Source organism: Thunnus maccoyii, chromosome 10, assembly GCF_910596095.1.
Source record: "Thunnus maccoyii chromosome 10, fThuMac1.1, whole genome shotgun sequence".
Taxonomy (NCBI): domain Eukaryota; kingdom Metazoa; phylum Chordata; class Actinopteri; order Scombriformes; family Scombridae; genus Thunnus; species Thunnus maccoyii.
Window position 1 is genome coordinate 16,029,131 of NC_056542.1, and position 250,529 is coordinate 16,279,659.

At 41.4% G+C, this 250,529-nt stretch overlaps 12 protein-coding genes and 1 long non-coding RNA gene across 30 annotated transcripts; 8 read left to right on the plus strand and 5 right to left on the minus strand.

Annotated features, from left to right (window-relative positions):
• Positions 1-2,980: 2,980 nt before the first annotated feature.
• efna3b (ephrin-A3b) lies at positions 2,981-90,567 on the minus strand. Of its 4 annotated transcripts, XM_042423177.1 has the most exons (9): positions 90,480-90,567; positions 78,405-78,568; positions 77,751-77,879; positions 64,240-64,358; positions 63,728-63,939; positions 15,786-16,078; positions 13,856-13,921; positions 12,730-12,807; positions 2,981-6,375 (listed from the first exon to the last, which is right to left on the minus strand). In XM_042423177.1, exons 5-9 carry the CDS (start codon positions 63,835-63,837, stop codon positions 6,257-6,259), a joined length of 666 nt encoding a protein of 221 aa, XP_042279111.1. In that variant the 5' UTR covers positions 63,838-63,939; positions 64,240-64,358; positions 77,751-77,879; positions 78,405-78,568; positions 90,480-90,567; the 3' UTR covers positions 2,981-6,256. The 4 variants fall into 4 exon arrangements, with proteins under 4 accessions (XP_042279111.1, XP_042279112.1, XP_042279113.1 ...); XM_042423178.1 differs by lacking the exon at positions 78,405-78,568 and having other exon boundaries at positions 90,480-90,564; XM_042423179.1 differs by lacking the exons at positions 77,751-77,879; positions 78,405-78,568 and having other exon boundaries at positions 90,480-90,549.
• On the plus strand, positions 90,076-123,358 carry si:dkey-246i14.3 (ephrin A4). The gene is made up of 6 exons (XM_042423175.1): positions 90,076-90,320; positions 90,503-90,670; positions 110,445-110,743; positions 114,468-114,536; positions 120,708-120,734; positions 121,319-123,358. Exons 1-6 carry the CDS (start codon positions 90,253-90,255, stop codon positions 121,408-121,410), a joined length of 723 nt encoding a protein of 240 aa, XP_042279109.1. The 5' UTR covers positions 90,076-90,252; the 3' UTR covers positions 121,411-123,358.
• A 7,826-nt stretch (positions 123,359-131,184) lies between these two features.
• On the minus strand, positions 131,185-141,804 carry flad1 (flavin adenine dinucleotide synthetase 1). Of its 3 annotated transcripts, none has more exons than XM_042422675.1 (11): positions 141,786-141,804; positions 139,236-139,332; positions 138,785-138,938; positions 137,870-138,247; positions 134,303-134,416; positions 133,951-134,218; positions 133,458-133,605; positions 133,008-133,106; positions 132,614-132,803; positions 131,718-131,791; positions 131,185-131,598 (listed from the first exon to the last, which is right to left on the minus strand). In XM_042422675.1, exons 2-11 carry the CDS (start codon positions 139,241-139,243, stop codon positions 131,463-131,465), a joined length of 1,569 nt encoding a protein of 522 aa, XP_042278609.1. In that variant the 5' UTR covers positions 139,244-139,332; positions 141,786-141,804; the 3' UTR covers positions 131,185-131,462. The 3 variants fall into 3 exon arrangements, with proteins under 3 accessions (XP_042278609.1, XP_042278608.1, XP_042278607.1); XM_042422674.1 differs by lacking the exon at positions 141,786-141,804 and adding an exon at positions 140,582-140,669; XM_042422673.1 differs by lacking the exon at positions 141,786-141,804 and adding an exon at positions 140,508-140,589.
• A 3,625-nt stretch (positions 141,805-145,429) lies between these two features.
• shc1 (SHC (Src homology 2 domain containing) transforming protein 1) lies at positions 145,430-167,310 on the plus strand. Of its 3 annotated transcripts, XM_042424949.1 has the most exons (14): positions 145,430-145,680; positions 150,160-150,204; positions 157,397-157,561; positions 157,815-157,885; positions 158,426-158,489; positions 159,496-159,615; positions 160,855-160,908; positions 161,288-161,339; positions 162,153-162,279; positions 162,376-162,523; positions 162,821-162,878; positions 163,253-163,369; positions 163,934-164,190; positions 164,318-166,125. In XM_042424949.1, exons 2-14 carry the CDS (start codon positions 150,193-150,195, stop codon positions 164,444-164,446), a joined length of 1,374 nt encoding a protein of 457 aa, XP_042280883.1. In that variant the 5' UTR covers positions 145,430-145,680; positions 150,160-150,192; the 3' UTR covers positions 164,447-166,125. The 3 variants fall into 3 exon arrangements, with proteins under 3 accessions (XP_042280883.1, XP_042280885.1, XP_042280882.1); XM_042424951.1 differs by lacking the exon at positions 150,160-150,204 and having other exon boundaries at positions 164,318-166,124; XM_042424948.1 differs by lacking the exons at positions 145,430-145,680; positions 150,160-150,204 and having other exon boundaries at positions 155,912-157,561; positions 164,318-167,310.
• An 82-nt stretch (positions 167,311-167,392) lies between these two features.
• On the plus strand, positions 167,393-168,512 carry LOC121906220 (lens epithelial protein). Its single transcript, XM_042424954.1, has one exon. It carries the CDS (start codon positions 167,881-167,883, stop codon positions 168,073-168,075), a length of 195 nt encoding a protein of 64 aa, XP_042280888.1. The 5' UTR covers positions 167,393-167,880; the 3' UTR covers positions 168,076-168,512.
• Positions 168,513-169,060: 548 nt separating this feature from the next.
• Positions 169,061-178,077, plus strand: pbxip1b (pre-B-cell leukemia homeobox interacting protein 1b). Of its 7 annotated transcripts, none has more exons than XM_042424941.1 (11): positions 169,061-169,167; positions 171,317-171,393; positions 171,836-171,911; positions 172,132-172,202; positions 172,757-173,168; positions 174,196-174,441; positions 174,598-174,621; positions 175,161-175,213; positions 175,523-175,636; positions 175,823-176,072; positions 176,207-178,077. In XM_042424941.1, exons 2-11 carry the CDS (start codon positions 171,343-171,345, stop codon positions 177,796-177,798), a joined length of 2,889 nt encoding a protein of 962 aa, XP_042280875.1. In that variant the 5' UTR covers positions 169,061-169,167; positions 171,317-171,342; the 3' UTR covers positions 177,799-178,077. The 7 variants fall into 7 exon arrangements, with proteins under 7 accessions (XP_042280875.1, XP_042280876.1, XP_042280877.1 ...); XM_042424942.1 differs by having other exon boundaries at positions 176,210-178,077; XM_042424943.1 differs by having other exon boundaries at positions 175,823-176,057.
• An 807-nt stretch (positions 178,078-178,884) lies between these two features.
• LOC121906219 (protein S100-A11-like) lies at positions 178,885-183,699 on the plus strand. Its single transcript, XM_042424953.1, has 3 exons — positions 178,885-179,337; positions 181,043-181,177; positions 182,544-183,699. The coding sequence occupies exons 2-3, from the start codon at positions 181,049-181,051 to the stop codon at positions 182,676-182,678; spliced, it is 264 nt and encodes an 87-aa protein (XP_042280887.1). The 5' UTR covers positions 178,885-179,337; positions 181,043-181,048; the 3' UTR covers positions 182,679-183,699.
• Positions 183,076-188,766, minus strand: LOC121906221. Its single transcript, XR_006098576.1, has 2 exons — positions 183,777-188,766; positions 183,076-183,576 (listed from the first exon to the last, which is right to left on the minus strand). It is a non-coding gene; the product is annotated as an uncharacterized LOC121906221 (long non-coding RNA).
• Positions 183,643-189,584, plus strand: si:ch211-105c13.3 (uncharacterized protein LOC325758 homolog). Its single transcript, XM_042424952.1, has 3 exons — positions 183,643-183,749; positions 188,773-188,894; positions 189,063-189,584. Exons 2-3 carry the CDS (start codon positions 188,775-188,777, stop codon positions 189,216-189,218), a joined length of 276 nt encoding a protein of 91 aa, XP_042280886.1. The 5' UTR covers positions 183,643-183,749; positions 188,773-188,774; the 3' UTR covers positions 189,219-189,584.
• A 2,797-nt stretch (positions 189,585-192,381) lies between these two features.
• s100t (S100 calcium binding protein T) lies at positions 192,382-193,213 on the plus strand. Its single transcript, XM_042425040.1, has 2 exons — positions 192,382-192,597; positions 192,705-193,213. The coding sequence occupies exons 1-2, from the start codon at positions 192,436-192,438 to the stop codon at positions 192,867-192,869; spliced, it is 327 nt and encodes a 108-aa protein (XP_042280974.1). The 5' UTR covers positions 192,382-192,435; the 3' UTR covers positions 192,870-193,213.
• A 3,142-nt stretch (positions 193,214-196,355) lies between these two features.
• Positions 196,356-216,955, minus strand: chrnb2 (cholinergic receptor, nicotinic, beta 2). Of its 3 annotated transcripts, XM_042425037.1 has the most exons (7): positions 216,633-216,955; positions 206,436-206,504; positions 205,582-205,727; positions 204,153-204,197; positions 202,250-202,359; positions 198,530-199,658; positions 196,356-196,589 (listed from the first exon to the last, which is right to left on the minus strand). In XM_042425037.1, the coding sequence occupies exons 1-7, from the start codon at positions 216,688-216,690 to the stop codon at positions 196,440-196,442; spliced, it is 1,707 nt and encodes a 568-aa protein (XP_042280971.1). In that variant the 5' UTR covers positions 216,691-216,955; the 3' UTR covers positions 196,356-196,439. The 3 variants fall into 3 exon arrangements, with proteins under 3 accessions (XP_042280971.1, XP_042280972.1, XP_042280973.1); XM_042425038.1 differs by lacking the exon at positions 206,436-206,504; XM_042425039.1 differs by lacking the exons at positions 206,436-206,504; positions 216,633-216,955 and adding an exon at positions 205,881-205,944.
• Positions 216,956-220,404: 3,449 nt separating this feature from the next.
• On the minus strand, positions 220,405-228,889 carry she (Src homology 2 domain containing E). The gene is made up of 6 exons (XM_042424157.1): positions 227,891-228,889; positions 227,272-227,398; positions 224,825-225,079; positions 224,217-224,583; positions 222,485-222,604; positions 220,405-221,627 (listed from the first exon to the last, which is right to left on the minus strand). The coding sequence occupies exons 1-6, from the start codon at positions 228,329-228,331 to the stop codon at positions 221,435-221,437; spliced, it is 1,503 nt and encodes a 500-aa protein (XP_042280091.1). The 5' UTR covers positions 228,332-228,889; the 3' UTR covers positions 220,405-221,434.
• A 1,243-nt stretch (positions 228,890-230,132) lies between these two features.
• LOC121906246 (cingulin) lies at positions 230,133-246,010 on the plus strand. Of its 3 annotated transcripts, none has more exons than XM_042424995.1 (21): positions 230,133-230,329; positions 235,621-236,530; positions 236,640-236,737; positions 236,878-236,947; positions 237,046-237,138; positions 237,981-238,102; positions 238,363-238,474; positions 238,698-238,910; positions 239,047-239,195; positions 239,405-239,431; positions 240,041-240,161; positions 240,280-240,492; positions 240,758-240,979; positions 241,084-241,332; positions 241,504-241,674; positions 241,891-242,052; positions 242,520-242,693; positions 242,841-242,959; positions 243,364-243,472; positions 243,562-243,725; positions 244,303-246,010. In XM_042424995.1, the coding sequence occupies exons 2-21, from the start codon at positions 235,622-235,624 to the stop codon at positions 244,436-244,438; spliced, it is 3,633 nt and encodes a 1,210-aa protein (XP_042280929.1). In that variant the 5' UTR covers positions 230,133-230,329; position 235,621; the 3' UTR covers positions 244,439-246,010. The 3 variants fall into 3 exon arrangements, with proteins under 3 accessions (XP_042280929.1, XP_042280931.1, XP_042280930.1); XM_042424997.1 differs by having other exon boundaries at positions 236,667-236,737; XM_042424996.1 differs by lacking the exon at positions 239,405-239,431.
• The last annotated feature ends 4,519 nt before the right edge of the window (positions 246,011-250,529 follow it).

Here is a 250,529-nt window from a genome sequence, read left to right on the forward strand (position 1 = left end):
CTTTGAGGGGGAGGTTTTGGGCTACAACATTTGTGTTTATGATGCACTGTAGATTAGAGATATAGGTGTTTTTGGGCAGCTTAGACATCATAGTTGCAGTCCAGGTGGAATATCCTTGATTGGCTGAGTCATTAATCTGATCTCAATCTGGTTGAGCTGCATTCCACTTGTTGAAGACCAGACTAAAGGCAGAGAGACCACACTGCAAACAAGAGCTGAGGGTGGCTGCAGTGAAGGCCTGGGAGAGCACTGACTGCAAAGGATTTTCAACAAAATATTAAATATGATGATTTGTTTGACTTCATGTGCATCTGTTAAACTCTGAACTTTGGGCACAATGTGTTAAAGGACTATATCTCCCACACAGTTCTTTCTATATTGACCTAAACCTACTCAAATTAAAGCTTGGCATTTTAATGTTGTATCCATTATGTTATTTCAAATTGAATGTGCTGAACCGCAGAGCCTGAAGAACAAAAATGCGTAACTGTCTAAATACTTACTGTCTGGACTGTCTACAGGGTGAGAGCCTGAGCTCTGTATTGCTGTTAAAACTCATAATACTTTTAGTTTAAGATAAGAGCTCATGTTGGCGGTGGAGACAGTTAAAGTTAATTGTAATGTCAGAAATCCTCTCAAAGGAGTAAGAAGCTGTGTGTCTGGGTGTGTGTTTAAGATATTGGTAGAACAAGCCTATTGTAAACAGCTTCATATTTACAAGCTTGCCCATGCATAACATTGGTTTCTCGGTAAAACAAACACAATCAGAGTAGGCAGAATTTTTTCTGCTCAGCCTGACTCATTGTGATAAATGAATGCAGACAGAAACGCTGCCTTCAAGTCCGTGACTGGGAGACCTTGAGTTCGAACAATATCATTTGCTAAAGCCTCGGATGGATATTCGTTGCATAATTTTTCACCGGTGGGTATGTGAAAGCACATGTCCTAGGCCTCCACACAGCCACATTTCCACCACTGTGGAGCCACACTAAATCATCTCCATGAACTCACCTGCTTCAACATGCTGCAAATAAACAGTTATATCATAACCCAGTAAAATAAATCTGCATTTTTAATCCCAATGACTCCAGTTACACAATGGCCATTGTGGCTTTAATGGATTTATGTTTTCAGATAAAGGATTACAAGGCAGAGGCATTAGGAAACAGCAGCTCTGCTCACCTAAGCTGTGACTGAACAGTGGCACCAAGTGGTCATCATTGGGTGCTGCAGTAAACGATTGTTTGTGAACATTTTCAGTGAATTCTTACTAATGACACAATTGTTCATTTTGCATGTGACCCTTTTACCTAATTTGTTTTCCATTCTTTGAGCTTTGGTTATTCACCTATTTGGGTTATACTGTGAATCATCTGCATCACCCTAGAGATGGGAATAAATGGACAGAAAGGTTTATATCTGACTGAAATTAAGCTGTATTCACTATTTAGACCCTCTATTCCTGTTGATGTGTCATGTATTAGCATAGTGAAGAATAACGGCCTGAGGAATGTTTTAAATGTTTTACAAATTCAACAGAAATATCCAGAAGCTTGACGTCTCCCTAAAGAGAGTCAGGCTGAGGGTGATTATGGGAAAAGCAGACCTAACATTGCCAGAATATGTTTTTTTTTGGGTGTTGTCAGTCATAGTATTCATCCCTCAAGTCCACTTCTCAAACATTACGCAAAGTCTGAATCACTGCCTTGATCCTCCTCTTCCACTGGGCTGATGATGTGTCTGCTTCCAAATGGAAATGATGATGTTTTTTTGAAACATAAGATCAGTGCAATAATGACACCCATCTGTTATGTATTGTGTTTTAAAGTGAAATAAAAATCTTGGAATATTAGCAATAAAATTGGTCCAACTCTTCACACTTCAAGCATTGTGAAAATGAGTGTAAATGACTGAGTTGTAGGCAAAACTAAGACTTGTTTTTGTTGATTGTATCACATTAAAGCCAAAATGTTTGTTGAGCAAGTATCAAAATTCCTGTAGATATGATGAGATGGCTGCAAAAGTTTCATCCTCCATAGAACAAAAAGGCTGTAAAGCCAAGAATGGAATAGAACTGCAACTGATGAAATATTTTTATGGTTGATTAATCTGCAGATTATCTTGATTAACCAATTAATCACTTGGTACATGCATTAACATGTCATAAAATCATGACATCCAATTTTTTCAGTCATAATTTCCTTAAGCCCAAGATAACATCTTCTTATCACTTGTTTTGTTCGACCCACGCTCCAAATCCAAAGAACATTCAGTTCAATATCACCTAAGATAAAGAGAAGCTTCACAATTTAGAAGCTTAAGGAAATAAAGATCTGTCAGATTGCATCTCTCTAAACAGCCTCCACCTTAGCTCTGTCTTATGACCTTTATCTGTCCATCTTCTTCCTTGTGCTGTCCTGTTAGTCAGAGGAGAATATATCTACACCTGTATGACAAAGACCTGTTGCATAAGATCACAGACAGTGTGAGCCTGGCTGCGCTCTGAAATCAGCAGTGAGCTTTATCCCTCCATCAGCCAGTCCAGACTCACAGGTACACATTGCTGGCCTGTCCTATTGTCATTCAAACGTTGGGCTGGTGATTGAAGTGCTTATCTCTCCTAATCGGAGCGTGTAAAGGTATTACTGCTGAGGCAGAGTGTCGCCACACCAACTTTGATATGGAAAATCACATGTGTGAGCTCCCAAACAACATTATCTACAGAGAACTGAATATACCAGGTAAAACCTTTCCTGCAACCCCTCCATCTGTTGTCTTGGATTAGCTCCATGCTTATTCCCCCTTTTTTTCAGATCCTCAAAGACAGAGAGAGCAGGGAGGGTGATGGGAGGGAGAGAGAGGGGGGGGGGGATTAGGAAAGAAGGCAAATAAATAAAGAGCCGAACACACATCTTGTTAAAAGTAAGATTTGTAAGCTTATTATTTTGTTATCATGATCATTGTTATAACCTCTGTTATGGTTTGTTCAGTTTACAGTTTATTTTCAAGTTCATTTAAAGTCATTCCAGTCGAAGGTAAACATGATTGTAATTGTTGTTTCCAACACTATTAAATGCTTTTGTTGTTTTGCCAGACAACAATCGGTCACACTCCCTCGTTCATACGCACGTGGAAAAGAGCAGAAACAAAGAGACTGTTGCTCACTCACTCATTCAACCATTCAGTCACTCACATACACGCGCACACACACACACACAAACAAACACACACACACAGGTAAACACAAAGATGAACCGCATCTCATGCTAAAGCTCCTGCACACAGCCATGAAGTGATTAACAGAAATGAGCTCCTACTCTCCCTGACACACACACACACACACACACATTCAGATGGACACACACACACACACACACACACACACACACACACACACACACACACACACTCTCTTGTTCTCATGTTAAGTTCTTAAGTGCAACTTCTTGAAGAATGATTTACCCTCTCGCACAGCTCTTCAACCCTCCCGCTCCACACCAGAACTATGGAGCCCTTCCTATACCTCACCCTCCCACCAAGAGCCACATATACACCTGGGCTGGTTGTAGTGTCATATACTCGACTGTACTCCAAAACTACAGGATCCTCATTTGTTTCCATAAGAATTCTCTCTCGTTAGATGAAAAGATGAGGGCTGTTCAAAGGTGGCTGCGAGATTTTGTTTAAAAATAATTTGGCACACCTTTGGGAAAATAAATCCACATTACTCTCCAACAACAAGCACACAATAAAGTAAAAATTACTTCTTTAGATTTAAATCTTATAGTATATATCAGTGGTTCCCAACTTAGTTATCAGTACCACAACACAGCAACATAAATGTGAGATGCTTAAGAGGATAGGAAAGTAGAAAGACATTTCTTTCACACAAAATCTGGTTTATTTGAGATTCTTCTAATCTTTCTGTTTTTTCTTAAAAATTACTAGAAAATTTTAGCTTTTGAGGACTGTAAAAGTATACAAATAAAACATTTACAGAAGAAATAATCAGCATTTGGTTCAACTGGCCAGAGCCTGGACCAGACATATGCAAAATGTGCACAGGGGTTGCAAGCTTCATTATTAGGGAAAGAGGCCAAAAATGATTGGGAACCACTGCCATATATGATGTTGAACTTGATCTTCTGATCAGTTGGCTAAGGGACTTGCAGAGTACAGCCCAAGTTTACACATGGCTCAACCCACCCGAGTTCCAACTTTTAAACCCCTTGTGTTTCCCCTCAGAATAACCAAATATACACCACAGCAAACTCAACAAAATGATAGTAAAAAAAAAAATACAAACAAACCACGAGAAAACTGAGCTTCAAATTTGTAAAAAAAAAAAAAAAAAAAAAAATGCTTACATCACATTTCCTCTTGGCAGATTTCAAGACATTGAATATCCATTCTTTGTCCGTTTGTGACATTTACACAAGTACTTGAATGTCTCACATGCCGGTGGGTGAGCTGCATGTCAGCTCGCAGTCCATCGTCATCGTCATCTTCATTCTAATCATCATCACCTTCATCATTGTTATCAGCTACTATGGTAAGCCATGCCCTACTAGAGTCCATTGTTGGCAGGGTAGGGTAGCCATGGTGAATAAGGTGCTAGTTGCTATGGAAACGCTATTCAGAAGCAACTGACTGGTACAGTTGTTTGACATTTGAATTGCCATACCTCCCCACCAAAGCACTTGGTTTGTATGTATTACTTGTTGCTTTAGTCGTGTTTTGATTTCTTTTTCTGTTTTTTTTTCCTTTTGAATTTTCATTCTTATAAGATGTACAGTATGTGGATGTATTAGTACCATTTAAAATATTCTCTCTCACTCTCAAACACACACACACACACACACAAGTGCACATTCAGACATACGTTTTGTCACTCGGGCACACACACACACACACACACACACACAGGCATACAGTAACAGAAAACTGTTTACATGTGGCATCTGACGAATGGTTTTAGATGATGAGACTTGTAGAGCAGGTCGCTACACCGACGTGGACCAGTGGAGAGCTTCTTATTGTGTGGGGCTGGACCTGTCCACAGATGCTTGTGTGGGTGACCGTCCTTCCTCCTTCGTCCCCCCCTCCCTGTTCCTCTTCCTCTCCCCCCAAAACAGCCTGCAGTCGCTCTCTCCTGGCAGCTGAGAGGAGGGCAGTATTGCTGAGTGTATCTATGGCTGCTCCGTAGCCATCGTGTGCTTCGCTAACCTCGGAGATGACAGAGGACTAACCGAGTATACTTCAAAGACAGGACAGAAAAAAGTAGTAAAGTGAAATGATTCATTGTTTAAATGCTCTGGATCCCCCTCCCCGCCCCCCTCGCTTCCCCAAAACCCGTCCAGTCCTGTTAAGTCCTTCATCAGAGATGTGCTGGAGACTAATGGTGAACACAGGATGACACAGCAGAGTGGAGATGGAAACTAAAACACCGGCGTCTGGAGTCCCAGGGTGTGTTTATGAACTATCAGCTACTTTGCCTCATACACGGGACCAGCACAGTTCGTTAGCCAGTTCCTTTATCCTCCGCGGACTGGGACAAGTTCACAGCGTCAAGATCGACAACAACGACAACAACGACAAAAAAAAAAGGCAATTTCAGTTCACTTTTGCTGAAATCTATTTCATTCAGTTCGTTTGAGTTCAGTTTGTCTTGTTGCGAGAAACTATGGCAACTAGCCCCAAGGAAGTGTTACAGCCAATCAAATCCAAGGGAAAGTCTCCATGTGGTTTCAATTGGGTGGGTGGATTTGATGTTTTTCATCTATTTTATTGGGATTTCAGCCCTGCCTCTCCTGTTGTATAAATGCTTTGTGTGGTGTGCATGATTCAACAAGCTCAACCTGTGGCCTGTTCAGACACACTCACACACAGACACAAACACACACTCACTCACAGTCCTACCACACCACCACCTGCATCTGTGCACAGGCTGACTTAAATGCAATACAGGGTTCAGTCTGTGTCAACGAGTGCCCGAAGGTCTTTCAACTCTGCCAAAAATACACTCCCTCACACACACAGACAGCTGTGCAAACACACACTCACACACACATTCACACTGTGATGCTTGAAAACTCTCTTCAAAGTCTTGCTCGTTTTGCCTTTTGCTATATTTGTGATATCTTAACTCTCCTCTCTTCTCATCTCCTCTCCTCCAGACTACCCCCTGTCCCACCCGCTGATACTGTACACCCTCCCAAGGCTAGTTGGCATGGTGACGCTGATGGGATGGCCGTTGCTAGGAGATGAAGAGAGCGGCCAGAAGGAGCATTGTCACGGTGAGGAGAAGGCGATCCCTGGACGGGCTGCTTCCACTGACACTCTTCTCCAGCTTGGGAACAAAAGGGTTAAATTCATCTGGAGAGAAAGAGAGAAAGAAAGAAAGAAAGAAAGAAAGAAAAAGAAATGTCTTATTAAAATTTCAAGTGCAAGCTGATAATTTTCTTATACTTCAAAAACTTGAAAGCATCATTCAAAAGATAAGTTTATCTCTGCTCATAATAATCTGCTTACAGGGCTTTTACTAAAACATCACCAAAAATGTTTTAATGAAGCAGTCTAACTGCACAAAAGGCGGCTAACAGCCCACACGGTCTCACTCCCACTGAAATATGGTTAGTCTGCTACAAAGACAACACCACAGCAGTGTCTCGGCAGACTGCAGCTGTTATCAGAGAGCTCTTATTCTAATAAACTGACACGTTTCCAGTCACACACACACTCCCACATACAGACACAGTGTACGTACTGTAACCAGCCTCAAATTCCCGTGCACATGCACCTGGCGAGGTCCTAAAAATAGTTTGCGGTCTTTTTGTTGCGGGCTGCACACTGAGTGTTGATGTCTAGTGGAGTCACCAGACAGTTCACTGCATGCCCACACTTATGAGACACATGTGGGGCCAGACACACCCTCTGGAGTCACTTGATTAATGAGCCCGGAGACCAGACAGGAGCGCAATCTTCAAGTCTGCACACAGGCCGGCTGATGTTGATTAGCACGTACTGTATTTGCGGTTTGATGGCATGAAATTGAAATGGGGGTATTCCCGGTGTTTCCACTGAACGACGTATCTAGCTGCAAAATATTCTCAGCTGTTTTGTGGGTCAGACAGCAGAGTGATGACTGGCTGACACCTGGTTTTAGAGATGGCCTGTTCTGGTATGCTCTGCTGGCCGATATAATGAGGTCTATGCAGTGGCGGAGTTCAGGTTAAATGCTTTGACCGTTCTGTAACCGAGCGTGCGCCTGAGGGGTCGGGACACCCTGTTACTTTGGTGCTGACTGACAAGAGGAATGTGGTTTTGAAGACACAAACAGCAGACTACAGAGCATCTCGCACAACTGGTTCTGAAGCGTGGCTCTACTAATCGCCTTATTACACACCCACACATACCCGCTTGTCTCTCACAAACTGTCAAAGATACACGTGTAATTATTGACGCACACTTTTGGCGCGCTGTTTGTGCAGCGGGTATGTGACGTACGTTGTGACCTTTTGACATGTTCCAGGACCAAACATCACATCGCACAAGGAAGCTGTTTGTATGAAGGTGTTTGCGTGTGTGCGTGCCACATTTCGAAGCAGAAAAGCAGGTAAAATCCCTTTCGTAATTAGGAACCCCAGACACCTAGAGGCGTCGATGAATGTTTTTGTCATGTTGACAAGAACAAGGAGGTATCTTAGTGTCTGACTGTGTTTATGACAGCATCTGTCTGTGTCTGAATGTGGTGTTTGTGCATGTCAGTGTGTGCTTGTCAGTAGCCATCATCTGTAGTGAGTTTGTATGTTACACACGTATAAAGAATATATTTAAGAATTCTAATTTGGCGTAATGATAATAGCCACACACATTTTGTATGACAATACATTGAATATGGAAGTTTAATACCGAGAATACTGTATTTGATGTAACCCCTGTGCATTGTTATGCAATAATTGCTGTCAACACTGTCTTAGAGGGGTGTTGATTAAACTCTGTGCTAATCCTCTTTATCGTTATAAGTTGGTGGTGCCCAGATGAGTTGTTTTCATTAAAGATGTATTCCAGTGATTTAGAATTGCACTTTCATACATTTGGGGGACTTTGGAGAGACAGTTTAAATGAAAATGGTAAAAAATGATACAGCAGAGGCTAAAACATCCTAACTTTTGGCCTGTTTTAGCCCCTAACTGATAAAAAGTCACTTCTTTCAAACTCAAGGCTTAACAAAGCTCCTCCAAAGACACAGAGGACATTATACAACTGCGTTCATAGTCTGAGTAAACCTCCGTGTGACTAGTTCACTGACTTTGACCTGTAAAATCAAAGTCAAAGTGCCATTGAAAGAGTAAATCTCTGAACTTGGTCAGCTTTACTTCATTTAAACATGTTTAAAACTGATTTTATGTTTCTGATGTAGGACAAGGACATTTCAAAAGAAAATCTGTACATTTTCAGACATCAGTTGTCACATCTGACAGTTCACTGTGTTAATGTGTGTAATTTAGTTTCACATTCTGGCAGTATGACTGTATGTAAACAAAAAGAACAAGTGCCATTTAGGCCGCATAATTGATTCAATTTAGTTGATAGTAATGTCTGTTTTTATCTCCACAATGCATAACATAACATTTTATGTCATGAAATATTGTGCCAAGTGATGTACTCAAATCTCTAATACGCATGTAGCTCTAAATTAGCTCTAAATTTAAAACACATAAATATGTACATTTTATAAGTATATAAATTATACATTTTACAACAAATATGATTCACAGGCAGAACTGGACTGAATTAAAACATAAAACACAATCATGGCTACAAATAGTAGAGATGATACTCAGATGAGTGAATAACAGTTTATGCCATGTTCTGCCCACTGACATCCAACCTGATGTTACCGGCAAAGGAAGCCAAACACCCTGTCGCTTAAAGCTGTGGTAATTGCTACAATAAAACCCATTAAAGAAAAAGCCTCTGATTTCTCCACTAATGGCCGGACCTGATCGTCAGATGCAGTAACCTGAGCCAACAGGGTGGGTAAATAAGTATCCTCCCACTGAAAGCCATCAGTAATCACATGGCTGCACGGGGAGCTGCTAGCACCATTCCATCTGTGATGTAAATGAGATCTAAATGAAATCTAATACCAGAGGTCGTATTCAGGAGGGAACCACTGTTGAGCTGTAGACACTGATTGAAAGGGGCAGCGCCCAGGAAATAAACTGTGAGCAGTGAAGGGGAGAGAGAGACGGGCGGTTTACAATATGAGCCTGCAACATTCAGCTTAGTTAAACATTTTCAGACGCGGTAATCAGGCCGATTTGAACCGAGCAGTTTGTGTGTCGTCTCGTGTTTGTGTGAATGTGCTGATGTGAACTTTGAAGAACGGTAATTAAAACTATGATGTGATGAGTCGAACCGGCAGTCAGGAGGACTGAGAACGAGGGAGGGGAATAGGAAAACTGTACAGCCTCTTTGTTTTCAGTTCATTTCACAGCTCCCTGCTGATTTCCTCACTTCCTCTTGCACCACTTGGGTTATCCTATTAATTTAATTGGCAACACAGCACTACAGGTGAAAACGACCCACAGGAGCTGGGGTAATTTGTGCTCTGCTATTGTGTCAGCCGTTACTAAATATTAACAGTATTTTCATGTACATCCAATACAGCTATTCTTCCGTGGAAATAACCTTCTCGTTTCTGTATATTCTTCTGTGTAACTTGTAATTAGGTGATTTGGATTCAAGTGTATACTTGTTACTGGAATGAACATCTTTTGCATTTGTGTTTACAAGTGTTTTCTGGAAAGCAGTGAAAAAGTACAAGTGATAAGGGTACGTGATGAGAATGTTCAGTGATGTAGTGACAAACAAAAATATGGCGAACTAACTAATCCGTGATTCCCATGAGGTAAAAATGAACAATGTAATTTTGATAATTATTTCTCGATTTTAATATAGCTTACATCACCATCATAGCATTAATGCATACCAAAAAACCAAAAGATTAATATCGTTTTGAAAAAAAAAAAATACTAAAAGAAAAAAAAAAAACTCAATTTCACACATCAAAAGGTGAATAAACTGAGTTTTGGTGTCTTTCCCCTCCACTGCATTCCTACTTGTGCACTGGGAGGAAAAATGGAGGATGGGAATTAAAGGGCGGGAGGATGAGAAGGGCATGGAGAAACAAGATGAAAAATGGACAATGGGAGGAAAAGAAGTAAAGGAGAGGTATCTCAACAAACTCATTTAACCTGCAGCTGTTCGCCACAGCAGTGATGAGTTTTTTCATGACAGTTATGAGAACAGACTTATTTATTACGCACACACTGGAGCGTGCGGACGCACACACACACACAAATTAACAACAACACGGCACCATATTTTACAGGCTACCTTGAGGAAGAGTGTGAACGCTAGACAGCATGATTGATACCCACATGTCTGGTTGTGTAATGGGTGGCAACTAGCTAGGCCAAGCTAGTTGTGCATGTTGTTATTGTGGTGTTGCGCTGTTGTTGCCATAACACTAGAAAATACCACTTGATCATCTGAGAGATTATACTAAAGTCTGTCACTTATTGATTTACTGCTCTACTTCTCCCTTAAATCGCTGCCAAAATCCATAAAGTTCCAGTGCTAACAGAATTAGCATGATTCATTTGATTCCCATGATTTCACCCGGTCATGTAATCCTGACGAGAGTGACATAAGGGCAAATAGGGATCACTTGCCAAGATGTAGAAACTGTAAGAAATCTGAACAAGTCTCCCTTTTTCTGAATGAATTTCTCTATTTTTTTTGGTGAATAACCATGAAACTCTGTTTTCTTATCCGGGTGAAAACCATGAGTGTGAAATGAATATGCATGGAGTTGTTCAGCAGGATCAGCAGCTTGCCAAGCCAGCTGGTGCTGTGAAGTTAACTGTGCTGAAGGTCTCTTTTGAAAGTGGCACATTTTACTTCGGCTGGCCACTTTTGTTGTTGTGTGGCTGGTGAACTGGTCACTCTGCCGTCAGATAGTAATGATCGATTTGCTGTCAGTATATAGAGGATGAGGCAATAACAAATATCACGAAAAGACATAGGCGAAATTTACGCTGCTGTCCCTACACACCCCATTTTTAAAGTTTCATAAATAGACAGACTCTATAATCAGTGTCCTCTTATTGTCTAGCTGTCATACCCTGGATGAGCTTTGAGATTATAAAAATATGGATGCGTTCATCTAGTTTGATTTATTACTATGTTCCCACAGAGCAGAAGCAAGTACTTTGGGAACTTTTTGCTGCCCTGGGTTTTGCCTATCAGGCTACACTCAGGCTGTCCAGATCATCTGATTGATAGAGCTGATTGGGGCTTGATGCTGCCCGAAAGGAAGCATTTGGAAAAGATTACTTAAATCCTGATCTACATGCGACAATATTGAAATATGGTTTTCTCCTAAAAAGACACCGAAATTAGGGGTGTACCATATCATATCATTCACAATAATATTTGTATAATTTTTAATATGACTAAAAAAAAAAATTCATTTCATTATAATGGAAATATAATGAGTTATTGACGTAATGACGTGGGTAATGACGCACAGCAACAACAAACATGACTAAGAGCGAAAGTAACATTGCTACTGTTCCAATTTTAATAGTGTGGTTTGGTTACAAAAGATCAGATGACGTACAACAAACCACAGTAATACGTAAGAAGTGCAAGAAGACTGCAACAACAAAAGGGGACAATAGAACAAACTTATTACAACTTATTCCATCACAACAAGCAGACACACCCTGTTGAGTACGAGGAGCCAAAAATCCAGCGAGGAGTATTTTGTCATATCGTCGAGAACATCATTAGCGCAGAAATACTCTGAAATATCTTGATTTTATTTTAGGGCCATATCGCTCACCCCTAACCAAAACTGATTATTAATCAAAGATAAGACAGTAAAGAACAGAGCTATTGATATAAGAATTGATATTTGGTTGTATTTAAACACATTGTTACAAGCCATAAGTAATACAAAAAATGAACACTCATAATTTGATTGTTAGACTTCCGCTACTATGAATGACACAAGCACTAATTTTATCACTTTATGATGTCTGTTAAGTTGATATAACTGCAGGAAATATCAGTCATTGTATTCGTAGAAAAAGTATAATCAAAAACTATTAAAAACACATCAATGAGCTACACAGTTGCACTGGATCACATGTCCCTTCATTAGCATGAACATGGGCATTGTGGTTTATTTTGAGTTGATCCCACACGCACCGCTCTGCTGCTGTAGTGCACACCAAATACTGTATGTATTATTTCACGATTGAAAATACAAGAAATGCATTAGAGTAACATTGGCTAAAAACTAGAATGTCCAGCTGTGTTAGGAAATTACTGAGCCTTTTTGAAAAAAAAAAAAAAAAAAAAAAGTTGTGACTTGTTTTTAAACTTCTTCAGAAGAATTAAATGGGCTTGGGCATGAGAACTGAGAGATGGACTACCACATTATTAGTTTTGGTGTATTTATGAGATTTGTTGACGATAGGAAAGAAAAGGGATTATTATGCTTTAATTTTCACGATGTGAGACTGATGTGATCTGAATGACAAACACGAGTCTATGTCTGTTTTTATGAATCCAGACAGGCGAGACAGATGTGATCCACACTTACTCAGGTTTATGTGTGTATAAGTTTAAGTGATTGTGTGCATGACTCACCGATATCGTCAATTTTTAGGCCTGGTCTAAGCGTGTAGTCTGGCTCTGTTGGCTCTGGCTCATCATCCACGTCAGAGGCTAAGAGAGAGGAAGAAAGAGAGAGAGAGAGAGAAAGAAATTGAGTGTGACAGAGAAAGAGGGAGGGAACAGGGGTTAAACCATTGCTCCTACCCTAAGGATTTTAATTACATCCAACTTGACATCTTCGAGAGAAACGTGCAAGAGAGCGGCAAGGGAAGGGTGTAGGGGTTAAAAAAATCCCCCGGAGCAGACAGACTGACAAGCCATAACATCACCAGCAGCCCTGAGAGAGACAACCAGAAAGTGAGAGAGGGAGAGGGAGAGGGAGATCAAACTGAGGAGAGGCAGTGTGTGAAAAGGGATGGAGTTGGAGGGGGTGGGAGGAGAGGTTAATACTACAGGGCTGTGGAAGTTAAAAGGACCGGACAGGCCAGGGATCAAAGTCTGTGTGTATATATATGTGTGTGTGTGTGTGTGTGTGTGTGAGAGAGAGAGAGGGTCGAGAGATTGAAGGGTGGCAGGAGAGCAAGTGAGAGAGGTTAACACTACATATACATAGCCACCCACTGACCGCACACAGCAATAAATGGATTCTGACAGGGAGCGAGAAAGGAGGGGTGAAAGAGGGGAGGAAAGAGAGAGGAGAGGAGAGGAGAGGAAAGAAGGCGGGGGGGTTGGGGGGAGGCGGGGGGTGAGGGCCTTCAAAGCTGGAGCTGCTCCTTTCTGCTGCTGTAGAAGAAGAGAGTGATGAGAAAGGAGGGTAAGACAGGAAAAAGAAAGAGAAAGAAGGAATGAAGGAAAGAAAGAAAAAGAGGAGCGAGGGAGGATCTGTGCTGTGAGTGAAAATGCTGCAGGGGAAACTCAGCACGAGTATTAATAGCTCTGCCAGTTTTAGACTGTATTTAGATTGTGTATGCATCTGTATGCAGCCTGTATGTGTGTGTGTGTGTGTGTGTGTGTGTGTGTGTGTGGGTTTGTGGGGAGCCCGGTGCCTGCCAGATGGGTAGAGGGGCCAGATGGGCCTAGGTACAGTCTGTAAACAGGTCCAAGCATTGCATTACAGGTCATACACCACACACACACACACATAAAGTGCGAGACTCACCCGTGGAGCAGCAGACGTACACTCGTAGTCTCAGACAGCTGCGGCCGTGGTGGTGGGTGGGCGTGGCTTTAAAAATAGAAAATGCATGACAGATCAACACCATCCTGATGTTTATTCATGTGCTTTTATTGCATTCAGAGTTGGACATTTTCCTGCACAAATGAAATAAAGTTTTGTCTGTTCATATGCTGATAGGATGGTATTCATTACAGCATTAATAATCCAGAACGTTTCAAAAGCAATGCACCAAGTATTAGCGCTGACACTGACCTTATTAAACAGATATCAGCTAGACGTGACTGTTCCACATTTAATACTGTTAAACACAGTCAATCTAAAACTTTTTAGAACAATTGCAACTTTGCAGAAGCCCCATAATGAATGTGTGTTTGAATATACCCACTAGTGAGAACATCAGTTCCACACAGTGAGGTGGTATCGGCCAATACCTTAAATCTAGGTTTCAGATTTAGTACCAGGAGAGAAAACGTAGGATCAGTGTATCGCTAAACCATTCAGCATCCCGCGATTTATATGACCCCAGGCACATCGTCATACAGCCAGTGTTTGTGATTTACAAATATATTTACTTAAGATTACTTATGAAGAAACAGTTGCAACCATGGTGGAAGTTAGTACAGACAAAAATGCATCTCATCAAGTAGTTCTATTGTAGTTTACCAAATGCAGCAGATAGTTAAGGTCACAGAATTTATGTCATAAAAGCGTGACACATCCCTCTTATCTCCGTCTTTGTGCCTTTCAAAGACGGAGATAAGAGACATAATCCAGCCAATTATACTCAGAGAATTAGATAGTAATTCCTTGAAATTTTCATCTAGAAACGTTATATAACTTTATAAAATGCAATAGACACTCTCATATTATATACCATATCTATATATGAGGACCATATTTAGCACTCACTTGAGGAGAGACAAGCAGACTCAACTGGCTGTATGAACATAGACTGAGAAAAAAGAGCACCAAGGAAAAAGGCCACAATCACAACCTTCATAATAACTAAGACAATTCATGAGTCTTAATTTTGCTTATTTTAGTTAAGTATACTTATATAGTTACAGTTTCACAGAAGACATTTTGCTTCTGTTACAGTTGTAAAAGCACAGGTGCAAATAATAAAATCAATGACAGCTGAATTCCATTTAGATGCTTTAGTCTCAGTTTTCTGATATTGTGATTTCTGGCTCGCTGTCACATTGTCATGGGTTACTGGGACACTTGAATAAAAACATGGTTAATGTTATTAGTAACACCTGTGCTTTTCCTACTGGTATAAGTCAAAATGCCTGCTGTGAAAAAAGCCTAATAAAGCTATACAGGATTTTTTTTTTTTAAACATCAAATTGTCAAACTTTCCTTTCAAGTTCAAGTAACTTTCATTCAAATGCAAACACAGGCGAAACATCCTTCTAGAGACGTCTCCTATCAAGTAATGTAGGTTAAATAAGTACTGCCCTCATTGTACAGCTATTTAATATGACATATTTGTCTTTGGTTTGAAATATTTGCTTTTAAATTGTTTTACGACGAGCTAACCATTCATTATTTATAGAGTGTCACTTTGGAACAAAGTATTGCAAATTCATTTGATTAGCAATCAACAAAATGGATGCTTGACTGCAGGGTGATATTATTAGATGTGAAACAGCAATTTGTTTTCCAGAAAGTACCTCAGGACAGATTGTGTGTCTGTAATCTGAACTGAGCATTAATCAAATTCATGCAACAATTAAAAAATAACGTGTACAGTCTTAGATACTCGTAGAACGTAGATTACTACTCTTGTCTTAATGACCTCCTCCTGCAAGAATAACAAGCCTTTTCTATAATCTATAATGCTTTCCCCACTTAAATTCTGAGGACAAACACAAGCACTTGTCTTAAAACTGGTTACTGGTCCACTCACAGATGTAGTAGTACTCCTGTCCAACGTGGAACTCATAGCCCAGCGAGAAGGCGCTGTAGCGCTGGAACTTCTCGGAGAACTTGATGGGCGCGTGAGGGGCGTGGGGCCGGTTACACTCCCACCTCTTGAAGCCCAGCTGGGGGTCGCAGTTCCTGTACCCTCGGTAACTGACCATGTAGAGGACATACTGCTCGCCGGTGCCCACCATGCGTTGGCTGTCATTGTAATGAGGGCAGTAGATGTCCAGGTAGTCGTTGACGTTCACCTGCATTGTGTAGCCCTCCCTGCGCAGACTGGACACAAAGAGACAAAGCAGAGGCAGAGTGAATAACCACAAAGAAGCCTTTTAATATTTCTGTATCATCTAAATTATATTTTAAAGGAGCCAAATCATCTTAAAATGTCTCATTGATTTTCATGTGGACATTTAAATTTTGTTTTCCCATCTCAATTTGTGGAGGAGGAGCCTGTATTGCCAACCAGTCAAATTTCAGTTTTAAGAATGCACTGACAAGACTGTCTTCAAGCACATACAATAAATAATTTTGTCATTGAAAACCTGAGTATGAACAGTAGTATAGTTTAATTATAATATCAATTATATTGAGATAATATTTGAAAGTGCTTACACAGAGGTGCACGTACTGTACATACGACCACACATTCACACAAACTGTAGTGCTGTACATACTGTAGTTGCACTATTGCTTGTATACTGGCAGAGTTACAATCTACAATAACCATCTACAATAAGTGCTAAGTATGTTTAGAAAATTTTCAGATGCTCTCAGATGTTTTACACTTTGTCACGTAAACGCTCAACAAACAACGTCCGCGGACACATTCAAGCCCTGCAAAGTCACGTAACATTGAACTGCATGTCGTGTGTTCGTATGCATGCGTTTCTGTTCGAATGTTCATCCAGGATCTGAGTTTGGGAGTTATCGAGTTATTAATAACACAAAGCAGGTGTGTGTGTCTGTGTGTTTGTGTGTATTTGTGGCTGCGGGGCTGCTGCATGCAGAGAATGCGGAGCTAACTCTTCAGTATGGACTCAAGGCCCCAGGGCCACAGCTCCTTCTCTTGGTGTCAGCGCAGTGTTGTCCCCTAACCCCAGTGCTCGTACATCAACCTGAGCGCAACGTTGCGCTCACGTCAGCCGTCAACGTCCTGGCCACGTTTCTCCACCCCCAAAGCTCATATATCAGCGTCAACCCTAAAAAAGACTCAGCTTGACAGGAAGATAAGGTCTGATTCTGTGTCTGGGAGTGTGTGTGTGTGTGTGTGTGTGTGTGTGTGTGTGTGTGTGTGTGTGTGTGTGTGTAGTTTGTGTGTGTAGTTTGTGTGACAAAGTGAAATAGATTCTTTCCTGACATCCAAAAGCCCTCTTTTTCTCCCCATCACAGACACGGGCCCATATCTGTGTGACAGAGACAGGTTGCTGTTGTAAATCATACACACGCCGATGAACATACGCGCACACACACACACACACACTCACACACACACACACACACACACACACACACACACACACACTCAGATGTTATAGTGGTGACACTGCAAAATCACAAGGGGGCAGCAGCGTGTCATCCTCAGCCTGATGCTTCCTCTCTCCCTCTATGCCAGTTCTAGGTCATGTCTCCAGGGAGATTATTATTCAATTATTAAATGAAGATCAAAACACTGTTCCCAATGTCTCCTTCTCTCCATCACTCCTTACTGCTCTCTTCAAATCCTTCCTGAATCTTTCTCTCTCCCTGCTCTCCATTTCTCTAATATCTTTCTTTCCTTTCCTCTCCTCTTTTCTCCTCTCATCTCCTCTCACTTTCTCTCATTACATCATTTACTAGCCTGCAGAGGAGATTTACTTCTTATGGTATTAGCGGTACAAAAAAAAGCGTAAAATGCTTCAATGCAAAAAAGAGAGAGAGAGAGAGAGAGAGAGTAAGAACACGAGTGAGGGATGAGTTTGGTTCCACCAGGGAGGCGTGAATGTAAATTGAGTACGAGAGCAGTGAGAGCCAGAACGAAGCAGACAGAAAAAAGAAAAAAAAAAAGGCAAGAGGCAGTCGGACAGTTCTATGCTACCACAGAAAAGCAAGTTGCTCCGAGATGAAGGGATAATGGGAGAAAAGAAAGAGAGAAAAATGAGGGGGAGGGCAGCTCGGAGCATCTTGAGCAAATCACTTCTCTAAAATAGAAGCTGGCTTTAGGACTCCCACTGCGTATGTGTTTGTGTGTGTGAACAAGCATTTCAAAGCATTTCACCGTAATCTGCCAACTTTTACATTTGATAGTGTGAAATCTTTTAGGGGTGTGTCTCTGATATAAACACAGAAATGCAAAAAATGATGATTACCCTAAAATGTGGCGCAACCATAAGAAAATATCGTGTAAACGTAGAAAACAGTCAAAGAGCACAATATGTGGATAATCATGAAATAGTGCACGGCCGATTGCAGAGTGAGTTTGAGTTAGTGTTCTGGGACAGGACTACAGAATTAAAGATATTAAAACTATGAGTTTTAATTATACCTCTGCAGTCTCATTTTTATGTAACAATGATTCCTTATTTGCATTTGCAGAAAAGCTCCTTAATTGTCCCTAAAGTGAAATCAACAATTTTGCTGTACAGCATGTAAAGAGTTGTGTACAGATGAAGGAGGATGAGACAAACTGTAAGTGAGATGTGTATTACAACTCCTCATTTTTATACCTGCCATTTAGAATATTTCTATGTTTTTAACCATACAATGATACATTACATGTAAGATGAGTGACCAAAAAATAGACCCAGCACATTGTAATGCAATCCAATACAATAGTCTTGTGTGAAACTTAATGTATAATCAGTAGTGAACCCATCCAATGCACTGAATCAGTACCGGTGCTGATATACTTAAGTGGATCAGATATCAGTCACTTGTAACTGATCCACAAAAAACCCCACTGTGATTAAAATGTGCACAAGCCCAAAAAGAATGTTTTCACTCATCGTTTACGTCTAGTTAAATCTTCATGTTCATTCACAGATAGAATAATGACCACAATCAAATCTACAAGGTGAGATATAAAGATTTTAAACTAAAACAAAGAGCCCTGGTATTGGATCGATCATAGTAGGAGAAAAAGTTAGATCAGTGAATTCTTTCTTTTAAATTTTGAAGGTCACCGTCAGTGTGTCAGAGAGGTATTGATTCAACTCTGTAGTAATCCTGCATATTCTCAGCTATTGGTTGTGGTTTTGTTTTATGTAAAAATGTATCTCCTGCATATGTCGGTATTCTGGGAAAAATTTGACTATACTTCTCAATATAATGCACTCCAACTCAACAACAGCACAAAATGTACCAGAAAATTCAGTCAACAACAAAACAACACAAACCACTTAAGTGCTTGTCTCAACCAAAATATAAAATGTTTTGCACGGGCATTGTGTTTTTATTTTTCTAGACTCTCCGTGTATCTGCATATTTTTATTAAAGTTATTTGCTCCTTAACAATAATAGTATGCCTTAGATGTGTACGGAAGGAATTACATTAATCTACTCCACTAATAAAATTAACTCTTTGACTATGTTAAAATAACAATGAACAGACCACGCTGTCACTTTAGTTTTTATGTTTATCATTTAAGTGAAGCAGTTACATATAAACTGTCAGTTAGGAGTTTGCTCTTTTCTTTGTACAAACTCGATGTAACAGCCCCAAACCAGTCAAGATCACATTGGGCCTCATTCACAAACAATGCGCAAACATAAATCTGTGCTTAAACCCTGCGTACAAACGTTTTAAGCACAAATGTGGGATTCATCGATATGTTCTTACCTGAATTTGTTCTTAACTGTGAGCAAATTTGGAACTGCCTTAGACGCTGTGTGTGCACAAATCATAAACGTCTCACGGTCTTAAAAAATTATATGGTCAATATTTACTCAATGTAAACAGTATATTAGAAACACAATTATTTAAAAAATGATTGTTCCTAAATACAAAACATTTAATATTGTAAAATTGCTAATAATACACAATTTATTTACTAATTATAAAATTAATAGCTAAGATGTTATAATCCATTAATCATTATCATAAATTTAATGAAAATATGAATATACTAAAATTGTCCTGTTCCCACTTTTAGATGACAATCGCTTATATATTGGAGTTTCTATATTAGAATGTGACACCGATTAATTCCCCCCATCAGATTTGGCCGTGATATATGCAGCTGGTTCACCAGCAGCCTGTTCAGTGTCCTCACAGCCTGACAGTCCAGTAGTGGCACAGGGAGGGACACTCTGCTTTCGCTACATCATGGTCATCAGTAGAGTTTTATTTAAATCAATTCCACAGATCTATACATTTACCAACTTTTTACTTTGTTAGAGACATACTGTGTGGTAGTGGTGCAACAGGTATGTAGGTATGGTGTATACGGGTTGTATACAGGATTCACAGTTGGGCTCTAAACGGTTGTGCCACTGACATGTTTACCAGCCAAATCTGCCTTTTCTGGCTTCTACTTTTGACACGATTGTTTGCATTTCACTAGCAGTAAAGTTTTTCTACATTTTTACCTGCAGAGTGATAACTCTTTCCACTGCTGCACCACTCCAACAGAGCTTTCCTTATATAGGGTAATGGGGGTGTGGTAGAAAGATAATTATTGCTAGCGGGCACACGCCTGTCAATTTAAAATGATTCTGATTCACTAACATACGCACGGTGGTAAGAACAAAATTGGCCGCTGCTCATGTGTCATGAATCCGACTGTAATTTTGCATGCACACTTATTTTGTGCTCAAAGTAAGAACATATCTACGCACATATTAGTGAATGAGGCCCAATGTTCCTTTAGTAAATATTTAAATTTTAAAAATTGGTTTCACTAAGAGAGTGAAAATTCATTCTGACTAAGAAAGTCATCACTTTCAAATTCATTTTATCCCAAAATCTGCAGCCCTACTCTGGAAGCTATTGGATTTCCCTTCATGACATTTTAGTTTTAGATAGTAATACTCTGAGAAAATTCAAAATAAAAAGAGATGGACAGAAATAAAGATACAGAGAGTAAGGGGTTGAGTAGCTCATGAGATGTCATGATGAGTTGCTTTGCCTCTGCTCTCTCCAGATGCCTCCCTTTTCGTTTTGTGTCGGATCACCACTAATTTCCTCTCTCATAAGTGATGCCTGGCTACTTTGAAGCTGATAGCGGAGGGAGAGCGGAGGGAGAGCGGAGGGATGGCTCGGGACGTTTCATCAGCAACACAACTCTGAGGAGCGGAGCAGAGGCTCCAAGAGCAAAACGAACACTTACATACAGATCCACCAGAGGAATGGAGCACTGGAAGGATGGGGAGAAAGATGGAGAGAAAGATGGGAGGATTTATAGGATGAGACGAGGGGTAGTTGGGGTTAAAAGCTGCAGAGTATGGCCACCAGGGAGTGGAGGGCGATAGCGGGAGGGAGCGAGAAGGAGCAACAGCTAAGAGCAAGATCAAAGTGGGCCTGGATCAATGTCACTACTGTAAAATCACATCAGAGAGTGTGAGAGAGAGGGAGAGACAGAGAGAGGGTATGTTGCTTATATAAATCAGTCGTAGGCAACATAATGCCACAGAGTTACCCCCTGCCTGCCTATTATCTTCCTGGCCTGTTGGTGCACCGTACATCAATAAAACACTCTGACAGTAAGAGCAATCGTTCCTTTTTGTAACAAGAGCTCAGAGGACCAGCTTACTTTACTGTTCTGTGTTGGAAAGAAGGTAGACTTTGTGAAGAAGAGAGAAGGTAGAGTACTGAGGAAGTTCAAAGATTCAAGGCAGCGAGTGTACTTTTCCCAAGACGATGTGATGGCATGGCATTAAACTCAATACATACCGCACATTTCACATAAGCAATAAGGATACCAAAATCATTTATGTCTCTCAAAATATTCCTTTTCTATTATTAGTAGGGATGCACTGATCCAACTTTTTCAATCCCAATACTGATACCTGGGCCTTGGGAATCGGTCGATACCAAGTATTGATCCAATACCAGTGTATAATTAAGAAGCTGTGTGGAACAGACTTTGTAAAACAGAATGTAACAAATAAATACATAGATATAAATTTACTGAATTGCTATTTATTAAAATAATGGTATCCAATACCAGACTGGCCCACTGTCACTGATAGCCGCTCCAGCTATTTGAGTCAGTATTGGACCAATATCTGATATCAGTATCAGTGCATCTCTATTATTTACATGGTTACATTATTGTAGACAACTAGTCTTGCATGGCCTGAACAATCTCAGATATTGTGCTGTCCCATCAGAATATGTAAAAAATGTTCTGAGTTGTTTGAATTTTTCTAAACCAATCAGAATTGTCAAGGGCAGGTGTAAAAGCTCATTGGTATGGTTTTTTTTTTTTATTCTCAGGTAGGAAATGTTATTAAAGCACATTTTGCACATGAAAGCCTCTTGTCATGACAGGTCAGCAAACATGAGAAAATGTTCCTTTATAGCAAGTTTTAGAATAATCTCATCGGTAGCCTTGAAAATCACCATTGAAACTAGAAGGAAGAGCATAAGGAAGCACAATGCAACAGTCAGCCAATTGAGTGACTTAGCTCAGCTGTCCACAGTTAACCATTATAATCTAGGACCTGTAGATTCACATATTTTCATTAAGAGACCTTTTTCACTGAGATACGGGACAGCAGGGAAAGCCCAGGTGTAAATCATAAAATTAAAAATGACTGAATCCAACTTAGCTGCTTCAGTTTCAGGCTTATTGGGACATTTGAATAGACATGGACATCGTTAATATTAGTTACACCTGTTAGTAACACCTGTGCTATCCCTACTATGACAAGCCAAGATATCTGCTATGAAAAATGCATATTGCTTGATTTTTCAAAATTAGGGGAGTCAAGTTTACTTTTGGCACAATTTCAAATGAGCCACCAAGTATTTCATCGAATACATGGTGGTTTTTTAGCCGTTACAGTCTGCTACCATCAACAAAAATGGTCCTGTGTAAAAAACAACTGTGAAAGTAGTTAATTGCTGTTTAAAAAAGTTGATATTGTAATTTTCAACTTTTCCAAATAACTTTAAAAAAGGGTAAATAATGCTAAAAGCACAACCTGAATAAAAAGAAAAATACCTGCACCCCGTCTCACTTACTGCTGATTTATTCATTTACATCAAGCATCACAACAGTTCCACGTACAGATGCAGGTCATGTGTGAGTATAGATTTTCTAGGAAACAATCCCTTTATCTGGTTACAGGGATGTGTGTGTTTCCTCGAGGTGTATCACTTACTAAAGCGAGACAGCGTGTGGGAGTTTCGTGTCATGTTATTTGTGCCTAACACAACAAGACTCTGATTAGAAATCATTAAGACTTAAAATAAATAATACGAGATGTTTCAGCTTCTTAATTTCTTTCTCAAAGGACACAATGCTAGCTGCCAACAGTCACGCTAACATGTTAGCATGGAGCATCTGACACCCACAGGCACACGGAAAATTTTGCTGTTTTTTTTAATTCTTTCTAACTACAAAGTACTCAGCGATCAAAAGTACTAAATCACAGGTGGCTGATTGGGTTGTGAGGGTGTAAGTGTGTGAGCATCAGAGAACTGCCAAAAAAAAAAGAAAAAAAAAACAAAAAAAAAAACATGCATGCCAAGATACATCAAGGTTAAAGAAATCAAAAGAGACACTGCTGATGGGCACAAGGTTGGGTTGGATTAAAACTTGTCCAGTGGTGTTACAAATGATTGCCAATCAGGACTTAAAAGCCACTCTGCCTCCTGAGGCCAGAATTCTTAATCCCATCTCAGTTTGGTGCGGAGATGCTAACATTGTTGCGGGAGGACTCCAATCAGCCAGCAGAGCGGTAGGTATAATTGAATGGCTCCCCTGCTAAATGAGACTCCCAGAGATCTGTGGCATCAATGAGGCCTTCATCAAACACAGACAGGAGTCATTCTTACTGTATCCTCCTCTTCATACTCCCTCTGCTCTGCCTTTCTTTCTCTCCCTCTCTCTTTTGTCTCCCTGCGTCCATTTGTTCTCTATTCCTTTGTTTCTGTCTGACTTCGCCGGAGAGAAAGCATGCATACAAGAGTGTTCAAATGTGTGTATACATGTCCCTTAGTGATGCCATCTAATTGTATATTGGTTGACACTCAAGATATTGATAGGTGTGGTTGCTGTTCTCATCTTCTGCCTCTTGTCTTTCTTCTTTTTCCTCTCAAACATGTCTCCCTGGACCACTGGAGGAACATGCATGTGTGTGTGTGTGTGTGTGGGGGGGGGGGGTATCTGGGGATGTGTGTCTGACAGGGTGTAGTGGTTGAGTAGGTTCTAAATTCTCCCCATAGAAATCAATACCTGTATGGAGCAGTGCTTCCCAACCCTTTTCTTTAAGGGACCCCTATCCTATCACAGTAAACAGACAACCCCTGACGAAGTGACATATTTTGTGGATATTTCATATTATATGTTCAATGCATAACAATAACAAACACAGAACAACTGATAACTGGACAGAGATGAGTTTTCCTGATATTATTAGGAACGTTTTATACATTTCTTAGTATTATTTATTTTTTAATTATCATACATACTTATTATGCAAAGTTCATTGGTTTCTTCTCCCTAGCACTCGGCCGTTGTTCTATTAGCTCTAAATATATCTTGTGTTCATGTCTTCACCACACCCTTATCTTTGTTTATATCTTTAAAAAAGCATCTAAACTTTAAAATAACTACATTTAGTTATTTTCCTCACAGATATGAATGAAATGCTGAGATATACTGTGTATTTTGTTAAGAAGACCTTGCAAACCCTAGTGGGGGTCCGGACCCCCAGGTTGGGAACCAGCAGTCTAGAGTGTGTCCAACAAACTGCAATATACTGCCTTCTCTCAAGGCCGCTACAAACACACACACTCTCTCTCTTTCTCTCTCTCTCTCTCTCTCACACACACACATACACAGTCCTGCCCTGCAGAGCGATGTTCATCATTGGTAATTGATCAAAGTATTACAGCTAACAGGGTTTCTTGCCAAGCGGCCTCTCGCACAGCCATACACTGAGCGCTGACACAACCCTGTAACACGAGCAGTACTCTCTGTATTTCTCTATTTCCACTCGTTTCTTAAATTTTCTCCCTTCGTTTACTTCATTTTTCTGCTTTTCTGCCACCTCTCTAAAGCCCTCTTTCTCTTCATCTTCCCTGCTTCCTCTCATTCCTCCATCCATCATGCCCCCCCCCCCCCTCTCTTCCTCTCTCTGCCTGTGGGTATTGACTATGTGGTGCGATAGAGTGTTCCAGCAGCACGAACCTAATGGCAGGCGTTATTAGCCCTTTGAACTGAGCTGTCTGGCTTTCACAACAGACACACTCCCGAGCCCTTATGTGTACGAGCATGTTCTCTTGCACATGCATGTTTTTGTTATCAACCATACATGCCTTATTTTGTGGGGGTTTGTCCGAAACACGAGCGTCACAGACGGATGGCTGTGACGAGGGGAGCGATTGAAAGAGAGGAAATTAAAATGAACAAACAGATGGCGCAGAGGCCGAAAACACATGCAGAGTAAGACGACAAAAAGAGATGTGAGCAGAGATCAGAGATGTGGGAGGATTAAAGGATGAACGACAAGAACGGGAACGGGGTAAGACAGGCCACTTCGATTAAGAAAAATGTTGTTTCACCTGTGAATAAGATCGGGACTAGTGGTCTTTACCTTAATTTGCGTGTTTATTGATTTTGTTTTCAACTTTAATTTATCATCCGTTTTACAACCGTCCCTCCCAGCAGCCTATTTTACGCTCCACGGGGTTTTTTCACTTTAAGGCCTCTTCTATCTCTCAAACCCCAAGTGTCATTCACCACGTGTAATCTGCCAATAGCAACCAATCTCTCCCTCTTATTCTATCACTTTGCTCCCATCAATCCTTCCTGGGCCCTCTGTTTCCCTATACATCTCCCTCAGTCTCTGTTCCCCAAGCCCTTACATGAGCAATAGTGATCCCATCAGACACTGGGCCAACTGAGGCATAGAGACACAGAGAGAGAAAGAGAGTGTACATTCCCTAAGCTCTCCCATGATTGATAGTGATCCTGTCTGATGGCTGTGTATAGACTCAGCACTCAGTGAGACATTACCCTCTGACCCAGCTATTGATTCTTGCATTCACTGCCCCAAACACACAACACTAGCCCTGACCCTGCCAGCGCAAAATAACACACACAAAAACACACACGCACACACTCAGCTGTGCGTACAGTCCTGCAGATTGATAGTTTGGCGGTGTCCTGTGAAACCTGATCAATCTGCTGCATAACAATCATTCTCTCCCCCTGCCTCAGCCCACTTCCTGGCCCGGTCACATGGCACTGCATCCCGCTGACTGATGTGTTTGGGTCAGGGTCTGGAGGCTTGAATATCAGGGCTACGGGCGAGAAGAGAGCTCCAGCGCTGGGATAAACCATCCTCAACAACAACAACAACAACAACAACATTACTCAGATCCCTATCCTGAGCCACATTTAATAAGGGATCCGGGGCAAAGAAACAGTGCTTGCCAGGCGGAAGGACACCGTGGAATGAGAAGCAGTGCCATTCATCAAGCAAACCTGGGTCAGATAGTGCTAGCAAATAATTCTTTATCTGCTTGCACTTGTTTTAACCTACCTGAACTGCAAGGAGGGTGGGGTCTGCCATGTGAAAGATATCGAGATGAAACTTTTAAAAACTCATTTTGCTTCTAATGTAAGGAAAATAAGCCCCTATCAGGCACTTCAAACAGGGTAAAGCAAAGGTTCTGAGTGATTTGCAACCGTTATTTGACCCATGTCCGCTATCACAGACAAGTTAAACATGGATAGAATATTTTCCGCCATTGTAAGTCCAAGGAGGCAAAGCCAGAAAGAAAAGCGATACAGAAAGGAGTGCCAACTGCGCTCCAGCCTAATGGGCTTTCAAGACAAAACCACAGCTGGCTTTCAACATTAGTCTCCATGACGACAGAAGAAGCCCCAGCTATGGAGCTATTGTAGCCCCCCAAAAAAGGGGGCTACAGGGGTTCATTGCTTTGTGCACAAACCCATCTATCCGCTCTTTATCTGCCATCGCTCCTGTCTCTCTAATGGCTAATTAAGGACCACTTATTACTATTCCACATTATCACAAATCATCGGCTATTACTGTGGCAAATTCTGTTTCACACTGTTTTCTGGAGGAGATTTTTTTTTTACATCTCAGTTTGACTGTGAAATGAGCAAAGAATAAAGGCTAAGAGCTGTGTGGGAGAGCATGGGTGTGTTACTAAGGGCTACAGGCAAAATTTGGGTTGGTCATGTCTGACAGGCTGCATATGCAGAGCTGTGTGGCTTCATGTGTAAACAAGAGGCAACACCCAAAGCTGAAATAAAGACTGTGCTGAATGTTTTATTAGAATTTTAACAGTTACTTCTGCCCACAAAGTCTAATATTAACAAATAAAGTAACAAGTGGACTTATCTCTGTCATGCTCTCTTTGTGCCTTAAACCTTTTAATTTGGTAACAAGGCCAGCAACAGAACAACCACATGGGTTTTAGGGGCAAACAGAAGCCCTGTTACACTCAGGCTATGATACACACTCACATGCACACACATACAAAGACAGTCCGATAAAAAGTAGACTTGGTAGGATACAAAGGCACCAGAAGCCTTTAAGTGTTTAAATGCATCTGGGTAATCTTGCCAGATAGGAGATGACATTGAGCTCTAACATTTCAAGCATTATTGATGTTCTATTAATGCACCGTGGCATGGAGAATTAATTAGATGTATTAATATATACTCGGTCACAAAGGCCTGAAATTAAGGCACGCAGATTGAGACACAATGCTAATCTAAGCGATAAGTGCTCAATTATCCATTTAGGAAAATAATTCCGCTGCAAGGAATCAATGGAGTAAAACAATGAAAGGCCTGCGCTCCAAAAAACACAATGTTCAGCCTCACTTCATCTCAAGAGTTTTTCTATTTTTATTCTTTATCAAAGCAGAACATAAAAGACAAGCACGGCGCAGATGTTTCAGCTCTTCAGTCCTTCTTCGGTGCGCAGGCCAAAGTGATAACAGAAACTAAACGGTTTTGGTGGGTGATGATTACGAATGAGCCAAAAATCTAAATCTACTGCCAGATTTTTAACTTGAGCTTGTGCAGTGTATCACTCAATAGCCGTGTGTGTGTGTGTGTGTGTGTGTGTGTGTGTGTGTTTGGGGGTGGGGTGCTTTTACAGATGCATCTTTATAAGCTTCACTCCACTGTTTTCATTCATTCCTAACTCCCACATTTCCAAGGTCTGACAAATATTACCACAGTCCGGCCCGCTGAGCGATATCTCCCTCAGACTCCAGCAAATAACCTGTCAGAAACGTACAACTCTGCCAAGCAGTCGATACAAACAATACAGCAACATGAAAGTTGGATAGGACGATGATGAAAATGGTACAGTTTGCAAAGAAACATATTTAGCTCGTGGACAGGCGACAACACAACACACAGCTGTTTCCTTGCGTGGCAATTCAAATGTAAATAAATTGAGGTGTATTTGGAGAAAAACTGTTGGTATACATGCGCATTAAGCTCTAAATCCTGTTGACTTCATGAGCTTGTGTGTGTGTGTGTCTTTTAGGGTGTCAGTATTTCATGATGTAGCTGACTCTCTCCACTGAACATGAGCAGACTCTGTCAGACTCGACAGTCTATCAGTGGAACATCCCTCTCCCGTTTCCCTCCCCACCCCCCCCCTCTTTCGTCCCCCACTATCACTCGCTCTGCCCCTGCTCTCCTCTTCTGTCTCTCCATCCTTATCAGTGTCCTTCCATCCGTCTCTCGTTCAATTTTTCATTTCAGGTTCAATCTTTTTGACGTCCTCTCACTCCTCCGACGACACCTCTCCCTCCCTTTCTGTCTTCCTCTACTGGCCTGTCAATCTGTCGTCCCTACCCTTTTTCTCTCTCTCTCACACTCTCTCGTGAAGTCAATATGCCTCTCCATGTGGCGGCAACCTGTCCATCATCATATGACAGTCAGCAAAATGTGCATTCATGTGGACAGTGTGTATGTGTACCTGTGCGGGGAGGCTTTTCTAAGTGCATCTGAGTGTGTATTAAATAAAATATCAGAAATACTGAGATACTACATTTTGTCCAGCCAATTACCGTCCAAAGGAAAAGGAAACGTTCCTCATCAGAAATAATTTATCCCTCATTTTGGCTCGTTTCACATGTTTTTACAAGTTGCACACGAGCCAATTCCACATACATCAGCATGTTGTCAACATCCTATGCGATTCTGTGAATATGTGCGTGTAACATGACATGACAAGCAACTATGTCATGGACTTGACAAAGCAATTCCATCATGCTGAGAAAACTGTGTTTGTGTGTGGGTGTGCTGCATGGGCACACGCTGCAGCTTCACTGTGACTAACTGCTTTAATTTAAGCTATAATCCACATAGACTTTCTTTATTTTCCATTATTTTGGCAACGTCTTCTGCTCTAACTGATCATCAGTTGCTCTGTACCCCCGCTCCCCCAAAAAATTACTTCACTGAAATATGAAATACTGTGATGTGTCTTTTTCATTGCACTTTCTTTTGATGAGGTTTGACTTTCTATAGGTTTTCCCTATTTTCTTTTATTCTAACTATTGAGCTCTTCATCTATTTATTCCGAAACAAACTGCTGCTGCTGCTGCTGTTGCCGGAAGCATAAAAGACATCTTTTCTGTGTGCCTAAGGGTATTTCTCAAGAAAGAACAGGAAATGAAAAAGGTATCGGCTGAATCACTATTGTGTTTTATAAATGGGAATGGAAAGTAGCAAAGTTAGCGTTTATTTATGTGAAGATACTGCAGGTTATTACTTTCACTCAACTACTGTCCGTCGCACCGTGTGACATGCAAACACGCGCTTTGTGACAACAGCGGTGAATCATACGGCGGGTCAGCCACATGAGTCCATTCAAGATCTGATATTCTATGTGCGACATTAAGGTTTATGGATATGTAGGTATCTTTCTGAAAGCGTTATGAAATGTGTTGTATTTATTCGTACTTGGGCATTTATTCAAAGGGGACAAAGCGGTGGGATGTGTATATGAGCTCTCATAAAGTCAGCCCACGTCCCAGTGCAACATCCTTGCCATATAAGCAATGGCTGCTCTGCTCTGCTTTGCTGCTGAAATATGAAATATGCATGGACCATAAAGAGCATATGGACCATCCATCTCAATATCCGCTACAGCAGACCATCAAAAAAGATCATTAAAGCTCAAACACACACAGGCACGCCTGCACACACGCATACACACAAAAACGGCACATAAACATGCACTCCCACATTGTGCATAATGGTTTATCAGTTTCAGTGCCAACTTTATGCTGACTGTGCACACGCAATAACAGGCAAAGGCATGCGCGCGCACTCGAAGACACACACACACGTTTAGGAAAGGGAAGAGATTTGACATTTGTGTACACTTGCTCACTTCAGATTTAATCTAAATACATTATAAACAGCTGTCACATAATAATAGTGGTGCATAGACTTCACATAGAGAAACATGAACATATGTATTTGTCCCCCCCCCCCCCTTCACACACACACACACACACCTCTAAGCTGTCACTCTGTCTATATTTTCTTTACTTCTCCTCTGTCAGGCTCTGTCACTATCAGGCTCTCCACTGCAGGGAATTAAAATTTAATATGAGACTCACAGGGAGAGAGTAAGAGAGAGCGAGAGAGAGAGAGAGAGAGACAGTTAGAGAGAAAAAGAGAGGGAGACAAAGTCACAGTGACAGTAAATCAGAAAAAGCCCGGTCAATCGGTTTTGCAGATGGTAGCAACAAATGCAGAGATAGTAAAGTAAGATCAAAGTCAACTGTTAACAGAGCAGGAGAACAAAGGACAAAAAGGATGAACGGACTGGACAAAGCAAGAAGAAGTGAAGGTGAGAGATGAAGAAGAAGAGGGTGGAGACGAGGAAGAAAGACAAAATGACTCAGGAAGAGAGTAGAGTCTCATTCACTCAGAGGTTTCACAGACAAGACTACCACTGGGCACAAACCACTGTATCTAAATCTATCTGTCCTCTTTCATCTCTTTCACTCCTTCCCTCACTCTCTCTTTCTCTCTTCCTACCCCCTCCCCCTCCTTTCGCTCACATCTCTCTAATCTCTTTTTAACTACAGTATGTGTCAGCAAGGAGTCTGACACTAAGTCAGCGTCATATTCTATCATCCATGCAGACGGAGACATGAGCACACGCTCAACAGGACAGCTACAAGACGAGCTTCGTCTTTATCTGATCTCTGTACTCCTTCAGCCCCTTCCTCCTTCATCCCTCCATCCCGCTTCCACCTCAAACTTTGTCGGAACAGGTTCAGCCAACATCAGTCTGCTAATGGGCACTGCTCTCTTGTCACTGCGGCCTAAAAAGCACGTTCTGGTCAGTGGAAAGCTCTTGTTTTATTTGTAAGACTGAAGGTAAGAATAAAAGTTGGACAAAATGAGCATTTGTACTTTGCAGGATTTTCTAGCCTCTACCTTGTTTTCACCTTCGCAGCAGAGGGCAAAAGTTACAAAAAGTCTATCTTTGTTGCCAAGCTCTACCTGCAGGTGTAATGATTCACTTCTTTGTGTGAAGAGGTGCAACATTGGAGACTGCTGCTTGCCAAAAAAAAAATTCTTCACTTCAAATGTCAATTTCCAGTGTCCTGGATAATGGAACAGTAGTATAGGTTTGTGTAACGGCCAACAGTTTCAAATATTAATTTCTGAGAAATTATGTTTTGGAGCTAATTTGGTATGGCTCCAAATACCGCATTACCCATGAGCCTCAGTTGTTTTTGCTATGGCTAGTAAGAGGTGTAATTGAATGATGCTTTGCAGCTGCAATTGGGAACAAAATACTATGCTACAAAAGACACATTCATTCAAAATTGATCCAGGATCTGAGAATGAACTGATACAAACTGCTGAATGTTTTATCAGGTTTCTATGAAGTGTAATCATTAGCTCATGCTTGCAGTTGGCGCATGCAACTTAATTTAAAGCTTGATTATTAGATGTTTGTCCTTGGGAGTTGAAGTTGCCTTCTTTTCTTATGTTTTTATTTACACAGAGTTGTATCTTTGACTTTTTGCCAAAGAACAAGATATTTTCTAACACAGCTGCTCATCTTTTGCTAACCAGTATTCACCTAACATCATCTATGCAAAAAAAAATGAACAGGAGTTTTACTTCGGAGCCCAAAATGACTCACTCTAATCCTACTTCACAATACTGTTTCTGAGAATTAACTGTCCTTCTCCTTGGTGATACAGTCCACCTCCAGTTTGCTCCAGTGTACTGGATATTGCCAAAATGTGAAGGTAGCAATACTCAGGGACTGCTGATGGTACTCTGCTGCCTTCTGTTTGATATTTAAAAATATCTCTTTTGAAACCAGATGTGCCACCTGCTCACCTCGGTTGCTGTGGAGCTCTTTTGACAGACCGACTCCCTGCCTTGTTAACAGCACTTTGATTCAGCCAATTTCAGGAATATGAAAAGATGCTGTTATGTCTTGGGAGGCTGTTGTTGTGCATTTGTGGATGACAGTGTGTGTGCAGCTGGCTGAGGATTGATGCCGTGTGAGTTGGTGCATGTGTACATGTGCAAGTGTGAAGAGAACACACACACAAAAAAACAACACATGAGAGAAATGAATCAACTGTGTTTGCTTTTTGACGTTTTCCCTCCCTCTGGCAAGGACTTTCTCCCTCACTGTCCTTAGTCCCCTTCAAACACACTTTCTTTTTCAGTCTTCTCTGTCTCTGTTCGACATCACCTGCTCCCCTCGTCTCCTGCACCTCTCTGTCCTCCCTCTCTTTCTCTGTCTGGCACTGCCAATCTATCCAATGTGGTGTAAACTTGTAATCCCTTTCCCCTTTTCTCTCCTGTCGTTTACTTCTCTCTCTATCTTAGTAATTATCTCTCCGCCCTGTCCCCTTGTCGCACCCTCTGTCATCCATCTATCTGCCTCTATGTAAAATATCTCCATCTGCTTTCACTTTCATACTCCATTTCTCATTCCCTGCCCTCGCTTATCTCGCTGGGCTGACCCCTTCATCTCTCCCCTCCTTCCCTCCGTCCTTCTATCTCCTCTCATCAGCGCCCTCCTTCTGCCTGCCTGGTTCCATCTTTCCATCCCTCCTCCCGGTCACGGGCTGATTGAAATTCAAACCCGAGCTTTATTGTCGGTCCGCGCGGTGGTGATTTGCTTAGCATACATTGCTGTCCGAGGCCGCGAAGGTTGTGAGCAAGTCTGGTGTTGGGTGTTAAGAGAGAAGATAAAGCAACATCAGAGGCTGCAGCAGCCGAAGCGTCCATCCATTAGTTTGCTGTAATGTTTATCATTACCACTGAGCTAACAGCGCTGGCAGCCAGCCAGCAACTTGCTCGACTGTCTGAACTCTGAACTTAGTCTCTCAGAGGCAGGGCTAACTTGCTCTAAATACTTGCACTTGCATTTAGCTGTAAACTTATCTCATGGTAGTCTCTGTGTGTTTCTTCCTCTCTCCCTCTGCCACCGCTGACTATTCTCCTGTTTCTTCCTGTCAAACAGACACTTTTCCTGCTCTGATGTCCTCATCACATCATTTCCCCTTTCTTTTTCCTAGTCAGGGAAACAGCAGAGTAAATGTCAATGAGAACAGAAGCAGAAAAGAGGAAATGATAATGGTCAATATAATATCAATATTATAAGATTCAATATCGTCTGTAATTTAGTTAACGTGATCATTGAGGCTGCATTACAGTTAAGTGGCAGACTTAAAAATAAATATCCCAATATGAGATGTCCTGGTGGCCTGGTGGGGGTTTTTTTGAGATTCACAAAGCATATGTTAATGTTCACATACCAGTAATTATCTGCATTGGCTTCTATGTTGACAAGACTGACCCCCCCCCCCAATCAGTAACCACCTACAACTATATTGCATTTAATAGCAATATTGAAAAGAAAAATGTTGGTGAAAAGGCCTTAAACTCAGGGATAACGTTAGCTGGTTAGCTAACATGTAGTTACTGTTTTTACTTTTTACTTTACTTTTTACTCTTTGCTGAAAATGTCCTTCTGTCCATCCCATATTGTAGGACACATTTCAGTGCTGCAAATTTGTTTTGACAAAAACAATAATTTAGCTACTAATGATAGAAAAGGACAAGCTAACACTAACGGTAATTACTTGTGGGTTATAGTTAAAACCACTGATGCTAAAGTCACTTTAAATAGTGACATTCTGAAACTCTAAGTCATTTACAAATTCCCCTCAAGTTGAATGGGCACAACGTGTCCGAGATCATGACATATAGCCACAACATCACCAGTATGTTTCTGACCAGGGACCTTTGTTGCATCTCGTACCCCTCTTACTCTCCCCATGTTTCCTGTCTGTCAAATAAAAGAAAAAAGATGGCGAAAAATACTCTATATACAGTTATCACCTCATGCTGATTCCCATCTGTTTTTATATTTATAAATGTTTACTCAAATGAATTTCCAGAAAATCCACCGCAACACAACATTTATCTCTGTCATGATATAAAATTACACATGCTCTTTTTTTATCCACCTCACCCATCCTTATGGACAGTCACTGCCAAATTGGGCAGATTAGAGTGAAAGCTTTTACACTTCCTTCTAAAGCTGGAGCAAATGAAGGTAAAGCTTTAGTGCCCACGACATTAGCTGTTAACGAAGAGATGATAAGCAGATGGTGTGTGTATGTGTGTGTGTGTGTGTGACTTGGATAGGTAAGAGAAAGGGGTGTTTGTTTGCTAATATGTGCGAGCAGACAGACAGGTTACATACACATTTGCAGGTGTCACAGCTGCTCCTGCAGGCTGACTCGTCCTCATGTGTGTATGCCTACGCATGTGTGTATGAGTGAGTCAATTACTGTATCCACATGGATTTGTCTGGCATGTGTGTGTGTGTGTGTGTGTGTGTGTTATCTGTGTTTGTGTGAGTGTGTGTGTGTGTGACTGTCATGTGCAGGACAGCTGCTTCAAAGATGGCAGTGTGAGCTTTTGTTCTGTCTCTTCAATCAAAGTGCTTCCCTACAGCTCGGCCTGCCAGACAAAACCAAAGTCAGCCAACACTGGGCTCCAAGCTCGGCTCAGTCGGACTGGGAGACAAACAGAGAGAGAGAGAGAGAGAGAGAGAGAGAGAGAGAAAGAAAGAGAGAGACCTGTGGGTGAGAGGCCACGAGGTCTGTTTCTGTCTCTGGTGCAATGTGATGAAACCGGCAGGCAGCCAATCAGATATGACGATGAGCCAACCAGGGAATAACCTACAGGTCATCTAACACACAGCCATGCACACTCACCAACACATGTATGCACACAACATCCTTGTGTGCTTGTTTGGATCACAGCATTGTTCACTGAGGTCTTAGCAGACCCTTTCTTGATATCAAGTGTTGCATGTAGAAGGTAATTGGTTTGGTTGTAATTGGTTGTGGTCGACTGGTTTGAATAGCAAACGCTGGCTTTGCATAAACACACAAATTAAATCCTTGTTTATGTTGTGTGCATGCGTGTGCACATGCCGCCGCATCGCTGTTGTTAAGATTTGTTTGTGTGCTGTTTGCAAAAACAGAGAGAAAGAGACGGAAGATGCTGTCGGGTGAATTGGCGATAAAGGACGAAGAGTGAGCGACGTGTGAAACGGGAGGAGAGAGGGATGGAGGGAGGAGGTGAGTGTGGTCGGGGAGAGAGAAAGAGCGAGAGGCTGGAGAGGTCAGGGAGAAAATGAAGGGGAGGGTGAGGACTGTGTGGATGTTTCCAGCTGCATGAACCTTCAAGCTTGGCTAATATGCTGGGTGTGTAAATGTGTATGTGACCCTTTGTCTGAGGCACTGCTCCGTTACAATGAGTCATGCTAGCTGTAACAAGAAACAGATTGCTGTTCATTTACATGTAGCAGCCGCGTGTGTGTGTATGTGTGTTTATATGTGTGTTTTACCTCCCTAGTGACTCTAAAGGTCTTTTACATGAGAGATTGAATGCAGCAGCAGACAGTCTAGACACGTGTCTGATGCACAAACACACAGGCACACACATACACGCACATCAGCGCTGTGTTATGAAAGACTAAATGAGACAAAGAAACTTCAGAGGTGTAAGAAACACACAACACTTCAGACCTCCCACTGAGTACGAAAAGTGCAGCGTCAGCCTTCATGCCCCTGCCTCCCCATTATTATCCCCTTGTCTCTCGCCTCTCTCTTTCTCAACTTGTTTACATTCCTCCCCACTTATTCACCGCCTCCCTCTCTCCTCCCTTGCTTATCCCACTCGCTGCCTCTCTCCCTCTCTGTACAGTCGTAATGGCAGAGAGGGAGCAGTGATGTCACGTCATTATGTCCTCTCAGTGCAACTGCGCCTATACGATGTCGTTTTACACGTCTCAGTGCTCAGTGCCCTCCCCCTCGCCGTCCGTTACAGAGGGCTAAACGCACCATTTAACAATGACGTGACGATATAATATCGTGTATGGTATTTTGCGTGTGTGTGTGTGTGGAAGTGCTGGTAGTGATAAAACACTAGCTCTGTCTTTACATAACCCATTGTGCAAGGAGCAAAGTGGAGCAACCAGAGACAGAGCAAAACATTACAGTGTGTATGTTTTGGCATACCCTGCTTTAGTGTGCGTGTCTGTGTGTGTGTGTGTGTGTCAAGGGTCAGATCGACAGGGAGATGTTTCAGGGAGAGAAATGCTTCAGAAATGCTGGAGTCTGGCTTTCCAGAGGAGTCGGAATGTGTGACGTGTATGATGGTGCTTCACTGAGCAAAGAAAATCCTGCTTAACAACTTAAAAAATATGTGTCGCACTGACTCATCTGTCCGCGCTTTGCAGCCTTACATCTCTTCTTCGCTTTGTAAATGGGCAGAACTATAAGAAGCAAGGAGGGGATTCGAGTAAGAAAGTGGGGGGACTTTCGATGGATAACGACGACCTGCGAGGAGAGATCACGTGACCGACGGGGGGGTAGCTGGGCCAGCGTTTCTGCTAGCGAGCTAATCTACTAGACTGAGCTGTGTCCTCGTTATTATCTGATATTTCTCTGGACAGACATTCTGATCAGTCTTACTCACTTTCCAGTTGTGGTTTGTTCTTCTTCACTGGTTACCTTACATTACAGTACAACAAGACAAGCTAGCGAGGCTATCGAAACTAGCCTTTGACCTCCTCCATCTGTCATGTGATCCTCTCCTTGCAGGTCGTTGTTGTTGATCAAGAGCCTCCCGAAGGAAGTGGAGGGGGCGAATACTGGGAATTATGAAGAACCAAATGAAAGACAGTGGATTTTGGGTTATGATGAGTAGGTAGACAGCAAAAGAAGAAGGGAAGCAGTGAGTGTAGTGTGACTGATTACTGTTTATCAGATCTGGATACAGATTATCCGGATAAAAGCATCAAACAACTGAATGTGATGCATCATATTCTCTCATTCCTTCGTTGGAACAGTTTTAAGATTCTGAAACAAATACTACAGCACATAGAAACCTGTTTTAAGATGCTGTTGATTTTAGTCGTCTGTCTGTTGGGTTGCCATTTTCCAGACAGCAGCCTCTAACACATCGATAGAGACGACAGGCAGATTGTTTTTTTCTTAATTCGCATTTTATGCATCCTCACCTTCTGAGTCTTCTCTCCTCCAGCCAGTGATCCAGAAATCAATTGACATCCACCATCTTTTTAAGGTTTCTTGGGAGGATAAAAGTCAGACACATATCTAAACTTTAGGTCTAGTTTTCTGTTTTTTGGTGTACTTGTGTTCTCTCTTCTTCTGAACATGTAGATTCACATGAGGAGGCAAACTGAAGTTGGAGTTGTTTGCATTGTTGCATAGCTTGATGCCAAAGTGCTGACAAAACACTTTAAAAAGACAATTATTGGCTTCTCATTCACACTGACTGATTACCTTCACTGACTGAATTAGATGTCTCTGGGGTTTTCTGTGCTGTTTATAATTGAATGGGAGTCACGCTAAAGTAGGTCTTTAAGTGCCTTGCTGAAGGGCATAAAAACAGAGTTTGCTAAGTAAGAGGAGAGCATTAGGCTGAGGTCAGACCAACTTTAGCACTACCACCTCATTTATTTTAGTGTGTATATTACTTAAAGATCCCCTCCAGACATGTTTTAAGACATGTAAAAATCATCTGCTTGGAATAATAAACTGTGCCTGACATGTTTTTTCCACAAAAAATTTTCAGTTACCTTGTTAAAAATCCTTAAAATGACATTTTTTCCTTCTACCTCATTAAAAATCCAGAATCTATGAATATGCAAATATTTTTCATTTCAAATGTTTAATGCTGGATACGAGATGTCTCCTACCTCACCGAGAAGTCAATTCTCAGTGTTTGGAGGCTTCAAGTCTCCACATCGCACTTGTGTAAGTTGTATACTGGACTACGATTGGTTCCAAACCAGTTGTGATGTCACAAATTTCGCTCATGGGTAGGTACACTCCTTAAACTTGGACAGCACAGAGAAACTTTCTACTTTCAGCAGACAAATATGAAAACAGCCTTCGAGTTTCAAACTCTGCACATACATCATTCTGCACTTTGAAGCTGAAACATCCAACAGTAAATACGAGAAGCACTCATTTTTGAGTGGAGGACGACTTTAAACTGGCCTTTGTGAATACTATTTAATAAACTCAGCATGTTTTCAGCTGATCTAAGGATTCAAACCTTCAACCTTCCAACCTTAAACCCAGTTTTCTTCCTGGATCCAAGATACTGCACCTGTTCTCCTCCATATTTAAAGAATTTATCAGGATCATTATTCAGGAAGTACAAAAACTGATGAATAAGGATTACGCTCTCTGCCATTCTGTGACAGGGAGTGGCAGACATTAGCAGGAGATATTAATAGACGTGCTATTAGCTTGGGTCTGAGCTTTATGTCAGACTCTGTTACAGTTACACTGACTTTCTGTCTCCCTCTTTTCTCTCCTTCATTGCCTTCCCCTCTGTCCAACACATCTTCGTCCTCCTCCTTCGCCCAGCTCCAGCTTATCCAATCTGATTCCCTACCTTGACTCATTTATGCCTCTTCTTTCTCTCTCTCTCACACATACACTCTCTCACACACTTTCATACATTGGCTCTCTCTGTCACTTTACTCACTTACACAGCTCTCCTCGCTACAGAGCCAAACCACTTCCCTGCGGCGTTGTCTATCTAATCCTGTTTTCCATCATTCCGCGCTCTCCTCTCTTTTCTCACACATCATGCTATTTCTCACCATAAATCCACAAACTCCCCCATTCGGTTGCTACGCATCATTTAATAACACACTCTCAACCCCCCCCACCACCCCCCCCAAGTCATCTTTTCTATCACTCTCATTCACTATAGCCATGACCACACTAAAGCAGATATATTTGAAAGCACAATTTTTTTGTGTCAACAGTTCCAAACTTGCATTTTCAGGTATTTCTCAAAAGTCAAAATGCAAAAACATTTCAGAAAATCTTCTGATGATCATCTAGTGAGCAGTGTAGACCATTTTGACTTGACAGTACACTACTCTTGGCTTTCAAGGTAAAGTGTTGTTCTGTTGCAATATCAGTATATGATGATATTTACTTAAGTATTCACAATCATATCAGTCATCCAACTGAGTCAAAGTTGGGTGATTTACTCAAACAAAATCTTGTTTGCTGTGTCCAAAATCACTTCATCATTCACTCATTCACTACTCCCAATATAACAATCACTCTATGGTTTACTCCACTGTGAGCAGTAAATTGAGACTTCCAAAACTCATGAATCATCATCATTTATATAACCATCATATCATCACAGACAGATGTGGAGTCACACAACTTTTAATTTTCACATCTATCAAACGCCACACAACGAATTACAGGATTGTTAGTGGAAAGTAGTGCACATGCCATTGACGCTACTTTTTCCATTCCATATTGGGAATTTTTGAGGACTTTATATAGTGTGTACTTCACACAAATAAAATGTCAAACAGTAAATATACGGCACTATACAGTACTAGAGCTGCAACCATAAAAAGAAAATTAACCATTATTTTAATGATCGAATAATCCTTTAAGTAATTTTTCAAGCAAAAATGCCAAAGATTTGATGGTTCAAATTTCTTAAATGAGAGAATTTAGTTAACCGAATATTTTTGGGTTTTGGACTGTGTGTTGGACAAAATCAGACATTGGAAATATCACTTTGTGCTCTAGGACATTGTGACAGACATTTTTCACTGTTTTCCAATGTTTGACCAAGCAATTAATCGGCAGGTTAGTCGATTATGAAAATAATTTCTAGTTGCAGCCTGATATAGTACGTAGGGAGGGATTTACAAAACAGCTCTGATGTTTTCAATAAATATCTCACACAGACAAATTTATAAAATGTTATTATTAAGACATCAGAACTGTTTAATGCATTATGTAAATATGAGAGTGATGTCAAGCGTTTTATGGCATTTTCACTTTTTTATGAAGTTTCAAGCATTTTCAAGAAGATTCATTTTCAGGCTGGAAGCCAACAGGTTAGTGTATAAGCCAAAAAGAACCCAGTTTTACACACATGTACGTGGCTTTGCTCTCCATCCTCCATCAAATGTGGCTTCACCCCAACACTCTGCCTCCTCTTTATTCCTCACTAACGACCTCGCTGCCCATCTCTCTATCTTTAACAAATTCCCTCATTTCTTCCCAATCATCTTATCTCTCCTCTTATCGCTCCTTCTTTGTGGTGTTGTGACCCCCCGGGAGAGAGAGAGGGGTTGAGGGAGAGACAGTTTGAGAGAGGGGGAGAAAGAGCGGGAGAAAGGGAGAGAGCGGCAGAGGGTAAGGTTTCGATTTCACAGCAGACAAATAGGCTGACTTTACGTAGGTAACCTCTGTAAATGGGTTTTCGATCTCTAATTCTCAACAGATCCCTATAAACGATTACATAAAGACACATGTGTGAGAGAGAGGACAAAGAAAGATAAAGACAGAAGAAGAAGAAGAAGAAGGAGAGAGAGAGAGACTCTTAGACCAACACCTACATAAACAACAGAATATCCTGGTGGTTTCTCCGTCTGGTTGGTGAGTCAGTGAATTTGCCGCCACACTGACTCCTACACTTAACTCACATAAACAAATCAACATTTAAACACAGATATACAGATATGGCTGTCGCCCACACTGAATATGGCTGGAGGTCTGACCCTAATTGCTCTCCTCTGTTTGTGAGGTTGCTTGATGATGGCCAGATTTTAACAGCGCTTTGGAAAAAGATCTCAACGCTTATTTGTGGCATTTTTTAAATTAACTCCAGACACCACTGATGATGTGATTTAGATTAACCTTGGAAATGATGCATCTCATTAGTGTGTCAAAGCATTTTCAAATAACACAGACATAAAAAAAGGGGACTGTTTGTTACTGACTGGTTGTGAGAGACGTCCTGCTTGCTACTAGTACCTGCTAACTCATCTTAAAGTCTTTATGAGAAACACACTTACAAAGAAACTTACTATCAAACTAACTCATTCTACTTTCTTGGTTACTTTTTTAAAATACTAAGTAGTTATATTACAGTTACTCTTTCTTAAAAGTAAAACTCAATCAAATACTTTCACAGTATATTTAAGTTTAAACATATATTTCTCTGCAATATATGAACCTTCCATCCGAGTTCCTGAAAGGCTACTTGATTCCTGAAAATTCATTACAAAATAGACAACATGAGTGTTTCCCTGAGAAAAATAACAGTTTCCTCAAGTAATCAATCTGAGATTTGTACAAAAGCTTCTTGAGTAGATTAAAATACAATGATCTTGATCCAGAAAGGCCCCAACTGGGAAAGAAAAATAGAGCTTTTGGAGCATCTTAGCATTTGTAAATAAGTAGTCAATTTTTCTGTGGTTTTACTGGTTGAAAAAATCTTAGGATTTTACCTATTACTATGAATTGTTTTCAATGATAAGTCATTTATAAAGCAACACTACCAAACATTTGCTGCTTCTAGCTTCTTGAATATGAGGATTAGCTGCTTTTTTTCTGTTTCATATCACTGTAAATTCAATATAATTGGATTTTGGGCTTTTTATTGGACAAAAAAATCAATTTGAAGAATTCACTTGAGGCTCTGGGAAACAGTGACAACAATTTTTCACAATTTTCTGACACGCTATAGATAAAGCAATTAATCTAAAAACTTATCAACAGATTCATCGATAATGAAACAAATCATTGGTTGCAGCCATAAATCTGAATACTATAATGTGTTAGAGACCAACATACTACATCAATACTTGATATACACTCACATACACGTGTAATCACTCATCATTCTCTTATTTCAAGGAGAATTTCTCTTTGGTTCTTCAATCTATGAATCAGACAGTCATACTGACAGCGTGGAAGCCAGAGAGAGAGAGGTTGAGCTCACCCTCTTCTCTTAATAAACCTGATCACCTACTTTCTGTTTATCCCGCCTCAGTCCAAATTGCTTCTAGGTACAGCTTGTTCGAAAAGTAATTCTGCTCCACCATATTTAATTGTTTTATTGTGTCATTACTTCATGTTGCCGGAGCATTAACGCATCGCGCATTCCACTACGCCTATTAAACTGTAATGGCTCTACAAAGCAATGTACATCGTGATCACACGTACACACACACACGCACACAAACACTATCAAACGTACACACACTATTAAGCGCCAATGGTGCCGGAGAGTGATATGAGGCAATATTGCGGGCGAGCAATCTGATGAAGTGTGCAGAAACAGTCATTAGCTGAGTCCTCGTCCCTGTTCGGTTTACAACATACTTAACATCTTAACGAAGGAGCCGCATTGCCTTCACACTGCAGCAGCTTATAATCACTTGCAGAAACACTATCAGAATTATAACCAATGCACTCACTTTGTCACTCATTTACACGCTGTGAAACACACAAACAAGCTGGCAGTTTTGTTTCTTTCGGCTTATGAGACAAACTGTGGAGAGAGTCGGAGGAATATGTGCATACATTACGGGACGTGTAAGAACTAGCAAAAGAAAGTCTTAAACGTTTCTGAGAGTGCAAGAGGAAGTAATAAGATGAGTGGAGTGCGTTTGTCTGCCGAGAGAGGGATGATGGATTGTTGAGGAGAGGCAGGTGAAGTTGAATATCTCCCTACAGCGCCGGTCATAAAGCAAGAGAGCAGCCTTCTCTCCAACAACACTGAGATCAAATAACCTCCAGTGCCTCTAAGCGCAGGCACACACACACACACACCTACACACACACACACACACTCGGAGGTGAAAGCAACATCAGTGGCTGGCACTGATATTCAGGCTTCGCTCTGTTTTGAAACATCCATCATATTCTTGAGCAGAAAGAGAGGCAATGAAAGTATAAAGGCGAGCATCCCCCCCCTCCCGCCTATCTCTCACAAAAACACATATACGCTCACGCACACACGGGGCGCACCCACACAGATAAATACACAGCAGTGCGTGAAGTACGCGGGTGAGAGGAGGTGAAGTAAGATGAACATGCGGGAGAGAAGGTTAAAGTAGAGGAACAAATCCGAGTAAGAAGGGGAGGGAGAGAAACAAACCAAAGTGCTCAAGTGAAAGTAGGGTCACTGATGGGAGAGACTCTCCAGGGCTCAGAGGGGGATTAGGACCCAGGGAGTGTGTGTATGTGTGTGTGTGTGTGTGTGTGTGAAAAAGTGAGAAAGAAAGAAAGAAGGGCATCAATCTTGTTGAATCTGATCGTTACTTTTTTTTTCATTACAATAAACCTGTGAGCAAGGCGTTTTACAACCAGCATCTGTCACAAAGCCTTGACACCACCACAGTTCTACTCCCTTTCTGTCCTCGACAGTCATTAACTGGCCTCTCTGACTTCTCGCTTTGGTGTGTTATTGTGTGTGCGCGCCTGCTTGTGTGTGTCTGTCCACATGTGAGACTCCCCATTGCTATACAATGTGTGTGGAATTTCACGCTATAATCGGTTGGGGACCGGAACACATGGCAAACAAAGCAATCCGCACAACGACGCAACCATCTCTTCTCACACACACACACACACACACACATACATAGCTTATAGGGGCACGCATTCACTGTGCTGCACACACACACACACGCACACATACACACCTCCTGGACAGGCTGGTGAGATGTAGTCCGCTTTGAGATTCTGCACTTTGCCCTCTTCTGAAGATGGCCAATTACGTGATCAGATGTGGTCCGTTTCCCCGCGGCCACACACGAAAAGCTGCATGTTCAAATGCTCCCTCCATGGAAAATTCACACACACACACACACAATCACAGAAGCCAGATCATAGAAAAACATCCACCAGCATGGTCCTAGGGGGTAATTTAGGATTAGGGTGTGCGATGCTCAAAACAGTCTAAAACATGGTCACATTGATATGGAAATTACACCAATCTAGCGGTGGCGCAAATGGCTAAAAAACAGTTACTTAAATGGCTAAAAAAAACAGTGTGTACATGCACGCACACATATACACAGGGAGAGAGATATGCATATGAATGGCATGCAAGGGATCTGTCCCAGAGCTTGGTTGTGCCTATCAAAGGCTCGTCTCTCCCAGAGACCAGTCGAGGCCCAGCATTACACACTTAGCATTAGAATACATCAATGGCACAGGAATGGAGGCACGCAGGCTTTCATACTCCGAAAACCCACCTTCAGCCTCTATCTTCCCCTTTTCACTCCCTCTTTGGTCCATCCCAGCCCTCCACCCCCACTGTTAGCCCTCTCCTATTATCTCCTGCTCCTCTTATCCCCACCCCCAACCCCCCTCCATCTCCTTCTCCGTCTTAAGACTCCCCCCTCCTCTCCAGAAGGAAGCCTTTTTAACCGTGACCAGAACTCAGAGCTGCATGGACCGTGACCACATAGCCATACAACACCAGATAGGCTATGTGTGTGTGTGTATGTGTGTGTGTGTGTGTCTGTGTGTGTGTGTGTGTTTGTGACTGACATAAAATAGTCATAGTTTGGCCTGCCACTGCTCAGTCACCCTCAGTGTTGTGAGTGTCTGAACAGCCTGCTTCAGATCCTGTTTAGCTCTGAGGGATTCACTGTTTGGCCATCAACATTCACCCCAACACTTCACTGACTAACTGACAAACTCCACTTAATGGAATCAAACTTGGCCCATCAAACGTGTGTCAGTGCATGTATCTGCTTGCGTGTGTGTGTGTGTGTATGTGAGAGAGAGTGTGTGCCCCGTCACTTGTCTGTCGATACCCAGAGACAGCCTTCAGCCGGAGATCAGGCAAGAGAGGCGAGAAAAAACAAGCCAGTTCTCCTTTTCTCTCTAATTACAAATGACAAACCTGCTACCAAGAGTCGGTCTGGCACCTGACGACGCATGATAACCCCTCAGCTCTCTGCCGATACTCAGTGACAGACTGGGGGCTATCTGTGTGTGTGTGTGTGTGTGTGTGTGTGTGTGTGTGTGTGTGTGTGTGTGTGTGTGCATCTCTTTGTGAGTGCGCTGACTGACAGATTAAAACAAGAACAGCAAATCAAACAGTGTCCTGCCCTACGGCTCTGATTTCCAATGACAAAGCAAGAAGTCTACGGCCAATATCTCAACTGTCTTCCTCATCTTCCTCCCTTCATTGCCCTTTTAGTTTCCCATCCTTTTACTTTTAGCCATTGATTTTCTCCGTCCTTCCTTTCTTCCTTCCTCTCTCTCTATCTCATTCCCCGTCCCTTCTGCATCATTTAAAAACCACCCTTTCTTCTCTAGATCATCCATTTCCTTCCCATTCCGTAATAATAAGGTTAGCACTGCATTGTGGCTTGTACTTTTATGGGATGATATCTCTAATTGCATTGTAATGATATCAAAGGCCATCTACTGCAAGCGTCAGATGATATAATATCCTCACAACACAAGAGGATGTTCTCACACAATATTATTTTCTCTTACACACCCCAAAGACTGCTGTTTCAGTCATCAAGGAAACTGTACAAGGTTGTGGAGTACAAGACATTTAAGCGGATATGATACCTGAATTGTGGTACTGATATCAAAACAATACTTTGTTTCTCTTTGAGAAAACAATCTCGCCACAAGGTTCATATAGTATGTAGCTTCCCAACATATGATCAGTTATACCAGCTGTTTTTAAGTTTAAACTGTTACTAAGTGGATATTTAAGCATCACTAAATTAAAACGGGTTGTACTACACAAACTAGTTCACACTATTGACTGATGACTATTGACCATTTGACATAAAGATGGACGTCATGACTCCCCAAAAGTGAAGCCAAAACATCTTGGTCGCCACATGTTGACTGGCTGCAGTATAGGTCATAAATCCCGCCCCCTCCATGTTAGTGGATGGGATATGAGTCAAACTAAAATATCAAAGTTCATGTGAAATATATTTTTCCCAAAGATGGTTTCTGTCATTTTAGGTAGTTCTTATCAAGTGCTCATTTTTCTGATAAGTTTGTTTTTGATTAGTTATTTGACGATATAAAAAGGGGGAGTGACATCATGATTGACAGCCATGACAGCCACTCTCAAACCGCCATCTCTATCCGCCGCCCAACTCTACTGCACAGACTCTGTCTCCAAATGACGTCACACAAGCAAGATGCCAAATCCCAGAAAGGAGATATCTTGGTTTCACTTTTGCATAGTGGTAGGAAGTGGAGATGTGTCATTCATATTTATGTACAGTCAGTGGTTCACACATAGACATTAGTTGTTGCTAAATATGTATACAAACTGCCAGGTGTAATTGTTAGGTAGCTAACGAAGCAACTGACAAAGCTAACGTTAGCTTGCTAACAGTATGACCCATATAGACTGAAGAGTAAAAGAGGAATATGGTCAACATATTGGACCTGACACTAGATCAAAATGCAGTTTATGATGTAAACAGAGAACATTTTAATTTATATTTCCCGAAAAATAATGTTAGACTTAACTGTATGAACGCTACACATATATAACACATATGTAAGTGCCTACATTTATTACATATTGGCAGATAAGTTTAATATATTGTTTGACCTCCCAAAATGTTACAGCTTACTCCTGTTTACATAGTTTATAGCTTTTGATTTTGTTTCCTTGCAACTGACTTAAAACATTACTTAAGTCTATACTAGCTAAGATATTCCTTTAATTTTAATGGTGCAACCAAATTAAGTAAATCACCTCTTTAAAACTACAGTTACCATGAATTTAGGTATGGCTGTACACACTAACTAGAGATGGATTTATGAATAGCTGGTGCAACCCAGTCTAGAAGAAGGTTGCCCATTTGTCATGGAATTGTTGGGTTTTTTTCTGATAATTTTAAGGACTCCTCATCCATCTTCGCTACAAAACTTTTTTGAAATTCATTTTTGACTTCAAAAGTGTAGTTGAGAAATCAATCTCACCACAAGATGCATTTTGTAGCTGTTCTGGGTGATTTTTCATCACACCACATGATGTTCTTCAGCAACAGTTTGCTGTACCTGTAATTCCATGACAATTGTTATTGAATTGTAGATGTTTAAATTTCCATTTTTACTTTTTCCATTAACTTACTGTGAGGATGTTTTTCTATAAAAGGAGCCAAACTTCTCAAACAAACTCAAATGTTCAATATTGTAAAGCAGCTGTACACGAATTTGGCCTAAATAAAATATTTTTTTACAAGTGAAGAATGGCAAGTATTCGATGCCAGCTTTTGGTTTTGAAAGTTTTTGATACTCCGTGCTACAGACACATTTTAATTGGCACCAAAAACGTATTGAGGCTCAACACGCAGCCCTATGGAGGAATATACATGAAAACAACTTAAAATGTAAAAAATAGAGTGGGGCAGAGATATAAAAAGGGAAGGAGAGACTCATACACACACAAACACTGGCCTGAATGCACCGCCAGACATGGGTTCACGCTACAGGAGTGAGCTTACACTTCTTCCCATTCACACTTAGCATTGAGTTAGCATTGACTCCCCGCTGAATAGCCTTGTGAAGGCACAGGGCAATGCTAACCGGGAAGCACTATCACTAGCCGCCCTGCTCCTTGGCGGAATAGCCGGGGCGGCATTGATATGGTAATGTCAGGGACATTTCAGGGCCAAAGCTTGGGACCGTGGGCGCTCTGTGATCCTCCAAGCCCAAAAAGGACAGATCTCTAGGGCATTGTGATTTCCCCAGTCAAGGCTCTGAGTGATCAGGATAAGCCCGTCCATGCTGCTTTAGTGCTGTCACTCAGCCGCTATTGTGGTCATGTGAACGGCCATTTTCATCACAATTGACCTCGGTTTTGGCAGTACTGTTCTGCAGGGCCCTCCTTTCTCTATTCTTCAGTGTCCTCCCCTCCTTCCCTTTCGCTCCTCCATCAATGTTTTTTTTCTCAGTCTGGTCTTTCTTGTTCTCTGTGCTCTCTGTGTCTTTTTTCTCTCTCCAGGAACAACAGAGGCCAACAGATATGGCTGATGGAGAGTTAAACTGGTCTCTTTGCCTATCTGCTCCCATCTCTGCGGCCCTACCCGCTCTAGGAGGAGGCCGTCATGGAGCCTTTGATTATCCAAACTGATACTGTAGAAAATTGCGACATGTGATGCAATACATACGCTCAGATTTACTATTCACCTCAAAGGGGGAAAAACACTCATTATGTGTGGTGTGAGCGACAATTTACAGCACATACTGCGAGTGGGCGGATGGGTGTCATCATCCTGTGTTTTATTGAATCACAATTTAGCAAACATAGGAGTGTATGGTGTGGGTTTTCCTACTGTATATGTTTGTGTGTGGCAAAGAGTGTGTGTGTGTGTGTGTGTTCCCCCTTTGCTCACTTTATTTGATCAGGGCTGGTAGAAAATAACAATGTAATCCCTTGAGGAATCCGTGGGAGGTAATGACAGAGATTGTCCCTGTGAAACAAGTTTTCCCTGTATATGTGTGAGTGTGTGTATGCAAAAGATTGTGTGTGTGTGTGTATGAAAGTGGGAAAACAGAGAGGAAAAATGAAAAGAGAGGTAGAAGAGGAGGAGAGTGAAGAGCATGCATATGTATGGGTCTAATACATGTGGGTAATGTGTGTGGGTGGTATGCGTGTAGGCTGTGGGGCATTCACATGCTTTCTTTCTCGCTTTCTATCTGCACCCCTCCACACACACACACACACACCAATACGTACAAACGAGGATGGGAGGAGAGTTTGCCTGGCTGCGAAGATCTCTGCTCCATCAACACAACACATCCTATTTCGCAACATCTCCTCCCACATCTCCCTCTCCCCCTCCACCACCTTTATTTCTCTCTCTCTCTCTCTCTCCCGGGAAGTGACACAGAATTCTTTTTAACTGCAGTACATTCATTACAACAACCCTGCAACCCCCACATCCTCTATACCCCCTGCACCCTCTTTTCTCCACCCCCTCTATACTCTACTCTCTCTCTCCCTCCCCGTCATACAAGTGAAATAAAGACAGTCTACGAATCCACCTCCAGCAGCCGCCCCGGACTTTCATTAAAAACATGATAGTCGCACAGGAGAGAGAAGTTGGCTGAGAGAGATAGTAAACTCTCATTCATATGCGGCCTTACTACAGCAACGCTAGCACATTCCCTGTGCCTCAAAGCGTAGGAGCAGAGAGCAGAGCCTACAGACAGCGTGGGTGTTAGCACTGAGGCCAGTCAGCATCACTGCTGTAGCTCTCAGCCATTCTCATTCTCCATCTCCCTCCATTAACAACCATTGACTCTGTTCAGTGTGCACACACATATATACACACAGACACAGCTGTCCCTTATGTAAATGCATGTGCACATTAAAAAAAATCTATCTTCAAGGGTCAGAAACAAGGGGGCATACATGGAATCATGTGCGCATACACACACAGGAGTTAACATACATATACTATCCACCTCACACATACAACATAGGGTTGGAAAATATGATGATATATACTGTATGTCAATAGAAAATTGTCAATTCGCATTGCAGGCGATGGTGCAAATCAATGAATGAGGCTGCTTTATAGCAGTATTGAATTTTTGCATCTCTGTGATAAAGAACCTTGATTTGTCAGATATTTATTTGACTGGTTTAGGCAAAAACAGACTTCCATATTTTATTTTATCTATAATTTCTCTGTTGAGTTTCATCCACCGGCATCATTTTATTAATATATATTAGGGCTGTAACAAAAAACCTGATACATTTTCCAGTTAATTCATTAATTATTTAGTCTATAAAAGTCATAAAATAGTTTAAATAATTACCTTCACAATTTTCCAGAGCTCAAGACGATGCTTTAAAATTGTTTGTTTTGTCAAAACAGCAGTCCAAAACCCAACAATATTCAATTTACAGTGATATAAAACAGAGAAAAGCAGCAAAACATCACATTTGAGAAGCTGTTGTTTGGCATTTTTGCTTGATAAATAACATAAACTACAAATTGCTTATTAAACGAACTGATTAATCAACTTATTGTTTCAGCGCTATTGTATATACTGTGATAGATTTTATCCATATCGCACACTCTTACTCACAGTAGAGCTGCAACTAATTAATATTTCTATCATTAATATCACCATTATTTTCAATTGATCGTTGAGTAAAAAATGACCATTCCAATTGCTCGTGTCTTTAACAACATATAACCCCAACATATTTGATTAGCAGCGATATTAAACAGAGAAAAGCAGCAAGTCCTCACATTTTAGAAGCTGGAACCAGTGAATGGCCTTTAGCTTAAAACGATCAATTGTTGATTCATATTTCAAGTTTTGACTAATCAGCTAATTGACTGATCATTTCAGCACTAACTCACACACTTACACAAAGACGTGCAATGAAGAATGAATGAAGAGCTGCAGTATATATTGACACTGAGCACACCGACACATAAACTGTCTAAAACTTGAAGGCAAGAACAGGAATCCCTCATAAACAAGCAGCAAGAATCACTAAAAAATGCACACATATAGACACATACACACACACACACACACACACACACACACACACACACACACACCGAGTGCTCATTGTCTGATCTGAAGAGAGACTTGAGAGTAGTACGATGATGCAGAGGAGGACAATGAGGAGGAGAAGAGGAAGTGATGCAGAGAAGCCGAGCCAACAGGATAGGCAGCGGGAGAGACTTACAGAGAAGAGGGAGGAAGGGGAGGGCAGAGCAGCAGATAGACGGCGAGAGAGGGGGAAGAACAGGCTGAAACATCCAAGAGAGGAGTGCGGTGTCTGTAGGACGCCATCGATCCAACATTGACAGAAATAGACAGCCAGACCAGAACCAACAGAGGCTCACTGAGACGTGCTGACACACAGCAGTGCTGCTGACCCAAACACACATCCAAACAGCTATTATTAAAGAGCTACAGCTATTCATACATACACACACACACACACGAGCAGGCACACACATACTCAAAACACATGAAGAGTACAGGCGGAAATGTGCAAAAACAAAATTAAAATCAGCTGTTTTTGCTGTCAAAATGGCCAGTTTGAGACCAAAATGACATGTTGCACTGGCATCCATCACAACAGTGTGCACGTACTTTGCCTATCTACTCACTCAGTTTTATGTTTTGTTCTGTGCAACACCAGCTGCAATCAGCAGTCAACATCACACACATCACTTTTTATTATTTTTATGCATTCTTTGGGCTGGGTTTTTTTTTTTTTTGCTTGTTTTATCTTTGTTTACCCTTTTCATTCATGTTCCTTTTTCTTTGTTCATTCCCAGATGAATCCATTTGGCAGTTTGAGTCTGAGCTTGCTTGAGTTGTGAGAGAATTTTGTGCACAGAAGCATAGCAAAGACAATCAAGACAAAAAGTTACTTCTCTTATCTCACACTTAACCCGATGATTTATAAGCCTTCCCTTCCCTATCAGACATGAAGTGCCTCGCGGTCGTGAACACCATTTAGCGATTTGAATTTGCTCGAGTTTTATTTTATTTTCACTGTACGAGCAGGACACAATCTGAAGACAACTGCCATTGGATTTAGACACGATGAGTTACTCATGCACACGTACACAGGCCTGTAAGTGCAATATTAAAACAAATGTTTTTGTCACACTGATCTAGATCAAAATATGGAAAATATTCCATATATCCAGACAAAACCCTTCACGTATGTAAAAAAAAAACCCCTAAACCTGTTAGTTTTTATTTGCAATTTGCTTGGAATGACAAATTCAGACAACAGAATATTTGTAAAACAACTACACGATATGATCTTTAGAGCTGAAACAATTATTTGATCGACAGAAAAATAATCTGCAGCTATTTTATTGACTGATTAATTGTATGTCATTTTGATTCAAGAATGACAAAGATTCACAATTTTCAGCTTTTCAATTGTGAGGATTTATTGCTTTTTTTCTGTTTTATATCATTGTGAACTTAATATTTTTGGGTTACTAGTTAGACAAAACAAGTCATTTGATGACATCACCATGGGAAACCAATGATAGCGGTTAATTGAGATGATGATTTTGAATTATTGCCCAGACTTACACACATGACCCTTCACTGTACATGCAGCTCAATGCACAATGTAACACTTTAAACAATGCTACAATTACAGCAGCAGCAAAACACTGACAAAAGAATACGACTTTTATTTCTATCAATGGTTTTTGGATATAACCGCTGCATGAATCACTGGTTGACTGACACAACACGGTGTTAACAGTCACTTTTACTGACTGGTTGCTGTTGCCATCAGGAGTGCTAGTCGTGTAGTGAACATTTCTGCCTCCCTCTCTGGCCTGGCTGCGACTGATTAAAGCCTTCTGCTGAAACAAGGTCATAATTCACTTAGCCATTTCCCAATTTCCGCATAATTACCCTCCTGCTTCACGAACGCTAACACGCGCGAACACACACACGGCACGCACACACATTCACACCTACGCTCTGACACAAACACATTTCCTCTCTGATTTGTGTCATTACTGAACGAAGAGTGCTTAAAAGGTTTCAGAGTTGGCCTCTTAGTGACAGCTTAAATGGATAAAACCTCAATTAAAGACTCTCCCTCTCTCTGCCGCGCTCTCTCTGTGGATGGAATAAGCATAATTCTGTGTCCTCTGTAGTTTGTTGAAGTGAGGACCCTGCCTTACATTTCTTCCTCTGACTGCTAAATCAAACCTTCACAATCAAGTCTTTCTCATATCTCCCCATAATTGTTTCTTATGAAAAGCTGTTACAGAGAAGCCATTTCTACATTTAACATAAAACTGAATAAAAGCTCTCATTATCTCGGAAGATCTTAAGTTGTTTACGTCTCCAAGAACCACTAACAATATTCATAATCAAAGCATCACTTCTGCCCAGTGAGCAGTGACAACAGACACTTTTCCTGTCAACAGAGCAGCTCTCCTCCCCGCTGCTCCTCTGTCTTGGTCAGCAGCAGTTGATTCCTAATGTTTAGGTTTAATGGAAACAGTTGCATTTTCACGTGGGACTGCTGCTTTTATGTGGAAACTTCCTAACAGCGATGCACGATGATATCAGCATGCCATTGGTATCGGCCGATAAAGGCTTTAAAATGAAATATTGGCATCGGCCCAAAATGAACGTTTCTGCTGATATGACAGGCCGATAAGATGACACTTTCATTATGCGCACGCAATGCAAACCATTGACTAAATGATCAACAAACTGTTTAACTGTTTGTACAGTAAACGCTCTTCGTGCCAGTGGATGTTGTCACCATGTCGGGTATTTAAAAAGCAGTGAAACAAAGGCACCCGGAGGATTTTTACTCCTGTGTTGTTTATGTGTGTAAACAAGCAGTGCTGTTCTGTTTAGCTGGCTAGCTTCGTGATGCTGTACACGTATTTGGGGATGTAGGTGCAAGGCGAAGAGGAAAAGGGCTTAATGGATGAAGTTAAACTGCAAGATGAATCTATAAAGATATATTTATCTCTGCTGGTCCTGCATAACGTCCTGAGAAAAATATTTCTGTGTTGGTTTTGGTGCTAACTCGATGCTCAGTGTTGTTGTAGCGATGGCCTTGGTAGCTTTGTATGCGGTGGCTGGCAAGGAATTCTTAACTGTCAGCTTTGTTTTAACTGCCATAACAGCCCAAATCAAACAGTGAAGATGCTAAATGAATTTATTTTGTTGTCAGTTGTCAACCTGAGCAGCTTTAGTTATCCTCCATGGAGGAGCTGCATCACTGACTGTCTCTGGATCTTATCCAGCTTTATTGTAGAGGTGGAAGAAGTAAAAGTACCAATACATGTTTACATGATGTAGTTAAAGTATAAAAGGAAAAGCAGTGGTTTGGTCCCTCTGACTGATATATTATTATATATGACGTTATTAGAGTACACTATGTCTATTTATGTTCTTTCAGTTGGCTTTAATTGCTGTACAGTTTACTTACTTCCACATGATCCCTGTGGTCAGAGATTACATTTACTTACTTTTTTTGCAACTTGTGAAATAGGTCAAAGTTGTCCTGGTCGTGGTTATTGTCAAGATTGTCTCAGGGAGAAAATCATCCGAGCCTGTTAAAGTAGGATGAAACTTACAGTTTTGTTTGAAAATGATGTTTGAAAAAATGTTTTACATGTAACCTAAGTTGAAGTAGTTTTCTTATTTTGCCCAGTGAATGTGTACATCTTTTAAAGCATGGTATTTTATGTCTGCATCTGTCAGTGGGTAATCATGATAACAGAAGGCATAATAATATCTTAATTCCACTGCAGGAGAGACTTGATGTTCTCTGCAATTAGGAGGAAAAAAAACATGCAATATGGAAAATATCAGCATATCGGATATCGGCAAAAAATCAAATATCGTGCGTCCTAATTCCTAATTGTCATGTCAGTAGAGTTTATTAACACTAGGCCACTCTGCTCTGTTGTGATCAGGCTCAGCATATGGCCACAGACTGCCGCTACGCTGCTATCATTAGCCACGTCACAAACACACCATATGCGCATCTGGTGTGTGCGCATGTGTGTGTGTGTGTGTGTGTGTGTGCAAGAGCTGACAGTCTACATTATTAGTACCCCCCCAAAGCCCCCACAGCGCTGGCAGGGAATAGAGTAGGCATCACATAGAGAATACTCACATACACACACAAATATATGAAGCGCTTTGAAACAGCTTGTAAACATCACAGCCTTGTTATTAGCACCTGATTACACTGCTGGAGCTTAGGCATCGGCTAAGAGAATAATGTTGATATCAACAACATCGAGTGTGTACGTGTGAGTGTGTACATAAACGTACGTGTGTGTGCGTGTGTGTGTGTGTGTGTGTGTGTGTGTGTGTGTGTTTCGAATTTCGCCTCCGGTCCATTGCTGTGGGATTTGTTCTCTCTGGACAATTTGTTCAAATTTAACACATGGGTGGGAAAGATAAATTCTTGTTTCGTCCCACATTTTGCCTAAAATCTACAGATAATGAGGGAAGACGGTCATTCAATAATTCGCCTGTCAAGGAGAAAAAAACAATTCATCCACCTCACACGGCAGAGCTTTAACTTAAATCAGCATGAACGCTGCGAGACTCTGACACAGTTCCTCTCATTATTTCAAAGCGATTTCTGAGAATTGATTGTTAAGATCCGATGAAGCTGTCCTGAAAAGATCTGTTTATTGTCTCTTTTCCCCGCATTTCTTTGTATATCTTATACACACACACACACTGGGATTACGTTGAGGTTAAACAGAACAGTGAGGAACATTTTAAAACATCTTGAAATCAGCAACGGAGAAGCCAATATCAATATAAGCAATGTTTGTCTTCGTGTGAGCTCTGTGTGAAGTCATCGTGCAATCAGATAACTGCAATGTCTCTTTTCTTAAGCTGCTGGTAAAAACAACAGTATGGTACCACAAAGGTAAAGTACATGCATCTGTTGGAGTACACTCATCTATACCTGCTCATGCATAGTCAGTGAGTAAATGGCAGGAAAGCACAATAGATACATGGCCAGTTCGTCAAAGGGCTAAAGGCTGAAATACACTCTCTCAGAAATCCACTAGAAGTGGGATGAGAGGCTAGATGAAAGAGAGAGGGAAGGATTGTAAAGTGGAGGTGTTCGCCGGTGGAATAGTTAATAAAGAGGCTTCGGAAAATAAAATATTGTATTCACAGGCATCACACAAGTAGCCACATGTCCTGGTTTTTGTTGAGTGCCAGAGCGGAGTCACTCTGATTCAACAACATGAAGCGGAGGTAAACAGAGCGCCTGTCTATCAGCTCATATCTGTCGCAGCTGTTGCTCAGATGTTGATCCCAATTTTAGTTGCAATCCTCCTCTCTTCTCTGAAAGCACACAGCCTCTCCACCGCTGCCAACAAGGAGGTGATTGGTGCGGCTCAGCAGTGAATGGGGACATTGATGGAAGTGGGAATGTAGGGGGGAAAAGAACTTTTCACCATATCTAGAGCTCAGCCCATTTTCACACCTGTGTGACGATCACCGCTATACAATGCAGGTGTGGCTGTCAGATTGTTGGTTACAATGATTGGGGCAAGAAAATGCCTCACAAGAGCTTTTTTATCACTTTCAGACTGTCCAGACAGCACTTCTGAGAGAGTATACAGTAGCCTTAACACACTCACGCCTTGTTGCTGGGCGTGGGGAGGGAACCAGAGCACCATTGAGGAAACCCACACAAACATATGGCTCTCCAGTCAGGAACCAAACCTGCAATCATATTTATAGACCTTTTTCACAGCTTTTTGACTTGTCATAGCAGGAGAAGCACAGGTGTAACTAATAACATTAACGATGGCTCTGTTCCATTTAGGTACCCCAGTAAGCCCTGCCAGTGAGCCAGCATGCACAATGGAACACAGCCATGATTCATGTTATTAATTGCACATGTGCTTTTCTTGGTATGACGTGTTAAAATGCCCGCCCAGAAAAAAGGTCTATTAAGCAACTCGGATTGAGAAATCAGTCCTAATGATGCATATTTGGTCATCCTTTTGGGAATAGAGATTAAAAAAAAACATTTTTCCCAAATAATTTCTCAGCTTTTTTCTCACTGTGAAAAGGCAACCACCCTGTCTGCTCTAGGATTTAGTCTAACTGCAGAGTTGCTCTAAGCGGCTGGAGTTCCCAGCAGGTGGCAAATGATAGGATAAACACGCGTGCACATTTCGGAAATATTACATGCTGATCATCTGATTTGAAACAACAAATAACCATCTTCAAAGACCAAGAGCCCGACTGTATTCTAATTCATTTTGGCTGATTCTGACCAGGGTGTAATGCTACATACACAAAACCATGTTGCTGAAAACAAATAAATGTAATGTAAAGGACATAACAACTGTAACTCCAATACCACGCATTACTCCTGAGAAAATTTGTGGTTTTCTGGGATTTATCAGTGTTATGAAGAGCTTGCATAAAATCATTGGTCCAAGCAATATTGAGGACACATTCCAAGTAAATCCATATCACATTATCAACACATATTGGCTCTGCATGCATTATATTCAATGATTTGGCCAAATAAGGGTCAGGCATGCCCAGACTGCTAAAACTGACCGATAGGTAGGACCAAAACATCAATTTAATTTGTTTTTAACCTAGATCCGTATACAGAAATCAGAAAAAAAAAATACATTGGTATAAAACCATTTCTAAAAAGCAATTAAGATATGATGCTTCATGTTTATTAGTTCAGGCTAAATATGTTTTAGACTTTACCTGCGTGGAAGCAGGATGTCACACAAGTCAATGCTTCCCATATACAAAATATCCACCCAAAAAGACGCCCTTCCCCCCTTCACAAGCAGAGTTTTCTGTCTTTCAGTATTTATTATTTCTCTTCCTGTAAAAGTCTGTGTAAAAATGTGGATGAATGTGGACATGGTTTGAACAGAGTGCATCGTGAATTCAGTGCAGCCCACTACACTACACCTCCGCCTCCCTTGAGGATGACAAGTAAAAATAAATTCTCAACCTGTGGGAAACACTGAAAGTGATGCTATTTTCTGTAATTTTGTTTTTCCTGTATCAACTTACTGTATCTAGATAAGCTGGCCATCGCTGCGGATGTGTTGAATTCACATCAAAACTACTAAAAGATTAACAACAAGATATCGTGAATTTAATCATATGTTTCGGATTGCCGTAAAATATTTGCTCAGTTTTTGTAGGACGTTTATATTTTAAAAAAGCGTCTTAATCTTGCGATGAGGTAAAAGTATTTTTAGTTCTAGTCAGCCATTTAGAGCGATTCCTTGCAATGACTCTGAAAGGCTTGATACATACAGCCTGCAAAGCGTCTGTGCTTACCACTGAGCCACCAGCATGGAATCAGCAGTCACTTGAATCAATACAAATCCTAGACCAGGCATTTACACCAATAAGAACCTTACTTTGTGTCAGGCTTGATCAGAATTGCTCAAGTCACTCTGACTTTCATATAAGCTTGGTCTTAGCAGCATTACATCCCTAAAATCCCTTCGAACCTGCTTCCTCTAAAACAGCTCCTTTGAATGCAAAACCATTACAGTGACCAGCGAGCGTTTGACTCAAGACCGAGCGAGTGCGGACGCTGTACATCAATACTCCATTTTCACAGCAATGGTTCCGATTAGTCCATCATGTAAGCGAGGCAGCGTTTGAGGAAATGAAAGAGCCAATCAAGAGATGTAGCAAAACAGGGTGGGCTCGATATTTCAGGCTTGTCTTTTTCTCAAGATCAATGTGAGTGTTTTATGTGTGTGTGTGTAAAATCATAGGATTTACAAGGAGGCAGGTTTAGAAAATGTAATATGAGAGGTGGCTTCGGTCAAAATCTCAAAATGTAGAAGAAGGAGAGGAAAAAGGGTGTCGAGAAGAAAAGGAAAGGGAAGTGTGGGTGAGGTAAGGTGAGGTGAAGGAAGACGAGACCTCAAAGCGAGGCAGCATATTTTCTGGTACTGGAAAGATTTAGTCCAAGTAAATTTGACAGAGAAAGAGTCTCACAACATTCACATCAAAAAAAGCACACAGCTCCCAAAATACCACCACCCCAAGAGTGCTTTCCCGTAAGGTTATTGGAGGATGAGAGAAGAAAGAAGAACAGAGAGGTGGGAGTACGCTCCTGAAATCTAACTCATCCCTGAAGACAGGAAAGATAGATGACGAGAAAAGAATTCATTTCTTTTTCCTCCTTTCTTGTAAATGTCCCTTATTCCTCTGCTCACCTACCAGACAATACCTGTTCAATCAGAAAAATGTATTTACTTCCATATATATACACTCACACACACACACACACACACACATAGAAAGAGCCACCGGATCTTATTATGCAAACAGTAGTCATCCATCACACAGGTGTTCTCTATTGCTTCTAATTAATGACGTCCCTGTGCAAGTGTCTGCACACCACACACACACACACTTTCACACCCACACATGGCTACACAAACCAAAAACCCATTCACCCATACACTATGGGGCCTTATTATTCGTTACTAATGACTAGTCTGATCACTGGGTCTATGTAACTGTTATGATGATCACTGAGCCTTTGTGTGAGATTTTGTGTGTGTGTGTGTGTGTGTGTGTGTGTGTGTGTGTGTACCATCACAGAGGTAGCTGACATGCGTACGAAGCAGCAGCGCTAACGTCTATGATGGATGGGTTGTACACACAAGCACATACGCGCAACACACAGGCGGGCCTTGTGATAGTGAGTGAGTAATACTCTCCTTTGTGCAGATATTCATAAATGTAAATGTTGTTGTCCTAAGTGGGGCTGGGAGACAGATAGGTTTGTGTTGCTGTCAAGGGGATGGTTGATTGGCCTGTTTAATCCTCTCGTCTGAGTCTACGTTTTCCTCCTTCTCTCTCATGCACACCCACAGAGAAACTGGTAACTGTTATTGTGTTTAATAAGAGAACTCAGAGTGTGGATCAGGGCACTGGCTAAGCATTATTATCATTATTATGATGACCCTCCTCCCCCTGGTCTATTATAATTCAACATGAAATCCATCTGTATTCTTCCTGACTTCCTTTCTCCTCTAACCAGTCCCACAGTATTTCTGTCTCGCTGTCTCTCTCTCTCTCTTCACATATTCTTGCATTATTTCGCTCACCGCCCTGCGTGACGTGTCTCTGCACACTCTGACTAGCTGGATGAATATAAAACAACTTCCACCTCGGCATCGATTACCACGCATGCGCATGTGCATTTATATGAGGAGCAAATTCTGCTTGCGATAGCTGGCTTTACTCCAGTGGTATGCCTTGAGGTGACAATGTCATGGACACACACACACACAAACACACAAACACAAACATACTGTCTAGAGATGTGTTTGTTTATTCACAGCCTAATCGTTTCCGAAATATACAACTGATAAATTAAGAGATATCACCGGGTATCTATTATGCAAATCAGCAAACTGCTGCGTTATTAGATTACACACATATACACGTATACGCATGCACACAGACGTGCGCACACACACTCACAGCGGTGGTTAATTGCCAGGTGGTGGAAGATAATGTGTGATTTAACGGACTGATGGATTTGTTTTTGTTTCGGTCACCCATCAATGAACAGAGACATCTGTAACAGGACAAATGCACACACACACACACACACACATACACACCATTATACACACATTCATGCCCAGGGATATCAATGACAAGTGACTGATAGGTAGTAGCAACAGCCTTTGTGCAAGACGCAAACGCAGGAAATGATCCATCTTCTCGAAGTTAAAAAAAAGTGCGCAGCAGGGAACGCGTGTATGTTTGTGTCTACACGCATAAGTAGAGATATATGTGAGCATGCTAGCATGTGCACATGTACAGATGTGAGCATGCATGCACACGTTTGTGCGTGCATGTGTGCGTGAAGTAGTTAATCCCTGGCAACAGTCTCAGCCTGTCTCTTGTGGTTGATGAGTGGCTCGGGGTCAGAAGCTGGTTGAGAAACTGCAGGGTCCTCAGGCTTTACAATGTGTTTACCACTCAAACTGACAGCTATACTACAGCTTATTATTGGCCTTCTAAACCTCCACACTGCACTGAGAGTTAGAGAAACTCCAGAGAGGCTGATTGCCAACGGCTAGAGACATGCAAGCTAACCCGACAAATGTTGGATGGTGTGGTACTGAGTGCAGAGATTAAAATAAATGCTGGAAATAAGATCCGTGCTGTTGAAAAAAGGACTTAGAAGAGTATGAAAGAGTAGATTAGACAGGTTATCCTGCAGTTTATCTGTCTTTTGTGAGCCACTGTCCATAGCCCCTTTTGTCTCCTTATTCACTAAGTAGGCTGAATTGAAAAAGTTATCCCTACTCACTGCTCATACATTGTCACTGTGTATGTGTGCAGTGAGAAAGAAAAAAAGAGGGAGAGGAAGAGATGGGAAGATCAGGGATGAGGCAGGTCCACTGAGATGCAGTGTTCTTTAATTAACCACAGTCTTTTATAAAAGACACACTAAGACTCACACTGCAGGGGCTAAGAATATTCCGCCGCTGGGATGAAAACAGTATTGGCCGTGACCGTGTGGAGAGAGAGAAGGGAGGCTGCGGTGTTCTGCAGTACTCAGGTCCTGGACAGTTAGGTTAAAGGTTAGGCTGTTCCAGACTGCTTAAGTCCTCCCTCTGCTTCGTCTGAAAAAACTGCAGCTTTTTTTTCTCTAACTTATCAGCAAACACTCAGAATATACAGCAAAAAAACTGATGACAAATTACTTAATTACGTATACATTTTACCAATGTTAAAACTGCCCGAACTGAATGTACCGAGGTCCCGGGTTCACTTCTTTCTTTTCCTTTATGCCTTTAAGCGTTTTCTCCACATTTTATCTAAATCAACTTCTGTCTCTGATATGAAAACCGACGGTGGAATTTCATTAGCATTTATTATCAAATTATTACAGAGCAAAAAAGTCGAAATTGAAAATGAGCACACTCCACATTGAGAGTTGCAGGAAAATATCAGCTAAAATGCTTTAGTAGCAGCTGTGCAGGCAATATTAGTTTCTCTAAAATTCGCAGAAATTATTTTTCTCACATTCCGGAAAACTAATATTGTTTACAGTATCGTACCACAACCAATAACCTTACGTTTTCCGCTCTTATTACTTTGTGCAGCACTTCATGTATAGTAATTTTGTTGTGAGGCATAAATTCACTTGCCTCTCATAGTTTTATTTCATGCTGTAAACTAAAATCACTGGCCTGGAGTTACTGTCGGCCGACAAAATCATTCATCCTCTTCCTGCAAAAACAACAGCGTATTTTTCTGAGTTTTCAGACTGTTTACGTCCTTAATAAGCGCTGTCATAAAAATGGGTTTATATCTGACTGCTCATCTTAGGAGTCCAATAAATACTGCTGAAGAGGTAAATGCCACATACTGAGATGTTCTGGGGGACGCTTGGTAACAGAAACACAGAATGCAAAGCTTACACATAGGCCGGATTCACTGCAAGATGGAGAGCGAAAACGAAGGTGTGTGTTAGTGTGTGACATGCGCTCTTGTGCATCTTATGAGACCCAAAATGTAGTTGATTGTTGCATTATTTTGTGACCTTATCGGGAAAAGCTAAATACAGTAGATCACACAAGTTTGCTGAAACACGCCTCTGCCAGTGTTTTATGTCTTTTTTACTAAATCTTATGTCAAATCTGGCCTTCGGTCGCAAAATTAACAAAATGTTATCTTTGCGTTTTGGGCAGAAGAGAAAGCGCCTATGAGTTTAACAAATGAGATGTGGATGTAGAGATTATGTGTTGCAACACATCTGGTACAACATAAACTTGCCAGATTTTATTGTGAATTGTAAGAAGAGAGATAAGCCTACAGTACTGTGTGCTGCTGCAGACTGACGCTACATTCTTTAAAGATCGAGCAGCAGAGCCATGGACTCACAAGGACAGTATTAAAAAGGCAGCTTTCAAAAAAAAAAAAGCCTTTTTCACTTGAATCAAGATAGAGGCGAGGAGCGAGAGATTAGGAGGATAACAAAAAGGCCAACGGACTGAGTGTAAACAAGGAAAGGGGGTTAGAGAGGGATAGAAGAAGAGAGCAAGTTGGAGAGGGAGAGAGAAGGAGAGATTGAATAGTGACACTGCTACAACACAATGGGGTCAGGATGAAGAAGTGCTCCTAATTGAACCAGATAGAGGAGAAGACAGAGAGAAAAGAGCACTGAAAGACTGAGAGTGGAGAGCCACATGACGGGAGAGAGAGGAGGAGAGGAAGGCAAGAGAATCACATGCGATGCTCTTGCTTTTTTCTCTCGGTTCCTCCACCGAGCGTGGCTGAAGGAAGAGGAAAGTAGATGGAGAAAAAAAAGAAGGAAGTCACCACATAAAACCAGAATATGCACAAGATTGGTGCTGGAGACGCTGAATTGTGCAAGCAAAGGTGTAGAAAAGATGGTTTGGGGCCACCTTGACTTCACGGTAGGGGTCTCTGAGAGCAGTTTGAGACTCAAAAAATAGCTTTACCATAGTGAGATGTGAGAGTTTTTGTAAATCTAAATAATTTCAGCCACTAAAAAAAAGGAATAAAGATGCACACAAAGAGGGTGGCTGCTACAGCAGAGAGAAACATGCAAGAGAAGCTTAAACCAGCAATAAACCACTCATGAACTGAGAGTGATGGTATGAATCTGACAGCTCACAGAGAGCAAATCAGGACATTTTTCTGTTTCTTCCTTTTAACAGGTGGAGAATGGAAGGATCAGAAGAAATTGCACACACACACACACACACACACACACACACACACACACACACACACACACACACACACACACATTTAAACATAAGGAGTGGATGTCTTACTGTATGTTGGAGCTGTTCCAGTAAACGGAATGCCTGTTGGCGGACACCTGGAGCAGGTTTCCCCAGGTGAGACTCGTTAGCACCCAGAGAGACAGCGCTACCAGAGCCATGCTCTCGGCTCCTCTCTCGGCCTCCGTCCCTCGGTCTCTCCGGCCACTCTCTCGGTCCCTTCACCCCACCAAACAACGCGACTCAAACATCCCAGCAAATGCCTAACAGACGGGAGAAACAAAAGCTTCATGCATGCACACAAACGGATAAAGACTGTAAGACTGGCTCTGGTTAATAAGTGTTGTAAAACTCAAAGTCTATTGTGATGTGAAGTGACTGAGCCCCCCCTTTCCCCTCCACTCCCTCTCAACCCCCTCCCTCCCCCATAAACCAGACACTGCGAACCCCCTTCCTCCCTCCCCAACAAATCCTGGAGCTTCAAACAAGGGGGTTTGTGGATGCGCAAGTCCTTATGAGCGGGCTCCCCATTTATGTGTGAGCCGCGCCTGGTCCTCTCTCACCGGGAACTGCTGCTTTGGAGCCCGCCAGAGGAGTGAGGGAGGCCGGCACCGGGTCCAAGCGGGAAGTCGGTCCTTCTCCGGGCATGAAACGGTCCTGTCCGCTGGGAAAGAGTTGTGTGCTGCTGATGTGAAAAGGCGAAAATAAGAGTGGAAAACGGTAGTAAAATAAAAGATATTAACCAAGTCCTCTTCTTTTTTTAAAATAACTGTTCTTGTTATATCTGCGTGCTGCTGCAGTTTCTTTTTTTTCCTTCCAAGGATCCGAGAGATGCAAAGCACGCCGAGCTCTATAATCGCTGCGCACAATTCAACCAGCCAGTTTCATTAGGTCTTCAAGACTCTATCCGACAACCATCGTTACGGTGAGCAGCCTGCCCACCCGTCTCTCTCTCTCTCTCTCTCTCTCTCTCTCTCTCTCCCCCTCTCTCTCTCTCTCTCTCTCTCTCCCCCTCTCTCTCTCTTCCCCTCTCTCTCCTCCTTCTCCTCTTTCTGTTTGGTAGGCAGCACTCGTTCACTTTCTAACTCCACCCCCTGCGAGCGACAAAAGCGCATTCCTCCAATATTGTGGCCAAGTCGCAGCACATCAGGCATCACTGCGACTTGAAGTTTTCTCTCAACTATTCGACCTCCACCGCAGCTGTAAAAGTAGAAAGCTTTGAATCCCACCCCCATCCTCCGCCAGATACGTCTGCAGCAGCCACCATCTGCAGCCTATTTCTTCCCCCCCAGTGTAACACCCCCTCCTCTTCTTCCTCCTCCTCCCTAGCCACACACACTTTTGCATTTTTTTTTATTAATAAGGCTAAAAAACACCCATGGACTCACGCACACACACATACTGTATATTCTCCATTACCACCCCTCCTTGCTTGGATCCCCAGACGCTGTAAGTCAGTTTAATACAACACTATTATTATATGCAATCCTCTTATTGCAGCAGCATACACGCACACACACGCATGTCCCCTCGCCTAATCTCCATCCATCATATAGACAAACTCTATGTAATAATGTATAGGCATGTTCACAATGATATTCACACTTTATCTGACTAAGTTTTTGAGATGACAGAACCCTTAACTTGCTGTTTTATTCTTCTCACATGAATTACATTTTTAGATCTAAAATCTATGAAAGCCGTTATGTTAGATTGATTTAAAGTTATTTTCATGCAGTGAGATGTGGCTCATATATTCCTGAGTTAGAAATTAATGCAGAAGCTCTGTCCTGCAGAGACATGGTAAAATGTTCAGTAATTTGCCCCCCTCTGTCACCTCTATTGCCACAAACTGTGCTTGCATGTGTGTGTGTGTGTGTGTGTGTGTGTGTGTGTGTGTGTGTGTGTGTGTGTGTGTGTGTGTGTGTGTGTGTGTGTGCAAGAGAGGAACAGGCCAGACAGGGAAAGAGACAGGAGGAGAGAGGGAGAAAAAGAGACCGATAGCAGATAGAAGAAAAATTGTTACAGTTTTCTCGCCGCCTGCTGGGAATGAGTTGATTAAGGAGAAGTCAGAATGATTTATTGGGGGAAAAAAGGAGGGAAATAAGGAGAAGGAGAGCAAGAAAGAGAGAGAGATGAGATGCCATCGGGGAATCCCTCTGTCTTCTCTGGTCCTTCCACCCTTCTCATGAGCTGTCCATTTAATCCCCCCTCTGTCTCGCTCTCTCTTCTTCCTCCTCTCCTCACCTTACTCTCCAATTTTCAATGCAAACTTTCATCAGCCTGTGATCCCTGCTACCTAGCTCTGCTGTTTTGTCTTTTGTTAGCTTTGTCTCTGGTGGTCTAACTGTCTCCTCTCCTTCTGCTCTCCCTCTCCGTCTCTCCTTTACAGCAGGCGTGCAACTTTTTAATGAGCACTCCTCCTTTGCATCCTCTCCTTGCTCATCTGTGTATCATTCCTTCCTCACTCTCTTCACTTTGTCTCACTGCAGTGTGTAGTAACAGTAACAGTCAAACACAAATAATATGCTTGGATATACAGTACGCATGTATAGTACCAGTCAAAAGTTTGGACACACTTTCTCATTCAAGTCAATGGGAAGGTGTGTTCAAACTTGTGGCTGGTACTGTACATATAAAATATATATTCACACACACCCCTTCTGGCCTTAAGGGGTTGGTTTAACCCAAACCACAAAAAGAAATATTTTATCACTAAGTGCTAGTGGTATCAAGTCATGCAGATAGCTTCGGTTTTGCAATATCTGTCTCTGAAATTTCTGCCTCCAATCCCCAATATGGTGCCATGAATAGAAATTCATATTTGGTGCTTACAGCATTGGAAAAATTAAATAAAAAATTTAAAGGAATAATTTGACATTTTTACAAATACTTAAATTCTCTTTCTTGCCAAGAGTTAGATGAGAAGATCGAAACCACTTTTAATTCACTTTTAATAGTCTGTTGAATATGAAACTAAAGACTGGAAACACACTTCCATTTCATGTACAGACTAAACAAATGAGATTTGATGCGTTACCTAATTAAGAGCCAGTGGAAGATTAATTTTGTTTCCTTTAGGCAGAGCCAGGCAAGATGTTTTCTGCAGCTTTGTGCTAAGCTAACCATTTTCTGTCTTTAGCTTCATATTTAACGGACAGACATGAAAATGGTCTTGATCTTCTCATCCAACTCTCAGCAAAAAAATTGGATATTTCCCAAAATGTCAAACGATTCCTTTAAAAGAAACATCACTTTCCAGAATCAACAGAACATTTTTATGAAAACGAGCAAGGAGGTTCAACTCTTGGCCATGCAAGCACTCTAAACTCAAGGTTCACTTACTAGCCTTTTCAGTGTCTTTCTGTATTCCACGACCTGTTTAAGGGAATAGAACTTGTGCAGGTGTCATCATGTGACATGATAACAAGTGCTTATTTATGAGTGGCTATGATCTCCACTCCATATATGACACCTTGTTATCATGTGACTGAAGTTCCATACTTTGGTCATTTGAGCAAGTTTCATTGCATTGCTGAAGAAGCCTGTAGGATATGGTCAAAAGCTCTGCAAAAGTGCAAAAAAATTTAAATCTGTGAGCACAACAAACAAAACTCCATTCACCTACATCATATATGGGTGGCAGCAGAAATCTCAAAAATAAAACTAAATGCCTAGATACCCTAAGAAGTAAGTGAGAAAATGTGTTTTTGCCATTAAGTTGAACTGACCCTTTAAATCTCAGCCTATAGAACATGGATGATTGACTGTGTGGAGTCTGAGCTGGTTTGGGCTGTAAATATCCGACATGGCTACATTTTGAAGGAGATTGTAAATCAGCTGCAAGAAGACAAAGCTGGAAATTCAACACCCACAGAAGCAGGGTATTTGCTACTTTTTTTTTTTTTGAATAACAAAAAAAATTCCATTTCGCGCTTTTCCATTTGGTTTCTTTTAAACAGACACTGACATGTTCTGTTTCAGAAAACGCCCCTGTCAATTCTAATCATCCAGGTTGGATTTTCCAGGCGTGGGTTGCAGTGCTATTGGATTACTTTTGTATTGGGGTTATTATGAGAAACGACCTCGGGGCTGACTGCATGCGGTGACACCGAGGCTCTTATGACATTTCCAACCCAGAGCCGGCCAACAACACATCTGTCAACTGCTCTCTGCAACCTCGAAATCTAATCGGAGCCTTCTCGTAGGCCTACCACTAATAATTGGATATTAGGCCCCTGTAGGGCTCACATCCCTCTCAGGGCCCCAGGAAGTAAACAATGCACATATGAGTTCACCAGGTCCCTTGCATGCGAATGAAGATCATGTGAATGTACAGTACAGTAAACACTTTATATTCTTTGTACACTTGTATGTACGCTGCATTTCAATGGCATTCTTGAACTTGGAGTCTCTTTCTCACTCCGCCTCCCGCTCGCTCTGTGTCTTGGCCTGCTTCGCTGTTCACTGTTGTGTTAGTAAATTGTACTGACACTCCCCCCGCCTCCTCTCGCTCCCTCACCACCTCTGCTGCTCTCCCTCCCTCCCTGTCCCTCTCTCACCCGACTGACTGACACGAATTTTCAATCTCTCTGTTTACCTTTCACTGCTGTGCCTAAAACAACACTGGTACAGTCTAAGAGCAAGGAGGCGCGAGGGTGGGGGAAGGGGGTGATGGTGACGGGGGCCTGAGTAGGGGTGGAGGGGGAGGAGGACGAGGAGGAGAGGTGCCACCAAGATTGGATGGAAGAAGGAGCACAGCGGAGGGAGATGCAAAAAAAAAACGAAAGAGGTGCAAAAAGAGAGAACAGGGCTTTCTCTGTGTTTTGGTTGGAGAGGAATCCAAGGGGGAAAGAGGAGAGAGAAGGAGTGAGGGGTTAAGGGAAGGAGAAGAGGAGCTGATAGTTTTGAACAGTCACGCAAACTGAGCCAGCAGAGGGGATGGAAGAGAGGAGAGTGTAGAGGAGAGGGGGGGGGGGGGGAGGAGGAGGAAAGGAAATGAAAGGGTGGAAGAGAATGTAAGTCAGGGTTGGGGGAAAGAGTTAGATGGGGCACAGAACATTAGGAGTGCAATGAGATATAGAGAGTGAGGGGGAGAGGAGAGATTTATAGAGGTGCAGAAAGAGGGAGAGGACAGCAAGAGTGATGTGTGGAGAGAGGGTTTTTTTAAGAGGACAGGAGGGATGGAGGAAGAGAGGGTGTACGGAGAGAGAGACAGAGAGAGAGAAGGAGAGAGAGAGCTCAGAATAGATACGCTCTCAACAGCATGAAATATTGAACGAAGGAGACCGAACACAAGGAGGGGCGAGGAAAATGGAGGGACTGATAAAGACAAATACAATCGTTTTGTGTGTTTGTGTGTGTGTGTGTGTTGTTTTGGAGACAGAGGAAGATGAGAGAAAAGAGTAGGTGACAGGAATATGAAGAATAGTTGCTAGCGGCTGGAGACAAACACACACATACACACGCAGACATTGCTTTGAGTTTAGATTACTTCCATGTGTGGAGGAGATGGGGGGGTGTGGGTGGGGGGGGGGGGGCGTGGGGGGATTTGGTGGTGTTGAAAATATCACACTGCAGAATACGTTTCATCACCACTTGCACCATCCCAATGCACACACACACACACACACGCACACACTCTCTCTGAAACACACACACACACACACACACACACCCTCCCCCCGCCCCTACTTTGATCTCACTTCTCACTGATCTTCTCTCCTTCCGTGTCAAATATTTAGGCTGCATTTGGCAGGTTTGACGAAAATTACCATGGAGAAATGATTTTATTTATTTAACTTCTACATCAGAAGTCGGTGTCGGTAGCTCCAAGAGGATGATCCCAAATTTCGACGAAAGGAGACCGGCACCGATCCAAAAAAAACTGGAATCTGCTGAGTTTCCCCATTTTAGACTTTTTTTCCCTTTTTTTTAAGGCAGGGAATCTCTGCCTATGTATATTTGAGGAACATGAACAATTCATTGAGAAAAGTTCATGTGGAAAGTATGACGAAGAAGTGTAGACATTCAAACACACATACAAATTCCCACTCAATGTGATGAGTCAACACTCTCTATTTCCGTCATTTGCTATTAAGGTATCGAGATGATACTTTATGTCTCTTTTTTGGATAAATACTTTTTTTTTTTTACATTAATTCAGACCGTGTAGCCCTGCAGGGAATGTTAATCTCCAGCTAAGCCAGAGAGGTCTATCATCTTAACAATAGCATTGAAAGAAATATCTGAGCATCACACATAGAGGATGCACAATAGTAAATCTCTTTCTTTCCCCCTTTCTCTCTCTCTCTCTCTCTCACTATCACACTCACATACAAAGACCTGTATTCATTACTCTGCATTTTTTAACAAAGATCTTGACATAAATCAGAAAGAGCGCATCAGTGAAGGAGGAGATGGGTTTACAGTAGCTGAAGAAGAAAGAAAATGAGGGAGAAGGAGGGTCGCAGTAATATCTGGAGATGTACTCGACTGTAAAGCCACATAAACACACTTGAATTACCTTTTGAATTGCAAAAAAATAATACAAATCTCTATTTTTAGTGCTTATATACAAAGTATTTGACTGATAAAAGTTACATGGAGGCATTTTCTAAAAGAAATAAATGCTTAAATTTACTGAGTTGATTATTTGCCTAAAGAATGACATAATGACATAATTCCATAGTTTATAGTTCATACTTTTAATTTAACACCACAATACAGGTAATGGCCTTTATTCAGAAGAAGAAATAGTCCTATTTACCATGTATTTGTGCTTTTGCAAAAGAGAAACTAATAGATAACACCATACGCACCACATTAAACCTGCAAACGATCAGTTGATTGATCACTTAGTCAATCGACAGAAGATTAATTGCCAACCACTTTGAGAAAATGTCCAAATTCTCTTATTCCAGCTTCTCAAACATGAATATTTTCTTGTTTCTTTAGTCTTCCAAGACATTTGAGGACATCACCTCGGGCTCTGGGAAACAGCGACTGACAGTTTTCACTATTTCTAACATTTAATAGACCAAGCAACTAATCGATTAATTGAGAAAATGATCAACAGATTAACTGATAACTGAAATAATGGTTAGTTGCAGCCCTACACTACACATATGCAAATGTTAAAGAAAAGTTAAGGGGAAAAAAAACAGCAAGTGTTTTAATAAGGTGTTGTGCCACCCTGTGCATGTCAGAACAGTGCCAATGCTCCTTGGCATTGTTTCCTCCAAGTCTCTGCTGGAGGGATGTACAACATTCTTCCAAAAGATATTCCCTTATTCCGTTTTGTGATGATGGTGTTGGAGAGTGCTGTCTAACACATCAGTCCAAAATCTCCCATAGGTGTTCAACTGGGTTTAGATCTCACTTCAGCAAAGTCCATGGCACATCATTCATTATTTTCATCAAGGTCACTGCAAATCACAGAACCTGGCAAAAAAGTAAAAAGTTTAGGCCACTTAAGTAGATAGTTATAACAATATGAGCTTGTGTGTGTGTGTGTGAGAGAGAGAGAGTGAGAGAGAGAGAGAGAGAGAGAGAGTTTTTAGTGTGTGTTTGTTCCTGACGCCTCATATATCACAAGTCTCAGTACTGTATCATCCCCCCGGTGAGTTTGCTTTAGCAGACAGCACAGAAACACTGAAGACAGCAGGTAGGCGAACGCATACACAAGAACACCCCCTCTCCTTTTCACACACAGACAGACATACATGCACACACTGGAAAAGGAACAGGTGCAGGTTGAAAAAGCCAGCTGCCACCCTTTCTTTGTAACATCTACATTTCATCAGCCACAGCAGCAGCAGCAGCAGCAGCAGCACAGGTGATGCTGAGCCCAGTGGGCACCAAGATTAGGAGAGTGAGAAGAGGTTTAACTTACACTGTCATCTAAGGTCAGATTTGCATTTTCCTTTTATTGTTAAAGGTTAGGTATTCCAGTGGCTAAGCTGATCTGAGATCAATGCCTAAAGGCACCTTCCACTCTTGAGGATGACTCCTCAGAGCCACCAAGGATGACATCATATCTGCGCAGGAAGTTGAAAGGACAGTGGGGAGATTTTTGCCCATTTGGACCATCCTGATTGGTAGACAGCTGGTGTCCTCTGCGCCTATATCTCTGTCGCTCACTGTCTCTCTTCTTTCTTTCCCTCTCTGTCTGTTTCTCTCTTCTTCTCTTGCCTGTAGCTTCCTCTCTGTCATTTTATCTCAATCCCCTGATTTCTGTCTCCGCTGCTATCTCTGTCGCCCTATTGCTCCTGGCTTCCTCCCTCCTCACCCTGCATCTATTTGCTAGTTGCTTTCGGCTTCCCTCTCTTCCTTCTGCTCGGATGCTGCAAGGAAGTGCTGTCAGGTGAAACCCTGGTAGATTAACCTCTGACCCTCAGCAGGAGGTGGGACCGATTGGCTTGTAATTGCCATCAATGTAGCATGTGTGTGTGGGTGTAGGGTGAGCATTTGTGTGAGTGTTTTAGCTTGTGTATGCCTGTGTGTGTGTGTATGCCGCTTCTCCATCTGGGAAGTATAATGGATATCTGGCCTAGCACAGGCAGCCAGCAAATTTTAAGGGTGAAATGCATTCTGGGTTGTGATGGTGCATTATGGGTGTAACTGGGTCTTTGGTGTCCATACCAAAGAGGATGAAAAACCATTTCTGCAGCTCTCAGCAAACTAGAGCTTACTGCTGCGTGTCCAGAGCATCCATATACACAAACATGTTAACATACACACACACATATATACACACAAAACACAAGACATGAATACATAAATGTTTTTTTTTCTCTCTTGTACTGACTATGAATGGCACCTGATTTTTTAAAACAGTGAGTGCTAAGGGCCCTCTTCTGCAGCTTGTCTGATTGGGTTTGTGCGCATGGGTACCCATGTGTGCAGAATATTTACGACCGTGTATGCATGTGTGCAAGCGCACATGTGTGTGCGCAGAGATGGAGTGCTGTGAAACAGAGGCTCTGACTGCCAGCAGTCCTTTGTCACACTGACTGACTGCTGAAACACTGAAAGCAGGAAAGCCATTTCAGACTGTGGGGCTAAATGATGGCAGGTACTCGGATCCATCTGTAGCTCACTACAATAACACAATACAGACCAGTCATCAACAGCCCTGTCATCTCCATCTGTAAATGCACTTCACCCAGCCCCCTCCATCTCTCCTCCTCCTCAAAACTGCCATTCAAACACTTGTGTAACTGTCCCCTAAACCCAATTGGCCCTCATATATCTGAAGAGAGAGCCAGATTCACTGAAATAATTTGTGTGGCTCTTTTTCCCTTGTTTCCGTGTTTTGTTTGCTTTGTGTCGTCCTCAATTTGTTTTAGAGTTACTGCTGAATTTATTGGCTTGTTGTTTTGGTGGGAAGGGGGGAAATGTCACTTGGCTTTAACGTGTGACTCACTTGGAGTAGCCATGTATTTGTGGTAATGTTGCTGCTACTTCTTGGGCCTATTGATGAAATTAATGACCGGGGTGACTAGACGGGCCGTCACAATACATGGCTCTGGAGACTCACAGGGGTGGGTGGGCTTTTACGCTGGCCAAGCACTAACACAGTCAGCTGCAAAAGAGACAGAGAGACAGAGCACCAAAAAAAAAGGAAAAATAGACAACTAGAGAGTTTTTTCAAGGTGAGGTGGGGAGAAAATAGTGGGAGAGATATCAGATGGCAGAGGAATGCATGCAGTAAAAGAAAAGGATGGAGAATAAAAGTGGGTGGCAGAAAGTGAAGGGAGGGAAAGAGAGATAGTGAGTAAGTAAAAGCAGGTCTGGTCCAGGTGGGGTTCAGACAGTCAGTATGTTATTTTAGGAGGGCAGAGGGAGGGAGGGCAAGAGAAAGGGATAGATGGAGGGAGGGGAAGATGAATGTAGTTAATTAAGATGAGCAGGCGGAGGAGACAGTGTGGAATTACACAAACACTAATTAGAGTCTTCGTTAGGGGGCACGAAACGAGAGCGGCACATCCATCATCTCAACCCTCTATCCCTCTTTTCTCCCTCCTTCTTTACCTCTGTTCTCCACTGCTCTTTTTTTTGCATGGCAACCATATTTCCTCTCACGGTTTTCCCTAACTGTCTCCTGGCCTCCTCGGCCACTTTTCATTACACCGCCCCACCCCTCCCCCCACCTCCTCTTCTCAAGTTCATCTATCGATCCGATCAGCAGTTAACTAAATAGGTGCGATTTAACATTTGGAATTGGGATCGAAACAACCCCTGCTCTCCTCTTCTTTCACTTTGATTTCCATTCTTTGTTTTCAAAATCATTCCTTCTTTTTTTTAATTTTTTTTATCACTGCTCCGGGAAGGATTTCATTTATACTCTCCCTCTCCCACTTTCCTGTTACATGCTGACAAACACAGACACCATTAACTGTACCATGTCAGCACTATTTTTATTGTCTCGCCAAGCCAGTCAATGCCTCCTCTAGTTTTGCTGCTCCTGCTTCAGTCCTCCTACATACAGTATACACAGCATTGTAAATCACTTACCTCTTCTTATCTTGCTCTCTCTCCTCTTCTCTCTCTTTTACACACAGGCTCTGAGCACTATGTCCTCTTTATCATTTCACTGTCCTCCTCTGGCTCATCCCCCCATTCCCTGCTCTAACTGAGGGGCAGATCAGCCTCTCACTGTTGTCGTTTGCATCCCTTTTCCCTCATGAGACAGGCGCAGGGATGGATGGAATAATGAGGGATTTGGAGAACTTTGGACAGAGCTGTGGGTAGTCCATGCCAGCCCTTGTTGTTGGCATTTGTGTACATACACACAGCATGACACAAAATAACACCATAAGCACTGTGTAGACACAATGCAACTGATTGCAGCAATGTACCTAATTCCGTTAGAACAATTTTAACCAATTTTCTACACATTGTATAACATGTATTTATATTGCACATGTTTTTGTACTGATTTGCAACCTCTTTGGCAGGTGTGGGTGTCAGTATTCAGTTATTACATTCAGTATGTTAAAGGACGCAGCTGGTGATTTTCTGTATTTTTCTTATTGTCAACAAATCTCATGTGCAGAGCCAAACCACTGATCCTGATTGATCCTGAACTCATCCTACTTACAAGCATTGTGAATCTACATACAAAGCCCAATATATGTAGCTGCAACGCTGTTGTCCAAAAACCCACGTCAGTGAGCCACACTGCACTGGGTGACATGTTCCTTCACCCCAAAGAGTATGGGCCCCATTGGTTTGTGATCACTTTCCCGCACATGCGCAGTGGCATCTGCCTCACACCGAACCATATTCTCCAGAGACTGAAAACGTGATCGCTGTTATTAGTCTTTGGAGCCATTTCTAAATGAACTACCATAACCGTAATTCATAGCAAAGGAACATGTCACCCAGTGCAACGGTGTGGCTCATTGATGTGTTTTTAATTATTTTTGGACAACAAGAGAGGTCTACACACCAAGGAATAACATATATCAGGCTTTGGAAACACATTGAATAGGAAGTAGGATCGAATATTGTCGGTTTTGTTAAGATTGTTGACTATAAGAAAAATATAGAAAAATGCCAGCTTTATCCTTCAAAGAAAAAAGCATGCTTGATATAGGTAATCCATCACAATTTAGTTGTTTTTTGTTATATGCAGTTAAAAGTAGTGACTGTTTGAAAGGTCTTTCCTTTTAGTGCTTGTATGTGCTTTTGGGAAACTGTAACATCAGAAATCAGAGCTGGCTGCTGAGTGGCAACCTTTTGAACAATTCAATGCATAATGGCTAAATATTTTAATCAGGAGGGAAGTGCTCAGAGAATTAGATGAATTTATATACTGATTGATATACTGTAGTATGCATAACAGGAAAAGTTGAAAGGTTATGTAAGGTGATGAGACCCCATCGTGATGTTATCATTTTAGGGGGGTAGTCTGATAGGGTCTAGTCACTGGTAGTGGCGAAAGAGTGAAGAAGGGATGGAGGTGATCTGGAGCAGGATTCTTGATTAGCTCAGTGGAAAGACTCATCCAGCTGAAGTGGAGGGGTGGAGGCAGGCCTCATCAATCTGACAGTGAAATGACAGCTGACAGCAGCAGAGAAAGGAATAGTTTTAAAATTGGACAGCAACGAGATGATCGGTTCACAGAAGTCATGACAAAGGCTGACTTGTTTAATTGAGAACGCCCTCAGCTGATTGAGAAGAGGCAGGAAAGGGGGGGGGGGGGGGGGAATCATTCAGACAGAGTTAGCATGAAGATAAGTCTCCCTGATTGAACTTTCCCTAAGCTTCATTACTTTTTAAAATAAGTTTGTGTTAATATCCCCAGTTTTCATGTGTTGGGTCAAAAATGTTTCATTTGAATTTCATAGGAAGTTTGGATAAGTATATTTTTATGGTCAGGAACATGTTTTCTCTATGCATCACCTCTGGATTCAAAAAACACAAGTTTTCTCCTATATAAAATATTAGAAAGAAGATCAGACAGGCATTAGAAAGAGGATTCTGTCACACTGCATAGGACAGAAAGCTTGTACCTTTACTGCATTGTCCCGTAAAGACCATGATAAAAAGTTGATGATGTTCAAGAAATGCACACACTAGGAGACACACACATAGACACACACACACACCCCAAACACACAAGATCTGCATTTTTATATAAGAGAGGAAACATTACAATACCAGTGTTTTCTTAAAGTGAGTGAAGTGCTACTGATATCTGTTTAACCAATAGCAACATAGCATGATCAAAAATTCATATTTGAAAATTGCATTTCAGTGATCTCATCTCTGTTCTTCAGTGCTCCCTGTGTGAATATTTATTATTTACCTCTTGCTCCCGGACCTTTGACACAAGCCTGAACTTTGTATGAGCTTCTTGCTGTGGGGTCACAGAGCAAGAGAGCAGACACTACAGAAGACTCCCAACTGTTTGCAGCTCCAGGTCAAAGGTCACAGTAAGCTCACAGTTGGACCCTACTAACAAGCTACTTTCCACCTGCCCATCGTCATTCTTAGGTGACCTCAGAACACCTATAGCATGATAATGGACCACCTACACCTTTTTTTAAGAACAATCATTTGAGGTATTTTTCCTATATGTTAAAGGAATTGTTCAACATTTTGGGAATTTGGCTTTCTTGAGGAGAATTAGAGAAGTTTCTACTTTCATGTATGCACACTACATATGACAGAAAACAGCTAGCCTAACAAAATCCACCCACTAGCAACTCTAAAGCTCATCTAAGCATTGGTGAAATGTAACTATGTGGTGAAATATAACTACAAGTACTGTACTATACCAAAAGTACAGTTTTAAGGTGCAGTACCTGTACTTTCTTTGAGTATTTAAATGTTTATGCTACTATCAGTTATAATATCAGTTTATCAGATAGCACAGGGGTCATTTTTATGCAGAAATATTTTACTTTTGATACTTTAAGGACATTTTGCTGATAATAATTCTATACTGTCATACAAGAGGGATTTTCAATGTGGGACTTTTACTTGTAATGGAGTCCTTTTACATTAATGTATTGGTATTTTTTACTTTAGGGTTAGGGTTAGGTGAAGAATCTGAATACTACACTGCTGCTTATTAACACATCAATTCTATTTATGTTTAATCCGTACAAAAACTAAAGTGTATAAATGACATTGTGGTTCTGCTAAGTCAAGCTAACCAACTGCTGGTGGTGGGTTCATATTTCAAGTACAGACTTGAGATTCCTAAGAAAGCAAATAAGGGTACTTCCCAAAATATAAAAATGTTTCTTTAAAGATGTGCTTAATATTGTGATCAGTGAAGATATGTTTCCACCACTTATATGAGGAATTTTCAAAAAATCATTTCCATCTGCGGGCTCCACTTAGCAAGATCCTGTTCTAAAACAAAAACCATATGGGCTGCATCCTAAATCCTTAGGTTCCACCAAATAACAGAGCTCACTTTATTGTTCAATATTTCCTCGGCAGTTTGTTTTAGTTTGTCTAAAGTTTTATAGTTTATATGCCTGCTCCTAGGTCTTAAAGGTTGCTTTCACATCAGCAGATCACCCAGTAAAACCAGCACCATGAGCAGCATCACCTGGTCTTTTGTCTTCCATCGGTAACCGTTGTGGCAAATTCAGAATTCCTTCTGGCCACCACAACAGCAGCATGCTAATTTACTGTGAAACCACCGTAGTGCATCCCATCACTGCACCTCCTGTAATCCCTGCAGGTGAGAAAAAGGGAGAGATGGATTCCTTGAGTATCTGATTGAGCAGCACACGAGCTGAATAATTGATATGGAGACTCTCCATGCCAATGAATACACACAGACGCACAAACACCAACTGTCTTACAGCACGTGCAGTCACCAGTCTCTCAGGCTAAACTAATCCTCCAGGAAATGTAATACGTGATTCAATTAGTAGCAGCATATAGCTACCTTCTGTGTGTGACATATGTGTATATGTGTGTGTATGTGTGTCTAAGAACAGAGCTGAGCAAGTCCACTCATTAATGTAAAACCATTTATGAATATATGGTGCTTTCCCACATCTCTTTCAGATCCTGAAGCATAAACAGGCAAACATTTATATGCTGAAGAGAAAAGCTCAGTAAAATGTAAAATAAAAGGCAATCTAGCGAATTAAGATTCTGATGGCAAACATACCAAATCAAATTATGTGATTTTATTTAAAAATATAGGAAGCACAACCTCCAAAATTGACAGAACAGCAAACAAAAGCCTTACCGCAGTCTCAAGCTAATGTTCTCTCCGAATGATCTCTGTTTGCTTTTCCATTATTCATCATCTTGTTTTCATGCACTCACAGTTGTTTTCCATGCTCACAGCAGTAGGATGATGCCACTGTCTTTCAAGTGCCTTTCTAAGGGGTCAACCCCCTGCATCAGACCCTGAAGTTTAAACATACAAGCAAAAAGGTGAGAAAAGTGCACTCTGTGTCTGTCTGAAGGGTATTAAAGGATCTTTGTCAGTTTCCTTTTTAAGACAATGTTTTCCCTGATTTTAATTGCTCAGCATGTCAAAAAGAGTGTTGAGTACAGCCACAAAAACACTTTCCAAGTCGGGATCGGTAACAGATTAAATTTCATTATGAGTTTTAAAAAGCGTCTCTAAGAGCAGGTGTTATCATGTTTAAAACTGATATCTTGAATTAGACACTAAGTTGATAGTCTTCCTTTTGTCTGAGGTCTAATTTAATAAAGTGTTTCAGAGAATAAAAAAAATCCTAAATCATATATCAGTTACAAATTTTAGGCAGGAAAACATTTTGTAACTTATTAAAGGAGACAAGCTGTCAAATTTGTGACTTCAGACCTCCTTTAGACCCATTACTTTTTCAATTTTACCAGCGTTTTGCTCATTTGTGATACACTGTTGTGATCAGCTGGTTTCTCTTTTTACAGCAGTATCTTAAATTAGCTCTCAGCAGGGTAATTCCTAAATTCTATTTTCATACATTACAAAGTCAGATCTTTACCCAAAAAAGGAACTTCAATACTTTTAAAATACTAAACACTGCCTTTGCTAGGAAGCTTGTTAAAAATTACATAATTTTTCTCAGTCCTGGCAAATAATAATTGCTTTTTTTAAATGCATGTAGTGAAATACAGCCCATCTCATGGTCCAGTGGGGGAAGAGATGGAGGAGAGAGAACAAGAGTGTAACTCTTTATTGCTCCATCTCTCTTTCACGCTCTCTGAACCTCTCTATTACCCTGGAAGTCTCCTGAATCTCTAAAAAAAACACACACACACACACACGCACGCACACACTCGAGCATAGTGTCCACTCTTGAACGCTACATAATATACAGCATGTAGATAAAAATAATGAGTGTGTGTGTGTGTGTGTGTGTGCTTCTCAGTGTGTATTTGTGTGTCTGAGTTATGATTGATGTCTTTCTGCTCATATTAGGCATTTAAAGACGAATGGGAGAGAGTGAGGGAGCACGATGAAGGGGAAAAACAGCCACTTAAGAGGGTCTAAACCATTTAACCACTTAACCCCGAAGCCCTTTCAATGTCACACTCAGACTGCCTCCTCTGCTCTCTCTCTCCTCCATACTGCCTCTATCAAATTCAAATTTGCTTTATGGCAGGATCATAATTAAGAACTGGTTCGTACATTACTACACTATGTATATACTATAATACTGCTGCAACTTTGTTTTCATTAATGTTTAATCTATTGATTTCTTTTTTGATGAATTGTTTAGTCTATAAAATTTAGGCTCAGGTAACATTTCCAACTATCAGTCCAAAACCCAAAGATATTTTGTTTATAATGATATGAGGCACAAAAAAAGACCCATTTGCTTGATAAATTATTTAAATTGATTGATCAATTATCAAATTTGTTGGCAATTAATTCTCTGCTGATTAAACGATTAATCATTTCAGCTCTATTATACAACACTATATACCCTATATAGCTATACTGTACTGCATAGTATAATACAAGAAAAGATGAGGAAAATATTTGAACAATATTTGAACATATACACATATGCTGTGTTACCAGTAGTTTGATGGAGGGTTGATACTTGGTGTCTGGGCTGGTCTGGTATGTGTTAGCTTGACATGGGGTCTGGAGGTGAAGGAATATGATCAAACGCCACCGAAACAGGAGAAATGCGAGTCAAGTTATTCCAAAATTGTCTTATTTGCATGTTGTATCTTAGCTGGCTGGCTAACGTTAATGACTGGTAAGGCTACATTCGCAGATCCCTGGTTTAGTTCATCATTGGAGGGTGCGAGAACAATGCAACTTCATGCAGTTACTGGTGCTAGTGTTAAGCTACCTGTTGATGGTTAATAAATACCTCTAAACCAGTGGCGTAGGCAGAAATTGTATTTTGAGTGGGCCAATACTAAAAGTGGGTGGGCCATCTTTTCCCAGAAAAACTGACTTAAAAGAAGAAAAAAGAGCAAATATAGGAAAACTGAAAAACGAGCATCCAGTTTACTTTGCAACGTTCTGCATCACAAAAGGCAACAACAGCAAAACACTGCCAATCCAACATGCTCGACCAAAAGAGAATCAGTCTATATAATTAATTATTTTATTGCACAAAGTGGCATCTAAACATAACCCCAGACAGAGGAGACATGTAACATATCCCTTGTGTATCGATCATTAAACTGTAAGCTGGCTGCTTTTTAAACCGCAACCCTTGTTTGCTTTTTCTACACATGCTAAACACACAAGATGGATGTGTAGCATTTTGCCGTTGAGTAATTAGTAAAGTACTGTGATTACTTTTTTAAGAGTGATCATATGTAGGCCTAATGTGTAAATTATTAAATTTTTCAAGTAACTTGCCTACAACTTTGTGAAAATAAAATCGGGACTGAAATGTTTTGGCCACCAGAGGAGAATTCCAGGAAGAACGGAAGGAGGCTCTGGACACATCTCAAGGAGAGTACTTTGAAGGGGATTAGAAACATACTACTGAAAGATTTTTTTGACAGTTTTGTATTTTCAACCATTCAGTGAATGTTTGAGTCCTCCCTCGTACTTCAAGGATGAGGTTTATCATTCAGTACCTCAGCAGCACGCCACTCACATGTGTTCTTATCTCTACTCTTTGTCCTGCCCAGCATCTGCCTACTGACTGGTTCATATTAGATAAGACCTGCCTTCTCGAAGCTTGCCAACCAGTCAAAATGACAAATGACAACTTGTGACTGTGACAATAGCAACTATGAGTTTTTGTGATAGATGTACTTCTCTTTTTCAGCTCCTCACTTATCGTCTGTTCATCATCATTATGCATTCATGTCAGAACCCCCCCCCCCCCCCCCCCACCACCCCACCCCACCCCAAAAGGCCGTTAAACATCCATCCATCCATTCATCATTTCTTTTGTCTCCATTACTAAATTATTTTTAGGTGAAGTTTGCCACAAACTGGGGAAAATATTTAGTTGCCTTGAAAATCAGTAGCTCACTGACTGACTGATTTGCAGTGATGGTGAATTAACCCTGATTGGCCGGCCTGTCTGTCTGTAATCAAAGTGGATGAGGCGAGGGCAGGCATCAGCCCAGCCGGATGAGACTCTCATTATTTTCCTCGCTACTTTCTTCTCCTCTCATCGCCTACATCAATTTATAAAACCGCTCTCTCATTCTGTCTCCTCTCCCTCTTTCCCAAGCCTTCTGCTCATCAAATCCCCCTCCTCGACTTATACATTCCTATTTTTCATTTCCACGTTCTCTCTCTCTCTCTCCTTTTCTGTCTCTCTCCTTCCTTTCTCCCTCCCTCTCTCTCCCCTGGATATTTAGTTTGATTTATTGCCTCTTGTTGGAAAGGTTGGCGTTTTAATAACTCAGTTCCTCCTCACCCGAATGAAGAGGGAGAGAATTGTGCGAGGAGAAGAAGAACTTTAGTAAGCACAAAATAAACGTGCGGACAGACAAGCAAGGTTTTCTAGTGCTTTTCTTTTATCTCCTCGAGCACTCTCCATCTCTTTCATGTCTTCTGGTCCCTCTCACCATTCTCTCCGGCTGAGGATGTAAAAGCTAAACGTGCAGCCGAAATGGATGTCAATTTGAGCTCCTCTCTGATCTGTGGCGAGAAAAATACACATACGCGCGCACATCCAACAGCTGTAATGGACTGGGAATGTGAAAACTGACAGCCACATCAAAAATGGACCGTCTGGTCTGAGGTAAAGAAAGCAAGGTACAACAAAAAGACTTTAACTAGAAGATCAATGATGAAAGAGGGAAAGCACTCTGGCCATTAGATACATACACGGTGATAATAATAGTAATAAAAGCACAAAGATAGAAGCGTGAATGTGACAGAGAGAGAGAAAGCAGGTTGGAAATGTACGTATGTTCATCAGCTAATGGGCCAGTGGAGAGATAAAGAGAGCATGAGTGAGACAAAGATAGTGAGAGACTGACGGGGAGATTTCTAGCACCAAACAGAGCCTTTATTTAGATGGCGATTATTCACACTGGTCATTAGAGAACCATATCACTTTCCCTCATTTACTGAAAGACGGCAAGGGAGAGGGGGCGAGGAGAGAATGAGAGGGCAATCATTAGATGATATCACTTTCACCCATCTTCTGATGAGGGGGAGAAGGGAATGAGCAGAGCAGAGCAGACAGATACTGTCTGAAAATCCACATCCTCAAGCAATAAGACAATAACTAGCAATTAATAATTCAAATCCCAAACCAGCAGCCAGTGTATTGACACGTGGGAGTTAACAAACCTGTTAAAAGAGGCTTATGCTCTTGTTCATTTCATTTTCTTCATCTCCATTGGATGTAAATCTATCTGATCGGTGTGATTATGAAGTCTTAGCTATAGGCTGAGCATGTTGTTTGTTCTTCTACATCCTGTCTCCTCCTAGAGCAATTAAGTTAACGTGTATGTAGAGTTAATTACAGAGCACAAAGTGAGATTATTGGAAAACATGTGTGTGTTTTCTACATTATTAAACGTCTGCAGGTATTCATTGAAAACCTGTCAAACGTTGTGATGTAAGAACAGCAGCAGTAAAGAGGCGTTTTAATGACACACATATCCACAAACACACACTAAAAACTCTCTCTCTCTCTCTCTCTCACACACACACACACACACACACACACACACACACTCAGTGCAAGTGTCTGATTCCGCAGTAATAACTCACAGGGAAAATCGTTGATGGGGAAAATGTCATTGACAGGGAAAGAAAAAAAAAATCTGCATTTTTATCTTCAGCCCATAATTTTAAGTGGCCCGGCCTGTTTGAATGTTTCCCAAGGGAACAATTAACTTGCTTTTAGTTCCTACCACATAAGCATGTCTGCCAAATCCCCATCAGGTCGCTGCCCACAAAAACACACACTGACAGGCTGAGATTACAGACACAAAGACACAAACTGGAAAACACTCGTATGTGTGCACTTGATGAAGAAAGTGAGTGTTTCAACAACAAGAAATTTGTGAATTTAGTTTAAAAAAAAAAAAAAAAAGGCTAAAAATTAAATGCAGTTTTGTTTGTGTGGCTCAGCCAGCTTTGATTCTCTTACATTGTGGATCCATTAAACTGTAATATGTTCCTTTATGTACATCAAGGTGTCACTGTCACCATTTTGGCTTTTATACATTGATATCTAGAGCAAATATGTATGGAAATACAAGATTTAGTGGTTCCACTGCCAATCACACAGCTGATAAAAAGAGATTGATATTAACTTACATGTTATTGTCTTATCTCATTCAGAGCCATATGACTGAGCAAGTGAGGGATTTGTGTCCTCCTCAGTAGTACTTTGATGGGATTCAAATCTGTATGTGCTGTGATGGGACAGTCACTTCAACTACTAGGTTGCCCTGGTGCCTCCTCTTTGGCTGTATTTAAATGGAAATCTCTTTTTGGCATCAAAAAAAATAATTTTGTTTGTTTTTAGAGACCAGAGCATAAACTGAGGAAGCTGCAAGTCACAACAGCGGCGTGTCTTGGCAGTAAATAGATCAAGACATAACCTTCACTGTATTTTTGGCAGAATATCATACTGCGTGCGCAAACAGCCAAAGCCTCGTTCATCTCAAAGTTAATTTTACTACAGAGAGTTCACTCAGTCCATCTGGGATGGAGAGGAGGAGCGGAGGGGGGATACAGTACAGTCGGGGACAGAAAAGGGAGAGGAGAGGATAAATTGTGGAGGTGTTCGGGGAGAGGATGACTGCTGGCACAGAGAGGATGGAGAGAGAGAGAGAAAAGGGACTGCAGCGAGTGGCCTGGTGTATGGAGGGAACAGAGGGACAGATGAATATGCAGAGCGCGCCGCTTGTCCTCTTCTTGCTTCCATCTGACTCTACTAATCATCCGCAAATGCTGGGAGAAGGGAGGGGGGAGAACAGGAGAGACAGAAAGTACAGGAAGAAAGAGAAACAGAATGAGAATGAGAGGAATATACAGTACATATGTTGAAGACAACAATTTTTGTGATACTACTGCCTAGACAATACTTCAGTTACGGTTCCATTACCAAATAATACATCTTTCCACATTGCAGCATATAGATATCATTCACCACAAAACCTATTTTTTATTCACCAAAAGTCAAAGTTCTCAAATGTTATATGTTGTCTAGACACAAGCAGCCATATATAAAAACCCTGTAATAATCTTACTGTACACACATATCATATATACTAATATTTTACTGTTAATTAGGCTAATAAATAATAAATAGGTTAATAAAATGGCTGAATTCCATTTAGCTGCTTCAGTTTTGGGGTACTGGTTTTGTGCATGCTGGCTCACTGTCACACTGTCATGTCTTACAGGGACACTTGAATAGAACAGAGCTATTGTTAATGTTATTAGTAACACCTGTGCTTTTCCTATTATATAACGAGTCAAAATATCTGCTGTGAAAAAGGCCTATTGTAAGTCTGTATGTAGCATACACTATCTATCTATCTATCAATAAGGGTACATAAAGCATCTCTGTATATAAAGCCAAAGCAACTTATTCTATAGTTGGCAACGTAATAAGTTGCCCACTTAACTTAAGAAGCAACTCATTACAAGTGATGCAAAACTGCGCTGCCATCTTGCATTACTTGTACATCACAGTGCCAAGCAGATCGCAGCCCTGTATAAAATACTAGAACTGTATGGTCACTGTCCTACAAAAACCATGTATCTCCAAAATGTCAGCTTTTCGTGAGGAAAAACAGGCCTGTTTTCATCTATGTGACAATGCATTTCTCAGACCTATCCAATGTATGCTATGTAGTTTCAGTTACATTTTAAACTGTGTATAGTCTCTGTCCGTTCCAGTCTGCAAATGAATGAATCTGTACAATAGTTCTTTTTGAGTCACTGTCCTCTAACGCTTTATTGACTTGCCTCACTTGTAAGTGCATCTGCCAAATGACAAAATGTTAATGTAAACATATAGTTACTTTATGTTTGTTGAGAGGTATTGGAAATAGTACATTGACAAACAAGATGCCATATTAAATCAATTTCATCAGCTGATGGAGTTTGGACAAGAGATGAGTCCGCTGTCATCACCTGACTGGACATAATAGTTATATATTTGTCGTTGTTTAGCCTTCTTTAGTTTAATATCCATTTGTGTCCTAATGTAGATTTGTTCTCTGAGCTGTGTGTATATTGGGAGCTTTTAGAAACCAGAGTCAAATTCCTTTTATGTGTGCACATACTTAGGTAATAAAGTTGATTCAGATTCTGGTTCTTGAGTCTGTCCAAAATTGGCAAAAATTTTATTAAAGTAGGCAAATTTCTTATCAAAAAAATATCTGAGCAAGCATTTGATGCCAGCTTCCTGTACTTGCCAGTTTTCTATACTCAATGCTTTGGGCATATTTCTGTCAGTACCCAAAAAGTACTGAAGTTTGATTATTTTCTGTATCAAAGATAGAGAGGAGAGGAGGACAAGAGGTAACATAAGGAAAAGAGGCTAGGCTGCTTTAAAAGTAGGGTAGCAAACAAAGAGAAAAACAGACAGAAAAAAAAAGAAAAGCAGATTGGACACTGTATCAGTGATGATGAGGAGAAAGAAGAGACACAATCGGATTGATTGCATCTCAGAGTGTTGTATTCAGTAGGGGCCACTTACACAGTCAATAGTAATGGATAGCACAAGTTGTACCAGTACAATAAGAGACCCTGCCTTCTTTATCTGCTTACATGTAGTACATGGCAACAACAATAGCTCCGACTACTGCATTGAAAATCTATCCGACATACTCAATCCTCAACTATTAGTCACCAAAAACGCTGAAGTGCACCCCCCACCCCCCACCCCCCACCCCACCCTCAGACAACAAAAGAGAGAAATGAAATGAGGGAAAAGGCACAGATGACCGTCAATACACAAGAGTGCGAGAAAAGAGTAAACGCAGACAGAAAGAGGTAGAGCAGAGGAAAAAAGAGGGGAGGAAAGGCAATAGGGGGCTTAGGGGGAAGTACGAAAGTGCATCAAAAAGCATTCAATAAACACGTCTCTATAGTAACCAAGATGTAATTTGCTTGGTGAGAAAAAGAAAACGATGGAGATTGAGGGAGAGTGATGGAGAGAGGGGAATAGAAAAGCATTTACCATCACTGCTTGAGTCCAGAGCTGTAATTACGGAACTGAGACGCAGCGAGAGAGGGGGAGGAAAGAGCGGAGGTACACACAAGAAAAGAGCCGCACACAATATACTTTTACAAAAGGAAAAAGGTGAGAATGGAACATACACACAAGTAAAGTGATGACCCCATAAAATTAGCACTGTTGCAAATAAGCGTGGTAGGCGTGTAGAAGAAAGGCAGGGAAAAATAGCAGCTGAAGAAAGTACAAAATGACAAAGATAATGGAAAAGAGAAAGTTGTGAAAAAAGGCATCTTTTGTGAGCGTGTGGGGGGAGTGAGTACACGTAGACTTGTTGATGGAACTATAAGACAATGTGACAATCCTGCCTGGTTATTAAGCTGACTCAAAAAATTAACAACTCACTAATTAAGTAGGGAGAAGTATTAATGTTGCAGGGACCCCCGAGAAAAAGAAAAGAAGAAGAAGAAGATGTGGAATGGAGTAAAAGTGAGGACAGGCAAAGACAAGATATCTGATACATCTGGGAAGTACTAGTATTTGAAAAATGAGTGATCGACAGGCCAAGATGTGCATGAAACATGCAGGCATATGGCCGATCAAAATAGTAAGAGGCCAAAAATAGCGGGATTACAGAGAAGACGGAGAATGGGGCCAGACCCGCTCTGTGCGTGTGTGTGTGTGTGTGTGACAGAAAGAGAGACAGAGTGATGTAGAGAGAGGAGTGTGTTCATGGTGTGCGTGTGTGTGTGTGTGTGTGTATGTATAGGGTACAGTAGTTGATTACAGCTCTGGCGAGTGGCTTGGTGTCAGCCTGTATATGTGGCGATAACAGGATTAAGAGGCTACTGACACTACTGTACAAAAGCAATGGCAAGAAAGAGAGGAAGTGATGGTGAGGAGAGAAAGAAAGAGAGAGAGGGAGAGGAGGAAAAACAGCATGAGAGGGGGGAGGGTGGGATGAGAGGAACTTAAAGGAATGTTTCCCTCAAATTCTGAACATTCCTTTGACATGTGGTATTAAATAATGAGTAATAAGTTCATACAAAAGTATAAAAAAAAGCAGATTTTTTTTTTTTAATCATACCAATGAGTGATGAACTGAATAAATGCAGATGCTTCCATACAGACCATAAGGGGTCACTGAACTGTTAGTCACAAGATATTGCCTTTGCAGTCAACAGATCTCAACCCAGTTGATGCGACATGCTAGATAGCGCACTCCCTCGTCATCATCAAAACACCAAATGAGGTAATATCTAATACCAAGTGGCACTGAATCTTTTCTTTATGTTGTTTTTTTGTCTTTAATATGTCACCTATCTGTGCAGATTACATTATCACTAGATTACACAAAACAAACTACTGAAAATAATACTGAAACCTGATTTACACCTGGAGCAATGACATCAATAGTTTTGAGCTTTCAACATTACAGAAAACTGGAGAAAGTCAATATAAGCCAAGACTTCAGGTTGCCATCTTTATGAGTCATCAGTAACATAAATGCGGCTGCTCATTCTGTGATTCACTGGATGCAAGTTTGTTCTGATACAGGATAAACTCTATGGTATAACAGAGAATGTTTGCCGAGATAAACTGTGCCAGGAGATGGGGGTGGTGGTAGGGGGACCTTTTTGACCAGTAATGAGAGGATCAATGAGAGCGAAGATTAGGACGGATGATGGATAGAGATAGAGGGAAAAGATTTTGGAAAGAGTGCTGATAATGATGAATAGCAGACACACAGAGGGGGCAGAGAGAAGACAAAAAGTTGAAAGAAATATTACAGAAGAACGGAGGGAGAAAGAGAAAGAAATTGGTGAGAAAAATAGAAGCTGGGAAGTTGGTGCTGAGAGCGACCATTAGTACGTGTAAAATCCATCAGCTTTGCAATCAACATGGCTCTTAATTTAGTGCATCATAACTGTAGATCTCAATTGGTGCACCCATGAGGTAAATGAGACCACTTTTCTCTCCAATCCAATCTGAGTCAAGAAGGGAAACTGGTCAATTTATAGTCGGCAACAGAGGAGCTATCTGCAGGGCCGCTGAATACTTAAACTGTTATGTTCAGAAGACAATTCCAAATTGAAAGTTAGACAGCTTTTGCCAAGAAAGTGAGGGAGAATAAAATGAATTTTCACAAAACATTATTAACCTCTGGCACTCTTACAAGATTTGTTAGGAACTGTCTGGTCCTACAGATCAATCAAAGTGAAAGAGAGAGAGACCCCTGCAGAGTGAGTTACTCCTCTGTGGTGCGCTCCACGTTTACTGGGAGAGCGCTAGCTCACCAGGGACAAATTAGCCACACAGGAGCACTGAGGCATCATGGGAAATTAATGATCAGGACCTCCAGGAAGTGAGCTAATGAGTCCTAGTGCAACACGCGCACACATAGTACACCATGCACTGCACACACACACACAGACACACACACACACACACATATGCAGGATAAAATATAGAGAAAGCAAGAGTAGGAGGGGGTCCTCCAGATAGGAAATAGTCATACGTGCAGTTGCAGCAGCAAATAACACAAAGCTATCAATGTAGCTTTGTCTACATGAGTGATAGTGCTGGGACAATAGCAGGGTTAGTAATCACACAAACACACACACACTTAGAGAATCTGATAATTAGAGAGGACCACCAGTGGCTTTCGCCCATGGAGGCATAGTGATTACTGTCACTACACCCTCCCCTGGGGTGGCTGACAACAACCAAAGAATTAGTATTTATACATACACACACACACATACAAAGACACACACACACACACACACATCTCATGCAGCCAAGTGTAGCTGAAATAAATGGGGATCTTGGTGTGTCTCCCTGCTGTTTGATTACCTTGTGTGGTGAGTAACTGAATGCATCATTTCACCAGATAATCTTGGCCTACTTGGAGCTATAGGCTACAGTAAGTATAAGCTGGAAGAAGGAAGGAAGTGCAGGAGGAAATGAAGCAGGATGTTTGCTAGTTCAGCTCTGAACCAGCTGCTCAAAGGCACCTCAGCTACTGCTGAAGTGCCTATGAGCAAACAACTGTTTTAAAGGAGCTGCTCAGGGTCTGACAGGACTTTGCAGGATTATTGAACCCTTTTGCATGAATAAATAATGTTAGCTCCAGATGAGTCAGCTCAGGTGGGTAAAATCAGCACAGAGGGTCCCAGGCTTTCCTGAAAAATTGGAACAGTGACAGACTGTCTCCCTACACCAGTCGGCGCACCTCACTAGGATTTTGCTCTACAGTACACCACATCACCACACCCTTGTCTGATTGGCTCAAAGTTTTCCCGGCACCGCCCTCAGCTCAGCGGAACCGCCCTTGCAGCGCTGTGCAGCCTGTTGCTGCCAAACCAGCTGGCAGTTTCAATTCAATTCTGACCTCTTAATGTACTCGAAATCCTGACCTTTTAACTTAATTTTAGTTTCCTGTTTTTTTTAGTTAATTACATTCCAGTGAAGGGATTTCATTCTAAAAGCATTATGCGGATTGTGGACAAACTCTCAAGAACTTTTCACTGTGGAAGTTCACAAATTCAACTCAGCAGCCTGTAACTATCAACCTGTTTTTTTTTTAAATTAATTTATCTACATGCATCATGCGGCAACTGCAGCAGCAGATGACGTAGAAGTCTGAGTTTGTTCAAGAGTTGGTGAAGCTGCTGGGAGAACTTATTCACCGATCTCATTATTTTGTTGGGTCCCCTCACCTTGATCCGCACGCCACACCCAGCCGGTGTAGAGCCTCTCCGCGCGGGCCGCTTGCGGAGGTCAGGATGGGTTCCCTGACGTGGACACCGGGAGCTCTGCCTGCCTGGAAAGCCACGCTTTTCTTCTTCAACATAGTTTCAGCTGCTGTGGCCAAAAGACACGTCGTGTACTGGAATTCAACAAACACCAGGTGAGAAAACTCTTCCCCTCTGCGCTCCTTCTTATCTGGGGCCAAATTAAAGCTTAATATAAAGGAAACTTGAATCTTTTCTACTTTTTTAATTTGCACAGGACAAACGTACCTGGTCTGAACTTGCACTTTCATGCTGTTGCACAACCAGCACAATTCCTATTAAATGAGTCAGGCTGTGGTTTCAAGAATTTCTGCTATGCAGCTGATCACGTCCTTGTGTATTTAATAGAAGACGGGTGCAGAGATTACCTACAACCTGCAGCTGTTAACCCAAAAGCTATCAGACAGGTATTTTTCTTAGATAAGCACAGCCTGAACCGTGGAGATATAATAGACTCCTGGGTTCATTTGAGACAGTGGCCTGATCTCACCTTTTTCCTGCAGCTATCTTTATCGTAATGACTACACTCTAACCCTGGCTTTCACCTGTCAAATGCCTTTTGGAGTTAGTGATTATGCTACTTATAGAATACCAGAAGTAAGGGTTTCTTCTTAAGTGTTTGTTCTGAATAGCGCCCTAGATAGCATTCTGAGGACACAGGTGTATATTAAAGTCTAAAGTGCTGCTGTGCATAAGTGAATATGTAGTTGGGTAATGGGAAGGTGTGTGTGCGTGTGAGTGTGTTTGTGTGTAGTGGGTTGATTGGGGCCATTAGGAAGGCAGAGAGAGGCTCACCTGCTGATCCAGGTGTTCCAGTCTAGGCTAATTGAAGGGTGGGAGACCTGCAGGGCCAGTAGGGCTACTGCCCAAAATAACACGTCCACCATTCCCTCACCTGCTTATTTAGAGACTCTTGCTCCCCGCAAAAGGCCTGATTCCCCAAACACTCTTTCAGATGAATGACCTTTTTACTTAATAGCCGCTGGCCACAGAGACCGCTTTGTCACTCACAGCTTTGTCTGGGATTTTACATTTGTGGATGCACAAAATGTGACAGAAATATGACTCTGGGGACTTATTATTTCCCCAAGGGGCTCCTTTGTCTGGTCTCCAGGACTCATTCTGCACTGGAGTCACCCAAGGTTGTATCCAGTGTGTCCAGGCGGGTAAAACCCAGTCCTGTAATTGGGATCCAACAGAAATATGGTGCGCAGGAACACTGTGAGGATTTAGCACCTTCTTGCTCCCCCAGAGATTCAGGGATGAATGGTCACAGCCTTTGGCAGGGCCACACAGTCGGCTGCAACACCACACAATCACAATGCCATCAGCATCACGGCGGAGGGTAACCCACTGTGGCAGAGAATCACTCTCATCAGCAACACCACCCAATCACAAAGCTATCAGCGCGGCCGTGATGCTGCACCCGGTCCAGAATCCCCTGGGTTTACTGCTGGGACTCACTTTAATTCCTTCTCTCCTTTTTCCTTTCCTCTCCTTTCCTCTCCTCTCCTCTCCTCTCCTCTCCTCTCCTGTCCTCACTCTTCATTACCTCCTTTGTTACATTCCGCTCTTCTTTTCATTTTTTCATCTGCGCTCCCCCTCTTCTCTCCTTCACCCCCTTTATCTCTCACGACTCCCTCCTGCCCGGTGATGGATATTGGCAGTGTGATTAGTTGAGCTTCAGTCATTTTCCCATACCATATTTTCTATTAGCTGCCAGCCAGCCAGCCAAGTTGTCCTGACGCCTGTAAATGTAGCCTGGCGAGGGGAAAAGGAGCCGAGGGACATAAGAGGGATGCTTTTGTTGGCATGAAGCTGCACCGCAGGCTCCACGACTGCACTCAGTGCTCACTGCATGTCACAAAATAACCACTTTTGGCTTTTTGTTTATTTGTCCAGTGTCCACAAAGTTGTAGCAGTTTCAAATTTAGCTCTTATTCTAAACAATTGAACACACTAACACACTCTGGCATGACTAATTTCTTAAAGCTGTTGTCATCAAAATGTTCAATATTAACATCAGACCAAATGCATGTGTTAGACAGTGCAGTGCAGGTATAAATAAAGTTTTTTGGAATCTAAATAGTAAGTTATCAGCTACAGTATAAGCCAAAGACTTGTGTGGACCATTTTATTTATCATGTTTTATGCCCTCATTATTCTCCCCATTTCTAACTCTGGAAAAAAAACAAAGGGGAGCTTTTGCTGCCGTTACATACATAACATAACTGTAGCTATGAGCAAACAGACTACTCTCAATACGGATGACAGAAGACAGAAGTCTCTGGTCATCACCTTTCCTTCGACATCTAGATTTATAGTTTTAATGAAGCAGGGGCAATGAAGTAGAGACTGAAGGGGCCTTGTTGCCCAGTTCTTTGCCGGCTAATATGTCCATAACAAAGACTCAGCGAAACACTTAAACTGGCACACATTTAGCACCTTCCAGATTGAAAAATGGAGCCATGTAATGGAAGTGATGGCTGATTGCAGGGTCAGCGTTGGAACATGGCGGGATCAGATACCCAGGCCTCTTTGATTGTGGAGTTCAAGTAGCTCTATTGCCCCCTTTTATGATTTTATGGGCAGAGTTTACGATCATTCTAGATTTTATAACCGTGTTTCTCTCAAAGCGACACTCCTTATCAGAGGAGGAATTATTTTTTTACTTCCCGGAGCAGTTAAAGGTTAGTAAAATATTATAACCGTAATGCTCTAAGCCTGAGTGTGCGTGTGTGTGTGCTCCCGGTGCTGACAGTATACCTCAGCTCTCCCCTGAGTAGTAAGCCAAGAGCGAGCTCAGACTAGTTTATTGGTATATTTGGTCCCCTCTTGTGTGCCGTGGTGTGCTTTAAAACCTGTTGAACCAAACAAGTTGACCAGCCGCTTTGCTGATACAACAGCTTCTTCCTCTTCATCCATCCTCATAAATTCACTCAGGGTCTGTCTGGAAGTTTACTTAGAGCGCTGAAAGGGTTGAATTACTGACTTTTTTGCACGAGATGGCATGAAAGAGACTTTTACCATCTGTATACGGGCTGCTTATACATCTGTAACAAGAATAAATGTCATCTATACCCGCAGCTTAAATCAGCTACTCCCATTTCCTTGTCCTCTGACTTACCCTTGTTCTTGGCTCACACCTCTGCTGTTGTTTTCCCTCTTATCTGCCATGGCAAGAGGCAAACTTGTTGCAACAGTTTCTCTGGATACCTTGCCTCCTCTTCTCCCAATTTTCTGTCTTTCTTCTTCACAGCGACAGATCTGCAGGGTTTTAATCTGAGATAACAGTGTTTTACTGCACAATAGGAGTATTAGAACCAACTTCTCTTGCCTATATCTTCTTTCGCTCCTACTTTCTCAACAGCAGTCATTAGTGAACTTGCTCAGCAAGTTTGGACCCGGAACATAAAACATTTAAAACAACACCAGACCAGTCCAGACTCTTTCTTTCTTTCTCTCTCTCTCTCTCTCTCTCTCTCTCTCTCTCTCCTCCTCTGTCAAAGGCTGAAGGCGAGCTCCAAGCCAGTGAGGCATGTTTAAACGGTGCGTGAGGAGATGAATATTTGTATTGGTTTTCTGTATCTTTATTGAAAGCAGCCCCTCATAAGTCTTCCGTGTAATCTCTGCTCTGTTTATGCATCATTTCCCTCTGTGTGCACTCATGAATGATCTCGTTTGAATTCCAAAGTAAATCACATTCTGCATACTGCACCTTCACACACACACACACACACATACACATACATAAACATCTGTGGGCACAGTGTACAGTAAAGTGAAAGCAGACAGTGTTTGTAATTGTGTCTTGTCAGGGGAGATGATTGCACTTCCAGACTGATTTCTTAAAAAAAAAAAAAAAAAATTGTTTTATTATTATTTCTACACCCGCCGGTCTGCCTGTGTCTATTCCTCCTCTGTCGTGTGCATGCATGCAAATTAATACATTTCTCGCACTGCCTGCTATCTCCTCTCTCTGTGTCTGTCTATGTACTAATCTCTGTCTTCCCCTGGTAAATGATTAACATGGAGAACCTGGCTGAACTATAATCAACAAACCCACAGTGAGGTAATTACCACTTTATTCCCTGCCCTGCTAACAAAGCAATCTCTCTCTCTCTCTCTCTTCCCCCCTCTCTCTCTCTCTCTGTTCATCTGTCATCTAGCTGTATCAATGTCCGTCTCCCTTACCATGTCTCTCTGTGTCAATGCCTATTGTCTCACTTTGCTGATGTGCTGTGGTCTTGTGTAGATCTAGAGAGATGTGTTTGTGAGTGCGATTGTGTACCTTATCTGTCTTTGTAAATGTGCTTTGTCTGTTTGTTTGTGGCATTGAGTGTATTATCTGGAGGTAAACTGTGGATGAGTTAACTTTGTGTACTCTTCAGCTTCTCTGTCTCTGTCGGAAAAACAATACGAAGCAGTGATTTTAGTGATTTCTACGCCTGTGAATTGACATTCGGTGCCATTGTTGTCGGTTGAAGTTCATTTCACTGGAACAATAGCTCTGTCAGAGGTGTGTGTGCGGGTGCGTGTGTGTGTGTGTGTGTGTGTGTGTGCTTTTGGAACCGACTTGTTGTTTTGCGTAAAAGGGGAAGTCTTTGTTTCCTTGAGAAGAGATGGAGTGTGATAAATTTCAGTTCTGGAAAAACAAAACCCAGAAATGCACCAGGATACCCTGCCTCGTTTAAACACTCAAGGTTTTGATTCATTTGTAATCTCGCATATTATTCATGTTTTTTTACAAGTTTTCAGACTTCCGCTCACAGCAAGTAGTGAAAGTAGCTTTGGCTGGAAAAATCCTCAATCCTGGCCAGCGGTGTGTGGCTGTGGGAACATTTACCGACCACTGTGCCGGCCTCTCGTCTAAATAGGTCATTGTTTTGTTTCCACTTGTTCGGTGATTTTAGGTGTGACTAAAGTGATCAAGGGAATAGGTGTGTTGTTGCCTTTGGATGCTTAGTTTTTGAAGGTGGGGCCCACAGATATGGTGTCGCGCAACCACGTCTTTTGCTGTAAAATGTCACATGGCTTTATTTTGTGAACTATCCCAAGTGAATCTTTACAGAAATAGGTAAAAGTAACTACAGACACTGCTTTCAGCGCTTTTTATGTGTGTATCTGTGTGAAATCAGTAATCCTCCATTTAAATGTTTAGTGTTATGAAACCAACATTACCATGATGCACAACAAAAATAACCTTTGCCGCAATTGAAGTAAAAGCCGAGATATACACATACAGAGGACGACTCAAGCACACTGTGTTGAAAATGAGGTTTGGGCAGAGGCCTAGCGGTGAGGATGTCTGTATTAAAATGGATCAGATAGTCACAGTGCAGCTTGCAGCCGTCAGAGCAGACATGGTGTACAAGCATGAAAGGATGGCTGCTCTCTCCTCCTGGTCAGGATATTTAGTCAATCGATACCAATTTAACACCCAGATATTATCGCCGGCTTCTCGCATTATCGCCAGACTGCATATGGACCCATCTCTTCCCCCCAATTTCTCTCCTCACGCTGCCCTGTGTCTCCGTGTACACACATACATCAACATTAGGCTGCATTAAGCTGTAATAAGTTGTATTGTATGAATGTCTCCAAGTGGGGTGTAACAGCTGTGGAATGAAATGAGGCTCAGTGTTGTCTGCCTCTCGGGTTGGCACAAGCGCAGGCTAGCTTTGGCACAAAATGGCTGCTGAGCCGTATGTGTGTGGAGAGGGTGGTTCTGGTGGTTAAGGGCTGTTGGTGAGCACTGAGCGGGAGTGCATCCATTCATTCACGGCACACAATGAGCTGGCATTGTTGTAGGTGTCAGGCCAACCGTGTATTTCTTAGACATACAAAATAGCAATTAAATTGTGGCGTGAGAATATGTAAAGCAAAAATGTGGGAAACGCTGTCAGCTTAAGCTTGACCAAAATAATGCAACCTGCTTCTGCCAATACGTGCATTTAAGAATTTCACACACACACACGCACGTGTGCACACAGAAGGCGACAGGCACACACTCTCTCTCTCTCACGTACATATAACCTCACACAATGTTCTTCCACTCAGCTCAGAAATCCTGCCAAGAGGCAACCTGGGAATTCCCTGAGACAGAAATTGAATTAGTATTGACCCAGGCAGAGCAAAAGGCTGTAGCGGGAACCTGGATTATTGTACCATACAAGGTCCTCTCTGCCAGGAGGACACTGAAGACATGTTTGCCATCATACCTTGACTCTTCAAAAGGTTTTTAAGGACAGTCACTCCAAAAGTTAATTTTTAAATGCTCGTGTGTTGACATAGATAATGTTTACCAGCACTATAGTCTGCAATTCTCCTTCATTTCTGAGAACTTGGATGCAGTTCATGCTTTTAGATATGAATGTCTATTTTACTCAACAAACCTAATGAAGCCAAAACTTTTTTTTTCTTCATACAGTTGTACTTGTGGTTTATATGAAGAATATTGACACAAATCTGAGTTTGTGATGATTTACTTTTGTTTTGTTCACCACATGAGTCCTGCTGTTGTCAGCAGCGTGGAAGGCTGCTGGGTTGGGGCCTTAATTGATTTTAACATCCATTTTTTACATTTGTAAGCAAAGCCTGTAAGTTGTTATCATGAATCTTTTAAAATTCAGATTTGAAAATCTGGTAGTGCATATTGTGTGCAGGAGTTAATAGCCAGTCTGATCAATAGTTTAAGGACATGGTGCTGAAGTAAAAGTCCATGGGGGGTGGCTGTTTCTAAAATCTTAGATTTTATTTGATATTCATATCTGTTAGCCTTAAATGATGCAGTATATCATTGGGTTTAAGCAACAACCCAAGAAACCTGTTACTTAAAGTGCCATTTTTATGCCTTCGTGTTGGTGACAGGTGTGGCCAGAGAGATTATGTTTTTGGATTTTCTTTCCATTCGTCCATCTGTCCATCCAATTCTCATGAACGTGATATCACAGGAACACCCTGAGGGAATTTCTTCAAATTTGGCACAAATGTCCACTTGGACACAAGGATAAACTGATCAGAATTTGGTGGTCAAAGGTCAAAGTCACTAGGGCCTCACAAAATACGTTCTTGGACATAACTCAAGAATTCAAACACTATTTATGACAAAGTTTCACAGTCTCTAAATGATGACAGCATGTTTCTCACTGGGAATTATTCACTAGAATCATACATTTCAATATAGTGATAACTTCCATTTTGCCAAAAAAGACACTTAATACCTTTTATTAGATTCCTTCAAAGTCTTCACTACAAAGTCTGGACAGACATGGATGTAAACTGCAACTTGACTGGTTGGCAGAGGCATTCAACTGTGAGGCGGTATTTCTAGTTTAAAGATTTTTTTTTTTTTTTACAAAATATACAGTAGTAAATGTGCATGACATACTTCCATAGTAATAACGTGGTCTGGCATTCTGCCATGGAGAGGCATAATGAACGATACAAAGTACTCTTTGCTTTTAATGAAATCATATGAATTCTATTATAGGTCTGCACGCACTGAGGAGGACGGAGGAAATGGAAAAATCCTTAAATAGTAAAAAGCAGAGAAAGGAGAATATATAGGAAATATACAAATTCTCCCATTTTGCTTCATTAAGCTATTTTACCTGCCACTTTAATTCGTTGATTATTATTTACTAATTATGTCTTCTAATCCCATCTGTCTTGTGAACTAGCACACAGGTTGCCATGTCATGCACAAGCTGCTGCCGCACAGTGTGTCAGGAGTGAGATGGTGAGAGGAAAGATGGGAGCGGCCGTCTTTACACCAGAGCAAACTTGATGGACTAAACCTGCTAGAAAGCACAGCTGCTCTATATTTTATCTATACACAGTCAAAGAGACACTTAAATAAAAAAATATTTGAAGGCATGTGAACGTGTGTGTGTTTAGGGGGGTGTATACTTTAGTGTATTATACCTTTTTATAAATGATTCCGCTTATCAGAATTACTTTTCATAGTTTGTGCAAAAAAGCTTCAAGTAACACTTTTGGCAGCTATGTTCCCATCTCTTTAAAAAAATACCTTTCATGCTGTGCTTTGTGATTTCCAGAGGAGATGGATCACACGACAAATGTTGCACTATGTAGAGATTTTGAATCTGTCAAATGATTTTTGGAGACTTTCTCCGTGGCAGAAGAAAAACTAATATTATTTTGGCATTGACTCCCAGAAGTATGGAAGCACAGCCTACTTTCCAGCCCCAAGTGATGTGAAACACACACATTCCTCTTCTCTGTTACTTTTTTTTTGCGCTGGCACACACACATACCACATACACACATATATGAATATACACACTCCCCCTCTGTTTCTTTTTCTCGTCGGCCCCCGGAGATGGTGAAAACATTAGACCTGCAGTGGAGGGAGCGAGGGATGGAGAATGCGTTAAGGAGAGGATGGTAGGGAAAGAGTCAACAGATTTCTACTCCCAAAACAGCTCGGGAAGGCCCCCAGGGATGGAGGGATGAGGTGAGAGGGAGAGAAAGAGAGAGGGAAGAAAGGATGTCAGCAGGTATTACTATCACTGTCACAAGCAGGCGTGAGGAGCGAACCCCCCTCTGCCTGCCGCTTCCTCCATACCAACACACACACACACACACACACACACACATTGGGGCTCACACATACACACTCAATGATGTATGCACATATACAGGTGTGGCACAGTGATACACACACACACTACCAATGGTACCATCGCTCTGCCTGCATACACACCTGTTCAGACTCTGGGGACAGCCAGGGTAGGAATCACACCCCATTTAGAGTTGACACTACTCTCACTACTCTCTGTGTGTGTGTGTGTGTGTGTGTGTGTGTGTGTGTGTGTGTGTGTGTGTTGAGTAAGCAAACTTGTACTGCGTATGGTTATGCATGTTGTAAAATTACAGTGGACCCTTTTTGCGTAAGTAAAAAAGGACAGAATGAGTGGAATGTGGTATCATGTGCTTATTCAAACATGCCTGTGCTCAGATTGTTCAAGGCTTACAGTAAGATGATGAGAAATGGTTTTGGTATGTGCGAGTGAGTGTGTGTTTGTGTGTGTGAGAGAGAGAGAGGGAGAGAGAGAGAAAGAGAGAGCACATTTGGATGTGTTATTTTTGTAGCAATAACCAGTACCACATTTTCGGGTGTGCAGTAATGCGCAGCTTGATCCCTGTCTCCTGGTACTCTGGTTGCTATTTTTCTCTCTGCTTCCTTGTTCTTTTTTTTTCTGCCCATCCTCCTCTTTTCTCAACATTTTGTTTCAATCAAATCTTTTATTTATGAGTTCAAGGAATGTAGACTTTTTTTCTCCCCCAGAATTAGTTCTTTGATCAACCTGCCGTTGTGCAGCTAAACGGCTGCGATCAGTTCACCTTTTACTATATGTATCCACTTTTTTATCACAGTATGGTGCATATGTTATAGCTTTTGTAGAATGGTATGATAGCTTGTACCATCTACTACACTGACAGACTGCTGACACATTAGTATGCAGAGTAGGGAATTAAATACTGTACATACTGAACAATCTTTCCATTTGCCCACATTGATTAAATTGCTTCTTTGTCTGTTAATTTAAATATCCCTCAGGTTTTTATGTTTATTCCTTACAATTTTTATGTAAACTGACATTTTTAAATGAATTGCTCTCTGTCACTGTCCAAAAGTATGTTTTGTTATATTAATCAGAAATGATCAGATGGTTGTAATTCACAGTCTGAGAGCATCCCGAGTAGTGGTGGCATTTTGTGCTGAATGGAAGAGGGGAAATAGCCTTGTCCCAAATCTCCATAGCTATGGCCTTATAGCAGGAGAACTCATGAATCTCATTGCTCTCCTATTCAGCTGGAAATGGAGTTCTTGTACGCAGCGCGCCTCTCAAAACACTGGAGCAGACGCTCCGTGTTTATGATTGTGGAATTAATCTGTGTGTTCTCCTAAAATACACCCAATGACAAACGCCTAGTCATGAAAGTCACAAAATCCCTTACTCACTACATTTTTTTTTTTTTTACATTTTTGGAGGTTCCCTGGGTTTCCTTTAAGAGCAGAAAATTGTTGTGAGCAGTGTAGTTGTTCATCAAACGTAGATACTAAATACCTAGGCTTTACTCACTTTGCAGCTGATTTACAGTGGACTTTGTGTTACTGTCAAGAAAAAAAACACACATACTGTACCTCCTGCGTGTTAATCTTGTAATTATGGGTCATTGTGGTTCATTACTTAAAGAAGCAGCCAGTCATCTTTAATCCCAAATTAATCAGATAATCCCAGCCCAGTGTCAGGTTGTTGTTAACGCTACGTGAGACTGGCGTCGGCACCTCTCCTCTTGACCCTCGCCACTTCCTTCCTCTCTGCTCTGAAATCCAACCCCCTCTCCTTCCCTCTTATTGTGTCTAAACCCTTCATCAGTGTTGTGGAACTCAACTGGCCTTTCTAATAAATTCAGGGGCATCCGGCCTTAAGGCAGAGAATGCCATCCAGTTATATCAACCCAAAAACAGACAGCAAAAAAAAAAATGGATAAAAAACAAATGGATAAGCTCATGCACTGCAGCTGAATATACTGTACTGAGTTTGTAAATGACACAGATTCAGAAGCCTTGGAGCCAAAGTTTGTGTGTGGATTTTGTTAAAAAAGAATCAATGATTTTATTTCTTAACTCTGTTGAGCTGATTGGTGTTAAAACATCAATGTGAGTGTGTTACCTCTGGTGTATGGGTTCATGTGTGTGAGGGCGGGGCGGGTGGGCGGCTGTGCGTGACTAGAACAGGACAAAGCTGGCTGCCTTGAGGGGGAATAAGGGGGACCGTCCATACCCCCGATGCACAGACCGATATGAATCTTAACCGTTGTGACGGAGAAAGATGGAGAGAGAGAGAGAAGCATGGATCGGCTGCGAGGGAGGGGAGAGGGAAGGGGCAGTTTAGACTCCTGGGATTCCAAAGCAGTGACCGTGAAAGTGCTTAGATAAACAGAGAGAAAGACGGAGCGGGAGGGAGGGAAGGAGGGGAGTGGAGGGCGAAGTGGGTGAAATGGTGGTGCAAGAAGCAATGAAGGGAGGAGAGGACGAGAAGGTGTAGGCATGCTGACAGGGGAAGGAAATGAGACCTGGTGAAGATGGGGTGAAAGAAAGCAGATGGGAGTGAAATCAAGTATAGAAGTTTTTAAATAAGTTCACCGGGAGTCACAGGGACTGAAAAGGGCCAGCTTACTCTATTTACTCCTTAACTCCTGTGCCTCTCCAGTCTTTTTCGCTCCATCTTCTTCTTTCCTCTCCTTCCCTCTTTAAATAATTCAGGCCTGTTGGCTGTATTAGGGCAGGTTTCCTTGACATGTCTTAACTGTAGGCATGTGTGTGTGTGTGCATCGAACTGACTGACTGAAGGACAGCTCCAACTCTCCAACTGGCCCTCCCTTTAGCTTACAACTACCAATAATCAGACACACAGGCAAAGCGAGAGGGAATGTACACCTGGGTTAAATAGTGTATGCTACCTATCCAGCATTGACCTTCACATCACGCAGAGAGAGACAAACACAAGGTGCAAGAATGGGAAAGAAAGAGTGTCTACAGCATCAGAAGTGTGACCCACTTAGTAAATGATGGATTCTCAAAGCCAAGTCTGATTTATTGGCTGAGTATATTTGCTTTGTGAGCGCCCTTTTCACTATAGTGAAGAGTGTTTTGGAGTAAGTGTGTGTGTGTGTGTGTGTTTTAAGGGATGTTGCTTGTATGTCCTTCTTAACCCACTTACACAGATGGGCCCCGCTGAAAGACCTGGGACACGTATAGTTAATATCATAGATGAGAGTGTGGAGTGAGCACTCTTAAGTTATTAGAACATAAAATAACTTTTCAGGAACACACAAGTTAAACAGTAAAATTTTAATTTTTAAACGATTGTTAAAACAGTTTATGTGATGTGAAAAATGACACTCAATGTACACATCTTAGGGAAAAAGCACTTTGACTCTGATGCATCATAATTACAAACACTGCTACAAAGATGGGTCGTATTTGGTTAAATGCCAATTAGCTGCATTTGTAGTCTATAAAAGAACAGCACTTTGGTATGAGCTTTCAAAGCAACTGACAGCTCCAAAGTATTTTAAAAATCACAGTATGTTTTATGATTTCAAGGGGAACACTATCAAAACTCATACATCAAGTTTCCCAGAGCCTAATGTGACGTTCCTTAAACTGCTTGTTCAATTAATAATGATACAAAATAGAAAAGGCAGCAAATCGTCATATTTGAACCAGAGAAGGTTTCATATTTTTGCTTAAAAAAACGACTCAAATGATTAATCGCTTATCAAAGCTGTTGATTTTTCTGTAGATAATCGCCTGTTTCAGCTCTAAACCAACTGGTATATGATGGACACATACAGTATAAAGCCTGATGTCTCCGTTTTTTATTTGCGTATTTTTCTTTATGATTCTTTAGAATCAGTAATAAAAAAGAGATTCCCTAGTTCCCTGCCCCATTGGCATGAACCCAATATGACCAACATTAGAGTGTTATTTACTTCAAAGTTGACGTAAATTTGTCTGCATTTTCTATTTAGCCAGACTTGTCTGCTCTGGCACTGTGTGCAAAGGCTGAAGGGCCCAAACAGCAAAGTTAGTACATAAACATGAGACAAATGATGTTGACACAGTGGATCAGCTCAGCTGACACTTAGTAGCAATGCACTTTGATAGATTTCATAAATAGTTTGAATCATGGTTTTTTGTGTCCACCCATCATAGCTGTCACTGCCTTCCTCCCCCCCTCCCTCTCTGTCTGAGCGGTGAGCTACTGTAGCTATATTCAGGTTTATGTATCCGAGCCTGGCACCTGTACAAATCAGCCCTGTATTTACACTGCAGCTCCATTTAGACTGCAGAAACATGGAGAGCACTCATTACTCTGAGGTTTGGGCTGTCCAACAGAGGGATGCAGGAAAAAAAGATGGATGGAGTGAAGGATGGATGGGTGGGGCATTGGCTTGACACCAATCCCAGCTCCGGATTGGTGGTTGTCCTGGCAACGGCAAGTCTGACCTTATTTACCCCCTCACACACCCACGCTATACGTGCACCCTGCTCTTGCCCACGCACCCTTCTTTTGCCGCACACACCTCCTCCGTCACTCTTCTCGGCGTAAGGGCTGGAACTCTTCTTCTTCTTCTTCTTGTGCCCTTTTTTTTTCTCCTCACACTCCTCTTTACAAGTACGGCTACCTCCACGAAGAGCAGGTGAGAGAGTCAAGTAGGGCAACACTTTTAGCTGCTGCGGCGTTGGTGGGCATAGTGAGGCAACATTTCGGCACGCAGTGAAAATAAAAACAAGCCATAGACTGCAAGACTGCACTCTTGTCCATTTATATTGTAGCCAGTAATTTCATACCTCCCAGAGAAAAGTCACTGGAAAGCTTATTCTGGGATCAGACTAGACCACACATGGAGAGCGGTGCCTATGCATGACACAGCGCTACCACCGAGGGAGATGATGGTTTCTGCAGACCTGCAGCCGTATCAAAATTGTCCCAATAGATACTGATTGGTCCTGTGGGCCCGAATCATGGAATTTTCCTCAGCTCCGACAGACATAGCTATACATCCTGTTGTGCTGCTGAGTCCCACAGAATGGACACACATACACACACAGAGAGAGGCGGACCAATGCCATAACAGGCAGAAAATAGGGTCTGTCTTTACCTGAAGCTCAGAATCCTTTTAGGGCCTGAAGCAGCAGGTGTGTATATGTGTTTGTGTGTATATCTGTGTTCTGTATTGATAGGGTATGTGGGTCCAAGAGGCAGCCTGCTGATCTGCACAGTTTGAGTAAGGAGTGGAGCAGTCTGAATCCCTTGAGCCTTTTGGTCATTTAAAAGAGCCTCCAGGGCAAAAAAGGTGCAACCAATCACTTCATCTAGGTTATACAGACACACTAACAGTCGTATTCGCCAGACTTTGTGCACCGAATTCATGCTGATATATGATATATTGCAATGTGTGTGTGCAACTGTATCCCTCTACCCTTATGAGGCCATCCAGATCCTGATAAATATTCATTCAAACGTGGTTTCTCAGAACTTGCATGTAAAGAAAACCAAAGACTTAAATGGTAAGAGAAGGAAAAAGGGGTCAAAATAGGAAGAAAGTTCACATACCATCCACATTAGGAAATTAGGAGTCATAGACGAAAGGTAAAAGTTCTAGTGTAGAGGAGAGATACACTTCCTGCTGACCTTGACGGAAACACACACACACACACACACACACACTCATGCATAGGCATACCAAACAGGAAGGAGAAGATAAGCGCAACAGCTTGTTCCCCTTAAGTCCCTCTTTCCTCTCTGTAAGGAGGAGCTGAGCACCGTCTTGGGCCACAGTTTGACAACACCGAGAATCTGAGGAAGCAGTGTCTGGAGAGTCCTTAGGTTGTGAGGTGGGAGGGAGGGGAGAGGAGGGGTGGTAAGGGATTTTTCGGCCAGCTGGGCAGGCAGGGTGGTGGGGGGCCCCAGATGGTCAGAGGTGGGGGGTGACGTTCTTATTTGTGCGCGCTGAGGGGAGTAAGCACCAGGTTAGACACAACACTGGTGTTTGGGCTCTGGACACAGCACGGCTTTGTGTGGGTGAGGAGGGGGCACACAGCTAATAGAGAGGAGGTGGCGGAGGGGGGGGGTTGTCCTGATTCTGTTCTGTTTTATATTCACACTCTCCTCCAGAGAGGAGGTGGTGAAAAATGGCGAAGAAAAAGGTTAGGGCCATGCAAAATCTTGGTGCAGTATCGAGTAGATGAAGTTTCTTCCGTTCCTCCGTTCTTTGTCTCATGAGTGTAGAGGTACAGTGGTGTGTTTCTTCTTCTTTCCTTTTTCCTCTGATGATAGGATAGCCTGTGGAGCACGAGGTCAATGAAGCTTTGGAGACCTAAAGGAGGGAATGTTCTCTCTCTTTTGTTCTCTGCCCTTTTCCCTTTTTCCTCCTGTGCTGTCTTCAGGGTCTTTTTGTCATAAACCTCTCTCATATTTTCCATCAGCTTTTCCCCACCGTACACCGTTGTCTTTCCCAAGAAAGGCTGCCCAGGTGTAGCTTTATTCACCTGTGCAACATCACAGTTTTTGTGTCTCTTCTAATTTTCCCTGTAAGTGGTCCACAATCCCCCTACAGTACAACCTGTGTTCAGGCAGATAATTCTTTGTTTGTTAGTGCACAGTAACACTGTTTCATTTACACGTCCTTGTAAAATAGGTGGTGCTGGAAGCTTTGTGATGTTTACTCAAGAGAGAATTTGTACCATTGATTCCTGCCTCTTGACTGACTGCAAACCATACTGCCTCTCTTTAGTGGAGAGGTTTGTAGTCTGGCAGAGCAGATGTTGTCTAAATTTGGATGGTGCAACATAGCTAATACATACTGTATGTTAGCTTCCTCTATTTTGAACTCCCTGGTTCTCCCTTCCCTCATAGGTCAGCACTGTCAAGATGATTTGCGATTGGTCAGCAGCACAAATTTGTGTGCCAAAGTTTACACTGGTTTGAATTTGCCTTTACAAGTGAATCCATTGATCACAGTAATTCGAAAACGCAACCTAATTGCTACGTTCACCAAAGAAATGTATGTCACACTTGATCCTGTTTTATTCACTGAGATGAATGACTCAGCTGGCATCCACTCATCTGTCATCATGAGGTTAACCCCACCCATCTGGTATGCTAAAAAACCTGAAATAAACAATGCCATTTCGCAGAGTCACTTTCCCGGAGTCCTTCAAAGATCCTCCCACAGCACCAGTAGTGTTACAACAGAATTCACCATAGAAGCTGAAGCTGTGCCATGCTATGCCCGGCCAAGGTAGAGTGACCTCAGCGTGCTATGCTCAGTCAGCATAGTGACCAGAGTTAGCAGTCACCCTGCTGTGATCGACCACGGAAGAACTGAGGCTCCACCAAGCCTTTCGGCCTCCTGCCGTCACCGCGGGGAACCAACAGACTTTTACTGTGCACTGGTTAGCGTATCTTCACAAGCATGAAGGTGTTTATTAAAACTACCGTACCCCCAGTATACATTTTCTGAATTCAATTAAGATGCATAGTACAGTGTAAGCATGTTATTAACATTTTCCATTGTAGTAGAATATTTTTAACCCCCAAGTTTATGTGCAGCACTTGCATTAAGCGCCCCGGTGTATTCAGTATGCGTAGTATGCAGCTGCTGTGCGTGATCGAGTATCTGTTCTGTATTCCTGAAGCTGTGTTGTGGGATTGTTGCTCCTTTAATTATTCTCTCATATTAAAGGATCAAAGGTCTCTGCCACAGTCAACCCCCTGCATTTCATTATAATGGCGCACATACACGCACACATACACATACACACACACGTGCATATTCATCTCTCTGCATGCACATTTACAGGGACACACATTGGGAGGATATCAGTTATGTTCAATTTTTGGTTTTGAATCTTATTTCCTATAATTATGAAAAAGGGATAAATGTTGGCCTTTTTAAGTTTTCCATTGAAGAGCCCAGCGTGTTATTTTTGATTTGGCTCCTTGGTGAGATTTTTCTTTATCAACCAAGAGCTTGCACCAGCCCCTCAGAAGGGTGTCACTGATTACCCTCTGGCATGAGGGATGGAGCATGTTTTATTCTCCTGAAGTACTTTCATGTCTATGTGTGTGTGTCTGGCGTGTGTGTGTGTGAACATGTGTTTGTGAGTGTATTCACGGCCACATGTGTGTAAATGCAATGCAAAAATGAGTGTGTTCTGTTTCGTTGACACCCCCCCTCCCCTCTCCCCCCTCCGTGCTCCAGCACTGGACCAAACCAATCCTCTCCTCCGCTTCCAGAGGATTCTCTCACTGATAGGCTGCTCCGGCGCTGTGTTCTTTTGACACCCACAGCTCCTCAGTGCTCCCATGATGCCCCATGTGAGGATGCTGAGTGTAATTAGGGCGTACCCAAACCTACTAGGGCCGGAGAAAGGGAAAAGGAGGAAAGAAGGGAAGGGGAGAGAAAGATGGCTGACAGTTTGACATCAGTAGAGCACACCGTCTCTGTAATTGCTGGCATGCATATGGCGCAGGCCAATGTTGGAGGCTTGTGGGAGGAAAAAGGGTGGGGGGGGAGTAATATACTGTAGGATAGAAAGGAGTCAGAAATAGGAGGGAGAGCACGGGGAGATGCAGCCTCTGAAGCGATGTATGGGTGGATGAGTGAATGTCATCCAAAGTGGGGGGAGACGAGGGAGGAAGAAGAAGGGGGTGTGGAGGAATGCAGATTGGGGGGTTGTGTGAGTGGATGGGGGGCACAGGACCTGAGCAGCGCAGGAGAAGCTTGAGGTGAATGACATGTATAGCAGGGGGTGCAGCATGTTGACACAGCACACGTCTATTATTACATACACATCCATGCACACACCCACACACACACTACTTTCACAGCTGGTGCACCTAAATCAACATTTCCCTGCCTCAGAGAAGCCTCAGAAAGCACCACAGGTAGTATGAAGAGTAAACTGGCTGCTGTGTGTGTGTGTGTGTGTGTGCTTACACAAGCTTATGTGCTTTTGTGTTCTCTTAACCAGACAATCAAGTTTCAAAAAAATGTAGGATTATGATAAACCCCTTGAGATGTACCATCTCATTTTTGAGGGGGTCCCAACATATATCACAATCACTACATAACAACAGGGGAGTGACAAAATAAATAAAAAAATAGACATACAGTTATCAATACAGCAATATACAGACAGACAACAGACAAACAAAAAAAAACAGACAAACCACATACATTAATTAATGAAAACATTGAAAACATTACAACCACAAGATGGCCAAAATGGCCAACAATAGATAAACAATAGAGTGTGAGTGGATCACCAAATACCATCAGGTATAAACAGTGACAGCTTCATTGATAACAAGAGCAGTCCATCTCAAAGTGAGAAGACAGGGCATGCTTAAACACACCAAATGGTGAAATGGATCTATTTCTATATCTATATATATCTGTCAAGTGCCTCTGTTCAGCTGTAATTAGCACACACAGGTAATAGAGCTATTGGACGTGGCCCCACACACACACACACACACACACACACACATTCACAGAAGGGATATTGATCAGGGGAGTGTGTGTGTCCTGAGCGCGGGATCCTGATCGATGGTGTCCTGTCCCATTGATAGATCGCCAATTCTGCGCGGCAGCTATTGAGCGGGAAGCAGCTTTGGTGAGACCTGCCTCCAAGGTCTCACCTGCATCCCCACGGCTCACACACTCTTCTGCTCCGTTATCTCTGTCGGAAATACACACCACCACGCCCACATTCAGGTTCAAAGTGAACAGAAAACGTGGAGTTCTATTTCAGTTTTTTTTTTTTTTTTAGCCATGCCATACGGCCCCCTTCTCTCCGACGGTTTCTTGTCATTTCTCCTCTCATTGCTCCATCCATCTTTGATACCCTCTGCAGATTTGCTGGACCATCTCAGTCTCCTGCTTCTTGTCATGTCTATCTGTTTAATTTTGGTTTTCATCAGCTCTGTCTCCTCCTCCTACCTCTCCCTGCACTTGTTCTTCCTCTCATATATTCTTTTTGGCCTCTTCGACTCCTTAACTTGAGACTACTGTGCTGTCCCCCCCCCCAACCTCATTCCATGCTCTTTTTTTCCCCCCTCCTATGTTCCCCTTCACTGACTCCCAGCACCCCCTTTCCTCTCTCCTTCGCTCTGTCACCCCTCTATAAAGACTCCCACTGACAGACCTGAACCTTCTGCCCAAGCCACATTCTGCCCCTCATTCTTTTCTCCCGCGCTCCATGCGAAGAGGAGACCAATTAAAGTCCGTCTCTTCTCTCCCTCCACTCCGTTGTTCTCCTCTCTGCGTGTCTGCACCCAGACTCTCTGGGGTTGCTAATTAAAACACTTAACTTTCTTTTTCTCTTTACTCCACTTTTTTTTTTCACCTGTTCATCCAACTTTCCTTATTCATTTTCTTTGTTCCACCTCTCTCCGCCAACCTGTCTCAACAACTCTTTTCATCAGTCTTTCTCTTGACCCAATCTCATGTCACTCCCAACGCTCACATTCCCTCTCTCCATTTGTCACACATTTCTCTCCTCATTTCTTGTCTGCTGCTTTGTCTTTTCATGCTGTTATGCTTCATACAAAGCCTTATGATTCCTTCATGTACCTCTCTCTCTCACTGTGTCCTGCATCCACTGATTTCAATCTAGCTCATCTCTTTCTCAGTCCATATTAGTTTGTACATGGGTAGCTCTTTATACTGTAGCTGACATGAAGCTTGAATCCGCAGTTTAAAGCAGTGTATATTATGCAGCTCCTCTGTTCTAATGATGCTGTCTTGCCCAGAGTTGTTGTTATGCCTAAAGCCAGTCAACCTTGACTGAAGACGTGGTTGTGCATGCACATGCACGTCTGCATAAGTTTGTGTGCATCTGTACTGTGCAGTGGAAGAGGGGAAAACAGAGCGAGTCAAGTTTATTTTACACTGTAGTCCTCTCAGTGGTCTTAATTAGCATTGGAGGAATTGTTTTTCTCTCTGTCTCCCAACACCTCTCCCTTGCTGGTCTGATCACTCCCTTGGCTCAAATGGAGCTGTTTCATTGTGTTCTTTCAAATCCCCAAGCATTCCTTTAAACTTTGCCTTATCGCCCTGTGTAATCATTATGTGTAATATTGATGAACTATCCATCTGTTGGAGCTATCCACACTCCTCCAGGCACAGAGGAATTATGGAATACCTGTCATCTGTCTTCTCCCTCTCTTTCTCTGTCTGTCAGTGCTTAATTACAGCCTCTCTCTCCCCTTCAGTCATGTGTTAGTCGGTATAATCGCCGGGTGAAATATTAATGCCATTTGTCATTCTTCCTGCCAGGTTAACATCAGGAGAACTGTCCGTCCAGGTGAATCTGAACGACTACCTGGACATCTACTGCCCCCATTATCCAAACAAGGGGACCCTGGACCCCGGGCAGCCAGAGACGCTGGCCCTCTACCTGGTGAGAGAGGCATCTTTCCAGGGCTGCGTGGAGACCAATGGGGCCATCAAGCGATGGGAGTGTAACGCCCCCGAAGCTCCGTTTGGACCAGTGCGCTTCTCTGAGAAGATCCAAAGATTCACCCCCTTCTCGCTGGGGTTTGAGTTTCTGCCAGGGCACCACTACTACTATAGCTGTGAGTAGAGTGTGTGTGTGTGTGTGTGTGTGTGAGTGTGTTGTTTACTCTGTGGTTGCTCAGAGATTCAGAAGGGCTGACTATTGTTTGAAATGTTTTGATACGTGCCAATGCAATACCTGAGTTTTGGTCCCCATTAATTCAACGAAATATCCCAAACTTGTTAACGCGTCAGTTGTTCAATTTCAACAAGCAGCCGTCCGATATTATACAGTCTGAAAATGAAGTTTCTTGATTAGCAAAGATCTGATCAAACAAGAGGCAACTTTCGGTACTTTTTGATACTCAGACTTTCTTCGGTCCCATTTTTGTTGATTAAGGCTGCAACTAAAAACTATTTTGATTCATCTGTTGATTATTTTTGAATAATCATTTGGTCCGGAAAATATGACAGAATAGTGAAAAATTTCATTACAATTTCCTAAAGCCCAAGGTAACATCCTCAAATAGCTTGTTTTGTTCAACCTACAGTCAAAGGATTTTTATGTTATTACCACATAAGACAAACAAAAGCAGCATATTCATACAATTTAGAGACTGCAACTAGGGAATGTTTGGTATTTTTGCTTGAAAATTGACTTGAACTATTATAAAAATGGTTTCCAATTCATTTTCTGCTGGTCTACAATTCGACAAATCAGCTCTATACCATCAATACTCAAAAAGTAGGTTCGATACCCCGAACATGGGGATAAACTATAGTATATAGTGGTCCATAAAAACTTTTACAGTGGTAGCCAAGTAAAATAGCCTGAAAAGAGAAAAGATGTTAATATTTGAGGTTTCAGCTCATGAGCCTGTGCATCGAGACCTTTGTCAAAGGAAGTGTGGTGGCCAGGCAGCCCTACATTATTAAGGGATGTGAGCAAAAAAGGATGAGAGCACTTTTACCCAATATGTTTTTATGAGGTTTTGAGTGTCTGCAACCCGCAGCTTATAGCATTAATGTTTTCCATAAATTCAGCCTGAATGACATTAATTTGATGTTTTCTTTAAACCTGTAGGCTGTTACAGAATTTTAGTGATGGTGTCCTCTTTCTCCATTACATCCTCCTGTGCTCCTCTTCCCTCACTCGTTTATTTCAAGCCACTGGAGGGAGAAAAGGGAGGGAGAAAAACAGAGAATGGCTTAGTGGCTGTAAAATCAGTTGACATTTTTTTTTCATACTTTTTTACAACTTCTGGTGTCAGTCCAACCAAGAGAGGGGGGAGAACATGAAACAAGGCAGAGAATGAAAGAGTCAAGTGAATGCATGATATGGAAGGGTGACAACAAAGAGACAGAGGCACCGCAAAGTGTAGGAGGAAGAAATGGAGATCAATACAGGACGACAGCGAGGGAGAAAAAGGCAGGCAGGCAGAGAAGCAGACGGAGGTAGAGAAGCGTGGAGGAGTGACAGAGGGAGTGAAAGAGCAAAAGATGGACACAGTCTGACAGTAGAGGAAGGGTGGGGGGGAGGGAGAAGCAACAAAAGCGAAGGAGAAAAGGGATGGATGAGATGAAGGGAGAGAAAGAATCTTTACATAAATTACTGTTGCGATCGGCAGGACAATGGAGCATTGTGAGGGCATGAGAGAGCGGTTCCACACACACGCTAACACACACATGTATATATGTACACACACACACACACACACACAGTAGGCTATTGTGGTTGCTCAGGCCAGCTCAGAGAAAAGCAACAATGGGTTTCCCCCCCCCTGGTCGGGCCACAGCGGGCTCAGAGTGATTGTGTGTGTTTTGTCCACATTAAAGATAAGGCGTAAAGTTGGTCCAAATGTCTGGCTCTGGGGTTTGTGTGTTGAATGGGCCCGCAGCACTAGAGACAGTATAATGGCATTAGCCCGGGAGAACACTACAATAGTATTAGAAACACTAATGGCATTAGTTGGCTCAGTCTGAGCTGGGCTCAAGCTTCCCTCCCCGGCTCCCACAAACTATGACACTGACAACCGACTGTCTCTGGGTCTCTGCACTGCTAATCGACCTGCAGACCAACGCCCACTAGTTCTCCATGTCTCGATCTCCACAAACAGGAAACACCTTGACATCCTCTGATAGTCAGCTGTTCATAACATGGAACTATTTGAGGGGATAGTTGCGGTGGCCAAGAAGGTTCAGTCTGCTGCAACTTATCGTAACACAAACATTTAAAAGACTTGCTGCAAATAAATAAAACACAAGAAAATTTAAAAATTACACCTGCAACAATTAGCGGATTAATCGATTAGTAAATTAGTAGATCAACAGAAAATTAATCGCCAGCTATTTTGATAATATAATAATAATTATAATGATAAGAAAAAATGCCAAATTTTTTTTGTTCCAGCTACTCATATTTTCTGGTTTCTTTGGGTTGTCGACTGTTGGACATGACAAAGACATTTTAGTCTAGTTTTAGTTTAGTTTTAGACTAAGACAAGACATTTGAGGTTGCATCTTGGGATTTGGGAAACGGTCGATATTTTTCACCATTTTCAGACATTTTATAGACCAAATGACTAATTTATTAATCAAGAAAATAATCAACAGATTAATGGATGATGAAAATAATCGCTAGTTGCAGCCCTAAAGAATAAATTCACATTCACTTTGACGCCACATTATTTAGCATGTAGAAATGCACCCCAAATAGGAAGATGCAAGCAAATAGAGAAAAGCTGCAAGTCACAAACAACACAACACACGTTTCCTGGGGGAAACTAAAAAATGATGCATTATAATAACTGAGTATTAGCAAAAGCTTAATGCTAGTTGTATAGCCAATATCTTTATCTTCCAAATATTGGAATAGGACAATCACAACGCTTAGTTCATTCTTGACCTTGGAGGGAAAAAAAAAGTTAATAAAACAAATAGTGTCAAAGCTCCGGAAAAGACAGGTAAGTGGACCTTGAGATAAGATTAGTTTTGTGAAACTAAGATAAGCATCATAAGTGTTATCATTTTTTAGTTTCCCATCGAAACTGTGTTTGCACTCACTTACAAATTGCCGCATTTCTGTCACCGCTTATATTTTTTTTATAGTTTCTGTGTATTCTCAGTTGTGCTTGTGTTTCATTTATTTGCAGCTTTTTTTCTAAATGTGACGTACTGTATGTGGCGTCAAAGTTGTGTTTTGCCTGTATGTGTGAGTTGAGCTCTCTTGGCCACTATAGATAGTACAACAATGTAGTCACACTTTTATTCTGTGCCATGTCTCATTAGTCGAAATTAAAGACACAAAGTGCGACAGACTGTTAGATATCATACATTCAGATAATTATTCAGATATAAAGCCCTGCAGTTTCTAGACAGATTTGTTTTGTAAAAGCAATTATTAACTGACAGGTAATGCAGATGATGTTTGCCAGGTTCCCACGTGAGTCATGATTAGTATTGCAATCAGAGCATTATTTTATGGTTGCACCCTCAACTGTGGATTTTATTTAGTTGCGTCAATAAGTGTGATATGTGGTCGTCTCTATGACATGTAGAGATGGTGTAATACTTTATTCTATATGAGATATTGATATGGTGGAAACAAGAAAACGAGCTTGCTGATCTTTAGCTGTTCTTATCATGAGAAACCTTCAAATACTAAAACATCCCTCAAAGGAAGGATCTCATTCAGTGCTATGCTAATTTTCCTCTTATTTAACATGTTAACATTTTGAATCCTGTTCGTTGGGTGTAATAAATAAGCAGCATTTAAGTCCTTTTTCCTCTTCTTGTTCTCTTCAGCTCTACCCACAGATGAAGGCCCTCCATTGCCATGTATGAAGTTGCGTGTCACCGTGTGCTGTGAGCCCAGTGAGTACACTCCTCTTTTCATCCCTTCCTCCTTTCATCCTTCCCCTTTTTACACCCAGAGACTCATGCCTCTTACATCTCCACTATCAGCATGGTGTCGAGATGCTACTTCCCCCACTACTGTTCCCTCAGTTTCCTCATCTCATTTTCACCCACCTTCCACAATCTTCACCTTTAAAGGGTAGGTTCACAATTTTTCAAGTCTGTCTTAAAACAATAGAAAGCTGTCCATATGAACAGTGAAACAGGTTTTGCTCGCTGTAACCATTCCTCCTGTTCATACTGGCCATTAGAAGATCCCCTCCAGGTGCACTTTAAATGTAAGTGATGGGGGGGGGGGCGATCCACATTCCTTATTTTGAGAAAAAAAATGTATTTAAAAGATTATCTGAAGATAATGTGAGCCTTCAGCTGTCCAAGTTAGTCAAATAAAGTGGATATCTTCCACAGTTACTGTCTTTTTGGTTAAAAAAAAAAAAAAAAAAAAATCCCTCCCTCTGTCTCGATGGACAGTGTTTTTCTGTGAATCGTAAGAAAAAGAAGGAATTTGGCACTAAAAAGACTGTAACTGAAAGATACTGAATTGATTTGGCTAATTTAGATGGGTGAAACCTTATATTAGCGTCAAATAAACTTAAAAAACATTTTTTACATGGAACGAGGGCTGCGGATTTTGTCCCCCATCACTTACATTGTAAGTGCATTACGAAGGGATCTTCTAATGGCCGGTATGAACAGGAGGAATTATTACAGCAAGAAAAACATGTGTCATTGTTAATTTGGGCACCCGACTATTGTTTTAGGACAGACTTGAAAAATTGTGCACCCGTCCTTTAAACCTTGTAAAATGAGATTAACTCCCTTTTAAAAACTACATGAACTGACACTTCACTCTTCACTCCACGTTGGCTTTTAAACCTAATTGGATTGAGGGTTTTTTTTACGCATTAGTTTCCTCTAATGCACATCTCTCTCCTTTTTTTTTTTTTTTAAACCTCCTTGTCTCTCTCATTCTCCCACTCTCTCCATCTCTCTGTCCCAGTGTGAAATTCCCAGAGTTGATCTAATCCAGAGCCCGCCTGGAGTAATGTTAGTCTTCCAGTCCAGTGAGCTGCCCATTCCGGTTGGGAATGCTGCCCAGTCACTGTGGGAATCCCTGTACAGTTGTTGGTGTGTGTGTGCGCACTTTGTGTTTTTGTGCGTTCCTGCAATGGGTCTATGGACCTTTTGCGTGTGTCCTTTGGCGGTTGTAGTGTGTAAGAGTGTGTGTGCTAATGTGTGTGTGCCCTCATATGCGTGTCTGAGACGTCTGTCCCAGTTCCCATCCCAGCGCTATCTGCAGGGGGCTTGTCGTGCCGTCCCAGGCTGAACTAACACACACTTTTTTTCCAGGGAAACTACTAGCAATGTTCTGTCTGTGTGTGTGTGTGTGTGTGTGTGTGTGTGTGTGTATGCGCGCATTAGAGGCCCATTCACTAAATTCTTACATATCGTCTAATGAATACCTCCCAATCCTGCTGCCTTGATTAAATTTGTGTCAGTTTGGTTGTAAAGGAGAAAAAAATATTAAAAATGGAATAAAAAGAGCCCCATCCGTCTCGAATGAATTCTTAAATGCCATCGCTGTTCCGGCGCGAGACGGGGAGTAATTTGCTGTGTTATTACCAAGTGTGAAGGCTGATGACTTTTTTTATATGTTAATTATCCTGCTGTCATTAATTAGAAATACCACAGATAGTTGTTCAGCGAGAAAAATGCTAATGTAGTCTTGACCTTCTGACAGTATTCCCTGATCAGCCTGTCTGAGCCTGAGTCAGAAATAATCAAAATATTTAAAATCACTTGGATTACACGTTGGGAGACACACACACACACACACACACACACACACACACACACACACACACACACACACACACACACACACTTGACTTTACTGTCAAAGCCCCATTACTTTACTTCAGAAAGATGCACATACTTCCATCTACTGTTTCCCTCTCTCATTTGTTCTCTTCTCTCCCTCTCATCCTGTTCCTTAACCAAAACTAATCCCGACTAAATTTCAGGATCTCCCTCTTCTTGTCTTTTACTCTCTCCACCCCCACCTCCTCCACTCCAACCTCCCACTCTTTCTTTCTAGTCTTCTGTCATTCCTGAAGTGGCACTAATCCTCCCCTTCTCTCTGTCTCCTCAGCTCTCTCCTCCCTTCCTCATTTTTTATGATCTTTCGCTACTGGAGCAAAACTAATCTAGGCACCATCCATGGCAGTCTCTTACACTTCCTCCTCCCTCCCCCCTTGACTCCGCCCTGCCACCCCACCCGTGTCCCTCCTCTATCTCTTTGTTGCATCTCCATATCTACAATACAGTTATTCGCCGACTCCCCTCCCCGTTTCTCCGCTGCGCTCCATCTCTGTCGTGTGCACGCTGTGCGGCGAGCGCGTTGGGATGAGAATACATGAGGCCGGAGAGAGGAGAGTGGATGAGATGGATGAGAGAGGAGATGAAGGAGAGTCGGAGGGTCTCTCTCTCTCTCTCAGGCTGTCCATTAGTGGTGGTTTACCACAGCTGTTGTTGTGTTGTTCCCTGTGGTAACACCTCACATACTCCCTGGTTCCTTCCTGCTTAGGCACCCTTTTATCTGACAGGTAGCATGGCAGCAGAGCTCACCGTGCCTGTGTGTGTGCGTGTGTGTGTGTGTGTGTGTGTGTGTGTGTGTGTGTGTGTGTGTGTGTGTGTGTGTGTGTGTGTGGCCCTCGGTGATGGCAGCTCTTGTCCTTCAGCTAAATCTCGTCTCTTATCTAAACTTCAAACCGTGCGCTTCCCTCCCTTCATCCCCAAACTTTTTTTTTTTTTTTCGGTTCCAGAGAGTAGCCAGTATGATTAAAAGGCACTTCCATGTGGGGATGCCCTGTTGTGGGTGTTTGAATTAATTATCAGTGAGCGCACACACACACACCTGCCTCACACTGCTCTGAAGGACAGAGTGGTGACAGTGAGAGGGTCCATCAGGTACGCTGTCATTGCTCCAAGGTCAGTTACCACTGGCCAGTCCCTCGGTCTCCTCTCCGGTGTGTGAATGTGTGTGTTTATCGCCTTAAATTAACCCAAGAACACAACAAACCAGGCAGGACAGATTTAATGACGCAGGAGGCTCTTAATGACATCCTGTTTGTGTGTGTGCGTGTGTGCTTGTTGTCCTATCCTGATGCTATCTCGGAGTGTTGTACATGTTTTGGTTTTTAGCTTTTGGTTATCAGCGTCGTGATGCGTGTGGTGATGTGACGCTTATTTGAACACGACTCTGTCATGAATCACGCCAGAGAAAGGGCTTTGCTGAAAGGTGCTTGAGCCTGTGTTGCATCAGAAAACAAGGCTCTGACTCGGCATCAGCAGACTGGTGTCATGTGAAATCTCCAGCGCCCCGCAGCCCCCTATTGCATCTTTCACCGACTCGCTTCGCCTCTCGCTCCATACTTACCTTTTTTTTTTTTTTCCTCTGCAACTTCTCCCTAAAACTCCTCCTGTTGTGTTTATCTCTCTTATTCTTCTTGTCGCTCTGCCTCTCCGCTTTTCTCTTCTCCAGCCGTCCTACTGTGAGAAACCATTACAGACCAACTTCCCTCTCTCTCTAATTGATTCCCTTTCTCTCTCGGTCTCTCTTCCCTTTTTTCTGTCGTTCTCCCGCTGTGCGCAGTCCATTGCATTCATTTCAGTTTGCAGAGCTTCACCATTTTCCCCACTTTCTTTCTTCTTTTTTTTCCTCCTATTTCGCTCTCTTTTTTTTTCTTTTTTTTTTTTTTGAAATTTCTTACATCGCTGCCCTCCTTTACCCCCTCCACTCTTGCCCAATACCTTTGTACCCTCTGAACTCGATACACACAAGGACAAAACTCGAGCACAGCCATACACACACTGCTTGCCCAGCCGAGCTCTCTAAGGATCCCGAAACCTCGACGTTCAGAAATTTGACTTTAACCGCATTTGTCGATTTTGCGTTTTCGTCCACAGTTTTTTCTCCTTTTGCAATTTTTGTTTTACGATTTTTAATGAAGCGCTAACAGCCCAAAGGGGGTTAGCATTAGCTCTTGCGTGTGTAAAATGGCGGCATGAGAAGGAGAGGTGGGATGGTGGAACAGTGTCTGTCTCTGCAGTGGGGCGTTCTGCCGACTGAAGACACACATACACCAGCACGCACACACGTACACACACACACACATTTAGCCATGGTTGTGCACATACAGTTACACATGCTGCATGTTTCTGACTGCAGTGCAGAGACGGCACCGTCCTTGCAGACACGCCACCGTGGACGCCATTTTGTGGCAGAGCTCGCCATGACCAAAATTATGATGTTGACAAAAACGAACGTCCTCAATGTTTAGTTTTTGTTGAACTGATTAAAGCCAGATCAAAACACACATATCACACACAGACGGGTAAACACCAGGCATTCCAACATGAGCACATTTTAGTTTCGAACTGCGGCGTGGCGTTACACACACTAATTGTTAGGGTTCAGTACAGAAAGGTTTTCCCTCAACCAAGTTAATTATAAGTCCAATTTGAAAACAAATTTGTAATTTACATAAGGAAATTCTTTTTTATAGCTGCCGTATTGTAAAGTTTTCTCCACCCAAAATATGTTTAAGCCTCAAAAGTCTAAAAAAAGCACGTCACCAGATTTATTTTTGCTGCCTGTTAGTTTTGTTAATTGATTTAAAATGTTTGATGAAATTATACACTTTTCTGTTTTTATCGACACAATTTGAACTCGAAAGGATTTAATTAATAGTTTTTTTTTTTCGTTAAATTGCATTAAAATATGGGTTGAAAGCATTTTTCAAACATTTTTTCAATTAAAAATTAGCACGAGATCATGGATGGATGATCATTTTTTGGGTTGCGTTTGTGGAAGTACAAAGGAGGGAATGTTTCAGTATTGTTCTTTTCTGTTTGCTTTGATTTTTTTTCCCACAAACAAACACACTTGCTCTCACTCTCTCACACACCAACACAGTGAGAGGCCTGGACCCAGCATGCTATTTAATGCTTCGTTAACCCCTAGATGGTCGTTAGTTGCACAGAACCTGGGAGTAATTTAGTGACTCATGTCTGTCAGAGCGACATGTTGCTACGGAGACCTGTAGGTACAAGATGGATACCACGGACAAACAGTGTTTCTACTAAGTCCTCATTTAATAAATCCTTTCTCCCTTCTGTGTGAGTCGACAACAGATGAGTTTGGAGTGGCCCATTTCCTCTCTCATAATCTCAGTCGATCACTGAAGGATGTTGATAGGTGCTAGTTTTCCTGGAAACATCAATGCACGCTTGTCCTCGTGTGTGCTTGTGTCTTATGAGTCTTTGGGGTTGTAGTGTCAGAGGTGGGTTCAAGGCTGTAGATCGATTTAATAACAGCTGCAATTGTGCAGCCTCATCTCTGTTTCCTGACCCTTCTGTCCTTTCTCGCTGATGTTACACTGGCAGTTCCTTTTTTTAACCGTTTCCATTTTTTCCCCCTCTTTCTCTCCAGCTCTCCCATCCCTCCATCCTTCCCTCCATTATTTCCTTTTAGTCCACCCCCTGCTGAGAAAGTGACGCCCAGACACAAACACCCCCACCCATCCCGTCTCTTTCTCTCCCTCCCTTCTCTCTCTGTCTGACCTTGTTTCAATCTTTCCAACCTTCTTTTTTTCCCCCCGTACTTTCTCACTCGGGTCTCCACCGCTCTTCCTTTCATCTTCTGTCCACTTCTTGGTTTCGCTCTGTCATTTTGAATTTTCTTGTCCTCCCCCCTCCCTCTTTTTCATTTCCTGTATCCCCTCTGTATAATCTCGATCATTCTTACTCTTCCTAATTTGCATAACACTATCTTTTCCTGTTGCCATGCTTCTCAAGCTCTTTTTTTATCCGACCTTTAAGAGAATTTGCATAGGGGACATATTTAGGGTTGCACAGCCAGTCAGTACTCATTTTTCAAGCGTTAGGCTTTGAGTAATGGTAAATACCTTCCCCTGGTCATTTGTCTGTTTCTTGCTCCTTTTGTTCCACAAAGCAGCAGTTTTATTGAGAAAGTTAAGCATGCAAAAATGACTAATCAGCAACTTGTTTCTTTGCCTCAACTTTATATAAATCTTCTCTCTCCTCTCTCTCTCTCTCCTATTACAGCATCACGGGGTTCACAACAAATACAAGGTGAGATGCAACATTTTAAGCTCGATTTTTTTTTTTTTTTTTTTTCTTAAGCGAAGGCGTCATTATAACATGTCTATATGGATACATATCTATCTGTCTTTTTTTCTCTCTGCTTCTCTCAAGTTTAAGCACAAATATTCGTTAATAGTCATTGTTGCAAATTCAAGAATACAACACATTATATGTATAATGTAAGAGGTAATGTACAGCGAGCAGGTCATTATTGTGAAATGAACCCCAACAGGGTGATGCAAGACCCCTAACCCTAATTCTAACCCTAACCCTAAAACAAATGATTACTCCTGGGAAGGCTTTCCACAAGATTTTGGACGGTTGGATGAGGTTGAGATCAGTCAAGTTCTTCTACATCAAACTCAGAAAACCAAGGGTCTTCCCCAAACTGTTGCCACAAAGTTGGAAGAAAACTCTAAAATATCATTGTATGCTCTAACTTAAAGATTTCCCTTAATTAGAACTGAGGAGTTGATCCCAAACCATGAAAAACTGTCCCAAGAGTGTCCACATAATTTTGACCATATAGTGTATATCATAGATTTTCATACACATGTCCATCTCTCTTTCAGGAAATGTACCTGGAGGTAGTGTTAGTTCACTGACGCCATCTTTACGTCCACTCCTCCTCCTCCTCATCCTTGTCCTCTTGCTGGCTACCTGACTCCCTCATCCGTCCCCACCGCTGACCTCACACCTGCTTTCCGTGGGATCGGGAGTTATTACTCAGACACCCAATTACAAGTACAATGCAATCAATGCTCAGACAGTGAATGACACAATGCAATCAATGCTAAGTTCCTGCAAATGACACACATTACCTTGTGGCTGTTTACCTGTGAAATTCCAGAAAGAATCAGGTGTCTTGTTGAAAACAATTCTCACAGTGACTCAGGGACAGACACACTGAATCACAGTGATTTATTTCCTGGTATTTTTCCTGGCCTGTTGTATAATTGTGCCACAGAATATTGTGCAAAGAGTGAGGCATAGTCATAAAACTCATATCCCACTCTGCCAAAAGAACAATGAGTCTGCCAGGACTTGTTCTGACAAAGTTTTCTCACTTTTTCATCTCTTGTTTCTCAGTCCATTTCTCATTTTCTACTTATTTTGTTGTATTTACCTCTTTTTGAGTACCTGCCTCCAGTTGAAAAGTGGCCAAATAAACACATACTACTGCACTGAGCGCCTCAGGTTGGAGGTCAATCAGTTAGCTGGTGACTTCTTACATTTTTTTCTGAGTGTTGACTAATTTTTACAATTTTTTTTAAACTGCCTCATTTGCACCTGAAAAGAATAAATGTGTCAAATGTTTGTAACTACTTAGATTTGGAATTGAACGCATTTTAGGAGGAACTAGGGAATATTCTGGAATAATGAGGCAGGGCTGCTGCGCCCCCTACTGGGATTAAACTGGTTGGACTGGAGTTGGACTGGGTTGGCTATAAACCCAGAAACTGGACACTCGACTGGCGCTGCATGATAATAATGGGACCTGGGACTGGGTTTGTCCTTTCTGATTGGACCCCCTGTTGTTCTGCCTCTCCACCCCTCTCGCTGGGTCAAAATAACAATTCAGGACAGAGGGACTTGTGGGTAAAGAGCCAGCATCAGCTCATCTCGCTCCACTGATCATACTGTGGACCACTGATGACAGGAGGCTGATTGCCTGATGCTTCTGTTGACCAATCAGGTGTGCAGATATGCACACAAGCTTTTTGTTTGCTGTTTTTTTTGTTGTTGTTGTATTTTGTTATTTGGGGTTGTTTTTTTGTATTTTTTACACAGGATCATTGATTTTTAGTTGTTATAGTTAATATATTCTGCAAAAATACGTATATTAACTGTACAATTAAATGTTTTAGTAACAGCTTTACTCTTATTTAAGTGCAAAAGTCTGACAAAATTACTTTTTTCATACATAATGAATATTCTGGATATATATATGTACGTATGTATTGGTTTGTTTTCAATATGCTCTGCTGCAATGCATTCTCAAATTAAATGAATCAGTTGTGATAATTGTTAAATTTTTGCCAGATTATTTTAAACAAATCACTCCAATTAACTGCCATAAATTCAGAAAAAAATATTATTTAATTTCCATGAATGAATTAACAATTCATTGATTTTTATTTTCTCTTGAAATTGGAGATAATCTGAGAGTGTATTTTTTGTTGAAATTAAATGAAAGTGTATATATTTATAAAAACACTTAATTATATCCCGATGATATTTGAGTGACTTGGAAAATCTCAGTTGCAGTTTATTTCTCTTTTAAAAACCAGATTGTTAGCACTTAAAATCATTTTTTCTCAAGATATTTGGGTGTCAGAATGCTGTAAATCACACTGTTCATGTCATTTTGTTTCCTATGAACTTCGTTTCCTAAATGGGTGATAAAAGTCGATGGTTGAAAATTTGTTAAATAATTTCAGTGATGTAGAATTTTACAATCATGTACTAATAGGAATTTGTTTTTGATTTGTGCATAATTTGTTCTGCTTTCACATTTTAGTGAAGAATGTAGCGTCTTCTGTGAAGAGCCAACTGCAATCTGAGCCTTTTTTTACGCGGCAAGACAACAAAATAAATATGATTGCATTGAAGCGGTTCAAGTCAATCGTCATTTAACTTTGGAAAACATTGATATTTTACACCCCACACAAATACACACTACTTTATTTGTGGAACACACACATCCAGTGTAATACACAGGAGTATGGAGATAAGGAGACTTCAGGGACTTGAAATGACCTTGTGGTGTAAGAGGCCGTTGTAATGTGAGTAACCTAGTGGAATATTGAGCTGAGTTTTTATCTATGGGCAAGCAAAGTCTGATAAGACTCAGATACCCAATAGAATCCCGGTATTATTAGGCCCAGAAGCATCATTGCCAATACATCAACCTTAAAGTAGTCACTGCATTTATTTTCAGTAAACGCAGGAGTGTGGTTGAATGCAAAGCGAGAGGAGATGTTTTTGTTTTAAATATAGAAGTGTACATCCAAATAAGCTGTAAATGCATTTCCATTTATATAGGCTGTAATGTAGAGCCTCTTGTGAAGCCAGAAAGGCAATTTCCTGGATAATAGGGCTAATGCTCCTATTTCATGGTTTATGATCTCTTCTGATGACATGTTTGTCACTGTTGAGGCATGTTGTTATGAACTGGCTTTGATTTTGACCTTCACGTATAAATTCCCAAAGCCTATGTTTTCATTCTTTTTCCATTGTGAATGACGGAGTAAGCATACAGAAATCAGGTGGGGGGATGGGGGGCAGAGCGGTGTACTGTTAGATTTATGTAAAAGGAAAAAGACTTAAAAGCAGCTGCAGTAAACTAAGCCTGAGCCTGTGCGTGTAAAAACTATATGGTTGTTTATTCCAGAAAAGGCGTGCACAGACCAAAGCTTTTATGTGACAGTGCGATATAGTTTTTTTATGTTTCACTTTTGATTCCTGACTGAAAATGCTTGAGCAATCATACCAAAAAATTACATTTCTCAGATTTTCAATATTTCTTTGTATTTGACAATGTTGATGCTTGCAACAAGTCCGTGTTAAAACTGAACCTCAACTCAACCTCCCAAATAAACATTGCGAGTACGGACAGATGTTGCCATATTATATAGAAGATCATGAAAATCCCACGTCAGTTTCTTCTGAGGCGTTCTGGGACTATGGTGATCGTAAACTCTGGGATGACAAATTTAGATTTTAACTATCTGTCTGAAAGAAAAAAAATTCCATATTGCATACTCATAATACTGCAGCTCTCTTTTCCACAAATGATGACACTGTAATTACACTGTATCAAGTTTCAACACAGCAGGCTCTGTTGCCACAAGTTAGCCTATGTTTAATTGGACCATCGGCTGAATATTAAAGCTCAGATTGCTGGTGTTGATTACATCTTCAGAAATACAAAACACTGGCTATTAGCAGAGGCAAGTAATGCTTATTTCCCCTGCAGTATTACCATTGTCCTTAGAACAAATAATTTATATATGTGATTTGCAGTTGTGCAGGACATATTTTTTTAAAGGGCACACTGTTCATAGTTATCCTGTAAGAGTATTTATTAATTAAAAAATGTATTTTAGTAACAGTAAATCAAATCTGGTGTATTTATCATAATAATTGCAACATGTCTCTCCTTTCTTTTCAGTGTTCAGTGTGTGCATGTCTTGCACGCATGTTTTTCAAGCCTTTCCTTGAGTTTCAGATGGATGTTCACACTTAAAGAGCTTCTCAGTGTGTAATCAACACCTTGATCAGTAGCGACACTCTGATCATGAATCCTGACCAGTGTATGTTTCACATATTTCAGGGAGCGAGGTGAACTGAGGTGAAGGGGCGTCCCTGCTGCAGGAAGTGTCCTGAATTTTTTTTTGAAAATAAATGCCTCAAGATCACAGTCTTTGAGATAATTTGTTTCAACATTTGAATTCCTTTGTTGGCTTTTTTTTCAGCATCCATAGAAAATAAGCACTTTATCTCCTCCGAGCTGTGGTGATATAAGGCCATGTGGGCTTTCTTTTGGGCATCTTGTCCTGTTTCCAGAATCCTTGATCAGGTACACAGACTGTGAAGACTGGTTATGACCCATTTATTTATTGGGACCACGTACAGTGTTAAACATAAATTTTGCCATTCGATGTACTTTACCAGAGTTAGCTTATAGCTAATTTTCATCTGCAGTCCCTTCAGCAGGTCACAATTAAAACATACAACTGAACAATAACAGACAGTACAAAGCAAAAAACACACAGGACAAATAATACAAAATACAAAGCTACACACAATAGCACATCACATATACCCACAATGTCAAATAGAAATTGATAATGTAAGTTAAGATGCTGTATTTAGTTTGGTGGAGTTATTCAAGGGATTCTTTAAATTTTTTGCTATCAAAGTAGTGTTTTGACTGTTTTCACCTAGGTGGGTCTATAAAGGTAATTGGCCATAGCTAGTTAGAGATTTCATAACTGCTAAAACTTAAGCTCTGTTAATCATTTCAGCTCACTAATCTAATCTTTAGTAGTCAACTCTGCCCATAACTGAGGCCACATCTGCCAGCCTTTAAACAGGATCTCCCTTGCATCAGGTTTGAAATCACATGATTTCGCAATCTCACAGCTCTGAAAATAAAACACTGCATTGTCTAGCATGACGGAGCAGAAGCTCTGTGAAGAGGAAAAGTGTTTTGCTGTTGGGTGTCACCTCACCCAGATGTCTTTAAGCATCATTATTGAGTGTATTCGCTCCTCAAGATAACGTCTCAGCTGTATTATACAGTCCTGTAAAAGAGCTCCTAACAATATCAAGATCAAGGACTGTGTTGAAGTCTCCAACAATCAGCAGCATTTCACTTGACATCTCTTGCAGATATTGCGTTCACTTTTTCCAATGCTTTATAATCAGATACAGTATATATTTCCCAGGGTGAATATTTGATCCTTTATGCAGTCAAGAGTAAAAAACTGACTTAAGATGTTAAATCTGTGTGGTGGGTTATAACAAGCAGACCTCTACTTAAACGCCTTTAGATTGTTCAAAATTCAGTCCAAGAATATCCTCCCTATTTATTCTGGGAGGTTTCACTTCACTTGTTTTCCATCTGACAAACTACCGTAAGAAGCATTTTGAATGGCCCTCACAGCTGACCAATAGTTAGACTACACTTTGCTCCAAAAGATCTCATACAAACAGACTGAAACAGTGGTTGCTGTGCCACCAAAATTATCAAATCTATTGCCTTGTATAATAAATATTCATGTAGTAGTACCGTAATGAAGGCTTATAAATCAATGTACAGATACAGATCAATCACAAACCCTAGAGTTTTAAAGCTGTAGTAAAGTAATTATTGAATTATTAATTATGGCAGTTTAAAAGTTTGATGTTATGCAGCCCAAAACTAACAAACAATTACAGATCTTTGGAATTTACGTTTCATAATGTCACCTAAATAGCACAAATAGGAAAATAATTTGAAATCGATGAGTCTATTGAAATAACAAATTTGCAAATTTATCCACTGATTACTGAAGATGCAACATTCTAGGAATATTTTCCTGAATGCTGTTTGATTTTTTTTAATCTCTAAAAAAACTGCATAATTTACAATAAGAGTTATGTCAGCAGCACAAACAAGCCCAAAGGTGTTGTTCAATATTTTTTGTGCATATTGGTGAGACTTTGAGTTATAAAAGCTTCTGAGGATTATCATTGAATAATTATGTAGCCTTGATAAATCAGTGTGCTATTTAATTTCCAGGTTATGATTAATAGGATTTTTATTTCCTCTCTGACTGTGAGCACAGCTTGTTTGTTCTAAACAAAGTCTGAACAGCTCTGCATGTCACACTCTTCTTTATAATCTTTAAATGTGTCAGGTAGCCAACACAATGCTATAATTATTTCCGCTGTATCCTCACAATGCAGGCACTTTCAACATGTCATACAAATAGTGATAAATGTGGATGGACCGAGCGAGAGCACTTGTCAATAGATAAGAGTATGATAGCCTAATATCACACTTCTCATTCACATCCGATCATTTCTAATTTCTTTCACCGGTGAAACCCAAGCTCACTCTGAAAAACATTGCAAAAACTAACTTTTAATACTAAAAGATGAGCAACGTGTAATCTAAAGGAGGTAAACACAGATAAACATTATTTCCATGCTTGATTTTGAATATTTCACATTGGTTTGTACATAAAATAGGTGTCAGAAAAAGTCACGGAGGAACTTTCTGAGTGTTTAAAATCCAGTCATAATCTTTAAAAACAGAAATCAGTTGACATTGGCCGGGCCTTTCTAGTGTTAAACATCTCTTATCTTTCTAACACCCTGCACCATGTTTAAGTTATGGCTGTTGAGTGCAAATGAGCTCCAGATGAGTTGAGTTGAGCTGAATTTTCTCATCAGTTTTCAGCATGCCGGTTGAAGCTTCACAGACACTGGCCCTTTACATTAAAGCGAGCCCACTGTGTGAAAGGCATTTCTGAATGCATCCCATGTGTGCCAATACGAGCAGGGGGTCTTGGTCCTGTGTACCGGACTGCAGGCTGTGACAAACTTAGGATTATGAGACTGCCTTTTATTTCAGCACGCCACAACCAGACACAAACGAGCTAAGTCAGTCACACTTCACATGGCAGCAAGCAAAGCAGTCTCCTTCCTCATGCTCCCTCCCTCCCACTCCCTCTCTTCCTTTCTTTCACTCTTACTTTCATCCACTTTTAATGTGTGACACTTTGATACTGAACATCCTATTTCCCGTGTTCTGGTTGGTTGGCTTTACATGCAGATGGGTTGGTAATTTGCATAGACTCAAAGGTCTTCTCTCCTGATGCTTTCTGACAACGGAGTGTCTATTCATCCTCTGTGTTAAGCATCCCTCCCAGGACATCGCCTGAATTGCTGTCTCATGTTGCTTCAAGTCTTGTTTTACACTGCAGGAACTGCTGAGGAATTGGATTAGGAACGTATTCCTTTAGAGAGAAGCATCACAGTCACATCTGAGCATCTGAAATGGATAGTTCACTCCGATATCAAAGCCTATCACATGTTTTTGCACAAAGTCATGCCGAGTGTGTAACAGTGATCTTAAGTCACGCTGAGTCCATATCACACATGCCGTTAGCTCAGTGTATTCTGTTATAAGTTAGAGTCTCACCTGGGAGATTTGAAGAGAAGCACTGGGGTGTGTTGAGAGAGCAGCAAGGAATTATGGGCCTAAAACACAGCTCACTTCTTCTTATCCTTACATCACCTTAAGTGGCTGCTGTGATCATTGCTTCCTACCAGTCGAGCCAAAATCTGAGAGGCAATTTGGTTTAAATTTGCACAGGAGGGGAAAAAAATTAACCACATTTTATTCCTACTTGTTTCATTTTGTCTCAGATGATACAAAGGTTGCTGTATCAGTTTTTTGTTTGCAGTTTTGTAGATTTCAAACAAAACCTGTTTCAAAAAAAGAGTAATGTGAAATTGAAAAAAAAAAAAGATATTAAAAAAAAATGCAGTTGAGGATCACAAAAAAACCCAACTAATTTTAGTCCAGATACTTTAAGGCCCCTGGTAGTCAGTACCAATATCCTCCCCACTATGTCAGCCCAGACTTTGATAGGTAATTTTTTCTGACTCACTCCTCCAGGTCAAAATCAAAACATCATTTTGAAATTCATAAGAGGAACTGAACAAAAACCCAGAGTTATAGTACACAGGAAAGGCTGAGACAGGAAGGAAATAGTGTTATGACTAGACGGTGATACAGTAGTGAAGCCAAAACAGACACCAGTATGAGGGATGAAACCGGCAAGTGAGAGTGATGGAATGACAACTGAAAGAGGATGAAGGTGAAACTGTGGAAGACAACAGAACAAAGAACTTTGGGGAAAAAATACCATGCAAATGTCAAAATCAATATGCTTCTTATCCCTGTAGTGACAGCAAATGTAGTAGTGGAGGAAGTATTCAGATAATTTACCAAAGTACAGAACATTTCAAGACTAGAAATACTCGTCCCACATTCAAAGCTTTACTTAAGATAAGGACAAAGTTATTAAAAGTAACATGTACTTCAATTAAAGTACTATTTATGCAAAAAAATAGTCCCTGTGACTGGCATATGTACATATTACATTATAATATAGTTAATACTGATGCATCAGTGTGTAAGTACCATTTTACTGTTGTAGCTGGTTGAGGTGTTGATAATTTAAAATACTTTAATATACAGTTATGTAGTTTAATCTCAGGGGTCATGAGATGATTAATGAGGTTGGAAAGAAGGAAAAAAATCTGTAACATGAATTTGTGTTAATTTTGTGGACTTTTTTCCATAGCTTTGAAATATTGGATAACTCGACCTCTTTGGAACTCAAACAGTTGATGTTAATGAAACCACCTGAGAAGTTTAGAGGGGAAATCATGTTTTGATGGAACTACTGATAACTCATGGACACCTGAAATGTGACGAGGGGCACCAAGTAGACATTGCTTATTTTGTACAGCCAAAAATTTTGGGAACCACTGGTATATTATTTAACAATGTCTTTAAAATGTAGGCTATATATGTTATAATCTTATCTTTTTTGTAGGTAAAATCCTCATCTGGAAACTAACCCAAACTTAACTAGCTGTCAGATAAATGTGGCGGACTAAAAAGCACAATATCTACAAATGGAGTACAACTATAAAGTACTATAAACAGGAAATAGTCAAGTTAAGTACAACTAAGTCAAAATTGTGCTACAGATTACAGCACTTGAATAAATGTACTTTTCATAACTGAGCAAAGTATGGGCCTAGACAACCCAAGGATCACTAGAAAAGCCATATAAGCTATTACTATATTGTAGGTGGATATCACTAAAAAATACATTATAGCAATATTATAGACACTAGAAGAAATTTAGCAACTGTGGAGTGCAATACACTCACAACAAATTAACTAAAAACTGGAACAAAATGACTTGTTTATTCATTTATCAGCCAATTAAAAATCAGAAATGCTTCCATTATACATCTTTACAAGTGGGACAAAGTTTGAGGCGCATACCTCAGACACACTGTAAATCTATAGGAATACAATTGTTTTCCATCCAAATATCATCATTCCAGACAATGTCCCGGTGTGTTTATCGCACCACCAAAACCCACACAACCATTATATTCTGCTCTGATTATGAAGCCTCTGTTCATTGCCTCTTCTATTACTGTTATTATTAATAAATCAAGCAAGCCGTGAAGACCCGGACAGATAAGTTAGGAGGGAATAAGGGGGGGTCGGGCTGGAGGTGGTAATTGCTGGTGTAACGGTGTGTGCAGCCCCGCGGTGGCCTCGTAAGCGACCCGCTTTATTAGATCGGCCGGTATCGATCCTCGCTGCGCGGCGTTGACTAATCTCCAGGCGGGGAGAGAGAGAGCGCGGATCGATGAGCCTGGATTCAATCATGTCTGGAAGCAGAGAAGGTAATTTATTGTAATCACCGGTGCTAAATGGAAAACGTGAGAACAACGCGCCCGTGAGGTCCGCAAAGAGAACTACAACATCAGGGTGGAGGTTTTCCAGTGACGGGAGGCTGGAGATGCTTCAGCGCTGCAGTCTGCAATTATGGATATTCAGTGTCAAACAGATGAATCAATATGAGCCTGCTGGTTGACCTTCAGTACTTTGTCCATGCTGCTGCACACTCAGTTTCTAAAACCTGATTTTCTCACCTTGACAGAAAACCTTTTCACATTATTTACTAATACATTTTGATAGAGGCTCTCTTTCCAGGCAGCTTGCTCTTATTGGATTTAGAAAGAAGACAAATGGATTCGTGAATAAGATAAATCAACAGCTGTATTATAAGCTCTGCAGATCTGTATGAGATTCATCTCAAAATAGTAACATGACGATAGAAAAAGATGACACAGATTGATGTTTTATTCAACAGCACAGAGGGCCATTACTTTAGACACACATGTATACTAGTAACACACATATGCATACACACACACACACACACACACACACACACACACTTTACAGTCTTATTCTGCAGACAGATGTGTCGAGTCTTTTGCAAAAAAAAAAAAAAAAAAAATCCACCTTGTGTTTATTACATGATTTGTGGGATCTGATCTGAAGATGTGAAAATCTGGCTCCATCAGCAACAGGTGACACCGTGAGAAGCGAGGCGATAATCAGGCACGCGAGTTACGCTCCTCTTCTTCATTCTCCAGGAGGTAGGCTGGCTTGTATCGTGTCACCCCCCTCACGTCAACCGTCTGGAGGGCAGTGTTTCGACAAGTGTTGTCCATACTGCCCAGTGAGGTGTACCTGCGGGGTCGACACAGAAATTTAAAGCCGATATTTCTGCACCGCAGCTGTTAAGTCGCTCGAAACCTGAACAAAAGGAGGATACAGCGAATGGAAAGAGTGGATGGATGTGTTCTTACCCTTTATCATAGAGAATACAGTAGGGCACATATAACGTCCTCAAGAACGACCAGATGTCATGATACGTCCAGTCCTGTGTGGGAAGATGTCGGATTTAATTCGTCTGTGATTGATTCATGATTAGTTCAATCCAGCTGAAATCATTCTCTCTAAAGTCCTTTGAGACGCACTTCTGTGATGAAGGGCTACATAAATTATCTTGAATTGAGGTCAACTATTCGTTTCACACACATTTCAGTGTTTCACCATTTTGTGTGTTCTACCTTATCATCTGTAACTACCATAATATAAGCATTTGCCATTTCTAAACACATAAACATTTCAAATAAAAGAGGTGACACTGTTTCTGCTTATGCACTTCTATTCTTTACAAAGCAGATGGAAGCAGAAGAAACAGTATGTGTGAGGGATAAAAATATTAGGTACGAAATATTATAATTTAAAGCGTCACAGATGTAATACTGCATTAAACTGTGGACATGTTGTGATATTTTGTTCACACCCTGTAGATCTGCACTCTGAAACTTCAGTCAAGATGATAAATAAAATTAAGTGTAACAAGGGGAAATTGCCTGGCTAGAGCAGTGAAAACAAATTTGTTTTACCAGTCAAAAGGCAGTTTCTCCTGCAACATAATATACACTATAACTTTTAAAAATGTGGGAAACTGAAGAACTGTGTGTTTTTTATTTTTTATAATTAATGTCTGCAGGTGTTCTTAAGATTTAAAAAAATAAATAGGTGAAGTCAACCTTAAAAATCTTGGTGTTACTTAAGGAGTAACAGGTTTTTTCTAGGAGCATTTCTTACATAATATGACTCGTCGCACCAAAGATAGGAAAAATACAGCATGAGAGAAATACTGAGACGAGTCAGTCGAGTGTGTGAGTCTCACTAGTAACGGGTTGACTCTCATGTAGTCTGGCCAGCCGGGGTCAGTGGGACACATGGGTTTGAGTGTGTGAGAATAGGGGTCACTCCTCCTGGTCCCCATCAGGACGGCTCTCAGCTCCGGCTTCCTCTCTTGCACCTCGCTCAGCGCCTGCCGAATATTGCCCTCCACAGAAAACAGTTCCAGGTCATATCTGTGGGAGAATATTGCCGGATAGTGAGTCATCGTACGGAGAGGATTAGGACAGAGAGTGGAGTTTGAAAATACACAGAATCTACCGATCAACTGAAATGTGTGGGGGGTTTTTTTAAAACAAAGATTTACTTTGGATAAGTGCTACAAGTACACAAAAACAAAAATGAGTTCTCTAAGCATTTCAAATAGACTGATGACTCACCTTTTTATAGTATCCTGGAGGAATCTCTCCATTTCTGGGAATGGAGAGACGATACGGATATAAAGAGCTTTCACCTTGTCTTTACCATCTGAATAGCGCCTGAGAGTGGCAGCAGAGAGAGATGGGACATTAAAAAAAAAAAAGAATAAATAACAAGAGGACAGAAAAAGATTAGATAAGTTCACGTTCATCCTTATCACTATCTGTCCGATACAGGTGAAGAAAAACTAATAGATGTCTCTGAGTGTCAGATTTTTTTCAGTGTAGTTGCTGCTCTCCAACTCATTTTCTTCTCCTCTTGCTTCTTACTGTGACACTATATTCCCCACTGTGCTGAAATGGCATCATTATGTTTTTAATTTGAATCTCCCTATAATCTCTTCTCTTTAGCTATTTGTTTTGTCTCGATTCAACCCTAAATGTTCTAAATGTCTTCAACCCTCCTGTTACCTTTTCATTGCCGCATAGTAGAGATGGAGCAGGGCTGTGCAGTCCTTGCCTCCGTTGAAGCCGACGCAGACTTCCTCTGTCGAATACTGATCCAGTGCAGCCTCGATGGTTTTCAGTGCAGACATAACTTTCTCACCCAACGGTGTGCCTGTGGTGGGAAATGAAATTTTACAAGGAATAAAGTCAAATTTTGTAAGGTGTAAGATAAATGATCCTTCATATATATGTCAAATTCAAAGTAGAAATATCTGCTTGTCCTCCTTTAATTATTAATGCTTATTCTATTCTCTGTTCAGTCTCATGCCAGTTATAAAAAATGTTTTATAATCTACTAAGATTTGACAGCTATGATTATTTTTTATTTCTTTGCTTGCTTTATCCATCCCAATGGCTGTGTAAAGTGTAAGAGTTCTCCACAATATTCACTTTATATTAAGTTGACACACTTTAACTGTCATCTCCCACAACCCTCTACCCTCAATCTCCCCCTCACCGCTGTTGGCTAGCGTGTACACCTCAGCAGTAGCGATGGACACCGGGTCAGTGACTAAGGGCACCACGCTACCCTTGGGCAGCTCGTGTACCAGCTGTGCCCGGGCTTTGTCCACCTCCTCCTGGCTGTCTGAGTCCAGCACCAGCCTGACTCTGTGGTAGTTGCTCAGCCAGTCAGGGTAGGAGCCAAGGGCCACCTTCTTGCCCCAACCGGCCTGCAGTTTGGTCAGCACAGGAGCGATCTCTGCTTCATCTGCATCTACAAACACCTAGAACAATACTATCTTTGGTTAGCTCGCTTGTAGTATGAAAACACAGTTTTTATAAATGATACATATGATCATGGCTCTCACCTCACGAGTGTGAAAAGTGGTCCCTGAGCCAGCAAAGAGGTGCTCCAACCCATTAAAGGCTCTCTCCATCAGAGACGGGATCCCAGGAAAGACATACACGTTACGCACGCTGACCTGGGAGAAAAGGAAAGATGTGTCTTACAAGATATATGGTCCAGACAGTCGGCATGTCCCTAAAACTGAAGGTGCAATGCATTTTTTATGTAATGGTATGACAATCAATACTTCTAATAATTTTGAGTTAATGAACACACTTGAATATTATTCACTATATACAGAAGCGCATTCAGAAAGTATTCAGACCCCTTCATTTTTTTCACATTTTGTTATGTTGCAGCCTTATGCTAAAATTGTTTAAATTCATTTTTTCCCTCATCATTCTACACTTAATACCCCATAATGACAAAGTGAAAACAGGATTTTAGAAATTTCTGCAAATTCATTAAAAAGGAAAAACTGAAATATCACATTGACATAAATATTCAGACCCTTTACTCAGTACTTAGTTGAAGCACCTTTTACAGCCTCGAGTCTTCTTGGGTATGACGAGACAAACTTTACACACCTGGATTTGGGGATTTTATGCCTCTTTTCTTTGCAGATCCTCTACACTTAATACCCCATAATGACGAAGTGAAAACAGAATGTTAGAAATTTTTGCAAATTTATTAAAAAGGAAAAACTGAAATATCAAATTGACATAAGTATTCAGACCTTTTGCTATGACACTTGAAATTTAGCTCAGGTGCCTCCCATTTCTCTTGATCATCTTTGAGAGTTTTCTACACCTTGATTGGTGCATTATTGGTTTGCCCACCACCCATACCGTCGTTTTGCTTTTTTTTATAGAAATAAAACCCATTTAGTTCATTTTGGCGTATCAGTGCCCACATTCATCAAATTAAAAAAAACTGTAATTTGTAAAGTACTAAGCATGTTATCAATACTTAGTCGGACGACAGACGCTACAATTATAAACTGAAAGTGTCTGCTCCGTGACTGTCTGCAGCAGCAGAGTCACAGCAAAAAGTAACAGAGTGAGACGTCTGTCCTCTCTCCTGTTCTCTGCTGTAAACAAACATAAATCGCTAGGTATTAGCAAGCAGCTGTTCTCATGTCTATCCAGGTCTCAGTGATTGTTTTCAGCAGAAACTCCTCCGCTCTCTGCCTGTTCAACCTACTCTCGGTGTGTCTCTCTCTAGATGACAGACGGGTTGCTCTGGTTCTGAGGCAGTCATCGTCTGGCTCATCCCTGCGTCTGTGTGCACTGCGGACTGGCTGTACACAGAGGAGGACCCGCTGACAGCAGCCTGAAGCACGTTATCACTAACCCTTAAGTAAGGGGAAGATCTAAACTAAAAATCTAAGTGCTCTACGGATGAGCGTCATTGACGAAAAATCTTATCTAGTAAAATGTCTGGTTTAACCAGTAACACCAGTGTTGTCACGGGTTTATTAACCTGTGGGAAAATTTCTTCGCCATGGCATCCTTAGCACACACCTGTCTATCTAAGGTCTCACAGCTGACAAAGCATGTCAGAGCAAAAACAAAGCCATGAATTTGAAAGAATTGCCTGCAGAGCTCAGAGACAGGATTGTGTTGAGGCACAGATCTGGAGAAGGCTACAAAAAATTTCTGCACTGAAGGTTCCCAAGAGCACAGCGGCCTCCATAATTCTTTAATGGAAGAAGTCTGGAACAACCAGGACTCTACCTAGAGCTAGCCACCTAGCCAAACTGAGCAATCAGGGGAGAAGGGCCTTGGTAAGAGAGGTGACCAAAAACCCAATGGTCACTCTGGCTGAGCTCCAGAGATCCTGTGTGGAGAGATGAGAAACTTCCAGAAGGACAACCATCACTGCAACTCGCCATCGATCTGAGCTTTATGGCAGAGTGTCCAGACAGAAGCCTCAGTGAAAGACACAGGAAAGCCTGTTTGGAGTTTGCAAAAAGCACCTAAAGTACTCTCAGATTGTGAGAAACAACATTTTCTGGGCTGGTCAATGTTGAAGCATGGTGGTGGTAGCATCATGCTGGGTGCTTTTCAGCGGCAGGGACTGGGGGACTGGTCAGAGTTGAGGGAAAGCTGAGCAAAGTACAGAGATATCCTTAATGAAAACCTGGTCCAGAGAGTTTAGGACCTCAGATTGGACCGAAGTTTCACCTTCCAACAGGACAATGAACCTAAGCACACAGCCAAGACAATGCAGGACTGGCTTAGGGACAACTCTGTGAGTGTCTTTGAGCGGCCCAGCCAGAGCCATGACTTGAACCCAATCGAACATCTTTGGAGAAACCTGAAAATGGCTGTTCACTGACAGTCCCCATCCAACCTGACAGAACTCGAGAGGATCTGCAGAGAAAAGAGGCATAAAATCCCCAAATCCAAGTGTGCAAAGCTTGTCACGTCATATTCAAGAAGACTCGAGGCTGTAAAAGGTGCTTCAACTAAGTACTGAGTAAAGGGTCTGAATATTTATGTCAATGTGATATTTCAGTTTTTCCTTTTTAATAAATTTGCAGAAATTTCTAAAATCCTGTTTTCGTTTTGTCATTATGGGGTGCTGAGTATAGACTGATGAGGGGAAAAAATTAATTTAAACAATTTTAGCATAAGGCTGCAACATAACAAAATATGAAATAAGTGAAGGGGTCTGAATACTTACTGAATGCACTAATTTATTCATTAATCAGTACACAGTATTTAAGCCTTTAATATACTATAGTTACTTTTATATTTTATTTGAAAGGCCATAAGTTCTACCAGAATGCTACAACAGCTGCTCCACTGTTTTCTATCTGATCTAAAATGTCAGTTTATCAAGGCATGGCCCCTTGCATGTCATAAACTATGAATGTGTTATGGTACAATTAATGTTAGGCTATATTTCAAATACCTTACTGTATAAACATTTTGGTTAATTCACATATGCATGTGACTAATTTATTCCATTCAATGACATAAAGGACTAAACTAGTAGACTTATAAACAACAATGTATCGTGCACTGCTACTGCTCAGTATGAACACAATCATTCAGTACTGTGCTGCACATACTACTTGAACTATGTACTGTAGTGTTAATTAAGAAGAAATAGCAATGTGTTAATGTTTATATTTCACCACACTGCAACTCATTTACAGGTGTATATGCCTTTCACAGCTGTTTTCTGTAAATGTTCAATCTCATAGTTTTGCCAATCGTGAGAAGCTGTTTTTCATCCCTACAGTTAATGGTTAGCAGTTGCTGTTGCAAGCTGTCTTCTAAAACAAGCCAAGATACACCCCCGTGACTTTGAGTGAACATCTAACAGAAATTTATGTCAGCTAAACATTTTTATATATTATATACCCCTGAAAAGGCAGCTTAAAAAGGTGATACTCAGCACAGTGGACATGTGGGACATCTATTTTAATAAAAGGTGCAGTCACTCAGTCACAGTCAGAGGAGCGTACTGATCCGTCAAAGCTTAGGTAGAATTTGATCTAATTTAGTGTTCTTTGACAACATGATCCATGGCATGTGATGACTGCGAGCTAATCTCCGTCCATCCTGAGTTTACTCACCAGTGGGTAGCGGTGGGGCTGTCCAGTCTGAGGGTCAGTTCCATAGTTGAGTTTAGCTGAGCGAGGCACCATGGCCAGCTTCAAGGCAGCGCTGTTTTTGTCCATCGCCCCGAAGAATTCTTCTACCAGCCGGACGAGGTCAGGGTGGGGATACAACTCCTCTTGGAATGCCATGGCGACGCTCTCAAAGGTAACGTCGTCATGGGTGGGTCCTATGCCCCCTGAGGTGATGAGGTGAGTATACTGAGATGAAAGGAGGGCCACTTCTTTGGCAATGACCTCCTGTATATCTGGTATGACTGTTATACGCTGCACAGACACTCCAAGCTTCCTTAGCGCTCGTGTCAGAAAGGCACTGTTGGTGTCCACTGTGTGACCCTGAGACACAGAGGATGAGAGGAGATGCTAAGTTAGTTTCGATTCTGCATTCTGCATTCCCACCCTGACTTGAACAGCACATACAAGGACTAGGCAATGACTTCAAGGTCCTACTTGATGAAATTCAATGATACACAGTGAGCATTTTTGGGGGGCAAGACATGACATTGGGCAAAATCAAAGGCCTCATGTTTAAATCATGATCATGTCAAGTCAAGAAATAATGGTGAACTTTTAAAACCAAGCGCTGCTGCCACATTGAATATACATCATAGGTTTTTCATACATAGGTTTGAAGTATGGATACTAGAATGGATAACGGTCCACAAAGCTGAGGCATACTGATGAATTAGTGTCATGTTATAGTGTATATTTTAATAAATCAAATACTTTCAAGGCCAAAGATTTACCAGAAAAAAATGGGGTTAGTTAGATTTTCTCAAATCCATAAACTTTCAAGCATCCTCAGTGGGATACTGTCAATCATAAGCTAAAAAGTCATACAAACCACAAAAGTATCAATACACTGTAGCTCACCTTAAGTATCTCATCTCCAATGATAAGAATGGCTGCAGTGGTAGTATCCCCGTTGGCTGCGGAGGACGGACTCGTGGACATGGCTGCTTTGCTGAGTTGAGCTGCCAGTCTCCTCGCACGCACCACTGCTCTACTCAGCTTAGGAAAGCCCAGCCTAGAAGACAAGAGGAATACGCATTAAGACACTGTTCATTAGGAAATTGCCCTTCCTTCAAGTATCTTTTGCATGTATTACAGATGACCAAATGTACATTTGGACATCTGTAAACAGCAAACATCTGTGTCAGCAGTCAAAAACAAATCAACAGTCAACAAAGCCAAAAGTTTTGACAAAGTTGAAATCTTTTGTTCATGATTTGTTAATTATACACAATGATTTTGGTGTTATCTATGTTATTTATGTAGCTTTTGAAATTACAAAATATTACAAGAGGATATTTATTAATCTTACATCAACATGAAGAATCCATATGGAGTATCCCAAAATACTTCATTACAGTTCAGGCCCTCTTCTCCTTCATAACAACTTGTCTCCTACCAGGGAGAACCTTGGAAGACAAGCGGATAAGAAAAAGAGAGGAAAAAAGGGGGGAGGGAGGGGGGAGAACAGTGAGCGAGTAACTTGTGCATTTCAGCCACACAGGCACAACTCACAGTGTCAATTGTAATATGTTTACTGATAGTGCTTGGGGTTGTTGAATAGTTGAAGTCAATGATTTGTACTTAAGATATTGCACTTGATTAGAATGTATTTAATTCTAGGATGAAATTATTTTTTATTTCTATTTAATGAGTCTGTTAACCCAGAATCTGAAACAGGTTTGCACATACAAATTTGCCATGGTGTTGTGGTGCATAACAATCAAAAATATACAAAAAAGTTCAGTAATTGTAAATTATGTAAAATGAAAATTTACAATAAAATATGTCAAATAAATTAAAAGTGAAGAAGAGCTGTTACAAGTGTAAAGTTTAAATTGTAGAGAATGAAATGTACAAAATATTAAACAGGAATGTGCAAATGTTCATAGTGGAAACCGTACTGTAGGTTAAATGGTTGGCACAGTGGGCACACATGCAGCAATGACATTGATGCACCTTCATGCTGGATAGTCAAGCTATTAGCTACAGTAGAACAGACTGGAAACACGGCATGAGTGGAGTGTCTATGAGTTGAAGCTTATGTAAAACACTCTCCCCTTGCATTTGAAGCACAAGCAAATTACTGACAAAATGACCCAAAGGATAAAAAACAAAGATTTTGAGACTTCATTTGTACTGTTTGCATTTAACTGTACTACTGTATCTACTATATAAGTAAATATGTGGTTGAGGGGAGACAAATGGACACTTAAATCCAATGTTGACAGAAGGAGACCGAGAACAGTGTGCAATGTGACAAAGTATTGAGCAGCTGAGTCAGTTTCAGCGGTCAAAGGCGGACAGGGACGTTCAATCTACATCACACACCGGTAGCTATGACTGTCTTTTTTTGTGTGAACGTCACAAAAATGACAAGACACAAAAATGACGGCCAAATATGAATTAAATGGCCATGTACCTCTATGACAACTCTCAAGTCTCCTTGCTAGGTTACTTAACCCATTGTGGGGCGCGCTAATAGCAATAAGCAAGCGCTAGCATTCATGTAACGTTGCACTACAAAGGAGCTTGTGCTCTGTATACTGCCGCTTTCTCTCAGCTGACGTTGACGATTACTTACTGTAAAGAAAGGTACAATACGGTATATCGGTTTTATATTTGGTGGCCACACTCGCCGAAGCCGAGACAACTTACTTCTGTCGCATATGTTCCCGTTACGTATCCTCATACCGTTTGTGGCTACATGTCATTCAAGAGGCTTGACGCTCTCCGTCCAATCACAAATGAGAAATTGTTTCCTGGGAGGTGCGTAAGCCAATCAGGTTTAAGGAGGCGGGTAAGCCTGGCAAGCGTTTTATGTACGGAAGTTAAGAGAAGATTTTTTTTTTTTAAACTTTATTGAGTATATGAACGACCATGAGGTACATTCTTGAGAACAAAACGCCAGGGGGTTCACCAACAACACGTAAGAAATAGATGGTTTATACAATAAAGATCAATAACGATAAATGTAACATTAATAAACTTAGAAACCTCTTGCCACAGTCTTTTAATATAGTAACAATGCCAAAATAAACGAGGCACAGTTTCAGGATGTGCAGAGAAGATAAGAGGAAGATGGCCCTGTTGTTTCAGGATTAAAGCTGTTAGGGCAGTTTTTTGTTTTTTTTAATTCTTGATTTTAGAGAACACATGTATATTAACAGTATGTACACACAAAACTGTTTATACCAGGGGTATATATATAAAGTTACAAGAAAAAAAAATATTTAAGAAGTCATACAAATTTAAAATAATGTATCATAAGTCCATAAGAAATTTATCAAAAACACAATTACTTTTAATGACCTTAAGGCCTCTTATCATGGTGCCATATTGATGCAGTTCTTGATTTAAAAATAAATAAATAAATAAAAATAAAAAAATCGTTTGGAGTCTGCCCATCTCTTCTTGTTAATGTGAATTATTCCCAATAATAAAATTAATTGTACAAAAAAACAGCTTTTTCCTTCTCATTACCTTCAAAACATATGAAAATGTCTTTATCCTGAAATTTGATTGTTTGCCCAGTTTTTCTTCTTATATCAAGCTGAATATCCACCCAAAATATTCTGGTATATAAAACAAATGACAGATGGTTTCTTCTTCTAGTCCACAGAAATTTCAAGAATATTCAGTATTAATTCTAAATATCTCTAATGTCTTTTTGCTGCAAAACTTTAAAAGAAACCTCTTTAATTTTATTACTAACACAAAATTTGTCCCCAACTTGCCAAATTTCTCCATAATGCGAAGCCTAAAAGGATCTTCATGGGGGCAGAGTTACAGCTTGTATGTAATTCCTGATGTATGAGTATGAGTATGAGTATGAGTTAAATCAATAGTAGTGACAGCTTACCCTTCAGTCAATATGCACTTTGTACCTTCCCAACTGTGCCAAGAAACCATTTCTTCCTCTGCTTGTATCATACCCACATAACTATAACTCTTCTGCCTCTGCTGGCTGGAGGAGCTGACAACTCAACCTGACTGTAAACTGTAAACTGCTGTTACTTTCTTGGCCTGTAGGTGGCGTAAAGCGGCATATTTACAACCGCGTCAGGCGCTGCGGCTCTGCCACTGGATGATATTGAAACAAAGTGCAAGATGAATTGTTTATGTTACACGGTATTTTATCATCTTGAGAATACATTGTTGGTTTTAATATACATGTTATGTTAGAATAAAGTATAAAAAGGAACCAGTTGAAGCCCTGATGGTTGTATTTATCATCCCAGACTTTCTAACCAGAGAGCACCAATCAATTGAAGCAATCATGTAATATTTGCTGTAACTGTCAGAACATAAGAGTTAATTAAGAGTTAATATAATATTTCCATGGTATTTACGGGTTGTTTTTTCTTCTTCAATAGTATTAAGATAAGATAAGACTTTATTTATGCCCTGAGGGGAAATTCACATGTACCAGCAGTACAGGAAACAAGGAAACAGATAAGAACAGATAGGAGTAATAAATACAAAGAATATTAGAAGTAAATTTAATTTAATCTTCATACATTATAAACATGATAATACTTAGGCTATATACATGACATGTGGTTCTGGTAGGTGTAGCTGTAGTTATATATGTATATTTTACAAAGTAGTGAGTACAAAATATAAAGAAAACATGCAGTAGTGTTATCTACACAGGCCAGCTATATTTCTGCACATTGTAGTCTGTGTGCAAGAGTCAGTTTGTGTGCACTAGTCAAGTCAAGAGCACTGGAGGGTGAAGGAGTGTGTGGGGTGGGATGGAGAGAGTGGGGGCGGTGGGTCTTCACAGCTGTTTTACCCACAGTTCTTGCTGTACAGTCTGATGGCAGTGGGCACAATGAATGCCTAAAACTCTGTCTTTCCCTTTGGTGGAATTAGTCTGTGACTGAATGAGCTGCCCATACAGTTCAGCATAAAGCAGTTATTAGTGTGCAGATGTGCAAATGAAGGTGGTATGGAAGCTCAGGAGAAGAAAAAAAACAGGTGAAAAGTTTAGAATGATAAAATAATTTGATAAAACATACTAAATTTGATAAATATACTAAAACATACATGACTTACTAAGCACCAATTGTGAGATAATGTCAAATTGCTGTCTTATCTCTGTCTAGTAGCTCATAATTTTGATGATAAAAATTTGAATTTTGACTAACTGTATTATCTCAATTTTTATTTATCATGAGTATTAATATATTTGTCATTTCTATGCATTTTCATCTATTTTTCTTTCCTGGTGAACATGGGCTTCCATGGCGTAGGGATAGCTTTTTTCATAGCGGACATTTCACTTGTCATAGTAGGAAAAGCACAGGAGTTACTAATAACATGATCAACAATGGCTTCATTCTATTATGTGTCTCAGTAAGTTAGACAGTGTAACAGTGAGTCAGCCATCATTCATTTTATTATTTACACCTGTGCTTTTCCTACTGTGACATGTCAAGATGTCTGCTGTGAAAAAGGCCTATTGTGCAAATATCCATCCTGGGTGCATGTGAGCAAGTTTCACTGGAGTTGTTTGGGTTAAGTCAAGTGCCTCACTCAAGGACATGTTTACCTGTCGATGGTATTTTTAGGTTATGGCTTCAGCAGAAAGATTATATCTCTATCCACCACCAGTCATTTTAAGTAGTCACTTTAAAAATGTTTGGAGCTGCTTACATTATTTGTGACTATAAGTGTACATTTACCCAATTACTGCATTTAAGTACAATTTTGAGGTACTTTTACTTTACTTTTCCATTTTATGCTACTTTATACTTCCACCCCACTATATTTTTGAGGTAAATATTGTACTTTCTACTGCACACATTTATTTGACATATATAGTTACTAGTTATTTTTCAGATGAAGATTTGACACAATGGATAATATAACAAGCTTTTAAAATGCAACACATTGTTAAAGATTAAACCAGTGGTTTTCAACCTTTTTGATTTTTGACGTCTTACAAAAAGCAGTGTGTAGTCGGGGTCACATTTCAGATGTCTAGCCCTTTCATGCATGGTGCCCACTACAGTGGACGTCATGCAACAAAGGGTACATTCTGTCTATTGGGCTTAGGTCTTGTTTTTCAAATATCCTCTCTATTGTTGTTGTTATCTAAAGTGTCTATGTGTTTTCATACCATTTGCTCTTAGTAATAAAATTATATATATATATATATTGCCTATATTGATTTCCATAAATCACTTTTTACTCTGTTGATGCATGGTGTCCACTACAGTGGACACATTTCAAAATTCAATATATTAAAAAAAAAAGTTACTGACATGATTTTTCACTTGTTTAAGAGTAAAAATAAACAATAAACAAATGTTTTACTCTGTGATTTAATAATTCATGCATGAAAGGGCTAGAGAGTTGTTAACAGCTCCACTAAATAGTGATTTTTCCCTCTAAACTTCTCACGTGGTTTCATTTCAATAAATGTTCAAATGAGGATTCACAAGGATTTATTGTCATATACACACTGACACAGCAGATGGCAACACTGACGGCAGTGAAATTTGGCTTCTTCCAGCTCAAGTTCCAATTAGAGTATGAAAGGAGACAGAAATATAATAAAATGATCCAATATTTCACCAAAAATCAGATAAGAGAAAAATTCCAAGAACTGAGAACAGATTTGTGTATCAGAACTTTGTTTTTTCTTCTTTCCTCTCCCATTAATCATCTCACGACCCCTCAGATATCTCTGGTGACCCTTTAGAAGGGCCTGACCCCTAGGCTGGGAACCACTGGACTAAAGTATTTAACTGTATTTAAGTAGTTAAAACTAGCTCCACCTCCAGCAGCTCCAGCAGTAACATGCTGCTCTAACACTGATGCTGCAGTATTAATAATCTAATGATGTCATATATAATAATATATCAGTCAGAGGGACCAAACGTGTACTTTTACATATTTACTAGTCCATTTTACGGCTAATACTTATGTACTTTTACTTAAGTAGGAGTTTTTCATGTGAGACTTTTATTTGTAATGGAGTATTTTTCTATTGCTGTATTGGTACTTTTAATAAAGTAAAGGATCTGAATGCTTCCTCCACCACTGGTGACTATTACAAGCAAGTCACACAGTTTGAAACACAGTTCTGTATACTTTACAAATAGCCCAATATTTTAAAAATGTGAAATCCTATAGTTGATCAGTGCAATATACCCAATAACCTACTTCAGGGTTCCTAGTAGATCAAATTAGAACAAAATCGAAATTAAGATGACGATAATAGTTTACAGAAGGGATTTTTCATTTGGAAAACTACAGGCAGACATGGTCTTTCGGTAGCTAAGGAGTAAAAACAAAACTTAACTTGTTCGCATGTGGTATTTATTTAAGGTAAATTCATTGCTAAAGTTTTTGGCTTGCAATCTGGGATTTCTACATTTGCGTAATCCGCAGTGAATAGGCCAGGTGCAAAACAGGGTCACACACACACTAACCACACACACACAAACACACACACAAACACACACACATCCGCGGCCAGATGACGTTGCCATTTGTTCGCGGAAGTGGCTTCTGTCGTGACCGTGGAGGGGGGAGGCAGGGGGAGGAGGAAGGGAAGGAAAGGGAGAGGAAAGAAGAAGTTTAGACACATCTCTTTATGAAGTTAACTTAAACTGTAAGGCGGCGGGCGGATAAAAAAAAACATCGACACTCTCTCACGTTAGGTGAAATTTAAGCTGAACTTTGTACAGTTACAGCTTGGTGGGCAGGGGGAGCAACTCGACGGAAAGGGAGGAAGAGAGCTGGTAAGTTTTGCTCGTCAAAGTTGACCACACTTTTTTGGACTGTGCGTGCTGTGCGTCAGTGTCTACCACCGTCGGTGTACATATCAAAACTTTGAGGAAATGTTTGACCCACTCTCTTAGTGGTGTCCGTTGGGAAGCATCGTTCTGCCTTTGTATAGCCGTGTTATTAGGCTATATTTGGACGATACAGAGTAGCCTGCCGGGTGATTAAGGGGAACAGTGTTCCCCTTAACAGTGTTCCCCTTAATCACACACTAGCTTAACTTGTATTCGCCTTCGCGCTGTCAAAGAAGTTAGGTTATTTGAGTTTAGAGTTTCAGTAGCTTCCAGTTAAGCCACACTGAAGAATTACAGTCACTGTGAAGCACTATAGTTTAGTTCAAAATAGGCAATGATGAGAAGTCAACTGAGTGGCCCCAAGCTTGTGTCTTTTCAGCAAATGAATACATAAAAGATCACTGAAATGCCTTTTGGTTATATTCTATATTAGACGCAGCAATACTCTCAAATTGAGTTAGAGCTGAAATGATTAGTTGATTAATCATTTAGTTGATCTACAGAAAATTAATCTGCTGCTACTTTGGTAATCAATTCATTGTGTGCGACACTTGTCATGCAAAACTGGCAGACGTCTTCTGGTCCCACCTTCTGGCATTTTCAGCTTGTCTTTTTCTGATATGATACTACCCTGAACGTCTTTGCGTCTTGGACTGTTGGTGGGACTAAACAAGCAATTGCTTTAAAAGAATTGTGATGGATACACTGTTCTATTGCATTTTATGAACAAAATATGCATTTTATGAACAACATATAGATTAATTGAGGAAATAGTTGGCAGATTAATCTCTAAATTTGCAGCCATAAATTAAGTGTTTGAGTCTAAAATCTGTACTAAAATGGTCCCGGTAGTCTCGAGAGTTGAGCTGAAACTCTTCAGGTTGTAGTGAGTTGTCAGTGAGATAAGCCATAGGACCTATCACAGCATGCACGCTCAAATCTGCTCAGTCACACAGTAAACTGGCGGTTATGGTCCACTATTTCCTCTGTGTCAAGCGTATCCATGGAGACCTATCAGCAAAACACACCCAAGATGTGTTTAATCAGGGTCACTGTGACAGAGTGAAAGTTCACCATGAAGGAGTGAAGGACAGACAGACTATTATGGACACAGACTCAAGGGTATGTGGGATGATTGAGGCGACTGAAAGCAGTAGGTTCGGTTCTCTTATCAGGGTCAGCCACACCGCTCAGGCCAGCAGCCCCTGACATGATATATGGCGAAGTTATCTCCGCTGATGAAATGGAAGGGGAAGAGAGGGTCCAATCAACACCTGATCCAAAAAATGGTAGATTCAGACATGTCAGGAGCCAGTCAAACAAGACCCGTGCACGCACACACACACACACACAAACAAGGACAAAAACAACACAAACAGAGGGACAGTCCAAGACACAATCTGTCAGTCAAAGCGGAGCATCTCAGCCACTCTATCACAGCATTGGCACAATCCAAAATCCGCTCGATTAAAATTGGATCTGTCCAATTCTGCTCAAACCAAATCAATCAGCAGTGAAAGCTGAGGTCCTGATTGACGGGCCAGCGTGACACCTGTGATTGTTACAGCTTCACTTTGACAGGTGTGCATGCTCGTGCACGCAGACATACACACAGTCACTCCAATAAGCTTTGATTTTTTCTTTTTTTGTAAGTAGGGAATGCTAGTGCTGAAATTAGCCTCAAATTAGTGCTACTTGAAACTTTGACATTGATGAAACACAGTGGTGAGGAACTAAGCTGCGGTAAACATGTTAAGACTGTAAATCTCCACATCAACAGGCCATAATGCTATTTTGTGTGCGTGTCTCTCCGTGTGAGGATGTTTGTCTGTGTCTGACGTGTTTGTGTTTGTGAGACTTTTGTCTGTCGGTGTTGGTTTTATTTGCTTGTGTGTTTCCATCTGGTGTGTATGTGTCCTGGTAACAAACTGTATGAGTTTGTTTTTGAGGTCATAGCATGTGGTTGTCCGTCTCTACCTCTACACAATGGGACTGAGCCTCAGCTGTGTTTCCTCCTGCGCTGCTCAGTCGAGTGCAACATGCTCAATGTTCACTACATTGTGTCAACCACAATTTGATTATAATCTTTTTTCCTGTGTGATGTGTAAAATAAGTGAGTGCAGCTTGAGTGTTATTTACATAAACAGGACTGTACTCACACAGTTGATTGATACGGTACTATTGCCTTTTGACACGTGCATTAGTATGATTCTCTTGTGCAATGTACATTATGAGGCTTTATCATGGCCAATATCTCTTTATGCAGATAGCTGAGATTGCATAGTCACCTCCTTTTGCAGGCTTCTCCACTTTTCTTGGTTATGTGTTTGGGTGTGAGATTGAAGTTGCTCCTCTGGCAAGCAGGGTCACTTTAGGTGGACAGGTCTGGAGCAGGTTAAATTCTCATTTCCTGGTTAGTCCTTGGCTTTTATCACCAGTTTAAAGCTCTAGATTGTTCCCTGTAGTGATTTCTGGGAATAATAAATCACCCATAAGATAATTAACACGCCCAAGACTGCTTGGCAGATGCAGAGCATTGCAACAGTTTTAAGAGGAGAAAAGCACTTTAATATAATGCTTCACTTAAAATTGGACAAAAATCAGTTAAAGTGATAAAAATCGATGTTGTCATTTGAGCAGCTGAAAAAACATTGACTTGGAAACATTTTTGCTAAAACAAAATGATTCTGCATGATGTACTTATATCAGATAACACAACCTAAATAGTTGAAGTAGTACGGTTATACAGTAAAAAAAACTATTGAATCAACTATTAGATGGATTGAAATGTGTTTGCAGAGCAAGGACTTGGAAATACTTGTGCCTCTCACCTATTTTTACAGCTGAAATGTTATATTCTTTCATGACAGATGTCTCCTCATGCAGGAACAGGTCTTGAGTTTATGTTCACCTCAACTTGTTAACAAAGATTCTGGTTAAGTAGACAAGGAAGATGTATTATTTAAATTTGGTGTCATTGCAATACCTGAGTTTTGCTATTTTAAGGAATATAAACTCTTTTTTTCCAACACTTTTTTATTCAATTAACCTCTCACACTCTTCTCTTCCTCAAGCACGACAGCATTTAATGTAGTCTTACTGTAAACCAATCAGCCAAACAAGAACTTGAACTACAGCTGTATAAAATTGGCAAAGTCATGACTTCATCCAAGAAATACCTGATCAACGAATATGTAAACAAAACCTGATAAAGCATTTCAAACATTTGGCACTTGACATTTATTGAAACTCGAGGCGAACACGTTTTAGTATTTGAAGTATTTAGGGTAGTTAGGTGGACTGGGAACTTAGGTGAAGAAATAACACTGTTTATGAAAAAAACGACAGTTGAAACTAGGGGGAAGTTGAGGCAGAGAGTGACAGAGGGAAGGGAATGATGGAAGGAGTGTGGTTAGAGGGGGTTGGTGGAGGGGGTTGGCACAACCCAAAATAGCCAGCTCACATGTTTGCTGTGTGCGTGGTGAGCCATGAAACCAGCAGAAAGGCCTCCTGCTGAATGCCTTGCTAATCTAATGTTCACTCCCACCACTAATTTTTGAAAATTTGATTGCCATTTGGCTGTCCGCATATATGTGTGTGTTTGCACGTCTCTGCCAATCGGAGAGGCTTTGCCTTGTTCAGTCACGCTCCCTCCCACTATTCCCTCTGAGCTCATCATCTTCATCATCATCATCTTTGTCTTACTTGTCTCCATAATTTGAACTGATGTTAGACAGGGTTTAGCAGTCACTAGGCCCGTTTACTCATCCGTGCTCGTTTTTTTTGGCCTAGTGTGAGTGAGGCGGGTCAAATCAGATTACATACGTACACACACACTCTCACACTCACACTCACACTCACACTCACACATACAATATAAGAGCAGACAGCAGATGTGGCCCTGCAGCGTGTGCATTAGATCCAGAGCTCTGTCTCGGTCCGTCTGACTGTTTCATCTAATAAATACTGAGCTGTAGCTTCCACACAGTGTTATTCCATCCACTGCATGCTTAGCAACAAACTCGCGTTTGGGCAAGCTGAGACACAAACATCCTACACATGCGGTCCTTTCAGTTAATTCCTTTCATTCCAAAGTGTGTGTTTCAACATGCACACTGGATTATTGCTTTTCTCTTTTTCACTCTTGCTCTTTCTTGCTCTGACTCTCTGTTACTTTCTCAACCTCACTCTGTCTCTGTCTAATGTCAATGTTGTGTCTCTCTGTGCTTGATCAACCGGGCCATTTATATCAAGGAAGGTCCCATGACCCTCTCCACAGCTGATCCAGGGAGCAATGCATGCTGGGAGTCAAGAAGCTGCAAGGGCGGCATTGGAGCACGCTGTGATTGGCTCCTTGAGGATTTTTTGTGTGTGTTTGTGTGTGTGTGTATTGTGTGCTGATGTGCACTTTGGTGTTTTTAGGGCTACAGACTCACAGGCAGCCTGTGTTGGCCAATGGAATATGTGGTAAGACATTCAAATGATACAACCACCTAATCGAAAACACACCGTGACACGGTGGCAAAGGGGTTGCTTCTTCAAACCACAATGTAATGTTAATAAAAAGGTCAAACCTCTCATGTCTGATATGTAAATCGGTTGTAGCAGTGGCATTTTAACATGACTGAGAGCTTTAAAGGACAGATTAAAGTAGGTAAACTCTCCTAGAAATAATCATTTGGCCCACTTCTCTTAATGAGGGTTAAAAACTGATCTTGTGTTTAATAGATTGATGTAAATTTAGGGCTGCATGATTAATCATCATTTCATCATCAACCATTTTTCTTTATTTTCAATGTGTTACAATTCAACTTCATTCTAGTGTAATTTTATTATAGTTTGAGACTTTGAATTGAAAAAGAGGAGCTTTGTTTGAACCATTAAGATTGGCTTCTCAGAAGCAGAAAACAGGGGCGTTATTCAACAGATTTTGAACCAAGTGCAGTCTCATAAGGAGCAATACTGTACGATACATCACATTGTTTCACCCCTTACAGTCATTTGAAAAAACAAACTATTTTTACTGTATGTTTGGCATCTTTGTCTCTTTTAAAAGTTCTCCCTGGCAGCACGCAGTAAGTTTCAATATAGCTGGTATGGCAGTGTTCTACAATTATCTAAAACTGGCAACTGAAGTCATGCATGATTAATTGTGCAGCCCAATGTACATACATTCATTGTGGTTTGAGTGAGTTATAGTTAACTGCACTCAGAAGCCAGTGTATTACATAGAGCTAGCTAAAATGAATGCAGTCCAATACAACTGCCCTGCAATACACCCTACCTTTATGGCGGTTTAAATGTTTTAGAGAGGTGCTGACTCAACTTTATGGTCATTTCGGAGGCTGTAGATTGTGATGCTGAATTGAATTGTATTGCATTATGGTCAAATACTGAGCATTATAAGCCTCATTAAAGAAGGCTGCCTTATTAGACTGCTTTCAATTAGGTAGGAGTACTTAATAAACTGGCTACTGAGTCTTTTGAATATCAATTCAGGGTAGCACAAGAAAAAACTCACACATTGAAACATATACTGTTTTAAAAAAACCACAAGATTATCTTCCTGTCAACCCCAAGCCACAGTGTGTCGTGTGTTTGACTGGTTATAGGCATGGTGCGGGCTTCAGGTGGAGGGTGGGGGCTGTCTTCGCCAATCATATCACTGTGTGGTGTAAGGTGACGGCTATCATCCTGACTGACACTGTAGTACTCTGCAGTTCTCTTGATTTTCATCCTTCACAGTCCCTGAGGGCACTAGACTAGACTACATGATCACAGTGTAGTGGTCAAACGTAGTACTGCAGGGACAATATGTTGGGGTGTCATTTGAGGACTCCTTGCTTTCCACTCTGTCGGTTCCTGTGCAACTGTATGGGTGGTTTCCTCCGCTTTCCGCAACACTGCCTTCTCTTTAGATGCGCTTGAATGTCGGGAGCAATCTTTGGGATCTCTGCTTTCTGTCTGCCTTTACAGAATCACTCAGTTGTTATTGTGCTTGCCTGGTAATAACCTGTCCTTTCTCCCTAGAGAGCTCTAGCCATGTAGTAACAAACGGAATATTTATTGTGTGAAAACCAGTCGATTTTCTCTCTCTTTTTTTTTAATCTGTCCACTTTCATCAAGGTTATATAGAGTGACCTTATATCACACTCTGCACAGCCCATAGAGGGAGGGTGAACATCGCCATCCACTCTCCTTCTCTCCCTCTTTCACTCTGTTTCTCAGGTTACCAAACATAAGGGAGGAGCCTTGAATAGCCAACATGGACACCCCCCCCCCCCTCCCTACTTATACCCCCTCCTCCTCCTTTTCCTCCCTTATTCCACATCTCCATCTCCCCTTGGAGTGTGTGCATTAATGTGCAGGAGCGCAGCATCTTGCTGTGCATACACATGTACACTGCTTAACTGAGGCTGCAGAGAGGAGGTGGGGGGAAGGGGAGGAAACAGGAAGGAGGTAGGATGGGTGAAAAAGAGGTGGGGAGGGCAGAGGCAACAGCCCTGTGTATGTGTGTGTGTATGAGATAGAGAGAGAGAGAGAGAGAGAGAGAGAGAGAGAGAGACGGTAAGAGAGAGAATGGGAGGCAGCATCACCCACCCAGACTGGGAGGAGGGGAGGACAGACAGCGTGCTCGTCCCTCACACAGAGGTGGAAGGAAAGTGGGAATGAGAGACAGACGTGAGGGGAGAAGAGGAGCACAATGAAGTAGTGCCATTGTCCATCCTGGCAGCTCTGCCATTTCACCATCTGCTGAGAGAGAGAGAAAGAGAGAGAGACAGAGGAGGAAAGAGAAGAGTAAAGGAGATGAGGCAGCCAAACAGAGGAGAGGATAGATGGAGAGGAGCTGCCGGCAGTGACTTTGTGAATTAATCGAGCGGAAGAGCGGCTCAGAGGAGAAGCACGTTTTTCAGGGAGTGGACGGACGGAGAGCCAGAAAGAGGAAGGAGAGGACGGATGACCGGACAGTCTGTGGCTGTTTAAACATTAATATGGTTCTCATGTGAATATGGAGCCCAGCTTTAGATGAATCACCATGGATTATCAACTGTATGCTTTTTAAACCAAAAAAAGGGAACTATTAATGTTTTACCATTCATTAAAAACTCTTTGGGAAATTGATTAGACTCACTTTATACAGGACAGTTCAAAATACTTTTTTTTTTCTTTTTTGGAAATATAGACTCTCTTTGTGACTTATGATTTTCTATTCTCTATGAGCATAGGATCTACTCTGCAGGATGTTATACAATCATTATCTTTGTTAGCTGCTGCACAGAATATTCAGGTTGTTTTTATGCAAGTTTTTTAAACAACAGTGTTTTAGAAGTAAATGGTTATTGTAGTTGTGTTATTTCTACTGTTAGAAAATTAGAAAAAGTGATTGTTTTTCTTTGAAATAATATCAGACATAGTTGGAGTCAGTGCATGCAGCCGACATGGGATGTCAACATTGATTGGGTTTTATGGCTGGCGCGACGCCGGTTAAACTTTGATCATTTCCAGAAACCTATTGATCTTTCTAGGAGTCTGTAGTTTTTTTTCTTCCTGTTAGATGAGAAAAAGATCTAATGTGAAGTCTTTGATGCGGCAACTAACTGCTGCCATGTGATTTTTGACAAAGCAGTTAGCTCTTTGTCTGAAGGTTTCCACCGTTGTCGGGACTTCTCGGTGTATATATCCTCCACAGGCATCTCTTTTTAATGTCTGTTGCCATAGCAACAGGCGGCAGCTGCAGACAGAACAAGATGTAAAGTTCTTTTATCCTTGTCTTATCTTTTAAAACTGGTGCTGCTCCATTTGGTAATTGTATATACTTAGTAGATAAGAAGCAGAAGACTGGGTTAGTCCATTACTGTGTGCAGTTTTTAGAGTTTCTTTCTTAGACGATTTTATTTTTTCTTTACCAGACGTTCTTTGTCTATGTGGAGCTCAGCAGTCTCCCAGAATCAGGGTTGTTTCAGGTCCTCTGTCTACCCCTCCTTATCCTGTCTTGTGTGAGTCAGCTTAGCCCTGTTTGTCCTGATCTCACCTTAATCAACAACAACTACCATCTTCATCAGTCAAGCTGATGTGCCATTATCAGGAGTGACTTGATGAATTAGATTATGGTACTGGTTCCACTTGTACATATCACTCTGTGCAGCTGCTTGGCCCTCAGGCCACTAATCACTGATTATTAGGTGTGCTATGTTTGTGACAGCTAGTTCCTTTTACTGTCTGTGTAGGTGACTCAGGATTTCTCCTCATGTAGAGGGTCATCTCCTCTGCAGTCACCTGACCTACACTGTGTTCTGTGCACTAAAACATCCTCGGGCAGGACGAGAGTTAACTCTGCTTGTAGAGTGTTTCAGCACCCCTATATATGAGAACGCACCTGTGCTTTTCCTCTCTAGTGTTAATAAGTCCATTTATGTTGGATCTTTTGCCTTTTTTTGAGTGCTGATTCCTTCACTGGATTAATCTCTGGTTTTATTAGGGGTGTGATAGTCTGTTTTGTTTGTTCTGGTTTGATTATCCAAATACTGGGTGTCTTTTGTGACTTTTCCGGCCATACTTCTTTACAGCTTTCTGGAGATCATCCCAGCCAGCCTGGCAGTGCATGAGTGTGACTGGATCCTCCATGGTGCTTTTTGGCCAAGACCAGATGGATGACTAGCTAGAATTGCTAGACAATCCCTCCGTGGTGCTAGACTGGTGTAGGCGACTGTTCCTTTGCCATGCATCCAGCGCCCACTACAAGCTGGCGCGCTGTACTTCAGACACAGTTAAGTTCTGAAATGTTAGCGTGTGGAAAAATCAGCTTTTTCACTTGGCGTCACTGAAACATTGGTGCCAAATTCACAACCTTGTGTAAGTGATCTAGGCAAGGTGTTTGCAAACCTTTCTCTCCTTTGAGGGAGTAAAGGTCAAGAGATTGTAAATATAACTAGTGCCTCAACAGCACTGAGGTGTAGGCCGGCTAGCCAGCTTGCTGCAGGACTGTAGGTGTAGCCTTGCCTCTTATTGAGGTCAAACCGCTGCAGACAGTTTTGTGTGTTTGGCATTTGGTTGTGAGAGACTGTTAATGTAAACAGACTGTTGTTTTCCTTTGAGGTTGGACTATGCAGAATATGAGGTATAATGTGGTGTCTGTGCAGTAGTTAGTAATAGAACTGAGAGCTGACCCGCTGCTTGATAAGCCCAACCTTAGATAAGGAAGCAGTTCCAGAATATAACACTTGGCTTGTTCATATCACACGAGACTGTGTCAACACTCTTCTCTCAGGTAACTGACTATAATCTGGGCTTGCTGTTTGAACTAGGTAGTAATAAAGTATCAGGGCGAGAGCAGTTGGGCACAGAGAGGTCAGTATAACAACAGAGAGCAGTTTTAATCGAGCATTTCAAGTTGGGCGAGAGAGTTCACGTTGAGCTCTGATGAGCCTCCAGCACCATTCAGGGAACCCTGGGTTGGGAGTTCAAATCAGCCCAATCAGTTCTCATTACCATCACAACAAGCCCACCGGTAGTCGTCATCAGCCAGTGACCTACATTCTCCAGTGTTACATCACCACCGTGCTACTGCAGTGTGTGTCACTGTACCAGACACAGACAACATCTCAGACTCAACATACCACTTTCTAATGGTGCTCCAGAAAAAAAAAACATCCTAACCTAGGTGGCCAGTATTAGGGAACACTCATGAACCGAGGCAGCCTCACTTGTTTTAGCCATATCAGGAACTTCAGTCAGGAACGGGCCCAACTCTGCCGGCCCAGTCTTAAGTACTAACTTTTTTGGTTCTCTTTTCTACTGGTGTCTAAATAGGTGACCATGCCTAGCCTCTAGCCATCCCTAATCTTGAGGTAAGAGAGGCAGAAAGACAGGGCTCACCATTAATATATTAGACAGAGGGACTGTTAAACAGGACAGCCTGGAGAACGGGCGAGCAGACGAGGGAGGGGGCGAGGGGGAGCGAGAGATCATCTGGAAGAGGAGAGAGGAAGTGGTGGCGCGGGAGAGGGCGGAGGCGTTAGAGAGACAGAGGTTGGCGGAGTATATTGTGTGGAGGAAGAGAGAGGGCTTCCAGGAGAAGAGAGGAGACAGAGAGAAGGGAGAAAAGAGTGCAGAGAGAGGGAAGGAGGCCGGGCAAGAAGTAATCTGGAAGAAAAGAGAAGAAGAAGAGGAAGAAGCGGGGAGAGAGAGAGTGAGGGCCATTCAGAGAGGACATGAAACCATTTGGAGGAAGAGAGAGAGGGAGTGAAAGAAGAATTGAAAGATCTGAGAAAACGATGCACCTGAAAAGTAGATGTTGAAGAAAGCGTGCTGAGTTGGAGACTAGCCATACATACATTAGTAAGCCTCCTCTCTCTTCTTAAGCAGTTTTTGGGCTTCATTGAGCTCTGCAGGTGCTTGCTGTAGTATCGACCTATTGGAGCTGTGTATTGTGTGTGTGTTGCTGCCGTGTTAGTGCACGCGTCCCCCTTGCGATCCCCTCGTTGGCTGCTAATAGGATTTTTATGGGCCTGTGTCAAGCAGGATAGAGCTGCCGAGGGGAGGTGCTTCACACATGCACACATGTGCGTACACCAACACACACATACAGACGCAATTTAAGAAGCTGCCTCACGCGTGTGTAAACACACCACGTACAAGTGCGCACCCCTCAGAGCAGTAACACACACTTGCGAGGGGCCGTTGAGAGACAATCACTTGTGTTGATTCTCCATGGTGCTGGCGACAGCTGGATAACTGGCCTTCACTGAGAGGCTATTAAGTTGGGACAAGATACTCACAGATATTGTTTTACATTATGGCAAAAACACTACTCAAAGATGAACTCTTGGAGCATGTCATCATCAGTCTCTGGGAACACAATGAACATTGAAGTAGATTTAAAAAGTGAACTGATGACAACATGATCTACACTGGTGCACTATATACAAACTTTTTTCATCTGCATTCTACCATTAACTGGGACACCCCACTTTTCCTCTGCGCCTTCTCTCATTCTGCTTTCCTTGTGGATAAAGCCGTTTTTAAAGCAGTTTCGTTTTGGCTGCCTGGTAACGAGTGGAGGACAGACAACCAGACAGATGGATGCAGCTCTTATGCTGAGGGAGACAGACAGATGGCTGTGTGTCCTTTCAGAGAGAAACTGTGAATACTGAAACAAAGAGACTTTGATTGAATCACTAGAGCCTGTGTGGACTTGCGCGGATATAAAAACTGACACTGCAGATTCATTATGGAGCTTGTCCCAAAAACCAAGTACACCCACTTTCGGAGTGAATCGCTGAGCTCAACCGATGAAACAAACTCCAATCCTTCATCGTTCCCTCCCTCCAGTCCTGCCACCCCCCTCACTCCCTCCCCTGGTTTACCTTCTTCTCTCTCCTCCTCGTCTCTCACTCCCATCTTGCCCCCCTCTTCTCCCCGCCCGGCTGAGAACAGCCCCACCACCCTCTGCTCCTTCTTCCCCAGGATGGGATCCCTTCGTCTGGGTGTCTCTGCCACTCTTCTCCCAGGACTCAAGGCCTCAAGCAGGCCGCAGCAGCCTCAGGCCCCTGTTGAGTCCTCTGGGGACGACAGGAGCAGTTCTGGCTCCTCCCCTCCGCCTCACCACCCGGTTCCCCCTCTAACCGCTCCTTCTCCCCCTCCCCGACCTCCTCTACAGGACATGAACCGGCTGGGAGTGGCGTCCAGGAGGGCACGGGTGGAAGGAGGGCAGCTGGGAGGAGATGAGTGGACGCGCCATGGCTCCTTTGTCAACAAGCCCACCCGTGGCTGGCTGCACTCCGACAACGTGGTCAGCACCACCGGTGTTTCCTACACTGTACGGGTAAGTGACTAGCACACACTCACTAACCCTTAACTTAAAATATATAATTACAAATCTTTCTCTCAACTTCCAAGTCAGGTTCTCTCTCTACAAACAGCCTTCTTTTACATGCTTTCAGAATCTAACACAGAAATGAGGAAAGGACTCTGTTGCTTTCTTCCTCTGTTGCCCATATTGTGTTCCGTCTGTCCAATGGGACTGCAATGTAGGAAATGTCGGATGCTAATGTGTGGCCTTCCTGTTTCCTGTGTAGTACATGGGTTGCGTGGAGGTGCTGCAGTCCATGCGAGCGTTGGACTTCAACACCAGAACTCAGGTCACCAGGTGAGACCACGCACTGCTCATCTGCTGCTGGCTTACAGTTTTTCTCTGAACTCATTTCTCGTTTGTGCATGTGGGGGCGAGAAGGTAAAAGTGTGGTTAGATTTTCAGAAATGTTGGCCACATACACTCACATGCACCACTCGCCTCACGTACGTTTCTTTGTCTGTTTGCTCGTTTTCTGTGCCGTTTCCTTTCTCATTTGCTTGCTTGCTTGTTTCTTGCTGTGTTAATGCCTGACTGTGTCTGCGCCCATATGTGCGCGTGTGTGTGTGTGTGTGTGTGTGTGTGTGTGTGTGTGTGTATATATGCATGTCTGCTGCTCTCTCAGCCCCTAAATTAGAATGTTCTGGAATCCTGGTGGTTTCCTTCTGGTTTCCTTAGTGATTTTTGTCTCTGTGGCAAGGACGAATCCAGTTGCCAGGGACGATAAATTCAATCACCCATTGCTAGACTTCATTTAATCCACATAATTGTGAATACAGGAAGGTGTGAGGGTTAATGACGTGCTGTTGCAACACTTGTATGTTGGTAATGTTTCAGGGAGGCTATCTCGGTGGTGTGCGAGGCAGTGCCCGGAGCAAAAGGAGCACAGCGCAGGAGAAAGGTACACAGCACGCACACCAGCACACACCCTTACAGGACATTATTTATTTATACGGCTTAAGTGGGCGGCAGTGGTAAAGGGTTTTCTGGATGAGAGCTAGATTTAGCGTGATTGTCCACTCTGTGGTCAGTTGGCTATTCAGATCCTCACACACTCTCTCACGCACGCATACACACATCTTGATTTAGGCTGATTGTACACTTCTGTGGTTAGCGGGCTACTCGCAGGTAATTACCAATCACTCTCTGGTCTCTCTCTCTCCTTCCTTCTTGTCACAAGGGAGGCTGGAGAGGTGGAGTGGTAGGTTGCGCGGAGCCAGTTTTAGGCCAAAGAAGCACTAAGGATTAGCAGTCATGGCTGCCAGTCTGCTGCTTCAAAGACTGTGTCTCTGTGCACAGTATTCCTGTAAAACTAAAAACATCCACCCAAACAGTCCATAAAACAGGTGGCTAAATCCAGCAGCGCACTCCCATAGCAGGGTTTGACCAAGGAATGTCTGGCAATGCAGCACACCAGGCAAAATACAGTTAAACTAAAATATGTTAAACTAGACTAGTCTCTCTAATTTGGCTGGACTGAGGTTAATATGGCTGAGCATGTGCATCCTGTCCTGATGCAGCATACTCCAATTATTTTGAAGCAGATATGGATGAAAGCCATGAGAACAGGAGGAGGATTGGGATAAACGGGCTGGCACAGTACTGCTGGCGTGGTCCGTGTGATGCTCATGGTCAAGCCTACAGTATGTGAACTGTCCTGTCTACTCACCATTGGTCACAGTTGGCCTTGTAGACAGGATCACTTTCACAATTGCAGCTGTTCTCTCACTCCCACACACACAGGCATTTCCACACATACACCCACAGGCTCATGCACAGGCATGGAGCACTCAGTAGACTATTGTGCCCTGTTGAAGTTAAAAAAAAAAAAAAAAAAAGCCCTGTAGTTTTCCGTTTCTGCACCTTGTTTGTTTACTACTCTTAGACCGCATCCCTCTCCTCCACAGCCTTCGTCTCGCTGTCTGACGTCTATTCTGGGGAAGAGTAACCTACAGTTTGCTGGCATGACAATCAGCCTCACCATTTCGACCAGCAGCCTCAACCTGCTGGCCGCCGACTGCAAACAGGTGAGACAGGAACCAGTTTCAGAGAAAATCTTATGGTGTTTGCTAGATTTTTCCCTGATAGCCAGACATTTGGTTGTGAGTCAGAGATACATCTGATTGTTACAGCTCTCTGTTGTTGCCAGAGGATTGTCTGGTACCTAGAGTGCTCTTAGTCTGTACAGTTTACTGAAGCACAGTAAACCCAGAGATTTCTCTGTTTGAGGGATTTTGTGTGGTTTTAAGGATTCTACAGACTCAATTTTTAAAGACAAACTTAATAGAATTGTAAATGCTTTCATTTGTATTACACCTACTTCATTGTATATTCATTTGTCTTTGAAAGCCTGTGTCAATATCTAAACTGAATTATTGTTGTTATCTATTATTATGTCTACTAACCTGAATTACAGTATCTGCCCAGAGTTAGTTTGATTGAAAAATACAAAAAAATGATGCCCACTCCTTTCACACACTAAGAAATTATGTAAACTGATTTTAGTGAAATGGTTGCACCTAAATAAAAATGTAGTTTAAAATTTTATTGTGGAACCAAGAAAATATCTTTTATGAACTACAAACTTACTTCTTATTTCTTGTGATTTGGTCATCAGCAAAGTCCGTGTTGTTACCTTTTGGGACATTCAGGGGATGCCAGGATAAATTTAGAGCCACTCCGGTTTGTTTGCCTCATTTACTCTGGATACTGCACAAATCCCTCTTAACCATCGTCTTCATTCCTGCATCGCCACAGGGCATCATGTGATCCTCCTCCTAGACCTCTAATGAGTTAATAGCTACTGAATGATGTTTGTTTCTTTGGGGAGATGGTATACAGTAGTGCAGCACATACACATTAACACGCAGCACAAAGAAACATGCCATGCAGCGCGTATACCCATTCACAAATACAGACCACACATTGTGCAGGGGAGCATTAGCAAGTGTTGATGCTGTTATTGATCCAACATGGACTGTTAAAAAGGTGTTCCATCCACTGGTCCCTACTTAGTTTTTATCTCTGCTGCAGTTGATGGCACTCAATGGAGGAAAAAGCACTTTTCTCAGTAATGATTCCACATTTGTCTCTCCATCCACATGCTTTCATCTCACTTCCCACATACTTCATGTCACCCACATTCTCTCTCTCTCTCTCTCTCTCTCTTGTTCTCTCTCCCTCTCTCTCTCTCTCTCTCTCTCTCTCTCTCTCTCTCTCTCTCTCTCTCTCTCTCTGCCTTTTCCTTTCTTTCTTTTTCTCCACAGATAATCGCCAATCATCACATGCAGTCCATCTCCTTCGCTTCTGGTGGAGACCCAGTGAGTCACCCAACCCTCTCTCTCTCTCTCTCTCAGCCTGAATATCTCTCTGGCCTTTTTCCATCTTTCTTCAGCCTGCATATCCTTCCTTCCTGTCTTCTGTCATTGTCTATTCTTATAAATACCACTCACTCCATTGCTGCCTTGCCTGGTTTGCAGTCCTTCTCTTCCAAGCTTGATCTCATTACTTCCTGTCATCTCTCTTTCAGCTCAGTGTATGTTTTTTAACTTCTGTTACGACTTAAAGACTGCAGCTTCTTCTCTCTTTCTTTTTTTCCTCTTCTCAGCCTTTCTATCCTAAACCTGCCCTTCATTTTTTCCTCCTATCGATTTTTCCCCTTCCCCTCCTCCCCTAACTGTCTTACCCTGTCTCCCTCAGGATACGGCTGAGTACGTAGCATATGTGGCCAAAGACCCAGTCAACCAGAGAGGTGAGCAGAAACAACAAAATGACACCTTAACTCAGGCAACATCCGTCAATTCATAAACACTTAAAAAAAAGTTTTATTTAAGTGATGCTGAATTTTCTCATTGTTCATTTCATAGAACTGATATAGATCTAAATATTGCTTTGTCAGTTCCTCCTTTTGTACATAAGTCACACATTCACTCTCTACATTCACTCTCAATACACAGAGAACCAGGTCTCGAGATTTCCCTTTCAGAAAATGCTGTAAATAAATCCGAACAAGCAATTTTATTGAAATATAAATGAATCCTATTAAATAAATGAAATGGCTCTATTCATTTTTTATTCCCTCTCAAATCAGGATACACGGCCCACTTGAGCTCAGACATTACAGACCCAGTGTGCAGAGCGAAGGAAGAAACAGTACATTTACCACTAAATAGGCATAAGAAGTAACAGAACTGTTTGAATGTTTTGGCAGGATCTACTTTTTTCATGCTTATGCACTAAATATGCGGACATGCGGCTTGATTTTCCATGTAATGGAGGAAAAAAAGCAAAATTTATTGGTTTTGCACTCACAGAGCGAATCTATGAGCTTATATCGTGTACATTAAGGATCTAGCAATATTAAACAACGCTTTAGATATAATTCAACATGTTCTAAATGTAGGTGACATACACTCACACGTCTTGTGTCATGACTGTACTATTGCTGAAAATGCACATATTTTTCTACTGTGCTTGCATATATTTGTCTAGCTCAGTGCATATTTCATTTGAGAACATGTTGCTGCAGTTATCCTATTAGTCATTTGTTCCTCCTCTCTTGCAGCATGTCATATCTTGGAGTGTTCAGAGGGTTTAGCCCAGGAAGTCATCAGCACTATCGGCCAGGCCTTCGAACTGCGTTTTAAACAGTACCTGAAGAACCCCCCCAAACTTGTCACACCTCATGACAGGTAAAACTATGCATGTCTCCACTCACATGAGCCCAAAACATGAGTTACTGTTTGTATTTCGTCCCCTCTAACATTTCTCTCACCACTGCTCTCCAGAATGGCGCCATTTGATGGCTCTGCATGGGAGGAGGAGGATGATGAGGCTGCCCCACCTCCTGATGTCCCTTACTATAATAATTTCCCTGGAAAACAGCCTCCCCCTGGTGGACTTGTTGACATGAGGACCCGCCCAGGAGCCACACTGGTGAGACAGTGCACGTAATCACACCAGGAAGAGGAGATTTACTTATACACATGATTCAACACATCCAGACACTGGTGGTTACACAGTTAAGAGATCAGATCAGATTAAGAGCTCAGTAAATTATCAGGAAACTGTAACTCAGCTGGAATTGCGCAAATCACGACTGACCTTCCGAACCCTTTTAACTGGCCAGACTCAACCTTTGCCGGAACAGAGGGAAATTATTTTTGTAGACATACTTGTGTGTGTGTGTGTGGCAGTGACTCATTATTTGTTTATATGCTTCTGTTTTTGCAGCCTTACGGACAGTCAGGTCAGAATGACATTCACAAGCATCCTCTGCCGCCTCTGCCAGGTGATCTGTCTCTACTCAATTGTCTGCTTCTCTCTCTATCTGTCATTCACTGTTAATCAGGAGCAAGGGATGAACCAAACTTATCATTTAGACACAAAATGGAGAGATTAAGTAACTTGTTTTGTTGGAAGTAATAGCAACAATAAATTTTCAAATTTCTATTTATACATTGGTTTGTGTAACAAAATAAAACGAGTCCTTGAGGACAGTACCACAATACAAAAATCTAGGACATTTTTCAACCCTGTTATGTCATTTTCCCCATCTCTTGTGTTTCTTGTCTTGACTTGTCATAGCTGGTTAAAATTCCAGCTTTTTAGGAAATTTAAGGGTGTGCCAAGATTACTGATATCTGTTTGTTTGTTTGCTTTCAGTGGGTGCCAAAGATGGGGGACGGGAACTGTTTGATGACCCTTCATATGTCAATGTGGATAAACCCCGACCCCCAGTTGCAGCCAATGGAAACGCTCACAGAGATGCTTTTGACATGAGTAAGTGCCCCAACTTTGGTGGGAATGTCATTAATTAGGGGAACTGTCAACTAAAAAAAACACTGACTAACTTTCTAGGAAACTGAGTCACTTGAAAAAATAATAACTGTAACTAAAATACCAGTAATTAAAATGTGCTGTTTTCACCATGAGAAGAGAAAAAGGGTTAATCATTGTCTAGCACTTGCTCTTGTTGAGCAGAGTAAATGTACTGTACATTCTATATGACTGCCTAATTGAAGAATGGTTCTGCCCACAGAAGGCAGCCCTGGAGGAAGATAAGGGAATTAGAGTGGCTTTGTGCATTACAGGGGCATTTTATGTAACATGATTGGTTGAATGCGTAAAGCTTTTCACATTAAAGACGTCATCCACTATCAGTGTATAGCACACAACTGTCAGAGACTATGTGGTTCATTTTGACAATGTCCAATCATGTTTTGTTCTAAATAGGAATTCAGACAATAGTAAATAACAAAACCTATATGAGCATGCATTTGAGGATTTCAACAGAGAAATACTATATTATATATATACATTATGTGTTTTCTTTTTTTTTTAAAGAGCCATTCGATGATGCTCTGGGGGTTTCTGGGCATGGTGGCCCAAGCTCAATGACAGCAGCACCCCCTCTGGTGGAGCAGTTGCAGTGTGAGGCCTGGTTCCATGGTAGCTTAAGTCGCAGGGAAGCAGAGAGGCTGCTGACCCGCGATGGAGACTTCCTGGTGCGGGAGTCTGGGACTACGCCCGGGCAGTATGTCCTCACAGGACAGCAGGGGGGTCAGCCCAAACACCTGCTACTAGTCGACCCGGAAGGAGTGGTGAGTGAGATCATGAGGGAAAGAGAGATAACAAAGCGGGGGGAGAAGCATTTTTTTGTAGTTTTAACACCTGTTTGTATATGTTTAGGTAGTTAAATTTACCTCCATTTTTTTTTTTGTCTCTCAGGTTCGTACAAAAGACCATCGGTTTGAAAGTGTGAGTCACCTGATCAGTTACCACATGGACAACAGACTCCCCATCGTATCGGCCGGTAGCGAAGTGTGTCTGCAACAGCCAGTAGAGCGCAGGGTCTGACGTTAAACGCAAATGAAAATACTCCACCAAATATACACACACCCATACAGAAATGCAACACATCTGTCAAACACACCTTCATATGCTACAATACACAACGCAACACTACACTTAACACATATACACACACACACACACACATCCACAGGAATACATATGCACACCATCAAATCATAGCAAAGAAAGCCAAAAAATTGAAAAAATCACCAGTTTCTCTGCAAAATCACTCACTTGCTGCTGTTGCCACATATTCCTGTCCTTTCTGAAAGCCAAACTGTGAACTGCAGTCCCTCCTCGACCCCACCAACCATCAGGCCATCCCATCCCTCCACAACGGAGAAGCACTGCTGCAATTTCTCAAACAGCCTACTGTGAACCAGGGAGGAGCCCTTTGCTTATTTCAGGACGGGGCAGAAAACAAATGCAATTTTTTTTAAAAGAAAAAAAAACAACAACCTTAACATGCGATTATGAAAAAAAAAAAAAAAAACATGAACTCTTTACTAATACTTGGAATCATGTACAAAAAATTGTGGAAATGAAGAGCGGAAAAGGGGCATCAATGGGACGTGCATTCGAGCATACGTCCTTAAATTAGGGGAAGTGATTTCCCTCCTCTGACTGTTGCTGGAGCATATTAGGCAAAACACAAACTGGAAGGCAATTGTTCTTTGATTCAGAGACTGAACCAGGCTCAAACATAAACTCTCCCTTCAGGTGTGACTGGAGCCCCTCAGTAGCAAACCTGACTTTGAGATCATTCTGCCTGGTGAATATGCATTAACTTGTTTGCTTCCAATCTAACCCGGAGGGCCAGCATACCCCCAACCACTCCCCTCTTAAAGACTTTTGAACTTTGACCCCTGGAGTGATACCTGGTGATGAGAAAAGCCTGTATGCAAACCTGGGACTGCTATGCCAATGACCATCATTTATGTTCTCCTTCTTCTTCTTCTTTTTTTTTTTAACGCAGGTTTCTGTAGTTAATCTTTGGACTCATTACTTATCGGACATTATGAGTTCAGGAGGGTCTATACAGCTGTATCTCCCTAATCCCTCTGCAAACACAGATACACATACACCTTGACACCACACAGTCTGCACCACCTGTCATGCCAAAGAACATGAACTTGGTTGCTAACAGTAGAGGAAACCATGCCGATTATCAACAGTTACCATCTTGTGTGCATTGGGAGGTAGTTTTAGATAAAAGGAAACTTTTATTACAAATGGGTCTGTTTTAGAGGGGAGAAAAATCTTTTGTTATTGTGCCTGAACACATCATCAAAAAGGAGATTTCAAAGTAAACTCTGTAATGATGTCACCCACAAACACAATAACTAGTACATTGTGAGAAGCATAGACCAAATCATTTGGACCTATCGCTTTTCTTTAGTATGTGTTTGCATTGACAATCTATGGGCCATATCTACTTATTAGATATTTTGACGGAAAGTAAACAAGCGTAATTCAAGGAGACCCCCTTTAAACAGTGGCCAATGAGAAATGTTGAACAGTCTAAGCAATGAATTTCCCTCTGCAAAAAATGATGCAAAGTGCATCGCAGTGACTGGTTAAGTAGTTTTAGTGTATTGTGATGTTGCTTTATTCTTAATCACTTGAGGGAATAATGTCCTTTTCTAAAACCTTGAATCAAATGAAGTGGGTTGGGGGGGCGGGCAACTGAACATAAAGATATAAGTGTTTTTGGAGGATTGCTATTAACTATAAGATGTTAAGCCAAATGTTGCTCCTCCATGTACTGTTTTCACAAATGTTTGAGGACATGGAGGGAGAAGCTCACACTATCGTTTCCTCTTCCTCCTCCCTCAGTTCATGATGTTGTTTTTTTAATATCTTTTTGATCGTGCCTTGTTTCTTCAATGCAGTCACGTCACTTCAATGCAGTCACCTTATGTACTTAATTCAAATGTAGTCAGCTACAGGAGAATCCTACACAAGCCTCTCAGTTAAACAAAGACTCTGCAAAAATGACACTTCAATCAACACACACAAACAGATCCAGTGATGGCAATCTCCTCTGATGCACATTCTTGCATTCAGCTTAGAGTCACAGATACTTGATGTCACCATTGGGCAGGATATTAACCATGTGTTTGCCATCTGTAAATAACATCAATTTTTTTGACTGGTAAGCTTAGTATCTGAATCCTTGTTTTCATGGTTGTATATTTAAAGACTTATTTGATAAGTGATACAGAGAGGACACCACAGCACTGAGGTAGCTTTTACAGTCAGTTTGTGAGATTGAGGCCAAACTCTAGATATATGAGAAGGGATCTTTCAAGCTAAAGCTTAACTGTCAACTAGTTCTCACACCCTGAAGTGGGCTCATATGTAATCTAACATCCACAAAAACACATAGCAGAGTGGCAGCTGGGTTAGTCAGACACTCACACCCTGGCTGTTCAGGTGTTTGTAGGTCAGAGATAGGAAAAGCAGAGCTTTAAGATCTGCCATTACTGTGTGTGCCTGCGTGTGTGTGTGCCTGCGTGTGTGTGTGCCTGCGTGTGTGTGTGTGTGTGTGTGTGTGTGTGTGTGTGTGTGTGTGCGCGCTGAGACAAACCCACCTGACCCTCTGCATCATTAGTGAACCGTTCCTGTGTTATCATAGTTCATCACAGTTGCCTTTGTTGCATGAAAATCCTTTCAAAAAAATGTGTTTGTTTGGTGGTGGTGATATTGTGGATGATGTTGTACTTTTGAATTTGTGTTTTTAAAAGCCAAAGGTTACTTTCAAACTGCGTGCACAGATATTGATTTATACTTTATATGTTTCTGTTTTAATACTTGTTTTTTGTTTTTAGGGAAACATGTCTGTTTACACCTGTATCTGAAAATATAGATTGCATATATAAATACATATATCATTCATCTCTCTTTGAGTTTGGCTTTTGATATGATAATTTTGCTTTATTACCTTGTTGGATTTATTTTTTTTTACCATCAAAGTTAATCAAGCAAAGTGGTTTTAAAACAAACAAAGCGCAAACTGCTAGAAGGTATGATCAACCACCTGTCCTGAACAAAAAGTGGCACATAGTTACGGTGGTGTATTGGGAGCTGCTGGAACTCTCTTGTTTGTGAATAGGTGGAGCCTTTAACAGTAGGGGGCTGATTCAGGGATTACTAGAGCCTAGGGAGAGACTGTACAACAGAGGGGAACAGAACACAGCAAAGTTAAACAAGGCCTTTAATCAATCAGCTGATGTTTGAAAGCAAAGAAGAGTCGAGAAAAGGCAGGGTGTGAATGATGGCGGCCTGCAGTTTGTATAGGAAGTTATAAGTAGAGGAACTAACTGTGCCAGGAATACGGAGAAGACCTCAGCTGTTCCACAAGCTTAGTCCTGCCTGCCTGCCTGCCTGCCCTGGTTGTTGCCTCCTTCTGATTGCTCCTTTTCCTCACTGGAGCCATGCATCCTCAGCGTCCTCTTCCCCAGGCCATGCCTTCCTCCTCGCTGGGACAGCACCTGCGGGACATAGCAATGGGTCTTGGACGAGGCAAGAACTTCCTGGGAGGAAATTTTGCCTACAGTTTTATCCAGTCGGTGAAAGAGTGTCTCTATTTTCTCCTCTGCTGCTGGTGCATCAAAGAGATCCTGGACTGACATACTGATAGAGTAGATCAAGTGGTCATACATTGATTTTCCTAGTGTCTCCGTTGGCTCCTATAGTGTAATTTTAACCAGCTTTTATTTCATCAGAGATGAAGTGTTTGATCAGCGGTGCTGGCAAAGCATGGGCAAGTATGAGTCTTCTCTCATATGACAACAAACTACCATTGGAGTACAAAGTAATGCAACATTTATGAGACCTACTACAGTTTTGAAGCGGCAATTGCAGTGCAGAACAGGATTACTAAATCATATTTTTGTACAAATTAACCAATTTTTCAAATATTTTTATTTCTGTTTTTCAGGTGACTATAGGATGCTCTTCTTGGGTTTGCAGGAAACACTTTCACAGTTGCAGATGCTACGCATGCTCATTGTGGGACTGGGTCTGTTCCCTCATTTTAACCTTGCTGATCTGAGATCTGGAGGGATGTGGCACCCCTGATTGTGAAGTTCACTGTACAGCAACACAAACTGTTGTGATAATAAAGGATTTAATGAATAGAAAAAAGATACCTTTATGTCTGTATTTTTGTTTGTTTTGATTGAACCTGTACTTAACATATACCGTACAGCTAAAAAAGAGAAGACAATCATTTGATTTAGGTGCCGAAATATGCTTTTATGTGCCTATGAGGAGAATTTAAGGCCCGTATTTACTTAATTAGATGACGTTTTCCAGCTGCCCTATATTGGACAGGAATATAGTCAACCAAAATATCCGCATCAACCTGGAATCATCCAAAACTCATGGACTACCAACGTTAAAATGCCGGAGGCTGCTGGTGTCACAGACTTCAAACTCAACCTATGTAAAAATGTATGCTTTAAGCTAAATACGCTCCATCACCTGCGTGTGTCAATCAACTTGGAAGTTTTTACCAGTGAAGTGGTGTGACGCCGCATTGCTATTGGTCGAGCTGGAGGACAAGAGGCGGGACAAGAGCGAATCTTGCTTGTGATTGGACGAGAGGCGCGTGGATCATGCAAGTTACAGGGGGCATGTTCTCATAGTTCTCAAGTTGGATGAAGAGACAAGTGTATCTGTGACAGTCTGTGGGGTCTGAGGTAAAGCGGCGGACCAAGGTAAGAATGACCTGAATTTGGATGTACAAGCGTTTTTATTACAAAGTAACAACCGTATGTTTTATCGTAGTTCATTATAACAATGCGTAGCTTACGTCGTTTGGCTCACTTTTTCCTGGTTCTTCGAGTGACTGTTGGAGCAACTAACGTTAGAAAGTGTAATTTTCATGGCTAATGTTAACAATAAGTTAACTTTAGTAACTCATCTCCCTTTTACTGGCCTCCAGCATGTTTAAGAAAAGATGTGCGTGAGTTTAACTGTGTATTAAGTTTTGTTTTCCTTTGAGCTCACCGCCATATGACATTTCCTGCTAAATACGTCACGCTGCTTCACTCAAAGTAGTCAGTGTACATTGTGTGTTATTGTGTTAACCGTCCGTTTTCTGAATATGTTGTGTGTGTTGATACTTATGGTGCTTCTTTTGACAGCCTAACATTGCTGTCCTAGTGGCCTGTACTTGTAGTTTAGTCTTGACCTTTTTTGGTAATTTTTCCCTGCTGAGACCAAGATAAAAAGATTAGGCCCCACAGCTGTCACCATATATTTGGTTGTGTTTTGTTATGGAAAAAAACTGAGTGATGCGTAAACTTAACTGATGGCAGATATAGCATGTTTGGAGTGTTACTTTTAAGTTAAACAATGAGCTCAGACAAAGATCTGTAAATATGCAAAATTAAGGTATAAAGTGATATAACCCAGCATACCAAAGCTAGAGCTCAATTTGATGTTACCCATAAAGATTAGAGAGTGAGACCAGACAACAAGGCAGTGAGAATCATTTTTTCTCTGTTAAAAGCTGCCAGCTTTTAAAAACTGTCCTTAGAATACTTGCTCTGTTGTGTTCCCCATGGCCATCTTCTGCATCTCTAGTCAATCTCATGGCAGCTATATTTAGCCAATATCTATTTAAGCCATTCCACTATATCCTCCACAATGCTCCTTGGGCCCTAGGCTAGATTCAGTAGACTCCTCTTGGGAGGCACTCGATTAGCAGACCTAAATTGCAGAGCAGGAAGAGAATTGAATTTGGGGAGTGAAGTGTGTCATTACCTAGACAGTGTGGTGTTGAAGTAAGCGGTTTGTTCTTTCTGCATTTACTGAAGAAAGCTAGGCTAAACATAATAGATATGCATCTATATCATCCTCTGCCGTTTGAAAGAAAAGGCTGTAAAGCTGTAATACCTGACACTTGACCAGGCAGTAGAAAGAAATTGAAATATCAGACTGTGATTCTGCTTGAGTGATCCAGGTCTAAAAGGGGTTTTGTTGGCCAGATACCTAACACGGAGGTAGAATAAGGGAAAACTGTGCTGCCAAATGATTATCTTACTTTGAAACTCGTAACTACTTAGTAGTTATTTAAAAAAAAAGGTACAGTAGACATCCATTAACAGAGCAGCAGCTTTGAAATGGACAGCCCATTCTGCTGCCTGTATCTCTAGAAAAGGGCTGGCCTTAGTTACCCGTGTCTCTGCCAAAACATTTCCCAGCTAGTCAAAAACCAGGGTGACCAAAAGGCCCACAACACACATAAAATACTAATGAAGAACTGAATGCTTCCAGGGAATTGGACTTCCTGCGTGCACACATACACACACACAGCGATGTGTTACACACACAAAGCGATGTGTTACCAACACGTTACAGTAGGTCCTTTATTTGCAGAATGGGTGAGGCTGAATGGCAAAGGCATGCATTCAAATCCTTTGCATGTGTAAACAGGGGATGTAAATTTCTTTAATCTGCAGTATACAGACTGTCACCCTACTTGTAGACCGGTGGCAGGCCTCTGAACTATATACCACTAAGATTTGCTTGCTGCTGTTTCATTAGGTGCATTTTTACTGTGCCAAAAACCTGTTCTGTCCACTGTTGTTGGGGAATCAAACAACAGGCTTAGGTGCAGATAATAACAAGACTTACAATGAGGATTTTCTATTGGACCTTCGTCAGTCTCATTTGATTTCTTCACAGTTCTCCACAGTCAATTATAGCTATACATCATATTATATCCAACACCATATCAACTCTGAGTCTTTGTGATGTTATGCATGTATGTTCCATCGCGTAGATCTCTGTTAAATCACCTGTAACTAACTATTATGTACATACATGTAATCTGTTGTACATCTTCTTCCTGTGTTGTAGGAGACAGGCAAAGCCTCTAGGGGGCCATGTCTGGCGGCAGCAGTACTAACAACAGCTGGACCATCCTCACTCCTGAGGTATCGCCACTTTGAAAAGAGCATAAGAATATGTGGAGTCGCTGTGTGCATGACCTCAATGAAAATACATTATTTTTTAAAAAAGAAAACTCCTTGTCCCACTTGAATTTTCTTTTGGGTCACCTGAATATGAAGTAGGTTTCTTTAATAAGACTGTCAATGTTTCTATTCTCTTTTTTCCAACTTTAATTAGTATTCAGAAAGACAAACTGGCTCTTCAGTGCTGGCCTGAGGGCTAGATAGACAGACACACTCTCACTGGTTTGCTCAGTGGTACTTTGGCAGTGGCTGTTGTGGAAAAGAGTGCTGCTTAGTCATTTCTGATGCTCAGTTTTAATCAAAAGACAGACTGTCAGATGAGCCTGCATTGCTCCAGTGATGGTATCTCAATGGTATTAATGTCTGTGTGTTTGACTGTATGCTGTGTGTGTTTTTGTACCAGGAGACTGCTGCTGAAACCCTGAGGCCTCTGGCAGAAGGGACAGAGCACCATGAGGAAAGCCATACATCTACAGAAGGTGGTTTTCATAATATATCTGACGACCGTGACATTATTTATGGCACAGAAAAAGCATATTTCTAACACACAAACCTAATATAATTTCTAGATCTTACTTTCCTACTTTTGCCTCTTTGCCTCTCTGATAATTAATCAAACAACCTGAGAAGTTGCTCCATTTCAAGGACTGCTCTAAATGACTCCTCACTGTGCTTCTGTGTTTGTTATTGATGAGCCAGGCTGTGGGGCCAACAACCAGCCTGCAGAGGATACAACATCTGCAGAGGGGCCCTCTGTGGAGGAACACCTGGTAAGACAGCAGTATCCTCTACCATGTAATAGCACTATTTGTTAGACGCTTCATCTGAATATGTCGTTATAGTCGGCAAATGAATGCTTTCTACTTGTTTTTATTCTCTGATTGAACCATTGTTTGGCTGAATACTCATTTCTGAATTGTCGCACAATGTACATTAAAACTATTTATACCATAGCCGTAGGAAACACTAGATTCTGAATGGCCAGAGAGTGTGCTGTGTGGTTCACACAAATCTGATGAAGCCACATTATCACACCTTTTAATTTAACACTTGTACTTGCAAAGTGACTCATTGAAGCTGTTACTAGGATACTGCTTCCTGACAGAGTCTTAAAATAATTCTGTTCATTTGCTCATAATTTGTTCAATGTTTGTGCTAAATAGTGACAAAAGGAGAAGACAGAAAATAGTGCAAACACAAAGTTTCTACTCAAAGAACAAAAAACATCTGAGATTAATTGCAAAAATGCTAAAATATAGGGTTATCTAAAACCTTTCAGTGGCAGCACCCTCAGGAATTTTAATGACCTCATTCTAATACCCAGGTATCAGAAGAGAAAAAAGGAGAGCTAAGCGAAGCCTCCAGCACAGATCACCACACCTACGAGCCCACCACCATCACTGATGCCACCGTTCCCTCTTCTTTGGACGTCTCGAGCAGCTCCATCCCTGGCAGTGATGTGCTCAGCCAGTCAGAGGGCCTAGCTGAGGGCCAGGCACAGTCCAGCCCAGACCCGGATTCATTCACTGACTCCTACACCCATATAACTCCCTCCCCTGATGAGCCCCCAGCCTCGCTGCTGAGCACAGAGACTCTGGGAGGGGTGGAGTTTACACAGGAAGAAGAGAGGCCAGCACAGGAAGGAGCACCGCATCCGCTAAATGGGGAGGAGCTACAACAGGAAGGGGAGGAGTCAGACCTGTCTCCGAGGACGACTGACTTGGGGAAACAGGCAGGTGCGAACAACAAGACTGCACAACATTTGATTGTGGTTTGGGTTATTGTGTGTTTCAACAAACTGCTATAAAAGGTCAAGTCACAGTTACATAATGGAAAATTGAAAATTGTTGTTTTATTCATGGCAAAGATCACGTGGTATTCCTGCATCATTTCCTTTCTTTTTTTCGGAGACTAAGCCAGATGCACTATCTGTGTTTGAAGTGTACTTGATGGACTAGTTGGTTATGGACTTGTTCAGTATCTGGGCCAGGAAGTTGTCTGGAGAGGCTGTGGTTGGTATGAGGAAGGGAGTGTGATGTGACAGAGAATGACACCCTGCAGAAGTAAATTGGCTTCAGAGGGACTGGGACCTGAGAACTTTTTTGCAGTGTGATGTTTTCGGTCTGCAGCTCTTCGTCTCACTACAGCATTAAAAAATGAATCTTCTTTTGCTCTGTTGTGCATTTTTTCTCATGCGGTTTTTCTTTGCTGACTAGAATTGAGTGTCAGTGAGTTTCGAGACAAGGCCCATTTATAAATGTGACGCAAATAGTTTGGAAACTTGGTATCGCTGTTGTTCCAAAATGAAACATTTGCATAATTTTCCAGGAGATTTATTTAAGATTTAAGCCTTATTTATGCAGTTTAATGGAAAACAAGGAATGACAATGGAGCAATTTAACCAGCGTGCCATGCACAGCAGAGCCAATAAAGAAGCAGGTCCTACCTCCCATGAGGAGTTTTGTCTCATACTGTAGCATCAGAACAGTTACAGGGCCAAAGTTGCTGTGCTATCTATCTCTGTAAGTGGAAGAGCAAGTTTGTGCTCAATAATGTGTAACAGATTTGTTGTAAAATAAGAAATATGTCAGAAAATAAATGTTTATGATGGATATCTGTAAAGTATATGATCCACTGTTTTCACCATGTATACCTTGTGGGTACCCATAAAGAAGATGAAACCTGTAAATTGCAAAGTGAGTGTCGAAATATGCTTCTTTTTTTTTACAATTGATTTCATACTCTTCCCTTCCTTTGCTCCAGACTCCCCAGGGGATTCAGAGGTTGGGGACGAGAGGGCCGAGAAGACGGGAGAGGAGGGAGAGCCAGAGGTGAGGAGAAGGAGGTCTCTCTTGGCAGCTCTGGAGCGGATCGGAAGGGCAGAGGAGGAAGACGAAGGAGAGGAAGAATTTCAGTTGCCACAGCGAGAGGAAGAGAGTGGGTTCTCTGTGAACAAGTGCATCCTGGGTGCCGTCATTCTGTTAGGCCTCGGGACCATCTTTTTCTCAGGTAGGCATCGCCATGTGAGCTGTTGGGAGGGTAGACTTCCCATTTAGTTTTGGCTGTAATTTTAAAATGATAGAGGTTAGATAAAGGAAAGTTATGAGCTACTAGCAGTGGACAAGATGAAGGGTGCTCTGAGACTGCGGTGTATTATACCTGCAGGTGTCTTCATGGACCTGGATGAGGGTAGGTTGTGTGTTTGTGTGTGTGTACGTGTGTGGGCGAATGAATGAGTGCTTTCTTGCCCACGGCATGTGTTTGTATGAATGTGCATGCAGAATAAAACTGTTTTTGCATCTGACAATTGAATTTTAAAAGCACTGCACGCTTTTAAACTTGTGTGAGCAAGAGAAAGGGTGATTTCTGCACTTTCGCAACGAGGCTTACAGTATTTGTTGTTGTCAAATGAAAACCTTCCACATCACCACAATGTACACCAGTCATTTTTAGCCTGACCACCACACCTTTTCTACTCTGATTTTTTTGTAAAAGTTGAAACTGAAAATGAGCAAAATTAGAGATACAAGGTTTTCAATCAGCAAGTAAGAGTGTATACAATATATACTCTTACTCAGCTGAGGAATTCAAACTTTACTGTAAAAGCCTTGATTGTTGTTTGGGAAGGAGCCGCTTTTTTAATGTGCAATGCAGTGTAAAGCTTTTGCTTGTGTTTTCTGACAGTGTATTATTTACATGGAAATTAAGCTTTGCATAATAATTTGCAGAGAGTGACTATAACACGAGGGAGCTGAAAGATCCAGAAGTACCAGGAAAACAGGTCAGTCTGATGTTAATAAAACTCCTTTTCTCTCTCTCTGTTCTGTCTGTGATCTCTCTAGTCTCAATTTTTATTCATTATACGTGACATGTTGTGTACCCACTTTTTCAGTGCAATAAGTGCCACTGCATACATTTTTAGTGTGATATTCTCAGTAGGAGTCTGTCCCCAACACTGGCAAAATTACTGCTATTTTCTACAAACTGTGTCACTTCTTGATGTAACCTTGTCTGAAAAGAATAATTCTGAGAAGTCATGTGAAATCTTCTGAAATCCATTGTGATGCCATGTGTGTGCTGATCTTGACAGGAGTGGCTTAATCCGGAGGTTCCTCCACCCCCAGTAGATGCTGACAGCACAGATCTTCTAAATAAGATAGCCAACGAAAACAAGCAGATTCCTGTGCTACAAGCCCAACTTCAGGTGTGACTCCATTCTGTCTCTCCCCTTATTTCTCCTGTGTGTGTGTGTGTGTGTGTGTGTGTGTGTGTGTGTGTGTGTGTGTGTGTGTCATGCATATACACATGAATGTGTATCTGCATAAACGTGTTACTGAGTGTGTAATATTCTCATAGGATCCTCTTTTTCTGTTCTTTTTTTTTTCAACAGGCACAGAAAGAAGAGCTAAAAGTAGCCAAGGGACAGGCAGCAGAGGGAGCAGCAGAGCGGATGCGGTGGGAGGAGGTGGAGAAGGAAAACAGTAGGTTGAAGAAAGACATGGCATCTCTCCCTGTCCTTCAGAAAGAAAACGAGAGGATGAAGAGAGAGCTGGAGTCTGTCTCGGCCCTACAGAAAGAACTAGACACTCTGAGATCCACTCTGACTGAATTAAAACTCTCATCAGGTACAGAGGGAGGAGGTAGGGAGGATGATAGTTGTTAGATAGTAAGGGAAAGGCTAAATATTTCTTTCTTTTTTTCTTATTTTTCTCTTCTCACTTAAATGCTCACTTTTAACCTTTGTATCTGTAATAACTCCTTGTCTTTCCTTCAGCAGCCAGTGAAGCAGCTCAGGCACCTGTGAAGCCTACTACATCGCCCCCCAGTGGTCAGCCAGAGGACAGCAGCCCAAGTATAGCTGGATCTACAGCGAGACAGTCCTGGATACCATTGGATGAGCAAAGGGCTGAGAAGAAGAAAGATCGGAAGAAGGACAAACACGACATGGGCGAGAAGAAAGAGTGGAAAGAGAGAGAAAAATCTGAATGGAAAGAAGGAGAGAAAAAGGAGAGCAAAGATGGAGGTAAAACAGAATGGAAGGAGAAGGAGTTGAAAAAGGGGAAACACGAGCAAGGAAAGTTTGACAAGGAGAAAGTTAAGGAAGGTAAGCAAAAGAAGCACAGTGATGACAAACAGTGGAAGGAGAAAGACCTGAAGAAAGAAAAGGCTAGCAGAGGGGATGGAGGAAAACCATGGAAGGATAGGGAAGGGAAGAAAGAGTGGACAGAAAAAAGTGAGAGAAAAGAACTGAAGGAGGACAAAGACTGGAAAAAGCCAAAGCACGAGAAACAGAGTGAGGGTAAGCAATGGAGGGGAAAGGAGGAGAAGAAGGATAGGAAGGGAGGAAAAGATCATGGAGAGTGGCACAAGAGCAAGGAGGAGTGGAAGGGAGAGAAGGAGTGGAAGAAAGCAAAAGATGGCTTTAAGGAAAGTGGCAAAAACAAGTGGGAGAAAAAAGATTGGAAACAGAAAGGAGAGAAGAAAGAGTGGAAGAAAGACAGTGAGTGGAAGAGCAAAACCAGCAAAGATCTTGGTAAAGAAGGGAAAGGAAAGTGTGAAAGGAAACAGTGGGAAGAGAATGAAAATCATGGTAAAGGGAAGGGAAAGGATGAGAGGAAACAGTGGAGCGAGAGCAACTGGAAGGCTAAAAATGGTCAAGATGGTAAGGACTGGAAAAAGAAGAATGAGAGGAAGCAGTGGGAAAAGAAAGAAGAAGAGTGGAAGAAAGGAGGACAGAAAGAGAAAAAGCACTTCGGAGATTGGAAAAAGGACAAATCCAGCTTCCAGAAAAACAAAGACGAGCACAAGTCAACCAGTAACCACAACCGCCATGACCACCATGAGGAGCATCCGTGGAAAGACAAGATGCCCCCTCATACACACCGCCAACCCTCCCTCGATCAACCTGAGTACTGGATCCACCAGAGAGACCGCCTCCAGCATAACCCTAAACCTCCACAGCACTGTAACTCACTGGAGACCTGTGCTCAGGCTGAGGGGCTGCTCCCTGTCCCTTTACCCGAGTTCGAGGCCATCCTCCTAACATACCTAGCCAAGGCAGAGGAGTTTGGTGTGGATTCCTCCAAAATAGAAGAGCTCAAAAAGCTAGCCACCGAGTTCTTCAAGGACGGAGTCTTTGTTCATGACCAGATGAGCTTTCAAGAATTCGTCGAAGATTTGAGCGATATTTTAGAAGACATGGTGGAAGTGGATGAAAACGATGGAGAAGAGGATAGTGCCATAGAGGACGAAATGGAGGAGTTTGAACGAGAAGTCATAAAAAAGTTTTCAGTGCCAGGAGCTGGAGAGAAAGAGGAGAAAATCAAGGGGGAGTGGAGGAAGGAAAGTGGCCGAGCACGTGGCTGAAGAAGTGATAGAATTGATGGATCTGTCAAATGAAGCTAAGAGGAGTCATGACAAATGAGGGGTTATTCAAAGGGAACACTTACTATTGGACCACAAATGCTTACAATTTATGGTCCTGTCATTGTTTTTAAAGGATCTTATTTTTACCCCTTCCCTCTGCTGTCCAAGAGATTCAACTTATAATTTGATCTCAGTCACATTATACCTGTTAGATTTAGTTGGATGTTACTCTGCTTTGACTCTCACCTCCAGAATAAACACTATACAGTCTTATTCACACACTGCATCTCTTCTTCTGCAAAAAAAAGCACTGTTAAAGTCGATTCACTGATCAGCCATGCATCTACAGTATGCCGTCTTAGTGTGCTGATTGCTTTAGTCTGACTGTTCATGTCAGATGATCTTCAAAACATTAATAAACAGTTTTGATGAATTACTGGGAAAAAATACAGTAAACTGTTAAAAAAAAAAAAAAGAAAAAGCCAGTAGTCTGCCTTGTTTTTTTCTGTTTGAATGAATGTACATATTTCATTAAACACATTTGTTTAAAGAACTATGCTGAAATGCAGAAACATATAGTTAACTTATTTTATAGAGTTTGGCATAATATAGTTAAAAAATACAATTGGTTGGCACATAAAATATTGACATGTTGAGCATGTATGTTTCTTTTCAGGTACAGGACTCTGCACTAAAATGTCTTTAATTATTGTTTTATGTTTTATGAATGTAGCATTTGTTTATATTGATTAGGCTGGTTATGGAAATGGCAAAATAGTTTGCAAAAAACAGCATGTATTCTTTTCTGTTTACCTGCTAACTTATGAAATGTTGCTGATTCAAGGGCCTGTAGCCACACACAGGTTGTTTTTCAGAGGGTAACAACGCAGAACCACTACTTTGTTTGTTAGGATGTTCATATTTGCCCCTATTATCCTCGTAAGAGCAATATAATAAATTTGATGCATCCATGTGATGAAAAAAACTTGTATTTTGTCTTCTTTTTTGCTCTCTTGTTAAATTGACCTTTTGAAAGACAAACGTCTACTCATTTTTATTAAAATCAGTGATTTCAGGTCCTCTTTCATGCTTCGCCTGAATTAAATTTGACAAGTCCTAATGACTCTTCAAGGTTAGAGTACGATACGATGTGAAGGTGAGATATTTGGCTTTATTGAATATTAACAATACCTTTATGGTTGCTTGAACAATTACATTGACTTGGAAAGTTGGTGGAATCTGTAAAATGTTTTATATACTAACAGATAAATGAACACAGGAGTTATCCATTAATGTGTGTGACACTGCAGAGGAATGAACTGTCCATGGACCTTGAAGTGTCTTTGCCTGACTGACATTAAAATCACCCTCTTTCTGTCCACAGGGACATTTTTTCTGCTGTCCTTTCCATTTATAGTCTATATGTGGATGTGTGGAGTAACATCTGACCTGATGGTAGCAGACGCAGAGGGAAGGGGAGGAAGAAGAGCTGCTGGAATGAGAGGATGAAATTGACTATGATGACATCGTGTCATTCAGGTACTGTGAGTCTGTTTTGTCAGTCAATCATTGCCTCTCTTTGTGACTGAAACTGGAGTACTAGCCTGGTTCACTATTGCCTTTTTTCACATAAACACTGTATCAATATAGACATTATTTAAGGGAAAGTGTTAATTTAAGGGAAATAACTGGTTCCTTGTGAGAAAGTGATACTTAGTAGGTCACAACAATGTTAGGTGTCATTCCACCTTCTATTTCACTTTCACCTCAAAATATTGTAAAACTGCTGTACTGTAGCATCAGTAGTAATATCATAACATAAACTTTTAAACTTCAGAAACAAATTTACAGTAGTATGCACACACATACACACAATCTGTGCTCCCACCTCTGCGGTAAAAGCAAAGTTTCATGCAGGTATACATTTCCTAACACACACTTCTCTGTAATGAATAACTACCTAGTAAGGTCTGTGAAAGGAGACACTGTAAATCAGCCGTGTGGCACTGGTCTCTTTATTTTTTTTAACCCTTCCAGACAAATATACATCTATTCTCAAGGCCAACTGTTAGATGAATGGGTACAGTAGGCTGTCCAGAAATTCAAAAAGTATGAATTATGTGTTGAAATATAGATGAACAAATCCTTAGACACAGCTATACATCAATCACAAAACATTAATCATAAGACAACTAGCAGCATTGCCCCATTAAACCCCGATGCTTTTATACCATTGTATGTTGTACCATGATTGCTTAGTCCTCTCTGCAAGCTATTCATCTTATGCTAGAAGCTGCACTCTCCTTCCTCAGGCAGGCTGCAGACTGCTGTTTCAGGTGTATGGGGATATAGATATGTGTGTATGTGTGTGTGTTCGTGCGTGTGTGTGCGTGTGTGTCATACAGCTGAGACAAGGAAACTAGGCATGGGGATATTTTGATGATAAAGCCATTGTGCTTGTTAGCACCAACTGCCTCCCTAATATGCCAATTGTGCACATCTTGTCAGAGCTTTGGCTTAAATAATATACCCTGTCTGAGGTGAAACCCAAGTGCCTCATTCTCAAAAGTTTCTGCAACACCGACTGTATAATTATACCTGATTTACTGCTCTCTTTTTGCTCTCTACAGCATTTTGTCCACGTTTTCACACTCATACATACTAATGGAAAACTGTGAGGCTATTGCCCATGCATGGACATGAACTGGGCAAAACATTAAACTATTTGTGTGCATATATTGTAATATGTTTAACCAGTCCTAACTCAGATTGTCAGTCCGAGTTAGTCTGTTTTTTTTCCTGAATGAGGTGATTCACCCAGTAATCCATAACTCCTGCCACAGATTGGTTACAGGCTTAAGTTGCATCTGAAAATTCAACCACATCATGGAAAAAGATCGGTGGTGCTTAGGAAAAATGGTTTACACTTTTACTGGTTGCAACGAATATTGTGCAGAAACCAAAAGCTGTAAATATATTAAGAGAAATTAGTGAATGATTTATCTTATTACCGGGAGAGGTAGGCTAGAAAAAGAGCAGTGAAGACTTGTGTCCTCACAGTTTATCCTCTTTACAGGCGTAACTGAGCTGGTGAGTCTGAGATTTGTATTTCAAACTCTGGTTAAAAATGCTGCTGCTTCTCTTCTCTCATAGGTTGAACTTAATATGTATTATACATTCATTGTCATTATGATCAATAGAATTTGTCATTTTTATCATTTTATCTTTCCCTTCTGTCTGTCAGTTTGTGATGGAGTCTGCTATTGGTGTGCTGGTGTCCCAGTTCAAGAAGTATGCTGGCAGTGATGGTTCCCCTAACACACTGAGCAGAGACGAGTTCCGCAGACTGGTCGCGTCAGAGCTCCGTAACTTTGTTAAAGTAAGGATTCAATATTTGAGTTGAATTAACTTTTTCCTCTTGTCAGCAAATGCCATGAAAACACCAAAACCAACAATTTAATGATCGTACTGATGAGTACTTGCTTGTGTAGCAAAAAGCCTGATATAGCATATTCCTCTGTGCCATAGATGCATTGGTGACTTGCTCCTTCATAATGATGAACACGGGAACTTTTTTTGAGTCGATACCCTTCATCATCCTGCTGCCATAAATATTCTTGAGAGAGTATCGAATCTGCAGCTGAAAATAGTCCCTGACAAATGCACAATTCAGCTCTTTTTGAGTAACTTTTGCTGAAAACTACAGTAGCCAGCTGTTTTAGGAAATCATTTAGACTTTTTAAGAATAAAAAATAAATGCATGTAACATCTTACATAGAAGCAAATGAGTTTAAGGACATCAGGAAGTATTGAGAGACAGACTACGCATTGTTGTTTTTTGTCTTTTCATGAGAGTTGTTGACAATAACATAAATATAATAATATATCACCTGCCTATCTGTAGGTTGCTAGGAGTTGCTTACAGCTACAGTTGTACAGTTGTAGTTACAGTTACTGTTACAGCACATTCAGAAAGATTTTCAATGCAAGTTTGCTTTGAACCTCTGTGTTTGCCAGACGAAACAGCTTTCTCATAAGGGCTGACTCATATTGAAATGGGTATCATCTGGAAGCCACATTGGCCCTTTTTCACTGTGAACATATAATTAACTGTTAGTCATACTCGACACAAATCAGGTCAAAACAGCTACTTTTGTTCTTTTACTGAGCAAAACTTACAGTAGGTCAAGTAACAGTTCTTCCTCTTAAAAAGAATATATTACTCTTTCCACTCCTGCCTCTGATCTCGTGGAGGGAAAAGCTCAAAGTTAGATCTCACACTGGGACAGGACATAACTCTACGTTTTATGTTCGATTTGAAACTTTCCACATAAACAATGAAAGATTTGGTCAAAAAAAAGAAAGCGTTGGCCACCCTTCAGAGACTTCAAAGTTTGACTCTGGTCTCATCTAGTTTTGGTTGTGTTGTGTGCACTCTGCATGTTAAACCAGAGCACAGTGGCACAAAGTACAAGTTCCTGAAAGAGGCTGCTTTTTCCAAGTGTGGAAAATTCCATGTGTTTCTGTTTGTATGAACAGTTGAAATAAACACAGTGGCCACTAGATGGTGACAGAGCCAAACATCCTTGTGCCAAACCACCACATCAGCATGAATTTGGTGTACGTGCCAGTGGTGTCAGCTTGCCTCTGTCTCATCCCCTCTCATAGGCAACACACTGCCTCTCACTGTTGTTGTTTGGTTTTTTTTAAGTATTTCATATATGTATCTTATTGTTTTCCTGCAGAATGCTGCTGACCCTACTGCCACTGACCAGCTTATGAGCTCATTGGACAAGAACAATGATGGAGAGCTCAACTTCCTGGAGTTCTGGCAGCTGATTGGGCATCTTGCAAGCGAGCATGGGGGATTCAGCCAATAGAATGTCCTCAGATACTCTCTTACAGTTGTATAATATTTGTTAATGACATGTCTGTGTGCCAGTGATAGTTTGTGTGTGACAGGGAAAATCAGCCAAATGGAAAACGCCCAAAAAAATCGTTCTCAACTGCATAATGCTATGTTTTTTATCAGTAGCCTGCATTTCTTTTCACCCCCGTTCTCTCACCAGCAGCTGCCAAACTGGCACAAACACACTGTCACAAAGTACTATTGAAGAAGTTCAGCTATATTAGAGCCAGTCTTATCTGTCTCCCAGCACACACACACACAAACACTCACAGCTGCTTGTGCTTACAGGTCTACAACACTGTTGAAAAATGGAAATGTATTGTCTGAAAACTGAGAATGTGTTTGTGTAAGCACTCTGTATTCTTGGCTCCTCTAATTTTTTTTTTTTTTTGGAAAACACACCTCTTTCCAGGACATAGACAGGGGCGTGGTGTTGGTGGAGTAAGATTTGATGTTTCATGCTGGTAATAAAATAAAAATGAAGTGTAAAAAACAAAACAAAAAAGCAGGTCTTCATTGTTAGTTTGTTCAAAAAGTTTCCTACCTAGTGAACGCTATTGTTTACACAAGTGAAGTTTCAGGGTGTGGCATCGATACATCTCTGTTGGGAAAGCTTTGAACACACACACACACGTACTTACACATGAGCTCACGCTTGTTCCTACATGTTGAGAAAGTGTGTCAGCAAAAAAAAAACGCATAGATGAATATTAAAATATAAACAGACAGGCTATCGAACTGAAAATATATATTAAACAACATCACAAAGACTCGTTCAGTTGTCTTGATCAACGGAAATGTTGCTGAAAGCTGCTGCTGTTGCTCAAGCTGCGCCTCTTTCCACATTCCTTCTCTCCCAGGCACACGCCCTATGGACAATGAAAAAAAAAAAAAAGTTTGGCTGGAGTCAGAAGTTAAATCACGGAAAAGATATGTGTTGCTGGTTAATCTAGCCCAAAGGCTGAGGAGGAGGATCAGTGAGGAAGAAGGAGCGCAGTTGCTGAAATACTTTTTTGTCTTGTTTTTGTTCACTGTCCTAACGGTGAGTCTGGTTTATTCTTATTATTACCTTTGTGCAGGGCTCTCTGTGCTGTCTGGACTTTATGGTTCATTAGTCTGTTACACTGATGGGTCCAAACTGTTTTCCGGGCAAATTAGAAAATGATCAGTTTAGCTTATTTCCTTCACTATGTCATCAATTTTGTATAATTTGCGAGCGTCTCTGTTGTCACTACCCAGCTTGGTGGCTCTGGATCGGGTTCTCCTTTTTGGTAATCTAACCCCAATCCCTTTACACTTCCAGGGACACCGGATTCCCGACTCTCGTTTACTTATTTATTTGCTGTGTGTCAGTCCTGCCTCTGGTCGCTCTACAAATTGTCAGGATTAGTTCAGGCTAAATGTAAATGCGGGGACTCGGGTAAGCCCCTGACATCTCCGTTACGCACGGCGCTGCAGTTTTAGCATTTGCGCCGATGCCAGTTAAACAGTCATAGTGTAATCATTGAAGCGGCGGTCAAATTTGGCTCTGATCTGAATTATTAACGTTATGATAAGACTCCGGTAGCGGGACTCGAATGGCTTCATCCAGGTGTAGTTAATGGAGGAGAAATTGCGACCTGGGCGATGACAGGTAACATGCTCATGAAGGAAGTGAGTCAGTCAGTCACACCTAGCGCAAACAACGAGAGCAGGGTGGAACTGATTGGTCACTGGGATTAATCAATGCTCATGAACTATCCGGTGCCAGTACAGAATAATAATGACCTGTGTGGTCTGTGGTCTGTCTTTTATAAACTGACAAATTGAGACATCAGATATAAAATTGTTTGGTAGCCTGTTCCAGGTGGCGGAGTGGAGAAGGGTGGGTTGGGTGGTTTGTGTAGCCTTGCCTGACTTACTTGTAAACTGGTTTGTACTTGTCTTATAGTTGCAACACTGACTGCACTGAGAGTTTCACCAACGTCTGAGCAATATTCATGTTTCACTTGATTAATTTGGGGAGTTCCATGCACAGAAGTTCACATGTAGTCCATTCAGGTCATGACACGAAACACAATATATAATGACAAAAGACAGATTTTATTTGTTTTTAATCAACCTCTATATAACCAGGCAGGTCCCATCGAGGTTTTTGCAGCATGAAAAGGAGACAGAACATGATAACATCAGACAAACAGATAATCCTAAAACAACAAATGACAGCACTGAGAAGGATATGGATGAGATAAGAAAAGACAGCAAATAAATCATTTACCACATAATTAAGTCTTGAATTCTGCAAAACAGAAAGCACTCCTCAGTTTGTCATATTACTTATACCATAAACATAAAATAACCCCATTTAAAACCAGTGAATTAATTACCATCCTGTGGATTGACAAGAAAAATCGGAGGGATGACACTGTATAGGAAAGGAGAAAAAACATAATCGTACATAAAAATATATATACTGCATATATAGTTATTTCTTTTTCAGATGTTCCTCTTATCTTTGCTTTATCCCTTATGAATTACTAGATTTTATCTCCTCTTTGGGCCTAAAATAAGTGATGATGAGTCACAACTACACATTGTTTTAAGAAGTCACAATCCCAAATGGTCGGGAACCACTTAATGTGTGTACATTGCAAAATTGCAGTAAAAAAACCCACAAATGAGTCAAAATACCACAAAAGGACCTGTAATGTAAATAAAACAACACACTGAGCCGCACACAACCGTTCATTACACTTGAGTCATTGTAATCACTATCTCCACCCTCTGAATCTGAATGCAGAACATGTGCTCAGAAGCTGTAGCCTGATGTGTACTCAGCACATACGCACAGAGACACTCCCAGCTAGGGGAGCCTTTTGCTCTTATCGGACAAACCCTACTACATGTTCCTTTCTACCCATTTGTAATTCTGTGGCCCTGATGCCTCCAGTTCTGACCGAAGCCTTCTTGGTTTCATGTTCATCTCATTACACTTGGAAGAGACGCTAATGGATGGTGGCCTGTCAAGTGTTTTGATATATGGCCTACACAGATAAAAACACACACATACAGACACTGGTCTGCCTGCTGCCTTGCTGCTGTTGGTTGTATAGAGGGTGTTAGGAAGGTGTTGGGACAATTATAGTAACCTATTAAATAATAATGAACAGCATGCTGATGACAGATGCTCACTTGTATGTAGGAAAAAGTTGTGTGTATGCCTCTGTGTGGGTGTGTGTGTGTGTGTGTGTGTGCGTGCTGGCATGGCTGGGAGACATGAAACAGAATCCCAGGTTTGGGTGCCTGACCACGAGTGTGTTCTGCTCTCACTCACCCAGTAATTAGGTTAATGCAGCAGAAGTCCTAATTGGCATCGTCCTTCTTTTGAGATGTGTGTGTGTGTGTGTGTGTGTGTGTGTGTGTGTGTGTGTCTTTCTATCTGTCTCTGTCTATCTCTGTATGTCTTTGTGTGTGTCTAGTGTGAGCATTGAGGTGTGACATCTGTGTCAGATGGGAGATTTTACCAGCTTCTACAGTTACTTACAACAACATCACCCCAGGCACCCATCATCATTACCCGTCTTGTGGCCACCGCTGCCTCGTGGTAGTTTCCAACGCTCACTGGAAATCCTGCAGCAAGGCCTCATCCCATGCTGCTGTGTTACTTTATCAACTCTACTCGAGTATTGGCAGCATTTGTTCATGCCTTTTGGGCTTCTTTTTTTTTTGAGAAGCTGTTGCCTTGGAATTCCTGTTTGTTGAGACAACAAAAAGCTACAAAGGAGCAGAAACATAGAGACGCCTCTGCAGACTGAATTTATTCCTTAACCCTTAAAGTTCCCCTCCACTCAAAAGTGTGTTTTGCGTACTGTTCCTTCACTTGGATGTTTGACTATGCAGGATGATGTACGTGCAGAGTTTGACACTAAGGCTGTTTTCACATTCATCTGCTGACCTGAGTTTGAGACGGGAATGTACGAGCATGATTTTGTGATGTCACAACTAGTTTAGAAACCAGTTAAGAAACTGTGAAAACTTCAGTGCACACAAAGAATAGACTTTTCAGTGAAGTAGGAGCCATCTTGTGTCCACTACTGAAATGAAAAATATTTGCATAGATTCTGGATCGTAGATGTTATTATTAAGAATGTTTAACGAGGTAACTTAACGTTTTTGTGAAAAAACAAAAACAAAAAAACATATCAGACACAAGTTGATTTAAGAGTATTTTCTTATATGACTTAAAACATGTGTGAAGAGGATTTTTAACTCGGTCTGTATGCATAAACATTCTCTGTGTCCCAGTTCCACATGGCATCATTTACACAGTTTACTGTTTAGTTAACCTATTATACAAGAAATCAACACTGTGTCTCAATGGCACACTGCATACCAGTAATATACAGTATGTATTACAGTAAATACTAATTGTCTTGGTGTACTGTTTTTTGCGTTTGGTACAAAAGAACATACTTACATACATATGGTGTCGCACCAACAGGAAATCATGCATCAAACTATGTCAACTATACTTCACAAAAAGGAGCCGAAAAAATTCAACACATATTTCTTCATTCTTTTTAAATCTTCCTGAAGCTCTCTTGTCACCACCCACAATTCGTTTCAATTTGCTGCAGCTGTGTGAAGCCTCTATTTTATTTGTGGATTGCTTTTTCAGACAGTACTCCTTTGTCGCAGCAGACATTTTGACTTGTCATGGAGGGAAAAGCACACGTGGTACTAATAACACTAACAACAGCTCCTGAAACCAAAGCTGCTGACTAGAATTCAGCCATCATTCATTTTAAAATTTATAACTGGGATTTTCCTTCTGTGACATGTCAAAAAGTTTTATTATCCATACTGAATTTTTGTCACTTTTCCCATGTGAATATACAACAAAATCCAAACTTGTGTAGATGTGGTAAGAAGGGAGGCATATTTAAATGGGACACAGCTATTGTTTTTCATTTTAATAAGTTTGACACCCAATTAAAGGATGTTCATCTGGTTCCTGTCCTCCCTGCAACTGGAAATAAGCATTGAGTGAAATGACACACAACAAACCGAAACCTGCATGCCTCAAACGTTCAGCCGAGGATTAGCTTCACATGGCTCCTAGATTCTCCCAACAAAAGCAGCATTAGATGTTTGCATTCACGCTGGGTTAATTTATTGCTGCTTGACTGACATGCTGGGTGATGTTTTTCAGCTCATACTTGAGCACAGTATGCAGTGTATGTTCCTACAGTGTGTGTGAAGAGATGTTCTGCAGCAGACAGGTAGCAGGCAGTAATCTGAACCTGTGGCCTCCTGCTGGCTTCTGAGGATCAGATATCCGCCGTCAGAGATCACGGCTCCCATTGTGTTTACCTCAGAGACTCCCCTCCTCTTCAGCCTTCCATCACTCCTTCTCTCGCTCTGTTTACCTCAGAGTGCCTCAAGGCCATGTCCCCTCCTCTCTCTCCCCCATTCCCTCACCTCCTCCCCTATGCTGACATCACCTGTGTGTCTCACCTTTCTCACATGTTTATGTTTAGGGGGGCATATCCAAATATGTCTGATTCAAATAACACTTCAAGATGCGATCAACCTAACACTCAAGAATTATGTTTGTTTCATCTTCATCACTGCACTTTTATCACTTAAAGAGCAGTTAAGACAATTTTGCTTTGTGCATCACTATTATTTGCAGAACAATACGGCTTATTTCACTATTTAAGTCATAGACATTCCAAATTAGGTGAAATATTTTGATATTATTCCATTTTAATATATTATAATATGTAATATGATTGCACAGAATGCCTAATCTTGATCAGTCAGCTTTGCACAAGCATTCCAAGGTTATAATGTGCATTTCTCCTTTCTGCAATCCAACAAAATGATCTATTAAACAACTGATATAACTGAAAACATCATCCACCCAAGGCCCACTGCAAATATATTTTCATATTAATAAAATCCACAGGAACTGTACCTAAAGGCACGATGTCTGAGTGCCTAAGATATGGCCATATCTCTCCTTGCCACTTCCTACACTCAATTCTCCTTTCTGCTTCTTGTCCTTGCCTCTCTCTCTTTAGATATGGAGTCAGCCATTCAGACAGTGGTGACTACATTTCTCGGTTCCGCCAGAGGGAAGGAGAACTTAGATGGGAAAGCCTTCCAGAAACTGGTGAAGAAACAGCTCAGCGGCATCATGGAGGTGAGGACCTACATAACTTTTTGTCGCTTTCCATCCTCCTTCATTGTAGTGTGTCACACAAATAATCTAACAATATTAGAATGTTTTTTTGTTTTTTACTGTTTTGTAAAGAGAAGCTATATTATGACTTATAGTATTCTTTTGTCTGTCCCTTTGTGTTTTGTTCAGGACACAAACAGCTCCTCCGCCGTTAAGGAGATGCAGCGGGGACTGGATGAGAACAGCGATGGAAAGGTCAGCTTCCAGGAATACCTCACTCTGATTGGCTATGTGGCCAACTCCCTCAGTCAGAGCAGGACTGATTCCAATGCTGCAGCATCATAGATGCTTCTTGCAACATGGAACCTGTGAAGTTTGGTGAATCAGCAAATTAACAGCCTTTTTTTTTCTCGTGCTTTTAAAAGTATCTTTTCTCATTTCCAAATGTTCCAGACATCATGTAAACATTTTCATCATCAGAACAGTCCATAATCATTTTAATTTAGTTTCTCCACCTGTTTTATAATGCTCTGAACAATCATCTTAATGTCTGCCCAGATCAACCTTTTATTCGATCGCACCGTGTTGATCTCCACTAGCTGTCAAGGACACACTGAAGGACTCTGAGCTGGATGTGTCTGTTTTTATACTGATCATGCAAAGGATACTTACTATATTTTCAAAAATAATAAAAGCTTTATATCAAAACCATACTGTGTGTAGTTTTTCATTTGTTTTTCATCATTTCAGATGCATTTGCATTTCTATAAAATGCTGAAATGACCTTTTAACCTCCATTAAGATGCTGGAAAACCCAACAGAAATGTTATATTTATACAGTGGTTTCCCTGATGTGGTGTGACATTGTCCTACAGGCGTTGCTGATATGATACCCGCTTCATCCATAGCTTCAAGCAACACTTGCTAAATTTAGCTGTGACATCCCTGACTGGTCAAACTCAGCAGCCTTTAGGTGCATCAACTATTGCAACCAGATCCTGACATACAGTATACGCTTCCTATTGTGCACCATCCTCCACTCTGCAACACTATACACACACAAATATGGGGCACACAGGAGTGCACACACACACACACACACACACTGTGCTACCCCACTCACTGACACAATATACTGCACTGCAGCAAAGACACAATAACAAGAAGATGCACTTACAATGATGGCAGCTTCAAACATACCTTTCATGACATCTTGTAATGATGCAAGTGCTTTTCCATTAATGTTGATGTTGTTTGCTTTCTTAAGTATGATCTTCTGGATCATCCATTCAAGTGCGCATGCTTAGATGTGTTTCTGTCATTCATTTATGCTCCTCATTTTCTTTTCATGCCCTCTGGTTCCCACTGTATCCATTGTACTGCTTTAAGTCTGGCGGATAAATGTCTTGAGCTATTTTAAGTATGTTTGCCTGTTCAAATGCATCTGTAGTTGTTCATAGGTTTTGGAGCTTGAGGTGTGAATGTGTGTGTGTGTGTGTGTGTGTGTGTGAAAGTGTGCATGTTTGTGTGTGTGTGTGTGTCCTTGCATTAGCATGTTTCCTTTTGTGTGTGTTTTGTATGGGGATTTCTTTGCATGGCTGCCAGGTGTGATGGCTCCATTCATCGGTGCTACACTAATCCCTCAGATACTTTATCAGGCATGACCCCCCCAACACATCTCCATCCTCCAGTTAACATCCTACCCCAACACCGTTTTTGCTGCTAAAACCAGACACATTTGGAGGTTTATCAAGTTATTCATCTTTGTCTTGGTACGTTATTTATTTTAGCCCATCCTACAAACCTTTGTTTTGACAAGAAGTACAAAATGATTGCACAACAGGATAGCTGGGTAATCCACTATCACAACAGCGAGCTGTAACATAGTAAGTGTCGTTGTCACCACACCACAGCTCATTGTGCTCAGGAAATGCTGTTGGTTATGTGTGAGTTGAGCTAATCAAAATATGAATGTGGACTGACTAATTCTGTGTCTGGCTTTTCTCACTATTTACACTCAGTATATGCTGAGTGACTCAATACCTACTGTATGTAGACTGACATCTGAGAATAACAAGACCACTTTTAAAGCATACTGGGGAAGTTGTGGTGTGGCTTGTGGTCATATTAAGGGTATTCAATTTGCTTAATGCTTTGCTGTAATTAGAGTACAAGTAGTGTTTAGTGGTTATTTTTGTCGATATGTCATCTCTGACAGATAGTGCAGATAGAGGGGGGGGAACAGGCCATTCAACCCATTCAACAGATAGCAGGTGTCTGATGCGTAAACAGAGAAGGAGGAGGAGAGGAGAAAGGGGGGTGGAGGAGAGGAGCAGCAGGTGGAAGGAGGGTGAGAGGAGGATGGGGGAAGTGGGATGGGTGGAGTGAGGGATGTATTTAAGACGTTGTCCTCCTCATCCTCCTCATCAGTCACTACTACCTTCTCTCTCTCTGCACCTGACCTGCAAGCCGGCACTCGTCCTCCACTCAGGTAAGAGGCAAAGACTGATGCAAAAGTGAGGGGATGTAGCGGACAGATTTCAACTCTGAAAACTGAGTCTCTGCATTTCTTAGAAGTTGTTTCTCACTATTTTTACTTTTAAAAGTATATTTTAGGGATGCAGCTAATGCATGGTGTTTATCTGTATAGGTATAGGTTGTCTGGCCTTTGCCTGTGCAAATCAACAAAGACAGGCAGAGCTTTGAGTCTATTCACTTGATGCTGATAAGTTACAAAATTGATCCTGTTGTCTGCACATCAGCACAATCAACCTTCCTAAAAATGTCTTTTTAAAATATTTTTTTATGCTGCTGATTCATGGAAATTTGAAACATTGTCTCCACAAGAAGAGACTGATGTAAGATGTGATTGATAGTCAAGAAAAGTCTTCACAGTTCTGAGGTGATGTGAGTTCAAGAAAGGCAAAGACTTACACCTGTCTCCGGTGTTTTTGGCCATCCGGCAGAGCTAAAGTAAAAGCCAGATCAGGTTCCCTCTGTGTGTCCCAGTTACATCTCCTCCACTGGTTCGGCTGTTTTACCAGCTTAGAGTTTCACTCTTATCAGCTGGCTCACATGTCCGGCTGCTGACTATGTCCTGACTCCCAAAGGTCCTCTCGATGAGGCAAAGCAACAAACAGATTGAGGATCAGTTTATCTGTGGCAAAATCTTATCAGAGCCACTGGCAGAGAGGAAACACTCCTGATGAGGAAACAGAGCAAACTTGACTCCAGGGCTCTGCAGGGTTTCCGACTCTGCCAAAATGCCTCTCCTGTCATCACATAAATATGCTTTGACATCTCATAGCTAGCATCTCATAGCTTTCTATGTGTTTTGTCAATGCCTCTATGTGTCTATCTATCTCACTTTGTCTGGCACTGTGAGAGAGTAAAAAGAGTGTGTGTGCATGAGTTTGTGTGTGAGAGAAAGACAGAGTGAGACTTTAACCTGTATTGATTTGCAGCAGACTTTTCCTTCGTGCTTGAGAGAGCAGATTTAGTACTGACATGGTCTGACCTCTCTGTCTCCTCCTCCCTTCCTCTTTTTCTGTCCTTTTCCAGAATGTCTTTGCCCAACTCAGAGAACGCCTCCACCCTGGAGAACGCCATGCAGCTCATGATACAGACTTTCCATAAGTACTCTGGAAATGAGGGGGACAAATATACACTGAGCCGGGCTGAGCTCAAAGAGATGCTAACCACAGAGCTCGGCAACTACCTGGGGGTAAGGAGGCACATGTGCACAATTAGAGATATAAGACGCACACATAGGATTCATGTGTATAAATTAGATCCAGACTACATTTCTGTTTTGTGTCCATATTCATGCAGAATGCCCAGGATAAGGAGGCTGTGGATAAGGTTATGGGAGACCTGGACTCCAACAACGACGGCGAGGTAGATTTCACCGAGTTCATCATACTGGTCGGAGCTCTTACTGTGGCATGCAACGACTTCTTCCTGGAGTTCAACGAAAAGCAGGAGAAGAAGAAGTGAACGCGCCCATCGGCTCGAAGATGTTCACTCACACTGCAAACAACACATTCCAGGGAGGAAACAGTCACGACAGGAGAGAAGATCTGAGTAGGACATCCTATTACGAACTTCACTTGCACAAATACACACACACACACACACACACTCATACACACACATATTAATAGTCATTTGAGCAGTAATTGTTTGGTGTTTGTGTATTTGTCCTGTCAGTCTGTTACAAATTGTATTTATTGCGATGTGAAATCTGGAGAGTTTAAGTCAAGTTTCAACACCTGTCATTGTTGAATATGTGAATATATCTCTCTTTCTTGTTCTTTTCATGTATTTTGTAACACATTCAAGCTGAGGAATTCCCCCCTGGAAAGAATAAATGTGATCTTTACTCAAACAATACCATGTTGGTTGTACTTTATTACAGCAGAGAAGAGTAAGAGCACAGAACGGGCACCAGGTGGCAGCAAGTGGCCCTCAAACTGGATCCAATAGTTGTGACAAAGGATTTACCTTTCATTTACTTTGCACATGCTGGCACCGAACTTTATTCTAGAAGCAGATGGATGTAGAGTTATGAAATATATAAGAGATTGTAGTTGAGTAACTTCTGTTGCGGCGTGAGGTTATCGTATTACATCAAAAAGGTCAATGTGAGCATTTACCGGCTGTAGTGACTGTACCTAAATTCCTGTTTTTACAGCAGAATAATGAGAACTTGAGGTGACCTTGACTGAGCCCTACACCCATGATTGTTTAAAAGCCTCACTTCCTAGAAGGAAAAGAGCACTGCGTGAGTGTGTAGGTATGTGCGTGTTTGTGAGTATATAAAAAGGAAGTTAAGCAGCCTCAATATTAGAAAGCCAGGAAACGTTTCTTTCTTTCATTCTATCCTGTGCTGTAAGATTAATGGGAAGTTTGGGCAATACCCTAATTAACAGACTGTAGGTAACTTGTGTGAGTGTGTGTGAGATAAAGAGTAAAAACATGCCACACTTTGATTAATCTGAACCTACAACCTTTATTGGACTGGTTAAGGTGTGCGCAGGAGCAGATCTGGGAGTCAGGAAGGAGGAGGTGAAAGATGGGGGGAGCATAATGAGAGCGGAAGTGAGAAGAAAGGAAGGAAAGTGGAAAGGTGAGAGAGAGAGAGAGAGAGAGAGAGAGAGAGAGAGAGAGAGAGAGAGAGAGAGAGAGAGAGAGTGGACAGCAGCACATTGTCCGCGAGCAGCCTACAGTTCTCACAAGTTCTCTGATAGGCTTTTCACACTTGTTCGGGATCTGTCAGGAATCCCGTGGGTAATGACATCCTCCAGAGACGGAAAGAGAGAGAGAGAGACACCGCTTTTAGTCCAGAACTGAGCTGAGCTGCAGACTTGTCCACACAACCGTAAAAAGCCGGGGAAACTCAGAAACACAGAGTGACAGTGACTGCATTTTTTTTCAGAGAATTGTAGTGGCTTTCTAATGCATCACCAACAACATAGTCCTTTGTCTCTGCCTATCCTGCTTTATTACTCCTCACTATCTGGATTGTGCTTGCTTGCTTCCTTAGCTGCGACGTCATTATAATGTCAAACACCCTTATATAATTTAGCGTCATATACAGTCTATGGTCATATATAATCTTTTCTGCTTATGATTAAGCACCTTTAACTTATTGCCTGGTATGACTGTTTCAGAGTTGGTCCTGTTGTCATTTCTCTCTTGTTTAGTGAAAATTTAATTCATCCGCATTCCCTGTGTGCCCAAAAAAGCCTTTTGCATCTTGCTTGCATTCTTGGTTGTCACAGGACCGGAGAGGATCATGGAAAACTATGACAAATCAGCCATTCTGAGATGAAAAGGAAAATGCAAGAAGGTTATCATTATTCTAATTGGACTTAAATGTCAAAAATGTGTTTGTCTGTGGAAGACCAGATAAGGGGGAGAGAGGACTGAAGAGAGATTAATAGAGGGGGGTGGGGGAGACACACGTATGCTCTTCTGAGCATTGTGTCTGACAGATGTGGGAATGCATTGGGGCATGGAGCAGCCATACACACACACACACACACACACACACACACACACACACACACACACACACACACACACACACACACACACGTACATGTATATGCTCTGAAAGTTACATAGATGATTACAAAACCCACTGCAGAGAGGAGAGGACAGGATAGGAGAGGAGAGAGGAGAGAGGAGAGGAGAGGAGAGGAGAGGAGAGAGGACAGGAGAGGAGAGGAGAGGAGAGGAGAGGAGAGAGGAGAGGAGAGGAGAGGAGAGGAGAAAATAAAGCAGGGATGAACAAGGTGAGACACTGTCTTGCTCTGATCTGATAATCACAGCAATGGTGGAAAATAAACATTTGTGAAATAATAATAATAATAATAATAATAATAACTTAATTTCATGATACAATCCCCATCCTTCCACCAATATGATTTGATTTACATGTTACATATTCCAATTCTGATCTTTGCCCCATCTCAATTGATACTCCTTCTTGGAGAAATTATGTTCCACTGTCCACCATCCATCACTGAGGTCCTGTCCACCATCTTGGCTCAGATTCCTCAGTTCCTCAGGAGCTAGACTCATCTCATTGCAGCTGTGCACTCTGGCACAGCAGGCTGCTGTTGTACTCTACTTACTGTGCACAACTCTCTAAGCAAAAAACTGTCTATGCAAAATCTATTACTTTATCCCCTTGACTCTGATCTAATAATGCAACCTGGCTCTTCCTTTAATATAAGTATCCTCTATGTATTTTATTGAACTCCTTCACAATCTGTCGCTTGTACACATATTGTGTTAGTGTGCGCATCACAGGCTGTGTAGTACAGTTTATATCACATTCTTGTTTAATCTATACAATCATACAACACACCAGAGCCTCTCTATCAGCAACAGGCCCTTGCATGAGCTAACACATAGAGAAATCTTAATTATATATACTCAATGCTATACTGTGGTAAGCTGCTATGCTATGATAAAACATACTGAATCAGTTCACTGATGTGGTGGATTTCTGAAAAAATAAAGTAAATGTATAAGAACCTTGATATGAACCTCCCTTCCCTTTCTGATTAGCTCCTGCTGACATCGGTCGAGATTGTGAATGAGTAATGTCTGTCGTAGTTGAAGGCGGGCATGTATGTGTCAAATAAGCAGTCAGCGTCAGGCGAAGAGTGTTTATGGCTGGCGCAAGATTCAGCAAGGAGTAAATCAGAGAATCCTCGCCCCCTGACTGGCTGAAGAGGAGAGCAGAGAGGGACCTTTCCACCAGAAAGGGGAGGTCAGTCCATTTAACATCTGGACGAAAAACTGCAGGTAAGAGTATGATGGTGTTTTCCTTTTTCTTCATACAAGAAAAACAGTTATTTGTTGCAAAAAACATTACTTTAAAGTTAATGGGTGTGATTGCTGTTCATTTCCAGTTCTGGTTCCAGTTCCATAGACACAATAATACCCTGACCCGCCACCCCCCCCCCACCTCCCCACCTCCGGCCTTGTCCTGCTGTGCTGACTGGTCGGGGGGGGAGCTGTCCGTCAGCGTGTTTTGTGGTCTGGGAATGGTCAGCCTGGCATGTTGATGGTCTTGGCTGTGTAATTCTGGAAGAGCGGCTGCAGGAACATGCCCATTGTGCCAAACACACACACAAACACAAAGATCCACAGGAAGAGGCGGTCGATCACCATGGCAACGTACTTCCAGTCCTCGCTCACCTGTGGACGGGGAGGGACAAAAGAGGTTTGGGATGGGGTGAAGAGAAAGATTAAGGTGAGCAGAATCACATTCTCTCTCACATCCTCTCATTCTCTCTCTATCCGTCCCTCCGCCTAACTATACAGAGGGTTAATGGAGGTGAAGGGTTAATGTGAGCAGAGACTCGTTCTGCCACAGAGCACTGATGAGGTTTGACACGAGTCAAGGAGGAAGAGAAGGACGCAAGAGACGAGAGAGTGATGGAGGCCAGAGAGGCGAAGGGTGTGCTGACACTGTAACCCCAGTGATGATGACTTGGGGAGGAAAGGAGGGGGAGGGCTGGTGAACCACACACTCTGCCAAGAGAGGGAGGATTTTAAAGCGGTCGGCATGGCGACGGGATGGTAACTATGGCGATGATGGACAGAATTACAGAGGATTGTTAATTCCCGTGTCAGTTTCTTTCATTCCAGGAGAGAAGCCTGGTTCTCCTAAGATGCCGTGAGGAAAAGTGATAAAAAATGCCACCCTCACTCTGCTGTCTCGGCTCCTCTATTCCAACGCTTTTCCAGTTGTACTCCTTCTCTATGCACACGTCATGCCGCTGCTATAATTACATGTCTATGTTGAATATTCAGTGGGCTGTGATTGCGTCACCAGATCTGTCTCCTTTGCTTATGCTCTGGTGTAGTCCCCCATGCGTTTCAAATGGAAGAGCTAAACAGCACTGCTACATAGCTATACATGATATGGCACTGAAACCACAGATCTGTGTTGCACGTGATGCTTTTTATGGCTAGTAACATATTCACATAAAATAAGATGATTTATGGTGTGATGTCATCCACACATAAAGAAGATAATAATTGATTTTAATGTGGTGTAGAGCCAGATGAATACATTGTGTATGTTGGCAAGAAATTGCAGAGCAGTAAACTAAAACAATCAATTGTGTATTGGCAGCATCATCAGCAACTACTGTGTATTGTACTTAACTTTTTCTTGATTGAACATTTAAAGGTGCAGTGTGTAGGATTTAATGGCATCTAGTGGAATGGACTTGGCAGAAAATGGAATATTATATTGACAAGTATATTTTTATTATTGTACAATCACCTGAAAATAAGAATCATTGTGTTTTTGTTACCTTAGAATGAGCCCTTTATATCGACATAGGGAGTAGGTCGTCTTCCACAGATGCCACCATGTTGCATTGCCATGTTTCTACAGGGGCCCAAAATGGACAAACCAAACACTGACTCTAGAGAGGGTCTATCGGGACCCTAAGGGGAGGGTGCGGGGTATTCAGTTGGATGCAATCTGCAACCTCACCACTATATGCCATAAATCCTACACATTGGTCCTTTAAATAAATATGGTTTTGTTTAATGTGTTATCATGTGTTTAAACCTACATTCATTGATTTTTTGACTACTTGGGGGCAGTGCAAAAAGCTGAAAACATTAGCATTCATTTGGAGTCCAATATTCACTCCGCCTTTAGCTCTGTTTTGGTTTCCACCAACTCCTGAGGGAAATATCTGGCTCATTAGCTGCTAAATGCTCCGCTATGTTCACCAGCGACTCGTTAACTTTGTCTGCCATTTGGTACTGGTCAGGTAGTGCACAGTGGATTTATCAAAGTTTTTTCTCTGAGAACAGCTACATGCTGTATATGGAAATGAGAGCGATGAGTGTGAACCAAAACAATCAAGTTTCAGCCATAAAACCAAAATAATGAGCTTAAACTTTTGATGATAAATCTCTTTGGGTTTGTGATTACAAACGGCACCTTTCACATAACACATAGATCATTTGATGAGTTGGTAATACAAAAATATTAATTAGAGCAGCTTTAAATGATCAAGATCACTATCAGCCTCAAAAATACAGCATCTAACATGGAACAACTGAGACTACTGATACTGTAAATTGTACTACACAGATGATATAATACTCACACTCTGATCATCATCCTCACTCTTCATGTGGTTGGCGATGAAGCGTACTCCTTCCACAGCCTCTTCAAAGCCTGGACAGGCTTGAGCCAGCAGGGCTTGTGTCAGAGCAGGACCTCCTGCTGCTTGCTTCCCCCGCGGCAAGTTTCCAGTGCTCCCCTCCCGGCTCTCCCTCACCCTGTTCAGACCATCCATGGATCCCCCTCCTGCACCTCCAAGATCCCCTCCAAATTGTTTAACAGATGCCCGGTTCACATAGCAGGTACAAGGGTCACTGTCCTCCTTGCCAAACACCCCTGTGGAGGTTCCCCCTCCATTCCCGCCAGCGCTGCCCAGCCCAAGCCCTACCATCAAGGCTCCTGTCTCCCCGCTGCGCCCGCCCTCCTTCTGCTCCTGGGCCCTCCGTCTTTGGCGCAGCCGCTGGCGCTCACAGCTGTTCCTGGGCTGGCGCATGAAGAGCAGGGCGGGAAGCTTGTTGAGGAATACCAGTTTAACCCAAGGGGGCATAGTGTGTGTGGTGGGCGAGCGGTGATGCACATTGAGCACACACACACTGGTGACGATAGAGAAGGTGACCAGGACCATGGTGAACATCAGGTACTTCCCCACAAGAGGGACATCTAGCGAAGTGGGCGGGACAATCTTGGAGATCAGCAGCAGGAACACAGTGAGTGCCAGCAGCACGGAGATGCAGAGTGTCATCTTCTCTCCGCAGTCAGACGGCAGGTAGAAGACCAGGATGGCCAATGAGGTGATGAGCACACATGGGATGATGAGGTTGATGGTGTAAAAAAGAGGCTTCCTGCGGATGATGAAATCATATGTGATGTCCACGTAGGTGGGGTCAGCAGGGTTCTCGTTTCGCCGACCTGGCAGGGCGATGATGTCCCACTCCCCGCTGGGCGTGAAGTCATCCATGCTGGCCACGTCGGCACGCAGCACCAGATCGATCTCAGTGCGATCATAGGTCCAAGAGCGGAAGCGCAGCGTGCAGTTCTGCTGATCAAAGGGGAAGTGCTTCACCTCAATCTTACAGGCTGACTTATAGATGGCTGGGGGCAACCAGAAGATACTGCCATCGTGGGAGACCACTGCATTAGAATAGAACGACACCTCGTACACCCCATCAGCACTGAGAGACAGGGAAAGAGAGATAGAGACAGAGGAGAAAGAAAAGAAGAGGAGTGTGAAATGATGGCCTTATAAAAATATTTTGTAAACAAAAAGTGTGATGAGAGGCCATGTTTCCCCTGAGTCTTATGAACAGTGGAACATGACACATCTCATTATGTAATACTATTAAAGAGCTCCAGAAAACAGAGACACACAAACACACACACACACACACACACACACACACACACAAATGCAACCAGGGTGTGCAGTCTGAATTGTAAGAGAGGCAACATACTGTACATCTGGGCTCAAGCTAAATTTACCTTTAGAGTCCACCAAGTTCAGTGATACACACATAAGGATAAAAAGCTACACACACTCCCTCACAGAAAGACACACAAACACAAGTATGTGTGGATGTGGAGGTCACGAGGGTGAGACTTTGAGGTGTGTTTGAGAGCAGTAAGATCACACACCTGCTTATACAAACACAAGAAACAAGGATGTGGGATCAAATGAACACACAGTCTAGACAGGAAACGCAGCTAACAGGTCAGACTGGGTCAAGTTAAACAGCTCAAATTAGCCCACTTCACTCAGAAGTCAGCTGACAACATTAAAGCTGCAGATTGAATTTCCATTTAACTCAAAATTTTGGCAACAGAAATAATTAATGATGGCTAAGTCTGTCAAATGTGACATACACAAGAGGATCATTCCTCATTTTTGACTGTAATTACACAACTGACCCACCTACTCTAGTACACTCTAGAAAACATCATCTCTCCTGCAAATTTTGTTACAAAATAATCAAATTGACACTTCAAAGTCAATAGCTGTTGTGCTGCTGTGCTGTGTGTAGAGCTAATCCTCCTGTTTAGGTGATTGACAGGAGTTCGAAGCAGTGGAGAAGACTCGGAGGATAACATAATGATCTGGGGTACGTGGGATTAACGGGATCATTTTATCCAGTGTTAGGTGGGTCAGGGATCTTTTAATCTATCGTAAAGCCAGGACTGAAGTGGAGAAAGAGGAGAAGGCCAGACAGATCACTGTGCTCCGATGAGCTGATTTACATTCTGTAGGCTGACACTCAGTTTCCATTACATTAAGACAAGTGGTCCGCAACATCCTTATCTGGCTCAAACCTCCTCTAATTAAAATCTAACAAATCAAGTTGTGGGATTTGCTGTCTAAGATAGGTGGAAAATTGTGTTGTGTTACATATCTGTGATTATTGTGATATATTTGCTATATCGTATATTTAAACCATATCACCCAGCTGTGCTAAATAAACAAAATACTGTGTAGTAGTCAGATTTCACTTCTTTTTCCCATTCTTTAATCAAAATATAAACTTTTCAAATACATCCATACATTTTTAAGCCCAAATCCGATCTGAAATATGCATGTAGACAACACAAACAACCTTAGCAATAAAGGCTATGAAACAGATGGCCATTTGTGAGCATGCACAAAGGATCTGATGTCAGTTCAATGGGGAAGTAGAGGTAACTTTGCAAACAGAGCATTCAGAGCAGGCTGAAGCCTGGGCTTTTGACTTGAAGGCGCCATTTTAAAATACATTCACCTCAAATTTTGAAACTTTGACTTTGTTGAACATAGACATCAGACATTACATGTTATGCCGCCTTTAAACCTGCAATAATTGATTTTTTGACCACTTGGGGCCAGCAGAAACAAGCTAAAAACACAAAACTGACATACTGTCACCTTTTAAGTTGGTAAGGCAGAACTTGTCAGCAAACAATTGCCTATTTACACACCCAGCAGATATGGAGAAACATTAATTTTCTCACTCTCCTTTTAGCTCCGGTTTGGTCTTCACCAACTCTATCTGGTGTTTTTGCTGCAAAATATTCCATTTTCTTCACCAGCTAATTGCTAACTTCATCTATCCGTCCTACAGCTGAAAACGTTTCCTCACAGCAGCAAAATCAAACTTTACAGCTGCATATTTTAGAATTGAGAGACATAAAGTATATTAGATGTCATATAGGTAAGAATTCAACACCAATGGATGTTCCTGAGTAGTGACTATAAATTATAATGCAAAGACAGATTTATTATCTAGAGTCAATGCACATAGACCACATGAACATCACACATTTTAACGACTCAAAAAAAAGTAGTGCCTTCTTGTGGATTTACTGTACAAACTGTACATATATATATTTACTGCATATATCTACTTTATGTGTATTTGCACTTATCTACCTGTGTGTGTAGTGCAGATGACTCCATCTTTGAAGTGTCTCTCGAGACTCTGAGGTATAGTAATGTAGCATAAGCGATATGAGGAGAATACAGTGGACATATTCGATCATGCGTGGTGGGCCTGCATGTATTACACAGTTAAACTTCTGACATTTAATTGGTGTTCTTATCCAAAGTGACTTACAATGGTGGCAGCTGGATCAAAGCACCAGGGAGTTGGCTTTAAAGCTTTATCACTTTAACATGAGAACTGCATACACTTATATGTGCTTTTGTTGTTCATGTTTGTGAGCATGCATGCATCCATGAACCTGTGTGTCTACTGGGAGCCTTTTGAAGTGAGGACAGGAGGGTGAGTGAGTGACTCACTTGTTGTAGAGCACCACGTCAGGCAGCCAGATGTGTTTTGAGGGCAGTCTGACCTTCATCATTCCATCAAACTCCTCAGGGACCCAAGTTAGACGATAGTCCTGCCACTCCTGAGGACCAATAAAAACACAATGCTTAGTCACTTATGCACCAATCACACAGCAGCAAGAAGACATCTTCAGAGGAGAACAGAGGAGAGGGCCTATCTATCAGTCTTTTTGTCTGTCTGACAGTCAGTCAGTGGTCAATATGACACATCACAAGCCACGTAGGCCTGGGGAACATCCTGTGCTGTCTGTCCTCTCTAAGCTTACATCATACTTTTAACTATAAGCCTAAGAGAGAGAGAGAGAGAGACGTGCTCATGTCAGCCCTGACCCTGAATGGTCTTTTAAACACAGACAGCCACAAACCAATCAGCATGATTAAAATGCCATCTACAGTAAGGCCGTTCCTGTGCGTGTGTGTGCAAGCATGCGTCTGGATCAGCAAACATCTCTACGTCCTCTGTGTAACCTTGTGGAAAAAGAACAGCATTATCTTGTTCTCCACGTTGTGGGTCAATCGTTGACATTGCTACACTGAAGCCTCTGCGACCTGCGACAGCAGCTCTGTCTGGCTCTTCTATGTTATGGTCATGTTGGAGCTGTAATGCCCATGCTAGGTCGTCTGCAGTAACTGTGATGAATTATGGTCATTACAGTTTGTCTTGGCTCAGGACAGCTGTCCTTGGCTCCCCCTGCTTACCGCTAGCCAGGGATCCATAGAGCACTGATGGCCATTCTACGCTCCGTTACATGTCATAAATCCTAACTTGCTCAGGTGCAAGTGTATGTGCGTTTGTGTGTGAACATGAGACAGAGAAATGCATCAAACTATAAACAATCTAATCAAAAATGCAGCGTCCATGATGGTTAAATTATACACCAAAGGCTGTTTAGAGAACTATCATCTCTTTCATCTAAACGTATGTCCAAATTCAACATATGTCTGTTGTAACACCTGCCCTCAGATGCATGCACATATGCTGACGATGTGTGTATGTGGGTGGGAGCATTTTTAAACCTTGTTTATGTAAATGTGTATACCTACATCTTCTACCATGTTAAGGCCCCAGCTGTAAGAGCCAGCCATGCAGAAGAGGGTCACAGTGCAGTCAGAATCACATTATTCACAGGTTGCACAAAGTGAGGTCTTATCTAAAATCACAAACTGACCACTTCACCAACTGAGTGATAGCCATTCAGTATTTGTGCAATATGCTTTATTATTATCAGTTATTTGTGTTTTGAGTGTAAAAAAAACACCTGTGGTTCCTGTTCATAAAATTCAACTCCCTTCTCATATTTCTCCTGTCAGATTTGGGGTTTTCGCAGATGTGAATTGTTTGACGTCTCTCTCACTGTCGGCATCTGACACCAATCTTGTGAGTTCTCAGAGCTGCTGCTCCACATGCGCAGAGGCAGGATTAGACTCTGCCAGCTGCAGCGCCAGAGAAACATATGGAACACAGAGATGCATCTCTCCCCTCCAGTAACTGGACCTCTGCTCATAGGCTATGGTCTACTGGTCTATGATAACACTGCGGCACTTGATTATATAATGTAAATCAGCATGTATACTGTAGTACATCACCAAGAGAATATTATTCAGTGTCCAGGTTTGTCTAAGTCACATCTGTGACTACTATCCAAGACCCTCATGGCATATGATTCACTCCCACTGATCTGGCAGTCACACCGCTAAGGTAAACTAAGGTAAAACCATCTGAAATCAAATCAACATATATTATGTTTGTTCTATATTTTTAATGAACTCTGTGTGATTTTTTTCTCTTTCTCCGTGTGGCTGAATGTTAGGTACGTCAGGTTGGTAAGATGAGGAGAAGAGTGGGAAGTCTCACCTGTGTTAGCCAGACGTTTGTGGTCATCACCTGCTCTCTTTCATGCTGCAGAGGAAGAAGACATGTATGAAACAAACTGTGTGATTAAACTGGTAATCCAGCAATTTAGGATAGCACTTCAAACAAGTTGGGGGACATGTGCATGAAAAATCAATGTTACAAAGCTATGACATCCTTACTTTGAATACCTTGGCAGAGTCAAGCTTCAAAAACACTGGGTGCTACACGTTTCATAGTGCAACTCAAAAGCTCCTTTCATCAGAACCTTCCTGTCTGGTAAACGTCTACATCTTTCAAATTCCACCAGTTTTTAAGTCAAGGTTTCATTTAGAAAATCTGAAGTCTCAAAGCCCAAGCTGAGACAACCCAGATGACATCACAGGGTTGATGTGATGAAAGCTGCTCCAGAGCAACACAGGTTATATTATACATCTGTTACAGGCTGAGTAGTACTCTTCATGACGACTAAACTGATCTTTATGTTTAATATCAGTGGAGTGGCTACTTAACATTTAACATATAAAGCTAAACTAATGGATTTAAATGGAAATATTAAAGATCCCCTCCAGACATGTTTTAGGACATATAAAAATACTCTGCCTTGAATAATAATTTGTGTCATTCTAATTTTTCCACAAAAATAAGTTAAAAACCTTAAAATTACATCTACTGTCTCTCCCTCACTGAAAAACCCTGAATCAATGAATACGCAAATTTATTTATTTATTTTAAACTTAACTGTTGGACACAAGATGCCTTCTACTTCACTGTATAGTCTCAGTGTTTGTGCACTGGAAGATTCATGTTTCCACATCACACTTGTGTAAGTTGTATACTGGTCTACGATTGGCTCCAAACCAGCTGTGATGTGACAAATCACGCGTACGTGCCTTAAACTCAGATTTTAGGCGAACGCAGAGAATCTTTCCTTCTACAGCAGATGAATGTGAAAATAAACTCTGCACATACATCATTCTGCACAGTGAAGCTCAAACAACCAAGTGAAGTCATAATAAACAAAACATTTTTAAGCAGAGGGAACTTTAAGTGTGCTTTTTTTTCACTGACTTTAAGCAGGATGTATTAAAATGCTCTGAAAAGATTTCTATGAAACTTGATGAACAGATCAGGACGAGCTGATTACCAAACCGATTTGAGATTTCCTGGGATTTATATAATTAAAAACAACTTCATAATCAACTTCACTTTTGCAGAGTTAGAAAATCAAATTAAGTGTCTCCAGCAGGAAGAGCATTAGCCAGCATTAGTGCACTTTTTGCACATGACAAATGTCTTTAAGATCTAATTAGTATCATTCTTTGGACTCTTTTTTTAGTGCGTAATCACAACTAAATGTTGAAAATTATACTGGATCATCCTCATGCTGTGAAAGGTGTACCCAGATTCAAACAAGCCTATGCATACTCACCACACTGATGAGCTGGGCCAACGACACCATCAGCTGCACCGTAACCAGCTCGGAGCCGTTAGTGGCAGGACGGATCAATTTGTTGTAGTGGGCTGGGTTGAGGAGATGCTCTACCAACCGTTCCTCTGTGTCTGCCCCGAGGCTTCCTGTAATGAGAGAACATTATCATCATCGTCATCTGCTGCTATCATGACACAAAAAAAGTTGCAGCCATCTGTGTCTTGATATTATTAGAAAAAAACTGACTTTTATAAAAATCTGTGATAACTGTACAATCATTCAAGAGAAGGAAATCATACTGTGCTATTGAGTTTCTTTGTTTGGCCTCTGCCCTCTCTGCGGGCTTTGAGAGCTGGCTATCCATGTGTATTAAGAATGCAAAGCCTTTGAACCATGGCATTACTCATCACTGCCGGCTGGAGCACGTCAGCACAGCTCGATACACACTCCTTACAAGATTTGACATCATAAGAATGAGTCAACCAGTCTGAATGTCTCTATCGCTATCCTTTCTGTCTCTATCGCTTTCTTGGTGCTTCTGTCTGTCTCTGTCTATTCTCCTCTGCTGTGTTGCATTTCTCCCCGACTGCCAGTCTTTTGTAGCTCTGGGTTACTTTTCACTCTATCTCTCACTTCCTTTTCCCTGTCTTTTCCCCCCCTGTCCCTCCTATCCGCCATCCCTCCATCCGTAGCACACTGTAGTCATATCTGTGGAGTGGTTGAGTTTGGGCAGAGCTGTCACAACACCACACAAAGGAGGGGAGGCGTTTTACTGAGAGACACATGACGCATAAAGTGAAAACAACTGCTCTACGCCTCCTCCTTCCTTATTTCCTCTCCCGCTATTCACTCACTGTCTCTCTGGCATCTGCTCGCTCCTGTGCTGCATCTTCTCACTCTCACAATTACATCACACTTTGAGCCTGAAGGTAAACACAGGTTGCTTGCTGTTAACTTGGTACAAATGTTGTCATATTCAAATCTGCTATTTTAGAGGCTATTAACGGTGCAGGAAAACAAACATTGACTGATTAACAACCTTAAGATGAAACATCTACTTTTCAAGGGGATCCTTAGACACAAAACATCAACGTTAACAGGCAAGGAAAAATAAAAATAAAACCAAAAAAAGAAAAATTAAAGAGTGAACAATCAAAATAATATAAAATAAAATATTCTCAAAAGAAACAAGAGGCAGCCCCTCCACTCCACACCACTCCTCCTTCGCCTCTATTACCATCTTTATATATACTAAATTAAATTAAGTAATATATAGTAAATTAAATTTAGCCAATAATAAAGCTGGAATGTTGCGCTGCAATTATTAGTTGATGTATTGATTGATCGATCGCCAGAAACATAATCAGTAACTCTTTTGATAAACGATAAAAACTTCAAATATCATGATTTCATGCTTTGCTTTGTCGTAAGACAGTAAACTTTGGATTTTGGACTGTTGTTCGGACGAAATAAGACTTTTAAAGACGTCACCTTTGATTCAATAACCTGCATTTTCACTATTTACTGACATTTTATAGACAAAGTGATAATGAAAATAATCATTATTTGCAGCCCTACTGGAATATTTGTCAACGAATCAATCAATTTCGATCATCGATAAATGATCAAATGTGAGGATTTGCTGCTTCTTCAGTTTCTTATCATTGTAAACTGAATATATTGTTGGGCTTGTTTGTTGGACAAAACAAACGATTTAAAGACATCACCCTGGGTTTTAGGAAATTGTGATGAAGTATTATATACCAAACAATCAATTAATTAAGAAAATAATCATCAGATATATCAATAATGACCATAATGATTGGTTGCAATAGTACTGAGAAATGAAATGTATAAGCTACACAGGGTAAAGACAGAGAAAGTGTAGATACATAAAGGTAAATACAAAAAAGAAGAACAGATACATTTGAGATAAGCATGAATGTTGAAATTTGTGTCATCCGTGATAAAATTATATAAGACAAATAGTGAGGCAGAAATTAAAACACTGGGAGTAAACTGGATGTATCACACTTGTTGTTTTTCCATGTTTCTGAGTTTCTCCCTTGATCTCCATCTTCCTCCTCTCCTCCCTCTTGCCCTGCAGCGCTGCTGTGTTCACTGAACAGGAATGATGGCCTCTGACTCTGGATCAATGAGGATTCTATCTGCGCCCAGTAAACTCAACACGCAAACCTTTTTTTAATCTTCTGCTCTTTCCCGTGTCCGATCTCTTCCATCTCATTTTCTTTTACACTTTCTCCGTCTTTCCATCATCCGAGCCGGCCCGTGTTTTCTCCTCACTCCCCTGACTGTCTCTCTCCCTCTCTTTCCTTCCCGTTATCTCTATCTCTCCATCGCTGACAGCCACTATCCATTTATTGCCCCTTCGCTCGCTAATCCAACATCATCAATACACATCCTGTCAGCACATGCGTGTAGCACCCTGGTTGTTTATTGTGCGTGAGTGCTGGCTTGCTTTTTATGTGTACATGTATCTTTTTCTGTGCACGTATTCATGAGGGAAATAAACATCGCTGTCTGTGTCGGAGCCATATGAGTAATGTATATTATATCCAGAAGCACAAGGCAATAACACGGTCGGATGAGGCAGAAAGCTAATACAGTTCACTTAAACAATGATGAAGCAGAAAACATTCGCATTTCCATCAACTGTGCTCCAAATATAAATGGTAATTTCATGCTCAAACTAACTACATGACAACTTACAACTGCTGCTAAATTATCAAAATGATATTCAACTATTTCTCTGTATTAGTATCATCATTAGGCATCCAGAAGAATCTGCACATAAATAAACGCAAAAGCAGATTTTAATGCAAGGTCTCTGAACTCACAGATCTGACTGTTTGTATCCTGTAGTGCCTCAACCAAACCTTACACCATTGCACTTCATCTTCGACATCATACCTTTTGGGAGGCAGCATTACTGTCGGATTAATTTTGTGTTTTTTTTTTTTAAATGAGCACTAAGAATCTCCAGTAATCAGTCAAATACCACTCAAGACCACAAAGTTATATTAAGTTGAGTAAGTAAAAGATGACTATTGTATACACTTATTGCAAAATTTAATCAGACATAATTATCCCTGTCAGCCTTTGCCTGGTTCTGTCTTTGATATGATTCAAGGGCAAAAATGCAGCAGTTCACCACCCAGATCAACAGATACACACACAGTTGATAGGAAAGAAAGAAAAATAATGTTAATCACAAAAGCTAAAAGCAACGAAGGCTACAAGCTTAAAAAGATCTATAATAAATACATTAATAAATAATTATAAATGTATCCAATTTAAAAGGATACTCAGAGTAATGAGGCTGCACAAGCATAAAAACCATCGAACCACTTTGAGTAACGGTTAGTTTTACAAGCAGGCAGAGCAGAGCGATGTCACAAAGGCAGCAATGAGAATTCACCAGCTAGGATGCGCTCAGGTAGGTTCAATATGCTCACTGATTTCCTCGTGGTTTGATGGTCACAGAATAACTCAGATCCCTCTGTTTCATTTCAATAATCTTTGTATTGATCTTCACGGTAATGTTCAGGCTGTTTCTGACATCTGACAAATTTCAACAGGCCAAGCTATGAGTGATTTTTTTTGTGTGTATCTGGCACCGTTTGCAGATATAATTTTTTTAATAGGATATCTCAACGTTGTGAGATATGGCATGTTTGATCATTTTTAATATTTTCTTATGAACTACTTTATTAACTTAAATGAAAAAAGTCATGCATCTGTTTCCCCTTTATGTATTTTTATGCAAATCTAGATCAAGAGGCAGATTAAAAACTCAAAACTCCTTTCTATTATTAAAATAAATGTAGAGCATTGCGCAGCCTTGGCTTAATATCCACTCTCTGAATCTCTGTATTTTTTGGTTATGTTTAGCTCAACTGAAATATTTGCATGGGTCCAGGATGAAAGTCTAGACTAATATTTTACGGCACTGAGACAAATTAGAGACCCAAACATAATTTCTTATCTCGAGAACAAGACTGCAAAAAATATCCACACACTCCAGCCCGCTCGCTGCACAAACACGTTAACTCGGCTGCTCATCTTCAGCATTTATTTAAGCTTCTAAACAAAGACTGATCTTTTCAGCCCTGCCGCTCTCTGTCTCTGTCTCCACACACGACACTATGTCATGCTAAAGGCCCGGGCTGAGTGGTTGTAATGTTGCTGGTAGCTCAGGTTGTATTCTGGTTGTTTTCCAGTGCAAATATTGCAAACTTAATGTGACACTATGAATATTTCAGCAGGGCTCCCCATTAGACCCTGAAGCGAGGGAAGTTACACACCACCATGCACATGCAAACACACACACACACACACACATACACACACTCCAGTGACACAGCACAGAAACAGATGTGTTGGATGAGATGGTAGCCATGTTCACTGTGTTTGATTGCTTCACAATTACATGTTTCTCTTTCCTTGCTTTAAACAGCCATTTATCTTCACGTGCTGATAGACTTAAGACAGTTTATAGGTTTCAATTTATAGAGTAACTAGTTCGATGATATGAAATCAATCAATTCTTACATTTCACATCATCTGTTTACAATGCTACTTAGAGGCCTGAGTCCACACACGCTGTAAAGACAAACGTGAAGAAAATGAGGGCGAAGCGAGAGCTAAATCGAATTATCCCGCTAAGACTATTATAGTGATGATCTCTATTTATACGGCTCGCTCGAATGAGGAAGGTTGGAGGGAAACTAGGGTTGCGTTGTCTCCTCTCTGCGCGCTGCCAAAGAGGCTTTTTGGCTGCAGCCGCGACCTTTTATGTGGAAATATTCTTAAATCAATAATGGAGAGATCCATTGATCCGCTGGCAACACCCAATTGGCTTTGTAGTGCTCATAGAACTGAGATATTAATATTGATCCCCCATCCGGTTGCAATATTACACTCCAAAAACAAAGCCATCCCCACTGTGGACTAACTGGAGGCGGAAGCTTTATTGTCTCCAGATTCAACAAAGGATTTGTATGCGTCTACTTCAGCTCTGCACTTATTTCTGTTCTTATAAAAAAACAACTCCATAATACTAATACTCTGCTATACCAAAATACTCAAAAAGGCATTATATAAAACTCGTTTTTCATGATGATTGCAGAAATTAAATACAAGGACAGAAAAACAAAATAAACAAATGCATAGAAAACCTCATATAAAAGTAAAAAATTGAGAAACAACACAAGATTATAAATGGCCAAAATCAAAATATTTACATATATATCAAATGCCCAAGAGTGTATATTAAGGCGCTTAGAGGTAAAATAAGCATTTACAAAATACAATTACCCTTAAGACAAACACAGAGACAAAAAAACACTTCTTTAAGTTAAAACTCTGAGTTGGTGGATCTCTGCTGTAATAGTTTCATTTGCAGAGAACCTTGTCACAAACATCTTTGTAGTATGAATGTTTTAACAATAATGTATCATCATAGTTTATAGTTCGTTTTATAGATTCTTAATACAAATAGGCCTTGAAGAATAGGTTCACAATTTTCCATGTCTGTCTTAAAATAATATTCAGGTGCCCAAATGAACATTGAAACAAGTTTTTCTTGATGTAATCATTCCTCCTGTTCATACTGACCATTAGAGGAGTGTAAGTGATGAAGGCCAAAATCCAAAGTGTGTCCACGCAGTCATTTTGTGCAAAAATGTATTTTATGTAAGTTTATCTGAAGCTTATATGAGGCTTCAGCAGTCCAAATTTGTCAAATAAAGTGGATATCTTTCAAAGTTACTGTCTTTTTAGTGCCAAATTCTCATTTTTTGTTACAATCCTTTAATCTCTTAAACTCTGCAGACCTTTTAGCAGATATATGATCACAAATACAGACTGTGGGGCCAAGAAATGTTCCATCCCTCGAGATCAAATGTGCTATTTTATATCTCTTTCTATAAAACTATTTTTGTAATTCTAGACCACATTTCAAGGTTACCAAGTACCCAAAATACACTTGAAGTTTCCATTTAATGTGATGGCACAGCTATTAAAAATGGCATCTTACTGTGAGTTAGAAAATGTTTGAATACATCGCTGTCCAGAGTTGCTTATTTTCAATTCTTTCAGATAAACTGATGAATCACATGTTCCTTTATGGGCTGAGAAAGATCTCCTACTTCTCAGCAAAATTAATCATTTAGAAGCCCAAATCTGATGAATGCATTGTCACAAAGCTGGAAAACAAGGCTGCTTTTCACACACAGCTCATGAAAAGTTGACTCCTTTGAGATACACAGTTTTCACAGGGCAGTGACGATGAGTGATGTAACCTGAGTGAAGCACTGGGACAAGCAGAAACGGAACATTTTGTCAAACAGGGTGTAATTTTGAAGTCGCATCAGCGCAAATTAAAAGGGCAACATGTTAAAGTGGTTTTCGACTACTGCGGAATCAGAAGCTTTAATCCTTATATTAGGGATATACAGTAAAGTATGGTTTATTTGTATTATTTACAGCCCAAGGAGCTCAGCTGTTCGATGAAAGACAGTATGGATTTATAGTAGTGCATATTTCAGGGATTGCAATAAAATTCATCATTTGAACTGCATAATGCATCTCATAACAACTATTATTTGAGCATTATTTGGCTACCCATAAATCCTGAGGCCGTGTTATCACCAGGTCAAAGCCTGCAGCCTGAGAATATATTAAAATATGTGCACGTGTGAGTGAGCAGATTGCCTGTCTGATAGAAATACATGTATCTAAATAACCATTTGGGCTTTGCCTTATCTTGCAGAAGCATATTGTTATCAATAAGACAATAAAGTATATTTGCTCTCTCTGCGAAAGCATTTATTTCCTTTTTCATAAGCATATTTTTCTTGTACTGCTGGCCACAGTGTACTTTTAACTTCCATACACGGCATCATCAGAGCAAGGTATGGATCATTGTATAAACACCGACATCAGAGCAACACAGGCACTGCTCTGCTTCGGTGTAAGTCCACCTTTTTTTAAAATAATGCTCCTGGACAAAGTCAAAATTAAAACTCCCTTATCTGCCTCTTCTTCTCCACTGCTTAAGTTTCTATTAAACCTCTGTGCTCTCCCTCTGCTTCCCTCTAATCTCCAGGGCCACACACACACTGCTGTGCGCCGTTACTACTGCTGCACATTCATTCACTCGCTCTCTCTCTCTCTCTCACACACACACACACACACACACACACAAACACACACAATCATGGACAAATCACACATGAGAGCACACGGTTTTACACACGAAATCACACACGGTCTCACATACGAATGCGGGCCTCTGTTGCGAGTCTGCTGTGCATTGCTAATCACAGATGGTGCCATATCCGCTGATCTGGTCCTGTTGCTGCTGTGTGTTGGGAGTCAGTCCAAAGAGATAGAGAAAATGAGAGAGCGAGATAAAGACAGAAAGTGACAGAAAGACAGAGAGAGAGAGAGACAGAGAGACAATAGGAGGGCTGTTGTAACGTGCAGGTTGAGATGCTGCAGAGATCTGCCGTGCAGCAAGAAAAGTGATGACAGGCTATCTGACTGAGGAGAACTTTCTAGACCGTAGCCCTTCCAAAGAAATGATCAGTTGATACTCGCTTAAGTGCACACGTACAGTAAAGCAGTAACAAAGATAACGGTGCACTCACACAGTCACATATGAAAAGTAAAAGAGGAAGACATCGCTGTGCAGCAGACAGATCTGTTTCAAGATGCAGCTGATGAAAGTTCATTTTATGTCCTTTGATGAGACTGTCGCACACCGTGCTCCATATCCAGTAACCCCTGCATCAGGTCAACTCAGCACCACAGACCTGTTTATTATGCATGGCCTGCTGGGGGAAATGACAAGAGACATCCTCCTCACACAACAGGATGGCCACATCCTCACGGCAGAGTCTAAGACAGGTGGTGAAATGTCCTTGAGCATCCATGCACAACCATTGAAGGTGAGACTCCATTTGCGCATATGTGTGTATCCGTGTATGTTAAAATCTTATGTAAGAAAGTATTGTTGTGGGTCCGGAGGTGTTGAAGTTATGACTTTTCTCCATCTCAGTCTATCATTACCAATATTTGCTCTGACGTTGTGATTCGGGCATGTTTGTGCATGAAAGCGTTGCGTGAAATCACAAACACACGTCTCATGACTTCAGCTTCTTCTTCTATGCAAATGTGATATGAAGGTTACAAGCATGGATGCCATCATACGCAAATGTGAACATCATTATATCTTAGTCTAGCACATGTTGTTTTGTTTTCTAAGTGCATGCTTTATAATTGTTTTGCTTGCCTCCTTGCAGGGGAAGTAATGAGAAATATTACTCTATTATTACAAGCTATGCTCCAGGTGTGTGAGTGTGTGTGTGTGTGTGTGACCATGTGCTCATTGTGAGCGTTTCTTCAAACATATGTTTATGTGTGGATTGAGTTTATAGTCTCTGAGGATGATGCTAATCAGACTTTCTCCCTTAAGGAAAGATGACTCATTAGTACTCAGCAGCTTATGATGCTCCTTAAAGTGATATTTCATTTTGGTAGCGTTTTCTCTTTTAGCCCACATACCACCTCTGTTCGAACTCAGGAATGATCAACAAAACTGAACTGATCGCTCAGGGGAGCCAGATGTTATGCAGCAAGTTTAGAGCGGTCTCACAAACGACACACATCCTTGTCAGAATTGAATTTCTATTAGTTTAATAGAAATTTTAAGCTTAATTATTTTTAGTTAGTTTTAGTGTTGCTGATATTAAGCCTGCAACTAAAAATTAATTATTAATGATGAATAATTCTGTTGACTAATCATTTGATCTATAAGATGTTAGAAAATGGTGAAAAATGCCCAGCACTATTTACTGAAGGCCATGTTGACGTCTTCCAATAAATTTTAATTTTTTTGTTTTTAATTTAGTTTAGTCAACAAATAATCTAAAAGACCAAAACTATTACATTTACTATCACATCAGATGAAAAAAAGCAGCAAATTCTCACAACTGAGAAGCTGAAAATTAGTTTCTGTGCTAGATATGGAATGAAAGAATTCATTAATTATCAAAATAGCTGCCAATTAATTTTGAGAGAGATGGTGACACGACAATGAAAGAGTCATTTTCTCCACTTTGCACAAATTGACTGATTGGATGAATTGATGAATCGACTAATCGTTGCAGTCCCACAAGAAGATTTTATATTTTTATATTTTTTGTCTTATATCTCTATGTATATCTATACGTTCTTTTATCTGTAAAACACTTTGAAAATGTGTTTTTTAAATGTGTTATATCATTGAAATGATCACTTAAGTCAAACATTTACTTACTGTAAGCCTGCTATTATAATATTACCTCTATTGCTTGTGTGTGTGTGTGTGCGCGTCCATGTTTGTATCTCTTCCTCACACCCAATCTGAACCTGGTGCTTGAAATGATAAATGGTGGGTTAATGCAGGTCAAAGTGTTTGATCTTTTACTGTATGTCTTTGTGATTGCTCCTGGATGTATTGTGATGAACTGTGCGGTGTAAAGCTCTCTTTCTGCGTATGTGTGTATGTGTGTGTGTGTGACAGAGAGAAAGCAGGAGCATGTTGTCACCATGGGTGATGATGAACAGTTAGTCAGTGCAAGGCAGATGGCCAGGCATGTGCGTGAGTGGATGGAGGTGTGTTTGTGTGTGTGGTTATGTGTGCTACAGTACACAGGCAGTGACAAACAGTCTTTTTGCTTGGAGGCACTGAACTGGCCTCTGCCCTTTCACTACTATGGATTGGCTGAAAACATTAAGGCAGCCGTAACTCAGCCAATCAGCTGATATGTTTTCTGCTTGGCCTGTGGCAAACCCTTGCTGAACAGAAATTAACACCAAATTACAGCCAATTTACAGAGGTAAAATATGTCCCAATACACTAGTAGCTTTACTCTTAACACATACCTCATTTGCTCCAAATGCGCTGCAACAACAGTCTCATCTACTCACTGCACGTCATCCATAAAAACAAAAAGACCATTTATCTGTCTAAGCCGTTATATACTATAGAGGCAGGAGGCTTGTCCTGTACTGCCTGATGACACATCATTTGTCCTTGATGACAGGATGTAGAAGTTGTTTTAGCTCAAGCTGCCTCTCATTAACCTACCCACTCAATCCAAGACCTCGGTGTTAATGAGAGAGAGAGAGAGAGAGAGGGAGAGAAAGAGAGAGAGAGAGGGAGAGAGAGAGGTAAGTGAGTGATAACACAATCTCTCTCTCTCTCTAATACATACATACACACACACACACACACACACACACACACACACATACATACATATAATAATAAGTCTTTTTTAGGTAGGTTAATGTTTTGCAGATTGCATGCTCATTAACAAAGACTTCCATGTCCGCTGTTTGTGTTCTTTCATGCAATTAATCAATCAGCAGCAAAGGCAGCGTGTAAAATACATTTAATGGCTTTTAAATGCTTAAAATTTTTTCAAAAATATGCCCTATTTCATTTTATTTGCAGCCCAATGAGATTTACGTAAACAGAACCCCCAACAGAAATATATTAAAAAGGCTCACTAATAAGTCCATACAGGAATATTATTGTGATACAATACCACATGGTGTTACTTTATAAAGTAAGGTCTCTAAACGCGCCGTGTAGAGAACAACAGACTCGCTGAAATAAAGGATTTCTTTTAGGTTTTAAACCGATAACACAGATAATATTAGCCACTGCATTTGCTAGTGTTTCGGCATTGTGCGCATGTAATATATGGAGTGGCCAATGTTTCTCCACTACATCATTCCGCCGCGCTCGCTGCTGTTGTGAGAAAGATGGTGACACAGCAATGAAAGAGTCATTTTCTCCACCTCTGCCTCTCCTCAGCATCTAACCACTCCTTTTGTTTTCACACTTACTCCCTCAGCACTTTAAAGAAACCCAGTCCCTGGGTGCACAAACGCGGTGGTTTTGGCCCTGTAAAGGTGACGATGCACACAAAGGCGCATCGATGGAGCCATTAAGGCGGAGAAGTTAGGCTACTCACCTCCCGCAATGGCGAGGAGAGCCATCAGCAGTAGCGGCGGCCAGCCGTCCATCATCATACGTGCGTCCGAGCGCGCTCCGAGCCCGAAAGGTGTTCACCGGAGGCCACCCTAAGCACACCCGCAGTGTTACTCCCCTCCTCCTCGCGATCCAAACCTTTCCTTCACTCTCTACCTGGCATGGTGACGTCAGGGCTCTCCGTCGGTCCTACACTTCTTCTCGGCTGATAGCGGACAATAGAAATATCTCGGCGGAGCCAGGTAAGCTCTGCGCTGGGTCGTGCGGTGCAGGCTGTCCGTGCTGAACACCGCTCAGCGATGCGACGCGCTGGAGAGGCGGGGGTGGAGCGGGAGGATGGGTGCGCGGAGGGGCGGGGGGGGGGGGGGGGGGGGGATGGAGGGGGGATGTGGCATACCTCAGAGGCTCCACAGCCCAGCCAGCGATGCCAATGTCTTCCCCACACAAACTCACGTATCACCATATAATATTCAGTGCTCTTGGGTACGTTCAGAGTGTTTGTTGTGCTCTATAATGACTTTATAATGACCTTGTCAAACTTGATGGCGTCTTTCATCTCTATCTGCTTTATCTTTAATATTAGCTTCAGGCCAAATAGTTGTGGCAGCAGTGGTATTTCATATCCTCTCAAATTTACCATAGTACAGTTTTTTTTTATCAGGCAGCCCTCAGAAAATATAAGCAATGTGATAAATTCTTTTGCCTACATGCAAAATGGATTACTCTGTAACACAATCAAAGGTTGTAAATAGCTATGTGTTGAGGTGTGTCTCTTCCTGCCCTGGTTTATGTGTATATCTCGCCTCCCATCTGAGCCCATTAAAATAACCTCACACCACCTTTTCTTTCCAGGACTGCCTGAGCCTAATGTAGGCTAGTCATTATTCTGTGAATAATCTTTACCCTCTAAAAGCCGGAGGGGGGGTATGTCTTGTCTTTTTTTTTCTTATTTCTACTTCAAATTTTCCCCGAAAGTGACCTGTAATCCAAATCTACAAAACCAAGTGTGCAGGAGCCAAACAGAAAGATGGAGCGGGAGGAAAGAATGGGGCAGGTGCAGGGGAAGGAGTGTAGTCAGATAGACACAAGTTAGTATGAACATCTAGAAGCTTGCTGCTCCACTCTGCTTACTGGGCAGTTGGTGCTGAGATTCGGGTACTTGATGTTAAGAGAACTATGACAATTGATTTAAATGATGAGGGGAGGAGGGAATGCAGCAAATAAAGAGAGGTACAGGACACAAAAAACCAGTAGGGAGGGAGGGGAGAGGAGTCAGAAGAGTGTGGGAGGCAGCGAGAGAGGGATGGATGGATGGGGGGGAGTAAACAAAGTAAACAGGGGCGCAGGGTGGAGGGAGGAGGCGGTTGCCGTGGTGACTAAGAGAAACCAGAAAGCTCCAGGAGGAAACGACCTGTTTCTCCTTCATTTTGTCTATTTTCATCACCGACACACACACGCACACACACACACACACACACACACAAAGAAGAGTACACATGCGCAGCTGGCACACACACGCATACAGTCACGCATAAATGCACACAATGCATACACACACACACACACACACACACAAATGTACATATGCATGCACAGACACAGGCAAACTCTTTCACAGTAATGTCTTCCTCTCTCATGCTATCTTTATACACTCTTCCTCTCTCCCTCTCTCCGTACAGTCCTTTCCTTTCTCCCTCTCTACCTCTCCTCTGCAGTGAATGAGCTGACCTGACAGTGCTCCTCCTCTGCACTGAGTGCTGTGAGTCTCTCTCTGAATTATTTAAAAGCTGGGACCCCCACGAGTGCTTGTCTTCCCCTAACACCCCCTCACGGTCCCTCTCTCTCTCTCTTCTTTCCTCTGTCCCTTCCTTTCTGACTGTCATTCTGTCTTCTGGTGGCTTAAATGACTTCCTGTGGTTCTGTCATATCTGGGCAACACTTTGATTAACATTGTCCAAACCTGATTTATGAATCACAGACTGATTAATAGTGTAGGACTCACCAAACTAAAAGGAAGGATTATTCGCAGTGGTGGAACGTAACCAAGTTCATTTACTTGGTTACATTCATTACATTTTAGAGGTAAATATTATATTTTTCTCTCCACTACATAGATTAGAAGATCATCTTATAAAATATAATGTGCTGTACAGTACAAAAAGCATATTAGCTCCAATTTACAACAATTAAATGTTGATTACATATTTATGCATCAGCCATAATAGTGAAAATAATACAACATTGACATTATACTACATAATGGGTAATTTTAATAATTTTAGTACATTTCATATTTGTGTGTAGTTTTGAATGCAGGACTTTTATATGTAACAGAGTATTTTTAGATTTTAGTGTTGCTACTTCACTAACTTAATTCATCACAAAATAGTTACAAGATGTCCATGATGCAGAATGATAGAAATTATGCATATGAATAACGTTAGAAGCCAAGAAAATTTCAAGCATATGAGATTGGATGGAGACCAAATTCAACATTCCCAAAAACAGACTGACAAGCACTGGAAGAATCATGCGTCCGACACCCCAGGCTTCCTGTTTGTTTTGACCTACTTTGTGATTTAATTAAGAGAACATAGAGAACTAACCACAACAGATCACACGGATGGAAGGAGGGGTGACGGTTAGCAGTGTCTGTTGTTGTGTAATGCCATTTGTGACACTCTGGGTAGCAGGATGGCCAAGATTAGAGATGGCTCCCCCTTAAAACCTGGAAACCTGGGTGCAAATGCATGCAAAAGTGCGAATCTGCCTCATTGAAGTGTCTTTGAGCAACAGATATATTTGTTCTGGAGTCGACTCTGCGCTTTGACCCCCTGACGAGGGGTCATGCAATCAATAGAGCCCTACAAAAACCTGATTTGTGCGCTGACAATAGAGTTGAACTACTTAACACTTACTAATTTCTGGCACTTCTCTGCTCTGACATTACATGTTGCCACTCTCCATTCACAAACCAAGCAGGCTATTCTGTGGGGGAGTTACATTGCTACTATGGCCACGGTTATTCATAGCTCATTTTATATCGCAGTCTGTCTCTCCTCCCTCTTTTCTCTTCTTTCTCTCTCCTCTCTCTCCTCAATCCCTGTAGAGATGGCCCAACCTCACTCTAACTAATCACCATGGCAACCTGGTAATCCCTGAACAGAAAAATTCTCTCTCTATCTCTCTCTCTCTCTCACACACACACACACACACACACACACAAACACACGCAACAGGACTGCGTGCACACATGGGCGCACACATGGGAACATTCACACTTTCTCACACACACTCACACTTACACTCTAAGTGATGCAAACCAATACACAGGTGTTTACTGGTAAGGCATATCTTGCCACAAACATGTGCTTCCATGCACCATTGTGGGGATAAAGCTTATGTGTGTGTTGGCGAGGTTTTAAATACGCCACTGTTTGGGGGGAAAAAAAAGGTTGTGTGAGTAAATGCTATTCGTTTGAACACTATTTATGTTTGCGTTTTGTACGTGCGCTCATATGTGTGCTCACGTTTGAATGTGTGAGCATGTGTGAGGTTGCGTGTGTGTGTGTGTGTGTGTGTGTGTGTGTGTGTGTGTAACTGTGATTAATTTCACACTCAGGTCAATGGTTTTACAGCTACATGAGAAAAGCACACAGATTCATTCTGGTTAGATTCTCATCTCTGTTTCCCCTGAAACCTTGCTTTGAATGTTGCTACCAGCTTGTCCATTAATTAAAATGGTTTATCTTCAGTTAAAATCAAATTTCCTTTATTTACTGAATAAATGTCTTACAACAACAATATACAGCCCACATCATGGTGTGGTTGAAAAAAAATCTTGGCAATATCCAACAGTCACTTCATACATACATCATATATTTAGGGTAAAGCAGGTCGGTTCATTCACAATAAGTAAGATAGCTTTTTCATAACCTCATATTTAGATTACAGCGAGGACACATGAATTGACATGATATTCACATATTTATTTGCACACTTAAACATTTTTGCTGACTGGGTACTGTAATGTTATAAGACCCCTCCCACTACACTAATTCTAATCATCTAATCAATAAAGCTCCTTCTCTCGACAGACAGAGTGGTTGGCAAATGAGCCTGATTTTCAGGATAGATCGATAGGCTGATTGACATGTCAGATGAATGAATGAATATACTCCAATCAGGTGTATTGATCTTACAGACCAAAGCCTAACTGACAGGCATGGTCATCGACTATTTCAGCACCTCTGTGTAAAGACATGAGATTATAAGCCTCTGCACCTACTTTGAAATTTAAAATTGGTTATAGTAAGTGCAGTGCATTGTTTCAGGTATTGTGGAGATCAATTTGATTTGCATGGTATTGATGGTCTATAGAGTCAATGGACAAAACAATGGGCAAATACACTCGGCAGTGGAAGAAGGAATGGTTTTCCTGTATCTATAAATACATTCAATATAGCTTGTGTGTGCCTGCTGGTGTATGTTTTGTTGATTTTAGATTGAAAACAGGCAGCACTGTCATCGTGGTTATTGTAGTATCTGATTTGACCACTAGGTAGCGCATGTAGACGGTGCAAACATGCCCAAAGTTAACATATAAACTTATTAAAGTAGTACACAGGTGAATCCAAAGCAGCACGTCTTTGAGTATGTGTGTATGCACATGTATTAGCAAGTTTATGTGTGTGTATCTGTGCGCATTTGTGCATATATGTGTCATACATGTCTCTGCCCGTGTGCATTTGTGTCCCAATGTGTTGTGTTTGTCCTCTATGCATGTCAGTGTGACCTGGGCACAGGATGCTGCAGGGTCATGTGCTCTGCTCCAGTGAAAGGCAGTCTGTGCGTGTGGTAGTGGTGGACCAGCTCAGGGATACTGGAGAAGACACAGCTACTCTGATCCAGTGTGTAGCCCAAGCCCTTACTGCTCTTGGTCTGGGCCACAATGATGTGCACACAACTCTGGCTGGTCCTACACAGGAAACAGAGAGAGAGACACAAAATATTGTCAGCTAAAATACCATCAGAAGCAACAGGCTAGCAAGTAGAAGTTACATAACCCCAGTTACAGCTAAGAATTATAAGATGATGAAAAACGGAAGCATTATATAGATTTTGTAATTAAAGAATTTGCTCTTTTATCTGTCTTTCCCTAAATGAGGCTGTGCGTTTTCCCAAGTTCAGTGGATGTGTAAATGGAGTTAATGATGTGGACTCTCAAATGAATGAGCAGCGTACAACCAATGTGCACTCAGGCGTATGCACACACACGCGCACACACACACACACACACACACAATTCTCCTAAAGAACCTGTTCCTGGCACACTTATCAGTAGTGTCTACTCCACAAATGACACACATCTCATGCATGAACGCCTTACAGATTGCCACGATAATGCCAGATACTCTAGCTCCTTAGTGATATCATAAATATAGTCAAACAGGGTTGAAGGCAAAGCACCAACACCTAAATATGTTATATGATGTTTTTGAAAATTGATGCATTCATATCTTGTCTTTTAAATACACTACCTAACAGGATAAGTGCCATGATCATGCTTATTTTTAACTGCCAGGAAGACATGTGGAATAATAAAAGGAAAATAAAAATCAGGGAGCTATATTTTAGATTCTCAATGACACTATTGTAACCGAAATAAAACTGAGATCATGATGCGGCGAAACAAAGGGGGATAAAAATAGCACCATAAATAAATATGTACACGTTGCATTATAAAGCGTGCATGTACTGTGCTCAACAAACACACACACACACACACACACACACACACACACACAAAGGCGAAACACACATCTGTACACTCACTTCAGAGCGATGGAGTACTTGCTGGTTCCTGATTCGCTGTCTCTCACCAGGAAGCTGGCTTCCCTGCAGCGCTGCAGCTGAGCCTCAGCCTGCTGCCGACTCACACTGCCATGGTACCAGCTTGGAGAGGCGAGGGAGGGAGGGAGAAGGGGAGGGGGGGGGGGGGGGGATGCAGAAAGAGACAGAAGATCACTGACATATAGCACGGTGACATATGGAGATAAGTCAGATGTCAACTTAATGATAGGTGATGATGGTGAGAGAGAGAGAGAGACAGAGAGAACAGACAGACTGACGGGAAGAAGGAAACAGGCTGACAAAGATTTACAGTCACCGTAAATCAGACAGACAGATTTATGTTGTGGACTGAACGCGTTTACAGTGTCAAAGGTGAACTTGAGAGGCCAGATAGATAAATAAATGCATAAACAAAATGCATGTGGCCGTGCAGAGGGTCGAGGGAGGCCTATTAGGACACAAGGTGGTGCTGACAGTGGCTACAGGCTAGAGCCATTTATAAACAGGCTGTATGTGGCCTTAATGCTAAGAGGCAAAACACACTGACATTCAACTACAACATGAGAGGAACAAATGCTAACATGCTCTGAGCATGTTCCTCACATGTTCCATTTGAACAGAAAGGCCATGCTTAGTGATATAAGGGAAAAGGAAGGTTTACAGTTGAAATGAGTCCCTCCTGTCTATTCAATCAAACCTCACCTCAAGGGTGAACTCTGCATCCAGCACCTCATTCTGAGAGTGTGCTTCAGGGGCTGCTGCTGGCTTACACTCTCAGTAATATATGTCCAATTTCACTTAAAATTTCCTACAGTGCCATGTTTAATATATCATATATGACATTTTGGCCAAGAACACTGGCAGTGTGTGGACTGTATTTGACCTTGTGAGCCATCAGATCAAATATTGATGTAAATCTGCTTGATTGCTTTACAACTTTCATTAAGGGAAAATTAATTGGCAGCCAACACTGAAGAGTGCAGTTTTTCCAGTGCAAACATAACTAAATCTTTCTGTGTTTTTACAGGCCGGGGGGAAAGGACTTCCAATTTACTCTGTAGAGTTTATGATAAATGTGGTGTTCATTTTGTTAAGTAATAACAATACAATGTTTCAGCCCTCATTTGTTTAATTAGCTCTACTCACTAATCTTGTTCAGGGTTGCAGGGGACATTGTTGTACATCGCAACATGCCGGAGGCAGGATAGGCAGGAGGCCATCACAAGTCTATCAAAAGTCTGATATATAAATGGAATAACACTTTAAAACTCTGGCCTTGTGGCATTTTAGAGTTTCCAATTCATATGACCTGCATGTCTTTATACTGTGGGAGATGCCTGGATTTGAACCCAGGACTTATTTGCTATATACAGAGCTACGTACTGTATGTATGTTTAAATTTATCAAATTAATTGTTGTTTATACCAAGGTATGTATATGTATAATTTAAAAATGCATCGCCATATTATTTCTTAGTCAGCAGGGTCTACTAATTCTTATACAATAATGTAATATAGATTCAAATATTTTCAATTTTTTTGCTAATACTTACCTTTTGAGTCTCTAATTGTAAGTGTTTATATATATTTTTTTAGAAAGTGTCTGTTGAGTATAATAATCAATTCGGGCATACTTTCCCCTTTGTCATGTTGCCTCTTTGCCTATAAAAAGGAGGTATAATTCCAATGTCCGGATATGTATTCTCTCTTCTTACCTCTGCTTCTCCAGCGGCAGACTGGGCTCCACTTTGGCTGCCTCCCCATCCAGTGGGGCTCCAGGGGAGGTAGGGGAGGGAGGTGAAAGTTTGTTTGGGCTGGAGGAGGGTGAGAGTGGTGAGAGTTTGAGGGTGGGGAAGGAAGGAGAAGGGGGTGTGAGAGGGGAGAGTTTGAGAATAGGAGAGGAGGGAAAGGAGGGAGAAGAGGAGGAGGACGGGGAAGAGGAGACAAGTGTTTTGTGGTTCCAGCTCTTCTGTCTCAGGGTATGTTGCTGCTGCTGCTGCTGCTGCTGCTGCTGCTGCTGCTGGCGGCCTGAGATTGAACCATTCTCTTTACTGGGAGAACAATCCACTGCCTCAAATTGAGCTGAAGGAAACAGGAGAGACAATATCGACCGGTCATGATAAAATTCTATCAAAGCGTGCCAGAGCTACCAAAGTAAACACATCTCTGGAAATTGATTCAGCGGGATTGTTTTGTTTCCTCTCTAAAGCAAACATAAAACTGTTGTGGCATTACTGTACAAATAAAACTCATAGCATCCTTCCTCCACACCCTAACCACCCCACCCCCACCCTTCCCATCATCCCATTCTCCCTTTCTCTACCTGACAGCGCTCTAACAATGTCCTCCTTTCTCCACTCCCAGGGCAGTTCGTACTCTCCAGCGGGACGGACGTCAGACTCTGGCCGTGTGACAGGGATCCACACCCCCTCACTGTCGCCCTCCAGTCCGCCCTCATATGGTGTGTCGTAGATATTTGGAGGCGTGGGCTTGCTCTCCTCTCCTTTCCCCTTTCTCTGGCCTCGGTCCAGGAGAACACACACTTTCAGGAGGTCTTTGGAGCCCCGTCTGCGAACCTCTACAGCAGAACAATCATGTGATTAGTTACTTTTAATGTGTAGATGATTTTCACTTGTCTCTCATTTGATAAAGCAGTTAGTAGTAGTGGGATCTAACTGAGTACATTTACTTAAGTACTGTACATAAGTTGCTGCTATTTTACACTTAAACTCCACTACATTACAGAGGGAAATATTGTTTTTTTTACTCCACTACATCTATTTGACAGCTATACTTACTAGTTATTTTGCAGATGAATCTTTTACATACAAAACATATGATCAATCTATAGAATAAAATGCATGGTTATAAACAGTAACTATATAAAGTACTTAAAATTATCAACATGAAAATACTATTTACATGTTAATGCATTCATAATATTACAGTCTGTATATAAATTGTATGATTATGTTATTAAGATATGAATTAACTTAAACTTTTGAAACTTTAAGTACATTTTTCTTATGATACTTCTCTTTTGCTTATGTAAAAATTAGAATGCAGGACTTTTGTTTGTAATTAAGCATTTTTACTACCACTACTTTAACTTAAGTAAAGGTTTTGAGGTGTGCCCTGGTAGCCTACTGGTTAAGATGCACGCCGCATAACCACACCATCTAAGGTTTGATTGCAGCCATGGACCAGTCTGTCTGCACTTTTGACTGTCAAATAAAGGCAAAAATGATGTTAATGTTGTGAATACTTCTTTCACCACTGCCAGTCACTGATGTTGTATCAATGACTAGTTATGGATCTGTTATCTAGGTAAAAATCGCAGGAGTTACCCTTTCAGCTATAGTTAGTATCCATTAATCTACCTCAAACAAATTCAAACAGTTTATGGCAAAGTAAGAGCTTTTCCTGTACATACTGTATAATATTCGGTTCTATAAAATGGTCTGAATGTGTTGACTTGGTATCCTATCAATAATGTAAGTGTGCTCTCCCATTCTGGTGTGACCTTTGATGAACCTTGATATTATTTATGTGTAAAATAATTAAATTATGATACATAATTAATATTAATAATAAAACAAAATCATTCTGATAAATTATTATCAGGTATGCACGTCTAGCAAGGTACCCAAAATTCATTTGCATGGTTGTGTACCATCTAACACGTCACATAATCTTTGGCAAAAAGTATTTGTTATGACAAGTGGTTACATATTTCGGGGGAATTTGACTTGTTGTGTTTCTTTGCTGTCCGACAGGTAGCCTGTGTGTCTGCACTATTGTGTGACCAAACAATGGAGTTACAGGAAGAAAAGGTCAACACAGCTGCTGATTGGCTGACTGGCTAGGCCACTTCCTGACTGCTGGGAAGTGATTGGGCGAGACCGGGGGGTGGTGGAGGGGACCTGTAGGTTTTGCGGTGGGGTGAGGGGGGTCTTTCGATTCTTTTCACACATAAGCAACCATAAAGTATTATGTGTGTGTTTGTGTGTGTATGTGTGTGCGCACTTGTCTATGTGTAGAGGGGGGGCACTGGGGCCAACTTCCTATCAAGAGAATGGGGCAAAGGAAACAGAGGCAGGAGACAGGAAGTTGGAAGAGGAAGCTGCACCCATTGTCCCTGCACAACACTGTTCCTATAGCAACCGCCAGCGGGGAGGGAAGTCAGCGTGCAGACTGAGGGTCTACTTTGGCTCTGAGTCCCTTTAAAATGTCCCTTTAGGAAGAATGTGAGATAGTGTGGGTGCAAACAAACTGAGCTTAAGTGTGTAAAAAGTGCTCCTTGGCTTGCATAATATTATGGACAGAATTATAAACTTCACAAGCTTGTACAAGCTGAAAGTGCTTTAAGAGATAAATAAATGTTGTCAGCAGTCAAACTGCAGTCCAGACACCACTTATCTTAATCAAATGATGGTTTGATATATTCAGATCTGCTATATCTCAAGAAGGTCTTGACAATGTGATGTTGTAACAGGCAGGGAAGCTATTTGGGCTGTGCATCTCTGTCATGTATTTGCATTTTTTCCTACATTCTACAGTCAACATTTCTGCCTTTACTTCAGATTTTTCGTACAGCACATGAATATGACTTATTGTCTTTTTAAGGGCAATCTCTAAGAAAACAGAGCAGCGCTGAATCAAAGACAGACTGGTTTGAAACCAGGAAGCCAAATTGGTTCTTTTATAATAACCAGAAACTGTAAGAGTTGAGCAGGGGGACTGACCCTGAACCCTGCTTTCTGACCTCACCCGTGATGATGACCTGGGCGTCATAGGGCTCCATGTAGCCATCATTCATTCCTGCTCTCTCGGCCTCTCTCTGCTCCTTGGTTTTCTCTGCATCGAAAGGATCTGCATAGTCCTCCAGGATAATCAGCTGTGAGAAGGAAATAGACAAGTCAGAAAGCACAATGCTGGGCTGCTACCTATTCAGATGTTACTTTTATGTGGAGACAACAGGGCAGGAGGGGAGGGATCAGTATGTGTCTCTGTGTGGTGTCCATGTCTGAGTGACAAGTAATGAAGGAACAAGCGGAAATACTTGTGCAAAGAGGTCAGCGCATTGTGTTTGTTCGTTTGATCTGACACAATGTAGTGAAACTGCATTGTGTTCTTTTGAGAGCGATGGAAACTGAATACAGGGTTATGAACTGAGATGGGAAGGGAAAACACAAAGGAAAGCAATGACCTCAAGCCCACAATGAAATTTCTGTTTTGCACTTCATAGTGACTTTTAATCAGCATGCAGCTATGACCACCTCTGTCTGGTTTGGTTTGATTCTAAATAAATAGCAGATGAAATATTAAGATCAAAGGTTGGTGCATGGGGTTTGCATTAGCTTTGTTTCCATCCCCAGGAGTTACTCACCGTTGTTTTAATGTCAGACTTTCCCTTCTCGCTCTCGGCCATCTTCTGTTCACTTATCCCGTTGAGTTTGGGGGTCTTGTCTTGCTTGTCCACTTTGATCATCCTGCTGATGTACGCTTGCGCCAGACTAGAGGTCCTGACCGGACGGTTCTCGTCTGATGTCTCGACCTTGGAGTTCTTGCGACCTTTTCCAGGTGTGAGACTATCCCAGACTGTCCCACCAGAGCCTGTGTTGTTACGGCCCAACTCTGTAGCCGAATTTTTCCTATTTCTCCCTGCCAATAGACCCCCCACTCCACCATCTTTACGTTGATTTCCTTTCAGACTGTCTCGAGAAAATGAAGGTTTTGGTCGTGTTTGGGGACCAGATTCGGAGGCCGAGCGGACCCGTTCATTTCCGTTCTTCAGGTTGATAGGGAAATCTCTGAACCACTTTGCCATGATTGTCGAAGTATTAACTCTTCTCACAGATTTAAAACTTAACAAATCTCTTGTCTTTCACACGCTCTTGCATTAGCTGCCCTTCGAGGATTCAGCTATTTTAAATTTCAACCGTGCGCAACAGCACCAACTTTACGCACAAATATTTTACGCACGCCTCAGTTGAAGTGATAGTGGTCTGAAATTACAAGATTCTCTTCAGCGTCTAACTCAGATAAGCCCACTTTATGGTGTTAAACTGATTTCTAGCGTCTGAATCTCCCTGACAACTTCTGATGCGTCTTGGAAGTCATTGGCCGGTGGCCCTTTGTTGCTGTCACCCTGCACCTGCAGTAACAACTATCCCTGCAGTTTGAAAAGTAGCCTCTGCAAAGCGTAAACTCGAAAAAATTGGAAGTTTTTCTTTGAACCCAGTAAAGATCCCATTCCCGGAGTGTGAGATGATGCGTCCAGTTTGTCGACCAAGCGAAGTGATGAGACTGAGAAGAAAGTTGTGTGCGCAGAATGTGGGATGTCGCTGGAGTTTGGGGAGTGGCTGTGGGGACTGGGCGGGTTTCTGAACTGGATCATCTGAAACTTCCAGGCTTTATCATTAGTGGTCCAACGTCAGTAAACGCCTGACATTAAACAAAATAATGATCCAACATGAGAAAGTTACGAGTTATTACGCAGTTTGAAAGTTTTGACATGTCCTTTTGAAATGTCAATATTTTGCAGTGCATTGTACTACAATTAAAATCACATCTGGGGTACTCATTGGAGGACATCTGCAGAGAACTAGGAGTCAATAGGAGTTACCCATGGTCTAATTTGTTTGAGCACGGTTTATTGTAATTTACAATGTAACAATCTATATATTGTAATAAATCTTAATCTAATGTGAGCTCTGAATTCATACAGTGGACCCCTCTAAAATACATCTTACTGACTTTTATTTATTTATTTTTATTGTTTATTTAACAGGGGCAATGTACATTTTTTGCACCAGAAATAGCTAAAAGCTCGTTTTATTTATATGTGACTGGGTACTTTTTAAATGAGCTATGGTAGATTGGTAAAATGCCTTTTTTAAATTAGTTTTTCTTTTTATTCAACTTATTCATCCTTCATGGAAATTAAAAATCCCTTTCTCAAAAGTGTGCTTATTGATATTAATCAAACCTAGCAGCATAAAACAGACAAAATCAAAATCAAACAGAAACTGAAATTTAGAATAATGGACACAATTACTAAAACAAATCATGTGAAAGATTGCATCCTTGAAACAACCTAAATATCACATTAAAACAACCATATAATCACTGATAATGAGCAAAGTGTCGATAAAGTAACAGCACTTCTGCTTGAGAGGGGCACTGCATGTATTAAAAACTTAATTTTCCGCAGTCAGTTCTTTTACTGGAGGCCATGCAATTGCAGCAGAGGTTCCCAGCTTTTTGTTAGGGGCCCTGGATGAAGATGTTGATCTGCCAGCAAGTAGATAATTACGCCATCTACTGGTAAATTAAAGAAATAAATACATGGAGTCATCAGTCTGTATTCACCTTGGTCCATCACTGGCCCTGAAAAGCATTTGTTTATCTGGCTCTTACCGGAAGTTTTGTGTTTATTTCAGCTGGACTGAAAATACGGGCCTCCGTGTTCACCCTAATTTAAGGTCATAATGTGCTTCAACAGATGGAATTATTGACACAAAGATTGCACCAATAGTAAACCTAGTAAATATCTATGATCCCGCCTACGTCAGCGCGCTGGTCCAATCACAGCGCTCTCTGCGGCGGGGCTGGGCGGGACGGTTACATCCCCGACAAAGGTAACAGGTTGCAGTCGCCACATAATGAACTTGTTGCTCGGTTAATTTGCGGTGGAGTTGTTTTCCACCCACTTTTCTGAGTGGACTTTGATAGATTGGATGTCTGTGAAAATATTTGAAATTATTATCAACATAAAGGAGGCGAAGAGACGAAGAGGAGGAGAGAAGTAACTTAAACGAAAGAGGTAACTTAACGTTTGATTTTGGACTTGTCATAGCCAGACAGCTAAACCAGACACACACAACCTGTCAGACAGTTAACTTTGCTCTTTATGGGAGGTTTTTTGATGCTATGTGACTCTTACACGCACGTTTGCGTTTAGGTTGTTTTTCTAATCACAGTATTGTACCATTATGAGGTTTTTCTGTTTGTCAGTTTAGCTTGGTTGCTAACGTTAGTTTGAGGGACCAGTCCTCCCAGCTAACGTCACTTCAAGACAACTTTTGAATCTGCTTGTTATGTGATGTGAACTCTAATGTGAGACATATCTGCAAATTATTTATATACATACAGTAAGCCATAAGATCAAAGAAGCAGTAGCTGTGTCTCTGCACACCTGAACTACCAGGGGGATTTGTCAATGGAAAAACTGTGCACTAAGAAACAAACATTTTCAAACCTCTGAGAGGTCTCCAAGGCTAATTGTAACCATATTTCAAGTCCTTTAAGGCTTTTGAATCTAGGCAACATAATGATGAAACAGCCTGACATGTACTGAAACTGGTCTGTAATGCAGAGATGTCCCTCAAGATGACACTTTAGTTAGATTAGTTAGATGAAAATGATGACCAAGCAAGACAGAAGTGCAGATTATAGTTTTTAGGTGTCTTGAAACTCAGTAATTATAGCACTGAACTTGCTTCCAGCACTGACCATGCTGACACAGTTTGATTTTCGAAACAGGTCCTGGTGAGTGGTAAAAGTTAGTCCAGTGCTTACAGGTACAAACAGTAGATATACTCAAGTATGCAGATAAAATCCTGTAAATCTCTCTCTCTCTCACACACACACACACACACACTCAGCCTATGAAGAGGACAGAGAGAAACAAGTGTCTGGAATGTGGGCAAAAGGGAGGGGCGTATTTATGTGCTCCTAATATGGTGTAATTTGTGTAGTATTTGGTAACACTGAAGTCTCTCTTTGTTATGCCAATGAATGTATTTGGATCTGAAAAGAGGAATAAATGGCTGTTTGTTTGGGGGAGACAGAGAGGCAGTGGCAAGTTTGGAGAGAGGCTGGAAAGAGGAAGAGGGCCTGGTTTTATGTCAAGAATGTAATGGATGTCGTGTCAGTGTTTGCTTTATAGGATGCTGTAAACTAGTTGCCGCAAGAGTTAGTCAGTCATTTTATTAGTCCACAGGAATTTTGATAATGAGTAATAATTTGAAGTAATGTGTCAAGCAGGAATTCCAATTATTCTCGTGTGATGATTTGCTGCTTTTCTCTTTTTTTAATATCATTGTAAATTAAATTTGAGCATGAACATTAGGCCTAATTCTTGACTTTGTAAGCAGTAGTTTGACAAAAAAAACTTGAATAAAGGTCCACTATGGGCTTTTTCCAGAGCTTTCAACCATGTCTCATGGTATTCCTTGGCGGATGCAGTTTGATTTTCCATCCTGGAGTATCCTTTTCAGTCAGAGAAAACAATCGATTTGAAGATGTCAGCATTGCAAATAGTAATTTTATAGACTAAATAATGGATTCATTGAAACAACAATTAGATTTACGATAAAATGATATTTTAATTGCAGCCCCGTTGCGGACATTAGCTGTGTCTGAATTGTTTGTGCATTGAATATTACATACTATTATTACATACACGTTCATGTGTTGAATGGAAACATTTGCATATTCAACTGCACATACAAAACTTTGCATGTCCAGGCCGAGGACCTGGACATCCAAACTGTTTTTACTCTCCAACATTAAGTTTGATATAAATAACCTTAATTCTTTGCTGTTGTCTGTAGCTTTATCAGTTTCCAGGCAGCCCACAGATGATCTGATCACATGAACCATGCTGACTCACTGAGTCAGCGCTGGCACTTTCATGACTCCGCACATTGTTGTTGTTTCATTTCTCTCCAGACCCGCTCTAATCTCCTAATTATATTTTCCATTCCATCTTGGATCTTAACAGGGGAAGCAGCTCCAATTCGATTTACCGTGCGAGAATTCAATTTGAGGCCAGAGGCAGAGGACCCGTCAGCATAACTGTAGGATTACATGACTGGCAACAGAATCAAAAAGCACCAGCTTCACTCTTACAGTAGCTGGGCAGGCAAACCTGAAAAAGTTGGTCTGTGGTGAGGTAAAAACCTTCACCTGAGAGCCTGTAGTCTGTTAAAAGAATACTAGGGCTGCAAATAATGATTATTTTCATTATCAATTAATTAACCTTCTGATTCTTACTTGAATAATCGTTTGTTCTATAGAATATCAGACAGTAGTGAAGAATCACAAACCCAAAGATAATCAGTTACTGTCAAATAATATAAAAGAAAAGCAGCAAATCCTCAAAATTGTCAAACTGGAACTAGAAATTGTTCAACGTTTTTGCTTAAAAAATGACTCAACAATAAATGGATTATCAAAATAATTGCTGATTAATCTTCTGTCGATCGACTGACAGATTAATCACCTAACACTTCAGCTCTAAAGAATAAATTGTTTCTTCCAAACAAAGCAATAAAATTAGGTGTGACATGTATTTTATAGTCACACAGATTAAAGAAGAACCTGTTTTGATGACCTAATTTCAACATGGAAAAGGGTGTTTATTTTAGAGAGGCGTGGATGAGCTTTGCGGAGAAACTTAAAAGGGAAGGTAGGCTACACGGGAACAAAAATGTCAGTAATGAAACAAAGTGTTATAATCATCGGGCAGTGTAAGGGAGGGAACGAAAGAACAGGGGGGATAGTTTTGGCATTCTCAGAATTACTGCCCTCATTTTCCACCCCATATCCACTGGACAATAGGATGGGTTCCCCCTCACCCCTGCCCCTCTTTGAGCTGGCACTGATTCCCTCCTTAGTGACGTAACTGAATGAAATTAAAATTATGTAGGTGAACAGATATATTGAGAGAGAGAGTGTCGTTACTACCTTACTATAGTAATAACTCTTCATATCTGTAAGTAAGTTTGACCCACAACTCTACAGATTATCGTGGTTCAGATCGGCATTTCACATAAAATCAATAGACACCGTCTTCTGCTCTCCTCATATGGCGTGTCTGTGGCCCGTTTGTAAAGTGCATGACATGTTTGCTTGACCTTGGTGTGAAGACTGTGGGCTGCAGAACTTATGCTCGACTGCACAAATGTGTTGTGACACGGTGCTTCCTCTGTGGTTCCCAAAGGGTGGAAAAGAATCGACTAACTGTGCATGTCTGATGAGCAGGTCTGTCTGCACTCTACGTATGCGCACCACAAACACTCAGATATCCTCAAAGGTCATTCACGTTGTGTCACTCCGTTCGCTGCCAAACCAGACATTTTTCTTCACCTGCTCCTGCTTCAAAGTTATTTTATGCATTAGTATTCACTGTCACAGCGAGGTGAAGTACAATATATTCACTCTTGGCTCTCTTTGCTTGACTGTTTTTTTGTTCTGCTCTTCCTCAGAAGTGTTTTTTTTGGGCTGCGTCATGCAGCTTTCACAATCTGTATGAAAATTTATGTCTAGGCATTCAATAATGTATGCGTGTTATCTGTTTGATGGTTACTTTTTAGTCAGTCCTTTGTGCGTCTGAGGAGGAGGGTTGCACACAGAAACAGCTTGACCTTTGGATTTTGTCACATAAGGCACTGATAAGAGAAGAAAAAACTGGGTGTGGTTTTTTTTTTCTTCTCCTTTTCTCTCTCACTTCACCCTCCCTTTCTGTCTCCCTACCTTGGGAAGCTGCGGAGAGGTCAGGAGGGAATGTTGTAATAGGTGTGTGAGTCTGTTTAATGAACCATACCATTGTTTTATGACATGGGAATGGGGTCTTACAAAGTGACATAACACAGGGCATGATCAGTCAATCGATGAAAGACCGAGAATGTTCGGTACTTTATGTAATTGCCATTGCTGAATGAAACTAGCAGTGACTTTTATCTAAAGCTTCACAGACTGTAGGTGTGATCAGTTTCAGTATAAGAGAAATAGTTCCAGAATTACTCATCAAAAGATGTCAGAGTATAGAAAAAGGGAGTAAAAGGGAGTCAAGAAAAAAGTAGAGAAATGACAGAATGAAAAGGGTCAGACCAGTTGCTATGGTACCTGCCTGTATTCAAGCTGTCAACGTTTTTGTTGAGGAAAATAGGCTTGGTATCTGTCTGGGAACGTTCCAAAAGTTGGGAAAGGCTTGGTTGGTCCTCTCAAGGGGAAAGTGATATGTGGGTGTGTGCTTTCAGGTTAATGACTAATGGAGTGCAGTGAGGACAAAGTCCACAGAAGCAGTCAAAAGCCGAAACTAAGTGTTACTGTGTATAAATCTATGTCCCTGTTTGCTCATAGCAAGGCTGCGTATCAGCATTTGACCAACAAAGTTTTGACATTTCAGGGTTGCTTGCTGACCTGTCTCTAGGTATTGTTTGTTTGATTTCCTAATTTGAGGGATAACAATAAGAGAAGAGCTGTTTTGATGTATATCAACCTGGCTATTGAGTTTCATCTTTATTTTTTCTCTGTTTTTTTGTTGTTTTGGGGAAAGTATGACCCTAACCCATGTAAAAATTATCTTCTTGCTTTGAATTACTGTACAATGATGTAAAAAATACAAATAACCATTGATTAGCTCAGGTGATAGAGCAGGTTGTCCATTAATTGTAGGGTTGGTGGTCCACATGTTGGAGTGTCCTTGAACAAGACTCTGAACCCCATATTGTGTGTATTTGTGGGGGAAATATAAGTTGCTTTAGACATGATCTGCCAAATAAATGTAATGAATGTAATAAGACAAAGTATATGAATTGTATTTAGAACATTTTGGGTAGTAGATTATACTAGACAAAAGCAAATATGTAGCCTACTGGTCAGGTGAAGCAAAGTAGTCAATAGTTTCTTTCTTTCTAGGGCTGCAACTAATGATTATTTTCATTATTGATTAATCTATTATTTTCTCGCTTAATCAATTGGTTGTTTGGTCCTAAACAATGTCAAAATAGTGAAAAATGTCAATCACTGTTTCCCAAACCCCAAGATGACATCCTCAGATTTATAGTTTTGTCCCAACCTACAGGCCACAAACCAAATATATTCAGTTTACTATCACAGAAAACTACAGAAACCAGAAAATGTTCACATTTAAGAAGCTTAAAAAACAGCTTAAAATGATGAATCTATAGATGGTAATTAATTTAATAGTTGGCAACTAATCGATTAATTGACTAAGTGTTGCAGCTCTACTTCTTTTTATCTGTTCTCTTACCCTATCCTTGCTTTCTTACTCTTTTATTTACCCTGGTCTCTCTGTGTTGGCAGCATGAGCACACCATCCTCAGGTCCGAAGACTCCAGTGGACCACGGTGTCCAGATCCGCTTCATCAATGACCTCTATGACACCAGTGGCAGGCAGTATGGGTCCCAGCCCAAGACCAAGACTCAGATCGCCTCCAAATACGGTGTGGCGGTCAGAGTGCAGGGTATTGCTGGCCAGCCGTATGTGGTCCTCAAAGACGGACAGAAGGGAGACTCATATGGGGTCCAACTCAAGACCCAGTACTCCTCTGGCTACAATAGCCTTCCCCGGAAGAGAGAGAAAGCTGAGCCAGGAACACAGGGGGCAGATGTAGGGGGAGGAGGACTGCAAGGAGGGGCGCTACGCCGGGCTCAGTCCCATGGGTCACTGCTAGACAGGGAGGGAGGGGCAGGTGATGAGGATTTTCAGCTGTCTAGACCACCAGGGGATGGGAAGTCTGGTAGCTATGGGAATCTGGATGGAGGAATAGGTGTAAGGGGAGAAAGAGAGCTGGTTCAGCATGTTGGTGTGAGAGAGGGGGGCATGGAAAGGAATACCTGGGGTGGTTCGTATGAGGCAGGGCTCAATGGTTCAGTGAGAGGCAGTCAGTCCTACCCTAACCCTCCTCAACAAACAAATGAGCTTCACTCTACTCACAGGCAGACTGCTGGCAACAGAGGAGTAAACAGGTTTGATGGTGGTAATGCTGGAGGCCAGCATAGAGGGTTCTCTCCTGCACAACAGGATCCCAGAGCTGCATCTCCTCTCATCACTCCTAACCCCTTCACCTCACCTCCGTCTTCAACTCACAGCAGCCTGGGACGCAGCCAAGGTGCTGTCACCAAGGTTCCTGGAGTCTCTGCTAATCAGTGGACTTCAACAGGGAGATATGCTGCTATGGAGAGACCACAGGCCAGTTTGACTGAGGCACAAGTAAGAATAAAATCTTTTCTGTCTTAGCGTTACAGCTGATTTTCATTGAGCTCCAAATGCCACAGTGCATGCAGCATTGCAAGAGTAGTTTTCTGATCTATGTCTTAAGGTGACCCCTGACCTTTTGCTGGACCAGGGTCAGAATGCAGAGATGAGCAGCGAGGAGGAGCAGGTCATGCAGACAATATATAACATCCTGAGAGAAGGGTATGGACCTCTACGCTGTCCTCCTGTTAATGGTTTAGCATAAAGAATTCTTTTTTTCAACAGTAATATTGAAATGCCAATAAATTATTACAGCTCGTTAATGTAACTTAAATGTCTTGACCATTTTCACTTTCCCTCAGGACCAACGACAGTGATGTTGTCATCAAGCACAAAGTTAAAGTCATCTTTCAGAGGATTCAGAACCTAAAGGTTTGTCTTTTTTTGGCTGTGGATGGCTTGTTCTTCTACTGTTCCATATGGCAGATAAAGAAACAGTTAACATGAGCTTACACCTCTGTCTTTACCAGCCCAAAGAAAGCCCCGGGGACTGGATGAGAGAAAAGAGGGAACTTGAGAGAAAGATGGTTGAATTACAAACTGCCCTGCAAGAGGAAAGGAGGGTAAGTGGAGCAAAGCGAGAAGGTGGTAGAAAGTTATGATGTGGATAACTGTTACAATACATTAGAGTTTATTAGCAGTGATAACATGTTATATATTTCCTACATTTTCCTCTGGTGGATAAGGGAGTTTTTTTCAAATTTTTGAATAGAATAAATAGCACATAATGTGTTTATTCTCAGTAGCATTACAATGTACTTGTTTATTCCAATATGTAGTCAGAATATAGTGTAATAATACATGCTCAGCCTATGGTGTGATGTTATGGTGCCTTTGATGATCCACCGAGCCTCCCTAAATTCAGCTGGCTGATTGGAACTGCACGCCACCAGAGGACGTTAACATTCAGAGAGTAACCTGCCACTTCAACTTAGCTCTAATTACATGGAGCACGTCCAATACCACACATAAACACTTATCCATGCCTCCTCGAAATGAGAGCAGCGACTATCAAGTGAAAGAAATAGCCATTGGTTGTAAGAAAGGATACTGTCCTCAGAGTTTTTATGTCTATTTAACTAATCCAACCAGGAGGGCTGGGCGTTCCTTGGAGTGTGCTTCAGATTAATCCTTAGATTAATCCTTAAAGCCCTCTGGCCTGGTCAGAGGTGCACATACACAATAATCTAACTTCAATAATGACTCATTATATGCTGGTTTAAGGAAGTTGGGCAGGTCTTAATCTCTAATAGCTCCTAAGAACTTAATCCCTTATGTATATTAATCGGTGGGCTAATGCAAGGCTGCTTTACCATTTCCTAAAAGCTCATTGTTTATGCCACCAGAGCTACCTGTCTTATGTTTCAACGCTCTCATTTATTCATCGTGTCTGCTTGTGTTGTAGGGTTCTGCTAGCAATTCGGATCCTGCTCTGAAAGCCGAGCTGGAGTCCTGTCTGGATGAAAATCTGCAACTCCAGGAGATGCTGGATAGGAAGAAGAAGGAATTAAATGACACACAATCTGAGTGAGGACTCAACAGCATACACACACAAACACACAGTGAAAGGAAATCGAAGGCGCCCTGGTACCATTGTCTGTAAATCTTGGTGGTCAGGAGTGTGAGGGGGGGTTGACAAACTCACTTTGTTTTCTCCTCACAATCTCCTATCTCCTCACAATTTCACTTAACAAGCAGTCACTCATTCACAAGGCCAAACAAGTATGCCATAGTAACTTGAATTCGAAGAATCATTCACTAGTGTATATGTTCTTTTTTCCTGCCAGGCTGACTCAGCTGCGTATGGATAGGGAGAATGCGGAGGCACGGGTCAGAGAGATGGAGGACCACCTGGCTGAGCTTCAGGATGAACTGAGAAGAGAAAACGGCAACAAGACGGTAAAACAGAAACAAAGAAAAACACACAGATATACAGGGATACATTATCTCAACCCACCACTGGATTGTTTAAAAATTGCCTCTTAAGATTGCATTTTCATAGTGTGGAATCATATTTACTGGCTGATAAGATGAAAAGGCTACTGCAGGTACAAGCAGCATTACCTTCTCGATTCGAGTTTTGGGGAATCATGTTAATACTGTATATTCCTGATGTTTGCAGGACCTGATGTCTTACCAGGCACAGGTGATGGAGCTCTGCCAAATGAAACAGAGGCTGGAGGAAACGTTAAGACAGAGGGAGAGGGAGCTAACAGCTCTGAAGGGAGCTCTGAAGGAGGAGGTGGCCACACATGACAAAGAGATAGAGGTGCTCCGAGAGCAGTACAGGGCTGACATGGAGAAGCTCCGGAGTAGCATGGAGCAGGTGTCCCAGGTACACACACACACACACACACACACACTGATACACACACACACACACTCATAGTAGTTTGTTGAACATCACTTACATCTGAAATCTGTTTTTAAGGCAGACAATGGGCTATAAATTCTTCCGTCTTGCCCTTTAGTCTCATGCAGGGATCGAGGCTGAGCGGTTGCGTGTAAACGCGTCAGTTCGTTCCCTACAGCAGCAGCTGGAAGACTGTAGAGACGAGAGCAGCCACTGGATGGAGCAGTTTCACACCACCAGAGATGAACTTCGATCAACTAAACAAGAGTGAGTCTATAGACATTTCAAACACATCATATTGTTCACAACATGTTTTCATCATTGTTGACCTAGATTTGGGATTTCCAGTGCTTACCTGGATATGGATTTTGTCATCCTCTTTACGTCGTTTCTCTTTGCACCTACTGTACTAATAATCTGTGTCCATCTCTTCTCTTTCATTCTACCCGGTCAATGTTTCTCCCTCTCTCTGTCAGAGAGACACCCAACAGCCCTGAAACACCGTGAGAGTCACCAGTTGAACAGTGTTTTGTGTTTAGATATGCAGATGTGTAAATGTGTCTAGCTGTGCTAACTACTGTCGCGCTGTAGTTTCAAGACCATCCACACTTACATCCTCTATTCAAGACTGATGTAAAACTCTGTTTTTGAGTCCACATTCAATTGCACACTGTGTACACTCTCCTCTGCGGGCCACTATGTGAATGCAGACTATATTTAGTCCTTTGGTTGAGCAGAAATGTTGCTGTACATCAGAGCTTTGGCAGATGACATTTTCACATTTGGCTGTTTACGTCTTCATTGTGTGCACTGTGAAAGTATATAAGCAAGAACAAAAAACTACAGAAAAGTGGTGTGGACGGTCTTATATATGTGTGTTTAGTACAAAACATAGATGTTTTTTGTGAATATGTCTGACTGTTAAGTGGTAACAGGGAATGTTGATTTATTTCCTGTTTGAAAATTAATGAATTACTTATTTGCTTGTTGACTACATCAAAGTATTGTGTCACGATTAACCCATGCAATCCAACAGCTGCTGATCATATAATCAAGAAGTAATGTTATATGGAACAATTTGTTTAGATCAACTGTGTGTTCTCACTTTTCAGACTCCTGCAAGCCCGTTTGGAAAAAGAAGAGTTTGAGGAGGAACTGAAGGAGCTCCAGGAGAAAGTGAGCACAATGAAACAACAGATACCAGACCCCAGCCACACACAGACTCTTAACCAGGTGCAGTGAACACACACGCAGCCCTACATGATCACTGATGCACAGGTTAATGACCTAATCACCTGTTTGGAAAGGAAATGAGGCAATTGAACCACTCTTTGTTCATATTTCTGTTCAGGAGTTCCAGCGTTGCAATGCTGATCTACAGAAGACCAAGTCTGAGTTAGAGAAGCATAGGACGGAGTTTGACAAAAAGGTCATGGAGGTCATCTCTGCAAAAAAATCTCACCAGGAACAAGAGGCAGAACTGAAGTATGAGATTGACAGGCTAAAAGACCAGTTACAGAGGGCCAAAGATGACTTTGCCAAGGCACAGGAGAAAAACAAACGGGTAAGTTTAATTTCACAGAGAGGTACCACAGCATACTAAAGTGCTCATTTAAAATCTTATTGAGGTTTTAGCAATGTAAATGAACAACATGGCAAGGACACCAAAGTGTGATGATGTGTATGTTGTAGTTCTGACTTTGATTAGGATGATGGAATTCATGTTTAAATGAGTAGTTTGTTAGAAATCCATTTACATACTTTATGTACTCTCCATCATCTTTTATTATATTTTTTTCTGCATCCTTCCCTTGTTTTCTGGCCTATAGCTCCCAGACCCAGCCATCATCTTAGAGCTAGAGCAGAAGCTTAATGAGGCGCGTAGTGAAGCTAGCCAGCTCAAAGAAAAACTCTCACTGGCTGAGGAGGAACTGGAGTCCAGTAAAACACGTCTGAGCAGAGCTCAGGTGGACCTTAGATCGCTAGAAGATGCCCAGCAGGAGCAAGAGGAGGCCAACACACGTCTCAAAGAGAAACTGTCACGATTAGAGGTAAGGTTGCATCCTCGTACACACTACGCTGTCATAAACTGTGTTATGCTCAGTGTGTTAGAAAGCTGTAGACAAAAACTGGACGACCCCTGTGATTTTCTCAGGCTCAGCTGCAGACTAACGCCACAGAGAGTTCAGAGGCAGAGCTCGCCCTCCACACTGAGGTGAGAGGGTTGAGATCTGAACTTGATGAGGCCAAGAGAAAAGCCTCTAGACTGAGCCAGGAGCACCGTGAACTCAGTCTGCGTTTAGAGGACACAGACAAAGACAAGGAGACACTCAAACAGACCATCAACCAGCTGGAAGAGATCAAGCAACAGCAGGAGAGAGCTCTGGAGAAACTCAACAAAGAGGTAAGAAAGAGAGATCCTTTTATACCTTTTCAAACAATGAAAGCCTGCGCAGCCTGGAGCATCCTAACTGCTCATTACAAAACACACAGCACAAAAAAAATCACCCTCTTTTTTTCTTTCTTTCTTTTTTTTTCCCGGTTTGTCCTTTCTCCTCCCCTGTCACCCTTTCAGTGTGAGTCTCTGACCATGTCCTCAAGAGAGGGGACACAGGCTCTCAGGGTTCAGCTGGAGGAGCAGAAAGAAAAAGCACGCAAGGAAATGCAAGAGGCGCAACGTCACGGAAACGAGGCTCAAACCGAACTGGAAAGAAGCAATATAAATCTAAGGAGACTGGAGGAAGAAGTGAGTGTTTGTATGCATGCTTGCTCACTTGCTTGGCCTGGTTTTTGTTTTTATTATGAAAACTATGTCTGGTCTGAATTTTTCCAGTAGTTGTGACACATAATATTCATGGTGCACGCTTGATGTGTCTGTGATATAACATGCAAAACATATTTTTCTCATGGTGAACACTCAGTTTGGCATGACTGTTTCTAATATTTTTATGGCTCTAACTAGATGTCACGACAGAAGAAGGAGCTTCTGCTGGTATGTGAGGAGAGAGACAACCACCAGCTGGATAAAGAGCTTCTCACCAACAGACTGCGCCACCTTGAGGGAGAGCTAGAGGCCAGCAAAAACAACCACAATGACAAAACCCGGGAGACTCGCATCCTAGAGGTAAGATATGTGCATCTGCTCACCTCTTGGTTTAAGAGAATGAATCCTTTGGGAGGACAAACCATGACTACAGGTCTCTCAGCTGTCTATTTTAACTTTGCTTTCTTTGTCTCATGATAGCTTTGCTCTGCATACAGCATATTATCATCTGTACATATTTCTGAACACAGTTGATTTAAAATCAAGTCAACGAACAGGTCGGACCCTGATGAAAGCAATGTAGCGTAAAACATTTTTGTAGAATCAAGATTTTAAAGAATAGTGGTTCAACCTGTTTGTCAGTTAGGTTTCATGGACTTGCTCATGCTTTTGCTCACACTGGTCTTCACCTTGCTGTGTGCATTCTCAGAATAAGAAATTAGGAAGTAGAAAAAAACAAGAATAAACACACACTTACACATCTGGACTCCACCATCAGTCTCCTTTCTGAGCACCTAATAAAGTTGATCTCATCTCGTCTCCGTCAGGACAAGCTGAAGCGAGTGGAGTTGGAGCTGGAGGAGGAGAAAAGCAGTGCGGAGATGCTGACTGACAGAGTGACCAGAAGCAGAGACCAGATCGATCAGCTCCGCTCTGAGCTCATGCAGGAGAGGTCCTCCAAACAGGACCTGGAGTTGGATAAGAACGCCATGGACAGACAAGTACGTACACATGAGTGTCTACTAACATTTGTGATTCATCATTAATTGACATCATCATTCTGCTAAAATGCACTTTTTTACTCCATGCACTCTTGTATATTTACTTTAAAGAACACAGCATTTAGCATTTTTTGTCTTTCCCTGCAGCTGAAGGAGCTCAAGAGTCGTGTGGCTGACATGGAGGGCCAGTCTCGCTCCTCAGCAGGGGTCTCTCAGCTGGAGAGCAAGATCCAGGAGCTTGAAGACCACCTACGGAGTGAGGAGAGGTACAGTGCAACAAACTGCTGTGCAATAGATCGTGAACATACTGCAATCTAACAGAGCTTTGTTCTGGATCACATTTTGAAATAGACAATATAATTTCACCCTTGATTATTTGTCAACTGGATATATTCTTATGAAATTTGCTGGATGGATACTATTGGTCATTGGCTAAGAAAAAATTAGATTTTGTTGGTGCTCCCACATTTATCTGGTCATTTAAACAATGAAACTGTTTTATGAAGTATTATTCAGCACTGGTGATGGTTTGCACCTTCTAATTGAAACATTTATTTAAGGTTCCTGCTTGTCAAACAAGAGAGGGATCACTTAGCAAGCATAATCTTAAAAACACGTGTTGGCATAAGCGTGCTTACATGCCTCATATGCTTCTTTTTCTTATATAAAGAGAGAAGAATTCTGTGTTGGCGTCCCAACGTCGTCTGGAGAGGAAACTGAAAGAACTTAACATGGTGCTGGATGAGGAGAAACAAACGCATACTGAACAGAGAGACCAGGTATTACACGTTCACCACGTTCTGCATGTCAGTATTTGTTTTTACTCAAAGACGGGAGACAACATCAAACACATTATCCTATGTTGCAGCTGGCTCTGAGAGTGAAGGCTCTCAAGAGGCAGGTGGATGAAGGAGAGACAGAGTTGGAAAGGATAGATGGACTGAGAAGAAAGGCTCAAAGAGACATGGAGGAACAGATGGAGCTCAAAGAGGCCTTGCAGACTAGAGTCACAGCTCTGGAAACTGAGCTCAAGTAAGAGTTCTCTTTCTTTCACCTCCATTTTTGTTTCTTATCCGGTTTGTTACTGTGCAAGCTTTTGGTAACGATTATGCAAGACAGTTCCTGGCAGCCAGATTATCACAGCAGTGTGTGTGTGTGAGAGAGAGAGAGAGCACGAGACAACATCTCCTCCTTCTTATGTCACAATGAATAAACCTGCATGCAAATGACGCTATAACCAGCGAACCCAGATTCCTTTGCTGTTACACACAATTACAGACACCTGGTAGAGATTCACACAGTGTCCCTGAGGTGCAGTATTTCACAATGTGCTGTGTGTAAAACATATCAGCAATCACCCACGTGTGAATAGATATTTCATTAAACTAAAACGCCACATTACTCACGTCCCACCACGGGAAATTAAATTCCAGACATGCTCCCACAAGAACCAAAGACATCCATAATTTTTCCTTTACATCACCAGCAGAGGGAGCACTGTGACTATCACTTTCAGAATTATTCTTGATGCCTGTGTGGGCAAGCAGAATATTCAATGTTTCAACAGCTGATAATTACTAATGATGATGATGATGGTTATCTGTTGCAGGAGGAAAACCCAGGCAGCAATGCGCCCAGCTTTGGATTCATCTGCCCTCAGCTCAGATGATGACGACAGCTTTTATGATCCCTCCACCATCACCTCCATCCTCACTGAGAGCAACCTCCAGACCAGCTCCTGTTAAAGCAGCATGTCAGGGACAGGGTGAGGGTGGGAAAATGTAGCACTGCCAGGGGGGAAAGACTTGCACTATAGGCAATAAGGGAGGTGTACAAGAACCTGGTGGGTTAATGATATATTGTAGAGGTTAGTAGGGGAATAATTTTCCACACAAAAGTGAATGGAAGGAAACAAAACACCCTCAGTATTTCAGGGCTGTTTCCTTCAATTTTTAATGTACGCAGTACAGTTGGAAGGACATTGAATGCATGCAATACACTACCAAACACAAGGTACTCCAGCATACAAAAACTTATTACTACACAGACTAATAAAGAGAATAAAAGAGGAGAGAAATTAATTGAAAGTAGAGGAAAAAAAGAAAATACGTCTTTTTTTTGGTACAAATACTGTCAAACCATTTCAGGGTAGAGATTCCGGTTTAAGCACTTAACATTACCAAGTGTGGCTTTGACTGAATAATAGTGTTATAGTGTATAAAGATAATCACATCATTTCTTCTTTGCATCATTTCTTCTTGTGTAGACAGTTTACATGTTGGACTTCAGCTTTCTCTGTAGAATAGCCGACAACTGACTGACTCGAATTCTACAATAATACTCACTGCTGAATCTGTACGCCACCAAGCACAAAAAATGTTGTAGAGATACTAAAAGACATGGACCAAATGCTGACACTGAGCACATACAAGTGACTGAAAACTGCAAGCAATGCAACACTATAATCCTTATACTATTTTTCTGAAAGTTAATAAGAAAGTTAACTGCTGCAAAATATTCTTACTGAAGGAAATCTGCCTTTGGTTTATGTAAAACAAAATATGCTGTATTTTCTTTTTTTTTTTTTTGTATTTTTTTTTTAGCTATGAATACGTCATTCCTGTGCCTAAGGATAGTCTGGGAGAGTTTACTCCCTGTCAAGTCACCTGGTACAGAATTATAAACAATGATTTTAATGTCGCTCCTCTTAGTAAGTCTTTATTCATTGTGTCTTGAGCAGGTTCTCGATAAAAGTAAAACATGTTAGACTTTAGATTCTGTAGTTTGAAACTCTGACTTGTTGAGTATCACACATAAAAGTAGTTTTCAACTTTTAAAGCAAAAATAATGGCCAAAATATGTCTGTCTGAATTTTAAATATGTATCTGTAGAAGCTGCACAATTTCTATGCATTCCCTTATATGAAATCACTGAAACATAAACTGTCATTTCATTATGATGCCTTAAAACTGTTAAAAAATAATTTATAATTGACTTGTTACTCTTAACGATTTTTGTAATGTCTTTGTATTTAACATTTGTAGATTGTATTTGAGTCTTTAGATGATTTTGTATACACTTTGAATAATCAGTTGGAAATATAATCACATTTCTCTGCAATATATTGTTTCTCCCCCTTTCTTTTCAGTGAAACTGGAGAATGATACTTAAAATGAATTGTTAGACTGTTGAGTATAAAGATGTATATACTGTAATTCACTGGAAAAAACTTCACACTGTGACTGTATTTCACAAAATAAATCTTTTCTGTTGCATTTAAATTTAGAGACAATAAAACTGTGAAGTTTACAGCAGAAGGAGGAAGTGCTGCATGGTTTTGATGGCTCGTACAACAGTGAGACAGGTAAAAGTACAAAAAACAAAATCCAGGAAGTCTTCCTTTATATTTGTCCTTAAGTGGTGCAGACAATCGTGCAAAAAAACTAAGGCACTCCGTCCTCCTTTGTTTTATTAAGTTAAGTCTAGATTTATTGTCCCTGTCATAACTAATAATTACACACAATTATCTGCTTATATTGTATACTGTAGATTTGTTTTTGCACATTTCAGGATACATTACTTCTCTTTTTTTTTGCGCATTTAATGCCTCCTTTAATGGGAGGAGTCAGATAAACTTGGCTCTCTGCCCATTAAAGGAGAGGTTTATTGTCTATAACAGTTCCTTTCCCGTACATGTCATTGGAAGGTCAGTTGGCTTCTTTGGAAGGGATCACTATAGGTCAAAGTCTACTTCAATAAAAATAATTCACATGGACGTTGGATTTAAAGTTTAAAGTACAGGATTTCTTTAATTGAGTGCCCTTATCTATTCCTCCTCTTTCTTCTTCATATAATATATCAATTATGTTTTGTTTTGTGAATTACCCCAAAACCAGCCTTGATACCAGTACTAGGTGAGAAAATATTTGATTCTATATAGTTTGATTGATGAATATTACTAATTCATTTTTAATAATGCTGATAAGGATTTAAGCAGAAACTAGTATCCACCATTTGAAGGGGCTCGTGAGTATTTCATAAAGACAAGACAATAAAGGTGGATTGTGTTTATTGTTTTGGCTGCAGGGTTTGGCTTCTCTGAAATTAGTGGTAATGTTTGTTATGTAGGCCTGAGTTGCACAGAAGTGTATTGCTGAATGAGCTATTCAATGCTACCTACAGGAGCTGGTTAAGAACATAATGGTTATTATCACTGCACCATAATAATAGATGACAAGGACTGTGTGTGTTCTCAGCCTCCTTCTACACTGGCTGTTCATTAACAGGTGAGATCTAATTACAGCTTTGTCTTTTTCATACGTCAAACATTTGTTTTGAACAAACAAATTGCTGTAATGCTGTGTATGCTTTATGACATGTTATAGCAGGAAAACTACAGCTGTAACTAATAACAATAGCAGCTTCTTTCCATTTGGGTTGGATATGGATAGAAGCTGTCATTTGGCCCCAGTAAGCTCAGTATGGCTTACTGGAGCCCTTAAATCATAAATGTTATTAATTAACCCTGTGCTTTCTGCTATATTAAAATGTCTGCTGTGAAAAACAGACTAGTTTATCCTTTATGAGTGCAAACATTTCTAATATTTGTGACACCCTGCATAGAGTGGAGATACAGCAGGCCTGCCAATGCAAGACTATCCATCCTGTGCCAGCCCTGTATTAAATGAAGCATCCTCCAGCGGTACATATTTCACAAATATACTGTTATGTTTGCATCAGCTGTTCCATTAAGGAAACAGAGCGTGTGTTGACATGCCATTCACTGAACCTGCAACAGTGCGATTAGGTGCCAGTGTTGTTGTTTTGCGCTCATATCTCTTGTTGCAGAGTTGTTTTTGTTCATCATAGCTGATAAGTATTGTGCAGGGGAAAAATCAACTGGGCTGATGTGTTGATGAACTACTGTATATGTTTCCATTTGTGTACATGTTCACACATTCACACACAGCTGGATTGTTCAGGCCTCTATTTTTCGCATTCAGTCACAAATTCAGAAAACAGGAGAATACGACACAACCCACCTCAGCTACACCCCTCGATACATTTACGAATGAACGATGTGTGTTTGTTGAAGCTCAAATTGTACAAACAGGATTATGCTGTGATGCAGGTTGCTCCAGGGAGCAGAGGCCAGTGTCTTTGCGGTTGAGTGTCTCGTGATGGATGGCTTGTTGCTGCCAGGAGAACCACAGGGTTAGGCACGTCAGGAATGAAAACAGGTTCAAGCGAACTTCCACAGAATTACAAAATGAACAAATATAATTCCGGTTGATATAAGCAAAGTCTCTTTACGGTAATCGAAATAAATCCCTCCCTTTACGCTTCATGCCAAAAACCTCTTCATAACTTCAGGCATTTGTTTTTTTTTACATTTACATAAGAGATGGAAGTCGGCACCCTGGAGGGACACTTCACCAGCCTCTTAAGTTATTTATGTGTTTACATCCTATTTGGCATGTTGGTACTCACAACAAGACAGTGTTTGAATATTTTGAGACACCACAGTGACGTCTGTGTCTCAGAAGTTTATGTGTTTCTTGCTGATTTTGACAAACTTACTCCACTACCCGTGGTGCTATTGTGCGATTGATCTACAAAAGACCTGAAAAAGCCCTTTTCCTCTCCTGGTTGCCGGGAATTGAACTTTTTAATCTTTACTCTGAACTTTTTTTTTGGCATGAAGTCACACCTTCAATATTTGCTGTAAAACCTGCTGCAGTGTCCATGATACTGCACCTCCCATCCAGTGCAACCAAACCTGTACAGTAGCAACATATAGTGTGCAATACCAGTTTTGTTAGTCTATAAATTATGACAGAACATACTTTCCATGGGTGGGATTGGGTTTCCGTGTCATTCCAGCTTTCCAGGAACAAATGTACACCTCCGGGCTGATTTGCAAAGCGCTGGGTGTGTTGCGTTTTGAAATAATGATGTGTGTGTGTGTGTGTGTGTGTGTGTTAGTGTGTGTGTGTGTGTGTGTGTGTGTGTGTGTGTGTGTGTGTGTGTGTGTGTGTGCAATTGCATATGTTGTTTGGAAAGAATGCAGCCCTACTATACATCCATGTGCCTCCTGGTATCACTCATGTAGAAATACAAGTCTTTTTTAGGCTTGTTCACATTTAATGTGTGTTTCTAATTGTTCTGCATCCATTTAGATTCAACAAAGTAAAAATGAAAGGAGTGGAGGAAAGAATGTCACCTATGAATACGTCAGTGCTATAAATATCTATCCATCTATCTGAGTTGAGAGGACATGACCTCGGTGTCCTCAATAGTAGCTACAGCCCTGATGATAATGAGGGAGTGGAAAGGGTGGAAAAGAAACCTTTCCCTATGATGTTCACTTCACTAAACCATAATGTGCTGTTTATAGTCTTGGCTTGTGCTGTCATCATTGTTTTCATGAACACATCATCACTGTATCACCTCCCAGTGACTCTGTGTCACTCCGGTGCACTTTTAACCTTGTGACCATTTAACTCCACACCAAAACATGAGCTTATTTTGTGTGTTCCTGTTTATTGGTCAGTCTTCTGAGCTGTTGTTTATCTGATTGCATCTTTAAAGTCACATCAGTGTGAACAAGTGTGAATAGCAGGATTCTGAGTCACTCCATAGTCTCAGACATGGATGTATGTAAACACGCAGACCTCTCGTAACTGTCCGCCGTCTGATCTCTGGATCAGTCTGTCTGAGTGTGGTCGACTGTGTGATGTAAACACATAATTATGGCCCATATTGTTGCTTAACACACTGGGACACATGATGACTTATGAAGATTTAGGTGTGTTTTTTGTTGGTATGTTCTGGTTTTGTGTGTGTGTGTGTGTGTGTGTGTGTGTGTGTGTGTGTGTGTGTGTGTGTGTGTGTGAGTGTGTGTGTGTGAGTGTGTGGGAGAGCCTCATTCCAACTGATAAATCAACCGTTAAAATGAACACCCACTCTGATATAAAAGTACATTCCTGGTTGGCAATCTATTGCAATGAAGCGTTATCCGAAAAACATTTACTTATTAAAAATCTCACTTTTTAAATATATTAATGATTGTCTGATGAATGTGAGATAATCTGTTTCTGTGCGTGTTGTTTCTGTTGCTGTTTCAGATGCATTTAGCATCATCCCTCGTATGCCACAGTGAGCTGTTGTTTGCTCCTCAACAGCCATTAATGCCATTAAAGTCTTTATCCAATTTGAGGTCTGTGCCGGCCTGGTTCAGCTGCCGCTGGACTCAGCTAAATGCCAGCGGAGAAAAGCTTGTTCTGTTACTTATGATTTGTCATCTTGTTCCTTTTGTGTGACCTCAGTCAACTCCGGAAAAATGTTGCTCATATTGTGTTATGAAATGCTGTAAGAACACTCGAAATACAGTAATAAATCTGATTCATTCAGCATGTTTTAGCCTATTTACTACATATTTTACAGTGCTGTTGACAATTTTCTTAGAGAGTTTTATATTTCTGAATGTGTTTTCCCTACATTCCAGTTTCAATTGATTTCAAAGACTTTCAAATGTTTGTTTTTTTTGAGCCCTTATCTGAACCAAGGGTGAGGAAGTAAGGATAAAGGTCGTCATGCTGTACAGATAGTAAAAACCCTTGAAGCCAAATTTGCGAGTTGAGATTTTGGGCTTTATAAATAAAATAGACTTGGCTTCATAGGTCACAGTGAGCAAGTCTGCATTTATTTTTGTCAAAGCTGCATTGTCCTTTTGTGGCAATACAGTTGTAAGTACAGACTGAACTGAAATGTCTGTGTGGTATTAACCAGACAACAGTAAGGCAACTTTAACAAAACTAAGAGTAGCATGATGTC

Bases quoted from the DNA above. Each gene is read 5' to 3' on its own strand.
- pbxip1b (XM_042424941.1), top strand. From the start codon at position 171,343: ATGTCTGGCGGCAGCAGTACTAACAACAGCTGGACCATCCTCACTCCT. The intron at 171,394-171,835 runs GTATCGCCACTT...TTTTTGTACCAG, and splicing joins GGACCATCCTCACTCCTGAG to GAGACTGCTGCTGAAACCCT. The intron at 174,442-174,597 runs GTAGGCATCGCC...TTATACCTGCAG, and splicing joins CGGGACCATCTTTTTCTCAG to GTGTCTTCATGGACCTGGAT.
- shc1 (XM_042424948.1), top strand. From the start codon at position 156,968: ATGGAGCTTGTCCCAAAAACCAAGTACACCCACTTTCGGAGTGAATCG. The intron at 158,490-159,495 runs GTACACAGCACG...TCTCCTCCACAG, and splicing joins GAGCACAGCGCAGGAGAAAG to CCTTCGTCTCGCTGTCTGAC. The intron at 161,340-162,152 runs GTGAGCAGAAAC...CCTCTCTTGCAG, and splicing joins AGACCCAGTCAACCAGAGAG to CATGTCATATCTTGGAGTGT.
- efna3b (XM_042423177.1), bottom strand. From the start codon at position 63,837: ATGGCTCTGGTAGCGCTGTCTCTCTGGGTGCTAACGAGTCTCACCTGG. The intron at 13,922-15,785 runs GTGAGTGGACCA...CTATTTTTAAAG, and splicing joins ACAGGAGTACTACTACATCT to CCACGCCCACCCACCACCAC. The intron at 6,376-12,729 runs GTGAGTCATGCA...CTTTCTCTCCAG, and splicing joins CCTAAAAATTGACGATATCG to ATGAATTTAACCCTTTTGTT.
- she (XM_042424157.1), bottom strand. From the start codon at position 228,331: ATGGCAAAGTGGTTCAGAGATTTCCCTATCAACCTGAAGAACGGAAAT. The intron at 225,080-227,271 runs GTGAGGTCAGAA...GTTCTGCTGTAG, and splicing joins CGCCCAGGTCATCATCACGG to AGGTTCGCAGACGGGGCTCC. The intron at 222,605-224,216 runs GTAAGAAGAGAG...CGCCTCTCCAAG, and splicing joins CTGCCGCTGGAGAAGCAGAG to CTGGTACCATGGCAGTGTGA.
- si:dkey-246i14.3 (XM_042423175.1), top strand. From the start codon at position 90,253: ATGCGGATTGTGGACAAACTCTCAAGAACTTTTCACTGTGGAAGTTCA. The intron at 90,671-110,444 runs GTGAGAAAACTC...TCTTCCTGCCAG, and splicing joins TGGAATTCAACAAACACCAG to GTTAACATCAGGAGAACTGT. The intron at 120,735-121,318 runs GTGAGATGCAAC...TCTCTCTTTCAG, and splicing joins GGGTTCACAACAAATACAAG to GAAATGTACCTGGAGGTAGT.
- flad1 (XM_042422675.1), bottom strand. The intron at 134,417-137,869 runs GTGAGTAAACTC...CTTTTCTCCCAG, and splicing joins AGCCCCACCGCTACCCACTG to GTCAGCGTGCGTAACGTGTA. The intron at 131,599-131,717 runs GTAAGAACACAT...TCGACCCCGCAG, and splicing joins TGTATTCTCTATGATAAAGG to GTACACCTCACTGGGCAGTA.
- chrnb2 (XM_042425037.1), bottom strand. From the start codon at position 216,690: ATGATGATGGACGGCTGGCCGCCGCTACTGCTGATGGCTCTCCTCGCC. The intron at 205,728-206,435 runs GTGAGTGAATAG...CTCTCATTACAG, and splicing joins GAGCAGATGCCAGAGAGACA to GAAGCCTCGGGGCAGACACA. The intron at 196,590-198,529 runs GTGAGTATTATA...CCCCGTCCACAG, and splicing joins GTGAGGATGATGATCAGAGT to GTGAGCGAGGACTGGAAGTA.
- s100t (XM_042425040.1), top strand. From the start codon at position 192,436: ATGTCTTTGCCCAACTCAGAGAACGCCTCCACCCTGGAGAACGCCATG. The intron at 192,598-192,704 runs GTAAGGAGGCAC...ATATTCATGCAG, and splicing joins AGCTCGGCAACTACCTGGGG to AATGCCCAGGATAAGGAGGC.
- LOC121906246 (XM_042424995.1), top strand. From the start codon at position 235,622: ATGAGCACACCATCCTCAGGTCCGAAGACTCCAGTGGACCACGGTGTC. The intron at 240,980-241,083 runs GTAAGGTTGCAT...TGATTTTCTCAG, and splicing joins AGAAACTGTCACGATTAGAG to GCTCAGCTGCAGACTAACGC. The intron at 242,960-243,363 runs GTACAGTGCAAC...TCTTATATAAAG, and splicing joins CACCTACGGAGTGAGGAGAG to AGAGAAGAATTCTGTGTTGG.
- si:ch211-105c13.3 (XM_042424952.1), top strand. From the start codon at position 188,775: ATGGAGTCAGCCATTCAGACAGTGGTGACTACATTTCTCGGTTCCGCC. The intron at 188,895-189,062 runs GTGAGGACCTAC...TGTTTTGTTCAG, and splicing joins AGCTCAGCGGCATCATGGAG to GACACAAACAGCTCCTCCGC.
- LOC121906219 (XM_042424953.1), top strand. From the start codon at position 181,049: ATGGAGTCTGCTATTGGTGTGCTGGTGTCCCAGTTCAAGAAGTATGCT. The intron at 181,178-182,543 runs GTAAGGATTCAA...GTTTTCCTGCAG, and splicing joins AGCTCCGTAACTTTGTTAAA to AATGCTGCTGACCCTACTGC.
- LOC121906220 (XM_042424954.1), top strand. From the start codon at position 167,881: ATGCATCCTCAGCGTCCTCTTCCCCAGGCCATGCCTTCCTCCTCGCTG.